At 38.2% G+C, this 288,358-nt stretch overlaps 6 protein-coding genes and 3 long non-coding RNA genes across 22 annotated transcripts in view; 4 read left to right on the top strand and 5 right to left on the bottom strand.

Moving 5' to 3' along the window:
• The window catches only part of LOC127975036 (anoctamin-10), a 39,824-nt gene extending 4,872 nt beyond the window's left edge, over positions 1 to 34,952 (top strand). The window contains exons 4-15 of one of the 2 annotated variants that reach the window (XM_052578770.1): positions 1,790 to 1,924; positions 3,279 to 3,398; positions 3,759 to 4,092; positions 4,188 to 4,423; positions 5,045 to 5,100; positions 5,487 to 5,561; positions 5,675 to 5,857; positions 7,667 to 7,858; positions 9,092 to 9,220; positions 26,050 to 26,166; positions 27,798 to 27,814; positions 34,307 to 34,952. In XM_052578770.1, coding sequence (XP_052434730.1) covers positions 1,790 to 1,924; positions 3,279 to 3,398; positions 3,759 to 4,092; positions 4,188 to 4,423; positions 5,045 to 5,100; positions 5,487 to 5,561; positions 5,675 to 5,857; positions 7,667 to 7,858; positions 9,092 to 9,220; positions 26,050 to 26,166; positions 27,798 to 27,814; positions 34,307 to 34,358 — 1,646 coding nt within the window. In that variant the 3' untranslated portion in view covers positions 34,359 to 34,952. The remainder of the gene's footprint in view (positions 1 to 1,789; positions 1,925 to 3,278; positions 3,399 to 3,758; positions 4,093 to 4,187; positions 4,424 to 5,044; positions 5,101 to 5,486; positions 5,562 to 5,674; positions 5,858 to 7,666; positions 7,859 to 9,091; positions 9,221 to 26,049; positions 26,167 to 27,797; positions 27,815 to 34,306) is intronic. The other variant, XM_052578771.1, reaches the window with a different exon arrangement.
• A 781-nt stretch (positions 34,953 to 35,733) lies between these two features.
• Positions 35,734 to 83,742, bottom strand: LOC127975035 (SNF-related serine/threonine-protein kinase). The gene is made up of 6 exons (XM_052578769.1): positions 83,544 to 83,742; positions 75,711 to 76,417; positions 56,538 to 56,679; positions 44,935 to 45,147; positions 41,449 to 41,583; positions 35,734 to 39,416 (listed from the first exon to the last, which is right to left on the bottom strand). The coding sequence occupies exons 2-6, from the start codon at positions 76,297 to 76,299 to the stop codon at positions 38,087 to 38,089; spliced, it is 2,409 nt and encodes an 802-aa protein (XP_052434729.1). The 5' UTR covers positions 76,300 to 76,417; positions 83,544 to 83,742; the 3' UTR covers positions 35,734 to 38,086.
• A 2,830-nt stretch (positions 83,743 to 86,572) lies between these two features.
• Positions 86,573 to 96,473, top strand: LOC127975034 (protein O-linked-mannose beta-1,4-N-acetylglucosaminyltransferase 2). Of its 2 annotated transcripts, XM_052578768.1 has the most exons (3): positions 86,573 to 86,861; positions 92,788 to 92,984; positions 93,134 to 96,473. In XM_052578768.1, the coding sequence occupies exon 3, from the start codon at positions 93,147 to 93,149 to the stop codon at positions 94,569 to 94,571; it is 1,425 nt and encodes a 474-aa protein (XP_052434728.1). In that variant the 5' UTR covers positions 86,573 to 86,861; positions 92,788 to 92,984; positions 93,134 to 93,146; the 3' UTR covers positions 94,572 to 96,473. The 2 variants fall into 2 exon arrangements, with proteins under 2 accessions (XP_052434728.1, XP_052434727.1); XM_052578767.1 differs by having other exon boundaries at positions 92,788 to 96,473.
• A 38,370-nt stretch (positions 96,474 to 134,843) lies between these two features.
• LOC127975032 (uncharacterized) lies at positions 134,844 to 168,073 on the top strand. Of its 8 annotated transcripts, none has more exons than XR_008157431.1 (6): positions 134,844 to 134,927; positions 137,711 to 139,107; positions 140,500 to 144,667; positions 157,021 to 161,204; positions 163,295 to 165,393; positions 167,273 to 168,073. It is a non-coding gene; the product is annotated as an uncharacterized LOC127975032 (long non-coding RNA). The 8 variants fall into 8 exon arrangements; XR_008157429.1 differs by having other exon boundaries at positions 136,319 to 139,107; XR_008157430.1 differs by lacking the exon at positions 134,844 to 134,927 and adding an exon at positions 135,465 to 135,581 and having other exon boundaries at positions 136,973 to 139,107.
• LOC127975033 (uncharacterized) lies at positions 144,259 to 159,868 on the bottom strand. Its single transcript, XR_008157434.1, has 3 exons — positions 159,729 to 159,868; positions 156,688 to 156,942; positions 144,259 to 144,334 (listed from the first exon to the last, which is right to left on the bottom strand). It is a non-coding gene; the product is annotated as an uncharacterized LOC127975033 (long non-coding RNA).
• Positions 168,074 to 168,670: 597 nt separating the features above from the next.
• Positions 168,671 to 174,252, top strand: LOC127975030 (uncharacterized). Of its 5 annotated transcripts, none has more exons than XR_008157424.1 (5): positions 168,671 to 169,397; positions 169,512 to 170,160; positions 170,317 to 171,091; positions 171,921 to 172,100; positions 173,110 to 174,252. It is a non-coding gene; the product is annotated as an uncharacterized LOC127975030 (long non-coding RNA). The 5 variants fall into 5 exon arrangements; XR_008157425.1 differs by having other exon boundaries at positions 168,676 to 169,397; positions 170,317 to 170,933; positions 171,036 to 171,091; positions 171,921 to 174,252; XR_008157421.1 differs by having other exon boundaries at positions 168,674 to 169,397; positions 171,921 to 174,252.
• Positions 174,253 to 179,529: 5,277 nt separating this feature from the next.
• LOC127975028 (Golgi-associated kinase 1A-like) lies at positions 179,530 to 212,621 on the bottom strand. Its single transcript, XM_052578764.1, has 5 exons — positions 212,264 to 212,621; positions 195,626 to 196,972; positions 184,209 to 184,331; positions 182,474 to 182,577; positions 179,530 to 182,152 (listed from the first exon to the last, which is right to left on the bottom strand). Exons 1-5 carry the CDS (start codon positions 212,264 to 212,266, stop codon positions 181,948 to 181,950), a joined length of 1,782 nt encoding a protein of 593 aa, XP_052434724.1. The 5' UTR covers positions 212,267 to 212,621; the 3' UTR covers positions 179,530 to 181,947.
• Positions 212,622 to 214,109: 1,488 nt separating this feature from the next.
• On the bottom strand, positions 214,110 to 228,104 carry LOC127975029 (ectonucleoside triphosphate diphosphohydrolase 3-like). The gene is made up of 10 exons (XM_052578765.1): positions 227,992 to 228,104; positions 226,813 to 226,935; positions 225,612 to 225,729; positions 225,007 to 225,166; positions 224,505 to 224,664; positions 224,117 to 224,344; positions 218,636 to 218,908; positions 217,949 to 218,059; positions 217,679 to 217,816; positions 214,110 to 214,800 (listed from the first exon to the last, which is right to left on the bottom strand). Exons 1-10 carry the CDS (start codon positions 228,046 to 228,048, stop codon positions 214,609 to 214,611), a joined length of 1,560 nt encoding a protein of 519 aa, XP_052434725.1. The 5' UTR covers positions 228,049 to 228,104; the 3' UTR covers positions 214,110 to 214,608.
• A 16,190-nt stretch (positions 228,105 to 244,294) lies between these two features.
• On the bottom strand, positions 244,295 to 278,629 carry LOC127974302 (aromatic-L-amino-acid decarboxylase). The gene is made up of 14 exons (XM_052577482.1): positions 278,483 to 278,629; positions 276,621 to 276,829; positions 275,015 to 275,128; positions 274,260 to 274,379; positions 260,845 to 260,979; positions 258,161 to 258,304; positions 256,239 to 256,305; positions 256,034 to 256,128; positions 252,926 to 252,993; positions 251,583 to 251,659; positions 247,214 to 247,233; positions 246,641 to 246,739; positions 245,501 to 245,602; positions 244,295 to 244,861 (listed from the first exon to the last, which is right to left on the bottom strand). The coding sequence occupies exons 2-14, from the start codon at positions 276,819 to 276,821 to the stop codon at positions 244,676 to 244,678; spliced, it is 1,428 nt and encodes a 475-aa protein (XP_052433442.1). The 5' UTR covers positions 276,822 to 276,829; positions 278,483 to 278,629; the 3' UTR covers positions 244,295 to 244,675.
• Positions 278,630 to 288,358: the final 9,729 nt, after the last annotated feature.

Genomic DNA, 288,358 nt, shown 5'->3' with positions numbered 1-288,358 from the left:
CTTTCCCTGATAGTAGTTTTGGTATGGTCATGCCATGGTTTCCCATGTACACTTAGCTAGAGTAATATTACAATAAACCGAGGTTAGGCTCACCCTATTTAGGTTGGTCGAAAAACATCCAGTTGGCCTAAACGGAAATTCCCTATAACCCCTTACAAACTAAGTTCACTTGAACTAATACCAAGTGTTAGTCGGATCTCTAAAGATACAGTTGGTGTGCCCTATGCTCCATCTCAATTGAATTTTAGTCCGTTACTAACCTGATGCAGAAATGCGGTAACAAGGATACAGCATAATCTACTAGTGCCAATAACTACAGAGTAAGACAGAATAGAATCAAATGTAACAGTTTATTAACAGTCAGGTAAATATGTATTACATAGCCAATTCATAGATATCAAATCAATACAAGACATCAAATGGTTGCTATAGGCTCATTCCAGCTACAGAAGGCCCTGATCCTTTTGCTGCAAACCTTTAAATACATCAGACCAAGACAAACACCCCCCGAGATGGAGACAGATACTAACAATTGGAATTTGCATTAAGTCAGGTCCCAGACCAGGGTAGTTTACACCTCAAAGGGAACAGAATGTAATTTATATGGAAGACCCTGTAAAAGGGCACTCCCATTACAGTGATCAAAATATCTCTTGACTCTTAAGATCTATATTTTAATCTACTTTTGCAAGATTGAAACCATTGTACCAGTTGCACTGAGACATTTCCAATGATACTAGACATGAGTGTTAGTTCACTTGCATTGACATTTTCATGTAATCATTTTGAGCAGATTGAGTAGAAGGAAGAATGGGTGAAGGGATTTAAAATGAAACAAATGGCCAGAAGGGAAGGAGGTCTCCTGCGCCTCCACTCTGTGGGGTGTCTCGAAGATGCCCGTGTATGTTTGTATTGTCTGTTTCTCAGGAGATCAAAGTATCTCCGGTTCTTTCATCCTTACGCTAGAATACTGTTTATTACTATTTCTGATGAACATATTAATGTCTAATTCTGAATGACCATATTTTAGATTCCCCCTACGTACACAACAATTACCTTACTAACTATTAATAAGTAGCAAATTAGGTTATTATTAGTTTATTGAGGTTAAAGTCATAAGGGCTGTTTACACAACAATGTTTTCAGCGTAAAACGGGAAACATAATATGCTTTATAAACTTTTTAACTCATATTCATTATACGTTTTTGGAAATGCCCCTGTTATCATTTTTGTGTAAACACCCAATATGGGAGTCTTTGAAAATGGTGATGTCATGCACATGCGTAGTATGCGTTAGGTATGTAGACATGTACAGTACGTGTCGATTTTAAAGGCAAGCGTTAACAAACATATACAACAATGCTGGAGTATATGGTACTGTTATTGCTACTCAAGAGTTTGCTAACGCTTCTTCACCAATATTACTGTACAACCAAGGTACTGTTGTTTACTAACAAGGTGACAGCACCAACTACTGAACTGCCATACGTAATATAGCATTTTTTGGCCGTTTTTGAGGATATATGTACGTGCGAATCATTTTGAAAATGTTTTTGTGTATATGTAAAACTTTTTTAAAAGTAGTATGTAGACAAGCGCAGTACGTGTCGATTTTAAAGGCAAGCGCGAACAAACATACAGTTTATTACTACATCATTGTCATGTAAACGTAGGCTAAAAGTGTGACAAGTTTTTCCAACATGAATACAGTATTAAGATACAATACACTCAGTAACTGTATTGGCGAAGATTGTTCTGTGACATTGCGTTGTTACATTTTAATCATAGGAGATGGAGAAGGATTTCTCAGTGACGCAGAGTGTCAATACATTATCAAACATGAGTTGGACACACTTAGGGCTAAGAATGAAGAGCATGTCCCTGGATACCCAAAGCTCAAGCTCTACCCTGGAAAATCAGTTGGTAAGTGTATTTCTATAACCAGCTGCATTAGATAAATACAGTAACAAAAACATTAAAGTTGCTGTGTGTATTTATTTTATTTTATTTAAAATGCTTCTATCCCAGATTGAAATGCAGACTCAGTAAGTTATTTGTAAATTTTCCACACAGTTTTATACATGCTGGGTCTTTTATGCTTTCAAAATTGTTCAGTTTGTTTGAACGGCCCGGCACAAGAACAGTACCTCAAATAACGGTGTGTATCAACTTGAAATCTAAATTGACCCCATTTACATGTCATCTGTGCATCATATTCCTAGCAGTTGTTCATCCTCATAACCTTTAAACAAAAAGTTATAAATTGCTTCTCTGAGGGGAAGGTGGTGAAAATGCTGGTAAAGTGTTAGTTCACCCAAAAATGAAAATTCTGTCATTAATTACTCACCCTCATACTGACCATCAAACCCGCAAGACCTTTGTTCATCTTCGGAATACAAATTAAGATATTTTTGATAAAATCCCATGAGATTACTTTTTGTGCGCAAAATCGCAAATAAAATAAAATAATAATAATAATTTGTTCAACAATTATTTTCTGCACATATATGTGCTGTTGTACTTTCTAATGTTGAATTCTGACACGAATCAGAAGAAATTATTGAATAAAGTTATTTTGGTTTTCGTTGTGCACAAGAAGTATTTTCGTAGCTTCATAAAATTAAGGACGAACCACTGATGTCACATGGACTATATTAATTATGTCCTTACTACCATTCTGGGCCTTGAACGTGTCAGTTGCATTGCTGTACTGTATATGTAGGGTCAGAAAGCTCTCGGATTTCATCAAATATATCTTAATTTGTGTTCTGAAGATGAACAAAAGTCTTACAGGTTTGGAACTACATGAGGGTGAGTAATTAATGAGAGAATATTCATTTTTACTAACCATTTTGCCAATGGCCACACTTTCTGTGTGCTGAAACAAGATTAGTGTAAATGTTGATTACTCTGTTATAGGTTATTCAAAAGGGAAATTTTGAAATGGAATATTAATATTGGTGTTTTACTTTAAAAAAATAATGTTGAAGTAAGTGTTAGTATTTGTAAGGTCATGTTAACTCAACATGGCGTTTCACTGCACATGTAGAATAAAACTATTTCTTTGTGTTGCTTTACATCAGAGTGAAACTGTCTTGAAATAGAAAAAGTGCAGCGTGGTCAACAGTTGAAACTATATTTAAAACATTGCCATTCAGATTGTCATATTTGCTGTTTAACACTAAAGCTTTAGTATTTATTTTATTCACATGTTTTTTCACAGTGCTTTTTTGGTTTTATGTTTAAAATGACATTTTATCTGTAAACTCTTTTCCAGTGCGGAGGTTGCAGTCTAAAGGTGTCCTAATCCAGTATTTTCCTCTCCATAACAAAGAAGACCTTAAAAGACTCTCGTTCTCATGGTACAAAAAGTTCAAACTGTCCTTCCAGCCACTGGGTGAGTCACTCCATCTGTGTGCGCTGGCAGCATGAACTTTAAACCCAACTCCAACTTTATTATCAGTTTTCTGATACAACTTACTGTGGAAAGAATTTCACAAGAGTTTTTGTTGTACATTTGATGGGTGTGTTGATTTATAGCTGTTCTCTTTAATTATTTAGGGAATTAAAAAGTACTGTTGATTTGCCTTGCTTAATACAAATGTAAAGTGAAGCAGATTTGTAGTTGCACCATCTCAAAGCTCATCTCCACTTAAAGTCTGGTGTTTTTGAACATTAAACACATGCATTGAAACTGCTGTATGCACAGGATGCTATATTGATGGCAGATGTTCTGTTTGTGTCTTCCATGATGTAGATGACATCAGACATTACTTTGGTGAGGGTCTGGCGCTCTACTTTGGATTTCTGGAGTATTTCACATTTGCCTTGGTGCCCATGGCCCTCATCGGTATCCCTTACTACCTCTTTGACTGGGAGGACTATGACAAGTATGTGCTGTTTGCCGTCTTCAACCTGGTTTGGTCTACAGTATTCTTGGAAGTGTGGAAGAGATGTAGTGCTACGTTGGCATATGGGTGGGGAACTCTTTGCCGCAAAAAAGCATTTGAAGAACCAAGAGCTGGATTCCATGGAGCTCTGGGATTAAATCCAGTCACGGGCCGAGAGGAACCGGTCTACCCTAGCTCAAAGTACTAGTTTTTAAATGTTATCATGTTTAAAAAAAAAAATATATAGTATCATGATAAATATGGGATGTTTGACAGTCTTTATTTTCCCACGACAGGCGGCAGTTGAGGATATATTTGGTGTCGGTTCCCTTCGTTCTGCTGTGCCTGTATCTGTCCTTTTACGTGATGATGGTTTACTTTGACATGGAGTTCTGGGCCATAAATACATACCATGAAAATCCTAACATTGCGACGAGCATTCTGCTGTTTGTACCCAGTATCATCTACGCGGTGGTCATCGAGATCATGAACTTACTGTATCGCTATGCTGCAGAGTTTCTCACTGAATGGGGTGAGCCAGAAATTCTTGGTTTTTTTTTTTCATTCTTATTTTATATTCTTTGTTTTTTGTCTTGGCTTAATAACAGTTAACTTTAAAGGGATAGTTCACCCCAAAATGAAAATTCTGTCATTAATTACTCAGCCTCATGTCGTTCCAAACTCATAAAACATTTGTTTATCTTCAGAGCACAAATTAAGATATTTTTAATGGAATCTGAGAGCTCTCTGAGCCTCCCATCAATAGCAACGCAACTATAATGTTCTCAAGTCCAGAAAATATATTATTTTATTACTACATATAACTATATCCATTTGCGTATCTTCGCAAAATTTAAGTTGAGCCACTGATATCAGTTTATATTTTTATTGATTTTAATTTGAACATTTTAAATTAGAATGGAGTTAGAGTATTTAAATATATTAATAATAATTTATTTAAATGCTTAAGGCATCTCACTTCCTCCTTGAGTTTGCTGAGGCCCCATAGTTAAGAAACATTGGTTTAAATCATATTTATTTGTGATGTTGCCATCATTTCATGGAAAGGCTATTAATGACTCACGCCAATAATTAGTTTCTGTTACCTTCCAACACGAAGGCAAATCACATTCCTTGTATTTCATTTTTACAGAAAACCACAGACTGGAGTCATCATTTCAGAATCACCTTGTGCTCAAAGTTTTGGTGGTATGCTTTCAGTTTTTCTTTTTTTTCATTCTTGTAATATTGAGCATTGAATTGACTTGAATTTAATGTTTTACTAATAAAAAAAAAAAAAAAAAAAAAAAAAAAAATATATATATATATATATATATATATATATATATATATATATATATATATATATATATATATATATATATTTGCTTCTTTAAATATATTGGGTAATTTTAAAACCGTGATTTCAATGCCTATATGGTTCTATTTAAAAATCATTAGTAACTATAAATGACTGGAATAGTAGTGAAAATGCATTGGTCTAAAGGTGTGGTAACCCTGGCTTTATTAAAATAATGCACATTTCTAAAGCGAAGATTCTGTTTTTATTATTGGATGTTTTTGTTTGTTTCCAGTTTAACTTCGTGAACTGCTTTGCCTCTCTCTTCTATATTGCATTTGTCATGCAAAATATGGTGCTTTTGAGACAGGTAAGTATTTCAGACGAAGCTCAGCAGCTTCGCCAAGCAATATATCAAGTGTAGTTACAAGATGCCTCATGGTTTAAAATGGAGGGAAATTGTCTCTGTGTGTGGAACCTCAGAGTTTGGCCACTCTGCTCATCACCTCTCAAATCCTGAATCAAGTGATGGAGGCCTTCCTGCCATACTGGCTACAGAGGAGGAGGAACAAGAAAGTCCATAAGAGGATGAGGAGACTGATGGGTGATAAAGAGCTCCCCCTGCTGGGACAAGTTCAGCTGGAGACCGAAATGAACACCTATCTGGTAGGTTATGGAATTACATTTGGTTCAATAATAATGAACGAAACTTTTTAAAACTGAACCTAACTTTTTCATAAGCTATCAAAAATATGCCATTACAAAAGAAGAAAAAGCACAATGAAAAGGAAAAAAATGAACCCAGTCACACAAATTTAACAGGCTCCTCAGTTTCATTCTTCGCTTCATTCTTTGTTAATGTCTTTCAAAGATTCGTTTTGGCTAATCGTGGATTCTGAATTAATTTCATTATGCTTTGAGGTTTTTCGTTTGATGTTTTGACACAAACTTCTCGTGGGGGCGGGCTTAACAGTGGTCTACTCTGATTGGATAGCATATTGGAAAGCTCTCGCTGTGATTAGTATTACTAAATATGTAAATAATATTTGACCTTTGATCATCTCAGTCTGTAAAGATGTCCTTCAAGGCAGCTTGAAGTAAGCTTTTTTTACTGAATGACAATAATAACAATAACAATGAAAATAACAAACTGTTGCACACTGTAACATGAAAAACTTGTATCGATGTAATTGGTTACTTAAGTAACACAAGCTTACTTCAAGCTGCCTTGAAGGACAAGAGCTCATCTTTACAGACTGAGACGATCAAAGATCAAATATTATTTACGTATTTAGTAATACAACGCACAACGTATTGCATACAAATCACTGTGAGAGCTTTTTCATTTTCTTTTTTTTTATTAATGTAGAGAACAAAAACATACAAAAGTATAAACATACATCACATAATATCAACCACAAAAAAATAATAAAGTATAAAATAGAACTAAAGAAAAGATCAAAGGCAGAGCAAATTCTAACAGTCCTAAGCTTTCTTATTAGTAGATACTGAAATTACATTCAAAAAGTTTTCCATTACTTTTAGTAAAACAGAGAAGACAGGTCTACAGTTGGAGAATTTGCATTTGTGGATGTGAAATTTGTTTAGGAATTTTTTTTTTATTAATAACAAAACTGTTATTTTTGTTTGTGGGGTCAGTCATAATACCCAAATATAATGTTTTTCATATGTACTGAGAAGCCTGGCAAAATCTTACAGTTGATTAACACACCAATATAATCCCAAAGTTTCTGAGTGTAGTTACATGACGAAAATAAGTATACAGTTTCTTCAGAACTCAAACAAAAAGAACCTGTGTATGATCTTAAAATAAATGTCTTTCACTTTGTCTGGTAAAAAAGAATTTTTTGCGGTAGAGACCAGATTTAATCACCGCGAGAGCTTTCCAATATGCGTGGCGCGCGCCACAGAATGACGTCTGTACTTCCCGATCAGAGAGCACCTCTCCATCAAAAGCTCCATCCAATCAGAGTAGATCACTGTTAAGCCCGCCCCCATGAGAGGTTTGTGTCAAAACACCAAACGAAAAACTGCGAAGCATAAGCAAAATCTGTTGCAATGTATTCAGAATCCACGATTAGCGAAAACAAAGAATGAAGTATATATGAAGAGCCTGTTAAATTTCTGCGACTGAGTTCATTTTTTGCATTTTCATTTTGTTTTTTCTTCTTTTGTAATGGCATATTTTTTATAGTTTATGAGAAAAGTTACATTGAGTTTTATTAAGTTTCGTTCATTATTATTGAACCAAATGTTATTCCATAGTAGGTCCCAGTAATGCAACTGTTATCAGTTGGGTACACCTTGAGTCTCAAAGAATATATAACAAGCACTTTCCCCTAAAGTCCACCTTAGGAGTTTCTTGCACCAAAAAACATCATCATTTAGGTTTTAAATCACAATATATGTCCCTTTTTGACCTTTACATTTCTCTGTTATAACTTCTCTGATCAGGGCACATTTGACGATTACCTGGAGCAGTTCCTGTTGTTCGGCTATGTGAGTCTGTTCTCCTGTGTGTATCCTCTGGCTGCTGTGCTGGTGGTGCTGAACAACATCACCGAGGTTTATTCTGACGCCTTCAAGATGTGCCATGTTTTCAAGCGTCCCTTTTCAGAACCAGCCGCGAACATCGGTGTGTGGCAGGTGAGAAATTCTCATGAGGTCTCAAGTCTCACATCCAGAAGAGCTGGTAATTGACTGTACTTTAGAGAAAGCTTAACAAACAGAAGAAATATAAAGTGCCATAAAAACAGAGTTGAATCTGATGAACTTCAAATGTTTATTTGAATCGTCATAATTACGCTGCATGTCATGGATATCTATGTTAAAAACAAATACAGAAAAAAAGGTGCTATTTTAATATTAGCAATCGAAAATGTGGCCTTCTTTCTTTAATATTGATTGTTTAAAGTTTCTTACAAAAATAGAAATCGTTATTATTTATGTTTATGTATGACCTCATGCCCTTCTATTCCATATGCCCGTTGTTTTTCATAAAACATTGACCATCAAAAATCATCCTAATATGCGTTTCCTATTAATTTAAAATGAATTGTAACAATGAATGGTAATAATAATGTAAAAGAAGAATTAAAAATAAGAAACATGTACACGGTTATCTTAAACCATATGATAGCATTGTCTGAGGACATAATTTTTACTGTTGGGTGAACTTGCGTGCAAAGGCCCATGAAAGATGGATTTGGCACAGTTTTACTCCTATTCAGAGAAAAGGGCATGCGAAATTGATATCACACAGTGGTGTACAAAGTACACAAATCATATACTTGAGTTAAAGTACAAATGCTCCAATAAAAATATAAGTACTACTTTAAAGTTTGTCTTGAGTAAACGGTACAAAAGTACTTTTTTTTTAATGTACCAATGTATCAAATGTAAAACTCCATCATTTATGTATTTATTTAATGTGATATGCTTCATCCTTTTACCCAGAATACCTCAGAGTCAGAACTAGGCATAAGGAAGATTAGTGGAAACAGACATTTAAATGATCAAAAACATCAAAACACACTATTCTCTCTTATATACTGTATCTGATATCCACTTACCATTTTAATTTATTTAAACTAAATGTCTTTATAAGAAACATCTGTCTGTCCCATTTAAATGGTTCTATATGTTTACAAACCAGTGTTATTCTAGTACTATTATAGCATTTGATAATATTTTAAATTAGCTTTTATTATTATTTGTTTTATGTGCTGTTGCCATCTTTATTTATTACATTTCTCTCTCTCTCTCTCTCTCTCTCTCTCTCTCACACACACACACACACACACACACACACACATACACACACAAAGGCACACACACTTACAAAAACAAAACTAACATTTCATCTTTTTATTCTTTCAGTTGGCATTCGAGACGATGAGCCTTATTGCCGTGGTGACCAACTGTGCCTTGATTGGTTTATCCCCACAAGTGAAAGCATATTTCCCTGAATCAGACACTCAGCTGATCCTCATTGTGGTGGCAATAGAGGTAACACATTCTCCTGTCCTTAAACTATGATAACCTGTAACCTCCTTTTGCAATGGCCCAGATGGTCCATAAGGTGGCATCAGTGAGTTGTTTTCATTCTGCATGTGAGTGTGTGAGTGTTAAAGGGTGCTAAACTTGGCTGTAGTCCTTGTTTCCTTAACCGCCATCCTGGTGGTTTGGATAATGCAGGAAACATAGTGTACTAGACTTTGTCAGTTTGTGTAAGAGAAGAATCCAGATCCCCACTACAGTGGAGCTCCAGTCCATGTGGGTTAACGTCAGAATTAAACAGGAGGTTCAGTAAAGGATAAGCTTTGCTTCTAGCCTCAGGAGACCCGCTCAAAATAACTGACCCAAAGCATGGAGAGAATCACGCACTCACACACAAACACACTAGAGGCTTGTGTTTTTTGGGGAAGAGAAAATAGAACTCCTGCAATTCTGTGTGAACCTGGCGGGGATCTGGGGAGGAATTCATTGTGCCATGTCTTGTTTTCCGCTAATTAAACTTCGCAGTAATCACTGGAGTTGTAATTAGGCCATACTGATTTGCGCACGGCATCGGCGTACCGTGACAGAATTTTAAATAAAACTCAAAAACCGGGAGTGCTGTGGGAATAGAAAAGTCTTGACAAACCTCAAAAGCAAATGTCTGTAGTAATTCGGGTTTGTGTGTGGCTTTGTTGTTTCGTTCTGCAACATTAAATCAAGTAAACTTAATCTAAATTGACTCAAGTGAGAGAAGATATGCATGTCAAATCAAAAGCAAACCGTAGCATATTCGCCTCGAATAGGCTGTATTCAGATTGATTGGATTGAGTTTGGCTGCTCCTGCTGGTGGGTGTAAATTGATTTGTTTAGGGCTGGTTCCGCTGGAGAACTGGTGTGCTGGCAACACTGGGACAGCTGCTGTCAGCTCAGGCCATGGCAGGTCAGCTTGTTGCTCCAAATCAACTTTGTTGTTTGTTTGTGGGTGAGTGTGTGGTTGCACTCTATGCCTGTATTTCTGATGTGTTTATTCATTTCCTGTGACGGCCATTGCACTCATCAACCTTTGATTGCTTGGATGGTAGAGTAGAGGATGTTACATTAGAACAGTTGTGTAACTAGTCTAATGTAACATCCTCTACTATCTATCTATCTTTCTATCTATCTATACCAGGGTAGGCAACAGAAGGCCTGACAATTATATATATATATATATATATATATATATATATATATATATATATATATATATATATTTATATATATATATATATATATACATTTTGTGAATGATGCTGGCGATTAACTGTGCCGATTACCTAATTTGGAGGCCTGTTAATTTAGACAACGAATTAACAAATAAATAAATCACAAACATGATATTTCTGAATAAAATAATTTTATACACTTTTGTTATATGTAATTTGTCATTTTCAATTAATATATGTCTGCTATCTTCTTCTCATTGGCCTATTAGGCCTCTTATTATTATTAAGTTACTCCTGTTATTAAATTAATATTAGGCCACAATTTATTTGCCCCGCAATAATTTCATAGTGCATCATGGGAATGTGTCGTCACAGCGGCAATGCATTCTGGAAATTTAGTTCAAGGGAGCTACAGGGGAGACCTTCACTCTTCACTCTGGGTGACTAAATGATGTATAATATAAGCCACTGGCTAGATTTTACTTACCAGTGTGTGAGTTGGAGGCTAAGTATAAGTTTAGCACCGATATATTTTCACTTGTCGTAGTCATGGCCTAATGGTTAGAGAGTCGGACTCCCAATCGAAAGGTTGTGAGTTCGAGTCGCAGGTCCGCAGGAATTGTGGGTGGGGGTATCTACAGTTCTCTCTCCACCTTCAATACCACGACTTAGGTGCCCTTGAGCAAGGCATCGAACCCCCAACTGCTCCCCGGGCGCCGCAGCATAAATGGCTGCCCACTGCTCCGGGTGTGTGCTCACAGTGTGTGTGTGTGTGTTCACTGCTCTGTGTGTGTGCACTTCGGATGGGTTAAATGCAGAGCACAATTTCTGAGTATGGGTCACCACCATACTTGGCTGAATGTCACGTCACTTTCACTTTTTTCACTTTCATAATGATTAGAGAGATGGACTTGTAACCATGAATAGCGCTCTTCCACCCTCGATACTCATGGCTGAAGTGTCCTTGAGCAAGGCACTGAACCCCAATTGCTCACCAGGTGCTGGAACAAATAGCTGCCCACTGCTTGTGTGTGTGTGTGTGTGTTCCCTACTCAGTGCTGTGTGTGTGCACTTGGATGGGTTAAATGCAAAGCACCAATTGCGAGTATTGGTTACCATACTTGGCAAATGTCACAACTTTATTTTTCTTTATATGGTGATTCAATTGCCAAAGTGTCCGTAGAGGGCTCTTATTTATTTATTTATTTATTTATTTATTATTTATTTTATATTTTTGCAGAGCAGAATAACATTGAAATCGTGAGATTCAGTCCTCAGAAATGGAAGTATGGAAATGATGTAGTCAATAAACACATTATACCTAACGAAACTGAATTGTTTACTTGACCTTATAATTATCTTTAAAAAAAAGGAAAATAAAATCTATTCATTTCAAGCTGTTAGACATAAATAAACATACAGTCATGTCTGTCCCAACTTAATATATATATATATATTTTATTAATTAGTTTTATTGAAGGGGGGGAAATGCTTTTAAATTGCCATTAATGGAGAAAACTGCTTTTTGGAACTATAATAATGAAGTTATGTCATCTAGCAGGTGTGTCTAAATGGACCATGTTAACCAGCCAAAAACCTAGAGCCCTTGGGTGTTACGTGTCAACTTTTAGCTGAATTAATGGCTTGTGTTTGTGGCTACCTAATCCTTTTGACTCAAGTGAGAGAAGATATGCATGTCAAATCAAAAGCAAACCGTAGCATATTCCATAGCATAATTTAGTTCAAGGGAGCTACAGGGGAGACCTTCACTCTTCACTCTGGGTGACTAAATGATGTATAATATAAGCCACTGGCTAGATTTTACTTACCAGTGTGTGAGTTGGAGGCTAAGTATAAGTTTAGCACCGATATATTTTCACTTGTCGTAGTCATGGCCTAATGGTTAGAGAGTCGGACTCCCAATCGAAAGGTTGTGAGTTCGAGTCGCAGGTCCGCAGGAATTGTGGGTGGGGGTATCTACAGTTCTCTCTCCACCTTCAATACCACGACTTAGGTGCCCTTGAGCAAGGCATCGAACCCCCAACTGCTCCCCGGGCGCCGCAGCATAAATGGCTGCCCACTGCTCCGGGTGTGTGCTCACAGTGTGTGTGTGTGTGTTCACTGCTCTGTGTGTGTGCACTTCGGATGGGTTAAATGCAGAGCACAATTTCTGAGTATGGGTCACCACCATACTTGGCTGAATGTCACGTCACTTTCACTTTTTTCACTTTCATAATGATTAGAGAGATGGACTTGTAACCATGAATAGCGCTCTTCCACCCTCGATACTCATGGCTGAAGTGTCCTTGAGCAAGGCACTGAACCCCAATTGCTCACCAGGTGCTGGAACAAATAGCTGCCCACTGCTTGTGTGTGTGTGTGTGTTCCCTACTCAGTGCTGTGTGTGTGCACTTGGATGGGTTAAATGCAAAGCACCAATTGCGAGTATTGGTTACCATACTTGGCAAATGTCACAACTTTATTTTTCTTTATATGGTGATTCAATTGCCAAAGTGTCCGTAGAGGGCTCTTATTTATTTATTTATTTATTTATTTATTATTTATTTTATATTTTTGCAGAGCAGAATAACATTGAAATCGTGAGATTCAGTCCTCAGAAATGGAAGTATGGAAATGATGTAGTCAATAAACACATTATACCTAACGAAACTGAATTGTTTACTTGACCTTATAATTATCTTTAAAAAAAAGGAAAATAAAATCTATTCATTTCAAGCTGTTAGACATAAATAAACATACAGTCATGTCTGTCCCAACTTAATATATATATATATATTTTATTAATTAGTTTTATTGAAGGGGGGGAAATGCTTTTAAATTGCCATTAATGGAGAAAACTGCTTTTTGGAACTATAATAATGAAGTTATGTCATCTAGCAGGTGTGTCTAAATGGACCATGTTAACCAGCCAAAAACCTAGAGCCCTTGGGTGTTACGTGTCAACTTTTAGCTGAATTAATGGCTTGTGTTTGTGGCTACCTAATCCTTTTGACTCAAGTGAGAGAAGATATGCATGTCAAATCAAAAGCAAACCGTAGCATATTCCATAGCATAATTTAGTTCAAGGGAGCTACAGGGGAGACCTTCACTCTTCACTCTGGGTGACTAAATGATGTATAATATAAGCCACTGGCTAGATTTTACTTACCAGTGTGTGAGTTGGAGGCTAAGTATAAGTTTAGCACCGATATATTTTCACTTGTCGTAGTCATGGCCTAATGGTTAGAGAGTCAGACTCCCAATCGAAAGGTTGTGAGTTCGAGTCGCAGGTCCGCAGGAATTGTGGGTGGGGGTATCTACAGTTCTCTCTCCACCTTCAATACCACGACTTAGGTGCCCTTGAGCAAGGCATCGAACCCCCAACTGCTCCCCGGGCGCCGCAGCATAAATGGCTGCCCACTGCTCCGGGTGTGTGCTCACAGTGTGTGTGTGTGTGTTCACTGCTCTGTGTGTGTGCACTTCAGATGGGTTAAATGCAGAGCACAATTTCTGAGTATGGGTCACCACCATACTTGGCTGAATGTCACGTCACTTTCACTTTTTTCACTTTCATAATGGTTAGAGAGATGGACTTGTAACCATGAATAGCGCTCTTCCACCCTCGATACTCATGGCTGAAGTGTCCTTGAGCAAGGCACTGAACCCCAATTGCTCACCAGGTGCTGGAACAAATAGCTGCCCACTGCTTGTGTGTGTGTGTGTGTTCCCTACTCAGTGCTGTGTGTGTGTGCACTTGGATGGGTTAAATGCAAAGCACCAATTGCGAGTATTGGTTATGGTACTTGGCAAATGTCACAACTTTATTTTTCTTTATATGGTGATTCAATTGCCAAAGTGTCCGTAGAGGGCTCTTATTTATTTATTTATTTATTTATTTATTTATTATTATTTATTTTATATTTTTGCAGAGCAGAATAACATTGAAATCGTGAGATTCAGTCCTCAGAAATGGAAGTATGGAAATGATGTAGTCAATAAACACATTATACCTAACAAAACTGAATTGTTTACTTGACCTTATAATTATCTTTAAAAAAAAGGAAAATAAAATCTATTCATTTCAAGCTGTTAGACATAAATAAACATACAGTCATGTCTGTCCCAACTTAATATATATATATTTTTTATTAATTAGTTTTATTGAAGGGGGGGAAATGCTTTTAAATTGCCATTAATGGAGAAAACTGCTTTTTGGAACTATAATAATGAAGTTATGTCATCTAGCAGGTGTGTCTAAATGGACCATGTTAACCAGCCAAAAACCTAGAGCCCTTGGGTGTAACGTGTCAACTTTTAGCTGAATTAATGGCTTGTGTTTGTGGCTACCTAAGGGACGGTTCTAAACCTGTTTGGAAATAACTTAAAAATTTGTCTGTCTGGTGCTGCAAATGATTGCTGGACTTGACACTAAATTGACGTGCATTAATTTACATTTACTTTATTTAATTTTAAAGGTATAAATGGAGAAAATATTGGTTGTATTAAAGAAATTGAATTTTAATGGCATAATGTTTTTTATACCATACAAACTGTATTTCCGATCCTCTTAGCATCCCTCTAAAGATCGTTTCCTCATGGCCATGGGGACCAAAAGTGTCTCCACAACAAAATTTACTGGTATTATTATTCTTGTGGGGACATTTATTCCCCATAATTTAGAGAAAACCAGGTCCACATGCACACATTCTTGCATGTGTGGTTTAGGGGGCCATTACATTTCTATTCCCTTACACTAACCCTAACCTAAACCTACCACTTACAGGAAACTACTGCCAATTTTTGAATGACAAAAACACAGTTTAGTATGTTTTTTTTTTTTAAGCCATTTGGTGTTCATTGACACAGGATGTTATAGTACCCATGTCATTATACACATCATTTATCATTTCAAATTAACGCGTCTAGAGAGAGCGGTAGATATTAACGGTAAAATAGAGCATGAAACGTTTTACCAGCCAATAACTGGTTATTATAGTAAAAAAAAAAAAAAAAAAAAAAAAACTAACAATGATTAGTTGTCATATGACACTGGTTATTGTATATGTGAGTTTTGTTGTAATCAATTTTGTCATTTTATTAAATAGAAATGTAATATATTACCAAAAATATAGTCCTTTTATTTAGTAAGGACAAATATTGCAGGCAAGGTGCTTTCTCAAAAGCGATAAAAAAGATTTGTTAATGGAATTTTTAAAGCACTAGAGTCTATAAATTCAGGATTTTACTCATTAATAGCTATAGCGATTCTCTGTCATTAACAAACGTATGTTTGTGTATATGCACATTTCCTTAGAACTCACACACTGGGTAGAAAGCAAGTCACATTCTCTGTCTATTATGCAGGGCGCTTCTCAAGGCTGTCTTTCTATATTTTATTGACTCTTTTAGTTCATTAAGTGGAGTGAGCAGGGATTGGCATCGGATCAGTATGCAGAGGGGGAGGGTTTGCTTCTCATCGACTGCAGAGTGCTCTGTGATGTATGGATCACTTTCAGAAGTAGTAATACAATATCATATAGTCTGACATGACAATATGATATATACCAACAGAGCAGGACAGGACAAACGACTAAATTATTTAGATTATTGCAGCATATTATGACATTATAGAAGATTTTTTATATTGACTGATGAAAAAACAAATGTTTGTTAGCTTACTGGCCACTCAAGATTACACTTTCAGGTCTCTCATGTTCAAAACCCCCAGATACGGTTCAATTTCTGTCAATGTCAGTGGGATTATTACCGTAATTCCTCAAATAAAAACCGGTAGTCAAATAAACGCCGGGCCTCTTATAGTGGCTGGGGGAAAGGTCAACACGGACAAATAAAGGCCGGTCTTAAATAAAGGCGGGGGGAAAATTTGTGCAGCAGAGCCATATAACGAACATACACGGTACACTGCCGGAGCGTTTCTCATTCTCGAGTCAAGAACCGGTTCCATCGGTTTTCGGTAGGGGTGTGAACGGATAGTCGAACATTCGAATATTCGTTCTGCTGTAATTATTCGATAAATAAAAATTATATTTGAATTCTGATATATTTTTGCTTGCCGTAAAAAAATAAAAAAAAATAATTAATGAATGAATAAGAACTGCAGTCTTTTACAGTGCTTCAAATGTGCTGTGGAGAATCACAGAAAAAGAACGAATTCAAGAACATTGTTGCGGCATATCTCAAGCAACGAATAAACACAGCCAACTTGGAGAATGCAGGGAAAAGTTTTCTTCTCGTGTCCGCCCTCGGCACAAACATCTCAGGTTCCTCGACGAAAACATGAGAGAAGTAAGAAAACATTTTTTTCTTTTTTACATTATCAGAGCATTTTCATTATCAGAGTGACGCGAATGCAGCCGCCACCACCAACGATGAAGAGGATCCAGTGTTCTGACCCCGGCAATGCCCACGCGTCAGAAAAGGCTGAGCCAATTCTTCAGCAATGATTATACATTATACATACATATATTATATAATAGCTACGTTAAGTTAAATGACTACGTTAAAGGCTACGTTCTGTACAATAGCCTAATTGCTGCAGGCTGCTTTATTAACTTTTTTTCTTTGTTCACTTTTTTTTTGCTTTTAATCTTTACTTTTTTGTTTGTTTGCACACATTGTTAAAGGTTTTCAGCTACAAATCATGATGTAGCGCAATGTTCAAGCTTATTGTGTATAAGCTTGTTCAAAAATGACGGAAACAATAAATGTTGCTGAAAAATAACTGAGCTCAAATATTCGAATGTGATATTTGCGGAAAACGCCCATCCCTAGTTTTCGGATCACCAGTACACTGAACCAAGAAGTGTTTTTGTCGGACGCGTCCGATTCAAGAACCGAGGAGCTGATGAAAACTGCGCATGCGTGATTCACAAAGAGCGTCTGAACCGAACTGATTCTTTTGGTGATTGATTTCTGAACTGATTCTGCGCTAATGTTATGATCTCTGTCCACTGGAATGCTGTCGCTTTTAATTTAAAATGGGTTATTTAAAACAATTACTTATCAAACAGATGGAATTAGAAATAAAGGCCTGCCTCTAATAAAAGCCTGCTTCAAATAAAAGCCTGTTACCTTCTGCAGTTCAGATAAATAAAGGCCACGGATTTTATTTGAGGAATTATGGTATATATATATATATATATATATATAATATAATTATATATATTATAATTATAATTTTTTTCACCTGTTTTATCATTTTCCATTAAAAAAAAAAAAAACACACTTTATTATCCCCAAGACTTGGGCAAATATTATGTATAATGATGAGACAAAAATGTAACTTTTTAAAAGATGTATCATGTATGTCCTGAAACATCTGGTGTAAAATCAACACAGCATTTCATAAAAAGGACATCATACCAACAGTCAAACATGATGGTGGTAGTGTGATGGTCTTGGGCTGCTTTGGAGCTTCAGGAGATGGATGACTTGCCATAATTGATGGATCCATGAATTCTGCACACTGTTTGATGATCTGATTCATTCAATTCACAAATATGCAAATAAATAAACAAATAAACACTGAAAGGGGGCAAATACTTTTTCAAAGTACTGTAGGTCAAAACAATTAAATCAAAACGTGATATGGATTATGGTTTGTGAATATTAATCTGAAAAATGCTATTTAAATATACATCCTGTGTGTTCTGCATGTTTCTGTGTGAATGAATGGCACAGACGTGTGGTTTCGTTTACTACACATACAGTACTGAAGCGTGCGTGCATACATGAACACAAACATAATCTCTAGAACTGCTCTGAAAGTTACTTCAGGAGCATTTTACCATTTCTTTTGAGAAATTATATACAAAGGTCTTCACAGCAACCCGTCAAAATAAAGGTTTGGTTTAACTTGAAGAAACTGTAACAGAAAAATATTACTTAATGTAATAGTAGTACTACTACTGCTAATTAAGTTATTTTTAAAGCTTTATTTAAAAGGAATATTCACCAAATTTATTTAGCAGAATAAAACACAATAATAATATTATAATAGTATAAACTCAATTAATTAGAGATGCTTTTGATTATTAAAATAAGACCATGAAAATGTAATCCAGAAAGTTATAACTTTTTATAAATTGCTGTTAAATATTGCAGGTTTCATGATTTCAATTAATTAGACAAGCCTTTGATTAATACAATTTAATTTAACAATTAAAACAGTATATTCTAGAGAAATTTAAACAGAAAAAAAACAAAAAATACAGTATTTGGGGAAAAAATAAATAAAATGGAATTTGGGAAAAAAATACAACCGATTTCATAGTGCCCAATTATTATAAACATGATGTCTGTTGCACAAATGGCGCAAGATTTATTATGTTTAGAAGTTTATATTGGGGTTGTGTTTGTGTTTGCGAGCAGTGAGATTTACTGTAGATATGATGGTGCTTAAATAGAGCAAAACAGGATTTGATGTTTTTGTTGCATATGTGAGCAAATAATCTCTGTGCACTCAAAGGTCATCTTTAAAATGATTGGTACTGCAAATGCCCCCTCGCTCTGTTATCTTTTCTTTACTTTGCTTTTATGTGCATTGCTACTGGCTCATGGTGGAATGAATCAGAAAGGTTTGTAAGAGTGTGTGTGTGTGTGTGTCATTGCTTGTATTTCTCAGAGCCATGACTGCTGCCTATTTTTGGGCCATTCGATACTCAGGTAATTACAAGATGACATGCCTCAGAGAGCAGTAACTAGGCAACAGTGTAGCCACGGTGACAGGAGACGGCTGAGGATCAGGAAGAACTGAAAAGCTTGATGGTGGGGAGGCTGATTGTGACCTCTGAGAGGAAGAGAGAGAGAGATTTGTCTGCAGACCGATGTTTTTTTCTAACATTTTGCACTGTTTTAGTCTATTTCATTGCTGTTCCTTTGAACTTGCTATTTCTCACAGAATCCTGCAAAATGTACCACAGAGTCCATAAAAATATTAAGCGGCATACATGTTTTCAGTATTGATAATAAAAAGAAATGTATCTTGAGCAGCAAATCAGCATGTTAAAATGAATTCTCAATCATGTGAAACTGAAGACTAGAAAAATTCATCTTTGCCATCCCAGGAATAAGTAACATTTTAAGATAGAAATTTTAACATTTCACCGTATTGCTGTTTTTACTGCATTGTACATACAATAAAAGAAGTATTGGTGGACATAAGGCACTTTTTTTTTAGTCAACTTTTTTTAGTCGACTTTTATGTGAACTAGTCGCTGATGGCGTCATTAATGAATTTAGTTAGGGATTTAGTTATTAAGAAATATTAATTGAACTTTTCAGTTTGTGAAATGTGCAAAATGTGCATTCTCCTGTTCAGTTTCGAGCATCCAGTAATATAATCACACATGTCTTGGGACGCTTTCGGAGTATACATTTATTTGTCATTTTAACTGTTAGTTAACAGAGCGTAAATGTGGAAGTCCTTCAAATATTTCTTATCCTGTTGCGCCCTCTATAGGACCAGCGACTAGTTGACGTCAAGCTTAAAGCATCATGGCAGAGCATTGAAGTCGACTAGTCTATTAGTCTGTGCAACCCCTAGTTAGTAGCTTGTAGTTCTTCTTTGTCCTTGTTACATGCATGCATATTTATGTATTTGCCTGCCCTCTAGGGGCAGGAAAAGCGTGATGTACCATTGTTCTGATTTAGCAGATCCTCTACACCTGTGGACTATTTACGTGAACCTAAAGGAAGTCAAGTTCCCACACTTTGGGGGCGGAACTTGAGCGGCCGTCCCGAGTCGTAGCTGAGCTCTCTTCTGTGTTTATCCCTCTTATTTTTCCTGTCTAATTTCTCCCACTTGTTGTTATATTCCGTTTTATTAATAAATTCCCCTTTTGATCGAGCCGTTGTGTCATCCCTCTTTTGTGTTATAGCAGTGGCTGTAACATAATTGGGGGCTCGTCCGGGATTTTTCTTTTTTTTTCCTTTTCTCAGCTGTTTAGTGTGGGAGGAGAGAAAATGTGTATGGCCGTGTTTTCGTCGTGTTTGTTCTATTTACTTTTCGGTTGTGAGTAACTACGAGTGTCCCAGGTGAGTATTTGCCCTATTTATTCAGTAGTCGTCGGGTAGGTTTGAACCTGCCACTTTGTTATTTTGCCTTTTTTATTTTTAGTGGTTATTCGGAGTGGAGGCACGCTTCAGTTCGCCGGCAGCTGATCTTGTTAATGGGATCGGTGTGCAGGTGTTCATGATTTTAGCGTTTAAAGTGGCCTCGAGCCCCTAACGCCACTGAAGACTAGGGAATTAATTTAATGAAATGGGGTAAATACGCGCGTGTTGTGAGATCGCTTTTGGTTATTCACTTTGTAAATTTAAATCGGTAAGTGAAGTTTATTCTTAACTCGTATCATGCGTGGTAATTTCGTGTAGCGGCCAAAATCACAGGTAACAGTTTTGACAGGTAAAGGTTAGGATTTGTGGAAACGATTTAGTGGTTTCATTTGAGTATTTTTCTGAATTGTGTTGAAACCGTTATTTTCGTTATTTTTGGTGAATAGCCTACGTGTGTCGAAATGACTTCGGTAGTTGATATATTTCGGGAGTCTCCTTCTGAAGAACTGCTTTTATCGTACACAAAAGAGCAGTTATTGCAAAATGGCAGAGTCTTATAAAGTCGAAATCGCTCCTAGGTATAAGACTTTGAAGGAAACAAACAAAAATTCTTAAAGGTCTTAATTTCCATTTTTGGATGAACTATCCCTTTAAGTTTGGTATTGTATTATTGTCCTGCATTGATTTTTGTAGGCTAACCCTGAAGTTAGCAAAACCCTGTTTTGCTCAACAAAAACCCAATAGGATTTTGGATTATTGTAGAAAATAAGCTCTATGACCAGCAAAATCTTGATGATACAGTACTTAACACATTTTGTTCATCATGAATCAACAAATCAACACAACTTTTATACATTTTCCAAGCTTATTTCTTAGCTAACACGATAACTAATTTCTGTGTGTGTCAATCGATTTTTGATCTGACATTGTGTGATTTTTGTTGTTGTACTATACAATGAGACTCTCTCACTGTGAGTTCTTTTTTTCATATCTGCACTGCAGCACGGCTTTCTACATGATTATAACAAAGGGCAAATTCAGTTTTCGTATAGGCTAATCTGATTTGACTGTGACTGTCTAGATGTCAATGGCTAAATTAGCAATCGGTCACAATGAAATGTGTGTATTTGTGTACAACCCACCCAGCGAGTGCCCATGTTAACCAGCAGACAGGCTCTTCCAGAGTGGTTTAACTGAAGACTGTGCTGTTGCATGACTCCCTAACCATGTCTGACATGCTGCAGGATCAGATGTGTCTGGCCGCTCTCTCACACTCTCTCTCACTTCGTTCCACTCACATCTTAAAGAGGATGACGGCTGGCCTGGAAAGACTCTGACACGCATTTTCTTCCAGTCCTCTGGTCACAAGAGATTGGTCATCAACAGGCTGAACAAATCACGGGTGGTACCCTCTCCTATCCATGATGCTTTTTTTAGTTACATTAGTCATATTACATTGTAATAAATTCCTTGTCTTCACCTTAGCAAAATTTTTGCTTTTGATGTCATAGCTTCTTTAAAGGTGACAAATCATGAAAATGTGAATTTTCAGTGTTTAAAGGGATAGTTGACCCAAATATGTATTATTCAACCTTATGTCATTCTCTTAAGACCCTTAATTCCTTTGTTCATTTTTGGAACACAAATTAAGTTATTTTTGATGGAATCTGAGAGCTCTCTGACTCTCCATAGACAGCAGTGATACTACCACGATTGACACACAGACAAGTAGCAAGGAGATTGGTAAAATAGTCCATGTGCCAATTTTTATGCGCCATAAAACCAATAATCTGCGAGTTTCCAACCACAGCGCCACCACTGTGTTTTCGCATAGATCTAATAAAAACATGCAATTTCTTTTCCAGCTGTTTATCTCCACAGACATAACGACTTTTTTTTAACATAAACTTGTGTGTATTTGACAGTTTAAGCACAGTAAGACATTAAAGAGAACTTAGCTTGGTACTCACAAGACGTGTGACTGCCGTTTTCTGTGCATGTGCTTCAGATGTGTACACTCAGAAAACCATAAATCAAAAGTTTCAACTTATATGGTTTAAAACGTATGATTTCAGCATGATTGACACGATAATCAAAACCAAACAGATGTTTTTTTTAGTATCTGAGATAAGAGCTGTAAAGGCACAGCCGTATTCTGGAAAAGGGGGTGGGGCAGCAGCTCATTTGCATTTAAAGAGACATACAGGAAAACACTGTGTTTCTGCTTTCACTTAAAATAGCCATTTTCGAAATAATATAATAAATGATCTGTGGGGTATTTTGAGCTGAAACTTCAGAGACACATTCTGGTGACACCTGAGACTTCCATTTCATATTGTAAAAAGGAAAATATTAATATTAAGATTTTATTAATTAGGGTTCTGTTTACCTATTCAGATAAATTCCATATTTGTCTGTATTTGTGGTGTGTTTGCCTTTTGTTTGTAATTAACATTTGCAATAATGATACAATTGTCTGGGAAAAATATGACGCACAAATAATCTAGGCTTTGTTCTCTTGTTATATCAGTTCTGAGATTCTCATTCTCTCCATCACACCGCTCTCTCACTCAGACAGCAATCAGCCTGAAGAGAGGGTGGCATTTTCCACAGTTCATGCTCAAACGCAGCATCCTTTTGAGTCACACTTCTGCACATGCTCTCAGCTTGTTTTAGGCAGTGCCCTGCAGGAGACTGTGCTTGTCTGTTACTGATGTTCTGTTGTGATAAATCACAGATGAATCATTCAGTTAGTGCTCTCAAACCCCTATACGACTGCAGTACTTAGTGTAGAGAGTTTTTAAGGCTTGCTGGGGAAAATTTCAAATACATTTTCAGATAAACACAGAAGTTCTGTTCCAAAGTCTAGTGAGTTCCTATCTAAGCATCGCAGGCATGCTCACTAGGATAAGGCTCCTCCAAAATTATGCCATAAGGAACCTTTTTTTAACCGAAATCCTAATGAGGTCACATTAAACATTTTCACTGGCAAAATCAAGTTATTACAAATGGAATCTTCGCAATCTGGATTTGCACACAAGAGCAGGTTTTATATATTTATATATATATATATATATATATATATATATATATATATATATATATATATATATATATATATATACGAAGTTGTGACAAGCAGTTTAACATAAGGCAGCAATATAAAATGTGATAAAAAAAAATAAAAGGGGGGGTGAATACTTTCACAAGGCTGTGTGTGTGTATGTATGTGTGTGTGTGTGTGTGATCTTGTTTTTGTGAAATATCAGGACACAACTCTGTATAATGACATGGGTATGACACAGGTATTACAAGGAGAGGGTGACTTATGAGGACATACAGTAACCTATGTCCCCATTTTTCAAAACGCTTATAAATCATACAGAATTAGTTTTTTTTTTTTTTTTTTGAGAAAGTAAAAATGCACAAAGTTTCCAGTGAGGGTTAGGATTAGGTGTAGGGTTGGTGTAGGGCCATAGAATATATATATATATATATATATATATATATATATATATATATATATATATATATATATATATATATATATATATATATATATATATATAATAGCTAGTTTACATCTGCTGTCCCTGGGCAGGTAAACAAATAAAATAACATAAAATACATACACCCCACATAAAACATCACAATAAATACAGGTCCAGGAAAATAAAATTTTAACCAGAATATAAAAAAGATAATGTACAACACAGTCATTAGTGGTTGCAGATCTGTTGTGATAATAGCCAGTACTTAAGCTTATTTAAAAAAAATGAAGAAGCTATTGAGGCTTCGAATGTTTGTAGGTAAGGAATTCCACAACCCCACTACTCTAACTGAAAAGGCTTTTTGCCCAAAGGCTGTTTTTCTGTACTGCGGTATCAAATCTCCCCTGGCAGATGCTCTAGTCCTACCTGCACTTCTGTTATGGGTCATAAGTGTGATGATTCATATATTTATTTGAATTTGGGTCATTTAAGTTCAGATAATGAACTATGTGAATGTTTGTGCATGTAAATGGCCCAGAGTCTCAAATTGGATTTTGATGTATTTCCCAAGCAACATCAAAATATTCAGTCTTTCACTACATTAATGTATAATGATATAATACAAATGTATCTCATCCACACAAGAAGAGCAGATTTGGTTTTAGTTTTGTTTTTTGAGTCCCAGGTGGTTCCTTTGTCTCAATCAGTCACAGCTTTAGCTAATGTCTCTTCTGATTTTCAGGAGCTTTTTATAGTAATGCCACTGATCATTGAGATCTCAGCTAAACTACTGCATCCAAACAGAGCTGGAACATTTTCCACATTAGTCAACGATAGCTGTCTAACAGGGATATTAAGACAGATGCAGTTTTTTAGGGAATTTTATAAATCATCACTCGCATTTGTAAGCTGGATATCAATCCATATGAATACAGTGGTTTGATCCGAGTCTTCTGAGGAGACACAATCAAACTACAATATAATGAAGAGATTTAATTGAGGCATTTATTAACAAATAAATGTACATTTATCTAATCAAATATAGTAAACAAGCTCATACGAGTTACTTGACTCACAAGAACTATTGAGTTTTGTTCTCACATACAACACAAGCATGTTTAAAATCCATCAAGTATGAATGAGATTTGTTCTCATGCATCAAGCTAGTAATTTTGAGCTTCTGTGTTTACCATCTTTGATGAACTCCATGTAGGTGTGTTAATCAATGTTAAGAAGTTATATTGTCTCTTTGGAAGACTTGAATTAAACTTCTTTATTCATATGAATTACTTTTACACTGTTATGAAGTTTTGGGTGAATTTGAATGTAGGGACCAAAATCCCTGTGTTAGATTATAATATCTTCATCTGTGTTTAAAAGATGAACGAAAGCCTTATGGAAAAGAGGGTGAGTAAATGATGACACATTTTTGAGTGAACTATCACAGAAACATACAGTACAACTACTAGTTTTGGAAGCCAGCAGGAAAACCCATTTCATCCTTAAAATGATGTATTCACATTATGGAGTTGCATTGCAGTGTTATTTCATTAACTTTAAGTTCAGAATTTAAATAAAGTCAGGACATCGTTCTGCTGAAGAGTTAAAGTATGCATCTATTATTAATAAATGTACTTAAACCATCAGGAGTTCTTTAGCTCTTTTTGGATCACACAAAGGTGAATAGAAAGCTGGTTTCAGAAGGCAGTGGGCATGTGGTGATCTATTTCACACACTGGAGTAGCAATGACAGCTCACTAATGTGGCCTTTGAACACACAGAGAGCCATAAAATCATCCAGCCATTCAGTATTACTGAAATACATTCCCTTTTGATTTTATATGTCTCTGTTTGTCAAGAGAGGTTCACATTGCAAAAAAAAAAAAAAAAAGCCTCTCTGTTAAATGTCATTGATCAGTCTGGAACTACACATTTTTAGGTTGCTAAAAAAAAAAAAAAAGATATTTGATGTGTATTTAGAACTTAATTATATTACATATAGATGTTACATAATGACAGTCCATGAATACTGTATAGTAAAATAGTCTTTTTCTGTTTATTGCAGCATGTTCTCCTCGCCTTCAAATTCATCCTGGCATTCGTCATTCCAGATGTTCCTAAACATATCCAAGTCAAACTAGCCAAGCTGGAGTTTGACTCCCTAGAAGCTCTTAAGAAAAGGGTGAGTACACGTTTGTGCATGTGCACATATCTATTGCATGCAAACAGGAAATGTGACAGACTATATGACAGGCCCTGTCAGGAAGTACTTCAGTGCAAACAGTATGTGCCTCGGTGGGCTTCACAGAGTCAACAACACATATCTGCGTCAACATAAGTGTTGATGCGGCAACCATTATCTTTCGGCTCAGAAGAGGCGAGAGCAGCATTAACATGCGTTCTGATCATTAAATGATCCGGAGAGACCTTTGTACATGCTGAGATGCTCTGCTGACATACAGAGTGTGTTCAGGTAGTGTTTGCTAATGAGGTTTAGCTATTTAGGCAGATGTTTATCAGCTCGTATGCGGCATAAGAAGTAGGTCACTCACAAAGAAACACATGCAGCAGTCCGCCCAAGCAGATTTAATAATGAGAGGGAAAAATAGTATTCCTCAAAAGACAAAGGATATGTTTGGAATAAAATACTGACATACTGCTTGCTGCGAACTGCCTTTCAAACAAAAGTATGTAACATTGCTGTTTTATGACCTCATTGTGTTGCATGTTTAATTCAGCCAGCAGGGCTCAGTTATCATCTCTGATATAAATTTGGTTATTTGTAAAACAATAAAAAAAATAAAAAAAATTACATTTAAAATAATGAGTTAATAAGGAAATATTAAATTTACACTGTTAAAATATTTATTTGCATAATCACAGTTGATACTAATTAGATTCATGAGCTTATTTTTGAAGCAAGATGATGTTTAATAATGCATAAATGGTGAGATTTAGCTGTAATTAAAATAAAATCTATTTATAATAAAAATATACAATAATATTATAGTAGCTGCTTGTTGATATTGTAAGTAATAAAAGCATCTACCAAATGTCTTTAATTTGAAAACAGTGGAAACTTAATATAGAAATATTGCAGTTAAAAATAACTGTTTTGTATTTTATGAAAGGATTTATTTTTAGAAGAATATAAAGTTCTAAGAACAGCATTTTATTTGAAATAGATTTTTGTAACAATGTAAATGTAAATTGTACATCAATTTAACACACTAATACAAAGAGTATGGAAATCTTTCTGAAATTTCTGAACAAAAACAAACATATCCAAACAAAAGGAGCCTTAAAAATGTAAATTATGATCATTTATGTATATTGTTCTTTTCTCTTGTCCAATGAAAGTCATTGGGGTCCAATGGTTTTAGTATGTACACAAACAGTTGAAATATTCTTTAACATATCTCTCACAGTAAATAGTCCACACAGTGAAGAAAATCATAGAGATTTGGAATGACATGACAATGACGGAACTTAATTGTAATTCTTAAGGGTATCTATCCCTTTAAGACATCTGTGTATATCTGTAAATTTTACTGTTATTCAGAAGTCAAGGTAGGTGGTGCCAGTGGCATTAATTTATTGTTTATGGATATGAACCTTACCCTGCCTCAATTAGACTGAAACAGTGATTCACATTTATAACATTCGCCATAATGAATTCAGACAACCGTCTCTCTTCTAAAAAGGAAAGGGTGTGCTTTAATATCTAAAGTATTAATAATGATTCCATACAATGTCTGACAAAGCGACAGCATTGACACGCTTTAACATGATTCATTGGCTTTATTTCTACAGAGACGAACCCTCGGTCGGTAAGTCTGTTGCCATGGCTCTAGTGATGTGGCACAGTTGGATTGTGAATGACAATGAGCTGGCGTGTGCTGTTGGCATCCAGCGTTTCCTTAATGTGGCCTTGTGTTTTCTCCTCTCACTAACAGCAGATAAGATGTGTGTGATATGGCCCCCCTTTGCCTCTTAATGCCGTGGATTATAATATTTTCCAGTTAATTTGGATACATGATGAGCACTACTCTAATAGTTTGGGATTTTTATGTGTTGGTTTTAGCAAATCACAGCACTAGTGTGCAATGGTGTAGGAACGACAAGTAGTAGGGGGGAGATTATAAAATCATCTGGTTTATGAATATCAATTGGTTCTACCTTATTTGCTGAAAAGCAGACCCTGATAAATATGTGCAAGGGAAAGGGGTTTATAATACCTGGGGAGAGCTATTCATTTGCACTGTCATTTATCTTAAAGGAACACTCCACTTTTTTGAAAATAGGGTCATTTTCCAACTTCCTTAGAGCTAAACAGTTGAGTTGTACCATTTTCGAATCCATTCAGCCAGTCTCCGGGTCTGGCGGTAGCACTTTTAGCTTAGCTTAGCATGTAACTACAGAAGAGTCAGGTTTTAAATAGGAAAAATATAGAAACTCTTTGGTCATTTTTAAATGAGATGCTAACTGTCTTGTCAGATTCAATGATATATGCTGAGCTAAGCTAAAAGTGCTACCGCCAGACCTGGAGATTGGTTGAATGGATTCAAAAATGGTAAAACTCAACTGTTTATCTCTAGGGAAGTAGGAAAATTAGCCTATTTTCAAAATAAGTGGAGTGTTCCTTTAATGGCAGTTGATCAGCTGGCGCTGGACCCCCCGAAAGTTTGTGAATTGAATTCTGCCATCTCGTTCATGTGCATTTAGTTTTTTTTAAGGCATTCACCTGAGCTGTAAACGCCATGTGACTAGTTAATCTTTAGCCAATAAAGAGAGGCCATCTTGACATCTAGCCTTTTAAAGAGACAATTCATTGTTTACTCATCGTCAAGTAGTTCCAAGACTATACAAGTTTCTTTTTTTCTTTTGATCACAAAAGAAAATATTTTGAAGAATGTTAATAACCAAACAAAAATAGTTTCTGGTAGTCATTGACTTCCATACAAAATACACAATAGAAAGTCAATGGCTGCCAGCAATTTTGGTTACCAACATTCTTAAAACACACCTACACACACACACCTACACACACACACAGACACACAACCACACACATATTTGTTTGTGTTCAACAGAAGAAAGATACTTTTTTTGGAACTACTTGAGGGTCATTAAATGTTGACAATTATCATTTTGGGGTAAGCTATCGCTTTAATAGCTATTATAGCTACTATCAATCTGTGAAGTAGAAGGTAAAAAAAAAAAAAAGAAGACAAACAAAACAAAAAGCTTTTATGACATTTATTTAATATTTATTGTCTATTATAGCTTGTTTATTTCTCAAAAGACCAAAAGTTATTGATGACTCGGCCTGTCCAGTAAATTGATCTCTAGAATGAAAATATCCCTTCTCTTATATCACTGAATAGCAACATGTACCAAATCATGGTCCATTGCTGTGACATAAATCCTATTTGCTTTTTAAATTTAGGGCAGGAACACTTTATTATGTTCTATAAGAAATATGTCAGCGCTCTCAGATCTGGAAAGTGGTTATGTGGGTTTTTCGATTATTAAAACATTCAACATAATTGCAATTGATATGTTGCTGGGTCAGACTACAAGGCTACATTTGCAGATTGTCACATTTCAATTAATATTGAACGGCGATTACTTTATAATATAATAATATAAACTTAACACCGAGATTACGTATATGATCCATATCAAGATTAAGTACAAGAAAAATTGAAAATATGATTCAGTGTTTAAAGGTAGGGTAGAAGTTGTCAGAGAGGCTAACAATAGCAAGCTTGCTTTGAAATCCTAAGGTCCCACCCTTCCTCGCAAATCATTCATTCTCCAAAGCCACGCAAAACATATGAATGCAGACAAGAGGATAATTAAAATCACAAAGAGAGAAGATGTTAGTGGAGGGTTGAAATCAACACTTTCAAAAGAGTACAAAGTGAATAATATTACAATACGGCTTCCAATCTTGCTCGGTCTGCAATAGCGTAATGGAACGTGCTGATTGGATGAACATTTTATAGTCTTACGCCTTCCATTATAACAAACCAAATCACTTATCCTGCATCTAACCCTTGACTATGTAGAGAATGAGTAGTTAAATCTGATTTGCATGATTGTTCGCTCATTAATAGATCCAGAGGTTTATTCAAAGAGGAAGCCATGAAAGCATCTTGATGGCCCCAGTTTCATAAAGACTGTGTAGTCAGGGATCATCTTTGTAGCTGTGGGAGCGTAGCTACTGAAAAGGGAAGACCATTCTCACAGCGAAATGAAGACAGCACATTTAATGGAATGATGAAGCACTTGGCTGACGATCTGCGATGAAGGCGGGACTCCATAGAAGTTTCGTCCGTCTAACATTTTTTCTTTTTAATTTAGCAGAGAGACACGGGTTGTAAAACACATTGATTATGTTTCAGGATGACTGAAGACGTGATGTTTCTGGGCTTCTACCCCTCTCATTCTCTCTCACAAACTTCACCTGACACCGGCTCATTCCTCTGCGAGTGCTGGCGGTGCGTCTTCACCAGACTCTATCTGTCATAATGATGGACGCTAGCTAACAGCTTCACTGGCCTCGTCCAGATCGGAAGAGTTCAAAAGTGCCAACTGCAGTTAGACGGCACATTTGGTTTGTGATATAAGACTGCAGGACCTCTGGGAGGTGCTTGGTCCTGTGGTTTGAGAGTGCTAGTGATGAGCTAGCAGCACATGACGCCGTTTAGCTGTGTTTCCATGTGTTCAGCAGCTTGAGAGGTAAAGACAGCTGTCAGAAGAAAAGCCTGCCCTGCTCTAGGGCAAAGGGACTCTCAAAATAGACGGCACTTTCAGTGGCAGTGGAAACCCCCTTTTAGTGGCCAGCGTTTGGAAAGGATCCGGGGTGAACTTCAGGAAAAGGCCAAGCTGCCAACACTTTCATGGAACCATTATGGCAACTGGCGATTTAAGTCTTTCCGTTTAGCTGAATGAGACCTTTTTAACCCGTAACAGCCATATGAGTGGCTGATAGGAAAATAAAGCAAAAAAAGAGGCTGTCAGTGAGGATCAGACGTCATCTTTTTTGTACATGAAGGGAAATGTTTTGGAACCATCCATGTGTTAATTCACATTTGTATATTTTCTCACTTTAACGTCAATAATTGAGCTCGATCCTTGAAAAGATGTTGGTGTCTACAATTTTCAACCATGGGTGATCCATAAGTAAAAAGTTTGCTGTTTTTCCCTTTAAACGGCAGCTTGTATTTTGCATGCATGCTTAGTCCTGGGTTTTAATTTGCTTCATTTTAGAACTGATAATAAATGGTTTGCTTTTTCCAACAGATGTCAATTTGTTGAAAGATGGAGTCCACTTATCTAAGAACTCGGGCTGTCAGTTTATCACACTAATTTAATGAGAGTAATTATAAAAATAAATAATGTGATACAAATTAATGTAATTAATCATACCTCCTGTCCCTTGCGTAAATACCAGATTATAGATTTTTTTTTTTTACCTTCTGAGCAATTCAAGCTTGAATTACCACCTATAGTGAGTCTGCGTTCAGCACAGACCAGCTGATACTGCACCACACTTACCATGTTAACTGGAGGTCAGATGTGTCTAATCCTATCCTGAAGGGCCAACATCCAACAGAGTTTAGTTTGTCCAAACATATCTGCCTGGGAGATTCTATTAATGTTGAAGACCTTGATTACTTTTGGTCAGGTGTGATTAATGGAGGTTGAAGCTAAAGGACAGGGGCCAAGCAGGAGCAGAATTGAACACTTGTAAAAGTTGTGATCCGATGAAAATTTTGTGGTGGACACCCTGGGACATCATAGATGATAAAAAAAATAAAAAAAAGTTAAGACAAAGTTATGAGTGTGCCACACAGGACCGGACCTTTGAAAATGTTTGTTTTGGTTGCACAGGGGCAGCTGTGGCCTAATGGTTAGAGAGTTGGACTTCTAACCCAAAGGTCGCAAGTTTGAGTCTCTGTGCTGGCAGGAGTTGTAGGTGGTGGGGGAGTGAATGAACACTGCTCTCTTCCATCCTCAATAACCACGGCTGAAGTGTCCTTGAGCAAGGCACTGAACCCCCAGTTGCTCCCCGGGTGCTGGATCTATAGCTGCCCACTGCTCCGGGTGTGTGTTCACAGTGTGTTCACTGCTCACTGCTGTGTTTGTGCACTTGGATTGGTTAAATGCAGAGCACTAATTCCGAGTATGGGTTACCATACTTGGCAAATGTCAAGACTTTCACTTACATTAGACTTAAAACACTTTTTAGGGTTTTATCTTGTACTATACACTTAAAGGGGCCAAAAAGCTATAGTTGTCAGATCCTGTTTTGCACACCAATGGACCAGTTTCTGATTAGTCAGAGGCTCCGGGGTACTAGCCTCTTTGGCCTGGTCCAAAATCCAGTTCTAGTGCCAAAGAATGTTGATAGCGTGATGGACTTCGTAAGATTGAGTCTGCTTTCGCATCATTGCCTGTCCACCATCTCAGGAAGTGGAACAAGCCAGCCGTCTGAGGCAATCTGTCAACTTGCTGAAGTCCACGAGAATGTGACATGTCCCATGTTAACCTTTAATGGTGTTAAGCAAAATGAAGTCAAAACTTTTAATACAGCCAACATTGCAGTGCTGCAAACTTTGAGTCCGATTTTGGACCCAAATCACCCTTGGTTTTTTTCATAAATGATTAGGCTGTATAGACGATATCTTATCAATGTGACTGTACACAGCCGTTCAACCTCTAATGATTTATTGACCCTGAGTTTGCACTTGAATTATAGTACAGTTGTTAACATGAGTGATGATGGAATTGCAGAAGCTTCAAATCTTTTAACCCACCTACTTCTAACATAATCAATACTGACAGGTCCTGTTAATTATCTCAGTTTGCCCATCAGGGCCTTCCTTGTAATCCAGAATATTTGTTCCATTTCGGTGCACGTCAACCACCTTTGTTTGAACACATCAGTTCTCACTTTAGTTACTGATAATTCAGCCCACCCGAAGCAAAGGGAGTGTCTCCTGAGATGAGTTTCCACAAATCCAGTCTCTGTGAGCAGCCAAGAAAGATTGACTCACTATGTGAACAAATAGTGTTTTAGAGGAAGGAAATTTTAAAGAGGCAATCCTCTTAAATATACAAAAAAAAAAAAATAGACTGGAATGAAATCCTATGCATTCATACTAAATTGTGAATTACCTAACTTAGTTAATCCGAAGAATGGAATTTGCATGCTTTTAACATAATAAACCATTACTAAAATGCTGAGGTACCATTTGCTACATTCGTGTTTGTAGGTAAGTTCTTTTAAGCATTTCAAGAACATAATAATAATAATAATAATAATAATAATAATAATAATAATAATAACAGTAAGTAATACTTTATATATACCCATTATATTTGATTGAGATTATATATGTAATCATTTAATTCCATTGTTTTTCTTGGGGGAATAAAAGGATTAGGAGATTTCAGTGGAGGCCATAGTATGAGAACTGTTGTGTAGACCTCTTTAATTATTGAATGAAGTTTTTCTTTCACCACATTTGAAGGGCCTCTATATCTTGTACCTAGTAATAACCATTGTGCAGTTTTCTCATAGAGGAGAGCAGAGCTCAGTCTCACTGAACTTATACATAGAGAACCACAGAGTCAGCAGCTCCGGCCCTATTGATCTCTCGTTTGGATTAAAAAATTAATTGCACCTAACACTTTTTGAGTGAGAATGTAATTTGCTCTGGTTCGCTGCAGGCAGTGAAACTAATTGATTAAATGAAACTCTGCATAGGCCATAGTCAGGGAGTTGTGGATGCTGCAGAGAAAAACATCTGTTACGGGTAGATGGGTTCATAGTGTTTGTCTTTTAGAAAGATTTAGTAGCTTTCTGTAATGTTCTTTAATTGTTAAAAAGCTTTTCAGAATATAGCAGCATCCCTGCTCCCCTCCATCTCTGAAAACCCAGCGTGACTCATTTAAAACACAGTCCTGCCTGGAGCTGTGTGTACGCAGAACTAAGATCAGTTTCCGCCTTTTATAAGCCAACGTGTAAGACTTATTTAGACCAGGGAGAACTGATGCTAAATCAGTTCTCTTACATGATGAATCCTGAAAGATTATGAATATAAGCCTTGGTTATTTATGTTACATCTCTTATATAAGAGATTATATGGATGAAGGGGGAACATACCCCAGAGTAGTACATCATATTTTGTGACCATTTGTACACATAGATCCTAGATATTCTTTTCACCCTCTGTTCATCTGTTATTTTGGTCTAGGTTCCCAAGTAAGTTCTAACATTAACATTTTGATACTATTTGTCTTTTCAGAAAACATTGGAAGATACGGAGACCTGAAATACGTGGAATAAGTGACGGGTGACGACAACACGACGAAAGTACTCGAGGTGTACACATGCTGTAAACGATCTAGTATTATATTTAACTGACTTCGACTTTAAATATGCACTCCTCGCCAAGTTATCCACACAATGGCTTATTGATGCTGTACACTTACGAATAAGACATGGTTTTAAGACCGTTTTCCCGTTATTGCAGTTGCACGCGTTGTTTTATTATTTCTCTGTCAATAAAACGGTTAATGGTATAATGAGAGGATCCAATTGGTGCATGATGGGGTCAAATAAAAAGGTTGATTTGGTTGTCAAAGTACTTTATTTTTATTCATGATTGTCTGAAAAATGTTTTAAAGAGATAATTAGAAGAAATATATCAGACATCGGGCTTAAAAAAACAAAACGAAAAAATGGATATAATGTCAATTTTGTTTCATTGTTGGTTCTCATTCACTCTATGTTCTACCAAAGACAAAGCAGTGCCTTGAAACATCTCTGTATTATTTTTAACTCTTATGGCTTTTGTTTACAGATGTCAGGCCACTTCACCCTGTACTGTACTTGAATTAAGCATATTCAACATTGTCTGCCTGAAAATAAACATTTTAAATACCCCTTCATTGCTTGGCATGAGATGTTTGTGTTTGGGACATTTGTTATTTATCAGATTTAAACTCCGATGCTGCATTACCAAAAACACCAAAATAAACAGTTCCCCATCTCTTCAGACTTTAAAATATCAGCAATTCAGTAACCACGTTTTCATTTTGTGATCAATGTCCATATTCTGTTTAAGCAGAAGGCTTGATATAGAGAAAGATAAAACTTTTTTTAAGACTAGGTTTTAGGAGCCAAACAAACAACTCCCTGTGTCTTCACACTTGATGTTTCCTGAAGCTGAGGACTGAGGGCAGTGTGACTAGCCAACTTACGACTCATTCTAATTATGGAACAGCTTGTCACACTTTCTGACAGTGAAGCAGTCTCAGCGGTTTCCATTGACAATATGCAGAACGTGTCTGTGTGCTCGCAAGGTGCTCTACTGACAACAGCAACAGTGTATTCGACCATGAAGCTGAAGCTGGACATGCACTTGGATAAGAAGTATCCCTGAAAAGCTCTTGGTTATTGAAGACGCCTTGGCAGCAAAAGCGGGCAGTAAATTAGGAGCAAATACCTTTCAGCAGCAGGGGCTTGTGGGCAGCGGTACTCTGTCAAGTTTAACTTCTTTCGACATTGTGTCCAGCGAAACTCTGAACCATCATTTCTTTTATTGTATAGAAAGCACTTTGATGTGAAATATTATCATTGCACTTCCATTATGTATTTTGAAGTAAAACAAACTATTAAATAAGAAAAAAAGTAGGGCTCCAACACAAAAAAGGACAAAGGGAGTCCAGGTTTAAAGACAACATATTTCACATTTAATTCTGGACATCACCATAGCTATATGTAACTTTTAAAGACAAGTTTCTGCAACAGAACATTTATTCGTTTTGCTTTTTCAAAGTAGTTTTTCTCTTTTTTTCTTCTTTTTTTTTTATTTTTTTTTGTAAGCCAGTACATGGTTTGGTCCTGTAACATTTTGTGGTGGTTCTTTTGTCTGAATGAATGTGGATCAATAATGTCAAACGCACAACACATGCACATGTCGTTTAGCTGTTTACATCAGGGTAGGACAAAGTCAGAGACTGACATATGCATATAGCACTGTTTTCTTTTCAACCTACCTTTCTCTGTTTTTGACACTCATATCTAATAAGGCTATATTACAGCTATGAACAAGAAGTCCAATACTGCATTTCTAAGTGTAGAGCACCATATTTACACCAATATTTACAGAGTTTATTTTTAAAAACAAAAAGACAAAAACAGAAATACTTAAGATAATTTGGGTCAAGTGAAGCCATTTGAAGGATGTACAGGTTTGAAATATAAAAATTAAACAAAATTATATTTACACACAGCTGCAAATTATAGCTTAGCTTATTGCAAATGCCCTTTAAATCTCGCGACCGATTCTTTCACACCTACAGTCCCGTAGAGCTTTGACTTATTTCTATACCAGTCGATGGTCACCCAATGGCCAACTCTTGAAGCCATATTTCCTGAAAGAGTGGCCATCCACTGAATAGAATACATACCATGCATTTTATTTATCAGTTATCAGGTGGCCAGGTGACAAAAAAAGCCCAATTTTATCCCAACTATAAGCCAGTTCAAGGCTCACATCCAAAACAGCATTTTAAAACAGCAGTTCTTTCAAAAAATAAACTTTTAAAAAAATATATGTACATAGTTAAAAACATCCCCTAAAGCCAGTCGATTCGGAGACTGGTATATACAGTAACTCAAAGCTGGAAAGTACAAGAACAACAGGGGTTAGATGACAGATTATTGTCAGGAACCGAAAAATATTTATTAAGCCAAAGAAGAGTTCTTAATGGTAAAATAATTTCCCTATTCAAATATCATTTTAATAAAGACATTGAGAAAGAGGGGAACGGACTCAATGCTATTCTGTTCTACACAAGCTGAACACTGTCGCTGTCTGTGGGTTTGATTTTGCTCTGGCAGAAACAGCATTGTAAAGGCTAATTACCCCTGCTGTGATTTGTATGGTGTTTAAAGTATCCTAATTCTAGACTAATACTTATACCATAGTGCAATTCTAATTTGATAAAAACTAGGATGAACACATATATGTGTGGGTGTATCCACAGTGCTGTCTGGGTTGCAAATTTGGCAAAACATTATTACTTAAGAGAGTATTTATTTCACAGATGGAATTACAACATTTTACCACTTCAGTGTATAAATTACACGCAAATCCCAAATGTTTCCTGAAATATATAAAAAACTAAAACTAAGTGATTTGGTGTGATGTGAATCAAGAACATGGTGAATGTGTTTTAATGTTATTCATATAAAACAATAAAAAAAAAAAGAATATTAAATAAAATTATGGGTTATTTGTAGCCTCCTTTTGGAAATGATCCATTAAAAATATCTATTGTTATTGCAACTGATTGTCATTAACCTCAAAAAGTTTTTCTATATTGAACATTTCTAAATGGTGACTTGGAAACAGTCAGTAACAATTAAAAAAAAGGTGAAAAAGAGTGTGCAAATGGTTATTCAGTTTAAGACTCATCAGACAGCACTATGAAGTAAAAAAAGGCTTTGTTCTTTACTCTCACTATTGCTTTTACTGTATTACCATCTCATTACAATCATATTGGGGCTAAAATTTACAAACACCAGTTGTGGTCGAGTTTCTTTAAGTGCTTATTTTATGAATTGCCATGTTGTGTTCTATCATACTCTTGGTCTTAATTTAAATCTCATTTTATTAAAGGTCATTTATTTATACATACAGTTTCCACAACTCTTGACTGATTGGGTGGTGTTTCAACCATGGAATTCATTTTAAGAAACTTTCATCTCAAGGGCTAAAAAGCAAACTGAACAGGACTTGGAAAACAAATATCGAAGTCTAATTGGGCAAATAAAATAAAGATACAAAAAAGAAAAGGATAGCAGCGTGCACTTCATTAAAAACCAATGGGTCCAAGAGGAGAACTTAATAAATAAGTTGTAAGAATGTTTAAGACGACACAGAAGGCAGATTTAAAGGTCAAGTTGGGATCAAGAGAGGTCATAGACAGCTACTGGTGGAGAACTCAAGTCATCATTTGCTACAAATGTGGCAATAGAAACAATCCACTCTGAGAACCAGCCGTGTGATGTGCCATCATATGACCTGACAGCAGCTGGCCTGGGCTGAGGCACAGAGTAGCCCATCCCTGGGGCTTCGCTGGATGTTCACGGAGATGGTCTTTTCACACAGAGGTAGCTGGAGAACATTATTTTTCAAGTTCAGGTTGTTCTCCTTGACCAGGCCAAGTTCATTTAACATGACTGCCGTTTGGTCTTGATAATGCTCCATCGCCCCAACGCCACCATTCAAAGCAGGGTTGATCACTTTGTCTAGACTGTTGTTAGAACCAATGCACATCTTCCAGGAGGACTTCTCCTGGACTTTAACGCTGGACAGGCTCTGAGGATCTAGGATAAACCGTCCACCACCACAACCTCCAGAGCTGCGATGCTGAAACTGGGAACTCAAGCATAGACTCATGAGTTTCAGACTCTCTACCAGTTCCCCAGCACTCCGAGCTGCACTACGTGTCGAGCCAGATGAAGCATTGTTGTTGTTGCTACGGGAACAGCTGGAAGGGCCTCCTTGTCCTTTTGTACTCCCACCTCCTCCACTGCCCCCTCCTGTACTACCACTATTCCCCCCTCCTGGAGGACTGCCCCTGTCTGGTCCTGAGTTGCCTTCCCCAGGTGGTTTGCTCTGTCCTCCGCTACTTCCACCCCCATTGCCCCCAGAGTTTCCAGGTGGACCCTCACTACTGTCCCTGCGGTTCCTGTTGTAGGTGAACCCTGTGTCTTTGTCTAGTCGTCTGCGATGGCTCTCTGAATCATCATCGCTGGTCTCAGAGCTAGAGCAGCTTGAACCGCGGCCCTGACTTTTGCGCCGGTGGTATCGCTTCTGAGCCGTGCCAGGAGATGCGATGTTCATCTTCAACCGGCTGAGCTTGGGTGGAAGACTCTCATCCATGTCAAAGTCATCATCTGATTCACCTTCCTCCTCAAAGATCTGATTGAGCACTGGGGCACTTTTGCGAGATGTAAGCCGGTTGGTGATGGACAGTGGTTTACGGCGTAGGACCACCTGAGTGGACAATGGTGAAGGCTCCTGTTCTTCTTCCTCCTCCTCATCTTCTTCCACCCGAAAGAGGCAGGTTCGTTGCTTGGCTGAAGCGGATGCAAGGGGAGCCACGACCCCAGGTTTAAGAAGGTTTGGGAGCAGAGCAGCAGGTGCAGCAGAGCTGCTGGAGGCTTCGCTAATCTCCTCTCTACGGCTCACTTCCAGAAGCCCTTTACTGCGGTGACCATTTAGCAGACTCTCTGTACTGCGAGCAGGAGACTGTGGACCCCCAGCATGAGAGATGGATGAAGAGGCTAAGCTGTCCTCGATGTCCTGATGCATGTCGATTTTGGTTGGCCATGACTGCCTGCAATAAAAAAAGAAAAAGGGACACAGTCCTTGATATAAATAACCTTGCCTTAAAAAGAGTACAATTCCCCAAAGTCAAAAACAGCATAATGTGGTAACTTAAGCAGATGATAGTCAGTAAAGCTGGACATTGCCATTTGCCTGACTTTTAAAGACAGAAGCTCTCGAGACCGCCTTAGGAAAACAACCCAAATGTTAATGACAGTCCCTGACAAAAGCCAGATTTCCTTCTCGTGCCAAGCACTCAAGCAAGGAACATGGCGATTTACAAGATAACTCGGAATACTTACTGTAACTTGCTTTTATTGTCTTTTCTTATGTTCTAACCTTCCTGCTAGAGTTTCATTTACACCGAATAGTATGTGCACTTTCAGGCAAGTTGCTATGGAAAGATATACTCAGTTGAGGCTTTGGAACAAAGTAAATTGGTGAAACATGGTTCCAGCACGTCCTCTCCGGTTGCCCTTTCCGCATTAACACTGTAAACCTTATGCTGGTATGAAGACAAGCCAAACAATTCAAACATTGAGTAACCATTTCTAGGACATAATGAAGTGGACTTCAAAATCGGACTAGTTGTGTTTACAGGCCTGATGAGAAAGGATCGTAAACATTATCATATCTGTTCATCATTAAAAAAAATATTTACAGAAATACTGCAATGGTCTAATAAGGTTGTTGCAAATGCTGCTGTCAGTGTAAACGTTGAAAATTCTGCATAATATCAAGAATCAACCTCATATGTCAAAATAACATTCAAGTCAGAATTTATACTCTACTGCTATATTCTGCACTAGGATCAGGAATTACAATTCTGAGCACATTACATCCTATAAACTCTCTCTGTCTATGAAGGGCAAACTGTTTAACATGAACACTGCAGTCGTGATCTGGCTTACCTATAGCCAAGGTCGAATTACATGATTCTGGGAAGAATCTGGGAGGCTCAGTTTGCTTTTCCATTCAGTTTATATATGTTGAATCCCCCCCCCCCCAAAAAAAAAAAAAAAAGCATTTGTCACCCTCTCATGATCTCTGCTGCATCCTGAGGACTCTTCCCCTCCCAACATCTTCCTCTCCTACATCTCTTTCCCACCACATCCTCTCATTTCTTCCACTGCCTGCTCCTTTCAGAAAGCATCCGCAGCCTCACTGCTTTTCTAGGTCAGTCCAAACCAATTTCAGCCTCATCTTTTAAACACATTTGTCACCCAGTGCGGTGCTCAGAGGATGTGCGTGCTGTCCACACACAGCATGGAGAACAGACAGGGATTCTGACATCTAGCAGAGCTGACCTCTCACAACCTCTTACAGTGAATCCTGCCCCTTACTCCACACAGACAACCTTCTGAGAGACAACAAACCTGCACTTAGCCTGCCTATGTCCACTAATGCATGGCAGACTAATTTGAAACAGTTTATTTAGACAATTACAAAAAATAATTATAATAATAATGATTAAGAGCATTGCTATCAAATATACTAAGGCAGGAGCCAAGTACAAATTTTTAGAGGAAAGTTAACCACATGGTTTCTCCACTGGTTTACTTTGGTACCAGTTCAAGTTTGTTACTAGATGGCATGAATGTACAAATCTCCATGTAATTGGGTTTTCAATTACATTTTTGTTATTATGTCTGTGTTGTGATAGCGCCTGCAGTAAAAAATTCCTAAAATGTAATTACCATTAAAACCATAGGGATCCACTGCCTGACCTTTCTACAAACATAAATAAAGACATTCCACAGGGTGCCCATGGGATTCTGCAATAAAGGAAGACACACTCCTTTCCTCTCCCAATCTATTTTAATTCTTGCTCTCTTGGTATAATGTGGCACATGGCAAAACCAATTGGTTGTAATTGGGAAGGTCACAAAAACGTTTCAAACATCTTCAACACTGAGATTTTCATGTTGCACCAAAACCCAGTGTGCTTGATAAAACATACATAACTAAAAGTAGCACTCTTTTGACAAAACACAAATGACTAAATGACAGACAGCTAAGATAGAATAACTCCCATGAGGTACCTGAAGTGGGCCTTGATGTTGCTGGGGCTGGAAGAACGAGGTTGCACCTCTTTCTCCTGCTTTTCCCTCAGGATCCGTTCAGCCAACAAGAAGTAAGTAGCAGTGATGTGGTTGTACTTGTTTGTCTCTAGGGCTCTGGAGGAAGAGCAAAGAGAATGGACAAGTGAGGAGGAGACACAGACAGTGTTTGAGAGAGAAATACCCATTTAGACAAAGCAATCATGTCAAAGAACAAGTAAAAGTCCAGGGCTCTAACAACTAGAGACCCAAGTGGCTTCTATTAGTTCAAAAGGTCTTGTATAGTGCCCCAAATTTTGAACACCTGAGACTAATATAACTATGAAGAGTCCCAGATAACACAATCTCCCAATTCAAATGGGACATTCTGCACCCAACATTTCAAGCTTGTGAGTCTGGGCATGTTAGCAATGATTACACTGCTTCTTCTGGGATTACATACCAACAATTGAACAAATTAGTTCAAATCAGGTTGCGACGATCTTTTGGTAAGGCTTGAATCCGCGTCATGGCCTGTGTTCATGGCTCAGTTCAGCTCTTAAGGCGCTGAGCAAATATCATAAATAGCAACATAAGTAGTGATCTTCAGGTGAACTTATATTTTGTGTGTGTGTGTGTGTGTGTGAAAAGAAAATTGTAGAAATGACTTGTACATGGGATTTTAATGCGATTATTCAGTACACTTCTTTAAAACATATTGAGGGTTCCTTTAAGGCAGACAGTTTCTCACAGTGGGGTTCCCTAGCTGCTGTGGAGTGGGATCAAAGACAAAGAAAAGACTGATGGGTGCTTTGAACCATCACCCAGCATGCATCTTTCTACAAGACTGTACAGCGGGAGTCTTTTGCCCTATGTTCGTTTCATGCTCCACTGACAGTGAAATGAACTTATTTTTTAACGCTTGTGAAAAATGGTACCCTACTACTAATAAAACCATGCTGTCTTACAACAGCCTAGATGGACACACCAGTATACACTCTTAAAAATAAAGGTGCTTCATGATGCCATAGAATAACCTTTTTGCCTACATGGTTCCATAAAGAACCTTTAGCATCTGAAGAACCTTTCTGTTACACAAAAGTTTCTTAGTGGCGAAAGAAGGTTCTTCAGATTATAAAAAGGTAAGAAAGAGATGGTTCTTTAAAGAACCTTTGACTGAAATGTTATTTTATGCCATAGCCTCTGAAGAACCTCTTAGGCACCTCTATTTTTAAGAGTGTAAAACATGGCTATTCATTTTCAGATTTCATAAAGATTGCAATTAAACATTGCCAAATTTACTGGTGTATAGAAATAATTTTTTTTGTGAAACAGAAACTGAAAAGTTTTCAATTGGCCAAAAACTAAAACTGAAAACAACATGAACATTGTTTTCAGGTGATATATTAAACCAGCCATAATTCATATTCTTCAGCAATGAACCACCTATCAATATTTCAGCCCAAAAATGTTTAGGCCTACATGTTGCTACTCAAGTATAATTTTTGGTTACAGTAAATTATATCCACATACAGTAGGTGTTATGTTTACCTGTTGTAGCTTATCCAGGCTGTTTGTATGAAACTTATGCTGACACAGTCACAACGCAGCATCAGAGATATACTATTAAAAAGTCACTGTTTTGGTTATTGATTGCTGCCCTCTAAAACTACTGCAGTTGCCGGAATTTTGGTACATCACTAACTGACTGTGTAGGGCTGTGACAAACGTGATGTCTACTGCCACCGGCGGTAGTGCATGCGACATTATGCACTTACCAAGCATAATATGAAGTTTTGTATACAAGTGTAATAACAGTAATAGTTGCAATTTTTTTTTATTTAGACTATAAGTATATGGTAATTCACAAATTTCCTCAGACACCATGCACAGCGTTTCCTTTAGATTGGCAGGTTTGAGCGCAGGAAAATACAGTTTATGCATTCAGCAAATGCATTTTCTGTGGTGCAATGGACCTTGTTGGGAAACCAAATACAACATCACCGATCTGGAGCCATCTCCATTCATGTCACCCATCCGCATTTGTACAAGTTCCCGTAATCACAAACGATTAGCTGGTCAGGTTTGGTGAGGCTTTCTCCAAACTGGCCAAATACAAACGAGACGGTGATAAATGAAAAATGTTAACACAAAATGTGGCAATGATTCCTATTTCAAATAGAGCGCATTTTAATTTTTAATTTTGGGTGAAATATCCCTTTAATAGTAGTAAAAAGAGAGAAATTTATAAAAAATAATAGTTTTTCAGATACATTAGGTTTACTTTAAATATTTAATATTTGTTGGTTAACATTAATGACACGAATAGGTACTTAATAAGGAATGCTGTCCCTTTAAGACGGCATGCATGTAATACTGACATACGTTCAGTTTTTACCCACCTGTTCACCTTCACTTAATCTATAGCTGTATTTTCGTGAGATATTCTACATGATAGACATGTGGACTGCTGTGTGTGTATTTGAGTGCTGAGCACTGATCGCGCGCTGTAAATGAGAACTGACGAAGCGTAACATGCGCGAGAGAGAGCACCGCCATCAGCGCGATTCTGCCTATTCCGCCTTCAATAACTTTAAGTTTAATGGACAACAAATTGTGACTCCTGGGGAAAACAGGACATCTGGTCACCTCATCCTTACCCTTTTGGGTGCTAACTGCTAAGGCTATTGTTTCAGATCGATAGTTCGCGTTTTGGTAGTATATCCATCCACTGCGGCTTCTATAATGAGACTAGATATGCGAATGCCCCTTATCTGATTGCAATCCAATGACAGGGATGCACATTTAAGGACAAGACAGTAGCCTATTGGATGTATTTTGAATGTCCGGTAGTCCTCAAATAACATTATAGTCCCATCTTGTCTTGTTAACGAAGACACGGCATATATTTTGTCATAGTTTTTATCATCAAATATTAGTTTTAGCTCTTCAAAGTCTCGTCTTCATCAAAGAAAATTGGAGCCAGGTGACGCAAATTATGCTGACGTGAGATATTCACGTCAATCTCGTCTTCCGCAAAGGTTCAACAATTTTAATTTGAATGGAAAATTTGCCCGACGCCTTCTTATGCATGCCAATCAGCGAAGAGCTTACTTGCACATCTGGTTGAATCCGAAAATGGAGGAGTGCATTATTGTAGCTGTTCGCGGGCAACCTGAAATCTATGATAGAACTTTACCGAGTTGTGTGCACCTCTGTATGGTGCTGTGAACCCACACGTCCACGTTTGGCTTTCCAGATGTTTTTCGCCTCACTCGCATGAATAAAAACATAGCGCGAGTTGATTACACAAGCTGATTACACAAACCTGGAGGCCCTTTCTAAATAGTCTTTCATTTCAAGACAGTCCTGCTTAAGAGAAATCAAAGAATGACAGAGAGGTATTTCTTCTGTGGAAAATGCTGTACATTAGCCTGAGGATATCCCAGCTTCTTAACATTTGTATCACAAGCCTACAACAAGCCTTACTCGGTGATGGCTTCTCTGTCGGCGATGTCTCCCAGCACCATGCGTTGGATGATGCTGTTGTGTTCCTCTTCTGACAGATTCTTGTGAGACACCAATGGGGTGCTGTATTTAGTGGCTGGAGATGGGTCCACTCCTTGCAACCATGCGTGGCTCTCGATCTCCTCCAGCGACGCTCGCCTCTTCGGATCCCTTTGTAGCATTCGGTTTATCAGGCTGTGAAGAACAGTAAGAGAAGATGAGGATACAGTTTTTTGGAAGGATAAGAGGTTAGTACAGGGCCTGTCCAATATGTATCTGGGGGTAAATGTGCAATGCTATTCAGATCATAATTAAGTTATCATGTTTCATTGGTAAAAATTCTAAATCAATTAACGCTTAGCCAGACGCCGGTTATTCACATTAAAAGCAAACGGGGAGCGCAATGTGCTTGAGATGTTGCCGCCACAGAAGGGCCTTTCTATCATTAGCCGAAGAGAAGCCAATAAAACTTGTATTAGCTGACTGAAAATGACTTGAATTGCTGTTGCTGTGAGTAGCCGCTGAGGCAAAGTTCGAACGGGGCGCATCACCATTCAGCACACATACGTGGCAAAATTACAGGCCAACCACCATGAAAGAGCCGAGGAGATTCAGCAGGCTCACAGCAGCAGAAGCAGCCCAGCCTGCTCTAGTTATTATCTGCACGCAAGAAATTGGTTAAGGCCGAGAGAGAATAAATAGATATGAGAACTGGGGAAAGAATCTGCCTGTTTGTCTCTCCTTGGATATGCGGCCAAGCTCTTATCAACAGACATTACATCTGAAATTTCCATTACAGTGCCAAAAATGGGATGTGGAACAATGAGACACTTTTAGAACAGAACCGAAGTGATTAAAGCCACAATTTCTCCCTGTCACAATATGATAGGGGACAAGACTGCAAGTTGTCAGGACGACATTTCCTCTCCAGGGTCTCAAAAATAACTACAGTCATTGGGCTTTCTGGCAACAACAGTTGTCATTAGGGTAACGTAAAAAGAGGGTAATTATCAAAGGCTGTGGGACAAAGTAATGGGGTCCAGATGTAACCTTTCAATGTCAACATTAAAAAGCCCAAAAGAACAAACTATGCACTGCATTTGACATCTCAAATGTTCAGATTACTTTACCTATATATATGCAGCTGAAACATTTAACAGTAAAAATGAATGATTCTTTGTCATACAGATATTCTTTGCAGTTTAATGTAAGACGTTAATACACTATCTGCTTTGAATTTACTAATATACTATTGAACCATTTAAAGGTACAGTGCATATTTTCTTTTTCACTTTGATATCCATGAAAACAACAAACTTGCAGTTTCTTGTAAGATGTTAATTCACTAGCTGCTCTTAATAGTTGGGGTTAGAGATGGTTTTGTCTGATTCAAATCTCTTTTTTTTACAAATAAATTAAGATAAGCTCTTGAGAATCATTTGTTTGCAAATCAGATGAAACTGGTCACATTGCATATTCTAGATTTATTAAAAAGAACTGGGTCACTGGGAACTGGGAGTTGTTTGTTTGTGAATCAGGATACACTGGTCATGAGGTCTGTTTTTGATTCACTAAAAAAAACCTGTAATTTTTTCATGAATTTGGCTACACTGGTCAATTTGTATAAATGTTTTTGCACACAGCATCACTGCTGAAAAGTGATGCACTAAACACTGTTGTCCAATGCCAATCTGCAATTCCTGTTAAGTTTTCCCACTCACATTCCTGGTTCCTTAAGGCAAAGGAGGAAGCAATGTACCTCCTTCCAAACAGAACATAAAAAAAAAAAAAAAAAACACCACTTAGATTCATAACCAACTATTTACTTTCAGCCCGTCACTGTTTTTAACACGCCGTTCATCTATGAAATATTCATGCTACAGTAGAGCTTTCCATTTCTGCACTCCACAGTGGAAAACAGCTTTAGCTGCAGGAAGAAAAGGCTTCAGGGCTTTATCTAAAACAGTTATATTTCCTTCTCTGTGAGGATTTACGCTCTTGCCACAATCTGGAAATGACAATTACATCTAGTTGCTTACCTCTCCGAGTAGGTCATTTAACTACTTAAATGTTCTTATCAGCTGAAAACAAGTCGAAATTCCCCAAAAGCTAGAGTTTTGAGTAGTTTGCGGTTGATAAGGTGAAGAACTGTCTCTCAGCTCAATAGCTTATATTTTAAATGCAAATCAAATGTGTGAAAACAGGGGTAGTTGTTTAATGAGAGTGAGAATATTATGCAAGCAGGCAGTGACTAAATTAATCTGCCTGACATGGTTGCCTTAAAATACCCGGTCTGAAAAGCCCTGAAGATAAAAACCAAATCCAGACAAAAGAGCTTAAAATGGAAATCAGAGATACTCTGACAAGCTGCAAATTAAAATGATGAGTAAATCAAATCTAATGCGAAAAACACTGAAATATGAAACGATAAAATGCTGTAAACAACATAGATAGCATGAAAGAAAAATGCCACTATTTTGCCAATTAAACAAAAACTGAATGCCAAAAAAGGAAGTTTAGACATAAAAAAATCCAACAATTTTCTTTCAATCTTCAAGAAAAGATTGACCCCATATTTTGACCCTTAAATCTAGCACTATTGTAATCCTTTTTTTTTTTTTTGCACTCTATGTTTTCTAACTGCTTGTTTACTTTAAAAAAGCCGTTAACACTAGCATTCCTATCTATCTATCTATCTATCTATCTATCTATCTACAGTATATACGTATATAAATACCTTGCTATATGTACTGTTAGACTAACCAAGACTTGTCCTAGGCGCACTTGCATATTATTGCTCTTTTGTTGGTTTTGATTGATTCTATTGTCCTCATTTGTAAGTCGCTAATAAGTGACTAAATGTAAATAAATTTTTAAAACCATTTTATGATATGTAACCCTGGACCACAAAACCAGTTTTAAGTCGCTATATATTTGTAGCAAGAGCCAACAATACATTGTATGGGTCAAAATCGATTTTTCTTCATGATTTATCATGTTCCGTGAAGATATTTTGCAAATTTCCTACTGTAAATATATGAAAACTTTTTGATTAAAAAAGTTGTCCAAAAAAGTAATAAAAAAAAAAAAGGTAATCTAAAAAAAAACTGTTTCCATTTGTTGGCACATCACCTTTAAGCCTTGTAATATCAAACCTTTCATTTTAAGTAAAATTCAGCTAATATGCTGGACTGTGACTGGCTGCAGTGAGCTCAGGTGTGGAAGCTGAAAGCGCTGGACTCGTGGACTGACTCTATCTCTCTCTCTATGAAGCCAGACTGCTGTCAGCAACTACTTCCCCTGAGACTCCACACACCGCTCGGATCTCCAGCATGGCAGGGAGCCCTGATAAGACTCCTACTCAATCCTAATAATCACTCGATTGCTGCTGAACGCTCCAAAACACTGCAGCAGACCACTAGCTACCACACACACAAGCCATTTCAAGGTTGGGACACAAGTGAATGTTTTTAGTCTAACATAGAAGTAAATGTCTACTCGGTCCAGGTGAAGGATATAGAAAAGAGAATAAATTATCACACTTGGACTTCAGCAGGGATTTGTCAAGGATGTTCTTCCCCTGAGCTGAGAAATGGGCACTTTGATTGTTTAGTCTAAATTTATCTCCAGTATCTCTGCTAGCGGAAAGGCCTTCGCAGAAACAACCATATCTGCTTGGAATGTTTACGCTCTTCCTGAGGTTTCTGAGGATAAAAACAGCAGACATCACAAAGAATAATCGACAGAAGACACAATATTTAGCACACAAACGTCGGATGCAAGTTTATGCTCTCTTTTTGTCTTGCACCAAGAATGTGGATGACATCCAGAGGGAATTCAACACCCACCTCCTCCTCAAGGAATGTTGTGTAAAAAAAGTGACTAAATAATGACGAATTATTAATGTTAACGAAGATTGACATGAAAATGGTGGCAGATGGAAGCACAGCCATGTTGATGAGCCAACCGCTGCTTGTACATGCATTAACCACATGGTGTGCTGCAACGCCTATCAAATTCATCTGTGATTCTGCAGCGATGAGAGAAAGCAGCCTGACAGCAGTCACAGGGGTACAGAGAGGGCTAAATCAGACAGCTGGCTCTTTTGGGGGCCAAAATACACCCTGACAGTGCATGCCAGCACTGGATGTTTATGTTGGACAAGCCAAACTAAACACAGAAAAGGGCTAATAAAGTCATGGGAAGAATTTGCAGAAGTGGACGTAGAGCAGGGCACGCCCTGATGGGAAGAGATATTAAAACAAAATGACAATCTTTCCTTGTGTTGACACACTGGCTAGGTTTTTTTTTTTCTTTCGGTTTATTTTGTTGGGCATTTTTAGCATTATCTTTTAAATGTCTATACAGTTTTACTAGATTTAGTTTATTCAGTTTATTATTTTACTTCAAATTAAAAATAAATAATTTTGCTAAATATTTTTTTTATTTTGTGTGTGTGTGTGTGTGTGAGTGTGTGTGTTTGTGTGTTAATATAATAATAACTATGAAAATATCAAATTAATAGTTAAATTAATTAACAATAACCCTGTGCATTAATGACAGCAAACAGAACTACAGTACAAATCCAATGACTTATGCCTCCCAAAACAGTCTACAATCAATTTAAAGTTTTGTTGTTTATTTTTGAAGGAGAAGTGTTTTGTCATAAAGTCAATTAAATTAAATAAAAACATACATACATATCTGGTTTAGTCTAGCCATCTTCTCCTAAGAACATAAAGGGCTTAAAAGCTTGGTTAAAAGCATGCTTTAAGTAGAGTGATGGAATGCATAAATATTACACTACTGAAAGGTGAAAGGAATCCTTCTAGAGAAAACCATAATCATCTATAATATTGTTTTTAGGGGAGACAGTTTGCTGATAAAGCCATAAATCACATTTACCACACTACGCTGTATCAGACAGTATGTCTGTGCAACAGAGCAGCAGAAGGAGTTTCACCGTGATGCCAAAATGACCCAGCATAAAAAAATAAATTAACAAGAAGGGTGAAAGCACAGGACAAAAACAGAAAAAATTATTGAGGGGAAAAATAAAACTGAACCAAACGAATAATAAAATGCTCAGAATGTTTTCATGCATCACTTGCTCGCATTTGAACGTGCTGAGAGAGCTGCACATTAAAAGATAATCCTCCAAAATTACCATATTTATTCAACTTCCAGAAAATAACAAAAGGCATGAGGACTGAGAAATGCAGGAGATGTCAAATTATTAACAAACAAAATGAATACATAAAAAAAAAAAAAAAAAAAAAAAAAAATGTCGGGACAGCAAGAGAGCTCATAAAATGAGATCCAGAGGCAGTTTTTTTGGTGTTCTCTGCTGACAAAAAGAGATTCAGCTCAGTGCATTTGGAGCTGACTGGACCCCCATAGAAAGTTTAATCACATGCCAACAGCCAATTAAGCCCAGTGCTCTCCACATGAGCGTTTCCGCAGCTTACTGCGTTAACCTTATTAACATGTAAAAATGTTGACTAGGGGTCTAAATTGTGTAGTTACCCTTAACTACTTGTACATAAACAAATACATTCTATGATTTTACACAATGTCCTAACCAGATGCACAACAAGTAGGTTGCCAGTGAATTTGTGAACAAAATGTTGTGCGAGACCACATGAGCAGTCAATATAATAACTTTTAAGATTTAATATACAATAACGCAAAAACTGGGATTGTGAACCAATGCCATTTCACTGTGATACTCTATCACGCACATGCGCGCATTCATAGTCACACACACGCGCATGCACACATGCACACACATGCACACACACACGCTCAACGTGCAAAACTCTGCATTTAAACATTTAATAACAAATATTTTAATTTATTTACAGTAGCTGATTTAAAAGTGCCAGATTGTCGTGGCAAAGTCAGAATTGCCTCCTCTCCTAGGTTCACGGAACGGTCATCCATAAAATGCATTCATGTTCTTTTGTAAGTAATCTTAAAAAATTCCCCAAAATTTGTCTACTCGCGGAAGGCCAAATAAAGTGCTTTTGCTTTCGCCTAGATACACACAGCTTCTCTGTGACATGGCCTCTTCAACACTAACTGCGGTTACTGAAACCCCGCCTTCTTTCTTTTGCGTGAACCTTTGGGCAGCATTACGCAAATATTTCCACATAGTGATGTAGACATGTGAGGGCGTGTTTGAATAAGCAGTTTTAGAGTCTTAACTTTGATAAAGAATATCTCTTTGGATTTGAGACTTTAGTCTTTGCAAATTTACAGATCTTCTTTATGCAATCTTCTTTATCCAAAGAGAAAGGAAAAACTGAAATCGCATCTTATGACCGCATTAGGAAAAACACAAGTACCTGAGCGTTATTGATAATGAACTCTCAACCACGATACTGCAGAAATAGAAACCATTCCAAAAATAGAATCTCGTTTATACTGCTACAACATTGTTAGTAAGACTTCGCAGACATATAAACATTTATATATATACTGCCAACACTGTAACATTACAAAGCTGGTTGAAAATCAATGATGTTACCCTTTAAGGCTGGAAAATACTGTCTTGAATGAATTCACTGTCCATTTTCACTTTCCTTACGAGCTGTGCTGTGAAATATGTCTTACTCGTTAAATAAACTGGCTAAACTAGATTATTCTGAAGTCATGATGATGCAGCATTGAATAACCAACTCCTTTGTAGTAGGTCCCAATTTGTCACCTTTACAAAGACAAAACCAAAAATTCATTTCAATTGAAAAAGTCACTTGCATTTCAATGAGTAATTGATCTTTATGCAGGTATGTACTGAAATATTTACCACTAGTTGCACAGGTTTTGTTTCATTGCTAAACTAGCCTAACTTTTCTTCTCATTTCCAGCGGAGCATTGTGTGATACTTCTAACAGCCTAACAATGTCAGGGTTCTGTCACTTCGATATAGTTTATTCATGGTTTTGTGAAAGAGCCCTGACACTCCCGTCATGTCGTTGTTTTCATGTGAGCGCGCAACTTTGAGTGTGCTCGAGCTGTGTGCTCTCATCTGCGTGTCTTGTTTCCTTGTTTCATGTTGGAGCATGGTGTATGGATCCCGGTATTCATGTTTTGTTGAGGTTTGGACACTCGCGCTCCATGTTCTGTCTTGTTGTGGGAATGCGCGGTCTCGAGTTTTCTGAGTGTGTTATGTCTTGCGTAGCACACGATTCATTCTTGTGTTGTTGCACGCAGTTCATGTTCCTATTGGCTGTGTGCTGTTAAGTCTTGTGCTGTGTAGCACGCAGCTAGTGTTTTTCATTGGTTGTGTGCTTTTATGTTGTCATGTCTTGTGTGAACACAAGGCTAATGAGTATTCTCATTAGCTGTCTGTTCGTGTCTTGTTTTTTTTCAAGCACATGGCTTTTGTCCTTGTTTTCTGTGTGCCATGTGCTCTCTTTTCTATTGTCTTGACCCCACCCATTTTGTTTCCCGATTATTGCTTCATTTGACCCACCTGTCTTCCCTCATTACCCTCCTCATTTGGTCCCTATTTATTCTCCATGTGTTTGCAGTCCAGTGCGTCGTCGAATGTTCCGTCGTGTACCCTGTCCTGCCAGCCAGTCAAGTTTCCAGCTGTGTTTTTCCCTACAGGGTAGTTTTTGTTGTTTGTTTTGTTTTATTTTATTATTAATAAAGCCCATTCTCCTGCACGATTGAGTCCTCGCCTCTGACAAACAATGGCATCCCGCAGAGAAACGACGTTAAGACCCAACACATTTCCTTACCCTGCTGCACAGTTTCCACCTTGTTCTCTATGGAAGTGATAATGACAGGATGAAGTCTGCAGCACCATTATAACACATCCTAACTTTTCTGATGTGTTTGAAATGTGTTTTGTTACTTGAAAGTATGATAAACAGACTGTGATTATCAGAAAACCCTATACCTCTAAATAAAGGCACATAAGACATTAAGTATGTGGAAATAACAATCTGCTGAGACTGTGGGTTGTCAATGTGCTTATTGAATTTATATATATATATATATATATATAAGCTATAGCCAAACTTGACAGAATTGTGGCTTAAGTTTAATGATATGAATATATAAGACAAAAAATATATTGCAAAAAAAAAAAACTTTAAGAAATCAAATTTTCAGATTTTCTAAATATTTGGGAGCAAACATCATTGCATGTAAATAATTACAATTAACCATCATGTCAATATGTAACTTACATGTACTTGTAATGCAACTAGTTTGCATACATATTGAAAACACACACACACACACACACACACACACACACATCTGCAAAGACGATGTTCCAAGTTAAATTTCTGCTCAAATGGTGGCAGGGCACGCAAAGCACACAAATAATTTTGGCCCAGATTTTGTCCACCAGCTGGACATGAACATGCTTTTGTGTTCTGCACTGTTTCTCTGTGAACAGACTTTCTATTTAAGCTTAGCTATAAGCAAAGTCTAATTTTAGCTGTTGGCAGTAGTTCTGAAAGATGTTAACACTAAACATGTGTGCTCACAAAGCCCGGACAAAGAACTGGAAAACAAACACACACTGGCCTGACATGCAAGTTCCTGAGGACAAACAGCAAGAGACAGCTAGTAGTGTGAGTTAAACGACACAGTTTGGAGATGGGGGTTGTGAATGAAAGGTTAGTTCTGGCTTATGCCTGGAGCTTATCAGTTACATAACCGTGTTGTTTGACACGAAACGATCAGTATGGATGTGGCAGCCTATCAAACGCTGACTTAAGATAAACCAATCACAAGTACCCTGACACCTTAGGGACACATCAGATATCTTTATGTCTATTATTATACAATTTCATTTCTATTTTGAACTGCCTTTAATTCCTGGGATGGCAAGGATTAATCAGGCATGTGATCAGCTAGAGGCAAAAGAGAAGGAAAATCTGATAATGCCCCAAGCCACGCCCACAAGCCACAACCCCAGCACTCATTATTAAAAATATATATTTTAGCACATAAAAATATATATCTTGTATCGTAAAAATACATACTATCCTGTAAAGAATAAAAAGCAGCATTTAAAAATAATGACAACAATATAATAATGATATATTATAATAAAGTACTATAATATATTAAAGTATATAGAATTGTTATTATTATTAATACATGCCAAAAGTTTGGAAACATTACAATTATTAATGATCTTCTGCTCATCAAGGTTGAATTTTTTTGATCAAAATAAAGTACACACATATACACACACACACAAACACACACACACACACACACACACACACACACACACACACACACACACATATATATATATATATATATATATATATATATATATATTAGGGGTGTAACAATACGCGTATTCGTATTGAACGCTTTCGGTTCGGTACGCGATACGCATTATGTAACGAACGATTCGTTGGACTAAATAATTATATTTAAAAAAAAAAAAAAAAAGTGTAATATAATGATATGCGTTCAACAAGGTAGCCCAACCCAAACGACGTAACAGGCAACGCCCCCTGACATCCCCGAAGAAGAAAAAAACACCAACTTATATGTTTATGTTAGGCTACTCAGTCAGGCGTTTGCTCACTCAGTACGCGCTGAAGGCTCGTTGCAAAATAGCCAATGCGTTTAACAGACCAGAAATAGAAGATCCTCCAATAACCAACAGGACTGGTGTTTGGGTGCACTTTGGATTCCCTGTAAGCTATAATGGTGATTGCAAGAGAGTGGTGGATAAAAAAAACAACGGTATGTCGCATCTGCTACACCAGTACACCAGCGGGAATACAAAAAAAAAAAAACACCAGCGGGAATACTTGAAACATGTCAACTCATTTACGCCGACATCACCTTAGTGTGTCAGTATCTGGAAAAAGACGAAAAAGAGGAGAAACATACAAACTATCTTCGCAGCATTTAGACAGACATTTTGAACGGATTCAAACAGGGCAAAAGACATCATCGTGGCGATTGATAGTTTACGTTATAGCCGCGGATATGAGACCTTACTATTTACCATTCATTCTATCATCACCATTATAGCTTACAGGGAATCCAAAGTGCACCCAAACACCAGACCTGTTGGTTATTGGAGGATCTTCTATTTCTGGTCTGTTAAATGCATTAGACATTTTGCAACGAGCCTTCAGCGCGTGCTGAGTGAGCGAGCGCCTTAGGGGCCGTCCACATATCGCGCCTAAAAACGCGTGGAAAACGCTAGGCGCGTCTTTCTCCTCCTTTCCAAAGCGCTCGGGCAGAAGCGCCCCTGAGTCTTCTGCCTTTGCTAAGCAACAATGACCTGCTCTCTCCATGAAGATGCGGAAATTTCAGCAAAGGATAAATGGATTTGCAACTCTAAAAATCACTTGCAGTAGGCTAGCTCTGCTACTAAATTTATTTCAAAATTGCAATCCATATACAACTATGATCAGCTGTTTCTTCATCTTGGCTGAGCTTTCAACGTTGTTACGGGAAAGGATGAAGCTGATTGGTTAGTTCTTGTCACATGACCCGCAGTGCGCTTGCGGCATTCTGAGAAGTTGAGATGTTTTTACATTTTGTTGTATCTAAAACGTACCGAACCGAACCGTGACATCAGTGTATCGTATCGAACCGAACCGTGAATTTTGTGAACCGTTACACCCCTAATATATATATATATATACATACACACACACACACACACACACACACACACACACACACACACACACACACACACACACACACACACACACACACACACACACACATATATATATATTCAATCTTGTGAAATATAATTACAAATATATTACAATTGAAAACTTTTTGTATTATAAAATGAAATGTTACTCCTGTGATGCAAAGCTGAATTTTCTTCATCAGTACTCCAGTTTTCACTCCAGTTTTCAGTGTCACGTGATCTTTTTAGAAATCATTACAATGTATTTGACTCAAGAAACATTTCTGATTATTATCAGAATAATCAGAATTCTGCTGCTTCATATTTTGTGTGGAAATGATGGTGCACTTTATTTTTCAGGACTTTTTTGATAAATATAAAGTTTAATGAACAGCATTTATTTGCATTTATCAAATATATTAATTAAATTTGTTAATGCATTTATTAAACAGACACAACATTAGTGAAAACAGGCAGAGACAATGGTAGCTTTAGCAACATTAGCCTTACAGAGAGCCAAGAAGATTTTTGGAAAACAAAATATGACTGTTTATGATTTTTTTGAATTATTAAACAATGAGTGCATGTATTTTAACATTATAGCCACACAACTGTGTTCAAACACCTTATAAAAGTGATTTTTGCATTCTGTGGCACCTTTAAGGATTCTTTGATGAACAGAAAATTCTAATGAACAGCATTTATTTTAAATGTGTTTGTGTTTCTGAGATGGTCACTCGGAGTCTGTCTGATGTAGCTTATTAACATCCATGTCAACATTACTGTCTGGCTTTCTAGATAATGAATGTACAGTGAAAGGCTCCATTAAGCCATTGTCTCTCAATAGCCCAAAGGAAAAAATGTGGACATTCAAGCTGTAGGAAATGCCAGAGATGATCGGACTGGTGCCAAGGCTGAGGTTAAGGTAGCAACTTACTCTTTGCAGGCGTTGGAGACGTGAGCAGGTACAGTGTATTTGCAGTCCATGATCATAGTCAGAGTTTCGCTGTCGTTGGCCTCTTGGAAAGGGGGCTGACCACACACCAGCATGAAGAGGATGACCCCTAGACTCCAGATATCTACAGGGAAGAGGGTTAAAATGTCATCAGCATTTTCAATAGACTGTTTAATTCATTAGAATAGAGAAGAGAGAGAGAGAGAAAGAGAGAGAGAAAAAAACATCATAGAGCCTTCATTGTCTCAGGAAGCCAAACTGAAACAAGACAGACAAAGGTCTACATACCTATAATGTCAACCAAGAATTTGGCAAAGAGTAACATCTGGCACATTATCTGCATTCATTTTCAGTTTTTATGATTCTCAATAAACGGTGTCTGCTCATTTTCCTATGGTAGGGGTACACTTTCAAAGGTGGTTTTAGTGCAGACCTAATTTCAACTGATTTATTTAATTTGCTTAGTGTGAATAAAAGCTGCCATCTAAACTTGGTTGCAAAGAAAAGGACCGCATGATTTGGTTAAAAACAAAAACACATTCTGGATTACATCAACCAAGTGTGAACATTAAGGATTAGTTCACTCCAAAAAAAAAAATATATATCTTCAGTTCACACATGAACTGAAAAAATAAAATAAAATAAAAAACATAAGACTGAAGAGAGACCAGAAAGAGCATTGTGAAACGAACATTCTGAAAAAAAAGATGGATGGACTAAGTTTACTTCCCTCAAGTTTAACTCCTTCAAATGTACCAAGTCTGAACACAATTGTAAAGGATTAATTCAACCAAAAACAAAATAACTGTGATTATGGTATACAAAAGAACCATGTGATTCAGATTGACAAGAGTGTTCTGTAGGAAAGGGGGGCAAACACAATTTAATGTCAAGTGCAATTAAATGTACAAACAAGTGTGAACACAATTTTTAAGGATTAGTTATCCCCTCAAATGAAAAGCTTATAATTTCACAAAAAACCTCAAATGATTCAGACTGACAAGAGTGTTCTGAGAGCAAGAGAGACGAACTGAATTTACCTTCGAACTCAACAAATGCACCAACAAGTGTGAACACAATTTTGAAGGATTAGTTCAGCCCAAAATGAAAAGTTAATTTAATAATAATAATAATGATAAAAAAAGAACCAAAAGATTCAGATTAACAAGAGTGTTCTGAGGGACAGGGGAACTAACTGAATTTGGTTTCAAACTTAATCAAATGTAACAAATATGGACACAATTTTGAAGGATTAGTTTACTACAAAATTTTAATTGTCATCATCCCACATCAAGATTTCTTGTGTATTATACTACCAAAGAAAAGAATTAAATAAATGCATTGTTAAATTTTAGAATGAATGCAGTGCATAGTGAGACTGACATGCGGGTTTCAGACTATGACTAAAATAGTCCCAAATGTGACAAAAAAAAAATTATAAACATTTGTGACAATGGCTTATTATCTAGACACTACTGGCAGCAGTTGGGAAAACTAGTAGAGAGTTGGCACACAGATATCCCAGGATTTGTTCCTGAAGTTTTTACTAATCACAAAATGCTACAGTTTTAAAGACATGTGGTTTCTAAAACTGATGACAGATTTTCTGTGATTGTGTGGCAAAGTGTGATATGCTCAGTGACTCTGTGCTCTGGCGGTGAACAGTGGAAAGTTTGTGAGAAGTGGCCGAGCCTATTAACAGACATCAAATCAATTTAGCAGCGTGGGTGGCCCAAAGACTGAGAAAAAATGGTTTGCAGTCCAAATCTGCCCCAAGAGCCCTAACAGTCAAAACACAAGTGATGTAATTAACAAGTGCTACAGAATGTTCAATAACTAAACAGTGGAAAAAAACTATATATGAATAAATAAATCAAAAACTATATATAAATAAAATAAAACCATTACATGAGCAGTGGCATGCACTTCCTAATCTTAAACCAGAAATTGTAAGTACAGCTATAACTGAAATGAGAGAGAAAGTTTGAACAAAACTTCCATTATCCCTTCTCTCTCCAGAGATGTCACCACAACTACGGCAACAGTTAGCAGTGGCAAAAAGCAAACCACTTTAATAGGCCCATTTTATGAAATTGACAACACATTTGAGAAAATGGAAGAGGCATGATTTCTTCCTCTAGCTTGCACAGATGGCAGAGGTGCATTTCTGGAAGGTAATGGGAGATATTTGATCTGATAATGGCCCCTCGGAGAGCTCCAGTCTGCCGCGGAGTGTGCAGCAGTACACCTGAGGCACTGAGCAGCCGTGGTTATGCACTGTGACAGTGGCTCTGGACTGTTTCCGTCCCTGCTGGGACTGTTCGGCTGTAATGACCTGTACACCCACAGGCTGTGGGTTTGCTCTGATCACTGACAGACAGATGGATCAGAAACAAATCTGACCCAGCAAGAGGTCACTGTAGAGCCAGATATCCAGCAGTGTTTAAAACTCTACCATTGACACAAGGGTAAACACACAGCATGCTCTACCGATGGACAATACGATTGTGAGAGCTTTGTCAGTTCTGATTATTAAATTTCAACTAAAAACAGTTCATTCGTGGTGGCAGCAGATAATAATATTATATAGCATGTAGTCTTTTACAGCCAGATTTCTGACTATGAGCAATGGTCCCGGTCTTCAAGTATTCACTTAAGACCTATTCAGACCAAGAACAATAGCTATAACTATGCATATGCTGTATGGTGATAATGTTCTGTATAAGCACACACTGCAGTTATGTAGTCTAAATTCTGATTGGCTGTAAATGTTAATCAACTGACTTTTTTATTATATTGTTATAGCCGTGGCGTGGACTCCCTATATTCTCAAGGAATTAGTGAAAGTGAAAGAATTAAGATGATAATTAAAACTTTATAGATATAATTATCTTCCTTGCTGTGAACAAGCATTTAGAATTGTAGCTCTCAATGGTAAAGTGAAATACTATATGTATTAATTAATTAAAAAATACTATAAAACGCAGCTCATACCCACAAAGGTTTAAATGTGTCTCCAAGATGAGCATGTTTTTAATTTCCCAGTTTAAATCTATTTAAATATCTGTTCCATTTGGGATGGGCCTACAGTCAAAAAATACATTTGGCATCACACTTTGTTATTAAAACATTTACAAAATTGTTTCACTGCTTATTAATATTTGAAGACTTTCATCTGCCAAATCAAGCAACACGATTCTGACTGAAAGTCAGTTTCAAATATGCCCCACGTTATTTTTTCAGTCATTAAATTTACACTTCTTGAAAATTGGTGTAAAGGTTGGTGTAACTCTATAATAAAATAAATAATAGAAAAAAAGTTATGACATGCCTTAAACAGTAGAGCAATGCACTAGCAATACCAAGGTCATATTTGATTCCCAGGGAAAGCAAGAACTGATGAAACGTATAGCTTGAATGCAAAGTCACTTTGGCTTAAAGCATCTGCCAAACGCATTAAATAAACGTAAAACTGTAGGATTGCACTGGATCTTTCTATACTGCTGAACAAAGTAATTACCTGGGACCGAAGAAAAAAACACCGTATTTTTCAGACTATAAGTCGCACCTGAGTATAAGTCGCATTTGTCCAAAAATATGACATGACGAGGAAAAAAACTTATATAAATTCGCACCGGACTATAAGTCGCATTTATTTAGAACCAAGCACAAAGAGAAAACATTACCGTCTCCAGCAATGAGAGGGCGCTCTAGAGAGCAGCATAGAGCGCCCCCTGGCGGCTGTTTTCTCTTGGTTCATGTCTCTTAGTTCATTTCTCTCGGTTCATGTCAAATTAATTTTGATAAATAAGTCGCACCTGACTATAAGTCGCAGGACCAGCCAAACTATGAAAAAAGTGCAACTTATAGTCCGGAAAATACGGTAAATAAAAATTAAATATGTCAAAAACAAAAATGCTGTTTTCACTCAAGTCATTCCGAACCAATAACCTTCATTTACATTAATAGCTTTAATGTCTATTTATTTGTCAATAACTTTACGGTTGAACCACCGATGGCAGATGGACTATTCTGACGTTGTCTTTCATCCTTTACTGGACCTTGACAGTGTAATTTACTTGGCAGTCAATGGGACAGTCACAAGCCTCCTGATTTTCATCCAAAATATCTTAATTTGTGTTCCAAAGACGAATGAAGCTTTTACAGTTTATAATGACATGGGGGTAAGTGATTTATGACAACATTTTCATTTTGGAGTGGACTAACCTTTGAATTAATTTTTATGTGGCACTCCATATGTATTGCAATAATCCTGCTGTCCACAGAAAGATCTGGTTGAAATAATTTGAGCACTGATGTTTCAACGCTTGACCTGTGCACAACTGTAGCTCGCCGTTTAACTCCATCCAACGTGCTTGAAAACATTGACACATATCATGTGAAAGGGCCTTTATTCACTTGATGGCTTCCTTCAGTCATTCAACAGAGGACTCAGCACACTATTATAACAATCACAGTCAAGTTACTGATAGATCATGCCTTCACCAATTCATTCCAGAAAAGAAACCGCGACAAAAGCCGTACACAAACAAAGACACTGAAACTCTCATTGAGATACTGACATCATAACAATACGAAGACATTCAGAGACAACATCTCTGACATTCACAGCTTTTTGGCACATCAAAAAGATCAATCCATGCAAAATAAATCAAACAACTCATTTCAGCGTCTGAGTACTATATAAATGCATTTGGCGACAGGACAATGCCTCAAACACACTCTTTCCAGTGCTAGAGAAAGACTAATAGGTTGTGGGCAAACAAAGGGCTGCTTTAGTGTACGAGTCCATCTGTGGTTCTCTGTCTGTCAGCTGTGGATGAACTTCAAATGTAGCTCCCGCATAAAGAAACAATGGCTCAGTCTGTAATAGAACTGCAGCAAGTCATCAACAGATGCCATCACCACTAGACTCCTTGGTGACTGAAGTGCTTTTCTTTGTGTCAAGCCGTCAGATGTAGCTCTATCCATTTGTTGTTCGTTGTCACAGTGCACTTGATGCCAAGGCCCATTCTGAAAAACTTGGGTTAATTAAACCTCAAGATTGGACAATGCTCAAGCCTGGATGCATCTTAGACTGTTTCACAACCTTGGCGCTAGAAACGTCTGCACTAAACATAAAATATTTACAACATAATGTAATCCAATATCGATTTGCTAGCATGGTGTGCACATACACAGTCCAAACCCGTACTAATCTCAAATGCTTTAAGCTTTTAAATGCCCTGCTGAACAGCTAAAATAACAAGAATAACTCAATGTATTATTAATAACAACAATAAAAAAATAATTTAAAAAAATCAATCAATAAAAGTTGTATTTAAAAATTAGTTATTTTATTTTACTGTTACATAAAAAAAATTAAACATGACTTTAACAGCTTAAAATATGCATATTTATTTGTTCCCGGTTCCACGGTCTTCCCATGCTGCTCCATACATGCATAATGTGAGTGAAAGTCAGCATGTTAGACCTCTGGGGTTTGCTGTAAACTAGAGCTCTCTTGAATTCCGACAACCAAAAAGCTCACATGGAAAACTGCAGTGAACTAATATTCTCAACAGTGAATCTGATTACTACAAGAAGAAAAAAAAGGGTTAGGCTTTATAGTCTGAAGAATATAAACTCATTTTAAGGATCCATTTGCAGTAAATTTTCATATGCAGTAAAAACACTTTATCTGCATTGTATTATCTGTGATTTATTGTAAACTAGTGTCAGATTTATGGTATTTGCAAGTAAAAAAAAAAAAAAAAAATTAGCATTCCCATAATTCTTCTAAAAATAGTTTTGTATTTTCTAATTTTTTCGTTATCTTATATCTGTTAAAGGCAAAATTAAATGCTAAGTTAATTGCCAAATTAACTATATCGCTATTAAATGTACAGTAAGAAGTTGTATATGTTACTCCATAAAACTGAAGCATTAACACTGTTCTCACTCCATAAGTTTAATTGCAAGTTAAATTCATAATTTAACAATTAGAGGCGTCATGCATTTTCTTAAATAAAATTGATGTGGTTTGAGTTCAGTGTTTTTTGTTCAATTTTCTAACCCTAAGTATGAGTAATAGTGCCACATAATCCGCAGGACTGCATGACATGACACTTTCAAATACACAAGACCTCAACTAGTGGGGTACTATTACATAAGACTCACTGGCCAACTGGATTTCAAAAAGTCATAAACTTAAAAAAAAAAAAAAAAACTGGTCCATCTCTAAATCAGATGTCTATAATTACAGTTTAACAAATGTTAAGTCATAAAAAAAGGACTTTTCAATAACTTCAATAACTGGTTAAATGTTAGTTACCCTGTACTTGTTACACATACAATGACTCATAGCATTTGGACACTTACATGTTGGATGAAACAAGATAGGAAAACATTTGACATTTATTTAAAAACATAAAACTGGTCCAGACATAATTTACAAGTCAAGCTATAAAACCATTTAGAGCTAAATAAAAGCTTGATGAACATCTGAAGTACCAAAGGAATTAATTTATTAATTAAAAAAGTAAATACTAAAATGAATAAATAAAAGATGCATTTAAACAAAAAGTTAATATATTTTTGCTACATTTAACATTTTAAACATGACTTACTGCTTCAGTTTTGTAAGTTTATTTGTCAGTTTAAATAGTGAATCATTTAAGTTAACTACATTTTTTAAAATCCGATAAACTAAACAGTTTAAATTTATTTATTTCTAATAAATTATTGATTTATTATTGATTTAAATTAATTATTGATTAGTCACTTTATTAAATACATTTTCAGAAACAATAATATATATATATATATATATATATATATATATATATATATATATATATATATATATATATATATTATTATTATTAATTACCTCCTGAATATAAAATGCACACAAAAGCCATTCAATGTGGTTTAATAACATCCTCTGACTGCTGACCTGAACCCATAGGGACCAAAACAATGAGGACTATTTAAGTTTCACGGGAGGCCCGAAAGGGTTTTTGTATGTTTGTGGCATCTGTGTGCTCTAACTGATGTTCCAGCAAGAACTGAAAGTTACAGATTTGTAGCACATCCCTATTTGAGAGCAGTAGGTTCATGAGAAAAAGAACTGCTTTGCGCTCATTTGTCCCATCACTCCTAACCACTGTGTTGCCTCCTCCTGTTCTATCACAAAATAAAGAGTCCTATTGAAACAAATGTCAGACAGCTACTGAAAAGACTCACTGTCTGAGAAGAAAGGTGTGTGTTACTGAATAAGGAAGTTGCGTGCAAAATCATGCACACACAAAACAATATGAAGTGCCTAATCACTGCCCAGACACCGGCGACAACAGAGAAAACCAACTGGGGAAGGACAGTCCGTTTTACTTTTAGACATTAATAATGTTCTCGGCTCACGCAACTAGACCAGCTGATGTTGCTTGATATTAACGGAGTCCTCAGAGTTCAGAAAAACAGATTAATAAAAACATTTCATCTGAAAATACCATCAGGGAAAGCAATCTTGACTTGAGCAATGAAGGGAACAACTGGCATCAAAAGAACACTGCTAATACATTGAAGAACACTGGTGGCTTATACATTGTATAACATTGATCTAAAATCACAGAAAACTATTTGATATATTTTAATCAATCAAAACGAGTTTAAAATGACATCACTGTTTTTCAAAATAAAGTTTGTTCATACATTTAGATGTCGATTTATGATTAAATTTAGTCAACTAGTGTTCCAGATTAAAACCTAAAGGGATAGTTCACCATCAAGTTGTTTTTAAACTTGTAAGAGTTTAATTTGTCTATTGAACACAAATAAGATATTTTAATTAATGTTGGAAACCAGACAGTTGACGGTGGCCACCACCCCCCCCCCCCAACCCACACACACACCCCACCCAATATTATGGAAGTCGATGGCTACCGTCATCTGTTTGGATACCAACATTCTTCAAACTATCTTCTTTTGTTCTCAACAAAAGGAAGACACTCAGTTTACATACAGTTCATACAGTTTTTATAACAACATGGGTAAGTAAATGACAAAATTTAAATCTTTGGATAAAATTTGCCTTTAAAAATAAAACATCAGTTTTTCTCCCTGACAAAGAATGTTGCAGAAATGATTATTAATTGAAAAAAATAAATCAATAAATAAATTTTTAAGAATTTATAGAATTATTATATTACATTAGTTACAGTTTACCAGAAGAAAATAGCTAGCATGCCAAATTAAAAAGTAATTGCCAAATGAAAAATATATATATTTTAAATTAATATCATATAAAAGTATTAATTTATTAAATAATAATAATAAAAAAATGATTAAACTAAACTATTTTGAATTATGTACTGATATAAGGATTTTTATTTAATTGTTTAACTATTATTTTTAACCCTTTATTTATTTATATTTATGGTGACTGGGCCAGTGAAAATATCGGCTGGACAAGTGCAAATCTGGGCCTGTCTGGGAATTTTTTTTTAATGATAATCTTGTTCAGCACTGAAAGAGTGGGACATATCAGCGAAGCTGCACCTGGAGCCTTTTTTCTTGTGTCCTGGTGTCAGGGCTGATGGGTGATCTGAACGGGGGGCACATGTCTCTGGAAAACCTCAAGAGTGCCGGACACACCTGGTTCAACAGCGGCAGCAGGTGTTACCATAGCAGCTAGCGGCCTGGTTTAATGACTCTCCGGGTGGACTTCACATTGTACACCTGTCTCTGGCAAAATCAGGAAAAGACACCACTCTAAACATAGTTCCTCCATTTCCTTTAATAGCCTGCACCATCCATCTCTCACGTTAATGCTCTGCTCCCTCTCTCTGTAATCCAGAGCTTCAGCACTGCACAGCACAGAAGAAAGAGACATGGGAGGAGCAGATACACCTCACTGCCATCCCCTCGTTGTGGTGCCAGTGCAGCAGAAGTGACGGCACTCGCGTAAGCGTGCAGGCAGCATATGTGCCTTGCTGGTGCTTTAATTAGAGATTGGGGATTAGTCACTTGGCAACTTTCTCTGCTGAGCTCACCGCACCAGTTCTCTCCAGTAACCAGCTTCAGAGAGGAGCAGTGTGCTGCTCCAACAGAAAATATGCATCATTTCCTCTTCTAACACACATGCAAAAAGAGTCACTACACCTCACCAAAAGACACAACAGGCTGACATCCTGCTTACATTAGTTTCTGGTAACAGATGGTTAGAACAGGAATCTATATATATATCAGGATATATATATCAGCATCAGCATTGATTCAGAGATTTTCCAAATGCATCGTCGACTCTGCATGGCTCAGTTTGGCACGGCACAGCTCAGTTTGTGCTTCCACTGCAGTTTAGTTTCGCTTTAGAGTGGGTGGGATTATTCACATGCCCCATCAAGATCTCGCTGGATCCGCTCCTCTGCTATCAACGAGAGGAATGTCTGTACTTCCTCAGCAGATAACAAAACATTTTTTTTTTTTTTGGTTGTTAAAAAAGGTGTGCTCATTTAAAACTAAAGTTGCATTCAATCCTTTGCTGGCTGTGCTGATGTAAATCTAGCGGTTCTGTTGTGTCTGTCGCAAGTTCAGTGACGCAGGTAGTGAATATTCTCTCCAGCCAATACATGATCAGCAGAGTTTACATCACGTTTTGTTAACTGAAAAAAGTACCAGGTACCAGGCTACTGTACCCAGTGGAAAACCCCCCAAAAGTGAACCGTATTGTGCCGTACCATGCAGTGGAAAAACACCATTAGAAACAGCCGTACTCTGCATGTTTCCACATCCTTACACACACTTGAACTTAAAATAATACTCATAAAATTCATAAATTCATAAAATTTTACACACAAATGTGCCATCTGTGGTTAAAATCTAAACTCAGAATGATTCCAGAGGAAATTGCGATGCATTCTGAAGATTTGAGCATAGATTCTGCATCGATTAATCATCACAGTCCTACATTGTGTTATGATTTTTGATGAATAGAAAGTAAAAAAAAAAAGGCATTTATTTGAAATGGGAAATCTTTTGTTACTACGTAAATATCTTTACTGTCACTCTTGAGCAATTTAATGCATCTTTACTGAATAAGTGCTAATTTCTTTAAAAAAAGAAAGAAAGTAAGTATAAGTACCGTATTTTTCGGACAATAAGTCACATTTGATTATAAGTCGCATCAGTCTAAAAATATGTCATGATAAGGAAAAAAACATATATAAGTCGCAATGGACTAGAAGTCGCATTTATTTAGAACCAAGAACCGAGAGAAAACATTACCGTCTACAGCCGCGAGAGGGCGCTCTGTTTTCAGTCCTCTCGCGGCTGTAGACGGTAATGTTTTCTCTTTGTTCATTTCTCTCAGTTCATGTCAAGTTAATTTTGATAAATAAGTCGCACCTGACTATAAGTCGCAGGACCAGCCAAACTATGAAAAAAAAGCACGACTTATAGTCTGGAAAATACGGTAAGTATATATCTTACTGACTCCAAACAGTATTAACATACATCCAGTTAACCTCAAGCCCAGTACACAAGGAGCTATATACGTAAAAACTGTGTATCATTTCAGCATATTGCCAGATGTAACCTGTGTTTTGGGAGCCTGAAACTGCTATTTTTTGAAAACAGGTCCCAGATTGGATAAATCTAGTTCCTTTGCTTTTTTCGTGTGTACAGCCAATCTGTATATTTTGTGAAACGATGATGTCATCACCCCACGTCTCGACCCTAATCAGACACCCGTCACATCACATAACAGCAACAATTGAGGACTACATGCTTGTGTTTGTGCTGCAGAAGCTACTGAGCCTATCGGCTTCACTAACTTTACTGGCTTTTCTTGTTGTGTTGGGTTTGTATACAACATGCAAGGTTTATGCGCATGCAGGTATTTCTTGAGACGACGCAATGTTTACGGAAGAATGAGAGGGGGAACAAATATTGTTTAGGGAAAGCTCTGGCTTTGCCCTTTAGGTTCTCTGACAAGTTTGTGACAAATCATTCAATATTTATTTATTTATGAATATTTTCATTCAATTAGTCATATCTTTAGCAGACAAGGCCAAGGAAATGATTGACTGCACTATCCTCTTTTCTCTTATATCAGTTTCATTCCATTGGTTTGGGATTTCTTGATGCCAACATTTCATTAATTTATAATAACAGCAGCAACATTCATGCTCTAGATAATAAGTTTCAAAATATATACACTACTAAACACACTTGCTTATTTAAATAGTTGACTATTAACATAAACAAATTAAAAAAAAATAGCAAAAATTTCCTTAAAGCATTACTCAAGTAAACAACGTTCCAAGGTTTTTCTAATCATTATTTGAGCAAACGTTCAGTAATAAAGACAAAAATTTAATGCAGTGAGTGGTTATCTTTTCTTCTGGCCAATATCGTTCCTTTATTAATATTAATGACATTATAGAGAGTGACAGGCAGGTCTATTAGCCTAATGCACTGTCAAGGCATAATGCAGTGATTTGTTTAGACTGTTTACATCAATCCTGCACCAGGATAGGAACTTGCGTTTGACTTTTCACACACTCAAACTTGTCACGCACAGCAGCATACCATAAGCTACGCACAGTCTCCATGTATTGCGTGCCGATTGTTCGAATGCAGGCACCTGTCATTATGAAAGCAGTACAAGTGTCAGTACTTTGAACTCCCTACACTGTAGCAAGACTGGTATTGCTACTTTAAAAAAAAATGTATTGACAAAGTACTGGTATTTTTTTACATACCCAAGTAGTATAAATAGAATATTATTGTATTAATATACCTAGTCATGGTAGTTGTATTGCAAAGATATTACAAGCTATCCGAAATACTACTATTACATTATATTTACATTTATCTTACTTAAGATATTGTGGCACGATGTGGGAGTGAAAATCTGTTTATATTACATTTCACTAAATATTGCATTTTTAAAACATAAGTCTTTAATAAATAATGCAATAACTATAGCATACGTGCCATTTCATGATGTTCTGATGAAAGATAACTTCAGATAAAGTCATTTATCGCAGGCGTGAGACGCTCGGAGGTGAACCTGAGCTGTTGACTTGAGCTGAGGGACACTGCTGGAAGTGTGCAAGAAAGCTGAGAACATTCAGACAAAATCTGGACCTCAGCCATCAGTCTTTAGGTACGTGTGTGTGTACACATTTGCCTTTGGTGATGGTTTCCAATGGACAGGGTTCTAGATTGATGCAGATACAAAAAACTACTACAGGTGTTCACATGTGACTTTTGAATGTGTAAAATGGGGACAGTTTTTCTCATTTAAATAGACTAGTAAAATAAACGCTGGTGCACCATTTTTTAAATGCTTTGCAGGAATTTTCAATAGTCTGCTGATAAAGTTGGATTTTCAAAGAAGAACAACACACAAATTTAATGTGTAAAACAAAAAAAAACTCTTGCGAACTCTACTGTCATGGAGCCAATCAACCAACCGTGGTCAAGACTGAATGAACATAAGTGTTCATGGCCCAGGAATTCCGCCTGTGTTTTCCGGTGTTTAGATTATCATACAACAAATCAAACCAAAGTCAACACTACAGAGCTTAAAGAAAAACATGGAAAATATGAGCTTTGCTATAAATAATAAATATTTAAGATTACAAGGACTTGATGCGAAGAAGCCACTATTTTGCCATCATTTAATAAGGAGACTATTTAATTAACAACATCCAAGGACACGATTTTCCATGTGCTGCTTGTTACACATACTTCAAAGATCTCATTAGATTTGAAATAGGGCCAATATTTAAGACAGATGCTCTGATTTGTTTGTCAGAGGCAGGTATGGCACCTTGCATAAAAGCCCTGTGATTACCAGGCCTGTTGTTATAATCAATATATCAACTTATCGCGCAATATATGTACATGACATAAATAATTGTTGGTGACGCAATTTATCGCCCATTATATTTACTTAAGAATTAATGTCACCATGTTTTGTACATTCCACTTTCGCCTGTGTCTTTTGGATCTTCTTGTACATAACATGGCATAGTCATGAGCTGCTAGTTCAAATTTTTAAAAATGTTTCTACAAAAAAAAAAAAAGTTGAATCTGCAGATATGGTCTTGTTTAGGGACCTGTGCCATTGTGCATATGGACATCTGACTGCTGAGTAGTTTACAGAGAAAAGAAGGTCAGGGCAAAATCTGTAGATGGAAGAATCTCCATTCAAGTTCTTTGTGCATTTTTCTTTTTTCTACTTGTTACTTTGCACTTTTTGTTAGAAAATATTTATTTTCTATTTATTCAGGTTTTTTAAGGTATCTAGCATTTTGATACTTAATTTCCATGATCTAAATATTCATAAAAATCAAAAGTTTGTTGTCATTTGTAAGGGTGTAGGCCTTCTCGCATTATTATGCTGTTACATTATGAGTATATATTAAGTGGCATAAAATGGTCTTTAAAATGACAATATTACTGCTCATCACAATTATTTTTGGGACAGTATATCACACAACAAAAAGTTGTTATCGTGACAGGCCTAGTGATCACATGAACTCATATAAAAATAAATGCATGCTCATCTAATAATCACAGTCTGTCTCTGAGGCTGCTGATTTAAAAACTAGCTAAACACAGACAGTGCTAGACAAATATTAAAGTCTATTTTTAGTGCTGATCAAAGCCTGTTCCCACAAAGCTGTACAGATTAAACAACATGAAATTTGCAAGCAATTTTACACACAAGTCATTTAGTGTTGATTTTTTTTAACACTTTTACAGAAGATTAATTAAACAGCCTCTGAAGCAAAATCAATCATATTAGCATTTAATTTAGAGAGTATTTGCAAAATACTAAATAAAAATAAACATGAATTTAATTAGAGTCTACATTTCAATAAATTCCCATGATTGAAATTCATAATTAAAAAATGTATACAGGTGTTCAACGATCATGGGGAATGTATTCAAATACCATTGTGCATGGTTTCCCTGACAAAAGACTTGTTCAGGTGTAATTATGTTAACTTAGGCTTGACTCTAAGTGAAGAGTTCAGAAGTGACATCTGAAGGAAACCAACAAGAACAAACACGTCAAGGGAGGATTCAACATTTTCATCAATCTTTTTAATCAGATATCATCACGCACCATGCTATCAATCAACTAACTGAAGTGGAAAAGTCAAATTCCTTTCATCGTCTCAAATGGGAGCAACTTTCACAAGCCTGTTTTTCTCAATAGTGTAAAAGCTCCTTCATTTGTATTATAGTAGACGGCTTAAAAATGTCAAAGCTGAAGTAATAAAAATAAATTAAGGATGGGCCAGGATAGTCAAGCATCTGCAATCTGATTCAAGAACAAATGAGAGAGATAGAGGAGTGTAAAAGGGGTTCCAAAATAAATATACCTATACAAAAACCATTAAAGGTATACCACAAAATGACAAATAAGCTGCTGCCGTATACGTTTATACTTATTGTACAATGTTAAGCTCTGATGAAATTAATTTCATCCCCTTTCTGATTTTCCAAATAAACCCTGAAAATTATTTAATTATGTTGAAAATGAATCCCACTGCTCATCACTTTTATGAAGATGAAGAGGCCAAGATTAGGACATCTTGGCATGCGTTTCCATTACTGCAGAAAACCCGGCATCCATTAAACCAAGTGATTGCAAAATGAGCAATTCAATACTGAAGGTCACTGCCAGTCATAAGTATTTTGGCAAAGCTAGTACATTAGCTAAGTTCAGCTTAAATGAATGAAAAGCATAACACCTAATGCTCGTATCATATAGCAGATCTATTTTCTTCTTGTAACCTTGTTACAAATACAGCTCAACAAATGAAGTTTATGCAGAGCTGTAGGTGCTACACACTACCACAATACAACCAACACAACGTTAGGTTATTTACCCCAAATTTTACCATTTGTGTTATTATAGCATTTATCCTGGTTTCACATAATATTTCATCGCAGTTGAGCTTAAATGTATACATTTAGAAAAAGAAACGATTGCAATTCAAGTAAATTGAACAATACTGGCTTGACAGGGGTTAACCCATCAGGTATTACACTATCCCTCTCCTGATGCATTTATCCATCCGCATTACAAGAAATTACCCCAAATACAGGACCTGACAGTTAGAGTCAAAAATACACCTGTCTGCTTACAGAGATGCATCTTTCCAAGAGCACCAGTATTAAAAAGGCTACCCAGGCAAACACTGAACAAATTATTATCGATTAGGAAGCGAAACCAGAAATCACCTCAGCAGGAAACCCACAGGCATCAGAGCACAATGTCTATTTGATCACACTGACAGTGTCAATAAAGAGTGTTTAATCAGGGCTCCAGCAGGGAAGCTCAGCTCAAACAAAGAGCGGATTAACTGTCCCACCACCTGCCTGTTTAAGGGCTGGAAATACAATTAACCAAAGACGATGCTTCAACAACTGCAGTGTTGTGACAGATCGTTACCACGCAAATGTGTACAGAGATACAGTACCAATCCGGTTTAACTATGCTATCTGTGCTGGGATAAATCTGCACCATGCATGCTTTAATGAAAGCCTTGCAGCACAAACACTCCTCTTTTCTACGGATATTAGTTTTTTTTATTAGCGATACACTGATATTAGATTTGTGGTTAACACAGATAAGCGGATACGCATTTCTTATGTTATGGCAGATGTCCTACAATCCTACATTTTGCCAAATAAATTAAAAATAAAACATTCAAAAGTACAAAATAAATACCGTTTTGAATGCTACACGATTAGGCACCCCAACAACAAATGGATATTCATTTTGAGATGTGCTACATTTAAATGTAGCAATTTTTATTATGACAAATTTATTTGTATTATTAAACAAAGTGAATGTTGAAAAGATTCTACATTTAAAATGAGGATAAATGAGCATCTGAAATGAAATTATTGAAATTATCTGAAATTATTTTTACAAAACAAACAAACATAAACCTTTGTATTTTATATAGAAAATCTTAGATACAGCTAAATGTTAGCCAATCATTTTCTTTCTTTCTTTTTTTTTTTTTTTTTTTTTTTTTTTACATTATAGTATTTTTTAAGTTGTTGTGTACAGTTGTTATCAAGATCTTCTCTGCAGTAATTCATTAAGTAAGGAGACATTATTCTGATTAGCATATTTCATATAAAGTACTAAATCAATGACATCAACAGGTAATTTTTACATTTACATTTAGTCATTTAACAGACACATTTATCCAAAGTGACTTACAAACAAGGAAAATGTAAGCAATCAAAAGCAACAAAAGAGCAATGATATGCAAGTGCTATAACAAATCTCAGTATTTTAATCTTGATAACAATATCCACTTTTCTCGATTTATTAAAAACAATCATCACGATATTGGCCGGCTCATTATTTATCCTGAAAATATCCTGTTTTTAATTTGGCATTCGTGTTATCTTGCATCGCTAACAAGTCTTTACTAGCGTTCATGCTTGTGGTTGGCAGATGTGAAGAGCTTTAAGCCCCAAAACAGAGCTTTTTTTTTCCTTTAAGGATACACTCTGTGCCCGGTGTTTTACTTAATATATGCAATCTGGCAACCTTGTGCACGCACTGGCCAATGGCGGAACTAACGCTGATGATATGAAAACATACATGTGGTGGTGTTTAGCAAACTCTCTATTCCAGTGTTGCCAACTTAGCAATTTTGTTGCAAAATTTATTAACTTTTCAGACTAGCCTCGCAACTTTTTCTTCCAAAAGCACCTACCAACAATTTTAGGAATTTTTTACATTTGGCAACTTTGATAAGTGTCTCAGACAAACAAAAAGCACACTTTTCCATCCAAATTACACAAAAAGAGGAATTGTTAATTTATGATTCACTTTGTCAGTAGCTTCTAGTTTGTACTTTTTCAATTGTTGTAAAAGTAATTTTTATTATTTTGGAGTTTAGGACTTAACATTTAAAAAATAAATAAATAAAATCCATTTGCTTCTTAGTCAAGCACCCATTTGAGATCGATGTCCGTGCTTTTGCCTGCTCTTTAAAACACTAACCAAAACCATGAGTTTTACATTATCATAGTTGGAAGTCAGTGTATAGTCAGTAGAAGTTGGTTAAAGGACACATAAAATGTTATTGCATTTACCCTTTTGATAGAATAATCATTATTAATAACCGTGATTATAATTTTAATCAAAATAATCATTATGATCAGTTTAACCATTATTGTGCAGCCCTACCCTAGTTGATGGTTCACAATGCTTTTGAAAGATGCTCAGGGCTCTCTCCTTTGTCGCTCTGTATAGGCCAATCGATGGACTGAAGCTTTGCATGCCCTGACATGCCTACCGCCTCTACCACCTCTAGCCTCGGAAAGGTTAGACCTCAGCCTGCTTCAACTTGCTTGCTTGCATTCATTATCTTGGGGAGCTAACATTGCAATGATGAAAGGAATCCGCCAACGCACTTCAAGAATCCATGGCCTAATAATCTAGAACTTGAAGAGCAAATGACAGTTCCTCTTAATAACTGACAAGAAGAACTGCATTTGGAGTATCTAGGGTTAATGGCTTTGTTCTGACATGTTTTCTGATAAAGAGGTTAAGCTGTTTTTGGCAGAAGTATGCCGATGCCTTAAAGTGACAGATAATAAATAAATAGACTGTGCTGCTGTTAAACCACTGATCAGCACACTCACACTGGAGACAGTTTACCAAGTGCAAGTATAAGGGCTTGCAATTGTATCTTTCTGTTAGACTACCAAAATATATCACTGCCCTGCCCGAAAGACTATCTTGAATAGTGATATAAAATTCCTTCCTTGATTCACGTTGTTCATTCGCTTGTAGGGTTGAAATTGATCATAGTTTATCATTTTCACATTTTGCCAATTTAAACATTCAAGCATTTTAAACCATTGAAGCACAAGAAGACGTTAAAATAATTCAATTAGCTACTTGCTAAAGTTTTCTTTGCGCCTTATTTTATCCGTAACGTTGTTGTATTTTATTTATCTATGCATGAAATTTGTTAATTTGCTCTTATTTAATAACTGATGGTTAACTTGTCTTCAAAAATGTTTGACTTTCATTAGTTCTGCTCCTATTTTTTGCTGTGGTATCAAAGTACTTAAAGTATTCTTTAAATAATAAAGTGTCACTTTTTTGCTTATCAAAAAAAAAAAAAGACCTGATCTGTGATTCAAAATATGTAATGCGAACCAAGCCATGTTTTGTGTGAACCAATTGCACCCCTACTCTCCTGACATGCAATTTGAAGGAAAATAGAATCAAGAAAGTTTTTGATTATGCTGATTTGTCAACAGTGAAGTTCGGGCTACCAAAATATGAATAATGCCTGCCCAAATGGCTACAAGGGATTTAGAAATTTTGCACGCCCTGTGTATGTAAGAAACACTATCACTTTATTTTCATGCCATTTTCCACACCAATGCAAATGTTAAGCACAAAAAATTGGCCTGTTTTTTGCATGTGGCAGATGGCATGATAGTAAGTGTCACATAATGAAAAACATATGACCAAAAAAACACAGTGAGACCTTGTAAAAATTACAGAGCTCTTATTGGTTCTTCATTGAATGTCAGTCTGTGACACAAAAAATAAATAAATGCCAGAACTTTTTTTTTAGGCTCAACATTGATTATTTATATTTTTTTCCCCATTTGACTGGTGAAGTCAGATTTCCTCTTGCCTTAGTTTGCCAACAATTTTCATGGCTCCAACACAAAACAAGATATGATTTGATCAAAATAAGTTTTATTTATAGTTATATGTTAGGTTATTATATTAGGTTTAGGGTAAATACATTTATTTTATCTATATTTTGATTTCAGGTTTTTTTTTTTATGGTTTTAGTCTTAGTAATGATAAAAAACTTTCTGGATAATAAAATATTTTTATTATGGGGGCAAAGGCAGTTTCCTCAACTGATCATGATCGTTGCGGCAAACAACCTCCTTAACACATGATAAAATCACTGTAATCCTAAAACAGTTTTTCCAAGACACTAAAATAATGAGGAAATAAAATACTGTATGATAAATGCCATAGGCCATAGGCATTTAGGCCATAGGCATTCATTTGTTTTGAACTTTGGAGTCAGATTTACACAGCAGAGTTACAAACACACTTACCCACAGCAGGTGCATCATACTCATCTCCCAGCAGGATCTCAGGGGCAGAATAAGCCAGCGAGCCACAGCTGGTGGTCAGCTTCTTTCCCGGCTGAAACTTATTACTGAAGCCAAAGTCGGTGAGCTTGACCAGGCCCTGTTTCTCAAAGAACACCACATTCTCCGGCTTCAGGTCACGGTGAACCACATGCAGCCGGTGACAGTACGAGATGGCATGCACGATCTGGGCAAAATATTTCTTGGCCAGCTCCTCGTTCAGTCCCTCCTCGTGCTTCATGATGTAATCAAACATGTCACCACCATCGCCGAGCTCCAAGATAAGGTAGAGCTTGGTCTGCGTGTCGATGACCTCGTAGAGCCGAACGATGTTGGGGTGCTGAACCAGTTTCATACAGCGGACCTCCTGGAACAGGTGACCGGTCGCAACCATGTCAAGCTTGGTCTTATCAATTACCTTAACTGCCACTTTTTCGCCGGTGAAGACATGACGCGCTAGTTTGACCACGGCGAAATGGCCACGGCCGAGCGTCTTGTCCAGGTCATATAGTCCAGCGATCTTTCCATCATACCCGCGCTTGATTCCTGCCATGATTGCTGGTCCTCCGGTGGGATGGAGGGGGGAGCGGCCCCTGGAGCTTAAACTGGAGGAAAAATCCAGCTCACTTCAGCACATTGGCTGGTAACAGCAATCCCATGTTGGCAGGTTCCTGATAATCAGAGATACACAAATACAAAAATTAGTAATTAGAACACAAACAGCCATAAATTGATAATAGCTACAATTATAATTTTAGGTTAGAGAACATAGAACCGTTCGGTTCTCAACACACGGTTCGGCACGCATCTTAAATTGGACAAAGCATCTGTAATATGGTTTGCTAAAAAAAACACGTAAAACAAACAGGGTTCAGCTTATATATGTTTCTGTTTTTGTTCTGCGCATTCTGGCTTATCAGACATTACAATAATAGGGGAAGTCGTGGCCTAATGGTTAGAGAGTCGGACTCGCAATCGAAGGGTTGTGAGTTCGAGTCTCAGGTCCGCAGGAAGTGTGGGTGGGGGGAGTGCATGTACAGTGCTCTCTCCACACTCAATACCACGACTTAGGTGCCCTTGAGCAAGGCACTGAACCCCCAACTGCTCCCCAGGCGCCGCAGCATAAATGGCTGCCCACTGCTCCGGGTGTGTGTGTGTTCACTGCTCTGTGTGTGTGCACTTAGGATGGGTTAAATGCAGAGCACGAATTCAGAGTATGGGTCACCATACTTGGCTAAATGTCACGTCACCTTTTTATTCACCTTAATAGTGATGGGGAGGAAAAAAAACCTTGGTCAACCAACTCACTCTTATTCAATGCGAATACCCTATGCTGGAATATGAACAGTCATTTATTCGGTCATCACCCGGTTTTTATTACATGGCTCTTTGGAATACTTGATTCTGATTGGTCAGTCGCGACATTCTGAGGTATGTTATCCCTCGATAACAACCTGTAAAAGCTAATAACACAGGCTTATCCGGGTAGCAGCAGTCTTAAATGTCCCTTAAATGTCCGTTTAGTTTGAATTTGCCGCTTGCTCGCAACTGCTGTCTTCACGGAAGCTTTCTGTTCAAATATTTAAACTCAAATCAATATTTTGTATCTAATTATTTACTTATGTGGCAAGAAGCCGTGTAATAAGCGGGATAATGTACATCCAGCAGGTTGTTCTCGTTGAATAAACCTGTGACTCCAAACCGTGAAAAAGTTGAACCGCTCCACCCCTATTTTATAACATTTTTAATCTTGCATACTGACGTCACATTGAAGACCTTGAAGCTCTTTGTGGCCCAATGGTTTGACCAGTGCCATTACATAACCAATTTTTGCATTCAGGAAAATCTCAGAATCGATGCTGAATAATTTCTCAATTCGCAATGCGATTTATTTTCCAAGCCCAAATTTGAAGTGGATCAAAAAAGTCATTGCTTGTTAAACTGTACAAAGGTCAAACAGTTTTAACAATCAGAAGCATTGCAGGGAGTAGTTAGCAGTGTAGTAACCAATGTTTTTTACTCTACTTTAACAGCCAACTTTAACTCTTTATTCTAGTTGCAATAATACATTATTCGCATGTTTATTTAGCCCAATAGCAGATTTCACTCAAAATCAGAGTACTCCCACCATGCCAAGCCACAGAGTGGTTCCACTGCCACAAGCATTTAACATGGAGCATCACAGATTTGTATTGATTTCCTCTCGTTAGTGTAAAAATAAAAGCCACAAGTCTGGCAAGTAAGCTAGCGCTCCAGAAGAGAGGCTGCCTCCTAAAAGGACTGATTCAATTTTAGTGGCATTAACCTCAGGCCAGTGCTGGAGTTGACTGCCATGAGAGCAGCCATGACTTTCACATGTGCGTACCATTCTATTTATTCTCCCTATCGCCCAAAATCATGTCACAAATCAGAAAGAGATAATGTATAAAATGAACAGGATTGTTAAAACACATGCACAAAATTATTATACAGCACTGCATTTTAACTTTTCTTTAGGAAATTCGAGTGGTGCTTGCATTCAAAATTGATGCCAGCGTTTTTAGCATGTTGGTGATACTAGTTTGCTGTTGACCAAAATCAAAAGAGTCCATTATGAATTTTATAGGATATTCTGGATCCTACATATGGCTTTTCCCCTCAGTGTCAGATGTATAAACTGACGTTTTCTTAACCAATATTCACAGTTTTCTATTTAATCAGGTATGCATTCTTTAATGCATTGGTTGTATGAATAAATTTAATCTGGTTACCACCAGAATAGCACCAAACACCACAACAGGAAACAGTGTTCCTAGGCAATTTAAGTTAACAATTTAATGTGTTGTTTGCATACATTATTCAGTTACTTTCATTACAGCTATTCATCATAAGAGGTGTTACTAAAAAGCTTGACATGTAGCATATAATAGGGTTGCACGATAAATATCGGCCGATAATTAATGTGCATCTTGTTATTAAAGCCGGTTCATTAATCAACGGAAAATTCCATCAGGTGCGTGATTTCACATAGAACAGCTGTTACTACACAGAGCCGTTGTTAACTGACAAGCTGCACAAACCAATGGTGATAATGAACGTGAATTTGCGCAGCTTGTCAGTTAACAACGACTCTGTGTGGTAACAGTTGTTCTATGTGAAATCATGCACCTGATGGAATTTTCCACTGATTAGAGAACTGGCTTTAATAACAAGATGCACATTAATTATTGGCCGATATTTATTGTGCACCCCTAGCATTTAATAAAACAGTAATGTTAATAGTGTGTTGTGAACACTAACAAGAACAATTCTTTGGCTTTATGCAACTTTTGCAACTAAATATATTAAGCAATTATCTTTAGAAATTAAATGTTTATTTCTCCCAAAATATAAGTTTTAACATTTACTCACCAAGGTGATTATATTATGAAAGAATTTTCATTTTAGGCTAAACTATACAATAAATTCTTAAAGTTAAGGGTTCATTCAGATCCTTAACCCAGTATGAGTAGCGGCAGCATGCTCGCCTTAGCGAAAACCATTAATTAGCCTGCAAGGTCCATTAATTTTCCATAGTGCTTTCATAGTACACAAATAATCGCTCGGTTCATTAACAATGAACACCACAGGCCACTACACCAGCTTTTGTTCGGCTAAAAGAAATAGCCTTCTCTTTTCATAAAATGGAGCTTGTTGAGGTTAGAGGAGCAATCGTTCAAGGATTTGTATCATTGTTTGGCCCCATGCACTAGTGATTATGTTGTCATCATAAACAGCTTTTAATATTATATTATAACATTAGTATGCATTTATAAAATCTGGATGTCTTCCAAACAAGGGGGCCCAAACCCTGCTGTACATAAGCAAAGTGGGAGATTAACACAAATAGCATTTCAGATTTCAGCTTGCCTATTGAAAAGCCTACAGCAAAGCCTAAATAAATCATATCCCTCGGTAATGCCTAATACTGGCCGGCCACCAATTACCGCGCAATCGTAATGGATTTAAATGACCCCAACTGCACAGTCAAACCCTAACTTAAATGTTTCATGCCAAAAAAACTGAAATCAGAATACATTTACAGTCCTTTCACAATTACAGCTCCACCTTTTTTTGGAAAATTCTTGACAAAGGATATCAGCCAACAATCTGCCAGTGAATGAATGTTCATTGCCAGGAATGTACTGTAACTGTTGTGTAATATTGCAGTCTCTCTCATTACACAGGTGAGATCAGCAGAAGTTAACTCTGTAAAGCCTGATGCGTGAAATAATGGTCAGAAATGTAGTAGTCACTGCTGAAATATAAAAAAAATTTAAAAAAAAGTTTTGTAAATCAGGCTTTTATGAACAATAGGGACGTAACAATTCACTCAACATTTTAATTTCACGATTCAATTCGATTCACGATTATTTGAACAAAATTAGATTTAAGACAAATTATAAACTAAATGTGTCCTTTTATTATTGCTTGGATAAAATGCTGCACGTTTCTTTGTAAAATTTAAATATAACACTATAATAATATACTAATATACCACTTGCATATTATTGCTCTTTCGTTGGATTTGCCTGCTTCTACTATTTGACTGCTTGGATAAAAGCATCTGCTAAATGACAAAACTTAAATATAATGTAAATGTAAATAACAAGACTAAATTAAAATTTTACAACAATCCCCAAATCAAATAAGTAACACAAATAAAATAAATCTCTTCATATAAACTAATGAAGGGCTGTATGCTGATTCAGATCCAGATCAATTCGATTTAGATTCACAAGATCTCAAATTGATTCGATTTCGATTCTCGATTCGATTTCGATTCTCTATACTCAATTCTCGACTCAAGTCAATGAATATAGATTTAATACAAATACTATATGTATAAAAAAGAACAGTGAACATAAGTTTACACTTGGGTAATGAATAAAAATTAATTAACCACAAACCTGTACATTAAACTCTTTTATTTTTGGTACACTTGGGTACATTAAAACAGAACCCATCTCCAATTTTCAAATGCATACAATTATGTTAAATAAATACAAGTTTGATGCGAGATGAAAAATGCTTTGTTCTTGTCCACAACACTATCTTCTTGCTTACGAAATCTAAAATCCTTCCATACCTCTAACTTTTTATGTGAAGGTGGCATCAACGTCGACAAAGCACCTAAAACCGTTTAAGCCAGTGGTTCTCAACCTTTTTTTCCCATCGGGCCGCATTGAGGCCCGATGGAAAATCGCACAAGGCACAATAGATGAGGGTGACATCTAATGGAGAAGATTTGCAATTAAATTAACGCTAATCTTACGTTCACAATGTCTGCGGAAATAAATATGGAAAAAAAAACGATTCATGGCCTTTGAGAATCGATTTTGAATCGACCACATTTTAAAAAACGATTAATCGAAAAATCTATTTTTTTTTTATCCAGCCCTACAAAGTAAGTCTATGTCTATGCTCTTTCCATTTAAAATTAGAGGCAGGCAACCACTGAATTTTAATCATGATACAAACAAAGATGCTGCATACATGAGCAGTTTTTAATCTTATTTAGATTGTATAATTTTGAAATTTGAAGCAAAAACAGAATGATTTTGACTTCAGTTTTGTGAAACTATACATAAAAATATCTGCATGAAACAGAAACAGCGAACAAGCTGAATGAGACGCAGATTCACTCTCTGCCAGCAGGTGGCGCTTAAAGCGTTTCCTTGGTTTCTGCTGTAAACAAAACAGTGCTGCATTTACGAACTTTAATATGCATTATACAGAGGCAAGATGAAAAGAAAAATTAAATCTAAACTTTTCTAAAAACAGTAAGCTCCCCTCATAAATACATTCAAATAAACTTCTAACCCTAATTGAATTGTGAACTGTTTAGCATCTCAAGCGATTTTAATCGTTACATATATTGTTACATATTTTAATCGTTTTACAACTGGATCACGGTTAATCGTTACATCCCTAATGACCCATATAGTATAATATTGTCAAAATATGTAGTTCTTACTCAAAACTCAATTTTATTCATAGGCAAAAATATGCAGATGCTGTTATTTATATTGACAAAAAGTAAGATTATCTTATCTAGTTGTAATTTACATAAGTGAGATCTTGGTAACATTTTATTATGAGGTGTACTTGTTACATGTTACAACCATTACAATAACAATATATTACGACTTATTACATGAAAATAACCCCAAGAAAAACCCTAATCCTAACACTAACCATATGGTAATTACATTTACTTCATCCATATTACTCAGTACTTAGATGTATAATTACACTCTAACAAGGTCACCTTAAAATAAAGTATAACCAAGATCTTTATAACAGCACAACACAACATCTTTAAGTCAGTATTTTAATGTATTTTAATGTTTATGACCAAAGCTCTGTAGTTTTAAATTGTGAGGAGCGAGAAGCAGTACTTTACAATGATTATTGAGAGATATAGAAATAAGTAAACCTTTTTTATCACATTTAATACGTTTTCGTAAAAATTAAATATGGTTAATTGATCAAACCTAACAATATAAAATTCCTTACATTTACTTTATAAATAAAAACAACAACAACAAAGACTTCCCAGAAGAAAAAAAAATAATGAATCTGAAGATGGAAATTTTTAGAATTACACTAAAAGCCTTTTACTTTGTAAAAATGTATGACCTATCAATGAGAAGGAAGAAAGCCTGCAAAAGATAGTGTAAAACAAGTTTTTCAGCCAACACTTATCGTGTTGATAATTTAGAGGCCTTGCATGTGTCAAATATGGTACAATCGGCTTTGTAAGGTTAAAAGTACTCAAACTCTTTTTTTCTTTACATCACTAGACCAAAGGGGCAGTCATGTCTTGCATATTAACGTCACATTCCAACCACAAATTACAAGACAGTCACCTGCAAGCCAGCAGTTGCATGCCTAGTTTTACCTTTCAGGTTGTGTAACATGATTACAGTACACTAAGCTGTAGGAACGTGTTCCACACCTTACACATACCAGTGTGACATGAGCTATATCGATCAGGCTACAACACTAGGGAACTGAAACTGATCTTCTGAACTCTGCAATTGAGTATAAGAGACCTGATGAAGAATTAAACCTCTAAGTGAAGACTTTAAGGCTCCCAAGAAACCACCAACCCTTTTCAAATCCAGCAAATTAAAGTCTGTTAATGTTCATAATGCTGTTGGACAAAAGGAATCCTGCAAACACAGACAAGCAGCAATGGATCAGTAATGTGATCACAAGCGTTAATACTGAGAGCAGCAAACCACAGCTACCAAGATGCTCAAGCTCAACAGGAGCAAGCATGCAAAACCACATCCAGCTTCTTGTTGTAATGCAATTAACCAAGCTTATTCTGTAAACCAGAGTTCCAAGTCCACCATCATGAATTATTCTCCTAGCACCAATGCTAACAAAACCACATGTGGAAAGAGAGAAACGCATCCATGTCTGGTGATGATCATGGACACATCATGTGAATGCACACCTGATATGCCCATGCATGTCAGGCCTGATCTGGCCCATAAGCTCCTTATGAGCTCCATACATCCATAGAGAGGAAGAGGATATAAATAATAGCTAGCTGACAATAGGTTATTCACAGACCATGATGATCGGATCCACTGGAACAAGGCCAATCCAGCATCGTGTGCCCCAACAGAGCATGCATACAGCTGTCAAATCGCATCCAGTTTAACGGATGTTGTTTAACGCACGTTTATTGTGGGTTTTAACCAGATGCTAACCGGCTAACAAAGTTAGCATTCTAACGCACTATCACACAAAGCTTTGACTTACCGCTCGTTCCGGCGAACATTAAAACCACTTCAAACTCCGAAACGTTCCGGTGGCTGTAGATCCGCGAACGGCAGAGGTACGGCCCAGCTGAGTATGAGTCCAGCCCTGCGTGCGTGTGTGTGTGTGTGTGGTACACTGATCAGTGTGTGTAAAGGCTGCTGGTGGAAGAGCGACTCTCAGCGCTTCTCGCTCTCCGCCCTGAAACCGTGAACTGCACGCAAACATTAGATGAGAAACATTGTGACGGGCTACACTGAAAAAATACCATCAGCAGGGGGCGCTGTGTGGCTGTGGCTAATGCGCTTACATGTAGACGAGAGCCGTGGTGTAGACTGACTACTCGTTTATGTGTTTTTTTTTTTTTTTTAATTTCTTCATCGTAATGCTAATTATGGAGCCTCTAGTCCCCCCAGATGATAGTAAAAAAAATGCTCGGGTCTTAAAAAGTGTGAAGAGATAACCATAATGATGTCGAATTTCAACAGGTAACCTGTAAGAATTATCTAGTTGTGACCCGTTGTTTAGAAATTACTTAGAATAATAATAATAATAATAAAAAAACATTGCTGGTTGTTTTGTGAATATATAATTATTTAATAAATTTTATTATTTTATTATTATTATTATTATTGAGGTTTATACATCATTTGAAAGCTGATAAGCTTTTCATTGATTTATGGTTTGTTAGGATAGGACAATATTTGGCTGAGATACAACTGAATATCTGGAATCTGAGGGTGCAAAAAAAAATAATTAATTAATTCTAAATATTGGGAAAATCGCCTTTGTCCAAATGAAGTCCTTGGTAATGCTTATAACGAATCAAAATTTAAGTTTTGATATATTTACGGTAGGAAATGTAAAAAATATATTCAGGGAACATGATCTTTACTTCATAGCCTACCGTAATGACTTTTGACATGAAGGAAAATCGATCATTTTGACCCATACAATGTAGGCTGTGGTCTAGGGTCACATATGGTGTTTTTGCAAACAGTCCTCAAATCAGACCAATCATAATTCAAAAAAGGCAAAAAGAAACAAACAATCAAAGGCGCAAAAAAACAAAACAAAAAATCACTGTACTGAATATATATTTAAATAATTTTGTCAAACATGTAACATAGCATACTGCTGCTCCAATCAGTTGGCCCGTCACTTTCTTCATTAGCATCAGTTTGCTTTCCCTTGAAAATAGCTTAAATATCTGTCATCAACACGTGTTCGCAGGATTATTAAAACACGTTATTCGTTGTAAAATAAATACAACTTCATTTGAAAAAAGCGCTTTAATATCACGTGACAAGTACTTGCCCAATCAGAGGTACAAAATAGATGCGGAAATAGAAATAATTCGTTTTAAACTTCTTGTCTTTTCTAGGTTTTCAGTTCAGTTCTAATATTGAAACGTCCGCATTCTTGAACGTCTCTGGACGGGTTTTAAATTGTGGAGGACTTTTCATCTTCTAGTTGTTTTTAAGCGAACCTATTTTGTGTGGGCCAGAAAGTTATATTTATATTGCTCGTAACGGCACACGGAGGAGTATGAAACCTTGTGCAAATTGCGTCCGAAATGGATTCAGGGTTAAATGATTCAACTGACCTTTTCGGATTTAGATAAAAGCCTACACTCATATTATATTTATATCTCCATATATAGGTTACACTGAGCCTTCATCACACATGAAAATGCTTTCACATTAGGAAACTGTGTAATAGACAGACATGACTGAAACAACAGCGAAATACATCCATTCAAGTTAACGGGCCCCACATATGGAATCATTAGTTATAAATAATTCATGAAACTATTGTAGAGCAAACATGCACTCGGAACAGCAATCAGCAATGTGACACATTTGATCGAGTTACAGATAGCCTACTTCTGATTTCAGCCTGCTTCCTTACCCAGGAGACACAGAATCGCAATGGATCTTATCAAAGATGTAATAAAACTGCAGTTCACTGGAAAGAGATGTGGGTCAGTGCCATATGCATACAAGACATTACCATTAGTTTTTTTTTTTTTTTTTTTTTTTATAAATATGAAGGTTTATTGTATAATACTGCCTGAACACTACGAATATATTTTGAATTCAGAATTTATTTTAACATGTCACTTATTGGATAACGCTACACAGCATAAATGTATTTTAAAGCTATCTACTGCCATCTACTGGGTCACTAGAGGTGTTATTTCTATTTAAAGAGCTCTTCGTTGTAACGGGTTACCACAGAATAAATGCTAATTAAAATGTATGAGATAGACGCATAGCATATTATGACACACATAGGCATTGAGAAATCACGTTGATGATTAAAAGATATAGACTATTTTACTGGTAAGCCGACCAGATATTCTCTGAACGCATTTTAAAATATTGTTGCCCCTCAAATTGGCTCTAGAGGGGGTTGTGTTACAGCTTAAAATCGACAAACTGTACGAACTCATTCATCGAGCCTTTGAGAGACAAATGAATCATCAGTAATTTCTTAGGTAGGTCATTAAAGAACATCAGTAGCCTGGTCAGGTCATACAATTATTATTTTCGTTCATTTTGCAAAGGAGTATATCAGTTATAGCAAAATCCCAGTGGTATTCTTGAATGTATATTTATATTATTATTTTGATTAGCTGGTTAATAAAAAATAATTTCTGTAAATTACAGTCACACCCGAGAGTTTGACAGCCTAGTATTCATTCAAAATCACTTTATAGCCGATATATTCAAATATGCAATCTTTATCTTTAAAGTTTAATTTATAGTTATACCGAAGCAAATTTAAAGTTTAATGTTCGGTTTAAGTCGATGAGCACATATGTATGCCGTAACCCACTCTTTTCTTAAGTTACCTGACTAAGTAAGTACATCACCAAGAACATGAATTTGCTATTAGGCTATTAGTGTTGTTTCATTGCGTTCTCGTAATGGTTTCTTTCAATTGTTGCAAAGCTCTCGCGATAACATGAATGTAGACGTCAGACTGATTAGAGGCGATAAGATCTCGCGAGGTTTTCTTTTCTGAGCTCGGTCATATCTGTGGGTGGACACTTCTCCAGCAGCTGGTTTAATGTTCGCAGAATACGCGCGACAGAGTCAAATTAGCGCTACGCAGCGATAAAATTAAGCCAACACGCGAACTGTTAATAACAACCGTGAATGAACATATCGTGTATTTAGCTTAATAGCCTCGGAAATGATGCGTTTGTACGACGTAAAGTTGTAAATGATTGGCACTGGTTTGCTGCAGCTGCTGTTGAATCCGTGTATCCGCAGTGAATTAACAACACTTCGTGCTGGCTCACCGTTCCCACAGGTATGTAACGCATTTGCTTTTCCATATAGAGAGGTATGTATTAATATTTGTCTCTTATCTTAAACTCAATGTAAAAGTTTTTCCCCCACTCCCCACCAGGTCATGAAGAGCTAGATGAGTCTTAGATGATGACTGATCATCCGCACTATTTAAAGTCTAGATACTGTATCTCAAATCACTGCTCACCTCATGATTCAACAACTTTAATATATTAATATACATCTAAAATATTGTTATTGAATTGCTACGTTACCTGTTGTGTTGAACGGGATAGAGAGAGAGATAGAGAGAGAGAGAGAGAGAGAGAGAGAGAGAGAGATAGATGGATAGATAGATGGTGTGTGTGTGTGTGTTTATACAAAGAGGCTACATAAATGAATAGATCATATTACATTTATTCGATCATTTGAGTGCTTGTGTTGTAACTATGAATAATTTGCACTCAAGTGAGTCAGATCTGCTTTAATCATCAGACCAAAATATATTATATGATGCCAACATTGGCGGAACACTAAAAAGAGTGGCTATTTTAATAATAATAGAAATAAAATGAGATGCAAAGGGCAAATCTGGAGGGACAGCACTGGAAGCCATGCCACCACTATGGATAAACATTTGACATATATAAATAAGGCTAGAGAGAAAGCTAATCATTTTGGTAACACTTTATAATAGGTAACAATTGTTAACTATTAACTGCAACATTTCTCTCAATAAATTCTTAATTCACTGCTTATTAATAGTTAGTAAGGTAGTTGTAAGGTTTAGGTATTGGGTAGGATTAGGGATGTAGAATAAGGTAAAGTAGAATAAGGCATTAATATGTTCTTAATTTGCACTAATGGCTAATATTCTAGTAATATGCATGCTAATAAGCAACTATTAAGTGTTACCTATTCTAAAGTTTTACAATCTTCTTTTTTTTCTTTACAATGTATATGCTTTCTGACTGACCGTTACATTGGTCAATCTTTTTGTTGTTGTTGTTGTTATCAACAACAGGGTGCTTGCCAGACATTCTTAAAACTAGATAGATAAGGTTTGAATCCTCTGAGACATCATAATAACCCAATCTAAAACACTGTTTAACCAGGACATTGTTGTAGAGACATGTAAAGAATTAGGCGTTTCTGCATGTCATTTGAATATTTTGAGAATTCATTAAAAATGGCAAAATATCAAGTTTGATCAGTTTAAAAGTCAAGATGAAATCAGATCTTTAAATATATTATTAATATAATAACGTATTATTAGTAAATATAACATTGTTATAGTAACTAAAGTAAGATATAGTAACTTTCTGTCTTCTAATTTAAAAGTATTTCGGATCATTCTTCCTCATCATCTGTTTATGTTGGAACAGAAATCTCATAGCTATTGCAGTAGCCTCAATATCCATAAGTAAACTCCTTCATATAAGTATATGTCTGCTTTTTGATTTGCATCCTGTCCTTTGCCTGCTCCAGTATTTTGTCATTTTGCTGTCCTCTACCAAGCTCTGCAGTGTTACATAGAGTCCTTCTCCCAGGAGGCAAAGTGACATTGTTTCCTGTAACCCCCACTGAAAAGCTCTTTCAGACCCATTCTTCATCTGACCCTGAGGAACAGAGCGATGCTGAAGATATTTGCCTGCTTCAGTGCTTACTATACCAATCAGCATGCAGCTTATTAAGGGTAATAATGATTGGTGAACCTATATAATTCTTGAGCCTGCTTCGCTAGCCTATGATGCTTTATAGAACATAAGAGGCAAATATAAGAAGACCAAGACTGATATTGTGTGGAATCAGAAGTATCTGTTTTATTGTGCATTATGTAAGAGTTAAGAATTTTTATTTTTTAATTCATTCCTCTCTATATTGGGTGTCTTTAGATTGTAAAAATGTATGTACACAATTAATACAGTGTCTTAAATGGTTAATTAGTTATTACACTTAGGCTGAAGACACTTAATACACATACTATATATGTTGATCAAGAAAGATGGTGTACTTTGTGAAATCACATTCACCATATATATATATATATATATAAATATATATATATATATATATATATATATATATATATATATATATATATATATATATATATATATACATTAAAACCTGTCATACCAATAACATTACATTCTGTGATTCCAGAATGAATATTTTCCATTGGACTGACATTTTCTTATTATCGCTAGCATTCTTATTCACTTGATAGAAGTTTTGTCACCAGCAAAGAATTGTGAAATACAATTGGTTCATCTTACTTGACATGTCACAAGTAAGGATGAGTATTAGTACTCAGAAGTGACTGCAATAATCATGAAATAATTTTTTCCGAGAGCAAATTTTATTTTATTGGTTACAGTGTCATTTTTAATGGTACCTGCTGTTTTTTTTTATCAGGATGCAATGTGTGCCAGTACTTTTAAATCAGTACTCAACACTTTGTTTGGAAACAATGAAGGGTGTTAACTAAGCATGCGGAGCAAATCAACTGTATATGCAATAGAGCAGCAAGATGCTTGTGGCGAAAGATGTTAAAAAAAGTCTGAAGTGTGTGTACATCAACAAAATTTTAAATTGGCACAGAAAATAGCACAAAATAACCCAAGATCTCGGTCACAAGGTAATTAAAAAAATTATCAGGAGACGTTATTGAGAACAGGAAGGACAGGCAGACAGCAGAAGAGGCATAATGATTGTGTCTCTTTACCCCGAGAGTTTTCTGTCGTGGGCAGGGAGCAGAGTAGGGAATCTCCTTGGCTATCCTGAAGGGACCCATCAGAGAAGAAAGCCACTGAAAGACTGAGAGCCGTGTCTTCCAGGAGCCTTATTAAAATGCATTAGAAGCACTAGGCTGCCTTCCCCCATCATTGTAGTGCTTATCATCCACATAGCAAACAGCTCAGCTGTACACAAGGGAGCTGGGCAAGCCCTGTCAGCCAGGCCCATATTCCCATTCTCTTATACAGTCATAAACACATGCACCCGGCTCCTCCAAAAACCCTCTCTTGCATGATGCGACCCCCTGCTCTCTTGCTTCATATGCACAGAAAGGACAAGGTTTCAAGGACATGAGATCTGCTTGCTCTTGCAGAGCAATTTAGATCTGGACAGCTCAGATAGACTGAGGCTCTTCAGTGTCATGTGTTCCCAGAGTCTTTATGCCGTTTAGCATATTACTCGCCTCTGTGTCTCTTTAATGCATTTGCGAATCGCTTCGCCAAACAAATCAGTTTTAAACCCTTTCCCCCCACGTTAAGAGGTCTGAAAAGCTAATATGCGTCAATGGTGTGGATTTAGCTTGGATTTTTCTGTTGTAGCAGTGAATGAACCTCCCGTAATCTGATCCATATCACAGTGCATTACGTACAAGCAGTTTAACATTGTCCTCCCTTTAGGTTTTACCATCAGTTTCGCTCATATCATGATAGCAAAGCAGTCAGTCATGGGAAGCACATAAGCTTGCATGTAATTTTTAAATCTGATCCACACTCTTATGCTAAAAATATCAGATGGTGCAGATACAAAAATCAACAACTTGCCTGTTTAGGTATGATATTTATAATTGGAAACCAGAATATCTAATAATGGAGCGCTGAATATCAAATTCCCAAATTGCTTTATAGTTTTAATGTTAATGGAACAGTTAAGGAATAATTTATTTATTGAATACTGCATAGTCCATGCTGTATATTGCATGCGATGTATGGAAAAAAAAAACTCTGTTGAAAAAGTAGTGATTTTCTACGTGTACATTTCTTTAAACTATAAAACACAACACAGAGCAATGCACAATTTAAAAAATCAAGAGAAAATTCCTTCATATTAGTACAGTACACTGGGGTAAATTTTTTACAGAATGTACTATTTATTTATTTTTAAGTGAAACGATAAGGAATCTATGCATATAACTGTCTATGCTGCATTGTTGCTACGTGACTTCACATTGCATCCAGTTATCATTTTAATAGATGAATATGGTAATTTATAAATAAATATTGTGTAAAATGTTGTAAGGTTTTTCAGTCTGTTCAAATAATGAGTCAAAATATTTATTACAAATTACTGCTGATTTTATTTGTAATTCATTCATCACATTTGAGGCACTGCAGTATTTCATGCAGTGTGTGTTGTATGACGTAGGTCACCTGGGTATTCCATAAACTCAGGAAATGCACGTGCTGCACACAGCATACTGTACTACATACTGCAGAAACCGTTTGAGTGAGTAGCATGCTAGTATGTTAATCCGAAATAAGCCTTTATTATGGGAGCACTGCATATTTTTGCCTCTGAACATCATTTTGTTGGTTTATGTTTAATCAAGCCTATACTGTCTTTGAGTGGTTATTGTGCAGAGTCATTGAGCTGAGTGAAGCTATTTGAAATAATCACTGGCAGAATGGTGTAGGCGAAACAACTCTGAAGCGATGTGGGTGTTAAGTCCCATGAGAGAAACCGACTAAACATTAAAACCGATGTACCTGTAAATGTTACCTGAAACCAAAATAGACTCAATTTAGAAATGGACTTAATTGGAACCCATGACTGTTCTTTATTAAAAACAAATCTTTTTTTATCCCCGCCTTGCTGAATTTATTTTTTTGTTACTTTTTTTTTTTTTGATAAATGATGTATAAGATGAAGTGCAATATTGATTTAATTGTCATGTACAGTATACGCCAAATGTTGGCTGGTCTTGAATTATTTTGGACATTTACTGTTTTCTTGATAATATATTATTTAATAATATAGAAGGAATAGCTGATTATTAATAATTAGTATTATGAAAATAATTAATTAGTAGAAGCTAACTGTTTCTGTTTTAGAAGGTCATGTGAAATTTTGCCAGCATATGAGGTAATGCACCCAGGGGAGACCAACCAAGGTTGGGTTTATAACCATTAATTTTTCAGTTTATGCCTAATTTCCAAGCAGACATCAAAGACATTTCAGTCTTAAATAGTTATGTTTGCTGAGATGGTGCCACTGAGGGTTTGCTCAGTAATTTGCAATCTGTAACTGACATTTTGCAGACATTTGTTACTTGGCAAAGCCTTTTAATGTTTCCCTCAGGGTTGTCTATGCAGTGAAGGGAATTAAATGCACAACTGGCGACACTGCCACTGTACACTGTTTGTATCCTTGTGGATTGGACGTTAATTCCGTTTAAGTCTCAAAAACATGAAATGCTATGGATGAAAACAAACAAGGAGATTGTCCTTCACATCCTAAAAATTGGCATTTTTTTATCCATGAGATGTGACTGCAAGCTCTGCCAAGCTTATCTTTAATTTTTAGTAGTGATAAAGACTTTAACATAGCTAGAATGATGTCTCGTTCAATTTGATTCAGTCATTGTGAACTATAAAAAGAATTGTTTCTATTTTAGTTTTTTTATGTCTTTTTGTAAAAATTGTCTCCTTATCTCCGTATCTGTTTGTTGTCCCAAACCAGTAGGCACAGGCACAAGAATTAGCTTATAGGCTGTTGCATGCATGGTGCGCTGAGAACACACATAGATTTTTTTTTTTGTGCTAAATGCTGTAAACGTTTGCATGCAGGTGGGCATCTTAAGACACTCTCTGGTCTCCATGGCTCTGTTGGCTACCGCAGCATGCCAACAGCTCAAAGATTATTATTTTATATATATACAAAAAAAAAAACAGTACTGCAGGGAGGTAATAAATTCAATTTAGCTTTAACTAAAAACTGATGATTATAGTCCTAAAAATTCCTGAATTTGAAATGTGGTGAAATGTTTTTTGGAGCTAAACTCTGCAAGACAGAGTTTCTCCAGGAATGAGTTATGAAACCCCTACCCTACTCTTTACCCTCTGTGCTCATTCTGTACTCTACATTTATGATGTATTAATGCAACTCATGAACCTCCTTGTTCAAACTTAGTATTCTGATTCTGATCGTTGCAGGTGGAGCATGAGTGTGTGGTTGGAGTCCTGCTGCAATGCGCGCTATTGGGTGTAGGATGAACCTGCCGGCAGTGCTGAATGGCCTGCTGGTGTCAGTGGTGGCAGCCTTACTTTGGAAATATGTTCGGCTGATTGAACACACATCACAGTTGGAAGAGGAGCTACAGCTTACACGCCAATCACAGGAGTTCTCACAGGTGCGTATCGACTACCATGGTGCCCTGTTAGCACTTCAAGAACATGGCACCAGAATGGTCTGCACTGGCAAGATGCACACCGATCGCATCTGCCGCTTTGACTACCTTTGCTACTGCACGGAGGCTGAGGAGTTTGTATTCTTCCACAGTAATGCCTCTGTGATGCTGCCCAACCTTGGCCCTCGGCGCTTCCAGCCCGCCCTGCTGGACCTCTCGTCTGTAGAAGACCACAACACTCAGTACTTTAACTTTCTCGAGCTCCCGGCAGCGGCTCTGAAGTTTATGCCGAAACCTGTGTTTGTGCCAGATGTAACTCTAATTCTGAACCGTTTTAACCCAGACAACCTCATGCACATTTTTCATGATGATCTTTTGCCCATATACTACACCATGCAGCAGTATTCAGACTTGGATGATGAGGCCAGGCTCGTATTCATGGAGGGGTGGGGTGAAGGGGCTCACTTCGATCTCTACCGCTTGCTAAGCAGTAAGCAACCCCTTCTCAAGGAGCAGTTGAAGACCTTTGGCAAACTCATGTGTTTCACCAAGTCTTATGTTGGATTGTCAAAGATGACAACATGGTACCAATATGGCTTTGTGCAACCGCAAGGACCCAAAGCCAACATTCTGATTTCAGGTAACGAGATCCGCCAGTTTGCATCATTTTTGACTGAGAGGCTTAACATCACGCGAGAGGAGGGCGATGACTACATTGTTGTTTTTAAGCGTACCACTAACAGGCTCATTCTTAATGAGCCGGAACTACTACTGGCTTTAGCCCAAGAGTTTCAGATGAGGACTGTCACTGTGTCTTTGGAGGAGCAGTCATTTGAAAGCATTATCCAAATTATTAGTGGGGCGACTATGTTGGTCAGCATGCACGGAGCCCAGATGATTACCTCCATGTTCTTGCCCCGTGGTGCCGCTGTGGTTGAACTCTTCCCGTATGCTATAAACCCAGAGCAGTACACTCCCTACAAAACCTTGGCCTCATTGCCTGGCATGGACCTTCAGTATGTTGCATGGAGAAACACCATGGAAGAGAACACTGTTACATATCCCGATCGCCCCTGGGATCAGGGTGGCATCGTCCACCTTGAGAAGGAGGAACAAGAACGTATCCTTGCCAGCAAGGATGTGCCAAGGCATCTTTGTTGTCGTAATCCAGAGTGGCTTTTCCGCATTTACCAGGACACTACTGTGGACATTGCTTCTTTTCTGGACCTACTTAGAGAAAATCTAAAAAAGCCTAATCCGAAAAAGGCCAAGGTGGCTAGCACTGTACATCCTGGTCGAGTCAGAGAGCCCAAGTGCCAGACGTCAGTACAGGCCAGCAATGAAGCAAAGCTCTCAGTGTCATGGCAGATCCCTTGGAACCTGAAGTACCTGAAGGTTAAAGAGGTGAAATATGAGGTGTGGATCCAGGAGCAGGGAGAGAACACGTATATGCCTTACATTCTGCCCCATCAGAACTACACCTTCTCGGAAAACATCAAACCCTTTACCACATATTTAGTATGGGTGCGCTGCATCTTCAACAAGAACCTCTTGGGCCCATTTGCAGATGTTCTTATATGTAAAACTTGATTCTTTAATCAGGTTAGAAGTAAACACTATCAGCTAGCAAAGAATTAATTTGAAGATTAATTCTCAGGAAATATCCTGAAAATTATAAGGTGTGACATGGCTGAATTATTTTTGGACTTGGTTGTCACTCATGTGACTTGATTGTCCTTCATGGTCCTTATGCAGTGTCATGAACTCACAGAGAACAAACGGCCTGACTGCAAGGAAGGTTAGAAGAGAATGCAGATTGCAGAACTGCCAGTTCTTTTAGTTCCTACCATCGTCCAAGCAAAGTTCTCAATGGCTTTATATATAAATGCAACGCATAATTTTAATTTGTATTTATGAGTCCAAGACACTGGTTTTGTCTGACACCTGCTTTGGTTAACTAAAATAATGCACACATTTATGTGGCTTAAGAAACCTGAAATGAATTTTATGTGACCTTGTGAGTGTGCCCTTTTTATTTTTTATTTATTTACTTTAGTTATGAAGAAGCTGCTGCTTCTTGTTTTTCATAAAAATGCAGGGGCGTTACAAATTAGTATGAAGTACTGTATCTGCGAGAGGGTAGAAGAAAAGTCGAAAGTTAACTTTAAGATGAACATTATACTATTTAAAAAATAGGCTGCTTTTGTGTGGGTTGACTCTAGTTTGCTGCTGCAGTCTTGATGTTCTTCTTTTTTAACCAGCCTCAAAACCACTGATTATTATCTACCTGTTCAATGGAAAATGTTTGAATTTGTTTACCATTAAGATGTATAAAATCGCATCACAGACAGAAGACTTACATATTCAAGTCAGTAGTATTTTTGAGGACTGGGGTGAAATAGTTTTAAGATAGTGGCCTGAAATTTGAAAGCCATTTTTTTTTTTTTTTTTGATGGCATGTCAGTAATCACTTCTATGTTAAGTAGGTCTAAGTTGGAACCACTGTGTTAAGCAATGAAGTGTGTTTGGTGATAACAGCTTAGCGGGCTAGTAGCACAAAGAAATTTTGGTCCAAAATGTCCAGTTCATGAACTGTAGGGTTTTTGATACATGTCCAGTAGAGGAGTAACAGTACAAAGCTAAGGCTTACAGAATGCAATATTAAAGATTTGAAGATAAATATTTGTGTAAAAAAAAATCTGTTTAGATGTGCTTCCTATACTGCCATTCAACATATTAACTTAAAACAGTATCTATATCTGCTTTAGAGAGGGACAGTGCCAGTGTTTGAAGATGCTTTTGTTCATATCTTTTATATCTCATCTGCATTTCTGAAAAGACAAGCTGTGTTGTAGTGGCTTATGGTTTATTAAGAAGATAGAAACATGTATTTTATCTTAGACAGTTATTTTTTGAAGAAGACTCTGGAATGCTATACATACTGTAGCCCAGATTTGCACTGTTGAAATTTTCTTTCACTACTATTATCATTAGAAATTAAACAACGAACCACAAGGTTTGTTTGTGTTTTGCTCTGAATGGCCTGTCAGGTCATCTGTATTGTTTTTTTTTGTTTTTTTTTAAACAGGTTAAACCAAGAACATTTCTAATTGAAATTCACAAATGGCAAACCTCAGCCATGGAGTTTATTAGCATAACTGTGTTTCAATGGTAATTTTATTCAAGTATGAGGATAATAATTGAATTCTGTTTGTAATACAAAATAGCAGAAATGTCCTGTGCATATAATAAAAGAGAAAGGCTTGCATGTTGATGAGTTGAGAAGCAGATGTTTATGGTTGAAAACTTTGCTTGTTTCTCATTATCTCATTTTAATAATTAAGTTTTCAATGTAGAAACAGATATATGATTGCAGGCTTGTTTCCTGTAAACCACATTGTTTCCTGTGCCAGTTTGTAAAATTACCATTATGTGCCACTGGAATGTCATAAATCATTTTTGTCACTTTTATTAAATGTACAATTTCCCAGATGTCTGTGTGACGTTTTTATTTCAAAGTGTCTATCGTTCATATTTAATGTTGAAAAATTGTTTTATCGTTGTAGTTTGTCATTATCTTAAGACATTAGACAGAAACCCAAAACAAATGGACTGGTAAATAACATCACTCCAGCAGTCATGAATTTGATTTTTTTATTAGTTTTTAGCAGAACGTGCAGTCTTGGTGTCATGAATTTAAACCTAAAGATTATAGTTATAACAAGTAATTTTAGCTCCAAACAATTATATGTGCCCAATTTAAATTACTGCACTCAGATACAGATTATAATATACAGATATGTTTGATACTAGTGTTGTCAAAATTACAGACTGCGATACCATTAGCAAAAACTGCCATTTCCTGCTAACATTTGAGCACTGTTGAGCAGATTCTATGCCGTTAACAAGGACTATAAATATAAAGATAATAATAAATATATAGTTCTAAATATTCTCAATATTAAAGAATAGCAGTCCACACCACTACTATAACAATAAAGGCACAGAGAAACAATATCGTTGGATTATTTTCAGAACAATTATTTTTTCCAGCTGATTAAGGATACAGACATAGACAGTCATTTAGAATCCATCCGGCTATATCGAGCTTGAGAATTTAAAGCGACAGACACACGTGCGCTTCGAATAAACCAACAATATCATTTGCTGGTGTGGATGCTAATATCATTATTTTTATAGTTATCTTTATTGCTATCATCCTTGGTGTGAATGACAAGGCTGATTTATACTTCTGTGTCGAACATATGCCGTTGCCTATGCATAGACGCACATCCTAAACCGTAGCCTAACGTGCACCTTTCCAAAAATTTAACAATGCATCAATTCTACGCCGACCGAAAGCACTGTGATTGGTCTGCAAGAATCTCATTATTATATAGATAGCTAGTTGCAGTGTTGAGTACTCGAGACTCGGACTCGGTCTTGGACTCGGTCTCGAGACCGTATTTTAATGGTCTCGGTCTTGTCATGGACTCGTGTGCATTTTGACTCGGTATTGACTCGGACTCGAACATATTAGGAATCGGACTTATGCCCGAGTCCACTCGAGTCCCAATCAAAATATTTCATGATTATTACTATATGTTAAAACCCTCTGGAGTCGTTTAACCCAGGATACGCGTTATGAGTCATTTTCTCCTGATAACCCCGAAAAGAACTTAAATTACACTTTCAGTTTTAATCGTACAGATAAGAGCAATACATCAATCGTATCTGTAAAGGGTTTTTTTTTTTGGATACAGACATAATAACAACAAAACTTTGTGCACTTCTTCATTTACAAACACGTCATTAAAATGAACTGTAACTCAGTGAATACTCAACGAAAAGACATGAGAGAGATATCTATAGAAAGCTTGACATGTCTGCTTTTAAACTAAAAAGTGCCACCGAAAACAAGTATTCTGTGATAAAGTAATCCATATGAAAACAACGCGATGTCTGTTTTTCACGTCTCCCTTCACAACCCATTATATCTAATGTGACCACGCCCCCGCGCTGAACGCGCTAGTCAGATTCAAACTGAAGCGCGCCCGGCTTGAATACGCCCACACAGAAGAAAAAGCAGAGACTGTTCTTAATGTTCTTTTATTTTACTGTTTGCTTCGCGATGAGAGGAATAAGACATAATTCACCCCGAAAAGATGTGATGTGGTTGAGGATTTGAGATTTGGATTTCCTCCGAAAAAAAAGAATGAAGCACTTTATTCAGCAGAGATCATAAACATGAGTAAGTCTCTTTTTATTTATTTATTTATTATACTTGTACTAGTTTTCAAATAACGTGTAAACATTTTACTAGTTAGACTTTTTCCAAATACTTTTTCCAAACAAAATTCCTGACTAAATGTATAATCAAGTGAAATATTATGAAGTTTCAATAACAATACACAATACTATACCATTCAAAAGCTTGATGTAAATAATATAAATGTAACAAATAAATGTAACTGTAACAAATGTAAAACAATGCTGTTCTTTCAAATTATCCCCCCTAAAAAACCCGAAAAATTATTCTCAGCTCTTTTCAACATTAATAATAATAATAATGATAATAATGATAATAATAATAATGAATGTTTTTTGTAGAAAATATATGATTTTTAAAATCATTTCTTAAGGATTGTGTGACTGGAGTAATGATGCAAAAAATAGTTTGAAAGTCAGCTTTGATTTTCCCTAATAAACTGTTTAACTGCTCCCCCAAGTGGATATTAAATTATGTTGTGAGATAATTAAATATATTCTAAATAAACTACAAACATAAAATTATATAGATTTATTTTGTCCTCACATTCTTTCTTGTAACTCCTCCCTTTCAGTGACACAAGCTGACTGAACGGCTCATTATGCAGCTCATTATGCAGCTCATTATGCAGCTCATTATGCGGGCCTTTGTCTTTTCAGGTGTAAATCACAATGATGTTCATGGTAGTTGATGCCTACTCGCATATGACTTTTACCAACAAAAAGTGTCTTAGAAAATTTAAATAAATATATTGTTTTCTGTGAGTGAGTAAACAAGATGATTTTCACATAATTTAGAAAGAATAATTCTAGGCTACAAGCTCCAGTTCTCAACAGTCCCGGGAACCAATGTTATGTATGTGTTTTTTTTTTTTTTTTTGCCTTATTCAAGTGATTTAACATTTTTAGTTTTTCACTAAGCACGCATAATATTTTTTTTCTCAAAAATACAATCATGTACATGCATGCATTTCACATATTGTTATAGCCCAGTTTGTGCTGATTACAGTGAGATTAGAATTTAGCCAATTAGATATTTATAAGAAACTGAAAAAAGCACAAATGTCAGGGCATGACAAAACTTCTCCAGGCCCCAAAAATAGCCTTAGACTCCAGAGGGTTAATGTTTCTTTAAATTGATGTATGATTGACACATCCAATGACTGGTGATTTTCTTGTGATGTGAGACCATAGACTGTATAAAAACATGGACGTAGTGTCCGTGACGTCACCCATAGACTCCTGAAGTGTGTTTTTGAAGCCTAAAGTGTGTAGAGCGGGCCGTGTTATGTGAAAACGAGCACTTAATACTGACAAGTAACAATTCATAATTCTAATAAAATTACCTTTACACCACATACTATGTGGCCCTTTTACCCTTTATTGTTTCCCCCAAACATTTTACATATTCTTGAAGATTTCTTTAGGTCTTGTCTCAGAACCAATCTCTCTGGTCTCGGTCTTGACTCAGACTCGATCCTTTCTGAACTCGGTCTTGACTCGGACTCGACCCTTTCTGAACTCGGTATTGACTCGGACTCGACCCTTTCTGAACTCGGTCTTGACTCGGACTCAACCCTGTCTGGACTCGATCTGGACTCGCACTCGAATGAGCTGGTCTCGACTACAACACTGGCTAGTTGTGTGCATGTTTCTGTTTGCACACATTTTTCCCTGTTAAGCCAAAAAAAAAAAAAAAAAAAAGCAAAATATCAAGTCAGAAAATTTTGAGACTCTTTGAGTTCCCGATGACTTTCTCCCCTCAGCATCTCCACACAGCACAGCAGTGTAGCACAGGTTGATCCAGTGTTGCCAAGTCTGCAATTTTACACTATTGCCGCGGGTTAAAGCAACCACAGTCACATGATATTTAGACCCTGCAATGGCACTTTTTCCAGGGAAACTCACCAAAAAAATGCCCTGGAATGTGATTTTTACCGCTCTTGAAATGCAATTGGGCTAGTTTTGTTGTGAAAACCTGCCAACCCTGCATTGTTTGGCACATATACATCACAGACAGGCAGAGAGCGCAGAAGTGAAGCCCTCACTCCCTTTCCAATTGTGTTTGTCTTGGTGTGGAGGTGAGTGGTGATGAACAAAAAACTACGCTACCTGTGCCTCGAATTTACAGCTAATTACCCAAAAGACAAAGGCAAATAAAGGTAATTTGTCTTGCTAACATCCATGACTCATGAGTTACCATGTAATAAGTTAACTAAAGTTTAGGCTAGCTAACACAGTTGCATACAGGCCAACTTAGGGGGGTTCACCCAAAATTACATTATTAATTATGTTTTTAAATAATTTTTCTTTATTAGCTTTTTTTATTCAGCTTTTGTTTCTCCATTAAGAGTTAGTTCACCCAAAAATGAAAATTAGCCTGTGTTTTACTCAACCTCAAAGTATATGACCTAGGTGTATACGACTTTCATTTTTCAGACGAATCCAATCAGAGTTTTATTAAAAAATAAAAATTGTCCTGTCTCCTCCAATCCTTACAATGGGGATAAGTGGGTGTTTTTTGTCAATAGTCCAGACGACGTGAACTACAGTGTGTGCATCCATAATAAAACATGCCTCACACAGCTCGAGGGGGTAAATAAAGTCCTCATGTAGTGAATCCATGTGATTTTTGTAAGATATTGCCGCAGGTTGATTTTTATGTACATAGGTTGAATCAAACCGAGTAACTTGAAATTTAGCCCCTGCAATGACACTTTTTCCAGGGGAACCTCACCAACAAACGTGTAGTTTATGCTCAGTAATATTTATCGGGGCCCCCTTTAGAAATGCAATTGGGCTAGTTTTGTTGTGAAACCTGCAGTGATCCTCAAATCTGGTTAGAAAGATCCACTTTCCTGCATAGTTTAGCTCCTACCCTAATCAAACAAGCCTACCTTTGATTTTCTACTGATCCTGAAGACATTGATTAGCAAACTCAGGTGTGTTTGATTAGGTTCAGAACTAAACTCGGCAGGAAAGTGGATCTTGCGAGTCAAATTTGAGGATCACTGAAACATGGAAACCTTGCACTAATCGGCACATCACAGGCAGGCAAAGAGCCACAGAAGTGAAGCCCTCACTCACAACACACTGGATAGCTGGCCAATCAGTGTATGCCTCGCTTTTCAGAACGATGAGCTTTGTCAAAATCTACGCGTTTCAGAAAGGTGGGACATAGAGGAGCCACAATAATGCAGTTTGTGTGGAAAAGGTTTTTTCCACCTGCCTCTTAACTGTCACTCACAATTTTGAACATTGACTTTATAGTGCACGTTCCAAACTAAAAATGTTATAATTCATGAATGAAAATATTTTGTAACATGATATTGATGTACTATTTACATGACAATGCAATGTCTGATTTTAAAATGGGTTTTAAAGGATGAATTTTGAGAGTTTAAGTTTTCAGTTGATAAATAATTTCTGATGATTTCTAAAATGTGATAGAGAAAAAGGCAACAAAGTTTTTATTAACAAAGGTCAAAACTCCTGTTATAATTAACATTTTTGAGGGTGCATGTCACGATCCTCACAAAAACGGAGGAAAAGAAGATCCACTGGCAGTAAGTTTTATTAAGGGAAAACCCGTTCCATAAATCCAATCCAGGCAGGGGTCAAAACCAAAATGGCAATCCAACATAAAACAGACGCAAAACAAACTGGCAAGAACAGAACTCAGGAGTGGCGTGATAAATACAAGGACTCCGTAACACATACTAAACAGACAGGGTATATATATATATACACAGGGAAATGATAATGCTAATGGGGAATTGGCTGAGTGAAATGATTAGTGACCAGGGACAGCTGAGTGCAATGAAGACACAAGGATCGTGGGAAATGTAGTTCAAAAGGTGACATACACCATAGGGAAGGAGGACATCTAGTGGTTACCCAGGGAACACAAACCAGACACTGTGACATAACCCCCCCTCTACGGAGCAGCTACCAGACACTCCAAGACGTGACCAACAAAACAAGAGATCAGGAGGGAGGTGGACTGGTGGAGGCTCAGGGGGAGGGACGGAGGGCCAGGTTCATAGAGGGGAACAGAGATAAGAAGTGAAAAAACAACAAGGCAAGGCAAGGCAAGTTTATTTATATAGCACATTTCATACACAATGGTAATTCAAAGTGCTTTACATAAAAGAAAGTAAAATAATCGTGAAGAAAAATAATAACAAAAAAAACAAGCAATTGTAAAACTTTTTAAAAACAGAAAATGATTTTACATAAAAAAATAAAATAAAAATAAAACAGTGAAAATATAGTGCAATCAGTTCGGACATTGCACAGTGCTCATTCAATAAATGCACAGCTAAAAAGATGCGTTTTGAGTCTAGATTTGAATGTGACTAGTGTTTTAGCACATCTGATGTCTTCTGGAAGCTGATTCCAACTGCGGGCAGCATAGTAACTAAAGGCGGACTCCCCTTGTTTTGTGTGAACCCTTGGTATTTCTAACTGACTTGATCCTAGTGATCTGAGTGCTCTGTTAGGTTTATATTCAGTGAACATATCTGCAATATATTTTGGTCCTTCGGTCATTTAGTGACTTATATATGAGTAAAAATACTTTAAAATCAATCCTAAATGTAACTGGAAGCCAGTGTAAGGACCTGAGGACTGGTGTGATATGCTCAGATTGTCTGGTTGTAATCAAAATCCTAGCAGCAGTGTTCTGGATGAGCTGCAGCTGTCTAATGGTCTTTTTGGGAAGGCCGGTGAGGAGCCCATTACAATAGTCCACCCTGCTGGTGATAAAGGCATGAACAAGTTTCTCCAAGTCTTGACTGGAAACAAAACATCTAATTATTCCAATGTTTTTTAAATGATAGTATGCTAATTTAGTTACTGCTTTGACATGACTACTGAAACTAAGGTCTGTCTCCAGAATCACACCAAGATTCCTGACTTGATTTTTAGTTGTTTGACACCTAGAGTCAAGGTATGCATTCACCTTGGAACACTTCATCTTTGTTTCCAAATGCAAAGACTTCAGTTTTTTCCTTATTTAACTGAAGATAGTTCTGGCACATCCAACTATTAATTTTATCAATGCATTGACAGAGGGAGTCAATGGGGCTGTAGTCATTTGAAGATAAGGCTAGGTAAATCTTGGTATCATCAGCATAGCTGTGGTAGGCAATTTGGTTCTTTCTCATTATTTGACTTAGTGGAAGCATGTACGCTAAACAAGAGCGGTGCAAGAATTGAGCCTTGTGGGACTCCGCATGTCATGGACATCCACTTATGCTCTACTAGACTCACATAATCAACTCAACTCAACTTTATTTATAAAGCCCTTTCAACACCACAAATGGAACCGAAGTGCTGTACAGAAAGTAAAAAAGAGAAACATAAAAAAAAACAAAAAAAAAAAACAGACATATGACATACACACTTACAAAGCATTGTCAAAAGCTAAAGAAAACAAATAAGTTTAAGCGCACTCTGAAAAACACCCAATGAAGGACAAGTTTTAACTGACAGAGGAAGGTCATTCCAAAGCCTAGGAGCTGCAACAGAAAACGCCCGATCACCTTTACATTTTAAACGCGTTCGTGGAACTGTAAGGAGCAACTGATCATTCGAGCGCAGAGATCTGCTGGATTGACAACGGCTGATTAAATCAGTAACATACTCGGGGGCTAGACCATACAGAGTTTTAAAAACGTACAACAGAGCTTTGTATTGAATTCTGTAACGTATGGGTAACCAATGTAGTTTAATTAAAGCCGGAGTAATGTGTTCTCTTTTCTTAGTACCCGTTAAAAATCTGGCAGCTGAGTTCTGAACGAGCTGCAAACGAGAGAGAGAAGCCTGACTCACACCGAGATACAATACATTACAATAATCCAAACGTGAAGACACAAAGGCATGAACAACTTTCTCCATATCATTAAAAGTAAGAATAGATTTCAATTTAGAAATTGATCTAAGATGGAATAAACTATTCTCAACAACAGCATTAATTTGCTGCTCAAATTTAAGCTCAGTGTCAAAAATGACTCCAAGGTTCCTCACGCTAGACAGTTTTTTCCCAGGAAACAAACCCAAGCAATCATTATCCACACACCCCTTACTTCCAAATAAAATGAGCTCAGTCTTATCCTTGTTTAAGTGGAGAAAGTTATTTGCAAGCCAGCACTTAACTTCTGCCAAACATGCATGAAGAGACTGAATGGCACTTTTATGCCCATGTTTCAGTGGTACATACATTTGAGAATCATCTGCATAAAGATGATACTGAATCCCAATTTTTTCAAAAATAGAACCTAGAGGGAGCATATAAAGGGAAAATAAAATTGGTCCCAGTATAGAGCCCTGTGGAACCCCGCACACAAGGGGGGCAATGGAAGAAAAATAATCCCCTAAGCTGACTGAAAGAGTCCTATCCTTCAAATAGGAATAGAACCATTTCAGGGCTAAGCCCTGAATACCAACCTGATCCCTAAGACGATCAATGAGAATGTTGTGATCAACTGTATCAAATGCAGCTGTAAGATCTAACAACAACAAGACAATGCGGTTTCCAGAATCAACATCTCGTAGGATATCATTAGACACCCTCAAAAGAGCCGATTCTGTACAAAGACCAACTCTAAAACCTGACTGGAATCTATCACAGATGTTATTCCTAATTAAAAAGTCATTAAGCTGTGCGTGCACATTTTTTTCTAGTATCTTTGAAATAAAAGGCCATTTTGAAATTGGACGAAAACTACTCATGTCAAATGGGTCTAAAGCTGTTTTTTTTTAAAAGGGGCTGAATAACTGCGTGCTTAAAACTAACCGGAACAACACCAGATGACAAGCTAATATTTATAATAGACAGAACACTTGGGCCAATTGAATCAAGTACCTGCTTAAACAGAGAAGAAGGGAGCACATCACCAGGAGACTTGGTGGACTTCATATTAGCAGTTATATCCTTAAGCTCCTGCAAAGAAACAGGCATGAAACTGGTCAGTTGGTTCTGAGGGGCAACAGAAACAATAAAATCATTGCCAACAGATGAAATTACAGATCTAATTCCATCAACCTTATCAATAAAAAAGTTTAAAAACTCTTCACACATGTCAGCAGAAGGAGTGAATGCCGGAGTAGCAGTAGGATGAAGAACAGCATTTACAGTAGAGAAAAGTACTCTAGAATTATTACAGTTTCTGGAGATGATGACAGAGAAATAATTTGATCTAGCCAATTTAACAGCTCTTTGATACTCATTCAAACGGTTCTTCAGAATCTCATAAGAGACTTGTAATTTATCTTTAACCCATTTGCGTTCAGCCCTCCTACACTCCTGCCTAAGAGCATGGGTAGTACTGTTCAACCAGGGCTGTGATTTGATTTTTCTTCCCCTGACTTTGACAGGAGCCACAACATCTAAAATCTCTAAGCAAGAAGAGTTAAACTGATCGACCAACTCTTCTAAACCCATACAGGGAGAGTGTGACTCGATCAATGAAAATAAAGGAGAGACATTGAAAACAGCTGAAAAACTACTCGCTGTACATGGATTAAGTATGCGAGGCGAAATCGAGGCAGAAACAGTATTACCCGGCGCAACACAAGGAAAGTTAGAATTTAAAATCACAGTCTTATGGTCATAAAAAACTGTATCAACAATCTTCACGCTATCAATAAAAAATCCCAAAGATAATACAAGGTCAAGCGTATGACCACATTCATGAGTTGGACCCCAAACACATTGCAAAAAATCAAACGACTCTAATAAATGTAAAAATTCTTTGACCAGGGGCTTTGAAGAACAGCACACATGTATATTAAAATCCCCCAAAATTAAAATACTGTCAAAAGAAGGGACAATACCAGATAAAAATTCAGAAAACTCCTGTATAAAATCCCCATGAGAGTATGGGGGTCTATAAATCAAAACGCATTACACAGATTTAAAAGAATTCAGCATAATTAACTGAGATTCAAAAGAGCTAAAAGACGCAGAAGGTGAAAGTCTACATTTAAACTTGTCTTTAAAAACAACTGCAAGACCACCGCCACGACCAACAGACCAAGGGGTACTGAAAAAACTGCAGCCAGGAGGAGAAAGTTCAGAAAGAGAAGACATTTCACCAGCATTAAGCCAAGTCTCAGTTATAAATAAAAAATCAATTTCATGAGAAAGAAAAAGATAGTTCAGGGTGAAGGTCTTATTTGCCATAGATCTCGCGTTTATCAACGCCATTGTCACTGGAGTGGGAGTGGCATAAGAAGATCGCAGAGAGGAATCATAGAATGGTAGCAGCCCACTGTCACGTAAATAGCGAAGATTCCGATGATTAACTCCTCGATCTGCAGACTGTCGCGTCACGTACACCATCCGCGATCGAATCGAATATTAAGAAGCATCATGCGATCATATACCAGAGGGGAGAAAACAGAGCGTGTGATAAAACAAACAAAAAACAATACAAACAAAAGAGACAAGGACAGACTGTGGCAAGCTGGCAAACATCCTGGCGCCATCTTGGGTCATCTCATCAAACCTACTTGGAAACAAGCTTCTTTAATAATTTAATAACAGCCTCTCCCTTCTAAGTATGATCTGAACCATTTGAGTACCATCCCAGAAAGCCCGACCCAGTTTCCCAGTCTCTCTAGTAGTATGTTATGATAAACAGTGTCAAACGCAGCACTGAGATCTAGCAATACCAGCACCGATATTTTGCCAGAGTCACAATTTAAGCGAATATCATTTATTATATTAATGAGTGCTGTCTCTGTGCTGTGATGCGGTCGCAAACCAGATTGAAAATTGTCCAGGTATCCATTTGAGTTTAAGTATTTGTTCAGCTGATTAAAAACTACCTTTTCTATAATTTTGCCTATAAAAGGAAGATTAGATATTGGTCTAAAATTGCTCAAAATTGTGTTATCAAGATTGGTCTTTTTCAGGAGGGGCTAAAGGCGGGGGGGGGGGGGGGGGTGAAATGCTCGTTTTCACTCAATATCCTGTTAATCTTGAGTACCTATAGAGTAGTACTGCATCCTTCATAACTCCAAAAAGTCTTTAGTTTTATTATATTCATAAGAGAAAGATAGTCTGTACCGATTTTTCACGGAAAAACACGACAGGCTGGAGGCGTGACGTGTGGGCGGAGCTAAAGAATCATGAGCGCGAGTAGGCTTTTGTGTTGAGAGCGTCTGGAAGCTGTGACACAGATCCAGAGGCTGAAATTTAACAAGAGAAGCATCAGCAAACGACGTCTCTATGTGGTATGTACTAAAACTGTATATATTTGCTTAGCGGTTTTGGAAAATGACTAAGTTCCACTTTATGTCATCTTTTTTTTTTTTTTTTTAAGCTGTACACGTGGAAAGTGCAGTTTGATGACAACATCGCATGTTGTTTACTTGATGTGCTTATGCGTCGATAGCTAAGTTAACAACACAGAGATTTTTGAAGCAGTTTTACTCACCGCATGCGGTTCCAACACACGATCATGACCCTTTTTCGTTGGGACTGCATTATCCTTAAGAAATAAACGATGTGCAAATCCGGCGTCAAACTGGGCCTTGTTTGTAAAACAAGCATCTTCGAAATGCAGGGAACAAACAAAAACACTTGCACAACTCCGTTGATGCTCTGTAAAAATAAACTCCATCCACTGGTCCCCAAAATGCTGTTTTTTTTTTTGGTAATCTGTGCAGGGTTGTCTTGCCCTGGCAACCAAAAACACACTTCTGTGACATTTCGCGACGCTCTCGCTCTGATCAGTGAGTCTGTGCTCAGCCTCTCAGTGTGCTGCTATACGGGAGCGCGCGCTCTTCCGGCAGAAGTGTCCTTAGGCCCCATATAAGGAAATTCCGCTCCATCTAACGTCACACAGAGCCATACTTGAAAAAAAACTTTCCGAAACTTGTGACAAACCGGAAGGAGTATTTTTGGAACAAAAATACTTCTTCAAACATACAAATTAATTTTTGAAACTTTGTCCATGTTTAGCATTTCACCCCCCCTTTAACAACTGCAGTTTTTAGGGAGTTTGGAAATGTCCCAGAAAGAAGTGAGGCATTCACCACTTCTACGAGAATTGCTTTTAAGCAGTAATGCACACTTTTGAAAAAAGATGTGGGAAGTGTGTCAAGACAACAGGTTGACGATTCTAGGTGCTGCACTATGTCTTCCAGAATTTTGCTATCAATGGTTTCAAAAATAGACAAAGTATCTTTTTGATATTTTGGCCAAATCTGTCTGACCTCTGCATTACTTGAGGATGTGCTAATCGCCTTCCTGATATTTATGATCTTCCCATAAAAGAAAGAAGCAAACTCATTGCATTTGCTGTCTGAGAGCATTTCACTGGGAATCGGGGGGGGGGGGGGGGGGATTGTCAGTCTCTCAACAGTGGCAAACAGAGTACGAGTATTATTTAAGTTACTGTTTATAAGGTTTGAGAAGAAATTCTGTCTATCTGTGGCTAGTTTCACATTAAAAGCATGAAGGCTCTCTTTATAGATGCTATAGTGAATTTCAAGTTTCTTCTTCCTCCACATCTGCTCGGCTTTTCTGCATTGTCTTTTCATAGTCTGAACTGCCGTTGATCTTCTCCAAACTGATTTCTGTCTGTTTGTTTTCTTACTGACTATTATTGGAGCAATATCTTCAATAACATATTTAACTTTTGAGTTGAAGGAATCAAGGAGAATATCAACAGAGTCTGCAGAAATGCTTGGAGTTAAAGATATAGCCTCCATAAATAGTACACTTGTGTTCTCGTTTATGCATCTCCTTTTGACAGAGACAGATCTAGATTCAGTGGTAGCAGAGATCAATATATCAAAGAAAATACAGAAGTGATCAGATAGTGCTATGTCCTTAGTAACAATGGATGAAATGTTTAGACCCCTACTGATGATTAGATCCAGAGTGTGTCCACCTTTGTGTGTGGGTCCATGCACATGCTGAATCAGGTTAAGAGTGTTTAGAACCATTATGATTTATTTTGTAGTTTTGTTTTCTGCATTATCTATGTGAATATTAAAATCCCCTGCAATTGCAAAACAGTCAAACTCTGATGAAATTATTGATAACATTTCTGTGACCTCTTCAACAAAGGCTGGAGAGCATTTTGGAGGCCTGTAAATAATAATAAACAGAATGCGTGGAGCACCTTTCAGCACAATCCCTAGATATTCGAAAGACAAGTACTGACCAAATGACACTTGCTTGCATTGATAGACATCTCTAAATAGAGCAGCTACACCCCCACCTCTCCTAACAGTCCTGCAAACACTCATGTAAGTGAAGTTAGGAGGGGCTGCTTCATTTAGGATTGTTGCACTGCAGCTGTCTTCTAGCCATGTTTCATTTAGAAACATAAAATCCAGATTGTTTGTGGTTATAAAGTCATTGATTAGAAATGATTTATTTTTTAGTGAGCGAATGTTTAAAAGTGCTAACTTGATGGCAGTGCTTTGTGTCTTTACATCAATCATAGTTTAATGCATAATAGGCCGCAGATTAGATGAGTTTGCTTTTGATAGAAAGATTGACTTTCTATCACGTGATAAAACTGAAATAGAGAAAGCTACAGGCACACTGGGTTCCCGCTTGTTCTGTAAGCATTTGTGAATGTTGCTGCTATTATAGCGGGGACCCGACACATATCACTGAGAGCTGCTATCAGTTGTTTTTGGTTCACCTTCAGCAGATAGAGGGTTTGGGCCCTGGCGTTGTGGCAGCGGTCGGAGAGCTCTCATAGGAACAGGGCCCACAGGCTTTGGTGGTTGGGGGGCCCGTCGTTTTTTTGTTGATATCTGCGGGCTAGCAGCGAATGAGTGGGAGAGTTTAGTCCCAACATACACCAATTCCTCCATTTTCTGTGAGAAGCACAGAAGTGGAGATGATGGAGAGAGGGATAATGTGTCTGGTGAGATGGGCTGTGTCTCTGTGTTTCCGGTGGCTGTGATGTGTTGTCCTGGCTTCCCTGGCTGTTTTCCAGAAAGCCGTCATTGGGTGGTGAATCTTGTAGCTGTTTTGATACATCACAGTCAGTCAGTGAGGAGCTCTGTGGGCAGGGCTCAGCCGGGATAGTGTCTATCAGCAGTGATTGTTTTGGCTGCATGGTGTTATCAGTGTCCTTGTGGGATATGTCAACCACATGATGACTCGGACCCGATGTATGTATGCTGAATGGATTGACACACTCTGCTGAAGGATGACGAAGGGAGAAGTAGATATTGTCCTTAAACACTCTTGCACCAAGTTTGTTTGGGTGGAGGCCATCCGGTTTAAACAATTGTCTATGGCCCCAGAAAAGATTGAAGTTGTCGATGAAATTTACTCCTTTTGTATTACAAGATCTTTGTAGCCATGTAACCGTTAAGCCCAAGCAACCGTGAAAACATATTTGTTCCCCTTGCTGGGAGTGGTCCACTGATGAACGACTGAACTTTGAGTCTTTGAAGTGTTTCAAAGAGTTCAATGAAGTCCTTCTTAAGGAGTTCTGACTGCTCTTTCCGAATATCATTCTTCCCCACATGGATGATGATTTGATTTGCAGTCTTGTGCTTCATCAGAATGTTCTGAAGTTCCTTGTTCACATCAGAGACCGATGCTTGAGGAAGGCAGCATGTTGTTGTAATCCTGCTACGGATGTTTCTGATAACAGAGTCACCCACAATCAGAGTCCTTGACTCGGCTGCGCTCTGAGCTGAATGCCGCTGTCTGCTCGACCTTGAGCGCCTGTTAGTAGCGGTGTTAGCTGCTGGCTGATCCGATACGTGTTTAATCACATTTGGGGATTCCTGGGGATTTAATGCTTCAAATCTGTTCTCCAGATGTATAGGGGGTGGTAGAATACCAGTATTTACAAGCCTTGTCATTGTCGAATCTGAGGTAGAGGAAGCTATGGCAGCAATACGAGAAACTCATGACAATCTGATATCTCGTGTTCCTTTGGGTCTCGCTCCCTGTTTGTGCCATCGATTAGTGTGGCGATCAGTTTCGGCTTGTTCCTCTACACTTGGTATAAACTGTTGAGATTCAGAAGATTCATGGGACTCATCGGCTGTATGCTGAGGGGGTCCATGACGATGGTCTGCTAAGTGTTCCGTCTGTTTTGGAAGTCCAGAAAGGAACCTTGTTTCAAGAATCACAATCATTTGTAGAAGTTTGCAGCAGTTCATGCAACAAGTAGATCCAACAGGAGGCATTTTCTCTCTCTTCTGTTTGAATGTAGGCAGTTGTTATCCCATCACAGGAATGTAAGCTGTTAGCAGTGGGAGACAAAGTCTTCTTTTTGTAGTATTATTCCAGTAGTTTTAGCGATTGTGCCAAAAATCTGTTGTTTGAGCACTGTGCTGATCTGCTGAAGTAAAAATCTTAGAAAAATCGGAAAAAAGTACAGAAATAAGAAGCAAAGCGCAGAGCAATAAGCTAGAACGTCCGAATGGTAGCAAAGCCAGAAGCACAATTCGAACAACAACGAGACCAGGAGGGAGGTGGATTGGTGGAGGCTCAGGGGGAGGGACGGAGGGTCAGGTCAGGTCCATAGAGGGGAACCAAGACAGTCCATCGGGCGGCCAGGGCAAAGACGCCCCCTCGGCGGCCATGGCGGAGACGACAGTCCATGGGGCGGCCAGGGTAGAGACGCCCCCTCGGCGGCCACGGCGGAGACGACAGTCCATCGGCAGCCAGGGCAGAGACGACCCCTCGGGCGGCCACGCCGGAGACGACAGTCCATCGGCAGCCAGGGCAGAGACGAAACCTCGGGCGGCCACGGCGGAGATGACAGTCCATCGGGCGGCCATGCCATAGGAGCAGACACTGACTCAGGGACTGCAACAGACACCACCGGCTCATAAACAGGAACAGACGGCTCCGGCTCAGGAACCGCAACAGACACCACCGGCTCAGGAACCACAACAGACACCACCGGCTCAGGAACCACAACAGACACCACCAGCTCAGAAGCTCGGCTGAGACTTGATGAGGCTCTGGTAGATCCGTGGTGATTTGACTGGGTTCAGGAATATCAACTGTGGCTTGACTTGATTCATGAAGTTTAACTGTTGTCTTACTTGAATTCTGGGTGTTAGTAGTGACTTGACCTGACTCTGGAGGATCAGCAGTGACTTGACCTGACTCTGGAGGATCAGAAGTGACTTGACCTGACTCTGGAGGATCAACAGTGAAAGGGACCTGACTCGACTCTGGAAAGTCAACGGGGACCTGACTCGACTCTGGAAAGTTAACGGGGACCTGACTCGACTCTGGAGGGTCAACGGGATCCTGACTCGACTCTGGAGGGTCAACGGGAACCTGACTCGACCCTGGAGGGTCAACTGTGGCTGTCATCCCGTGTAGAGGCGCTGGACAAGCGACTCTGGACCGGCGGCCATACTGGGCAGTGGCGCTGGGCCGGCGACCACCCTGTGCTGTGGCGCTGGGCTTGTGGCCATCCTGGGCAGTGGCGCTGGGCTGGTGGCCATCCTGTACAGCGGCGCTGGGCTGGCGGCCATCTTGTGCAGCGGCGCTAGGCTGGTGGCCATCTTGTGCAGGAGCGCTGGGCTGGTGGCCATCTTGTGCAGGAGCGCTGGCTCGGCAGACGTGCGCCTCCTCTCCCCTCTCCGTCTGTAATGGCGAGACAGCGGCTCCGATCCGTCCCTCACAAGCCCTGGGACGAAGGGGGGCCATGGTCCCACGATAAACGACCAGGCGGGTTCCCTCAAAACAACAACTCTTTCTCTCCCGCTCGGTGGCTGGGGAAGAAACAACGAAAAACATACCGCTGGATCTTAGCATGACGAAGTCCTTCTGTCACGATCCACACAAAAACGGAGGAAAAGAAGATCCACTGGCAGTAAGTTTTATTAAGGGAAAAACCGTTCCATAAACCCAATCCAGGCAGGGGTCAAAACCAAAATGGCAATCCAACATAAAACAGACGCAAAACAAACTGGCAAAAACAAAACTCAGGAGTGGCGTGATAAATACAAGGACTCCGTAAAACATACTAAACAGACAGGGTATATACAGGGAAATGATAATGCTAATGGGGAACTGGCTGAGTGCAATGATTAGTGACCAGGGACAGGTGAGTGTAATGAAGACACAAGGATCGTGGGAAATGTAGTTCAAAAGGTGACAGACACCGTGGGGAAGGAGGACATCTAATGGTTACCCAGGGAACACAAACCAGGCACTGTTACAGTGCACTCTTGTCATAAATTAATCTATAACTTTTCCTACATAATTTTTAACAAATGCTAAAGAAGACCATTGTGAACTGATTATTAAGTCAGAGTTGTATAGGCCTATTATTAATATAGGCCTATTCTATGTTTTGATTAGATTTTTTTTTTATATAAAAAAGTGCCCTTTTTTCCACTTGAGCCCCTGCCCTTCAAAATATCTGGGCATGACCCTGCACAAGAGCATCTGAAAGTCACACCTAACAGTGGATCCATCACCGTCAGCAGATACCTAATGGATCTGCTGATAAGCACTCGGTGAAGAGTGTGAAGGGATGATCATTGTAGCCAATCACAGTCATATCTGTTGAGCGTGTGAACACAATGACCAGTATGCTCAACAGTGCACAAATGTTAGCGGCAAATCTAGTTTTTAAATTTTCACTACTGAATGGTAATGTGGTCTGTACTTTTGACAGCACTATCTGATACTAAGCATTTTTAATGCTATACTGTTCTATTGGAGGACAGTTGAATAATAATCTTCTTTCTGTAATAACCCATTTTTTCTTCTGCTTGCTATTTTATTGCCATTTAATTTTTGATATCAGAATCACTGAGACCCTCATGTGACAAATTTGTGGATGGATGATGGATGATGTATCTGCCTACAGAATGGAACATGAAAGAATTGTAAATCTGATAATATACTGAGTGTCGGCAGTTTCAGTTCATGGTGTTATGTATAGCCGAAGGGGATATTGGTGAACTGCGATGAGCCGATGGAATATGTGTGTGGTGTGTTCTGCAAGTTGAGACCAATTAGCCTTTCGCCGGCCCCTCCCCCAGAACGGCCATTGTCCAATCACACATCATAGCAACCGTTACTATGTGAGCAGCTCCGACAAACATCGACTCCAAGCATGATGGTGAAGCGGTGCGCCCATGGCGTTTGTAAATCAGACACTAGATACCCCGAGAGATTGTCTGGAGGAGTTGTGTTCTTTCCATTCCTAAAGCCGAAAACACAACATGAGCGGTGCCTACAATGGATAAAACAGTGTGGACAGCCCCAATCCCAGTTAAATGCGTAGAACATTACAGATAATAAAATAAAATGGATATCTGAATGCCTTATATTTTATTTTATGTATTTCATTTTATTATTTTATCTGTTATGCACATTTTAAGCCAAAGCAATTTTCTATTTGTGAATTCTGTTCATCAACAATGGAAATAAAACATTCTGATGCTGATTCTCAAAACAACATTGAAATCTTATTTAGCTTTGAATGGCTTTGACACACATGTAGGTTTAGCTAGCTAACATACCCTTGTATTTGAACAAAATCGCTACTCGCAATAGACAATAATAGACCATAACATATGAAAGAGAATGACCAGCATGACTGGTCCACAAGGCGATGCTGGTTCCATTTGAGGTACAGGTCATGGGTTTTCTCAGATTTTGCTTGAGACGGGTAAGCATTAGCCTCGATAGTAGTCGTGTCTCCTTCGTTGCGTATTTTTATATTTTGAATGTATCCCTCCACTGCATACTGTAACTCCTTTTGCCTCGATCCGGAGGATATTGCGGAGGTATTGCTCCAAAAAAGGGTCACTGACACGCACTGGTATACCTCTTCCCGACATGGCAATATGTCGCGCTGGTCGTGTTTGACCATTTGTTTGTCGGAGGTAGCAACAGTAACTAAGGGGGGCGGGGCTCAGCGAAAGGCTAATTCGAATCAGGTTTCAGGCAGGTAGTACAAATTACATCAGCTTGCTTTAAACACAATAGCCTCTTTCACACATTCAGACTTTTCCGGAAAATTACCTGTAAATTGCCGTAAAGAGATCATGTGTGAACAGGATCTTTTCAAAAATACCGGTAAATTTGTTCCGGCAATTTACCGGTATGAGAAGTTGCAACATGTCCAGTAAATTGCCGGAATTCTGTTGTGTGTGAACACAGAAGGAAAATGACTGGTATGAGCACGTATGAGTTCAAACCGTGGTGACGTAAGACGTCTACTCCGGGCCAAACATAACAATGTGATGCATTCACGCACTGTTTAATAAAATAAAATAAATGTCATCCAGCTGAAGCGACAGTGTAATTAAAGCGCTTCTCCTTATCTGGGCGGATAAAGAAATGTGTTGTCATCTTTGAGGAACTGTTAGTGATGCAATAACTTCTACTTACAATGCATTCACAGGACAATGTCAGGTCATCAATAAACTGAAAACATTGTGTCTTAATATCTAAAAAATAAATGACCATCACAAACGAAGTAGAAGTGGAAGTATTTCTTGTTCCTATTATGACTTTTGTCAATCTATGGGGATCTCAACACGCAGCAAGTCATGAAATCACACACTGCCCACCACGCCGAACACAATTAATAAAAAAAAAGCCTACAAATGAGAAATCGGAGCAGTGAAGAAGAGTGTTGGACATTCGGAATCAACTTTCGGTTTGCCCCGCATCTTATACTCCTTATACTGTTTTAGCTATTAAAGTAGTTCAGTTTTGTATGTTTGGAGCAGTTTTTGATCGTTAAACAGGCCTATAAGTTTTGTTTTTAAAGCAACAACCGGCCAGCACAGAGAGAGAGAGTTGGTCTATGTTTGATCAGTTTAGCCTTCTCAAATAATCACGAACTGTCTAAAATAAAATCTAAAGATATAAAACAGTTCAAGCATGTAACGATGTTTTAACGTTAAACCCAGATACATGTGCGCTATATCAAATATTTTGTGCGGAGAGTGCAAGATAAAGCAAGCTTTTTTGGGACATATACTGTAGGTGCCAGCGCGATAATAATATAAAATAAAGAAATATAAAATAAACAAAATAAACATATGCTTTCTGCCATCTCGTCTTGAACAGGAGCGCTTACAAAAATAAACCGAAACTCAGCAAATTTTAAGCCTCACAGACATGATAAATATATCTATACAAAGCTTTAAATTACTACTTAACGAAATAATAAAAACAAACAAACAACAAAAAATTTGAAACAACAAACTCAATTTGAACGCAAAACTGTTTATCTGCGCTGATAGACTATTTGATATGAATTTGGATCAGCATAGTCTATGTGAACGCACCTTTTCTGCGATGTTGCACGTCTTACAGACTGCAATTTACAATCGCAACTTGATTGTGCTGTTACTCCTTTCAAGACTAAGTTCACTAAATTGGTCAGCTCCCGACAGCATCAGGTGTTTTATTAATGGTGAGTATAATTATTTAAACCAGTCATCTATTACGATGTGTCCTAACAAAAGCAGTTGCATGAATAGGCTACTAAAGTTTGAAACAAAAATGAAACCATCAACAGAAATATCAATCAATCAATCAATCACCTTTATTTATATAGTGCTTTAAACAAAATACATTGCGCCAAAGCACTGAACAACATTCATTTGGAAAACAGTGTCTCAATAATGCAAAATGATAGTTAAAGGCAGTTCATCATTGAATTCATTGATGTCATCTCTGTTCAGTTGAAATAGTGTCTGTTTTAATTTGCAATCAAGTCAACGATATCGCTGTAGATGAAGTGACCCCAACTAAGCAAGCCAGAGGCGACAGCGGCAAGGAACCGAAACTCCATCGGTGACAGAATGGAGAAAAAAACCTTGGGAGAAACCAGGCTCAGTTGGGGGGCCAGTTCTCCTCTGACCAAACGAAACCAGTAGTTCAATTCCAGGCTGCAGCAAAGTCAGATTGTGCAGAAGAATCATCTGTTTCCTGTGGTCTTGTCCTGGTGCTCCTCTGAGACAAGGTCTTTACAGGGGATCTGTATCTGGGGCTCTAGTTGTCCTGGTCTCCGCTGTCTTTCAGGTCAGTAGAGGTCCTTTCTAGGTGCTGATCCACCATCTGGTCTGGATACGTACTGGATCCGGGTGACTGCAGTGACCCTCTGATCTGGACACAGACTGGATCTGGTGGCCACGGTGACCTCGGAACAAGAGAGAAACAGACAAATATTAGCGTAGATGCCATTCTTCTAATGATGTAGAAAGTACGGTGTTATGTGAAGTGTTCCGGTTCCAGTTTACCTAATTAATGCAGCCTAAAAATCCTTTAACGGATTTGGATATTAAAAGCATATTAGTATGTTATGTGTATGCCAGGTTAAAGAGATGGGTCTTTAATCTAGATTTAAACTGCAAGAGTGTGTCTGCCTCCCGAACAATGTTAGGTAGGTTATTCCAGAGTTTAGGCGCCAAATAGGAAAAGGATCTGCCGCCCGCAGTTGATTTTGATATTCTAGGTATTATGAAATTGCCTGAGTTTTGAGAACGTAGCGGACGTAGAGGAGTATAATGTAAAAGGAGCTCATTCAAATACTGAGGTGCTAAACCATTCAGGGCTTTATAAGTAATAAGCAATATTTTAAAATCTATACGATGTTTGATAGGGAGCCAGTGCAGTGTGGACAGGACCGGGCTAATATGGTCATACTTCCTGGTTCTAGTAAGAACTCTTGCTGCTGCATTTTGGACTAGCTGTAGTTTGTTTACCAAGCGTGCAGAACAACCACCCAATAAAGCATTACAGTAGTCTAACCTTGAAGTCATAAATGCATGGATTAACATTTCTGCATTTGACATTGAGAGCATAGGCCGTAATTTAGATATATTTTTGAGATGGAAAAATGCAGTTTTACAAATGCTAGAAACGTGGCTTTCTAAGGAAAGATTGCGATCAAGTAGCACACCTAGGTTCCTAACTGATGACGAAGAATTGACAGAGCAACCATCAAGTCTTAGACAGTGTTCTAGGTTATTACAAGTAGAGTTTTTAGGCCCTATGATTAACACCTCTGTTTTTTCTGAATTTAGCAGTAAGAAATTACTCGTCATACAATTTTTTATATCGACTATGCATTCCATTAGTTTTTCAAATTGGTGTGTTTCACCGGGCTGCGAGGAAATATAGAGCTGCGTATCATCAGCATAACAGTGAAAGCTAACACCATGTTTCCTGATGATATCTCCCAAGGGTAACATATAAAGCGTGAAGAGTAGCGGCCCTAGAACTGAGCCTTGAGGTACTCCATACTGCACTTGTGATCGATATGATACATCTTCATTCACTGCTACGAACTGATGGCGGTCATATAAGTACGATTTAAACCATGCTAATGCACTTCCACTGATGCCAACAAAGTGTTCAAGTCTATGCAAAAGAATGTTGTGGTCAATTGTGTCAAACGCAGCACTAAGATCCAATAAAACTAATAGAGAGATACACCCACGATCAGATGATAAGAGCAGATCATTTGTAACTCTAAGGAGAGCAGTTTCAGTACTATGATACGGTCTAAATCCTGACTGGAAATCCTCACATATACCATTTTTCTCTAAGAAGGAATATAATTGTGAGGATACCACCTTTTCTAGTATCTTGGACAGAAAAGGGAGATTCGAGATTGGTCTATAATTAACTAGTTCTCTGGGGTCAAGTTGTGGCTTTTTTATGAGAGGCTTAATAACAGCCAGTTTGAAGGTTTTGGGGACATGTCCTAATAACAATGAGGAATTAATAATAGTCAGAAGAGGACCTATGACTTCTGGAAGCACCTCTTTTAAGAGCTTAGATGGTATAGGGTCTAACATACATGTTGTAAGTTTAGATGATTTAACAAGTTTATACAATTCTTCCTCTCCTATAGTAGAGAATGAGTGGAACTGTTCCTCAGGGGGTCTATAGTGCACTGTCTGATGCGAAACTGTAGCTGACGGCTGAATGGTTGCAATTTTATCTCTAATAGTATCGATTTTAGAAGTAAAGTAGTTCATAAAGTCATTACTGCTGTGGTGTTGGGAAATGTCAACACTTGTTGAGGCTTTATTTTTCGTTAATTTAGCCACTGTATTGAATAAATACCTGGGGTTATGTTTGTTTTCTTCTAAAAGAGAAGAAAAGTAATCAGATCTAGCAGTTTTTAATGCTTTTCGGTAGGATATGCTACTTTCCCGCCAAGCAATACGAAATACCTCTAGTTTTGTTTTCCTCCAGCTGCGCTCCATTTTTCGGGCTGCTCTCTTTAGGGTGCGAGTATGCTCATTATACCATGGTGTCAAACTGTTTTCCTTAACCTTTCTTAAGCGTAAAGGAGCAACTGTATTTAAAGTGCTAGAAAAGAGAGAGTCCATAGTTTCTGTTACATCATCAAGTTGTTCTGAGGTTTTGGATATGCTAAGGAATTCGGATACATCAGGAAGATAACTTAAAAAGCTGTCTTTTGTGGTAGAAGTGATGGTTCTTCGATACTTGTAACAAGAAGTAGAATTTACAATTTTGGCTATATGAAGTTTACACAGAACTAAATAATGATCTGAGATATCATCACTTGGCTGAATAATTTCAACACTATCAACATCAATTCCATGTGACAGTATTAAATCTAGAGTATGATTTCGACAATGAGTAGGTCCTGAAACGTGTTGTCTAACACCAATAGAGTTCAGAATGTCTATAAATGCTGATCCCAATACATCTTTTTCATTATCGACATGGATATTAAAATCACCAACTATTAAGACTTTATCTGCAGCCAGAACTAACTCGGATGTAAAATCACCAAACTCTTTAATAAAGTCTGTATGGTGCCCTGGTGGCCTGTATACAGTAGCCAGTACAAACATAACAGGGGATTTATCATTAACATTGGTTTCTCTGGATAATGTTATATGAAGCCCCATTACTTCAAACGAGTTATACTTGAAGCCTGCCCTCTGAGAAATCCTGAAAACGGTATTATAAATTGAAGCAACACCTCCCCCTTTGCCTTTTAGACGCGGCTCGTGTTTATAACAATAATCTTGGGGGGTGGACTCATTTAAAATAATGTAATCATCAGGTTTTAGCCAGGTTTCTGTCAAGCAGAGCACATCTATATTATGATCAGTTATCATATTATTTACAAAAAGTGTTTTCGTAGAAATGGATCTGATATTCAATAAGCCAATCTTTATCATTTGTTTATCCATATTGCATTTGTTTTTTATTTGTTGAACCTCAATTAAATTGTTAACCTTAACTTGGTTTGGACGTTTTTTGTATTTTCTAGTTCGTGGAACAGACACAGTCTCTATAGTGTGATATCTAGGTGAAAGAGTCTCTATGTGCTGAGAATTAACTGACCTCTGTGACGGGAGGCAGCTAGCAGACGGTCGGTTTAGCCAGTCTGTCTGCTTCCTGACCTGGGCCCCAGTTAGTCAAGTATAAACACTAAGACTATTTGCCATATTTCTAGACAGAAGAGTGGCGCCACCCCAGGAGGGATGAAGACCATCTCTTTTAAACAGGTCAGGTCTGCCCCAAAAGCTCGTCCAATTGTCTATATAACCTATGTTATTCTGTGGGCACCACTTAGACATCCAGCCATTGAGTGATGACAATCTGCTATGCATCTCATCACCACGGTAAGCAGGGAGGGGACCAGAGCATATTACAGTGTCTGACATCGTGCTTGCAAGTTCACACACCTCTTTAAAGATATTTTTAGTGATCTCCGACTGGCGAAGTCGAACATCATTAGCGCCGGCATGAATAACAATCTTACTGTATTTACGTTTAGCATTAGCCAGCACTTTTAAATTTGCCAAGATGTCAGGCGCTCTGGCTCCCGGTAAACATTTGACTATGGTGGCTGGTGTCTCTATATTCACGTTCCGTACAATAGAATCGCCAATAACTAGAGCACTTTCATCAGGTTTCTCAGTGGGTGCATCACTGAGTGGGGAGAACCTGTTTAATGTTTTGATCGGAACAGAAGAGCGGTGTTTTGACCCACGACTACGCTGCCTCACCGTCACCCAGTTGCCCTGCTGCAGGGGCTCTGCTGGAACCGGACAATGTACAGGAATCCCTGAGCTAGACGCATCCAAAGCCATATCTAGAGCCCTAACATTCTTACTGTCCTCAATTAAAGTTTGGATGCGTGTCTCTAATTCTGAAATCTTCTCTGTCAGCCTAACTGTTTCCCTGCATTTATCACATGTGAATCCCTCATCAGCGACAGAGATAGATAAACTGTACATGTGGCAAGAGGTGCAAATAACAATTGTAGGAGAAGCCATTACTCACCGTGCTTGATGAAATATTCTTACTGCGGTTGTTTGATGAACTTGTGGAAAACTGCAGCGTGAGAGAGGAGAGGAGAGGAGAAAAGAAAACGCTAATGACAAGCTAACGAGTGCTAACGCTTTGCAGGTGTGCTGCAGTCACGGAAGAGTGAACGATCAAAGTTAATCTGATAAGATTGATCGGTAATATCAGAAATATGGTGTGAATTAAGTTATATTTTACAATTAAAAAAACAAACAAACAGACAGTGATAGTAAGAAAGATTATAGAGAAAAAATATAAAATAAAAACAGCTACATGGAGCTATGATTAGCTACAGAAGGCCAACAGGAAGTAGAGAAAAACCAATACTGACCACGTATTACCCTCCATGTTTAGAAATACAAGCACAGCTGTTGAGAGGTTAATGACGTCACATAATTTACCGGTATTTTGGAATGGATGTGTGAATGGTGCTTTTCTGGTAAATAGACGGAATGTCGTTGACTGTGTGAACAGCGCATTTTTTATTTACCGGTAAAGTCGTTCCGGTAATTTTACGGCAGTTTACTGGTATTACTGTGTGAAAGAGGCTATTAATGTTTTTATCCTTCTTTTCATAAAGGAATCATTTGAAATGTAGCTTCTTTAGTGGTGTAAGGAGTTTAAAATAACTATACACATAAGATTTGTCACGATGGGTGCTTCATTAAACTAATAAAATATGCTGAGCAAGGGTGAGTGAGAGCATCACACCACCGGACACCTTGGTTCCTTCCCATAGATATGGTGTGAAGGGACACCACTCAACATCACCATCCAACACAGCGATCCCACAAGAAATTGAACACAGAGGAGTGAAGCTGCAATAAGTCACTGAAGACTATAGAGTATGGAGAATTTTTACTAGGGCAGTCAATCGTTAACATTTTTTCACTGAGTGACAGTTGACACCTCCCATTACATTTTGGGCAGTGTGGCACAAAACGCAGTTGCGCTTTGTCCTGAGTTTGAGTCCAGGTTTGTGGACCTTTCCAGACAACAACCTTTGTGTTTTCTATGTAATGTTAAAATTGAAGAATATCATAATTGAACTTTTTTATTCATTTAATTATTAGATTAATTGAATATATAGATAAATGTAATGGTCCCCACAAGTTTTTATTTTTATTTTTTTTATTAGATCTCATTGAGTTTGTCATTTGAATAGTAGAACCCCACACAAAAAAGTGTGGGCACCCCTTGATTAAAGCATTCACACTTTATCTTTAAAGAACTTTGTTTTTCTACCTCCTCAAGTGCATCTATTATGTTTGATCGACTGCATACATACTGCAAACAGAGTATTTGTGATACAGGTTTCAGGCTGGTAGAGCAGGACTGGAGGGAAAATACAGCACAAACACACAAGAACACAAAACACAACTCCGCACAACACAAGGAGAAACAACATGATGTAATAAAAGGGAAAAAATAAAACAAGAAAAAGAAGAAATGAAAAACTAAACAAATAAGGAAATATATGAGATTAGACTACCACTATCAAATCAAAGCAATAAGGAGAATACAAGACTAGCAAGGATACTGATGAGAGCACAAGACAAACCAGCCAACACAAGAGAAAGAAATGGAACAATATAAAGTGAGGAAAGTAAACCGGCTCCAGGTGACCACAATTAATGGAAGGAGAACAAGACCAGGGTTAAACGAGGGCATGACCAAGGGAAGAAAGTAGGTGGAACACATGGAAGACACAAAGACAAAGCAACGTGAAAGGACACGACAAAGAAACAAACATTAAATTATGTTTTATTAACAAGATTCGGGAGGAGCGCGTCAGATACTTAGCCTAGTCAACACAGGTGGACCATAATCAAGTAATCAATCCCATAGTATAAATATCGCTGACTTACCTCTATCCATTGATGGTTTTCAGCATGCTGGTTCGCTTCGTCCGTCACCTTATCACAGACCCAATTCTCCTACCAACGAAGAGAGCTATACCGGGGATTTTTTCAGATCTGCTGCTTTTGCCGGACCCGCGATCATTCCTACCCAGCCAAACATGGCCGTTGAGCACCATTAAGCATCATCGTGACAGCTGCTCTTCTCACCAAGCCACACGTCGTGGCAATAGACCATGCAAGACCAAGCTCTCCTCGAGCACTGGATTGCAGCAGCAGGCATTTAACCAGCCTGGGCCACACCCCAGTTCTAACCGCAGCAAGCCTCTCTCACTTCAGCCTTTCACCGCAGCTTTTCCGGCCGAGGCGCAGTATGAGGTTGCTTCCTCTAGCGGCGCAGACTGCGTGACGTAAACCAATAAATTTTCAGGCGAAGACGCTAAAAGCAGGTTCGCAGCTAAAGTTTGTTAAATGACGTCATTCTTCTTCTATTAGTGTTTTATGACAGTTTTGACAAACCAGCGAAAATATGCATTACCGCCACCTGCTGATCTGGAGTGTGGAGTGTGCATAGATTTGGAAGACAGACACAAACGTAGTTCAGTCGGATGACAATGCCACTTTTAATCACGAAGACCAGGCATTATTTACACAGTCTTCATTCACACTAAAATGTCCAAAACATTACATTCGCCTTACCGCGCATGTTTAAACCTCACTGAAATGATACAGACATAAGTTTCATGATTAAAATAAATAAATCAATCAATTAATTAATTTGATAGCCTGAATGCACTGTAAATTGCTTTGGATAAAAGCGTCTGCTAAATGCATAAATTAAATTTTACATTTTAATTTAAGTTCCATGCAAGTATTCTGGCATGACCAATTTATTTAGGGACCTATTTGACCATTCACTGGCGTGATCACTCAAAATTCATCTAAAATGCACTAGCCACGTGTTTTGACGCAGGACAGCAAGTGAGTAAAATTTCAGTTACCTTTTTAGGACCGTAATACGAAAAACAGGCACGTAAATTAGGGCTGTAGCTATCGAATATTTTAGTAATCGAGTATTCTACCAAAAATTCCATCGATTAATCGGATAAAATGTGTTTTTGCTTAATTAAAGTGCAATATTAATTATGCAAGAGAAAATAAGACTCCTGGGTCTCTTAGATAGAATGCAATGCATACATCAAAAATAAACATTTAATTATTAAACATTTAATTATTTCTCTGTCTGTACTTGTACTGTGAACAATGACAATAAAGTTGACAGATGAATTAAGTGCATTTAAGTACCAATCAGTTGGGGTTTTAAATAAAGCATTTTCTGAGATGCATATTAAACATTAAACACATAAAACATTTTTTTTTTTTTTTTTTATTATTATTGACAATCAAGCAAACCTAACTTTTTGGTAAACAAAGGGGATTTACGAAATGTTGTCTGATTAAACCTTAACAAAAATTATGTTTGATTTTTTTTTTTTTGTATATTCTGCTGAACAATAGTAATACATCTCTGGCAAAAACTTGACTTTTATCTAAACCGGACTTTTATTTTGACGGGTTGACGTACCTTTACAGTTCTGTGTATGTGATGTGACGCTAGTTTTACTCAAATCAAACCGTCAAATGCTTGTGAAGTGACTGTCAGAGCAGTTCTGGAGATGTTGTTCATGTGTTCACATCCTCATTTCATTAACAGAGACACGCAGAACATGCAGGGTTCATTTTTAAATAGACTGCTTCGGCTTAATATTTACAGATATTAGTCCATATCGTGAATTGATGTAAGTGCAATGACATATTTTTGATGAATTAATTCAAAATTGGGCAAATATCCATGCTATTCCGTGTTTTAAACTGTAAATATAAATTGATAATGAATCCAGTCATAAAATTATGACTGGATTCCGCGATTCCTTCTGCGTTTTCTGCATCGCGGAAATCATAGGGCCCTAATTGTGGTATGCCAGCTCTATCTTGCAATGGACACACACCACAACATTCTCTTTATGTTTGCCCGCACCCTCAAATCAAAACACTGCTGACTCCTTTCAGTATGCGATCTCGGACGCAGCTCTTGTGTCTCCTTCCGCTTTCTGGAGGACATAAACACGTTGTGTCACATAAAAAAAAAAAAATTGCGAATGAACCAGTCTTGAGGAATTTGCCTCGATCATTTTTTGTAATCGAGTTACTCCAGGAATCGTTTCAGCCCTAAAGTAAATATCTTTAGAAACCACTTGGAAGCGAATAGCACATAACTGCTATTAACTCATTTGCTTGCAAGTAGGGATCGACCGATATGCATTTTTTCAGGGCCGATGCCGATACCGATTATTACAGATCAAGGAGACCGATAACCGATATTTTGAACTGATATGTGTCTAGTGTAAAAATTAATGTCAAAATTAAGAATAAAAAGGCCTCTGACAAAGACTCTCTTTAAATTATTTTAACACATCTTTAATTCTGAGAACTGTTCATAAAAACAACACTAATATTAATAAAAGTGAGACCACAGTATGTTTCATGATTAAGCCTATGGATATTTTACTACAGCTAAACAGCTTAGGGAAAGGGAAGTATTGGCATCAATAATTTACATGTTAGAAATGTGCAATAGCTTAACCTTTCATAATTATTTTCTGATGACTAAAACATAGCCTAAAATAATAGAGGTGACTACTCAATTAATAGTCTAATGCACATCAATGGATTAACTAAAAAAGCACATTGTGCTTTATATATATATATATATATATATATATATATATATATATATATATATATATATATATATATACACGTGTGTGTGTGTGTGTGTGTGTGTGTGTGTGTGTGTGTGTGTGTGTGTGCTTTTTTTAGTTAATCTGAATGTCATTTGCGGATTAATTGCACAGCTTAACCATCATAGAGTGAAAGTTTATCATTGACAGGACTGAAAAACACATGCAAGAATAACAGGACAGAGAGAGAGAGAGAGCGCGAGAGAGACAGAAAGAGAGCGTGCGCGAGAGAGACAGAGAGAGAGCGCGCGCGACAAACAGAGAGCGCGCTCGAGAGAGACAGATAGAGAGAAATAAAATATTGCAATGTCATTTTTTCCTAATATTGTGCAGCCCTACACACAACCCATATTGTAATAATGTTTTTTTTTTTTTTTTGATGTGTAAAATGTTCGTTTGACAGTTTATTACGGCGATACAAACTAGTATACAGGACAGCGTCATCCAGAAACGTGCAACGTGAGATTATTGACAATTTACGTCAATTTAGCCTTAACGGAACAGACGCTGTTCAGTGAAGCTATGTGAACAACACACAAAAAAAAATGCAGCAGACTTGAGTGAATTCATTAGTGTTGAAAATCTATTCACAATATAACGTTAAGTTGGCCGAATGGTGAGAGAAGTAGGTTTTAGTTTCACTATCTCAGCACTGATGTGATGATCCGTTAAAGCATATCACTGCAATGATGGACATTGACCGGGAATTCACAGTATAATAACTGAACGGGGCTTGTCATCATAAATCGATTATATTTAGATGTTTTGCAACTTCAGTGTAGTGATTTATTGCAACTTAAGGAACGTTTACTGCATTCTTACCTTCGAGAGATAACTTATTGATGTGTGATGATGATCACTGAAGTAGCTCCTGTGCTTTCGGGTGTGAGAGCGGAACATTTTCCAGCCGCGCCAGCCGTATTGATTGGCCAGACTCGTGACAAATCAGACGGACAATGGGCGGGGCTTAGTCTAGGCCACAGAGCGGAGCTCTCTGACTGAGGTGGCTGGATCAGTGCCAGATCGCGCATTTCAAAATAAAATGGTTTTATCGGCAAATCGGTTTTGAAAATGGCTGATGCCGATAACAATAAAAATGATTAATATCGGCGCCGATAATCGGCCACACCGATAATCGGTCGACCACTACTTGCAAGCATTGCAAATGGCCCCAGTTTATTATCGTTTCACTTTCACAGCACGTTAAACATCACTCTCTTACTTGATCTGGACAACTGTGCAACAATTGAAAGTCTAAAGACTCGCTTGGATATTTGACCAATGTTTCGATAAAACATTGTTGCAGTGACAGTTATTTAGTAATTTATGTCAGGAAAATGATTCCGATTCCTGAACAGTAAATGTTGACGTGTCAGCTCGTGGACAAATGCTGATCATGTGTCTAGTCAGAAAGAATCATGAGCAGAAACATTTTTATTTTGGGTATGTAATTTCTGTCTCCATGACAAAAATGGGGGGTGACTGGTAAGGGGTTAACGTTACTGCTATAATCATGTCTTTTGGTACGTTTTACAAGACTAAACATGCTTCATAGTTTCCAAAAGCCTCTGTTTCCACAGTCCATACTACAACGCGAAAATGGCGTTCCAAATGTATCTGCTCTGGAGACCGTCTAAAAAGGCCGGAGGCCAAATGAGAGGAAAGATGCTTTTCCAACAGGAACATACATTGTGGACAAGGCTTGAGGAATTGTCAAATCAGTCAACCAATTGCTAAACTGGCAACACAGTAGGCTACCCGTTCATTTTTAGCTTGCCCCATCAAATGGTACTAACCCTTTTACTCTTCCCGCAGCCAACATCTACAGCAACCGAAGCAAGCTCCGCAGGTGGCCCAAGCAGCCACTCTCCTCCTCTTCTCATGCTCCCCTTTACTTCTCTATTATCCGCATCTCCCCACTGCTGCTGCAGTGTCTGCTCCCGCAGGAACCTTTTCTGTATCTCCTCACTGCCGCAGCAGTGTCCACTCCCGCAGGAGCCTTTTCTGTATCTCCTCACTGCCACAGTAGTGTCCGCTCCCGCAGGAGCCTTTTCTGTATCTCCTCACTGCCGCAGCAGTGTCTGCTCCCGCAGGAGCCTTTCCTGTATCTCCACAATTTTTTTTTTCTTTTTACATCGACATCACCTCCGCTTGAAAGGTATGCCATGCATCCTAGATTGCAGTGATAATATCACGTATTGACGATAGCCAAGAAGATATTAGGCTCATTCTCCAATCAACTTTTTTTATTATCATTATTAGGATGATTTGAGCCTGTAGGTGGCGAAAAAGTCTCCATCCACAAATAGACATACATCGTTTGCAGATATAAGGTATTCCATTGTACTTTAACAGGTAATCCGATACGTGTCATACTTTAAATGAGCTCTCACAGTTGCCACAGTTACGTTAGAATTGGGGTGTAACGGTACATGTATTCGGGTTACAAGTACATGGGTTCATGTTGAGCATAAATATAAAGCCTACTGATAAAGGACACCATCAACAGTATTGACGGCAAAATAGACTATGTTTAACAGGTGCAATATGCCAGTGTGTCACTGGCCTAATGTTTTCAAAAGGCATCACGCGAGTGTGAACATCACTCCACTAGGAAAAAAATTATTGTAATTAAAACGCAGCTCCCGTCGGCATTTAAACAGACCTTAGCTCTTAAAGGGGGGGTGGAATGCACGTTTTCACTCAATATCCTGTTAATCTTGAGTACCTATAGAGTAGTACTGCATCCTTCATAACTCCAAAAATTCTTTAGTTTTATTATATTCATAAGAGAAAGATAGTCTCTACTGATTTTTCCCGGAAAAAAAGGACTGGCTGGAGGCGTGACGTGTGGGCGGAGCTAAACAATCACAAGCGCCAGTAGGCTTTTGCAATGAGAGCGTTTAGAAGCTGTGACATTACCGTGAGGAAAAAAACATCCAAAACAAACCATGGCTAACAGTCAGATTCAGCGTATATTTATGATCCAGAATCAGATCCAGAGGCTGAAATTTAACAAGAGCAGCATCAGCAACGACGTCTCTATGTGGTATGTACTGAAACTATATATTTGCTTAGCGGTTTTGGAAAATGACTAAGTTCCACTTTATGTCGTTTTTTTTTTTTTTTTTTAAGCTATACATGTGGAAAGTGCAGTTTGATGACAACATCGCATGTTGTTTACTTGATGTGCTTGCGCGCCGATAGCTAAGTTAACAACACAGAGATATTTGAAGCAGTTTTACTCACCGCCTGCGGTTCCAACACACGATCGTAACCCTTTTTCGTTGGGACTGCATTATCCTTAAGAAATAAACGATGTGCAAATCCGGAGTCAAACTGGGCCTTGTTTGTAAAACAAGCATCTTCGAAATGCAGGGAACAAACAAAAACACTTGCACAACTCCGTTGATGCTCTGTAAAAATAAACTCCATCCACTGGTCCCTTAATGCTGTTTTCTTTTGGTAATCTGTGCAGGTTTGTCTTGCCATGGCAACCAAAAACACACTTATTTTGTAAAAAATTTCGCGACGCTCTCGCTCTGATCAGTGAATGTCTGTGCTCTCAGTGCTCTGCTATACGGGAGCGCACGCTCTTCTGGCAGAAGTGCCCTTAGGATCCATATAAAGAAATTCCGCTCCATCTAACGTCAAACAGAGCCATACTCGAAAAAAACTTTCCGAAACTTGTGACAAACCGGAAGGAGTATTTTGGGAACAAAAATACTCCTTCAAACGGACAACTTAATTTTTTAAACTTTGTCCATGTTTAGCATGGGAATCCAACTCTTTAACAGTGTAAAAAACTCAAATAACGAAATCTGAGCAGGTCTAAAAACTGAAACTGTTCATGCTGCACTTTACACTTTGGAAAAGTTATATATATTTTTTAAATATTAGCAGGCCTACAAGCGGGGATTGGTAAAGCTGCACTGTAATCATAGTTATTTATTTTTATTTTTCATTCTATTTTATTATATGATATTGGTTTGAGACAGAGTATTTTATTTAGTGGAGAACTTTGCAGCAGTATTTTATTTCTTATTCTTTTTTTATTTTATATATATTTTATAAAAAAAATATTTTTAAAAAGTATAAACAAATTGTCAAAAAAAGTTTAAACAACCTGCAGTTTAATGTTTGCATCATTTCCCCTTACTGTAGCGAAAATGAACCGAACGGTGACTTTTAAACCAAGGTAGGTCCCGGACAATGATTTTTGCGTACCGTTTACACCCCTAGTTAGATTCCATCTCATTCTTGTTTCCGGGGCGGCGCATTGGTCACTTTAGGAGGCACGTGGTCCAGAGCGCGTATGACCAAGGCATCAGTTCAACCAAACTCATTCCAAATATATGAACTTACCTGTTTTTGAATACCTTATATTTAAGGCGTTCGTTTACGTCCATATTAGGGTTAAATCGTTGGACTTGAAATGAAATCTACTATTGTTTTGCACTACTGACTGATTTTGCTGACATTTAGACTGTGCGCAGATGCGGCAATTTGTCACAGGACAAGCGAGATGACAGTAGTGCCAACTACATGAACTAGCAGTTTTAAATATAGTATTTTATATTTAATGCCAGTTTATCAGTACGTACGAGAGTATATTTTTCGATTATTGGTGATTTCATAGGCTCTTTTAAGGGCACCTGCATTGTTAAAATGGCAAATAGTAAGCTCTGACAAGAATAAAGAATCTTTCTTTTACTCCACCCATGCACGATTACATCGTCGAAATGTACCATCGATCTCACGTGCTGACAATATGATGATTTGACAATGACCATATCGCTGATTCATGGCACCTATTCGGGGTACACTGGCACAGGAAATTAAATTTATTTTTTCCATGCTTAATTTCGAATACAATGACTGCACCAAGATTTTTCTGACTCGTTATCGGAAGCAGCTCATTAGATTTGCTAAACAATTATTCAAGTAAGCCTCACAGCGTCTACCCTCGTAGACAACCAAATCGTCCTTAATATTGAACTCACTGTCATGCGGTGCAAGAGTGCTCCAGGTCGAGCCAACCTTTGCCTACTCTGTTCAACTATCAGCAAAATTTTCTCATATGACATCGCGAGAATTCAACTCCTGTCAGATGCAGCAAGAGCTTTCCCGCTTAAGCAATCTTGGCCTTTCCATCCGACCACCAGTGAAGCTTAACAGATTAATCAGATTAAAAAATTAAATTAAATAAAAAACTCCTTTCAGTCAGCAACACGTACCTATCGGACACCAACGAGTACATCGCAGCTAAAACAATTCTCCCTTAGATGTCAAGACGTACCCATCCAATACCGCAAATTATGCGTTCGCCAAACACCAACGGGTGCTTCGCAGATAAAACAATCTTAATTTTCCATCTGATGGTGGGAGAGACTACCCATCCGGTGTTGCAAATAAAAAAAAAAATAAAAAAAATAAATAAATAAATACAATACTGCTGGATGCCGGCCATAGCCTCCCAGCTAGATAACCTTACCTTTTCTATCCTATGGTCAGCGAGGCTTCTCTCTTCGATGCCAGGAACTCGAGCTTCCATCGGATGCTGACTAGAGCCTCCCGGCAAGACAACCTCACCTTTTCCATTCTGCGGCCAGCAAGGCTTGCCCGTTCGTTGCCAGGAGCTCACACTCCCTTCGGACATAGGTGAAAGCCCCTGGCTACCTTTCTTGCCGTTCTGTCTTACGTACGTAGAGGTTTACTCATCCAATGCATGGTAGAGTGGGCTCCCATTGGATGTAGGTGAGAGCTTCCTGGCTAGACAACCTTACCTTTTCTGTCCTTCAGCCAGAGAGGTTTAACCGTTTGATGCCGGGAGCTAAGCTCCTATCGGACGTTGGTCAGAGCCTCCTGGCTAGACAACCTGACCTTTTCCATCCTTCGGCCAGCGAGGCTTACCCGTTCGAAGCGAGTGCTCCCATTGGACGTGGCGAGAGCCTCCTGACCAGACAACCACTACCATTCCAGGTGGTTTAGGTCGCAAAACCGATCTACCCAATATGCAAACCATCCGATGCGGCAAGTACCAAACACCCAAACAAACCCTCCTTCCATCCTACGTTTGTCGAGGCTTACCCGTCTCATGCCGTGAGTAGAGAACTCCCATAAGACGTCGACGTCGATGAGAGCCTCATGGCCACACAAACTTACCTTTTCCATCATATGGCCTGCAAGGCTTACCCAGTCGTTTCCGGGAACAGGAAGTCCCTGTTGGATGCTGGCGAGAGCCTATGGACCACTTAATGTTACCTCTTCTGTCTCACATCCGGAGAGGCTTACTCGACCTCTCGCCAAATCCTGCAAAAAAAAAAAAACCCTGTTCCCCTCGGTCGGTGAGTCGGGATCTCCCTTTTTGATGTCGCCAGAGTCCTCCTTGTCGGCCAGCCCAAAGCTTTTTATCTGCCAAACTGAGAGGACCCAGACGTCCGTCATCCTGAGTCTCAAATATCCAGTCGGAGGCTTCATGGGCCCTCTCGGTCAGCCTAAGGCCCTTCGCCCACTGAATAGCAGCGGCTATCAGCCAGTAGGGCCCATACACCGACACTGTGACCTATTCAGGTCGAGGCAACTCGGGTCCTCCCGGTCGGGCACCACAACCATGCTGCTCCTCCTCATTGGCCGGTAGGGCTCACCATTCCAACGCCACAAGCTCCCGTTGAGCATCGGCTCTAACACTACCGACCAGGCGCCCACAACCACGTAGTTCACTACCTGCAGCCGGTAGGGCCTACCCTACCAACGCTTGAGTCGCTCCCACCGGAGTATGTAGGCCCTTCCGGCCTGCCAACAAGACGACTTCTCGTTTTCGTCCTCTTGTTCATTTGCTTTTTGGGGGGTACTCTAGGTTCGGGCCATTCCCGAGCTCGGAACCCTTCCCCGGACAGCACGACAAATATACATACCATATTTCAGCTAATTATATGTAAGCGTGAACTCGTGAAATGATGTTTTATTAACAAGATTCGGGAGGAGCGCGTCAGATACTTAGCCTAATCACTGATCTATATATATAACTGGATCGCTCATCGCGTTCTAAACTGCCAACAGGCAGTGAAGCCACCAGAAGTGTTCGATCCGCCATCTTACTAATCCCTACCAGCAGAGAGCACCATTGAGTTACATTCAAACCGCTGTCCTAAAATAACTCCATTTGAAGCTGATCAGTCAAACGGGACTCATTTTTATGTTATGTGTAATAAAGTAATGTTTACTTCGGATGTTATCTGCAGTGTTTACGGTCTTTTGGGACAGGATAAGCGATATATTTAAATCGTGAAGGTGGGTGTGCCTGCTGCATACTGACGACATAGGTAACTGATCAAAAACAAAAATGGTTTATTTCTTTATGAACAAATTTATTCAGGAATTATTAAACTAACGTATGAGTATCAGAAATGGATTTTAATATATTACAATGAATTATACAATTATGTTGTTAATATTTCTCTATAATGAAATAAAAAATAATAATAATTTGCTATCTGGGAAATAAAGCTTTGATTTATTTCTTAAATCCGTACTGTATATAGTCAGTTGTTTCTCTGAATAAATTCAGATTTAAGAACAAACACTTTGTAGTTTGTTATATGTGTTGAGGTTGTGTCCGTCTGATGTTTATTAACAATTATTATGTTTATTAAGCCGGCAGCCATATCACCCTGGAGCCAAAGACCGGTTGCCCACTGAAGCTAAGCAGGGCTGAGCCTGGTCAGTACCTGGATGGTAGACCTCCTGGGAAAACTAGGTTGCTGCTGGAAGAGGTGCTAGTGAGGCCAGCAGGGGGTGCTCACCCTGTGGTCTGTGTGGGTCCTAGCGCCCCAGTGTAGTGATGGGGACACTATACTGTCAACGAGCACCGTCCTTCGGATGAGACGTTAAAAACCGAGGTCCTGACTCTCTGTGGTCATTAAAAATCCCAGGATGTCTTTCGAAAAGAGTAGAGGTGTGACCTCGGCACCCTGGCTCAATTTGCCCATTGGCCTCTGACCCTCATGGCCTCCTAACAATCCCCATATCTGCAGATTGGCTTCATCACTCTGTCTCCTCTCCACCAGTAAGCTGGTGTGTGGTGGGCATTCTGGCGCACTATGGCTGCCGTTGCATCATCCAGGTGGATACTGCACACTGGTGGTGGATGAGGGGATACCCCCTGTCTATGTAAAGCACTTTGAGTGCCTAGAAAAGCGCTATATAAATGTAAGGAATTATTATTATTATCATGCTCATGATGCTCACTAGTGTAATGAACGTAGCTTTTTAATAAGTAGGGGAAATTACCGACATTTAAAAAATAACCGTTTAAAAAATAACATGCCTAGGGTGTTTGCATTGTAATAATGTACAGTGATACTTCATGTTTATAAACACTGACTTGTTAGGTGATGTTTTCTCATTAAAATCATACAAATTCCTATTAATTCAATGGAACTTTTTCGCACACTAGGGATTACCAATATGGCGGCGCGGCGGCTTCACTTTAATGATGTCATGAGCAATTCAGTTCTATATTATAGATCAGTGGGTGGAACACATGGAAGACACAAAGACAAAGCAACGTGTAAAGACACGACAAAGAAAGAAACATTAAACAAAGACAACACAGACAAAGTCTGCCTCCCATGAGAACCTGAACTGGACCCCAACCGTCACCCACCGAGCGAAGCTTCACTATTGATCTTCACTGTCAGTGAGAGATATAAAGCAGGTATTCGCTATGGTAAGAGTGACTCAGCCGAGCAAGGGTGAGTGAGAGCATCACACCACCGGACACCTTGGTTCCTTCCCATAGATATGGTGTGGAGGGACACAACTCAACATCACCATCCAACACAGCGATCCCACAGGAAACTGAACACAGAGGAGTGAAGCTGCAATAAGTCACTAAAGACTATGGAGTATGGAGAATTTTTACCAGGTCAGTCAATCGTTAACATTTTTTCACTGAGTGACAGTTGTCACCTCCCATTACATTTTGGGCAGTGTGGCACAAAACGCAGTTGCGCTTTGTCCTGAGTTTGAGTCCAGGCTCGTGGACCTTTCCGGACAACAACCTTGTGTTTTCAATGTAATGATAAAAATTGAAGAATATCATAATTTAACTTTTTTTATTGATTTAATTATTAGATTAATTGAATATCTGGATAAATGTAATGATCCCCACACATGTTTTTTGGGGGGGTTAGATCTCATTGAGTTTGTCATTAGAATACTAGAACCCCACACAGAAAAGTGTGGGCACCCCCCGGATTATAGCATTCACACTTTATCTTTAAAGAACTTTGTTTTTCTACCTCCACAAGTGCATCTATTATGTTTTATCGACTGCATACATATTGCAAACCGAGTATTTGTGATACAGGTGTCAGGCTGGTAGCGAAGGACTGGAGAGAAAACACAGCACAAACACACAAGAATACAAAACACAAATCTGCACAACACAAGAAGAAACAACATGACGTAATAAAAGGGAAAAAAGAAAACAAAAAAAGAAGAAGTGAAAAACTAAACAAAGAAGGAAATATATGAGATTAGACTACCACTATCAAATCAAAGCAATAAGGAGAATACAAGACTAGAAAGGATACTAATGAACAACTAAAGAAAACTTTACCAGTAAATATGAGCTACATCATTGAAGATAAAAAAACAAGAGAGACAGAGAGAGAGAGAGGGAGAGAAATATCAAAAGCAAAATCTACAACAACGAGACACAATTGCAGCAAACAACAGGGCAAGACTGGAAAACAGAGCAGCAAGTCAGTAACTGTCTAGAGCACAAGACAAACCAGCCAACACAAGAGGATGAAACGGAACAATATAAAGTGAGGAAGTAAACCGGCTCCAGGTGACCACAATTAATGGAATGAGAACAAGACCAGGGTTAAACGAGAGCGTGACCAAGCGAAGAAACGAGGTGGAACACATGGAAGACACAAAGACAAAGCAACGTGAAAAGACACAACAAGGAAAGAAACATTAAACAAAGACAACACAGGCAAGTCTGCCTCCCGTGAGAACCTGAACTGGACCCCAACCGTCACCCACCGAGCGAAGCGTCACTATTGATCTTCACTGTCAGTGAGAGATATAAAGCAGGTATTCGCTATGGTAAGAGTGACTCAGCTGAGCAAGGGTGAGTGAGAGCATCACACCACCGGACACCTTGGTTCCTTCCCATAGATATGGTGTGGAGGGACACCACTCAACATCACCATCCAATACAGCGATCCCACAGGAAACTGAACACAGAGGAGTGAAGTTGCAATAAATCACTAAAGACTATGGAGTATGGAGAATTTTTACTAGGTCAGTCAATCGTTAACATTTTTTCACTGAGTGACAGTTGTCACCTCCCATTACATTTTGGGCAGTGTGGCACGAAACGCAGTTGCGCTTTGTCCTGAGTTGGAGTCCAGGCTTGTGGACCTTTCCGGACAACAACCTTGTGTTTTCAATGTAATGATAAAAATTGAAGAATATCATAATTTAACTTTTTTTATTGATTTAATTATTAGATTAATTGAATATCTGGATAAATGTAATGGTCCCCACACATGTTTTTTGGGGGGGTTAGATCTCATTGAGTTTGTCATTAGAATACTAGAACCCCACACAGAAAAGTGTGGGCACCCCCCGGATTATAGCATTCACACTTTATCTTTAAAGAACTTTGTTTTTCTACCTCTACAAGAGCATCTATTATGTGTTATCGACTGCATACATATTGCAAACCGAGTATTTGTGATACAGGTGTCAGGCTGGTAGCGAAGGACTGGAGAGAAAACACAGCACAAACACACAAGAATACAAAACACAAATCTGCACAACACAAGGAGAAACAACATGACGTAATAAAAGGGAAAAAAGAAAACAAAAAAAGAAGAAGTGAAAAACTAAACAAAGAAGGAAATATATGAGATTAGACTACCACTATCAAATCAAAGCAATAAGGAGAATACAAGACTAGAAAGGATACTAATGAACAACTAAAGAAAACTTTACCAGTAAATATGAGCTACATCATTGAAGATAAAAAAACAAGAGAGACAGAGAGAGCGAGAGGGAGAGAAATATCAAAAGCAAAATCTACAACAACGAGACACAATTGCAGCAAACAACAGGGCAAGACTGGAAAACAGAGCAGCAAGTCAGTAACTGTCTAGAGCACAAGACAAACCAGCCAACACAAGAGGATGAAACGGAACAATATAAAGTGAGGAAGTAAACCGGCTCCAGGTGACCACAATTAATGGAATGAGAACAAGACCAGGGTTAAACGAGAGCGTGACCAAGCGAAGAAACGAGGTGGAACACATGGAAGACACAAAGACAAAGCAACGTGAAAAGACACAACAAGGAAAGAAACATTAAACAAAGACAACACAGACAAAGTCTGCCTCCCGTGAGAACCTGAACTGGACCCCAACCGTCACCCACCGAGCGAAGCGTCACTATTGATCTTCACTGTCAGTGAGAGATATAAAGCAGGTATTCGCTATGGTAAGAGTGACTCAGCTGAGCAAGGGTGAGTGAGAGCATCACACCACCGGACACCTTGGTTCCTTCCCATAGATATGGTGTGGAGGGACACCACTCAACATCACCATCCAATACAGCGATCCCACAGGAAACTGAACACAGAGGAGTGAAGTTGCAATAAATCACTAAAGACTATGGAGTATGGAGAATTTTTACCAGGTCAGTCAATCGTTAACATTTTTTCACTGAGTGACAGTTGTCACCTCCCATTACATTTTGGGCAGTGTGGCACGAAACGCAGTTGCGCTTTGTCCTGAGTTGGAGTCCAGGCTCGAGGACCTTTCCGGACAACAACCTTGTGTTTTCAATGTAATGATAAAAATTGAAGAATATCATAATTTAACTTTTTTTATTGATTTAATTATTAGATTAATTGAATATCTGGATAAATGTAATGGTCCCCACACATGTTTTTTGGGGGGGTTAGATCTCATTGAGTTTGTCATTAGAATACTAGAACCCCACACAGAAAAGTGTGGGCACCCCCCGGATTATAGCATTCACACTTTATCTTTAAAGAACTTTGTTTTTCTACCTCCACAAGTGCATCTATTATGTTTTATCGACTGCATACATATTGCAAACCGAGTATTTGTGATACAGGTGTCAGGCTGGTAGCGAAGGACTGGAGAGAAAACACAGCACAAACACACAAGAATACAAAACACAAATCTGCACAACACAAGGAGAAACAACATGACGTAATAAAAGGGAAAAAAGAAAACAATGAAGAAGAAGTGAAAAACTAAACAAAGAAGGAAATATATGAGATTAGACTACCACTATCAAATCAAAGCATTAAGGAGAATACAAGACTAGAAAGGATACAAATGAACAACTAAAGAAAACTTTACCAGTAAATATGAGCTACATCATTGAAGATAAAAAAACAAGAGCGAAAGAGAGAGAGAGAGAGAGGGGGGGAGAAATATCTAAAGCAAAATCTACAACAACGAGACACAATTGCAGCAAACAACAGGCTAAGACTGGAAAACAGAGCAGCAAGTCAGTAACTGTCTAGAGCACAAGACAAACCAGCCAACACAAGAGGATGAAATGGAACATTTTAAAGTGAGGAAGTAAACCGGCTCCAGGTGACCACAATTAATGGAATGAGAACAAGACCAGGGTTAAACGAGAGCGTGACAAAGCGAAGAAACGAGGTGGAACTCATGGAAGACATAAAGACAAAGCAACGTGAAAAGACACAACAAGGAAAGAAACATTAAACAAAGACAACACAGACAAAGTCTGCCTCCCGTGAGAACCTGAACTGGACCCCAACCGTCACCCACCGAGCGAAGCGTCACTATTGATCTTCACTGTCAGTGAGAGATATAAAGCAGGTATTCGCTATGATAAGAGTGACTCAGCTGAGCAAGGGTGAGTGAGAGCATCACACCACCGGACACCTTGGTTCCTTCCCATAGATATGGTGTGGAGGGACACCACTCAACATCACCATCCAACACAGCGATCCCACAGGAAACTGAACACAGAGGAGTGAAGCTGCAATAAGTCACTAAAGACTATGGAGTATGGAGAATTTTTACCAGGGCAGTCGATCGTTAACATTTTTTCACTGAGTGCCAGTTGTCACCTACCATTACATTTTGGGCAGTGTGGCACAAAACGCAGTTGCGCTTTGTCCTGAGTTTGAGTCCAGGCTCGTGGACCTTTCCGGACAACAACCTTGTGTTTTCAATGTAATGATAAAAATCGAAGAATATCATAATTTAACTTTTTTTATTGATTTAATTATTAGATTAATTGAATATCTGGATAAATGTAATGGTCCCCACACATGTTTTTTGGGGGAGTTAGATCTCATTGAGTTTGTCATTAGAATACTAGAACCCCACACAGAAAAGTGTGGGCATCCCCTGGATTATAGCATTCACACTTTATCTTTAAAGAACTTTGTTTTTCTACCTCCACAAGTGCATCTATTATGTTTTATCGACTGCATACATATTGCAAACCGAGTATTTGTGATACAGGTGTCAGGCTGGTAGCGAAGGACTGGAGAGAAAACACAGCACAAACACACAAGAATACAAAACACAAATCTGCACAACACAAGGAGAAACAACATGACGTAATAAAAGGGAAAAAAGAAAACAAAAAAAGAAGAAGTGAAAAACTAAACAAAGAAGGAAATATATGAGATTAGACTACCACTATCAAATCAAAGCAATAAGGAGAATACAAGACTAGAAAGGATACTAATGAACAACTAAAGAAAACTTTACCAGTAAATATGAGCTACATCATTGAAGATAAAAAAACAAGAGAGACAGAGAGAGAGAGAGGGAGAGAAATATCAAAAGCAAAATCTACAACAACGAGACACAATTGCAGCAAACAACAGGGCAAGACTGGAAAACAGAGCAGCAAGTCAGTAACTGTCTAGAGCACAAGACAAACCAGCCAACACAAGAGGATGAAACGGAACAATATAAAGTGAGGAAGTAAACCGGCTCCAGGTGACCACAATTAATGGAATGAGAACAAGACCAGGGTTAAACGAGAGCGTGACCAAGCGAAGAAACGAGGTGGAACACATGGAAGACACAAAGACAAAGCAACGTGAAAAGACACAACAAGGAAAGAAACATTAAACAAAGACAACACAGACAAAGTCTGCCTCCCGTGAGAACCTGAACTGGACCCCAACCGTCACCCACCGAGCGAAGCTTCACTATTGATCTTCACTGTCAGTGAGAGATATAAAGCAGGTATTCGCTATGGTAAGAGTGACTCAGCTGAGCAAGGGTGAGTGAGAGCATCACACCACCGGACACCTTGGTTCCTTCCCATAGATATGGTGTGGAGGGACACCACTCAACATCACCATCCAACACATCGATCCCACAGGAAACTGAACACAGAGGAGTGAAGTTGCAATAAGTCACTAAAGACTATGGAGTATGGAGAATTTTTACCAGGTCAGTCAATCTTTAACATTTTTTCACTGAGTGACAGTTGTCACCTCCCATTACATTTTGGGCAGTGTGGCACAAAACGCAGTTGCGCTTTGTCCTGAGTTTGAGTCCAGGCTCGTAGACCTTTCCGGACAACAACCTTGTGTTTTCAATGTAATGATAAAAATCGAAGAATATCATAATTTAACTTTTTTTATTGATTTAATTATTAGAATAATTGAATAACTGGATAAATGTAATGGTCCCCACACATGTTTTTTGGGGGGGTTAGATCTCATTGAGTTTGTCATTAGAATACTAGAACCCCACACAGAAAAGTGTGGGCACCCCCCGGATTATAGCATTCACACTTTATCTTTAAAGAACTTTGTTTTTCTACCTCCACAAGTGCATCTATTATGTTTTATCGACTGCAGACATATTGCAAACCGATTATTTGTGATACAGGTGTCAGGCTGGTAGAGAAGGACTGGAGAGAAAACACAGCACAAACACACAAGAATACAAAACACAAATCTGCACAACACAAGGAGAAACAACATGACGTAATAAAAGGGAAAAAAGAAAACAAAAAAAGAAGAAGTGAAAAACTAAACAAAGAAGGAAATATATGAGATTAGACTACCACTATCAAATCAAAGCAATAAGGAGAATACAAGACTAGAAAGGATACTAATGAACAACTAAAGAAAACTTTACCAGTAAATATGAGCTACATCATTGAAGATAAAAAAACAAGAGAGACAGAGAGAGAGAGAGGGAGAGAAATATCAAAAGCAAAATCTACAACAACGAGACACAATTGCAGCAAACAACAGGGCAAGACTGGAAAACAGAGCAGCAAGTCAGTAACTGTCTAGAGCACAAGACAAACCAGCCAACACAAGAGGATGAAACGGAACAATATAAAGTGAGGAAGTAAACCGGCTCCAGGTGACCACAATTAATGGAATGAGAACAAGACCAGGGTTAAACGAGAGCGTGACCAAGCGAAGAAACGAGGTGGAACACATGGAAGACACAAAGACAAAGCAACGTGAAAAGACACAACAAGGAAAGAAACATTAAACAAAGACAACACAGACAAAGTCTGCCTCCCGTGAGAACCTGAACTGGACCCCAACCGTCACCCACCGAGCGAAGCTTCACTATTGATCTTCACTGTCAGTGAGAGATATAAAGCAGGTATTCGCTATGGTAAGAGTGACTCAGCTGAGCAAGGGTGAGTGAGAGCATCACACCACCGGACACCTTGGTTCCTTCCCATAGATATGGTGTGGAGGGACACCACTCAACATCACCATCCAACACATCGATCCCACAGGAAACTGAACACAGAGGAGTGAAGTTGCAATAAGTCACTAAAGACTATGGAGTAGGGAGAATTTTTACCAGGTCAGTCAATCTTTAATATTTTTTCACTGAGTGACAGTTGTCACCTCCCATTACATTTTGGGCAGTGTGGCACAAAACGCAGTTGCGCTTTGTCCTGAGTTTGAGTCCAGGCTCGTAGACCTTTCCGGACAACAACCTTGTGTTTTCAATGTAATGATAAAAATGGAAGAATATCATAATTTAACTTTTTTTATTGATTTAATTATTAGAATAATTGAATAACTGGATAAATGTAATGGTCCCCACACATGTTTTTTGGGGGGGTTAGATCTCATTGAGTTTGTCATTAGAATACTAGAACCCCACACAGAAAAGTGTGGGCACCCCCCGGATTATAGCATTCACACTTTATCTTTAAAGAACTTTGTTTTTCTACCTCCACAAGTGCATCTATTATGTTTTATCGACTGCAGACATATTGCAAACCGATTATTTGTGATACAGGTGTCAGGCTGGTAGAGAAGGACTGGAGAGAAAACACAGCACAAACACACAAGAATACAAAACACAAATCTGCACAACACAAGGAGAAACAACATGACGTAATAAAAGGGAAAAAAGAAAACAAAAAAAGAAGAAGTGAAAAACTAAACAAAGAAGGAAATATATGAGATTAGACTACCACTATCAAATCAAAGCAATAAGGAGAATACAAGACTAGAAAGGATACTAATGAACAACTAAAGAAAACTTTACCAGTAAATATGAGCTACATCATTGAAGATAAAAAAACAAGAGAGACAGAGAGAGAGAGAGGGAGAGAAATATCAAAAGCAAAATCTACAACAACGAGACACAATTGCAGAAAACAACAGGGCAAGACTGGAAAACAGAGCAGCAAGCCAGTCACTGTCTAGAGCACAAGACAAACCAGCCAACACAAGAGGATGAAACGGAACAATATAAAGTGAGGAAGTAAACCGGCTCCAGGTGACCACAATTAATGGAATGAGAACAAGACCAGGGTTAAACGAGAGCGTGACCAAGCGAAGAAACGAGGTGGAACACATGGAAGACACAAAGACAAAGCAACGTGAAAAGACACAACAAGGAAAGAAACATTAAACAAAGACAACACAGACAAAGTCTGCCTCCCGTGAGAACCTGAACTGGACCCCAACCGTCACCCACCGAGCGAAGCTTCACTATTGATCTTCACTGTCAGTGAGAGATATAAAGCAGGTATTCGCTATGGTAAGAGTGACTCAGCTGAGCAAGGGTGAGTGAGAGCATCACACCACCGGACACCTTGGTTCCTTCCCATAGATATGGTGTGGAGGGACACCACTCAACATCACCATCCAACACAGCGATCCCACAGGAAACTGAACACAGAGGAGTGAAGCTGCAATAAGTCACTAAAGACTATGGAGTATGGAGAATTTTTACCAGGGCAGTCGATCGTTAACATTTTTTCACTGACTGACAGTTGTCACCTACCATTACATTTTGGGCAGTGTGGCACAAAACGCAGTTGCGCTTTGTCCTGAGTTTGAGTCCAGGCTCGTGGACCTTTCCGGACAACAACCTTGTGTTTTCAATGTAATGATAAAAATCGAAGAATATCATAATTTAACTTTTTTTATTTATTTAATTATTAGATTAATTGAATATCTGGATAAATGTAATGGTCCCCACACATGTTTTTTGGGGGGGTTAGATCTCATTGAGTTTGTCATTAGAATACTAGAACCCCACACAGAAAAGTGTGGGCACCCCCCGGATTATAGCATTCACACTTTATCTTTAAAGAACTTTGTTTTTCTACCTCCACAAGTGCATCTATTATGTTTTATCGACTGCAGACATATTGCAAACCGAGTATTTGTGATACAGGTGTCAGGCTGGTAGGGAAGGACTGGAGAGAAAACACAGCACAAACACACAAGAATACAAAACACAACTCTGCACAACACAAGGAGAAACAACATGACGTAATAAAAGGGAAAAAAGAAAACAAAAAATAGAAGAAGTGAAAAACTAAATAAAGAAGGAAATAAGTGAGATTGGACTAACTCTATCAAATCAAAGCAATAAGGAGAATACAAGACTAGAAAGGATACTAATGAACAACTAAAGAAAACTTTACAAGTAAATATGAGCTACATCATTGAGGATAAAAAACAAGAGAGACAGAGAGGGAGAGAAATATCAAAAGCAAAATCTACAACAACGAGACACCATTGCAGCAAACAACAGGGCAAGACTGGAATACAGAGCAGCAAGTCAGTAACTGTCTAGAGCACAAGACAAACCAGCCAACACAAGAGGATGAAATGGAACATTTTAAAGTGAGGAAGTAAACCGGCTCCAGGTGACCACAATTAATGGAATGAGAACAAGATCAGGGTTAAACAAGAGCGTGACAAAGCGAAGAAACGAGGTGGAACTCATGGAAGACATAAAGACAAAGCAACGTGAAAAGACACAACAAGGAAAGAAACATTAAACAAAGACAACACAGACAAAGTCTGCCTCCCGTGAGAACCTGAACTGGACCCCAACCGTCACCCACCGAGCGAAGCTTCACTATTGATCTTCACTGTCAGTGAGAGATATAAAGCAGGTATTCGCTATGGTAAGAATGACTCAGCTGAGCAAGGGTGAGTGAGAGCATCACACCACCGGACACCTTGGTTCCTTCCCATAGATATGGTGTGGAGGGACACCACTCAACATCACCATCCAACACAGCGATCCCACAGGAAACTGAACACAGAGGAGTGAAGCTGCAATAAGTCACTAAAGACTATGCAGTATGGAGAATTTTTACCAGGTCAGTCAATCGTTAACATTTTTTCACTGAGTGACAGTTGTCACCTCCCATTACATTTTGGGCAGTGTGGCACAAAACGCAGTTGCGCTTTGTCCTGAGTTTGAGTCCAGGCTCGTGGACCTTTCCGGACAACAACCTTGTGTTTTCAATGTAATGATAAAAATCGAAGAATATCATAATTTAACTTTTTTTATTTATTTAATTATTAGATTAATCGAATATCTGGATAAATGTAATGGTCCCCACACATGTTTTTTTGGGGGGTTAGATCTCATTGAGTTTGTCATTAGAATACTAGAACCCCACACAGAAAAGTGTGGGCACCCCCCGGATTATAGCATTCACACTTTATCTTTAAAGAACTTTGTTTTTCTACCTCCACAAGTGCATCTATTATGTTTTATCGACTGCATACATATTGCAAACCGAGTATTTGTGATACAGGTGTCAGGCTGGTAGCGAAGGACTGGAGAGAAAACACAGCACAAACACACAAGAATACAAAACACAAATCTGCACAACACAAGGAGAAACAACATGACGTAATAAAAGAGAAAAAAGAAAACAAAAAAAGAAGAAGTGAAAAACTAAACAAAGAAGGAAATATATGAGATTAGACTACCACTATCAAATCAAAGCAATAAGGAGAATACAAGACTAGAAAGGATACTAATGAACAACTAAAGAAAACTTTACCAGTAAATATGAGCTACATCATTGAAGATAAAAAAAAACAAGAGAGACAGAGAGAGAGAGAGGGAGAGAAATATCAAAAGCAAAATCTACAACAACGAGACACAATTGCAGCAAACAACAGGGCAAGACTGGAAAACAGAGCAGCAAGTCAGTAACTGTCTAGAGCACAAGACAAACCAGCCAACACAAGAGGATGAAACGGAACAATATAAAGTGAGGAAGTAAACCGGCTCCAGGTGACCACAATTAATGGAATGAGAACAAGACCAGGGTTAAACGAGAGCGTGACCAAGCGAAGAAACGAGGTGGAACACATGGAAGACACAAAGACAAAGCAACGTGAAAAGACACAACAAGGAAAGAAACATTAAACAAAGACAACACAGACAAAGTCTGCCTCCCGTGAGAACCTGAACTGGACCCCAACCGTCACCCACCGAGCGAAGCTTCACTATTGATCTTCACTGTCAGTGAGAGATATAAAGCAGGTATTCGCTATGGTAAGAGTGACTCAGCTGAGCAAGGGTGAGTGAGAGCATCACACCACCGGACACCTTGGTTCCTTCCCATAGATATGGTGTGGAGGGACACCACTCAACATCACCATCCAACACATCGATCCCACAGGAAACTGAACACAGAGGAGTGAAGTTGAAATAAGTCACTAAAGACTATGGAGTATGGAGAATTTTTACCAGGTCAGTCAATCTTTAACATTTTTTCACTGAGTGACAGTTGTCACCTCCCATTACATTTTGGGCAGTGTGGCACAAAACGCAGTTGCGCTTTGTCCTGAGTTTGAGTCCAGGCTCGTAGACATTTCCGGACAACAACCTTGTGTTTTCAATGTAATGATAAAAATGGAAGAATATCATAATTTAACTTTTTTTATTGATTTAATTATTAGAATAATTGAATAACTGGATAAATGTAATGGTCCCCACACATGTTTTTTGGGGGGGTTAGATCTCATTGAGTTTGTAATTAGAATACTAGAACCCCACACAGAAAAGTGTGGGCACCCCCCGGATTATAGCATTCACTCTTTATCTTTAAAGAACTTTGTTTTTCTACCTCCACAAGTGCATCTATTATGTTTTATCGACTGCATACATATTGCAAACCGAGTATTTGTGATACAGGTGTCAGTCTGGTAGAGAAGGACTGGAGAGAAAACACAGCACAAACACACAAGAATACAAAACACAAATCTGCACAACACAAGGAGAAACAACATGACGTAATAAAAGGGAAAAAAGAAAACAAAAAAAGAAGTGAAAAACTAAACAAAGAAGGAAATATATGAGATTAGACTACCACTATCAAATCAAAGCAATAAGGAGAATACAAGACTAGAAAGGATACTAATGAACAAATAAAGAAAACTTTACCAGTAAATATGAGCTACATCATTGAAGATAAAAAACAAGAGAGACAAAGAGGGAGAGAAATATCAAAAGCAAAATCTACAACAACGAGACACCATTGCAGCAAACAACAGGGCAAAACTGGAATACAGAGCAGCAAGTCAGTAACTGTCTAGAGCACAAGACAAATAGGCTAGTGACAATGCCCCTGAATTTTCGAGATACCCCTACCGGAGGTAGAACTAAACCCAACAATGTTTTTCCTCATCTCTAAGGTCTCCCATATATGAAATGGTTTCTTGGCTAAAAATATTTTACTGCTAAGATTGTTAAATTAACAGATATTGTTATACACCCCAAAATCAATAAAGGACTAAAATATAGCCTGTCCGTATGGGAGTTAAGGCATATAAACTAATGCAGATCAATCACACAAGCTCTGAGAGCTTTGAAACTTGACATGTTTGTAGTCAGGAAGTTGATTTAACTACTAGAAAAGACTGGATGTAAATATCTTGATGTATGGAATACATAGACACATGTAAACACATATCTAAAATAAGCGGACATGCACAAATTCAATATCTATGCAGAATGTTTTCATTTACTTTGTGCTTGCTTTGCCTGGCATTATCATAGAAACACATATGATGGCTTGTTGGAAAGGTGGGGTTATGCTGAATCCAGCAATATCAAATATGTAAATATATGATAAAAGAGAAGTGTTCTGTCACTCAATGTATGAGGTGTCCAAAATGAATGAAAATGGAACACTGACATAATTGAGTCCAAACCCATTCATTATCAGTGGTGAGGAGAATGTTGAGAAATTCAAATATAAGAGACATCAAAAAATATTAAATATGGCACCTTGTACTATATGGAAACAAAGATTGAAATCGAAAGATAACACCTTACCATAGCACAAACAGGAGACCAGGAGTTTTAACTTAATGAACTTTTTTAATAAAACTATAACTTAACTTCACACAATACAACCTAAATTACTGTCTTAAATAAAACAAATGGCAATCTAACTAAAGAAACAAACACTCTTTGGGGAAATGAGCCCTGTCTTCTCAGGCTGTTTAGTTTATTTTCTAGCAGCAACCATTTGGAACATCAACTGCTTTTGGTAACCATTGGAGAAGGGTCTGGCTGCAGACTTGCACTTGCACTCTCAGACACTGCTTCTGCTAGCGACGTCACTTGCAGTCTTTATTTTTTATTTTGTTCTATTTATTGATAACTTTTTGTTTGAATTTCCCAACATTTTATAACAGTTGCCATGTGGTGAAGACAAGAAAAAATAAACTAAATTACAATGTCAATTGCAATCGCTACTTGCACTCTCCGCTACCTGTGACTTCACTTGCAATCAACACAAATCGTGCATGTTGCCACTGGAGACAAGACGCTGTGGTTGTGATTAAACGATTAAAACTAATTTAGTACTATAACGTACAGGGTCCTGCAAGAAAAAGACAAGCACAGACCTTGGCCACAGAACAGCAGAATATGAACGCAATGCACAAAGTCTTTTGTTAAGCGTTTTCCTCCTGTAGAAAAAACCTAACACTTAATATGGCATAATGTATTCAGACACATTAAGTTCAATTAAAAGATCAAATTCGATATATAGTTATTATTCAATGTACTGCAAGTCAAGCAGATGGCTATGAACACAATGTGCAAACTTTGTCCTCCCATACAACATAACGCTTAATGTGGCCTAATAACAGACTAAGATGATAAAGACAATTTAGTAGGCCTAGCCTAGCCTATATGTCTTGTTGTTGACTCTAAGTACATACAGACCAGCAAATATGAACAGGCATTATGCATTAAGTGATTTTAAAAGGATCAACTCCGTACAGGCAAGAAGACGAGTACAGAACGCAGTGCGTTAAATTGTACATTAAACATTTTCCTCCTATAGAAAATCATTATAAATAAAACACATAATGTAGGTTAATGGACAAAGACAGTGATATAAACAAGTTGTAGACAGTTTATTCTATATGGAAAAATGCTTAATGTGAAACTTTGCGTGTTGCGTTTATTCTGGGCTCACCTGCTTGCCTGTACATATTAGTTATGTATTTTAATAAAGTAGAGAAGCATGAGTTTGGCCTTTCTCATCTATGTCCATTATGCCACATTTTGCGGTATGTGAGGAAAATACTATATACATATTCCTTATATTAATGAACTGTACATGTAATTTGATATTTTAATAGCATCTTAATATATTAAGCCATGTTAAGTGTTTTTTTTCTACGCTTAGCTAGAGACTTTGTGCAAATGTTCATATTCTGGTGTTCTGGCCATGGATTTGCCGATCTTGTCTTTTTCTTGCAGGACCCTGTACGTTATAGTACTAAATTAGTTTTAATAATTTAATCACCACCACAGCGTCTTGTCTCCATTGGCAACATGCACGATTTGTGTTGATTGCAAGTGACGTCACAGGTAGCAGAGAGTTCAAGTAGCAATTGCAAGTGACATTGTAATTTAGTTTCTTTTTTCTTGTCTTCACCACCTGGCTTTATAAAATGTTGGGAAATTCAAACGAAAAGTAATAAAAAAAATAAACAAAATAAAAAATAAAGACTGCAAGTGATGTCACTAGCGGAAGTGCAAATTTCTGAGTGTGCAAGTCTGAGAGTGCAAGTACAAGCCTGCAGCCAGACCCTCTTGAAACATTTTGGGGTCAACCCCCCATGATGTTACAACTGCAACACACCACTCATCCACATTGTCATCAGTGACAAAGTGGGTCATATTTGGACAGTCAGGGCAAGAGCAAAACCCTGTGCAGGTCAAGCCCACTGAAAGACACTGGCATTTGGTGGCATCGGTGCAGTTTCCGTCTGTACAGTAGAGGTGGGTGAGGTCTCTAACTCCTTTAGGTGCTGGTGCCTTCTGGAACATCACAGATTAAATGCAGCCACCTTCTCTGAGCCTCCATCCTCTACCAACTGGGTTCCAGAGAAGAGTTTTGGCCAGGTGGCTGTGATGCCACACTGCTGTTTGGTACACGGCTCTCAGCACATGTTGCTGGAAGCCATCTTCTGTTGGGGGTGGATTTGCTGCTGACATATCTGTGGTAGATGCTAGTGTGTACCTCAGCTCATCCAGGTTGGTGCTAGGATGCCCATCTTGGTGCCTCTTCTTTGTCTTTCAAGATCTTTGATTGAGTGTTGATGGTCATATCTATCAAAAACTATAACGACACAGCTGTTACCTTCCTTTCCCATTAAAGTTGCAATCTTTTTCCAGACACACTCACCCAGGTCATTGTATGTTTGAAAGGCTGAATCATTGAGCATTTGAAGAAGATCCATGCCATCAATGATATATGCTGATGGTTCTTTTACACTTGGCAGCTGCTGTTTGTCTTCTTTATGCTTCCATCATCAAAAAACAAAGAGGGTGGGACAAAATCATGTTTAATCTGAGATACAAGATTTTTATGACTTGGGAGCGGGGAGATACGAGGTTATGCACTCATTGATAAGAATGATACAGACACAGACGTCGCTGCTGCCAGCAGAGTTCATCAAAGTCTGCGGTCGTGTCGAGCCTTTTGACAAGAGATAAGGCTTTAAGGGGTAACTAAACCCCTGGTCAGAGCCTGACTCCACCCACTGGCAATATTTGAAAAATGCTGAAAAGTGGGCAGAGCACAGCGGAGATAGAGGGGACAAACCAAGGGCAGGGCTGAGCCGGTGGGGCGTGAACCTGAGACCCTCAGTGACAGATTAATTGACAGCTGCTGTTAGAGTCGCTAAAATGGAGAGTGACTCTAATGACGCAAGTAGTTTTGCAACAGAGCGTTCATTTGAAGTAGAGGACTTTTCTCCCCCACCTTCACCTGAAGTGGAGGATGTCGAGGTGTCTGAGGACACAGGGCCAGGGCCTGAGCCATATCAATTCAAGCCACTGGCTCAAACTGTGGTCTTAACTCCCGGATTCTGATAGGCATCGGATGATGCTAGCGAAGCAGCCGTGCAAGAGAGAATGGGCCAGTCTCCGAGTAAGGCACTGCGTCGCTTTTCAGCGTGAGCTGTGTGGAGCATTACAGCTGTGTGGAGCATTACCGAAGCATTACAGCTATGGATTTTTAACAAAACAAGCCTACTCAAATGTATCTAACCTAACGATTTTCATTTGTTATTGTAAGAAATGAAAAAAAAAAAAGTTATGCAAAGATAGGCTTACTTGGCGCCAGTAGACAGACCTTTTTTCTCCCATAAATAAAACCTGTTAGCCTACTTGGGGCATTTTACATGCACAGTGCCAACTTTGAGTCAGTAAAATAATAATAAAAACAATAATTTAATGCTGGTATCCAAAACATTTAATTCAATACAAGTAGAATTAGAAATTAGATACATTTTAAAACTTCAATGCACATGTATAATAAGCCTAGTAATACTAACCCTAGTACTATCGATCATAACATACTTCTACAGAGACTGGAAAACTGGGTTGGGCTTTCTGGGATGGTACTCAAATGGTTCAGGTCATACTTAGAAGGGAGAGGCTATTATGTGAGTCTAGGAGAGCATAAGTCTAAGTGGACGTCCATGACATGTGGAGTGCCACAAGGGTCAATTCTGGCACCGCTCTTGTTTAGCCTGTATATGCTTCCACTAAGTCAAATAATCAGAAAGAACCAAATTGCCTATCACAGCTATGCTGATGATACCCAGATTTACCTAGCCTTATCTCCAAATTACTACAGCCCAATAGGAGGATATTTGATGACATCTTTGTACGCATACGCGAGTGGTTGTGTGGCAACAAAACAAACAGTATAGCGGGCTGTAAAGACGCAACGAGCACTTTCAAGTGAGTTAAGGCCCATTCACACCAAGCACGATAACTATAAAGATAACTATAAAGATAACGATATTAGCGTCCACACCAGAGAACGATATTGTCTGTGTATTTTAAGCGGACGTGGCACGTTTGCTGCTTTAAATTCTCGAGCTCATTACAGCAGGATTGATTCTAATTGCTTGGCAATGTTTTATCGTTAATCAGGGGGAAAAAAATCGTTCTGAAAGTGATTCCAACGATATAGTTATGGTGTGGACTCTGCTATTCTTTAATATTGAGAACGATTTTTAGAACTATATCTTTATCTTTATCGTTATCTTTATCGTTATCGTGCTTGGTGTGAACGGGCCTTTAGCGGGCAAAATCCTCAATATATAAGCACTTTAACATCTGAAGACCGGAGGAGGTTTGGAGAGAAGCTCAAAATTTGTATTGGTGACAAAATCGAAGCTATTCAAAGCCCATATGAGATCTGGGATGACAAAAAACGTTGGTCCGACTCGCCCGTGTCTTGGCCACCAATCTGCTGGGGAGACATTTATTCTTATTTAATAGAAACCCCTGGACCCTTCACTCATGAAAGATTAAAGGCTTTCAAAAGTCTGAAGGCCTATGATTATTTTGTTTCTCGAAAAGTTGGGCCAATCTTTTCTGCCAAACAGAAAGCAGTGATCGTGCTAAAAGCAGAGGTTAGACCTGGCCAAGCAGAGTCACAGCATGATTCGCATCTCCCGTGGGTGATCGCCAAAGAGAACGCCGAAATAATCACTGCTCACTGCGACTGCAAAGCCGGGTAAGTCTTCATTGATCAGTGTTCTTATTTACTTATTTATTTACTGAAAATGTAGTGACTGTTGTACCAATTCAATTGTTTTCAGTGTGAGACTTTCAATGGCGTCTGTACTAATGGGGAAAAATTGTATATCACAGCTTACACATTTCTCCTTCTTTCAAATCCAGTCTTGGAGAAACATGCAGTCGTGTAGCAGCTTTAATGTTTAAAGTAGAAGCAGCTGTCAGGATAGGACTTACAAATGCTGCATGTACTAGTGAGGCTTGCAGCAAAGCACAGCTACAGAATGATGTGAGGAACATAGTCTTGGTGCTGTGGATTGCGGTTTGGGACACCTGAATCAGAAAGCGAAAACTTTTTATCAGGCCCCCAACTAACCGTACAATCGACCACACAGCAAGAGTGAACCATTCTCTTCTCTAAATCCTCCTCCAAACGTGCAAAACAATCAAATTACAGGTATCTAGCGGTGTTTCCTGCCACACGATTCCCATGATGCAACGCGACAAACATAAACAATGACGTCACAAAAGATCCGCCTATTGACTCCCTCTGCCAATGCATTGATAAAATTAATAGTTGGATGTGCCAGAGCTTTCTTCAGCTAAACAAGGAAAAAACTGAAGTCATTGCATTTGGAAACAAACATGAAGTGTTCAAGGTGAATGCATACCTTGACTCTAGGGGTCAAACAACTAAAAATCATGTCAGGAATCTTGGTGTGATTCTGGAGACCGGTCTGAGTTTCAGTAGTCATGTCAAAGCAGTAGCTAAATCAGCATACTATCATCTCAAAAACATTGCAAGAATTAGAGGTTTTGTTTCCAGCCAAGACATGGAAAAACTTGTTCATGCCTTTATCACCAGCAGGGTGGACTATTGTAATGGGCTCCTCACCGGCCTTCCCAAAAAGAGCATTAGACAGCTGCAGCTCATCCAGAACACTGCTGCCAGGATTCTGACTAGAACCAGAAAATCTGAGCATATCACACCAGTCCTCAGGTCCTTACACTGGCTTCCAGTTACATTTAGGATTGATTTGAAAGTACTTTTACTCGTATATAAGTCACTAAATGACCTAGGACCGAAATATATTGCAGATATGCTCACTGAATATAAACCTAACAGAGCACTCAGATCATTAGGATCAAGTCAGTTAGAAATACCAAGGGTTCACACAAAACAAGGGGAGTCCTCCTTTAGTTACTATGCTGCCCGCAGTTGGAATCAGCTTCCAGAAGAGATCAGATGTGCTAAAACACTAGTCACATTTAAATCTAGACTCAAAACCCATCGGTTTAGCTGTGCATTTATTGAATGAGCACTGTGCAATGTCCGAACTGATTGGACTATATTTTCAGTTTTTTATGTAAAATCATGTTCTAACTGTTTTTAAATTCATTTTAGTTAAGTAGTTTTTTTCATAATTTTAAAAGTTTAAAAATTGCTTGTCTTTATTTTTATTATTTTTCTTCATGATTATTTTACTTTATTTTATGTAAAGCACTTTGAATTACCATTGTGTATGAAATGTGCTATATAAATAAACTTGCCTTGCCTTGCCTAGTAATAAGTAGACATTTAAAATACATCAATAACTGATATCATAGTTTAAAATAGATAAAATCAGAGTTAAGGCTTGCTTTATGTGTTGCTCGACGAGGATTTCTCAATCGTTGCGACTTTAAATCCTGAGAACACAAAATGGCGTGGAAGTTCCTGCCGCGGAGTGAAGAAGAGGTGGCGTTACGAGGATTCTCAGACAGTTGAAGTGTCCAATGGAGTTAAGAGATTTGCTCTCAATCTATTTTCAACACTTTAGATTGTTTACCACGTGGGGTTTGACCAATAGCATTGAATTGTGAACAAATATGAAACAGACAACATTTGGACATGCGAGGATTCTACCCGTCAGTGACAATATTTTAATAAAGGTGTTCCATTCCAATGTTAACCTGATTCAATTGGATCTGTGGTTCATATGAATTGTATAGTATACTGTGCCTTATGAAATGTATCATTATTAAATGTATCATAAATATAGATCAGCACTTACCTAACGTAAGTTACTTTGCAGTAACCATGAATTTGTCAACATTCTTCTCACCACTGATAATGTGATTTGGACTTGAGGCTATTTTGTCCAGCGTTCTTTCATTTTGGACACCTCATACATTGAGTGACAGAACACTTCTCTTTTATTATATATTTACATATTTTGTATTGCTGGATTCAGCACAACCCCACCTTTCCAACAAGCCATCATATGTGTTTCTATGATAATGCCAGGCAAAGCAAGCACAAAGTAAATGAAAACATTCTGCATAGATATTAAATTTGTGCATGTCCGCTTATTTTAGATATGTGTTTACATGTGTCTATGTATTCCATACATCAAGATATTCACATCCAGTCTTTTCTAGTAGTTGAATCAACTTCCTGACTACAAACATGTCAAGTTTCAAAGCTCTCAGAGCTTGTGTGATTGATCTGCATTAGTTTATATGCCTTAACTCCCATACGGACAGGCTATATTTTAGTCCTTTATTGGTTTTGTGGTGTATAACAATATCTGTTAATTTAACAATCTTAGCAGTAAAATATTTTTAGCCAAGAATCCATTTCATGTATGGGAGACCTTAGAGATGAGGAAAAACATTGTTGGGTTTAGTTCTACCTCCGGTAGGGGTATCTCGAAAACTAAAGCACTTTTTGACCATTTGTCACTAGCCTAAAACCAGACAACACAAGAGGATGAAATGGAACATTTTAAAGTGAGGAAGTAAACCGGCTCCAGGTGACCACAATTAATGGAATGAGAACAAGATCAGGGTTAAACGAGAGCGTGACAAAGCGAAGAAACGAGGTGGAACACATGGAAGACACAAAGACAAAGCAACGTGAAAAGACACAACAAGGAAAGAAACATTAAACAAAGACAACACAGGCAAAGTCTGCCTCCCGTGAGAACCTGAACTGGACCCCAACCGTCACCCACCGAGCGAAGCTTCACTATTGATCTTCACTGTCAGTGAGAGATATTAAGCAGGTATTCGCTATGGTAAGAGTGACTCAGCTGAGCAAGGGTGAGTGAGAGCATCACACCACCGGACACCTTGGTTCCTTCCCATAGATATGGTGTGGAGGGACACCACTCAACATCACCATCCAACACAGCGATCCCACAGGAAACTGAACACAGAGGAGTGAAGCTGCAATAAGTCACTAAAGACTATGGAGTATGGAGAATTTTTACCAGGGCAGTCGATCGTTAACATTTTTTCACTGAGTGACAGTTGTCACCTACCATTACATTTTGGGCAGTGTGGCACAAAACGCAGTTGCGCTTTGTCCTGAGTTTGAGTCCAGGCTCATGGACCTTTCCGGACAACAACCTTGTGATTTCAATGTAATGATAAAAATCGAAGAATATCATAATTTAACTTGTTTTATTTATTTAATTATTAGATTAATTGAATATCTGGATAAATGTAATGGTCCCCACACATTTCCTTTGGGGGGGGGGGGGGGGGGGGGGGTATATCTCATTGAGTTTGTCATTAGAATAGTAGAACTCCACACAGAAAAGTGTGGGCACCCCCCGGATTATAGCATTCACACTTTATCTTTAAAGAACTTTGTTTTTCTACCTCCACAAGTGCATCTATTATGTTTTATCGACTGCAAACATATTGCAAATCGTGTCAGGCTGGTAGAGAAGGACTGGAGAGAAAACACAGCACAAACACACAAGAATACAAAACACAAATCTGCACAACACAAGGAGAAACAACATGACGTAATAAAAGGGAAAAAAGAAAACAAAAAAAGAAGAAGTGAAAAACTAAACAAAGAAGGAAATACATGAGATTAGACTACCACTATCAAATCAAAGCAATAAGGAGAATACAAGACTAGAAAGGATACTAATGAACAACCAAAGAAAACTTTACCAGTAAATATGAGTTACATCATTGAAGATAAAAAAACAAGAGAGACAGAGAGAGAAAGAGGGAGAGAAATATCAAAAGCAAAATCTACAACAACGAGACACAATTGCAGCAAACAACAGGGCAAGACTGGAAAACAGAGCAGCAAGTCAGTACCTGTCTAGAGCACAAGACAAACCAGCCAACACAAGAGGATGAAACGGAACAATATAAAGTGAGGAAGTAAACCGGCTCCAGGTGACCACAATTAATAGAATGAGAACAAGACCAGGGTTAAACGAGAGCGTGACCAAGCGAAGAAATGAGGTGGAACACATGGAAGACACAAAGACAAAGCAACGTGAAAAGACACAACAAGGAAAGAAACATTAAACAAAGACAACACAGACAAAGTCTGCCTCCCGTGAGAACCTGAACTGGACCCCAAACGTCACCCACCGAGCGAAGCGTCACTATTGATCTTCACTGTCAGTGAGAGATATAAAGCAGGTATTCGCTATGGTAAGAGTGACTCAGCTGAGCAAGGGTGAGTGAGAGCATCACACCACCGGACACCTTGGTTCCTTCCCATAGATATGGTGTGGAGGGACACCACTCAACATCACCATCCAACACAGCGATCCCACAGGAAACTGAACACAGAGGAGTGAAGTTGCAATAAGTCACTAAAGACTATGGAGTATGGAGAATTTTTACCAGGTCAGTCGATCGTTAACATTTTTTCACTGAGTGACAGTTGTCACCTCCCATTACATTTTGGGCAGTGTGGCACAAAACGCAGTTGCGCTTTGTCCTGAGTTTGAGTCCAGGCTCATAGACCTTTCCGGACAACAACCTTGTGTTTTCAATGTAATGATAAAAATTGAAGAATATCATAATTTAACTTTTTTTATTGATTTAATTATTAGATTAATTGAATATCTGGATAAATGTAATGGTCCCCACACATGTTTTTTGGGGGGGTTAGATCTCATTGAGTTTGTCATTAGAATACTAGAACCCCACACAGAAAAGTGTGGGCACCCCCCGGATTATAGCATTCACACTTTATCTTTAAAGAACTTTGTTTTTCTACCTCCACAAGTGCATCTATTATGTTTTATCGACTGCATACATATTGCAAACCGAGTATTTGTGATACAGCTGTCAGGCTGGTAGCGTAGGACTGGAGAGAAAACACAGCACAAACACACAAGAATACAAAACACAACTCTGCACAACACAAGGAGAAACAACATGACGTAATAAATGGGAAAAAAGAAAACAAAAAAAGAAGAAGTGAAAAACTAAACAAAGGAGGAAATATGTGAGATTGGACTAACACTATCAAATCAAAGCAATAAGGAGAATACAAGACTAGAAAGGATACTAATGAACAACTAAAGAAAACTTTACCAGTAAATATGAGCTACATCATTGAAGATAAAAAAACAAGAGAGACAGAGAGAAAGAGAGGGAGAGAAATATCAAAAGCAAAATCTACAACAACGAGACACAATTGCAGCAAACAACAGGGCAAGACTGGAAAACAGAGCAGCAAGTCAGTAACTGTCTAGAGCACAAGACAAACCAGCCAACACAAGAGGATGAAACGGAACAATATAAAGTGAGGAAGTAAACCGGCTTCAGGTGACCACAATTAATGGAATGAGAACAAGACCAGGGTTAAACGAGAGCGTGACCAAGTGAAGAAACGAGGTGGAACACATGGAAGACACAAAGACAAAGCAACGTGAAAAGACACAACAAGGAAAGAAACATTAAACAAAGACAACACAGACAAAGTCTGCCTCCCGTGAGAACCTGAACTGGACCCCAACCGTCACCCACCGAGCGAAGCTTCACTATTGATCTTCACTGTCAGTGAGAGATATAAAGCAGGTATTCGCTATGGTAAGAGTGACTCAGCTGAGCAAGGGTGAGTGAGAGCATCACACCACCGGACACCTTGGTTCCTTCCCATAGATATGGTGTGGAGGGACACCACTCAACATCACCATCCAACACAGCGATCCCACAGGAAACTGAACACAGAGGAGTGAAGCTGCAATAAGTCACTAAAGACTATGGAGTATGGAGAATTTTTACCAGGGCAGTCAATCGTTAACATTTTTTCACTGAGTGACAGTTGTCACCTCCCATTACATTTTGGGCAGTGTGGCACAAAACACAGTTGCGCTTTGTCCTGAGTTTGAGTCCAGGCTCGTGGACCTTTCCGGACAACAACCTTGTGTTTTCAATGTAATGATAAAAATCGAAGAATATCATAATTTAACTTTTTTTATTTATTTAATTATTAGATTAATTGAATATCTAAATAAATGTAATGGTCCCCACACATGTTTTTTTGGGGGGTTAGATCTCATTGAGTTTGTCATTAGAATAGTAGAAGCCCACACAGAAAAGTGTGGGCACCCCCCGGATTATAGCATTCACACTTTATCTTTAAAGAACTTTGTTTTTCTACCTCCACAAGTGCATCTATTATGTTTTATCGACTGCATACATATTGCAAACCGAGTATTTGTGATACAGGTGTCAGGCTGGTAGAGAAGGACTGGAGAGAAAACACAGCACAAACACACAAGAATACAAAACACAAATCTGCACAACACAAGGAGAAACAACATGACGTAATAAAAGGGAAAAAAGGAAACAAAAAAAGAAGAAGTGAAAAACTAAACAAAGAAGGAAATATATGAGATTAGACTACCACTATCAAATCAAAGCAATAAGGAGAATACAAGACTAGAAAGGATACTAATGAACAAATAAAGAAAACTTTACCAGTAAATATGAGCTACATCATTGAAGATAAAAAAACAAGAGAGACAGAGAGAGAGAGAGAGGGAGAGAAATATCAAAAGCAAAATCTACAACAACGAGACACAATTGCAGAAAACAACAGGGCAAGACTGGAAAACAGAGCAGCAAGCCAGTCACTGTCTAGAGCACAAGACAAACCAGCAAACACAAGAGGATGAAACGGAACAATATAAAGTGAGGAAGTAAACCGGCTCCAGGTGACCACAATTAATGGAATGAGAACAAGACCAGGGTTAAACGAGAGCGTGACCAAGCGAAGAAACGAGGTGGAACACATGGAAGACACAAAGACAAAGCAACATGAAAAGACACAACAAGGAAAGAAACATTAAACAAAGACAACACAGACAAAGTCTGCCTCCCGTGAGAACCTGAACTGGACCCCAACCGTCACCCACCGAGCGAAGCTTCACTATTGATCTTCACTGTCAGTGAGAGATATAAAGCAGGTATTCGCTATGGTAAGAGTGACTCAGCTGAGCAAGGGTGAGTGAGAGCATCACACCACCGGACACCTTGGTTCCTTCCCATAGATATGGTGTGGAGGGACACCACTCAACATCACCATCCAACACAGCGATCCCACAGGAAACTGAACACAGAGGAGTGAAGCTGCAATAAGTCACTAAAGACTATGGAGTATGGAGAATTTTTACCAGGGCAGTCGATCGTTAACATTTTTTCACTGAGTGACAGTTGTCACCTACCATTACATTTTGGGCAGTGTGGCACAAAACGCAGTTGCGCTTTGTCCTGAGTTTGAGTCCAGGCTCATGGACCTTTCCGGACAACAACCTTGTGTTTTCAATGTAATGATAAAAATCGAAGAATATCATAATTTAACTTGTTTTATTTATTTAATTATTAGATTAATTGAATATCTGGATAAATTTAATGGTCCCCACACATTTCCTTTGGGGGGGGGGGGGGTATATCTCATTGAGTTTGTCATTAGAATAGTAGAACACCACACAGAAAAGTGTGGGCAACCCCCGGATTATAGCATTCACACTTTATCTTTAAAGAACTTTGTTTTTCTACCTCCACAAGTGCATCTATGATGTTTTATCGACTGCATACATATTGCAAACCGAGTATTTGTGATACAGGTGTCAGGCTGGTAGCGAAGGACTGGAGAGAAAACACAGCACAAACACACAAGAATACAAAACACAAATCTGCACAACACAAGGAGAAACAACATGACGTAATAAATGGGAAAAAAGAAAACAAAAAAAGAAGAAGTGAAAAACTAAACAAAGAAGGAAATATATGAGATTAGACTACCACTATCAAATCAAAGCAATAAGGAGAATACAAGACTAGAAAGGATACTAATGAACAACTAAAGAAAACTTTACCAGTAAATATGAGCTACATCATTGAAGATAAAAAAACAAGAGAGACAAAGAGAGAGAGAGGGAGAGAAATATCAAAAGCAAAATCTACAACAACGAGACACAATTGCAGCAAACAACAGGGCAAGACTGGAAAACAGAGCAGCAAGTCAGTAACTGTCTAGAGCACAAGACAAACCAGCCAACACAAGAGGATGAAACGGAACAATATAAAGTGAGGAAGTAAACCGGCTCCAGGTGACCACAATTAATGGAATGAGAACAAGACCAGGGTTAAACGAGAGCGTGACCAAGCGAAGAAACGAGGTGGAACACATGGAAGACACAAAGACAAAGCAACGTGAAAAGACACAACAAGGAAAGAAACATTAAACAAAGACAACACAGACAAAGTCTGCCTCCCGTGAGAACCTGAACTGGACCCCAACCGTCACCCACCGAGCGAAGCTTCACTATTGATCTTCACTGTCAGTGAGAGATATAAAGCAGGTATTCGCTATGGTAAGAGTGACTCAGCTGAGCAACGGTGAGTGAGAGCATCACACCACCGGACACCTTGGTTCCTTCCCATAGATATGGTGTGGAGGGACACCACTCAACATCACCATCCAACACAGCGATCCCACAGGAAACTGAACACAGAGGAGTGAAGCTGCAATAAGTCACTAAAGACTATGGAGTATGGAGAATTTTTACCAGGGCAGTCAATCATTAACATTTTTCACTGAGTGACAGTTGTCACCTCCCATTACATTTTGGGCAGTGTGGCACAAAACGCAGTTGCGCTTTGTCCTGAGTTTGAGTCCAGGCTCGTGGACCTTTCCGGACAACAACCTTGTGTTTTCAATGTAATGATAAAAATCTAAGAATATCATAATTTAACTTTTTTTATTTATTTAATTATTAGATTAATTGAATATCTGGATAAATGTAATGGTCCCCACACATTTCCTTTGGGGGGGGGGGGGGGGTATATCTCATTGAGTTTGTCATTAGAATAGTAGAACACCACACAGAAAAGTGTGGGCAACCCCCGGATTATAGCATTCACACTTTATCTTTAAAGAACTTTGTTTTTCTACCTCCACAAGTGCATCTATGATGTTTTATCGACTGCAGACATATTGCAAACCGTGTCAGGCTGGTAGAGAAGGACTGGAGAGAAAACACAGCACAAACACACAAGAATACAAAACACAAATCTGCACAACACAAGGAGAAACAACATGACGTAATAAAAGGGAAAAAAGAAAACAAAAAAAGAAGAAGTGAACAACTAAACAAAGAAGGAAAAATATGAGATTAGACTACCACTATCAAATCAAAGCAATAAGGAGAATACAAGACTAGAAAGGATACTAATGAACAACCAAAGAAAACTTTACCAGTAAATATGAATTACATCATTGAAGATAAAAAAACAAGAGAGACAGAAAGAGAAAGAGGGAGAGAAATATCAAAAGCAAAATCTACAACAACGAGACACAATTGCAGCAAACAACAGGGCAAGACTGGAAAACAGAGCAGCAAGTCAGTAACTGTCTAGAGCACAAGACAAACCAGCCAACACAAGAGGATGAAACGGAACAATATAAAGTGAGGAAGTAAACCGGCTCCAGGTGACCACAATTAATGGAATGAGAACAAGACCAGGGTTAAACGAGAGCGTGACCAAGTGAAGAAACGAGGTTGAACACATGGAAGACACAAAGACAAAGCAACGTGAAAAGACACAACAAGGAAAGAAACATTAAACAAAGACAACACAGACAAAGTCTGCCTCCCGTGAGAACCTGAACTGGACCCCAACCGTCACCCACCGAGCGAAGCTTCACTATTGATCTTCACTGTCAGTGAGAGATATAAAGCAGGTATTCGCTATGGTAAGAGTGACTCAGCTGAGCAAGGGTGAGTGAGAGCATCACACCACCTTGGATCCTTCCCATAGATATGGCGTGGAGGGACACCACTCAACATCACCATCCAACACAGCGATCCCACAGGAAACTGAACACAGAGGAGTGAAGCTGCAATAAGTCACTAAAGACTATGGAGTATGGAGAATTTTTACTAGGGCAGTCAATCGTTAACATTTTTTCACTGAGTGACAGTTGTCACCTCCCATTACAATTTAGGCAGTGTGGCACAAAACGCAGTTGCGCTTTGTCCTGAGTTTGAGTCCAGGCTCGTAGACCTTTCTGGACAACAACCTTGTGTTTTCAATGTAATGATAAAAATTGAAGAATATCATAATTTAACTTTTTTTATTTATTTAATTATTAGATTAATTGAATATCTGGATAAATGCAATGGTCCCCACACATTTTTTTTGGGGGGGGGGGGGGGGGGGGGGGTTAGATCTCATTGAGTTTGTCATTAGAATACTAGAACCCCACACAGAAAAGTGTGGGCACCCCCCGGATTATAGCATTCACACTTTATCTTTAAAGAACTTTGTTTTTCTACCTCCACAAGTGCATCTATTATGTTTTATCGACTGCATACATATTGCAAACCGAGTCACCCACCGAGCGAAGCTTCACTATTGATCTTCACTGTCAGTGAGAGATATAAAGCAGGTATTCGCTATGGTAAGAGTGACTCAGCTGAGCAAGGGTGAGTGAGAGCATCACACCACCGGACACCTTGGTTCCTTCCCATAGATATGGTGTGGAGGGACACCACTCAACATCACCATCCAACACAGCGATCCCACAGGAAACTGAACACAGAGGAGTGAAGCTGCAATAAGTCACTAAAGACTATGGAGTATGGAGAATTTTTACCAGGGCAGTCAATCGTTAACATTTTTTCACTGAGTGACAGTTGTCACCTCCCATTACATTTTGGGCAGTGTGGCACAAAACGCAGTTGCGCTTTGTCCTGAGTTTGAGTCCAGGCTCGTGGACCTTTCCGGACAACAACCTTGTGTTTTCAATGTAATGATAAAAATTGAAGAATATCATAATTGAACTTTTTTATTTAATAAATTATTAGATTAATTGAATATATAGATAAATGTATTGTTTGGGGGAGGGGGGTAGATCTCATTGAGTTTGTCATTTGAATAGTAGAACCCCACACAAAAAGTGTGGGCACCCCTGGATTAAAGCATTCACACTTTATCTTTAAAGAACTTAGTTTTTCTACCTAAACAAGTGCATCTATTATGTTTGATCGACTGCATACATAATGCAAACAGAGTATTTGTGATGCAGGTGTCAGGCTGGTAGAGCAGGACTGTAGGGAAAACACAGCACAAACACACAAGAACACAAAACACAACTCGGCAAAACACAAGGAGAAACAACCTGTCATAATAAAAGGGAAAAAAATAAAACAAGAAAAAGAAGAAATGAAAAACTACAACAAGGGGACACAATCGCAGCAAACAACAGGGCAAGACTGGAAAACAGAGCAGCAAGTCAGTAACTGTCTCTAGAGCACAAGACAAACCAGCCAACACAAGAGGAAGAAATGGAACACAATCAAAGCAAATAACAGGGCAAGACTGGAAAACACAGCAGCAAGTCAGTAACTGTCTCTAGAGCACAAGACAAACCAGCCAACACAAGAGGAAGAAACGGAACAATATAAAGGGAAAATGGAAAATGGGGGCCAGGTGACCACAATTAATGAAATGAGAACAAGACAAGGGTTAAACAAAAGAGCCTGACCAATGGAAGAAAGGAGGTGGAATACATGGAAGACACAAAGATAAAGCACTGTGTAAAGATAAGACAAGAATGAAAGAAACATTAAACAGGCATAATCTGCTGGGAATGGAGAAAGTTCCAGGCTTTCACAAAAAGCTAGACCACGATTATCAAAAGTATGGGAATACTTTAAACTAGGGATATGCCGGTATCAAATTTTCTTGTTGCGGTTAATTGATAATGCTTTTATCATGGTGTACGGCATTATCACTGTATTGAAATTTTGTTTTTAAAAAGTGGTCATAATACAGTATAACAGGTTAAATAACTTTTCTTATAACAAAAATAACTAAACATTTAAAACAAAGAAATACATAAAAATATATAAAAGTTAAATGTTTTACACATTAAAATGCAAAAGAACAATAAAAACCAATAGGTATCACTTTAGCCTATTAAGTCTAAATATTTCAGTAGCTGGCTCTGTAATAAACGCCACAGGAAAAACACAAATCTGTATGGTTATTTAAGATTATTTAAATATGGTTTAGAAAGTAACAGATGCTTTATTTACTGTGTTTACAGGGTACGGGCTGCATTTAGCGCTATCTGCTTTCAGAGAGTGAATGTGTTTTCATTGCTTTCCATGCGCTTATCATGCGTGTTTGTTTACATCAAAGCGCATGAGCTCTTTCAAGCATACAGCAATGTTGTGCATTTTAAGCAGCTGATGGGAATACTATTCTTAAAATGCATTCCAAATTTGTAATAATTTGTAATGTATATTTATTCACAGTATTTAGAATTGCCCACGATAACAATATTGTGAATATTAATCACCGCAATATGCCGACTTACCGAATACCGGCACAAGTCTACTTTAAACAGATGCAAAATAAAATGGTCCTTTGTTCCCTTTGCAAAACAGAAATGGCTTACCATTGAAGCACAACTACGATGCACAAGCACCTCAGAAGAAAACATCCTGCTGCTCTCCGACCTCAAAAGGACGAGCCATCTGTGTAAGTATTTATTATTACAATTAGTTTTGGGAGTATTTGTGGCGTACTTCCCTGCTGGTAAAGGATTAATTCATATATGCTAGGTAATAATAGTAATGCTAATCGCTAATTGTACAAACTGTAAACATACATTACAGTGTAGGTTACTTTGGCGAAATTAAAACAAACTTTTAATTAACATACTGGTTGTTAGATGTTGTTTATGCACACATAGACAAAAAATTTAACTACTAGATTTACATTAACAGTATGCTGTAATCTAGTAGTTTACGTGAACATATAGATAAATAGGCTACTAGTGCACTTTTGTCTACTTTTGTCACAAGCCAATTAAATAAAACATAATCATAAATGTGATTAATAACAAATGATCTCATTAAATTAAATGGGATTAAAATGCTTTCTGTATTTCATGTTAAAATTACATTCAATACACTTTCTGAAATACAATTAATGTTAGGGCTTTGCAAAAAATTCGAATGCGATTTTAATGCACATCTCGTCAGTAAGGCGCTCCTGTGATTAGCAGTATATCTCCAGCATGTGCGTTCAGATCAGGATTGCCAGGTTTTCAAAACAAAACATGCCCAATTACTTCTCAAAACTAGATCAATCGTGTTTCGTTCCAGGCGATAAAATAAATTTTTTTGGCGGGGTTCCCTTTGTAAAAATTGGATTTTAGGGGCTTAACATCAGGTTAATTGTATTGGAGTCGCTTCGAACCACGGAGACGAAAAACAATTGCAGACTTGGCAACACCTTTACTACACAGAGCCGTAGTTCACAGAAAATCCACACAAAATCTATTTCAAAATTGGAGACGATTCTTTGTTGATTTTTAAATCGAATTTGTGTAGCTTGTCGGTGGACTATGACTCTGCATAGTAAATGCCGCTCCACCTGCACCAGTGTTGCCATGTCCGCATGTCCGCAGGTTGAAGTGACCCCAATACCAAAAACGTGATGTTTATCCCCTAAAATGCTAATTTTAACAATGCAACCCTGACAAAAAATGTGTATTTTAACCCCGGGACGCAATTTTTATCTGCAAACCTCCTGGAAATGCGATTGGGCTAGTTTTGAGAAGCAAGTGGACAGGAATTGTTTTGAAAACCTGGAAACCCTGATCTGAACGCACGTGCTGGATATGTACTTCTAATCACAGGAGCACCTTACTGACGAGATGCGCATTAAAATTGCATTCGAATTTTTTGCACAGCCCTAATTAATGTTGTAATCAAAGTACTCATATTAAACATTGTAATTAATCACATTCAGTTCACAAAAATGCAGATTTACTACACTCTTTGAAATACAGTAAAGTTTATATATTGCCAGCATTCTTAGATTTCATGTTTAAATTTGTTCATATTGTTAATTATTGTGTTTGTTTTTTTCTCGGAAAGAGGCAAAGCTGTGTACAAGAATTCTTTCATAAAAAGGATGTCACTGTTTGCATAACCTAGATGGCCGTTACACTTACCGAAAGCATACTCAACATGATTGTAAAAGATATGAGACCTCTTTCTATTGTATTCTATTTGTAAGATGATCAACATGTTTTACCCAGGATACACATTTACCTCCAGGTCCCATTTTCACTGCATTGACCATTATTTTTGCTCAGTGTTAAGCAGTGCTTTTGTTGAATTTATATGGCATTTTGAATGCTTTTGATTTTATATGACATTATTCGTGCCTGATGCTAAAGTGTTGTTTACATTTTATTTTTGCCACTTTATTTTTGTATACTGTAAAAACTTCAACCACACTGAAGTATTTTTTGGAATCTTTTTTAAAAGTTGAAATATTATATTAGAAGTTGTACTTATCATTTTTTGTAAAGTGATCCAAATGATCAAAGTCTGCCTCCCACTAGAAACTGAACTGGACCCTAACAGTCACCCACTGAGCCAAGCTTCACTATTGATCTTCACTGTCAGTGAGAGATATAAAGCAGGTATTCGCTATGGTAAGAGTGACTCAGCTGAGCAAGGGTGAGTGAGAGCATCACACCACCGGACACCTTGGTTCCTTCCCATAGATATGGTGTGGAGGGACACCACTCAACATCATCATCCAAGACAGCGAACCAGCAGGAAACTGAACACAGAGGAGTGAAGCTGTAATGCAAAGACTATCGACACTACCGAAGATTACCGATACTGGCTTCTGATAGGATGTCATGCTTTTCTATCTAATTAATAAGTCACCACAGTTTATAGAATATGAAGTATTTCTACTAGGACAGTTAATCATTAAAATATTTTAATCTAATCAACTCCACAGAGTGACAATTAATTAATTGCATATTAATCACACATCAAATCTGTCTAAACAAGTGTGTGTGGGTGCATTACCCCATAATTATTTTTTTTATTTTATTTTTTTACTAATATATTTTTTTACATAATGTACAAGCTTTCTAATCTTTTTGTATTTTATCTGTTTTCTTTTAATTTATTATATTATTTAAAAACCCTTGCTACGTGTACTGCATTAAGCTAACTGAGAAATGTTATAGCACTTACATATCATTGCTCTTTTTTTGTTTTTGATTGCTTTCATTATCCTCATTTGTAAGTCGCTTTGGATAAAAGTGTCTGCTAAATGTAATTGTAATGTAATGTAAATAAAAGTTGTTACAGTTTTTACTGTGATCCGGCTGACTCGAAAAATGCAAAAGCTTCTAATTAAATTTTCAAAAAAAGCGCCTGCCTCTCTCTCGCCACGTTGATTGGTTGATTAGAATCGCATCTTTTAAATTGTCATGACCCGATGTTTTTTTTTTTTTTTTTTTTTTAAATTGTAATTACATCCCTTGAGGTTATTCTTGATTTTGACAAAACAAACCCTCATTATTTCAACCCTATTCTGACCCTCTGTCCGAAATTATCAGTTTTTAAGGGATACTGTAAAAGGCCACTGATATAAATGTCTAACATCACCCAATAGGAAGAAATATCAAACGTACCAACGTCCCATTTAAAAAAAATTAAAATAAAATAAAATGAAAAAAATAATAAATCCATACCAAAAATGTACAGACAAAGCATTATGAAATCGACTACTTACAGTTGGCTGCTTCATCTTTGAACGAATGTTTCTTGGTGGGGACTCTCGTGTTCAAAGCAATCTGCAGTCAAATGCCTCGAATAAATGGCCTGGGCAATTAAAAAAAAAAAAAAAACATCCACTCCTTTCCAATACTGCAATCCGAAGTCTACACAGAAAGTTAGAAATCCAAATGAACTACACAGCAGGCGTAAAGCGAGTAAACACAAGTGGGCGTGGTCAATGTTCGGACAACGTGATGAAATGATTGGTCGATCCCTTTTCATATCCAAACATCCCTGCTAACACACGACGTAACAGTTACGTAACGTACTGGTAATTTTTGGTAATTCCATGACTTACCAATTGACAACGTAACTACGACGTCGCATGCCCGTAATTTTATTACCATCACATTACCAACTCACAACGTCGTCAGTACGTCCTTCCAACGTGACCAGATAACCAAGAACGTCCCAGATAGGTCCTCTATTGGTAATATATTGGTAACTTCATGACTTACTGGCAACGTAACTACAACGTCGTATGCACGTAATATCATTACCATATATTTTTTTTTACGTTCTTTATATGCTCTCTGAGTATAGAGCCATTTAAAAAGTGTAATTAAACTTCAGACTCAAGCTTAAACGTTCCTTAAAGATAAAATAGGTTTCTTTTCACCAAGTCAGAATATGGACATGCTTTTAATATATAGTGACGTGACATACAGGCGCGCGCTTCCGCAACTGACGCACCGCGCGCACAGTATTGACAAGAAAAGAGTTGTGAAACTTTCTATCTCGTAAGGAGTTATGAACGTGAAATAATGACACAGACTGGCTACACCATCTCATCTGCAGCAGAGATTGTTGTATCAGAAGGACAGCGCGTTTGTTTGACGCACTTTTCACTTCAACTGTGTCTGACAGGAGAATTAGCTTTCTGAGGTGAGTTTTACAATTTATAATAAATAAGTTGGTTGATAAAATGTATAAAACAAAGTAAAAACAAAAGTCTAACGTCGCTAAAACCTTTTTTTATTATTTTATTGTTTTTATTAGCCTTCTAGCCGTTGAGTTACCATGGCAACCGCGTACACATCAGCTGCTGGAGAGGAGAGGAGAGGACTCGTCTGACATTTTCTCTGTTTCTCGTCAGTTATACCAAAGAAAAGACCAACAACTGGGACAGATTGGTTAAGTAACACGTTAATATTATCCACAGTCTACTTTAAGTACTTTTTCTTAATATTTATACCTCTGCGATTATGGTATTTTTCCTGAAATGTCTGCTATCAAGTATTACGCTAGCATAGAAACATAATTAACGTTATAGCATATTAGATTTGAGCCCTTATTAATGAAAGTTTGGCCTTTTAATTACATCTTATGCCTAAAGGATCGGTTTTGATCATTTTGTTAATGTTTTTGATGGTAATTTGTCAATAGATAAATGAAATAAAGTTAAGCTAATTAATTTAACCTAAAAATCTGCATTGTAGAGTCTATCAGTGACGTCACTCGTGGTCTAAAATGGGCTGAAACTATTTCAAACCACTGTTTCAAGCTTGTTCTGATTTATCATTGTTAACAAATATTGATAAAAAAAATTGTACAGTGATTTCAGGAGTGTCTTAAAAACCCTCTAAAACAGAGGGGAATTTCCAAGAAAATGACTAATGGGAGCTGCTGACAGAGATAGAAAACACAGGTGATGCTTAAAGCTTATTAAATAACTTCATATTTATTTTTTACAATATATCATCATGCATCTGTAAAATCTAAACATGTGAATTCTGGTATCTAAAGATTTTTGTATGTTTTCCATATTGCTATTTTTCTTTTCTGCATTTCCCCTATTCTCTAGTTTGTTTATTTCTAATAAGGAGCTGGAGGCCATGAAGAAACAGATCCATGATATTGTGGAGAAGCAGGCCCAGCTGAGCGAGTGGAGAGCTGTGCTGGAAATATTCAGGGGTTGATGCTCATAAGTCCAGGGTAAGTATACAGCTAACCCTACTACCACCTCTACTCTGTGTGGTTCTCTGCAAAGGCCCGGTGTACCCAGGATGCGATCTTCCCAGATGTCCTTCACCCTATTTCATAGTGTAAGACATGATCCAGGCCCTGGGCGACGACCTCTCTCCATCCGCCGCCTCCGGTCTTCAGGATCTCCACCAGAACCCGATTCGCTCCACTTCGCGAGACAGAACAAAACGCTGTGATCATCAGAGACTCCATCGTCCGGCACGTTTGCGCTATGTTAGCTGAAGGTAAAGTCCACACTGACTACTTCCCTGGTGCTCATGTTCTTGATATTTCTGCACAGATTCCCGTGACCCTGAAGAGTGAGGTGGGCATCAGAGCGGACGGAGACACTGAAGAGGGACTTCAGGAGCCTGATCAAGACGGTGCACAGCATATCGCCTGCATGATGATCATCGTGTCAGGACCACTTCCCACGTATAGATGAGGACATGAAAGGTTCAGCAGACTTTTTGCTTTAAACGAATGGTTATAGTCATGGTGTAAAGAACAGAAACTGCCTTTTGTTAATAATTGGAATCTTTTCTGGGAGCGTCCTAGGCTTTTTAGATCTCCTGTTGGACAACATCTCCAGGACACTTCGCTCCATATGACTAGTAAGCCAATTCTCAAATAACCGTTATGATGAATTTTGTTCTACACGCTCAAATAGAAGTACTACTACAATAAAGATTGTGTTTGTTCCAGTGTTAATTTTGACAGGTATTTTTGATTTAGCATTAGTCTAAACTCCACCAAACTACTGTTATAAGCATGAGCCCTGTCAGACTGGTCGTGGCGGAGGTGTTGCAACAATATATAGTGATATTCTCAATGTTACCCAGAAAACAGGATACAGGTTTAACTCTTTCGAAATACTTCTGCTTAATTTTAGACTGTCAGACATGCAAAAGAAATCTAATGTATCTCTTGCTCTGGCTACTAGGGGTGTGATGAGACACTTATCCCACAAGATGAGACGAGACACGAGAATGGGTTCATGAGAGCGAGACGATATATATATATATTTTTTTTTAAGAAATCCTCAATGATAAAATAAATATTTCATTTTTCTCTACTCCTTTTTCGTATGACATACATTTTCACATCAATTTATTAAACATAAAAAAAAAAAAAACATATTTAGGGCCCTAATTTTTTCCCCAGCATATTATTTTTTATTATTATTGTTAACAAATTCTGTATTTTAGCATGTCTAACTATTTGAATGCATAACACAACTTAATTTATTCATTTTATTTTTTCTTAAAGGTAGCCTTACTGACATAGATATAATACCTCAAAGTGTAATTACTGACCACTTCCTTGTATCGTGCATGCTGCATATTAGTGATATTAACTATATTTCCAAAATGAGCATTATGAGTTTAAGAGCCTTACATTACATTTATAACAATCATTGTTAATGTTTGAATTGTATTTCAGGGCAGTTTGTGAAAAGAGACAATCAATAGAAGTCAGTTCCAGATCCACCCTCCACACCAGACCTCTCTCTCACGAGGATTGCTGTCTACTAGCATATTGTGTTCTTCAGCTCTTCAGACTTCGGTGGATGCAGATATTACTCAGGGACATGAACACTAGAATATTGCAAGAATAGAGAAAGTAAGAATTACTTAAGATTTTAGAATTTAATGTTAATTGCTTAAACATATACAGTATTGTTCAAAATAATAGCAGTACAATGTGACTAACCAGAATAATCAAGGTTTTTAGTATATTTTTTTATTGCTACGTGGCAAACAAGTTACCAGTAGGTTCAGTAGATTGTCAGAAAACAAACAAGACCCAGCATTCATGATATGCACGCTCTTAAGGCTGTGCAATTGGGCAATTAGTTGAAAGGGGTGTGTTCAAAAAAATAGCAGTGTCTACCTTTGACTGTACAAACTCAAAACTATTTTGTACAAACATTTTTTTTTTCTGGGATTTAGCAATCCTGTGAATCACTAAACTAATATTTAGTTGTATGACCACAGTTTTTTAAAACTGCTTGACATCTGTGTGGCATGGAGTCAACCAACTTGTGGCACCTCTCAGCTGTTATTCCACTCCATGATTCTTTAACAACATTCCACAATTCATTCACATTTCTTGGTTTTGCTTCAGAAACAGCATTTTTTATATCACCCCACGAGTTCTCAATTGGATTAAGGTCTGGAGATTGGGCTGGCCACTCCATAACATTAATGTTGTTGGTTTGGAACCAAGACTTTGCCCGTTTACTAGTGTGTTTTGGGTCATTGTCTTGTTGAAACAACCATTTCAAGGGCATGTCCTCTTCAGCATAGGGCAACATGACCTCTTCAAGTATTTTAACATATGCAAACTGATCCATGATCCCTGGTATGCGATAAATAGGCCCAACACCATAGTAGGAGAAACATGCCCATATCATGATGCTTGCACCTCCATGCTTCACTGTCTTCACTGTGTACTGTGGCTTGAATTCAGAGTTTGGGGGTCGTCTCACAAACTGCCTGTGGCCCTTGGACCCAAAAAGAACAATTTTACTCTCATCAGTCCACAAAATGTTCCTCCATTTCTCTTTAGGCCAGTTGATGTGTTCTTTGGCAAATTGTAACCTCTTCTGCACATGCCTTTTTTTTAACAGAGGGACTTTGCGGGGGATTCTTGAAAATAGATTAGCTTCACACAGACGTCTTCTAACTGTCACAGTACTTACAGGTAACTCCAGACTGTCTTTGATCATCCTGGAGGTGATCATTGGCTGAGCCTTTGCCATTCTGGTTATTCTTCTATCCATTTTGATGGTTGTCTTCCGTTTTCTTCCACGTCTCTCTGGTTTTGCTCTCCATTTTAAGGCATTGGAGATCATTTTAGCTGAACAGCCTATCATTTTTTGCACCTCTTTATAGGTTTTCCCCTCTCTAATCAACTTTTTAATCAAAGTACGCTGTTCTTCTGAACAATGTCTTGAACGACCCATTTTCCTCAGCTTTCAAATGCATGTTCAACAAGTGTTGGCTTCATCCTTAAATAGGGGCCACCTGATTCACACCTGTTTCTTCACAAAATTGATGACCTCAGTGATTGAATGCCACACTGCTATTTTTTTGAACACACCCCTTTCAACTAATTCAACTAATTGCCCAATTGCACAGCCTTAAGAGCGTGCATATCATGAATGCTGGGTCTCGTTTGTTTTCTGAGAATCTACTGAACCTACTGCTAACTTGTTTGCCACGTAGCAATAAAAAAATATACGAAAAACCTTGATTATTCTGGTTAGTCACATTGTACTGCTATTATTTTGAACAATACTGTATATATTTAGATATATTTTTGTGGCAGTGTGAACTGGCCATAATGCTGTATGATAGGTGTGAGATTCATTAAACTTGATTTGCTATAATACATCTGTTCATAAGCTATAGCATATTATTTTCAATGAATTATTTGTAGTGGTTTGGTTAAGGGTGTGATTAGCTGAAGATTATTGTGGGATCTTGTGATTAGTTGATGAATGTGTGCATTGTTAATGATAATATTTAAATGCAATGTACTGAGTGCCTACTAAGACTTGCATGTTGTGCATAATGTTTTGACCCTGGATGCTTACAGAAGGGTATAGATATTTCAATATATGGAAATGTATTTATTATTAATATATCTCAATCTATGTGCTTCTGTATGGGCTGAATGCTTTCATTCATATTTCGCTGTATATCCTGTTTTTATTAATAATCTGGGTGTATTACTGTTCATATTTGCTTGTTAATAAATTAACTGAATTAATTTCGAGTATGTATTCATCATTCACAGCTGCTGAAACATCCTTTAAATTAGTTTGGGCATATGAGGACATAAATTAGGTTCAAGTGCTGCATGTCCGCCCATAGAATAATTATAAAAAAAAATGACCAACTGATTACCAGCACACGACCACCGATCCGCGACGTTGCCACGACGTCGCAGTTACTTACTGGCAACGTCACAAAGTTACGTTGTGGCGACGTATACGCACCTTTCACTTTTCCGGTTGCCACGACGTAACTAGTTACGTCGCCACGACGAAACTTTGGTCACCAGATTACGTCGCAGTTACGTAACAGTTACGTAATGTTGTTAGCAGGGATGGCCAAGTAGTAATTGTTGTAACTTTGTTTAATCTTATATATATATATATATATATATATATATATATATATATATATATGTGTGTGTGTGTGTGTGTGTGTGTGTGTGTGTGTGTGTGTGTACAGGGCTGGGGTCTGGGGAGTAACGAAATACATAAAGGCGTTACGTATTTAAAATACAAAATATGAGTAACTGAATTTCGTTATAATTACATTTTAGATAAGGGGTAATCAGATTACAGTTACATCTGAAAAGTATTTTAGATTACCGAAGTGGTTACTTTTAATTTTGATGTCATTTAGCAACTGGTTTATTTATTTATTTATTTATTTATTATTATTATTATTATTATTATTTAGCAACTCGTAGTGAGCGTGCATACCACACATCATAAGACACTCATCATCACGACACAAAAATTATTCTAGGATTCACATTTTGCATTCAGTTAATAGATCCATACGAATCACGAGTCATTTCAGACTGCGCTTGATTCCTCTTTCGCGTATCCTTTCTTCTAAATGAACACATACACAAATATATCTCAAAATACTTGTCTCTGCATGTATTCTCGTAAACATGGTTATGTCTCAAGTGAACGTGTACAGTGGAGAAATAAATCTCCTTTGCATTTTTATATTGGATCCGTGCACTTGGTCTTAAAGGGGCAGCAGCCTTTAAATTTCCATTAGTGGCACCTGCTGTCAGAGAGTGACATCTGCATCTGATTCACATAAAATCCGACCATTCTGTTTTTACTTCATTTTTATTATTATTATTATTATACAATCCAAATAACACGTATTTAGCATCTTTTTTTTGGAGGGGATAGTAATTTAAATGGTTTCCTCTGATTTAAAATAGAACACAGACAAAGCCTTTGTTTAAATTTAGATAATTCTTTTAGTTGTATGATTTTTTATTTGATTTAGGATTTGTTTTAAAATTTCAAGTTAGTTTTATTAACATTTCAATTTTACAAAGAAATATGCAGCATTTTGTCTGTTGTCTAATAGTAATAGGACACGTTTTCATTTATAATGATGAAAAATAAATAAATGTATAACAGTATACAACAATAAATGTGTATTGGGAATATTATCACAATATTTTATTGAATTGTTACATCCCGATATGCTACTAGTTTTTGCTGATCATGCTGATTTATACAGTACAGTTCAGGTGTTTCACGGTCTCCGCTGTTCTCTCTGCCCCTCTTGTTACCCCTGATTAACGTGTTCTCCTGCGCCTGCACCCTGTTCTGCATGTATTTTCTTCCCTTTATCATGCCCTTGTGTTTGCTGTCTTGTGTCAGTCCGTAAGCATTGTTAGAAGCGCTAATCTTCTCCTTGCCTTCCAAGTTCTTTGACCTTGCTTTATTCTTTTATTTTTTCCCTGTCTTGTCGGTCTGGTGTCCCTGTTTTTGCTCTCTCCGTCTGCCTGGCACCTCTAGGACTCTGGGGAATTTTTTGTCTGCGTGGTATCTCTCGCTTGCTGAGGCAAGCATCCACTATACAGCCGAGACTACTCACCTCTCTCCCGGCCTTGACGTTGGCTGTCTGCGGGCTCATCACTTCCCCTCTCTGCTGTCTGATGGATACCGGTGAAGTTTCTCTGCTGGTCTTCCTTACGGAGTGCTGGTGGTCTCGTTACTCTTCGGATTAGTCCTCAGCATAAATAAACACTTCATTCATTCATCCGCTGTTGGAACCTGGCCTTGTTTTCACAATATAACCCTGACTGATTTCGTCTTAAAGGGTTAGTTCACCGAAAAATGAAAATGATGTCATTAATGACTCATGTCGTTCCAAACCCGTAAGACCTCTGTTCATCTTTGGAACACAGTTTAAGATATATTAGATTTAGTCCAATAGTTTTCTGTCCCTCCATTGAAAACGTATGTACGGTACACTGTCCATGTCCAGAAAGGTAATAAAAAAATCTTCAAAGTAGTCCATGTGACATCAGAGGGTCAGTTAGAATTTTTTGAAGCATCAAAAATACATTTTGGCCAAAAATTGCAAAAACTATGACTTTATTCAGCATTGTCTTCTCTTCCGTGTCTGTTGTGAGTGGGTTCAAAACACTGCGGTTTAGTGATATCCAATTCGCGAATAAATCACTCGATGTAACCGGATCTTCTTGAACCAGTTCACCAAATCGAACTGAATCGTTTGAAAGAGTTCAAGTGTCCAATAAGCATTAATCCACAAATGACTTAACCCGGAGTAATTCATTTACTCAAACAGTACACTGACTGAACTGATGTGAAGAGAGAACTGAAGATGAACACCATGCCAAGATGATAACAAATGAAAGATTGACTCGTTCTCGAGTTAAGAACCGGTTGCATCGGTTTTCAGATCTCCAGTAGTTATTTCGGACAGCTCGATTCAATAAACTGGTTGAAGAAAATGGTTCACTTGTTTTTTTGCACTCGACGTAATTACGTCAATAGCGATGACTGGCCTTCATTCAAGCCTTCGGTTTACCCGCTTTGATAACATTAGCACAGAATCAGTTCAGAATCAATCATCAAAAGAACCAGTTCAGTTCAGAAGCACTGTGTGTCAGTCTGCTTCACACTGAATCACATATGTGCAGTATCATCAGATCCTCGGCTCTCGAATCGGATGAGTTCGACAGAAACGGTTCTTGACTCAAGAACAAGTCAGTCTTTTGTTCGTTATCTGGCTTGGCTCGGTGTTCATCTTCAGTTCTCTCTTCACAAGCAGTTCAGTCAGTGTACTGTTTGAGTAAATGAGTAAATTACTCCGGATATTGGTTTGTTTGAACTCAGAGGGAGTGTCAGACACATTAAAAAAGTTAACAGCTTAAGTCATTTTTGGATTAATGCTTATTGGACACGCGAACCATTTCAAACGATTCAGTTCGATTTGGTGAACTGGTTCAAGAATATCCGTTAAATTGAGTGATTGTTTCGCGAACCGGATATCACTAAACTGCAGTGAACGTGCTAACAACAGACCGGAAGAGAAGACAATGTTGAATAAAGTCGTAGTTTTTGCAATTTTTGGACCAAAATGTATTTTCGATGCTTCAGAAAAATTCTACCTGACCCTCTGATGTCACATGGACTACTTTGATGATGTTTTTATTACCTTTCTGGAAATGGACAGTAAACAGTTCATAGAATTTCAATAGAGGGACAGAAAGCTCTCTAAAAGACTAAATCTAAAATATTTTAAACTGTGTTCCAAAGATGAACGGAGGTCTTACGGGTTTGGAATGATATGAGGGTGAGTCATTAATGACATAATATTCATTTTCTGTGAACTAACCCTTTAAAAAAGTCATTTAGACCTAGGATGCTTTGAGTGTAGGTACAAAATTGTCTAAGTTTAGTTTTTGTTTTAGTTTAATAAACTGTGAGAATAAAAGAGTAGAAAAGCACCATGGCGCCCTGGGTAATACTGTCACATGGTTTTTCAGGTAAGTTGACAAATTGGTCTAATAAAAAAATCACTTTTATCACTCAGATAAATGTATCACATATATCACACAGAGACATGTGAAGACACACAGCTATAGTTTTATTTAAGGCATGGATGATGCTTTTATCTATCCTCAAGGGGAAGAATGCATTATGTGCTCACTTGTCAAAAGAAACATTTATAAAAGGAGGTTAGAAATCATCTGCAGAACTGCATACATTCTCTTTCTCTTTTTTGTTTCTGTCCAATTATCTCTCTTTATTTCTAATTACACTTATTTTAATCATTCCCGTGGTTAGGATTCATTAAAATTATGTTTCTAATTAATGGATGCAGGCCAGAGGTAGAGACTTTTGCTTCTCTCAGTTTTCTGAGAAACCCTCTTACATGGTCCAGCAATAATGGCTCTATCCACTCATCTCTTGCCTAATGATGAGAAAGCTTGTAGTTTTATATTTCAGCCTTTTTTATATATATATATATGACCTTGTCAGACAACTCTGATCAAGTTGCACTTATTTATAACTTGAAAGGAGCTGAATATTGAATATGAAACATTTATAGTTGTTGAAAAAAAAAAAGAATTATACCAATTATATCATGTAATATTTAACAGACAGGCTTTAATTTTTATGGTGGGGATTAATTATTTGAAGTAACACAGTACTGTGCAGTCATTCTGATGAAGAAAATGTTCTTTAAGGAAATGAAACGTTTGTTTATTTGTTAATTGCAGAGAAGAAATGCTATATATACAGTGTGTGTGTGTATATATATATATATATATATATATATATATATATATATATATATATATATATATATATATATATATATATATATATATATATATATATATAAATACAGTACAGACCAAATGTTTGGACACACCTTCTCATTCAATGATTTTTTTTTTATTTTCATGACTATGATAATTGTAGAGTCACACTGAAGGTATCAAGGGCTATTTGACCAAGAAGGAGAGTGATGGGGTGCTGCGCCAGATGACCTGGCCTCCACAGTCACCAGACCTGAACCCAATCAAGATGGTTTAGGGGTAAGCTGGACCGCAGACAGAAGGCAAAAGGGCCAACAAGTGCTAAGCATCTCTCAGGGAACTCCTTCAAGACTGTTGGAAGACCATTTCAGGTGACTACCTCTTGAAGCTCATCAAGAGAATGCCAAGAGTGTGCAAAGCAGTAATCAAAGCAAAAGGTGGCTGCTTTGAAGAACCTAGAATATGACATCTTTTCAGTTGTTTCACACTTTTTTGTTATGCATATCATTCCATATAAAATTCCACATGTGTTAATTCATAAATTTATATTCATATAATTTATATTATCAATATATCCATTCATGTGTGTATATTTATATATACACAATAAATATACACAGTACATACACATATTATGTACACAATTATTATTATTATTTTTTTGGATGCGATTAATCATAATTAATTGTTGTCCAGCACTACAATATTCTAAAATTAACTGCAGTTTTTAAATATTGTACAGTGTACCAAGGATATAAAGTATCATTGCATTCATAATTTTTGCTAAACTAGTCTTATGTTCAAATCTGTTTGGTGAACTCCCTTCTTTAGTTTAAAAAGAAGCAGTCAAAGTACTTTGAAGTGAAATTGGAAGCAGAACACAGGCAGGAGTCTCTGGCCCACATTAGGTAAATGTAAATAAGACCTGTGGGAATTTAAACTGGATGAAAGGGAGATTTAATATTTCGCTGATATCATTTATTTTTCTCCCTCGAAATTAAATCTGTCCAAGTGTAATCAGTATGAGGCAAATGACAAGATCAACTCATGAACAGATTCGGTCGATCTTCTCCTCTTTATTGATTTGATTTCTGGAAGTTATATCTGCATTTTGCAGTTTGCATTTGTTTTCGACCAAATACAAACTAAAAAGTGCAAATGTGCAAAATGGGATTTTGAGCATTAATTTATGAAAAATAAATAAGCTGTCAGATACTTGCAATTCTTCACTTGATAGAGGTTTTTGGCTAGTCTTGAAATAATTTCTCATGAATCTTAGATGAGCACATTTATTCAAGTGAAAATTCCAAAATCAGCAAGTAAAAAGTAGAACAATCAGCGTTCCAAAGTTGGAGTCATACATTTCCAAAAATAATGACTTTTTAATTATGCATAAACTAGTGTGACTGGGTGATGAAAAATCAGTCAAAACACTGATAATAGTTTTTTTTTTTTTTTTTACAAAAAGGCCACCTACACACTGCAGAATTTAGGAAGTATAATGTCCACATATCGATATACTTGAATTGTCTAAATACGCAGTTTTCAACCAGAGGACTGGGGCCCACTAAGGGGGTCTACTTCCAAAGGGGACCTCAAGATGACTTAAAATGTTAAAAAAAAAAGCATTAAAATATTAAGCAATATCAGAAAAGCAATATCATCTTAATTATTTTTCTTATTTTAAATCATCCCCGCCATTTTATTTATTCTTTTAATCATTTATTTACTGTTTTTCAACTTGTTTTTTTTGAAAAAGAAAAAAGCAGGGTTCCCACTATCTAGATACCTGGATATATAAGGTAGCCTGATTTACTGGAAAAGTCATGTAAATCACTAAAATGAATAATTGCACGCGTGGGCCTTTTAAATTATTAGTTATGCAGATCTTTGAAATTAAGAGAAAAAAATATGAGGTAAAAATTTGATCTCTAAATCGGCTAGATGATATGAATTGGGTAGAAATCAGGTATCAAAACAAGAAAGAAAGAAAGAAAGAAAGAAAGAAAGAAAGAAAGAGAAAATTTGTCATGGGGTCATGGGGTCTTTGAACATTGTTACTGACAATAGGGGCCTTTGAGCCAAAAAGGTTTAGAACCACAATTCTAAATGATTGTTTCTCAGTAGAAGGAAGTGACAACTATATTTAAATGCAGTGTGTGTACAGTATGTGGCCTATAGGATGCATATGAAAGTCAAGAATCATGTATGACAACTCACCATACGACACCACAAATACAGACTCAGCAATTGTAATGCATAACTGTGCCTTTGGGCACCAAATCCCTTGTAGGAGCCCAGCAGGAGTTACATGGAGAAGGCTCAGTTTCACTCCACACCACAGTTTCATAGTCCTCAGCATCTATTCTAGTATAGCAGCCTTCATTAAAGATTTAGCTTGTACACCACAATTCTCTTGTTCTGTCATTTCAAGGATACTGTAAAAGAAAAATTGTTTAGAAGCTGCATTAGCTTAGCTTCATATCTGATTCACAGCTGCAGTTATTCTTCCTGAATGCACTGACAAAGCTTAATTTCTTCCATGTAAATTCAGGTTTTGTCCAATGCGGTTATGACAACACAACAAATAAGTGACAGATTTAGTTGATTATTTGGTGTCTAATTTTGTGACAATTCACCCACTGTGAAATATCATTAGACCAAGATCCCACTCCTCATAACTGTACATTAAATATTAAATATCTTCCAATTGGCTGCTGACCACTGTAGGCCATCAACAGCACATTTACATTCAGCATAGAAAGACAAATTGCTTGTTGCTGAAAACCAATTTTATCAAGGACATGCAAGTCTCTTCCCAGTGATGGACCACCGCATGAGTCCTGCCTGCAAATGACCATCTGAAATGTCTTCTCTCAGACACTGTGCACAACATCATAATCACAGTTCAAGGATTGTCAATCCTGATTAGGGAAATCGACTCAATAATCTCCTCTCATTTTAGCTGTCTTGCATATTGTGCATGACTTTCTAAGTAGCACAACAAAACAGACTTTCAGACACTGATATAAACGAGTCTGGACAATTAAATTCAAAGCAAGAGAATTTTGAGAATTGCTTTCCCCCCTAAATATAAGGGAATCTCTTCATTGGAGAGTCATAGATCTCTGTTAAGGTGCAGTTTCTTTTCTTTTATGTGCTCGAGGAGGGCCTTGGCTCTTTGTTCAATGTGTTGGATGATAGATTTGAGTCCGGGTGCCCCTCTTCTGCTCACCCAGAATTCCCGATCTACAGACAGGGAGCGAAGGAGCATCTTCTCCAGACATCCTGATTGCAGTACTGAAACAGCCCGCTCTGGAAACCTGTAAATCAACAAATACACTTACATATTTATGTGTTCAAAACAGTTACGCTAACTGTTTTGAACATATCAATCAGTATTATTTCCTTAAAAACAGCATCCTTGTTCTGAAATTTGTATTTGTAAACAAATTTGTCTACTTCTAATTTAGTTGCCACTTTTACCCTACAATAGACTTAGGTCAACAAGTGTTTTTTCAAATGCACAATGTTAATGGTTCAAACTTACAACATTGAGAGTCCACATTTGTAACGATTAGGCTGGTATAAAAAAGTATCGATAGTATAAATCTGGATAAATATTCACAAATACCAATACTTACTCATCAATACCTTCAACCAGTCTGAAGTTGAGGTTGTCTTGTGGTTGATGAGGTCTTCCTGCATTGTCAATAAAAACCAATCTGGATGGTTCTGACTTCCGCACCTATAAATAAAAGTTATAATAAACAGCTTATTTTGAGTAGATTCATGTGTACAGTATATACATTAAGTAAAGTGGTTCTAAAGTATTTGGAAGCTTTTGGACATTTAAATGGTTAGTTCACCCAAAAATTTAAATTGTGTCATAAGTTAGCTTACTCCACCTTTTCAAACACGTAGGACATTTGTTTATTTTCTAAACTCTAATGAAGATATTTTGTCAAAAAAAAAAAAAAAAAAAGAGAGAAAAACTGGTTATACAGAACATTTTAAAAGTAACCCAAACAAATCATTGTAATCCATGTAAAAGTATTGCTATGAATCAATGAGATTCACATCAATTGTGAAATTAAATCTGTCCATGTCTGTATATCTTTAGAAAATTTTTAGAAAGCGTTTTAAAAGTCCTTAATTTGTCCCTAATTTATGTTTTGAAGATGAACGAAAGCCTTACAGATTTGGAACAAAACTATTTTTCATTTCTGGGTAAACTAACCCTTTAAGTTACACTTCAAAAAATGTAGAATTCAATTTCATTAGATAGAAATTAGCACCTGATAGAAAGCTAAACCTCTTTTCAGATTTTGTTGAATTATATTTCAAATCACATAACTGTCCCAAAAGTATATTCAGTGTGTACAAAAATCAAAAGTCGTGACTAGTAATTGCCTACCATTGAAAATCCCGACTAGCATATAATATAACTTTTGTTTTACAGTTCACATCCGTGTTTAATAATAGGGTTAGTGTTTAGGGTAAAAGAGAGAGCTTGTATGAATTATACTGGTTGCAGTGTGCTCTGTAGGTTTTTTTCTAAGCAACAGTGAGAGACTTCTAAAATTGTTGAATGATTTTGTGGCCAAGCAATATTAAAACCTGACTTTTGCAGACTTTCTCCAAAAAACTAAACCACAACCATGTTGGAGCTCCATTTCTCCAGCTCTCTGAACACTATCAGATAATGACAACAGAACCAATCTAAAGGCTCCCATGGAAACTGATTGCCTTGTCTCATTTTAGCTGCCTCGCTTAATTTAGTTGGGTTTCCAACTCACAGTTTGAGTGTGAGCTCACTTCATGTAGACCTTGAGAACTGTTGGAAAGTTATTACTTTTGATATTGGAAAGCAGAATGAAGGGGGAAAATGTTCTACACTCCTTGTAGAAAACGAATACTTACCAGCAGTGCGACCTTGTCATGAGGTCAGTCAATACAACTTGATGAAAAAGGCAACTGCTTCAGGTTTCACTGAAGGCATAGTGTCATAAATTTTTCAAAGTCAAATGGAGTACTGGTCTTACTCAAGCAATATATATAAGAATAATAATAAAAAGTATATATATATATATATATATATATATATATATATATATATATATATATATATATATATATATATATATATATATATATATATATACGTATATATATATATATATATATATATATATATTATCAATGTCATAGCAAACCATTTCAGTTCTATAAAATATGGGACTCCTGTCTCTACAACTGGGTGATAATGTGGTGGACTCTGAGGGTTGGACTAACTACTATAGAATGAGGATGTTGGATGTCTGATATTGAAAAGTTGTTACTGTATAATCTGACAAATATGACCAATATTTCCTTTACCAGGATGTGCACCAGATTTAAGTCTTTTGGGTTTCCACATTTGACATGCAGCAGGTTTTCTACACAGAGTTCTGATGGGTCTGGTCTGAAACCACAGCAAGATCGGTCTAGTCTGTCATTCACCTAGAGAAAACAACAAATTGAGCACGTTTTAATAAAAATAATAATAATAATATTTCAGTAGGCATTCAATAGACATAGACATCAGAAATAGACTTTCAGACCACATCTTTTAATGTTGAAATGTTAGTTTGAACATCTTGTATTTTGTACATGTTTCATGATTTCAGTTTCGGTTTAGTAATGTTTTTTTTTTTTATGACAGGTCTTCTAATTTGGGTTCAGTCATGTGGTTCCTGTTTCCCTTCATCTAACCTCCTATTCCTGGTTGCTGCTTATTGGTTCATCATCTCGCATTCTTGTAATTAATTCTGTTCTCTCATTGGTTCATGTTCATTTTGTTTCGCAGTTTGTTTTGTCATTAGATGTTTACATCATGTGATTAAAAAGTGAAAATTAGGAAGCTGGGCCAGTCGTGGGCCCTGTCCTTTGAAAAGTAATTAGGCAGTGAGAGTCACCTTCTGAGGCAAAGAGGTTGACCTCTGCCTTGCCAAAGATCTCCCATATTCTTTGATTTTGGGTGGAGCATCCACTGCTCTGAGGGGACGTTGGTCCGAGATAGCAAGTCTGTCTCTTTACATCAACCTGACCAGCATATGCGCTTTGAGAACGCAAGTTGAGCTGAACCCATTCCAGGACATGCTCTGACAGAACGAAGAGGCACTTCAAGGAGAGACCACCCTGGCGATTTATATACAACACCACTGTCATGCTGTCTGAACGGACTAGCTTGTGGAATACCGTAGGTCTGGCAGAAAGGTGCGAAGGCCTAAACATACTGCCAGCATTCCCAGGCAGTTGATGTGAAGCTGACTCTCTTCTTTCGATCAATGGTCGAAAGCCAGTATGCTATCGCACAGTGCTCCCCAACCCATGTTGGAAGCATCTGTCGAGATCACCTTCCTTTTGCAGACCATTCCTAGGGGCACACCCATCCACTAAGAGTCTTTCCAAAGGGCCAGAGCTTCTACGCAGACCCAATTTATCTTAACGCCAAGACGCTAGGCGTGGGACAGAACTCATGGATTTAGCCATCATTGAAGGAGGACAAGCTGAAGGCCATGAGGCCCAACATCTTCTGAAACACCTTTAGGGGTTGAGGGGCTCCAACTTTGAATGAGGCCGCAAGCTGCTGAATAGATGCTGAGTCGAGAACTCTTCCCGGGAACGATATCCGCTGGGTGGGGGAGAGCGTGCTCTTGGCAATATTGACCCTGAGTCCCAGGAATTCTAAGTGAATGAGGAGGAAGGATCTGTGAGATAATATATTGTTCTCTTACTGGGCCAAGATGAGTCAGTCTACAGAATGTGGATTCCCAACTGTTTTACTGGGGAATGTACTTCGTAAAAGTGCCAGGAGCCAGGGACAGTCCAAAGGGAAGGATCATGTATTGATATGCCACTCCCCTGAAGGCAAACCTCAAGAATCACCTGTGGTGGGGGGCTATCTGGATGTGGAAGTAGGCATCTTTCAGATCCAGGGAAAACAACCTGTCCACTGGGAACACTTGCGAGAGTATCTGCTTAACCAACGGCCGTGCAGTTACACTGTGTTTCTGAAAAGGCTTCAGAATTTAGAGGAAAATTAGTTTTTCTTCCTAATGTCTTAGCAGAAGCAGCACGAGTGAAGTATCAATAGGGAACTCAGGATTACTTACTAACCATAGTGTTTAATAAACAGTTTTCAAACTCAATTTTCCTTTATCAAAGCAAGCACTAAACTTGCAGTGCAGAAAGTCTCAAGAGATTACAGTGGTAATATTGTGGTTGATCTTTTCTCATAACATTTAACAACATTACTCCTCCATGTTTTTTTATGTATGATGGGACCACACTCTTTTATCATCTCATTCCCAGTTTTAACACCTTCCCTCCCACTCAAACTCCACAGGCCATACTGACACACCACTGCTATATTTCACACTGTAAAGTGAACAGAGTCTGATCTCAGAACAACTGAGATCCCCTGAAGATGGAGCTGGGTAATAATCTTGTAAAGGCATTTAAATACACTTTCCCTTGAACGTTAAAAGTTTTAAAGGATTTAAAGGTAAAAAGTTCAAACCCCCGTAAAACGATGAATATTTTGTCTTCATTTATTTTTTGACATTTTATGGTGCTTTTTCTGTTAAACCTGATAAGATGCAAGTGCAAAAGAGATCTGAGAATTAGGGTAGAGGGTAAGATTCAAATCAAAAACATTTAGTTTGGTCTGTTGTTGTACTACAGTATTAATTTATATATTTAGGAACTTTAAAGTGTAAATCAGCATCAGTTACCATATGGAAAAGAGCACCTTGAACATTATGCAAAACATCTGGTATGTTTCATGGGATATATACATACCACCTGGCACTATGTGAACATGTATTGCCCCCTCCTGTTAAATTCTGAAAGAACAGTGTATAATTAATCACATTATTTGATAATTAACCACATTATTTTAGAAAGCGCTACATTTAACTAGCCAAATCCAAGACCTGACTACTGCCAGATTAGTTGAATTAAGAAATCACTTAATTTCTAAGGCTTAGGGACTCCAGCCATCCATGGTCAGAGCCAGAATCCACAAATGGAGAAAACTTGGAATGTTGATGAACCTTCCCAGGAGCAGCTGGCCTACCAAGATTACTCCAATAGTGCAACGACGACTGATCCAGTAGGTCATGAAATACTCAGAGCAACATCTAAAGAACTGCATGCCTCTCTTGCCTCAATTAAGGTCAGTGTTCATGATTCAACAATAAGAAAAAGACTGGGAAAAAAATGGCATCCAAGGGAGAGTTCCAAGGTACTGTTAAAGCCATTACTGATCAAAAAGAACACAAAGGCTTGTCTCACATTTGCCCAGAAAATTAAAATAAATAAATAAATGTTGATTATACCCAAGACTTTGGGGCAAATATTCTGTGCACTTATGAGACAAGTTTCATTTTGGAAGATGTGTGTCCTGTTACATCTGGCGTAAAACCACCACACCATTAAATTAAAAGAACATCATACAAACAGTCAAATAGCTGATAGTGTGATGTTCTGTGGCTGCTTGTTATGACTTGCCATAATTGATGGAACCATGAATTCTGAACTCTATCAGAAAATCCTGAAGAAGAATGTCCGGGCATCAGTTTGTGTGGACTTGGGTTATGCAGAAGGATAATAATCCCTAACACACCAGCAAGTGCACCTCTGAATGGCTCGAGAAAAACAAAATTGAGGTTTTGGAGTGGCCAAGTCAAAGTCTGGACTTAAATCCAATTGAGATGCTGTGGCAGGATTTTAAACAGTCCATTCATGCTCAAACCCTCCAATGTGGCTGAATTAAAACAATTCTACAAAGAAGAGGTCGCAAACACTCTATTGCAATTGTTGATGCAAAGGGTGGCACAATCAGTTATTAGATTTAGGGGGCAATTACTTTTTAACGTAGTGCCAGGCATTATTTCAAAACTGCATTTTATCTTAATCATTCAAGTGTGACAAAAAGAAAAATACTGTGTATGTGTGTGTGTGTGTGTGTATGTATGTATATGTATATATATATATATATATATATATATATATATATATATATATATATATAAACACACACAGTGTATATATACGATTATAAAAAAAAAAAACTTGCAGCAGTATAAAAAATTTTCAATTATGAAAAAAAAATGCCTTAAAATAGCTAGAAAAGATGTTTGTCACTTGACTATACTGAAAATAAAATGTATTTATTGAATTTACAAAAATTAATGAATTAATTTATTTTAGCTACATTTAAACAAACAAATTTATTCACTAACCTTCAACTATCTTTTTTAAATGTAGCTAAAATAAATTGTTTCGAACCACCTTACCTTGCTTACCTTAACTGTACATGCTGATATAATACTAAAAATAAAATGTTTAACATGAGCTCAGTGTCTGTGACAGCTGATGTCAGTTGGCAGTATCAGAAGCAGAGGGTCGTCAACATACATTGTGTTCTTGCCGCACATCATGCTCAAATCTGTGCTCTCTTTTCTCACAGAGCCAGCACTGTGATAACCTTAGGGCTTGCTTACATAATGCTCTAGCCCAATGCTGCTAGTGAACCATGGTGAATGCCACAGAGCATTTCTGTTGAAGACATTTCCATGTCACAGCCCATGAATATTCTGAATCATGTGACCTTTTGTTCAGAATTGCAAATATCTTTGCCATTGGTAAGTGTTATTTTGGGTTTATATACAATGTCTTTATACATTCTGGTATACAAGCATTTTTATACCTGTGTTTTTTTTCTCCAACAAAAATACTGTAGTTACAAATAATATTTAAGAATAACAATTTGAGTGAAAAATATCATGAATTTCATAATTTGTTTTAATGACAGTAAATCAGTTTTAATGAGCTGCCACTGAAAAAATTTGTGTAAAACTTGCAGTAGAAGCAAGGGCATTTACAGTTAAACTCCAAAGAGAGTCCAGTGTACTGAATGAAGCTCAGTACTGCTCAATGCTCAATAAAGACCAGGAGTCAAATTTGAAGTTGCCAGAGACTTTACAAAGACAGAGTTCTCCACATGACTAAGGGCCATAGGAAATGATCAAGAGAAGCCTTGAATGTAGAACACAGAAACATTGTACACTCACAGTATAGAAATTGTACAGTAGTTATAGATAGTATAGATTTTCCCCCTTTGTTTCTGTGTCGCAGAATCTCTAAGTTCACATGAATGAAAATTGTATGCAATTTAAAAAGAAGACGAAATTAGCTCATAATTGTATTAGAGTGTGTTTAACCTGTTAGTGGATCTTTATTGCTGTCATAGACCAGTGAAAAAAAAAAAAAAAAACTCTAAAATGTTTAATTAAAATTGAATCCTCCGATTTATAATTAACCTTGTTTGTCCACACAATATCCTTTTCATGAGCTCATAAAAAATGTATAAAATAGAAGACATGAAACATATTTATCCATTTCAGTGCTTAATTTAAATCGAATTATAATTCATATGCCTGAAAAACTCATGGAAAGTTAAGAAATTCTTCAAAGGTTAAGAGAAAATATTAAAACACTAAACGAATAAAATGAAAAGGATTTTTAATTGAGTTACAAATGTAATTAACAACAGATTAAGTGATTTACCAGCCTAAAAGAGTGGTCACATTTACTGTTGTTTAGATCATTTTTGTGGGCAAAATCTAGCCATTTGGTTGACTTAGGCACACTGACCAACAGAAAGCTGAACTATCGCTAAACTTGACAATAGAAAATTGAAAACTTCAACAAAGTTTCAATGGCAAAGTAGGTTTACAACCATTGTCAACAGTGTAGCACTGCATGAATTGGTTGGTTTGGATATATATATATATATATATATATATATATATATATATATATATATATATATATAAAAAACAATATGTATAAAAAGTGTTGCCATGTCTTCCCTGCACAATAAATACTGATTAGCATATTTCATTTGCTGTTCTGTAAATTTGTAGGATTATAGGGTTAGTTCCATTGTATTATCTACATTATCATACTTTCTGCCTTCTGAAATCCTATCAGATCAGATCTGTGGCCCACCAGTTGAGAAACACTGATCTACATTTCAGAAGCCCCTTTCAGGCTGCACGTTGGACCCGGCATATTGCCGGAACATTGCCGGGTCGCCTTCTGTGTGTAAGCAAACATGTCCTGGGATTGATTCTGGCATTGAACCCGGGTCGGGAACCTAGTAACATCCCGGGACTAGCGCTGTGTGAACAAAAGCCAGATCTAATGCCGTGTCGAAGTGATGCGCATTATTGCGCAACTCTTTTACCTGCTGTTTTGAAGGAAGTTCAACGTTCGTGACGCAAAGATATGTGCAAACTGTAATGAAGCAGAGATCAGTTGGTTCTTCACTTTCCACACTGACGCTGAGATTGTTTGCTTGTTTCATTGAAAGTATAACGTACCTAACGTTTTCGACTCGTACATTACACGTCACGCCCTGATGTCACGTGTCGTTACGGGATCTTTACGGGTTGTGTGTGAAAGCACGCACATATCCCGGTTAATCACTGGCAGTGTGAAAGTGCAAAATCTAGCGATCCGGGAACCATTGCCAGAACACTTTACCCATTTATTTGCCAGAATGGCAGTGTGAAAGGGGCTAGAGTGGCACACAGAAGGACTTGTTTTTCCAATGGTGATAGTGAGCGTGTCCTTCACACTCTTCTGTGCTTAAGGGTATGAGGTTTCACATCAGTGCCATCAGAGGTGCTAAATGAATAGAGAGGAACAAGTGTTTAAGGGTCCCAGTCAGCAATTTCACCAAATCAATACAAAGCTATTAGCTGTTGGCCATGTTACAGCTATTGACTTTTCTTCTTAGATCTAATGTATTATTCATGGGCAATCCATACTCACATTTTTTCACAGTACAGAGCTTTCGCACACAGATTATTCTAACAAATTCACAAAGTACATCCATAAGCACTTGCAATTACGCATTCTTGGGCTCACAACATTAGTCTACAGTATGTCTGCCATCAAGTAATTTTTTGCATATATGATTTGGCCAGATTTCAAGCTGGAAGATGAGTTTTGCAGTGTTGCATGCATAATACATAGAATGAAGTATTTATTTGCCAAAGATTAGTCAAGGTTATGTTCCAAGGAGTCAGTGTTAGGGTTAGACTTAGAGAAGCAGATTACTCAAAAAGCAAAATTTGCTAAAACTTGGTGAGCAATAAGAGAGTTTAAAGTTAAAATGCCATAATGATGGATTTGTTTCATATAAACATGTAGCTTTTCAGTTCACAGGACATTACTTGATAGGAGTTGTGTTGAATACTTTTGGATTATTGTGATGTACTGTATTTATCATCTATTTGAACTCTCATTCTGACGGCATCCATTTACTGCACTGCTCAATATTTTATTATTGTGTTATTGGTGTTTTTAGTCATTTAGTTGTAAAACACATTGGTTAAAATTCTAGTTGTAGTATATATAAATACGACACATCATGGTACATTTCAAGAACACCAGCTAATGCAACTGCCAAGATTCGGTGTCAGTGTGTTATTAGATGCATTTTTAACGATTATCCTAAAATCATAAAATTACAAAGGAAGTATAACCCTATCAGTTTCAATCTGTTTATAAGAATGGATGCATGCGTTTACCTCCATTATATGTTCACAATTTTAATTAAGTGTCACCATGACAACTATGGTTCTTGAGAAGAATAAAAGAATAAAAACAGTGCAGCTATGAGGAGCAAAAAGTGAAGAATAGGAAGAAAGTGTAAAATACATCTTCTAAACCTGCTAATGAGGTGATACTGAATCACAATCCTTGTGCTCTTCAAAAAAAAAAAAAAAAAAAAAATAGAGGGACAATCATTTACAGTGAATTAAGTTTCGTTTGGCACTTTTGTTATTATTGTGCTAACTCTGTTCACACCATATTTCAACCTGACTAAGAATGTTTTTCTAATGAATTATATTATTACATTAAATATTTTAGTTTCAATAAAACCTAAATATCAACAATTTTGTTTCCTTTTCATATCCTGCCAAATCTGTGATTGGTTGATGGCAGCTTAAAAAATCCAAGAATTCCAGAGTGTGTGTTTGTGTGTGTTTGTGTGTGTTGTTTAAAAATCATTGTTTTAAACAACTAGGTTGACTAGGTCATGAACTCACATCAGTGATTGCATTTTTTAATTAAAAAATAATTTCAAGAGCTATCAGGAGAAAGGAGACTCCTTTGCTAATTTCACACTTACATATAATAAACAGAGTAAAGGTTATGGATGGTTGGCGTGCTGTCTGAGGAGAGGGCTCCGAGCTTGGTAATTCCTCCCAAACTCGGGGTACTCCCCCTGCCCAGGGAGAGGGGTCTGAGCTTGGCATTTAGCCCAGACCCAGAGCGCTCCCTCTGAGTGCTCCCACCGATGATAGGGTGGGAACAGGCCGATGGTGAGGAGTCAGGGTAGTGGAGGGATGCTTGAATACTGTAGAGGGAATGCAGTTAAGATAATTTGGACTATTTATATAAGTTCTCTCTTGAGTTGATAGGATAGATGGTGTAATTGCTGTTTATAAATTGGCTGGGTTAATTGTCTGAATGTGCTCCTCTCGAACTTTGTTAATTAAACATAATTTCACAGTGAACACTTCCATATAATAATCCGAGTAAAGGTTGTAAGTAAATGGTATTTGGCATGCTGTCTGGGCAGAGGGCACCGAGCTCGGCACTTAGCCCAGACCCAGAGTGCTGGACGTGATGGTGAGTTCCGAGCATCTGAGGAAACCGAGGAAGGCTAATATGAACATGGAGTTGAGTGTGCAGAAATGCATTTGGTTAAGATCTCTAGCATTATTGACTGTCTAGCATCTTGGTGAGTGGGTTGGGCACTTTGGATGCCTTTAATGAGCATGGATGTCTGTGAGCTGAATATTTTTGGGGAGAGTGAGCAGAACATGAGCTTGTGAAAAAATTTAATTCCACTTAGGTAGTCTTTGATGGAGCTGGCTTGCAGGTTTTTGTTGGCATTTTGAAGGGTTCTTTGTGTGTGGTTTATGGGAATATCAGCTCTGAATATATAGGTACTGGCATTGGCAGTGGGTCGGCATCTAGTGCAAGCAGCCTGAATTTCTAGAAAGCAAAATGAGAGAGAGAGTCAGCTATTTAATTTTTGGATCCGGGGACATGTTTTGATGAATTGGTCAAACTGTGAGACATCTTAAAAAGGGCATTAATAATGCGGGGGAATGAGACTCGCCTTTATTTATGCAATGCAAGGCCGACTTCTTTTTTGATTAAGAGATCGACTGTGTCAAGTTCGAAGACGGTGAACTGGAGGTTGGCACAAATTATGCTGTGGCACAGAAGGCTTTTCGACGCTATGATTAAAGCCATGAGTGAGACCAGACTGTAAAATAGGGTTTTTCATTTTTATTCGCGGATTTAAACACAGGGCATATGATGCAGGAATGCGTGCCACCACAAAAGCTGCAGACATGCTTGAAGCCGCAGCACTGCCTTGTGAGTTAAGGTGTTCGTGAATTCAGAAATGACAAGATGAGTGACGGATTATGCACTGTGTTTTTAAGTGTGACAGAGAAATTTGAAGTCTGAAGAAGGTTGTGAAAGTAGTGAAAGGAGAGAAAAAAGGTCTATGTCTGCACCTGCTAGAATCTGTGACCTGATGCTGCCGGTGACTGGGGTGGTTCCAAGGACGGGGGATTCAGTGGGATGGGCACCGGTGCGGCGGATTGAATGAAGAACGAAGATGGGGATGAGAGAGAGAAGAAGGAAGAGCGGCCATTGAAGCTGCTTGTGGAGGCAGCCTCATGCTAGTGACAGCTCCGGGAGGAAACAAAGGAGGAGAAGAGGGCTAAATGTCCAGGCATGCGCTGCTAACAGAGGCATTCTCGCGCTAGCCATGGCTCCGGTAGTGAAGCCAGAAAGTAAAGAAAGGAAGAAAAGAGGGCTAGGAAGGTGTCTGGGCCCATGCCGCTAACAGAAGCAGCCTCGGGCTAGAGTTTGAAGGCAGAGCCACAGGCCATGTACTGGGGAGAGGATAGCAAGAAGGAGGAGGAGAAGGGAAAGGCTGTGGGTGAGCCGAAGCTGTTGGCAAAGTCATGTTCGTGCCTCTGGGACTGTCTGTGAGGCCTGGTATGGAATCAGTAGCAGCTGTGGGCTGGAGCTCAGTTGAGTGGAGTAACTGACTAGGGCTAGCAGTGATGGAGTAAAGTAAATTTCGGTGATGCTCAGCACCTGTCTCAGGCTTAAGACTATCCACTTCTCAAAAGTGGGGTTAGAGGAGCCGGTGGAGGTATAGGAGGATACGGGAGAAGGTGTTGGACACCTGGAAGGAGGAGGCAAGAGCGTGACTTGGTGTAGCGAGGTGACCATGGCTGATTGCAGTGCCCTAGTGGGCACTGGTGTGCTAAGCCACACCAGAAGATGGCGTAGGGCCATGGGCATTGAGGGAGTTGTCGTTTGCGAACAATTCTATCTCTGACATTATCTCTGAAATACTGTAGAGAGAATGAAGGTAAGATGGCTTGGGCTAGTTATAGAACTTCTCTCTCAAGCTGATAGGATAGATAGTGTCATTTCTGTTAATAAATTGGCCAGGTTAATTATCTGAACGTGCTCCTCCTTAACTTTGTTAATTAAACATAATTTAATATCTGAATAACAAATTTTAAACTATATATTTTAAACTTAATAATTCCATGCTTTTATTTTAGCTTGTGAATATATAAACATTATCAAACAAATTCGGCTAATTCACTTGCATTAGTCTAATATAACTTTCATCAGTGGTGATTATTTTTCTTATCTTATCTTAATGTGTTTGAATTTTGATATTTTCATGAAGATCTCAGTCTTCAACAGAGATGTAAACTGTGGTGACTCTCCAATGAGAATTGAATCAGACAGACTTTCTCAACATGTCATGTGTGACTGTTTGCTGGAGATGTCATACTTTCACAGCTTAATCCCCAGACCAAAGCCATGTTGAATTTGTCTAGTTCGTCAACTTATCATAAAAGTTAAAGTTTGTTTAAATCTCTGACTGAGCATCCCGACCAACCCAACGCAACAATCTTGACTTATCTAATTATTTGAGTTTTAGGCACGGGTTTCTGCTAGTCTAAACAATGAAAAATGCACTGTTTAGAAAACAAGTTTAAAACTCAAAATGCTAAATCACTCACGTCACCCTTAAGAGAGTAAATTTTAAGCAGGAAAAATGACAATGCTGAAAGGGAAAACATGAATTACTTTAAATACCAGGCTTGGCAGATAGGCGATTATGTACTTGGCAATACCCTACATTTTGTGACTCGTAGAAGAGTTTCTAACCGCTATGGTCACATACATTGATTAAATATATATAAACTAAAGTCATATAATTTAAACTTAAATTGGTTTCCATTTTGATTTCATGGTCTATATATCCCAATCTTTTAAAAGATCTAGGACTTCAACCCTTCTTCTGGGGACCCACTGTCCTGCAAAGTATTTGTAGTCTGTTTCAGCTCACCTAGCCTGTGATTCTTTAAATGATCCTTTCAGGGGGGTTTGATTAGGGTTATAGCTAAACTCTACAGTACAAGGGATCCATAGGAAGAGAATTAGGGTTAGGGTTAGGGCCTAAGAACATAACACCTAGGTTATAAGATAAAAAAAAAAGTATGTGTGTGTTATTTGTGATATACATATGGAATTTACTCTCATTAAATATATAATAACACATTATACTCAAAAGTTTGTGGAAACTAAATATTTATTTTAATAGTGTTTCTTACCTGCAGCAGGAAGTCAAACAAGGCAAGCCTCCCCCATTCTGAATGATGAACTCCCACACATGTTGTAAAGTTTAGTGGCACCCAAGTACCACACCTGCTCTGAAGTAGAATCTGATATTGTGGCCAAGTGAGTGAGAAAGAATTTTGGTCATTGTCACCTTCAGACAGATGTTGGATGCTGGGATCCCACCATATTACTGGTCTGGGAGATCCATTAATGTACTTGTAGGGTAGAATCTCACTGTGGAATGTTCTCAACACTGCGGGCAAGCTCCGGTTCAGACCCAGAACTCTGTCCAGGTGAAAGGCGAACACCTCAAACCAATCATTGGGACGTTTTATGAGAGCACAGCTTCCTGTCTCACAGCATGTGATATGATTTTCCCCTTCAGGATCAAAGATGTCTTTTTTCTCACTGAATCCAACCTGAAGCACTTGTCCATGACCTGGAAGCCTGGATTTACTCAACACAGTGCCTCTGGATAGAAGTGTCATCTTTTTTATATCATCCTCACTGAGCCAGGGTAGAGACTCTGCATTGGTTTGGTTCCAGCTATCATTGAAAGTCTCATCAGAGACCATCATACACCAGTCATTGGCTGAATCCTTGATGCCAGCCTCTTCAGGACTTCTGTCTTTCGTTTCTGCTCCAAATTTGGGTCTCTTCCTCCCAGAGGGGTCTGTTTGTCTTTCATGTCTTCCCTCTTCTCCAGGGGCCTGTTTCAGTTTTACCACCTGCTGTGCATCAGATAACTGCCCCACAAGCCTCTTTGCTTTGGCTTCATCTGGAATGCATTTGTGCCTGCATGTCTTGTTGTTTGGGCGGAGGCTTTGGATGCTGGCAGACTGAGGGAATGCTAGGTCATGTCTGGAGCGACGAAGATGGATGGTTGGGTTGGAGTTGCTGCTATTTCCTAGTTTAACAGCTCGCCCTCTTTTGGCACCAGCTGCAAATACTGTGCCTGGATACTTGTTTATGTTCTGCAGATATTGTTCCTTTTTGCTTGCTTTACTTTTTGCAGGCTTTTCAGTTGATGCTGTTCTTCCAGAGGAAAATGATAGTTGGTGATGGTTAACCATCAGGAGATGTTTAGCAGAATCTTTCATTTCAGGATTATTCAAGGTTTTGGTGTGTTCATATGAAGACACTGGAAGATAATGTTTTAGAGACAACTTCTCAACCAGCCTGCTGGGTTTGTTTTTGTGGGGGCCCCTTTTGTTTAGCCTGCTCTGCTCAGATTGGAAGGGAGGAAGGGTGTATATCATCACCACCGAAAGACTGAAGAGAAACAGGAAGACCACCACAAACTGACATTTTAGTCTGAACTTCAACCACACTCTTAAAGCCTGCAAGACACAGCAGAGAAGGCAGTGGTAAAGACAAACAATACAATAAAGTCAGCAAGCAAGTCATAAATGTCAGAGAGAAAAAGTTTTGTAAACCAGGAAATCAGTTTGGATTTCATGGAAAGTAGGGAAATCTAAAAGAGGGAATATTTTTAGAGATCTGGATTTTGAATAAGCATTCTTGAGATTCATTTCAACCCATTTCCATATGTGGTTAAGATTGACTTTGTGGCTTAGGTCAGTGGTTTTCCATATGTGTCCATTCCATTGTGCACTTCAGGTCCTACAGACTGGAATGTAGACTGGATCTATCACAGCTGTTAGTTTTAGGGTGATATCTGAGAATTAATCAGCCTCAATATGGAATATTTGATTCAAGATTATTATCATATTCTTAACACGAATAATGAAACAGGGTTTGGAAAATGAGACTTTATTTGGCTTGTTTTAGCCGCATTATCTAATTTTCCTGCCCCAGCCTTGACCCGTTCTAAATTGGTCGAAGCCTGTCATTTAAGGTTTAGAAAAAGTACCAATCATCCCGAAACTATACATATAACTGTGAAAAGTAATATGTAGCTTGAAAAGGCTGCTGAAAATTTGAATGTTTGTTGACTGTGGCAAACAGCGTTAGGTGAACTTAGCTTAAAAAGCTACAAGCTGAAGTAGCCAAACAAGAGTGAAGCTCTTTTGAAAAAAATAAAAATAATCTAACTAAAGATATTTAAAAGGATTATTTCTTAAAAAAAATGTTACCATACCTGCACATTATGCCATAATTTATCATTTAATCAGTTTTGTCATGCTAGTGACATTATTGGTCAAAATTGTTTGATACTAAAAAAGATCTAAAAGTCTGTTATGCTACTGAAAAATGTAGTTTTACAAGAATTTATATTTAGGAAAACATATATATAGCCTTTAAAATATATTACTTAACAACATAGCCTATATGTTTGATATTTATCCTATTTGCAGACATTAAAGTCTCAATAAAAAAGGCATACATATGTGCATGTCCGTCAATACAACAAGCCACGATGCCTAAATTTAATGCATTTCCACATATTCCACATCTGGATGCTAAACAGAAAATACATTTCTCAATGCTGTGAGATCTCTGCCTCCTGGCTGACATTTTTATGACTTTTTAGGCACCTGTGAAAGACTTCTATTATGCTTTGATTTAAAGAATGCCTTGTGTGCAGTTTCACAAGACTAAGAAGTAGCGCACAAACTGCGGCAGGTTAGAGCCTGTTTCACTAACTTACACACAAAAAAGTGAATGTTTCTATGAAGGCAAGTGGATATCTAGGTCATAATTATGCATGAGGAGATCATGCAGATTTCTAGCTGACACCAGGTTCAGTATATAGGATTTTGTCATGTTTGCTGTGCAGTAGTTTGGTAAAGAGGTCACATGTTAAATATATGCACTGTGGACATTTAAGCCATTTTACACTTAAACATTTAAAACACTTAAAAATGTGTTTATGAATTCATTGTTTTGTGTCTAAATAAATAGTCAAGTCACCTTTATTTCTATAGCACTTTATTCAATATAGATTGCGTCAAAGCTTCACAGTGATAAATAAAACAGAATCAGTTATGAAAACTCATAGGGTGCACGTTAAATCAGATTCTCTCCATTTGTTAAACACAATCATCTGCACCTTGCATTCTTATTATTTATCCTGCAAAAAATAAGCATTTGTGTTATCTTGCATTGGTAACAATTCTCAATGAGCTTTCACGGTGTTGATTGCTAGATGTCAAGAGTTCAAATCCCTGAATCAGAGTTTAAAAGAGCTTGAATAAAAAACAAAATACTAAAATAGATTAGTAATTTTGAATGCTAAATTCAAGGTAAATTTACTCAAATTTACTCATCACAACATGGCAATGTTCAGTAAGAAAAATTAATATTCATTTTAAGATTCGCAAAAGATTAGATTTAGATGTTTAGATGAAGAAATGAATTTAATAAACATGCACAATTAAATTTCCAGTATGATTTTATATGTATCAAATTGTAAAAATACAAATCTTTGATACCGGACAAAAGATATGTTTTCTAATTGATTTTATTTTTCTTAGCCCTTTGCCAGATATTATTTTTTTAAGCATTAAACTCCATTAATATAGATTTTTTATTTTTTCTCCTTCAAAACATTACTAGAAATCTAATGGAATTTTTATTTTCGAATAAATATGTCCTGATTTAAAAATGTTTAGCTATTTCTGCTGTACATTAAAAATATTGAAAAAAAAAACAAATCACTTGTCTATGCCTTTTATTTAAGGTTACAGGCTTAAGATCTGTAAAAGAGATTTGGCTCTTTCCCACACACTTATAAAACCTATTTACAACAACAACAATTCAATTCCACATAGGAAATCTTTAAATCCAGGTCAGCGTTTTAACAGTGAGTCAGAGATAAAACCCCTCAGCAATTCACATTATCTAAACAAACTGTTAGCAAACAACCCACTGAAGCAACAGTCTCTCGCTGGTCCAGTGCACACAGAACATCTGCCAAAACCAATAAAACAAGACCTTCACAATCTTTAACAAATCTTACACCTCCTAAGGAATCAAAGGTGTTTGATTACCCACTGGTGAGTGTATGGAAAGTTGACTAGATATTCAGATGGTGAAAGAAAAGGGTTGAAGTTATGGCTGTGTATGTAGACTGAACTTCACACTAAACGTTGTTGTGTGTGTGGTTTAGAGGACCCTTGCAAATGAAATGCTTTCATTAAGCTTTCAGTACTTATGTTAACAATTAAGCATATTGACACCATGGTACGTTAAACTGGCAAATGCAAACAACACTAATAAAGTATGGCCAAGACATCACACTGTTAAACAAGACAGTGATCCAAGCATAACAAACACAGGAAGACAGACTGAGACCATGAAGAAGAATTACTCAGACAAGTACAATGTTTTGGGGAAAACATGTTCACATCTTAAAGCAATTGTTTTTCAATAGTTTTTTTTTTCTTACTTTCACAGACTACGCCTTCAGGACTCAAAACAAAAGTGTATTAATCAGTTTCTGGTGAAATAATGGAAAAAAAAAATACAAAAATAAAAGCCTGACATTACATAAAAAAACACCAAACGAATCCAACAAACATGTTCTCTACAGTCAAAATATGGCATGTGAAGACAAGGGATGTGTTTTTCTCATTGCAATTTTTTAAAAGCAGCATGTTTGAGGTGTTAAAGTAAAGTGTTATCTGTCATTGTGTTTGTCTTTTCTTTCTCTTATCTGCTCAAATCATTTAGATCCATCTGGGCCTTTTTTTACCAACAGTAATGAAGTCCTGCACATAGAATGTTAATGCAAATGTTGCCTTCAGTAAACTATATAGAAGCATATGGGTAACAGGGTAAATTATTTAAAAGCGTTTCCCAACCTGATCTCATGTGAAATATTTTGAGGTGGTGTTTTGTATGAATTTTGACAATATAATGATACACAGAACTTATGATTTTTTTGACAAAGTTAAGTTGCCAAGTCAAAGTCAAAGTTGCCTAAACATAAAGGTCCACCCCTACCCTATACCTAATCCTAACTGTTAGTGGCAAATCAACTGAAAATGTACAACTGCAATGTACAAACTCGAAAAAAATTTGCTTCCAATTCACAAAAAAACTAGTTAGAAATGTCACGAGAGTGAGTTGGATTTAGAAATAAACTCAATTATACTGAAAGTACCCTCATCATACATAGGTCACTTTTTTTTTTTTAAAGCACAATGCTGAAATGCCAGTTTATCGAGCTTTTCTTGAACAACAGGCACAGCAAAAGAAAACTGGTTTAACTCTCACACTCTCACTTTTATTGGCTAATCCAGGAGTAAGAAAATATACCAAAATGTGTAGCAAAAAATGAAATAGTATTCTATGGAAGTTCTTCCTTCCACACAGTCAGAAAATAAAATAAAAAAATTTACCTTTAGGGGTACAAAAGCTTGTCACTGGGGCAATACCCTAAAAGGGAAACCTTTGTACCTTTTTTCTTTATCAAAGGGAGCATTAAAAGGTACCTTAGAGTAGTAATATCTACCCTCAAGGTAGCAATATGTACTCTTATGGTACTAATATGAACTGTTTGGGTAAAGAAGGTACAAAGCTGTCCCTTTGAGGGTACTGCCCCTAGCGACAAACTGCTATACCCTTAAAGATAAAATGTTTGTATCTTTAAAATCTCTATATGGCCCTTCTCACAGAAAATAACTTGATCATTGGGGTTAACTCCTTCCCAGCAGCTCCCTGCTGTTGTCTCTCATTTCAGCTGCTGTGTGTCTAGTACATCATAGAAATAGGATAAGCGGTTTGTCCATGAAAATGTCTTTATGGGCTTGAAGCCAAAAATGTTAATGGATGATGCAAGTGCTGTCAGTAGCGTTTAAAGGGGAATTGCGTCCTTTTTTAACGTTAAAAACCCTTTTCCCATCCCAGATTAATATGCAGAGCTATAAGCCATTTACGCTGTTTGCAACATTGTCATGTTTGTTCAAACAACATTAGGGTGGCCATATGCGCCGTTCATACAGGACACGTCCCAGCGAGGATTTTAATATTGCCTAAAATATCCAGGTTGTGTGACATTCATGAGCTATAGAGAGCAGAGCAGACAGCTCCTAATGCCTTTCGATTTGCTCTCGTGAACCTACTTTGGCGTCTTTTTTTGATCGGTGTGCCGCAACGATTCAAGTCAAACTACCGAACAAACACGTGCTTTGCATCGCTTTGATCGCTCCCTGTAGTTCTCACCTTCTCACGCGCAGCCCCACAACTGGGCAATTATGAACAATACATGCATGTTATTGGTCAAATTACTTTGGATATTTTAAGTCAAGTCAAGTCAAGTCACCTTTATTTATATAGCGCTTTAAACACAATACATTGTGTCAAAGCAACTGAACAACATTCATTTGGAAAACAGTGTGTCAATAATGCAAAATGACAGTAAAAGACAGTTCATCATTGAAATCAGTGATGTCATCTTTGTTCAGTTTAAATAATGTCTGTGCATTTATTTGCAATCAAGTCAACGATATTGCTGTAGGGGAAGTCGTGGCCTAATGGTTAGAGGGTTGGACTCCCAATCGAAGGGTTGTGAGTTCTAGTCTCGGGCCGGCAGGAATTGTGGGTGGGGGGAGTGCATGAACAGCTCTCTCTCCACCTTCAATACCACGACTTAGGTGCCCTTGAGCAAGGCATCGAACCCCCAACTGCTCCCCGGGCGCCGCAGCATAAATGGCTGCCCACTGCTCCGGGTGTGTGCTCACAGTGTGTGTGTGTGTGTGTGTGTGTTCACTGCTCTGTGTGTGCGCATTTCGGATGGGTTAAATGCAGAGCAAAAATTCTGAGTATGGGTCACCATACTTGGCTGAATGTCACTTCACTTCACTGTAGATGAAGTGACCCCAACTAAGCAAGCCAGAGGCGACAGCGGCAGTGTTTTCATAGAAAGGGATCTGATATTCAAAAAGCCAAGCTTTATCATTTGTTTATCTGTATTGCATCTGTTTTTTTGTTTGTTGAACCTCAATTAAATTGTTACTCTTAACTTGGTTTGGATGTTTTTTTTTTTGTATTTTCTAGTTCAGGGAACACACACAATCTCTATAGTGTGATATCTAGGTGAAAGAGTCTCTATGTGATGAGAATTAACTGACCTCTGTGACGTGAGGCAGCTAGCAGACAAATTTGTAAAAATTTTAGCCAATATTAAAATCCTGGCTGGGACGTGTCCAGTATGAACAGCGCATATGGTCACCATAAACAACATAGCAGCATTTGCGAAACCAGTGGCATGACTTTAAAAAAGTTTTTAGCTGGATGTATGAATCCAAAGAAATCTGAGCCGCTGAAGATGAGGTGGATTAATTAAGTTTTTTAAGAAGATGCTCCCTCAAATAAAGCATTCAACAAAATTTGTTTATGTCTCCGTGAATAATTTACACTGGACTGCTTTGTGAATGAGGGTCAGTATAAAGCAGGTTTTGCACAACAGTTACTCCTGAAGGATGGAGCATTGTCAGCTGTTTGTGATCCAGCTACACCTCCGTGAGAAGTAAGTATTACACGTTAGTTTTCCAAATTGCATTTCTGAAAGAGCCTCTTAGCACTCTGTAAGGCTAATGTTGCTAAAGCTACTATTGTCTGTCTTTTTTAACCGATGCTGCCTTCATGTGCTACCAGAATGATTGTGAATAGGAGTAATTTTTTATAGCAATAAAATCTTTGCAATGTGAAGTTGACCGCTGGAACTCTATTCACAAGTGGGGCTCATAAAGTTATTTTTTATTGCGCCGTGCTCCCGTCTGTGTAATTCATAAAGTGCATCTTTTATGCACAGTACAACCAGATGACTGACTTTTAAACTGAGTGCTTTTTCTGTTAAGTTAACAGGCTTGTACCAATATTGGAAAGTTTATTCGCAAAACCTAGCACTGGTATTGCAGGAGCTTGAGCTTTTGATGCTCTGCCCTCTTCACCGGATCACCAGCTCATTTATACTTAAAGGGGAAGACATGAAAATTATGCGTTTGGCTCATACCCTAAGTTGCAATTTTTTACTAGCTATAAAAAAATTATCTGTAAAATATTTTGAGTTAAAACTTCACAAAGACTCACTCAATGCTGAGATGTAATTGGGAAAGATGGTGCTTTGAGCCCCTTTAGCTGCAGTATATATCAATCTTCCTCATCCAGGCATTTAAGTTCATATTTGTTAATGAAGAATGACTATTCACTGCTGGTGTAGCATAAGATAACGATGAACAAATTTAGGTAGGCCTAAAATAAAATTTTAGAATAGGTCAAACGGAGAGGATGGAGAGCCAATGAACGAGGGTGACAGAGAGGATCTGGAGGTCCTAGGTGGAGCTGATGTCGCCGGCGGCCGACGCAGAGATGTGGATCCGGGAGGTTGCAGTGGTGCCAGAGTGGCAGAGGACTGAGTTGGAGCCGAGGGGATGTAGGAGTCTGACGGAGCCAGAGGGATGGAACGACGAGGTGAAGCCAGAGGAGTGGAGTCCCAAGGCGTAGCCAAAGGGATGAGGGAGCCAGCCGGAGCTTGTGGACTGCTGAGTCACAATGGAGAGGAGGGAGCTAGAAGCCATTGTGGAGCCGCCTGGTCAATGGGCCGAAGTAAAGTCCAGGTCTCGGAGGCTGGAGGCGGAGGTGAGGGAATCTCCAACAACCCCGACACTGGAGGATGGTAGTCCCGCTGGGCTCGCACTGCAAGGATTGTGGGCTGAGGGTGAGCAGAGGGGCTGCCAGATGACAGCGGTGGTGGAGGGCATTTTTGAGGAGCGGGCACTGGAGGGCATATTCTAAGAGCAGGTACTGTAGAATCGGAAGCCCATTTAGGGCTGGACGAGGGAACCATGGACGAAGGAAGTCTGGACAGGAACAGTGGAGACAACGGAGAGAGGAGGGGGACAGTTTGATCTCCAGGTCAGTTTCCCAACCAGTGAGATCCTCCTCCTCGTTTTGGCCCTTTTGCCATGCCATATTCAGCTTAATGTTACCTCAATTTTAGGATGCCATTGCATTCCATCTTACTGTGAAAGGCAAATAATAATAATAATAATAATAATAATAATAATATATTATTTTGCATGGATTTTTTTATATTCCCTGCTGAATTGCTCGAATTATATGAAAATTCCTTACAGTGATAGCAGAACAAAACAAAACAATAATAATAATAATTATAATAAAATCATGCATGCATTGAGAAACTCCGTAGCCCCCTAAGACTAAAAAAAAAGTGAAATGTCAGCATAGCAGGATCTTCCATAGCATAACCGGCTGTGGGAAAACTCTGTTTGATGTATGATCTTTCATGCATTGTGCAAAGGTCAGCATTACCCTCTACCCATAAAGGAGGATCTGTGATAACATTGCATGCAGAAGTCAAATGGTTAGGTGTGAGGAAGGTACGGTGAGAGAAAGATTGAAAGAGAAAGAGAGAGGAAGAAAAAGAGATCAGCCATCTGCTGCCATGGCTGTCCTTCCTTCAGAGTGTCATCAGCGAGTGTCTTTCTTATTATGGAGCAGATGCTTTTGACACTAGTGTCATCCTGAAATATATAATGCGCAGCTCTGTGTGTAGGATGAAAATGTGTCACTGACAGTCTGCTGCAGTCATTTATATTCACATACAAAAGCAACAGAGAAAAACAGCATACACCAACAACAACAAAGCAACTGGCTCTTGTGGACCAAGCTTTAGAAAGCTATATAAATACATAAACATATCACAAACTATGCATTAGATAAATAAAATAAACCATTATTAGCACACAAAATTAGAAATTTTTGATAGGCTAATTATTCTCTGGAAAAAAAACTGCCATCATTTTGATATTTAGATTTTTGCTTATGCATTATTTAGTTTTGATCGTGAAGCTAATTATTTAACTACAATCTTTCAATAATATATTATTAGGAGACAGAGTGACAGCTGATATTTCTATGCATTTTATGCTGCTGCTATACAGTTTTAGATATTATATATATATGTATATCCTTGATTTACATTTAAGCTACCAGAATTTAATCTTTTTGGCCATAAATATATATCAGCAAATTGCATATTGTTTGCTTAGTTTTGTTCTCTGAATAAAACTTTATTTCTTCCTGAAGTACGAGCTCCATATTCACCTCTATCATTCTACATCAGACTAAAAAGCCTAACGTATCAAAAATGATACTTACAACACATATGCACTTTTTATAGGTTTAATAAACCATATTTTACAGAAAAAGTAGGTTCAATACACCATAAAAATCAAAGTTTTTTTTTTCTCTGACAACTATTTTTTATGTCAGGTTTTAAAGGGCTAAGAAAGTAAATCATGTATTTTTATTTTATGTTGCCTTGATAGTCAGCTTTATTTTCATTTATTTGTATTTTAGCTGATATACTCCTAAATGGTGCATGTATGTAAGTAACTGTGACAGTTTTTCTTGCATTTTAGCATTTTTAATTTCACAGTTTTTTGAATGAAAAATGAAGAAGTGTAGTGCACATGTGTGTGGGAGCTTTGTGTGGGGTTTTTGCTGCCCTATGTGTGACCTGTATGACCGGGTCTGCCACTAACTAGAGGGAAGGATAATACTGTAATACTGTAACTTTAACCTTAATGCCCCCCCCCCCCCAATAACTGTGAGGAATATGATTGAAATACTGTAATTGCAAACAGCTGCAGCTGCTTTGAACAGAGATTTAATAATCACAGAAGGGTGCTGACAACTGAGTTAATCACAGATTTTAGCAGGGCTTGCTACAGTCACATTATTGAGAATAAATTTGTAAACAGTGTTTTCTTTTCTTAACAATCTCCATCTCAGCATTATTATTATAATTATAATAATAATAATAATAATAATTATTATTATTATTATGAATTCCTCATCCATGATGAAATTTCTGAAAATGCCCCAGTCATGTTACTGTGCATGCATAAAAAGTGATAAAAACTCAGTAAGATGATACAGAGAGACCACACATAATAACGTTCTCATGTTCTCATATTCAACAAAATATTTCACTGTTCACTGTTGTGTCCAGGTCACACAAACACCATTCCATGTATGGTATGTATGTAAAATAAGCAATTATATATATGTATTGTGACGAGTCAGCTGCCTCCTCCCTGATTATCACCGGCACCCCGTCCTAAATCGCCGCCCTTCACCAGGCTCCCGACTGGAGTGGGTGTGTGAGAGGAGGGGCGCTGGACGAGTCAGGGCTGGCGGCGTGTGATGGGGCACACCTGAAGGAAGTGGAGCCTCATTACCGCCGCTGTTTAAAAGCCCAACGCGCCTCTCCTCAGGAGACCGGTCTCTTCCCCGTGCATGCACACTGGTGTCCTCGTGGGTCCAGGAAGGGTGCGTTGAGGGACTCCCGCGCCACCAAGACGTGAGCTGCCGGACCCGCGATCCGGATGGGAACCGCACCCGTATACACGGCCGACGGGCCAGGATGCCGGGCCGTCGATCCCCTACCAGCGCCGCGGCCAACGAGAGAGACGCGGCCGCTAGGAGAAGCCGCCGCTCCTCGCGCCCCGGACCAAGGAGGGGAGCGCGTGCGGCCGCCGGACTCCGCCCCTTGCCTGGACCCTTCCTTGATGAACACTGCCCGACCTACACAAATCCCGCAGCACGACGAGGACACCAGATTCCCTGTTATTTTGGACACTTTCCCCCTTTGGCCACTTTTATTCCCTTTGTTTTTATGATTTCTGTTAATAAAAGCCTCTCCGAGGCCTGACGCCACGCCCACTGTGTCTGTCTTGTGCTCCTCCCGTGACAGTATGTAAAATAAGCAATGTTTTGCCTCATGCCAGCAGTTGCAAGTAAATATTCTGTCAGATTTTTAGGGATGTAATACAAAGACAAGACTGTGACATGAATGTGAATACCTGACACAACAATGCTGGTACATATCTATATATGACTAAACACCTATCATAGTTTTTGAATACATCCATTTTCACAGTCCACACTACAATGACAAAATAGCATTTTTAAATGTATCCTCTTGGGAGAATGTCTTCAGAAACACTGTGTCAGTGTCAATGCAAAGGCCAAAACGTAGAGAAAAAGATGCATTTTCAAATTTATCCAGATTGATGTTGACTCAGACTTAAATGGAAGACCAGTGAGCTGAAGCCCCCTTAAATAGGGTCTATAACAATTGAGTACCACAAAGAGAGTATCAGTACCCATACTATCTTTAAAAATGACATTGTGTACATCTACCTCTGACCATTTTAGATCTGTTTGCTGGATGAACCCATGGAATTAAATACACAAGCTATACAGTAGACAACCTGCTTGCAATGCCTTCAGATTTAACTAAACACAAATATCATCATATTTCTTGATTATCTATGTTTAGTCTCTCCCTGACACCGACTTGCTCCTAAAGCTCAACAAAATTGTGTGCAGGTGCTGTTGCTCCATGGCAATTTGAGAAGCCATTATTACAATGTCACAACTTCCTCAGACAATCAATTCTAATTCCCTTGGTGGCTATCTCATTCTGCCATGCTCATTCGCTGCTCACTGCTCACTGGCTGCCGCTGATTAACAGGCAGACCAATAACATTGCAGAAATGACTTCTAGATAATGTTGTGTGAGTCAGAGTCAAATCTCAATCTATGATGAATGTACACACTCACACACACACACACACACACACACACACACACACACACACACACACACAGAGCAGTACATGTAATATATGATAGTACTGAAAGAACACTGAGTATTACTTATATACGCTTTGAATATTTTTATAAGTACTGCATCTTTTCCAGCAGGAAATATGAACAGCTAATGATTTTACATAAAGGAAAGAAATAAGTTCTTGGGAATCTGGGACAGCAATGTCTAAAGTTATCAGTAGGAAATACTGCTCTCTCAGGAGTGACTGACTCAGCCAGGCAGTAACTGGCAAACTGGTTCCCTCTACCAGATGGCACAGATATTTTCAAACATAGATCCCTTCTTACAAGTGAATTCAAGATGTTCAGCAATGAGTCACATTTAACAGATGTTAATGCATAAGTTCTGAATAAAACGCTAAACGTTTAAAACCTCACCTGCAAATGCTTCATCATTACAGTTTATTATGATTTCTCACACACTAAAATTAAAAATAACACACAGTTAGTAAAACCTGACACTCAAAGAGCAAAACCTTCAGCCCAATTCTGCATAACTATAAGCACATTCTCAACCTCGCACTTTTTGCAAAACATTACACACATTGTTTTGCAAGACACTAAACATACGTAGACACAGAAATATAATATGATGTCACTTCTTTGCACTGCTTTCCAAAATACTACACTTATGAACCAATTGATTAAACACGGCCATCAGGTGTGCATTTACTTAACTGTGAACTCAACAATTAAGGTGTAAGCATAATGAAAAGCCAACAGGTGAATTTATGTCTTCAACAAAAATGAAAGGCAGTAGTGCAGGAAAAGGAAGCAGAATAGGGTAAAACATCTATGGCCACAGAGCTATTTTGAATGTCCCAGGTCAACATAGTAGTAGCATCACAATATGCTGCAATCACACAGAATGGGGTCCTCCAATGGTATTGAATGCCAAAATAGGTACTTACAGTAACGACTACATACTCATGTTTTTAGACAGAATAAGGCTACGTTCACACTGCAGGCTGAAACGACCCGATTCCAATTTTTTTGCCCCTATGCGACCTGTATCTGATATTTTCATGACAGTCTGAACGACACAGATTCGATCTTTTCAAATGTGACCCAGGCCACTTGGGTATGTGGTCCTGAATCCGATACGTATCCGATCTTTTGAAATGCGACCTCCCTCTGAACGGCCAGGCCACATGTATCCGACCCATATGTCATTGCATACGCTACAAATGTCATAATTCTGTGTTGAAGTAGGCGGGAACGAGAAGAGCCACTCACATCAGTATCCCACCACTCCTGCCTGCGACTCCACACCCACACGTTTCTCTGTACCGACGTTGCTAACACTGCTCCACAAAACGCCATGGCCAAAAACCTTCTTTTTAATTTTCTTCTTAAAACGAGAAGATTGTAATTGTGCTGGCTCAGTTGGTGAAATAACTTTAATATTGCAAAAAGAGCTCCGCTGTTGACTACACTGTTGTTGACATCCATGTTTAACGTTAGCTACTTCCGCTAACAACGAGTGACGTCGTTCACCGTTGAGAACTCTTCTGCACTTCTGGGTCATTTCACGTTCACACAGGAGATCACAAAAGTTCGCATTTAATTGGAAATGTGAACGGCCTTGCAAAAAATCGAGCATTGAGCATTAAGCCCTGCAGTGTGAACGTAGCCTAAGTATTGGGCAGCCAGGTGTCTGGTTCCATTATTCCAGTACCTCCCACAACACTATGTTTTACTCCTCCTTTTACTAAGGATTCACTATTCGAGAGGATTCCTTCCTTGCTATCTTGCGAGGGATGACATTGACTGTGGTATTGATGAGGTGGCCATACGAAGAGTTGACGCTAAGGTGTATTTCCCCCATCTCCACAAAAGTTTATGTACTGTACTATTTTGTATTTGGAATATGTTCGGATTTTCTGTACAAAGCCTAATTGCAATGATGTACTGAAGGATTTTACAATGTGGTGAGAAATACTGTAAATATTTTCATAAATGGGCAGAACTTGTCTCATGTGTTGTGTTAGGTCAATATTTTCATATACTTTAACTTCATGTACTTTAAAAACTGAATTGTTTCAAGGGTTTAAGATTGAGAACAGCGGTGTCTAAGTGGTTCAAACAGAATCCAACTGTATGTACCATGTGTGTGCCAAAACTGGGTTTTGTTAAATTATGTAATCATAAAAAACTGTAAAATGACAGTAATGTATTGGTTTTATTGTACTGTTTGTATTATATTTTCATGTACAAGCTTTAAGAGACAGGTTTAGGGATGGCAATATCCTGTGGGTTTTCAGAATCTATAAATCTGTGGCAAATCTGGCATAAACCGTTTCATTTTTCTTATCTTGTAGAAAAGTCATGCCAGCTATCATAAGCCAACACAAACAGAACAAACACTTAAACAGGAGCTGCAGAATTATTGGAACAAGTTCTTTGATCTGAAACAAAAGAGAAATCTGCCCTTTCAAAAACTGGTAAGAAATCTGACATATACACATTGGCATGATTAGACAACACAAATGAATGAGACAAAAGGTTGCAGGCATTAATAAACCAGACAATGCACTACAAATAGTGTATTGTCCACACAGGAAAGACCACAGTTGGACAACTGCAGCAGCTTTTAGCATCCTGGTGTCAACAATACTGCAACCTGCAATTAAGCACCATCTCCATGCCAACAAACCATTTGGAAGGATTGCCAGAATAAAACCCCTTTGCTCTTGCCAGCTTTTAAGTGCCCAGGGTTTCCTTTTGTTCAAAAAAGGAAATCGACTAGTATCGTAAAAAAAAAAAAAAAAAAAACACACACACACACACACACACACACACACACACACACACACACACACACACACACACACACACACACACACACACACACACACACACACACACAGCATTCTGGCATAGGTTTAGTGCAAACGGGTTTGGTGGAAAAAGTGTTATCTTTTACAGACAATAAGCAAATCTCCCTGCGAGGTATTATTATTTGGTTTTAGTTTCAAAACACCTTGTAATCTTATTAAAATACCTCCAGATGGATTCTAGACTAAATTCCAGCTTTAACATCAACATCTGGATGCCAGTGCCAGTAGGCATGGAACAGTTTGTCTCGCAATGCCGTATACACGCATTATTTCGGAAATTTTTTCATTATACTCCTAAAGGTACATTTGTTGAGTTTTTTTTTCTTTCTAAGAGTGTAGTAATATAATAATAGTAGCAGTAGTTTTTTAATATTGTTGTAGTGTTTGTTTTGTTGCCAGGATTAATGGCACATATAACATAATAAGCAGGTTAGATTTGAAGCTTTGCATTAGGGTCCTGATGATTTTTATTTTGCAGTAACATCTTGCTGGATGTTCTACCATCAAAGAGCCTTCACTGAATGCACGAGTGATCCGTATCAAAGATTACTTTAAATAAGTTTACCTCATAAAACTAGATTCATCGCAGTAGTTCAGTGATCAGCAGATAATGTCCACATGCATTTTTCATTGGCTTCTCTGCAAATAATTGCAATGCAATGCTTGGTAACTGCAACCTAACCCTCACAGGCAGAACGCCTGTCTTTGGGTCTGCTGGGGTCTGCTGAGGAGGGCTGGAGCTGGGATGAATGATTCAAAGAATTTTCAATGCTGAAAAACATTAGGCACTGTTGTACAACTCTTGCATTATTGACAACAAAGACTTTCCTGCCGAGTATAAAGACACACATCAGAAGTCTGATCTTAATACACACAATGTGCTTTAGTGCCACGTTCTGCAAAGAGCACTGGAAAACATTCTTTTGAGCTATTAGATTTTATTTTTACTGAATTCAGATACATTTTAAAAGCAATACTTTTATCCAGCTTTGTGAAGGTTTGTATTGTGAGTTAAACAATAAAATCTCAAACAATATTCATTCAGTATTTAATAATACACCACTAAGCATGACCTGTGCAATATAAACTCTAGGAAAGCAGTCAATGTGCAAAAGTAAATACAAACAAATCATTCTGAGCTACAGTAGTATAACAATGAAAAGTTCTCAATTGGACACTTACCATTATAAAAACCACTGATAGACGTCTAATGTGTTCCCGGCTGTTCAATCACAGCATCAGCGCCACATCATCTTCATTCCTGCACTCCTCATCCATGCAAATACAGTATTATTCATGATGTAAACCTTCTTGAAGTTACTCTCATCTTAACTGGAACGGTTTATGCATGAGATGCATCCAAAGTCACATTGTTTAGTGACTTTCCCTGGGTTTATTCTTGAGTTTCCATTGCAACGTTTCCAAAGTCTCAGAACAAAGCTCTGATCTCTAGCAACACATTGCAGGAGGACGGTGGACTTGAGAAGGGAAAGCAGAGTGGAGGTTTGGAGAGGAATGTGCTGTGTAACATGAGAAGAGACTTAAAAAAAAAAGAACATACTGAGGAGATTTATTGTCGTGGGCTGGGTGCTTTTAGCGATTTCACAAATGTTGTATGTTATCTTCATTTATTTTTTGTGTAAACAAAATCCTCAAGCAGAAGAAAATTAAATGTACACTGGTAACTAATTTCAAAGTTACAGCTACTGTTCATTTTGGGAAAATATTTCTGTGGGAACTTGGTGTTAACCTCCACTGTCGTCTAAAAAAAAGTAACAAAATGATGAAATGTTCTGAAACATTAAATGATCATTTCAGAGTACAAGAACAGTTCCTTGTGGTGAATTAGAGGATGAAATGTAGGGCTTTGTAAAACTATTTCATTTTCATTTTTACAAAGAAAATGATTTATATCAGTTGTATTGTTCAAAAAATATTTCACATTTTGGTTCACTATCCATAAAGAGTACTTCTAAAAAATAATTTAAGGCACATTGAGAATATATTTTAGGACTGTACTGTCCTCTTCTGGTAGAATGGTGAGTAACAGAAGGAGATGATTGGGAACCAGGCGAGTACATTGAGCAATGTTTCTCTCTCTCTCTAATATCGCACAGGAATCTTGTTTGGAAGAAGAAAAAGAAGAAAACCCACTGGAGCCTCAATAAAATAAATAAATAACAAAAAGCTAACAACACCTCTGATTTTAAAGAGGAGGAAGATGCAGAATATGTGAATAACTGTATTTATTTATTTATTTGCAAAACAGCCTCATATTTACTGAATTTTAAATAATTCTGTAATATTTCAACAAACAATAAAACTTAGAATTTAAAAACCTTTATGGATACTTTTATACTTGTTTTACATTTTCAATAATATTATTGCTGAATTGCATCTAATAAAATCACATGCATATACAGTACATATATACAGTATGCTCTGTATACATTTTGACTTGATATTCTTTATCTTACTCCAAAGAAAACATATTATAATCATTCCCATTCTCCTATAAAAAAAATGGATGAACTTTTTATGGTCGAACTGAATTTTCAGATTTATTTAGAATATATTTCTGATATATTTGTTTTGCTGAGCCTGGTTTCTCCTAAGGTTATTATTATTATTATTATTATTATTATTATTATTATTATTATTATTATTATTACCCTTCTACTCCATTTCTGTCACCAATGGATTTTGGGTCCCTTTCCATTGTTGACTTTCAAGGAGTCAACACTGAGCTGACTTTACCTGGAAAATTGAATGTTTACTATTATTCTCTTTAAAGAGCTGCTTTACAGCATAATTGAAATTTGATTGCATTGTTGAAACATTATTTTCCTGTTGAACACTGTAAAGCTGCTATGACGCAATCTGTGTCATGTAAAGCACTTTATGTGTAAAAAAAGATGACTTGACTTGTCTATATAAAAAGTGTCCTTTAATTATTTTTACTTACTTTAATAGCATTACGTCAAATGCCATCAGCTGAAATACATAATCACCAGTCCTCACTGCACATTAATATTCTCATTAACAATCATAACATTTATTTAGAGTACTATGACATATTTCGTCCAAAGACGACGTGTGCTGAAGAGCACATGCAGAAATATACATGTATGATACATAAAGCATGATGCAGTTGAACGAGACAAACATTAGATGCAATACACAATCAAAACATCGTCAGGACCGAATAGATACTTTTCACTGTAAATATGCTAAAATCTTTTCTTAGTCTTCAGTGTTTTCATTCAAATCCCCAGTACAAGACTTTGCTTCTGCATTCCTGGGCTAGAAAGACCTGTACACTGCCTTTTTGGATAGAATGACATTGAATACAGGTTTGGTGTTCACATCAGGTGTCTTTTTTTAACCTTAGCACCGCTGAACCTTATTATAATTATAATCTTTCTTTAGCAGGTACATCTGCATTGACACATCAACATCTCTCCTGGTTTACAATACCTCCCTGGGTGGAACACGAGTCTTGCAGACGAGAACTCAGTACAAAAACCTCAATAACAAAAGCGCACCAGTGCAATGGCGAGGTATGTAAGAGTGATAATAGTCAAAGCAGAGAACAGCAGGAGGAGACCAGTAAAGAGGACGTTGTTAATGGGCAGCTTGATGACTTTCCCTTCGGCTGGGATCATGTTGGAAAGTGCAAGCATGTAGCCCAGGGACCAGGCTATACTGGTCTTATTTACCTGTGAAACACAAACAGACATATGGAGAGGTCCAGTTCATTTCAGAGTTTTGATAGACAGAACTGATTTGCTGGAGGGGGAGAGAATATCATTGGTAGATATTTGACATCACAGTCATGCGCTGATACAGCACATAGGTTACTAGATTCGATGTGTGTTCCTTAAAATTCAGGTGCTAAGAAATGCATTAACTGTGAAAAGACATTTAAATTAATATTCCTGGTTTACAGTATTCTGTAAAAATTCATGTTTAACTTGCCATTTGTTTTTAATTCTTTGTAAAGTTTATCATCCATTTCTGAGTTTTAGCGTCTTATGTGCAGTATTTGCAATGTTGTAATGTGTTCAGATTGCAAAAATCACAAAATTAGCAGAAAACCTGCCATATTTAAGAGATTTCAGTTGTTTTTGTTGAATTTGCCATTACAATACTCATATAACAAACTATTTCCGGAACGACCTGCGATGGAAGGAATCTGCTGGAACATTCAAAATGATGGACTGGCCACCTCAAAGTTTAGACCTCAACCCCATCAAATTTGGGGCAAGTTGGAAAATAAACTGGACAGATCTATTGTACAGTCAAAGGAAACCTTTGGCTTGAGTTGCAGAAGGCATGAGGATAGCATTAGTGTTCTCAGGAAATATATTGACACTATGCCAGAGAGATGTGCTGCTGTAATTGCTGCAAAAGGTGGACATGCCAAATATTAAAGTTAAAAGTGGATAAAAACAGACTCAATTCATCAAGTTTTGTTGTGCTCAGAACTACCATCTGCATGTTTGATGAACATTATGAAATTAAATAATATTTTAGAGGCAAAAATATTTCAGAGGCTTCTAATTTCAGGTCTTCTAATAATTTTGGCCAGCACTGTACAGCTGTTGCCAAAAGTTTTAAGAATGACACAAATATACATGTTCACAAAGTCTGCTGCTACAGTGTTTTTAGATTATTTTTTATGTTGCTATGGTATACTGAAGTCTAAATAAAATTTCTATTAAAATTAAATGTATGCATTTAGCAGACGCCTTTATCCAAAGTGACTTACAGTGCATTTTTTTTTTTTTTTTTTAATTTAATTTTTTTTACATTTTTTACTTAACATGTGTTCCCTGGGAATCGAACCCACAACCTTTTGCGCTTATTAAAAAATTAAATGAATCAATGTAATTTCATTAATTCATTAAATTTAGTGAATTCAATTATTTTAATTTTATTAACTTATGAAATTAGAAGAATTTAATAAGTGTCAAAGGCTTTTATTAACAATTACAATTAGTTTATGCAAAGAATTTTTCAAGACCTCTGCAGTTCGCTCTGGCATGCTGTCAATCAACTTCTGGGCCACACCCATACTGATGGCAGCCCATTCTTGTATAATCAATGCTTGGAGTTTGTCAGAATTTGTGGGTTTTTGTTTGTCCACCTGCCTCTTGAGGATTGACGACAAGTTCTCAATGGTATTAAGGTCTGTGGAATTTCCTGGACCTGGATCCAAAATGTAGATTTTTTGTTCCCCAAACCATTTTGTTATCACTTTTGCCTTATGGCAAGGTGCTCCAGCATGCAGTGGGTTCTTTGCTGCCCAAAAGTCTTGGCCTAACTGTGCATGTAGATCAAGCGGCAACCTCCCGCTCTCTCTCTCGTATAGCCTGCAAAAGGGAGTCAATCCCATAGACTCCCCATGTTAAAATGCCCAACTTAACATGTTTATAACATGTTTACAGCTTGGTTCAAAAAATTATTTTGGTCTATATAGCTAATTTTGCCCTACATGACACCTGTGAGGAGGGTGAATTTTCTTTTAATAACTCATCAGTTTAAATTACATTAAGCCCTAAAATTCTGCATAATTAAGGGTGTGGTCACTTGAGTGACAGGTGGATTGCCACTGATGTAGAGCTAGGTGGGCATGTCTTCAGCAACCAGCTCCCGCCTTTTACCCATTTTCGATTGTCCAGGAGAGTTACGTGGTGACGCATTGCCAAGATGGTGACGGCTCGCTCTGCACACTTTTGGCTTCAAAAACGCTCTTCAGGAGTCTACGGGTCATCACCCTACACTACGTCCATGTTTTTCTACAGTCCATGGTGCAGATGCACTCACACCTGACGGCTGCCATTCCTGAGCAAACTCTGCACTGCTGGTGCCCGGATCCCACAGCTGAATCAACTTTAGGAGACGGTCCTGACACTTGCTGGACTTTCTTTGGTGCCCTGAAGCTATCTTAACAGCAATTTAACCTCTCCCTTTGAAGTTCTTGATTATCTGATAAATGATTGATTTAGGCGCTATCTTTATAGTAGCATTATCCTTGCCTGTGAATCCTTTTTTGTGCAAAGCAATGATAACTGCACATGTTTCCTCGCAGGTAACCATAGTTAACAGAGGAAGAAAAATTATTTCAAGCACCACCCTCCTTTTAAAGCTTCCAGTCTGTTATTCTAAATCATTCAGCATGACAGAGTGATCTCTAGCCTTGTCCTCGTCAACACTCATAAGTGATAATGAGAGAATCACTGACATGATGTTAGATGGTCCTTTTGTGGCAGGGCTGTGATACAGCGATAATGCTTCTGGGATTAAGTTAATTTTCATAGCGAAGAGGGACTTTGCAACCAATCGCAATCTGATCACTCTTCATAACATTCTGGAGTATATGCAAATTGCCTTTATAAAACAGAGGGAGTAGAATTTGTCATTCTTAAAACTACAATGATATCAATATTTTCCTATTTTGATGTGTATCTGGTTAAAAACAGTACTGAGTTTATTTGTAATGAGTTTAGTTATTTTATAAACCAATAGTAAAACAGTAAACGGTAAAATACATTTGGCCTTTGTCAGAATCCTGCTAGAAAAAAAAGAATGTACCTCTTTCTGAAAATTGAGATTTTTCCAGTTGTCTGTGTTGAACTTGTAACCATCTGCAAGAATGCTGTGCACATAATTTGCAGAGTAGCAATAGGACTTCAGATGTATTTCTTTGATGTGTTTGATGGATGTCCTGAGCTAAAGGGGGTCGGGAGGACATTAAAAGGTTGATTTATTGATTTTACACATCAATCAAATCTACACAAAGAATAATTTATTCCAGCGTATGTAATCCTACCAGTCATGATTATGCAGTTGGTCAATACTCACAGTCTCCCAGTCCTTTGAGCAAAACTGTTTCATGTTCATGTTGAAAGTCTCCATACTTTTGGATCCATTCACTTTAAGAGCCCAAGCAGTCCAGTAGAAGCCTGCATAAGCCTAAACAAAAATGCCGGAACGTTTGGTCACAATAACATGCAAGAAATTAATGACATTTGGCATTATTGAGGTTTGACCATAAAGACACCCATTTGATTTGAGAGCAACATTACATCATTGAGATCACACAAAGCTACCATATGGCTTCCAAAGCCTTGGTGTATAGTATACTTCTCTTCTTTTATGGTGAATTTGATGTCCTTTTCAGAGTTTGTTTTTTTATTTTTATTTATATATTTTTTATTCTCCTTTTGCATTCTACAGACAAAATAACAGCATACAAGTTTTAAATGACAAGAGGTTGAGTAAATTATGGCAGAATTTTCATTTTTGGGTAAACTATTAACTAGTTGTTTAGCATGCATATTACTAGCACATAGGCTGTTTATTAGCACACATTAATTCCTTATTCTGACCATATTTTAGATCCCTTAATCCTACCCCAAACCTAAACGTAACAACTACTTTAGGATTTTATTGAGTGAAAACTCTTACTTATTGAAAATGTACTCCCTAATCTAAAGCATTACCACTATTTCTGCTACAGCGTGTAACTTAACTAAGAGAAATGCCTACCATGAAGTCTCCACTGAGTGGTGGTTGATAAACTCCATCGAAGGAACAGTTTTCAGTTCCCTGGCAGGATGTCAGGTTAAAGATACTCCTAACTAATAATTTGCACTGTTCAGGGTCACTCTGTCCAAAGAAACTAATATATTGCTGTGGACTATACTTTGTAGGAAGAGCATTCTTTGTACATTCACTGCCAAAAACCTCCTCTGCAAGCATGGAGCTATTGTAGCCAGAAGGATAACAGGGGTGATTCACATTAGACCAGTCGGTGGATTCCTGGGAAAGAGAGAGAGAGAGAGAGAGAGAGAGAGAGAGAGAGAGAGAGAGAGAGAGAGAGAGAGAGAGAGAGAGAGAGAGAGAGAGACAACTATGTAAAATGATAAGACTTTACTTAAAGCCTTTATAATGCATTTTAAAAGGTTAATAGGGGGTATAATGTATTATAATTATTCATAATGTGTAATTTAATACAATATATCTTGTCGTAAATATTAACATTGAATTTAAAATACATAGCGTAACAATGAATTGATACTGTAAGTGTTATAATGCATTAACTGTGGTCACAATTATTCATGAGATTGTACAATGCATTATAACATGCATTACAAGGCATAAGTAATACATTAAAACAAATTTTATGATGCATTATACATAAAGGCTTTAAGTAAAGTGTTACCTTTTTATATTGATAATAGGTAATTGGTCATTAAAATAGTTAATCATAAAAAAAAAAAAAAAAAATTGAAGTGAAAATTGCCCAATTTGTTTGCAAAGTTTATTTACACTAGTTCTGCTCACCGCTATCTGGTTGAGATAGATAAAATTACAAAAGAATCCTGATAATCAAATGGGCTGGCACATCCACCATGACACATAAAGCTCACGTTGTGCACGCTCAGAACTATGGCTCATTGCTCAGTCCTCTTCCTGGAACACATTTACTGATCAGCAGGTTCAATATGGTTAGGGAAAGATAAGATCCCATTAAGCCAGCATACATTGATGTACGTATCATATACACGGGATATGTTGTTATTCTTGAACACTATTTAACAATGTACTACAACTACAGTGAAGTTCAAATAATATCTGCCACTATTTGCACTACATTTAAATAGCATTTAACACTATTTGATAAATTGGAAAACACTTCAACTGCTGGGGTGGGACAGACCACCTTTGATGGGTTTAAAACAAGTCTCTTTTAATGTTAGTATTGTCAGGTATTGGTAAGGGAGGAACTCAGGTGCAGACAGGGATTCTCAAAACAAAGGGTTTATTACAAAAAGGGGAAACAAAAACCCACGAGGGGGAAAACACGGAGCAAGGTAAAGACTAAATAACTAAAACAGGACTGGACTGACAAGATAAACAAGGACTCTAAATACTAACTATAAACAAACACTCACGGTAATACAAACACTTCTTAAGGAACAATCACAGAGTGGAACAATCACAGGTACAATCACAATGACAATGAACCGACGCAAGACAGAGCACACTAGGAGATCTAAATAGGGGTACTAATCAAGACACGACAGGTGTTACAGATAGGACAATCAAGACACGACTAGGTTAACAAGGGGGGCGGGGCAAGGGAACGAGACAACACAAGCACATGGCCCAAAGACAAGGCCATGCGCTTGTACACAAAACATGGGTCTGTCATGATCCTGCCTCAAGACTAGGAAAAATCAATGACACGAGGGCAGAATCATGACAGAACCCCTCCCTTAAGGAGCGGCTTCCAGACGCTCCTCAGGGAACATCAAACACGGGACATGACTGACATAACAGACTGGGACACAGACACAAACCAACAAGACATGACAAATAACAACAAAGGCAAACAGGAGTACACAACGGCAGGGTTAGGGTGACAAATCAAAAAAAACAAACAGGGAAGGGGAGGAGGCGGGAGTACAAAGTTCATGGGGGACAGACCAGGGTGGGTGGGAGGGGTAGGGATCTTAGAAGGACAGGACGAAGGCTGACGACGGGGGGTACGGGCAGGTCTGGGTGGTGAGGGGCGGGGAGGGTTCTCGGGATAACTGACAGGAGCAGACACAGGACGCGGGGCAACACTTACGGGGCGCGGGGCAACATCAACAGGACGAGGGGCGACTACATCTACAGGGCACGGGGAGACAACATCTACAGGGCACGGGGAGACAACATCTACAGGGCACGGGGAGACAACATCTACTGGGCACGGGGAGACGACAGGACACGGGGCCACATCAACGGGACACGGGGCCACATCAACGGGACACGGGGCCACATCAACAGGACACGGGGCCACATCAACAGGACACGGGGCCACATCAACAGGACACGGGGCCACATCAACAGGACACGGGGCCACATCAACAGGACACGGGGAGACAACGGCTGGACACTTAGGACTTCTGGGGACAGGGTCAGGGGACAAAACAGGACTGACGGGGACTTCTAAAATTTGGACAAGACGGGACAAATAATCAGAAAAAGCTTTAGCAGCTAGGATAATAGGCAGCTCCTTATGGGATGAGACCGACTGTACAAGAGTCTTTGCTGCAGAGTCGGCCGCGGCTCTCTCCTCCGCTCTCACGACTGCAGCTCTCTTCTTTGCCGGCTCGGGCACGCTCACTGTTGCTGGCTCGGGCACGCTCACCGCTGCTGGCTCGGGCACGCCCACCGCTGCTGGCTCGGGCACGCCCACCGCTGCTGGCTCGGGCACGCCCACCGCTGCTGGCTCGGGCACGCTCACCGCTGCTGGCTCGGGCACGCCAGCTCTCTCCGCTGCTGGCACGGGCACGCCAGCGCTCACCGCTGCTGGCACGGGCACGCCAGCGCTCACCGCTGCTGGCACGGGCACGCCAGCGCTCACCGCTGCTGGCTCAGGCACGCTCACCGCTGCTGACTCGGGAGGAGACAGGGTCACAGGACCGGCAGGCCCCTTCTTCTTCCTCTTCCTCCTCGGGCGCGGTGCAGAGGCTACAGCTGGGTCAGAGGCGGGTTGGGGGAGTTTGGTCTCGGACAGGGCAGACTCGGACGCCGAAGACTCTGAAGCCGACTCCCATGAAAACCGTCTCCCTCGTTTCATGGGGAGACTGCTGGCTGAGGAGGGCACCTCAGGACTCTGGGAGGGGCTTGCCTGACCCCCCAGGGTTGCCACGGCCAGGACACGACCCTCCGGGATCGCCGGCAGCTGGGTAGGTGGGGACCTCTGGGGCTCCTCCTCTCGCCCGCTCACTCCGGAACGACCTCCCCTGGTCCCCCGGAACACCACAAGGCGAGAGCCCTCAAAACAATCTCGCTGGCTGGCTGATGCCATCCAGCATTGCCTCCTGTCTGCTGAGTTCCTTGGTGGTCGGTTCATTCTGTCAGGTATTGGTAAGGGAGGAACTCAGGTGCAGACAGGGATTCTCAAAACAAAGGGTTTATTACAAAAAGGGGAAACAAAAACCCACGAGGGGGAAAACACGGAGCAAGGTAAAGACTAAATAACTAAAACAGGACTGGACTGACAAGATAAACAAGGACTCTAAATACTAACTATAAACAAACACTCACGGTAATACAAACACTTCTTAAGGAACAATCACAGAGTGGAACAATCACAGGTACAATCACAATGACAATGAACCGACGCAAGACAGAGCACACTAGGAGATCTAAATAGGGGTACTAATCAAGACACGACAGGTGTTACAGATAGGACAATCAAGACACGACTAGGTTAACAAGGGGGGCGGGGCAAGGGAACGAGACAACACAAGCACATGGCCCAAAGACAAGGCCATGCGCTTGTACACAAAACATGGGTCTGTCATGATCCTGCCTCAAGACTAGGAAAAATCAATGACACGAGGGCAGAATCATGACAAGTATAGTTTTATGTTGGGAAATACCTAATACAGTACAATGCAGTTAAAGAAAATATTAACATAAACATTTCTGGTAGAAATCAGGACAATAAAATTGAAATTCATTTCTCTTTTTTTACCCTACATTAAATGGCTGATATTTTTGCAATCTGTACAAATATTGACATTGCATTGTTCGGGGAAACGTTAAAGAGCCAGTAAGATGAAAATTCTAAGCTTCCTATCACTGTTTATAAGTCCTGTAAAATAGTTTTAAATCCATCCAAGGTTAAAAAACATTGTCATTTTGTCAAAATATAATTTTAAAATTACCTCAATTCTCAGAGATCCTCAAACGGTTCGCGCTAAGCTGTTCAAAAGATTCAGTTTCCTTAAACTCCACCTTTCGGTAGCATACTGTGTTCTGATTGGTCAACTGACATAGTTTTGATTGGTTGTTCCACACACAACTTCATGGTAAACAATGCATTAGCATCTGTTTGGGGTGAATTATGTCTTATTCCTCTCATCGCGAAGGAAACAGTAAAATCAAAAACTTGAACAGTCTGGCTGCTTTTTCTTCTGTGTGTGCGTATTCAAGCCACGCGCTTCAGTTTGAATCTGAATAGCGCGTTCAGCGCGGGGGCGTGGTCACATTAGATATAATGAAGGGAGACTTGAAAAACGGACATCGCGTTTTCATATGGATTACTTTATCACAGAATATCTGTTAGCAGCACTTGTTACACTTCATTTTAATGACGTGTTTGTAAATGAAGATCAGCGCAGAGAAAGGCTGCAGACAGAACACATACTGATAAGACGCTCGGGAGAAAACAAACACATAACTTCATAATCATACTTCGCGTTGTGATTCGGAGATGCTTGTTGGTCTAAATAAAGTTGGTAATGAACCCTCTTTTATGGCCAAACTCTTTGAAAATCCCGCTGTACTCACCGAGATAAGAAAAGCAGTCATCAGTGAAATGTTGTGAACACAACAAAAGGGAATTGTTGTACTGCTCTGGTATTGTGGTAAAAATGAATTTTAGCCATTGGTTCTTCTGATCTTCATTCTTTGGCAGTGAAAATAAAACAAACTTGCCTTTACAATTAAAAACACACTGTCTCCTCGACATGATGCTCTCACACCAACCAGAGCGTCTGTGTGTGGGGGTGGGGCAGGTCAGAGTTCCGTTTCTCCCAACACGGTAGAGTCTGAACACGATTCAGAGTCGACTCATTACTTTAGAAGCCAATAACTTTATAAATCGTGTACTTTTGGTTTAATTACTTTGCACATTGTTTACACTGACGGACAGCTACATCATACACTGTAATACAGGTAATTTTTGATTTCCCCATAAGCTATGGGTTTAATTGCATGTCTCAGCAAAAATGGATTTTAGAAAAAAGATTTTAGGCATATTTTGCAGATCAATATCTTTGTGTACTGATGGAAGTGAAGCAAATAGAAGCTGTCTAACAGGCACAATTCATATGCAATCTAAAAGAAAAATCCAATGTGGATCTAAAATGTTTTACCTATTGTATCATAAATAAAACATATTTATATTTTATGGAACAAGTAATTCACACTAATTTATTTGACAATGGCATGAGTGTACTCTACCTTTGCAAGTTTGGCCAAAACTCTCTTTTCAGCTTCATTTTTCCCATAGCAGAGGAAACTGTGAGTATAGATGTTGTATTCATAGCCATAGAGTGAAACCTTAATGACGTCTTCACCTTTGGCATCATCAGAAGTGGCAAAGGCAATCTGGGTGGAGGCGCCACCCAAGTCCAATGAGCCAACTGTCTCAGCCCCATGAGGATGTACCCAGGAATTCCAGAGATTTTTCTATAAAACAGACTAAAGTTAAACATGTAAAAAAGTTCAATAAATCTCAGTTTTCTCTACTTTTTGTTCAGATTCAATATTGTGTAATAAAATGACTATACCTTAAAAAAAAAAAAATCAAAAGATCCCCACTGCACAGTAAAGCTGCCCATGGACTGACCTCTAGGAAGTTCCCCTTCAGGTAGTTGACGGTGATCCAGCCATAAAGGCCTTCTTCCTGTCCAGAGATAATGGATGCATTTTGAAAATTGAAAGGAAGAGAGCTAAGGTAGTTCTTGATGTTTTTCAGAATAGCGTTGGAAGTCTCCTCATCTTTCATACTGTGTAAAAAAAAATCAAATAAAAAATATATAAATTATTGCAACGATATGGCATGCATCATGTCAGTTTTACTTTGTGGCAACTATATATTTAGATATTTCTTCGATGATTGATTTAAAATGCATTGTTATTTGAGAAATAACACTATGAACATAATTGTAACTCTCTGAACATGTAGAAGCATAAGGCCATTTTTCTTTTATCTAATATTTTACTATTCATATTTAATTCTGTTCTCTAACACTGAACTCTCAGTATCACAGTAAATGGCTCAACTGATACATATAGCAATAGAGATAAGAACATAAAAAGAAAATATATATATAAAAAAGGATTCTTACTGTAGAAGCCTCATCCCTGCTGTTGCCCCAAGGAAGACTGGGGTCGAGTTATGCCGATGGGAGGGAATGGCCTGAGTTATATTTGCTATGCAATCTTTTAAACTCTGCCATGTCTTTTTATCCTGATCCTTATCTTTACCAAAATCTGAAATGCCAGGGCCTTGAAAAGACAGATTTTATTATTACATTACCTTCTGTAATATATAAAATGTTTAAGTTTCATTATTATAGTATAACTGCCTATGTTAAAAGAGTAGTAAAGAACAGTAGTAAAAAAAGAGTAGTAAAGAACTATACTTATTATTATTTTATATTCAATTTTTTTTCTCACTTTTTCTATTTCAATAAATGTTGTGAAGAACAGTCTACCTGCAAACTGTGAGACCTTTTATTATTATTATTATTATTATTATTATTATTATTATTATTATTATTATTATTATTATTATTATTATTATTATTATTATTATTTATTTATTTATTTATTTATTTATTTATTTATTTTCATCATGGCACACCTAACTTGGGCAGAATTCATGGAAAGTTCCATTAATATCTCTGAGCTGTTCACTGTAAAGAATGAGCACTGTAAAGTTGATCAGTACCTTGAACCTGACACTTTTTGGTCTCACTCACAACCCCAGTGTTGTTTTCTTTCTCGGCAGGCCACTCGTAGAGATACACAGTGGTCCTGGAGGAGCCTGCATCCAAAACAATACCATACTGGACACAGACAGAAAGAGAGAGAGAGAGAGAGAGAGAGATTCTATTTTACCATTTTCTATTTTATTTCTAACTTATACATTCACATACACTAATTCACTTTGCACTACATGGTTAATACTTTTTATATATTTTATTATTACTATTATTCTTTTTCTTTCTGTTAATACATATGTGCACTATTTGTAAGCAGCCCAGCTGCAACTGCTTTGCCAATACAAATGTACAGCTTTTGTCATGCCAATAAAGCACACTCTAAATTGATATTGAGAGAGAGAGAGAGAGAGAGAGAGAGAGCAACAGAAGTGATGAAAGACACTGTTACAGTAACTGTCACCACCAAATTCTCTTTCTTTCAAAGCCATAAAGAGCTTATTCATTTGCACTCTCCACAAAATGCATTGGTGAATAGCAATTTGACATGGTCTCAATCATGATTGAGTGAAGCAGTCAAGAGCAGGCATGTCTAATTGCCTGAAGCCCTTTTGGAAGAAACTAACAAAAGCATATTTTTTCCGTTGGGAAAATATTCAAGGATTGACTTCATGAGTCATCAAAAGGATCATCTATTTAAAGATTAATGATGCATTGTTGTATGGAATTAAATAACTCCATCAATGGTGATTATCCACTGAAAGTAGTTTTTGTGTGTAGAAAAATAGGTTTACAGTGAGTGTTGTAAAAAAAAAAAAAAAAAACAATTCACTGAGTAATAGGAAGCTGAAAGTAGTATTATGTAAAGGCATAATCCGTAAATCATAACTATAATAATCTTTCACCACATTTTGCCCACTATTCATCTGTAAATGAATAGTGTTCCATATGTGTGATGTGTGATGTTTGTTTTTCAACACTTAATAGGAATGTTACATAAGCCGAACATACAAACATTCATGTGTAATATATAGTTTAACCACATATTACATATTATTAAACAAATAATATTATATATTATTAATTAATACATTAATGAGTTAATTATACTTACCAATTGTACTTTCATGCCTCATAATTTTATACACTCTAAAGGGAGTTTAATAGGTTCCGACTTGTATCACGCATGTACAAATTACATAATTTTACCTTTAATCCACGCGATATATAAGTCTTCTTATGAGTTTGTACAACTGCTATAGATATGATGACTGCTATGCTGGCCAGCATAAAGGCAGCGGCAAAAGCTATTGCCACTTTTGCCATCTTCACCTACAGACAAAAAAATGAATATATCAAAATTCCAGCTTAATTCTCATGCAACTAATAGCTGAAAACTATTTATAATAAAAAAATAATAAAAAAACATACAGTTTTTATTTGCTATTACTTTACAAAACTATATATTGTCATGCTTTGAATCTAGACATCAAGCAATCATTTATCCAACATGCACATGAAAAGTTTAAAATTGTGCATTTGAATTTATGAGGCGAGCTTTACATTTTAAGGCAACTTAATGCAACCTTGTAATCACGATGCTTCAATTTAGATATTATGTAATCAATTTAGATATTATGTAATAAAGCATTTATTTATTATTTATTTTTTAACTGACAAAATCATTTTACAGTGAGTGATTGACAAAGAGGGTTACTTTTTAAATGAATTGCCCAACTAATGACTTTCAGCATTTGCTTGGATGTTTTTTTTTTTTTTTTGACAACTGTCATGTTGTGAGATTTGGGAAACTCTTCCAGACACTGTCAAGTCCACAGGCACTCTGTCAATCAAAGGTTTGTCATCTTCTGTAAAAATGGCCTGGAGCACACTCAGTTTTGTACCGTACTCAACCAGATGTAAGTATGTTCTCATATCATCCTAGAGCCTCTTACGCTAACCCATATTATGGTTTCAGTTTCTAATTTGATCAAAGAAAGTGGTTAGCGTTTTGAACTCAAAGACATATAGTATTAACACCATTTTAATACTGCTTCTGTGTTGTCATCCTAAAAATCTTACCATTGAATTGTTATTTAAATTATATCTTATATACACATATATTAATTTTGAGATGTGAGCCCACAAATTGTTCTTTTGTAGAGGTACTGTATATGTAACATTATATTTCAGCTTTCAAAGATATCATAACTATCAATAAAAGAGAACAAAATCAAAATCAATGAAATTCTTTATTACACATAACACATCTGTTCTATGATCTGATACATGCTCTGATAAGAAAACAAATATCAAATACAAAATACATACATTTCTGTAACAATCATACCATTATTAATACAGTGATAAAAAGGTTTATTTGCTTACCCCTCTGCGTGAGGCTGTTGTAAGGTGGTCTGAAGATTGTGACTCTTTATTGATCATTCTGTCCAGACGTGCAAGACTGTAAATGTGTAACTGTGCTTGGATGTGTGTGAGAGTGTGTGCATATGTTTGTGTTTGAAAAAGCAAGCATGAGGAGACAGAAAGGAAGGGGTTTGGCTGTCACTCCCAGTAAGCAGGATCTCACCATTAAAGTTCATTAGAAACTCCACCCATTCAGATGGATGTTAATAAGGAAAAGACCATACACACTTGTCAACTTTTCTAAAAATAATCAGATAATATTACTAGCTATTTTTTTGCTATTTATACAGTACCTCTGGGGATGATTTTTTTCAATCATTTTTCAATTCATTAAATTTCTGTTTTTAAAAATAAAGAATCAATTATTTTATGGAAATTCTTAAGATGCTTTGAAGACACGGAACAAATATTTGATTCCTTTCCGTGCAGGCAGCTACATCTACTCCTAGTTATGAATATGGCAGTTCCCACTGCAAAGAAAAAAAGAGACTTCAGTTTATGTTTAAGACATATTTCATTCAATAATGTTAAACAACAAAATAATGACTGTATATTGGTGGGGAATACAACATATAAAGACCGTTTGCAAGAGTAATGACATTTGAGAGGTAAAATCTATTCATAATTCTCTTTCTGCTGGCTGCGCATTAAGTGTTTTTAAAAGCTTGTAATATTATTTGAAAATGCCCCTTTTAATGGGTTATTTTGTGTGCTTGGTCAGCTAGATATGTTTATGCCTGATCCTAATGGGGCACTTTACAGCAACCTGAGAATGAACGAAAGAGCTGTGCGGTGATCAGAGCTTACAAAATATCACTTTATTGGAAAGTCACAGACCGCACGAGAGACATACTGACACTGACATTTACATTAACTCTCTGCTAGCACAGGATCCATTTACACAACAGAGTCACACTTTGCAACATTCTGGGAACTGCTGGGGAAAAAAGTTAGTTTGCTTGTTCATTCGTACATTTGTTTGTTCGTTCATCAGTTCTATCTATCTATCTATCTATCTATCTATCTATCTATCTATCTATCTATCTATCTATCTATCTATCTATCTATCTATCTATCTATCTATCTATCTATCTATCTATCTATCCATCCATCCATCCATCCATCATCCATCCATCCATGGATTTTAAATTAAATTCTGAATCAATACATTAATACTCAAACACTTTATGTAAAATCAAAGCAGCTCCAAATGGTTACAGCTAAATTCACTGTAAGGTTACAGTATTTAATTCATTTTTCTTTTTTTGTTCCATTGATATATTTCCACTGATAAAGAAATCAGCTTTGAATCATCACTTTGAATAAAATTCCAGCTTTTGAGCTAGATAATGTCTCTAAGCGCACGATAATTGTATTACACCATTTACACTCTACACTGGATGCTTACTGTTGAGTCTGCTGTAAAATTACCTCTCTGAATCTGTTTTATTATGACTATTATCACTTGATCACGCTCAGCAAAAGTAACATGATCTCACCCAGATCATCTGGGATCATCAATATTATTTTTATTTATTCTAAAGAAAAATGTCACATTTTTCAGCTGTCCTTTATTCACTTGTGTTCTATACAAAGCGCTGGACATCCTCGCCACCCTGACGCCTCACACATCTAGCCAAAGCTGGGAAGATGAATAATACCTTAACACTGACTGGAGATGAAGACAAACTGAATTAGATTGTTCTGTTCGTCATAGGGTGTGCTGAATACAAGTATATTTAGCTGCTGGAAGTGTGATTTGACACTCCATTAGCCACAAGAAGCCGGAAAGTCAGTTCTTCACAACTGGATTAGGATGGAGAAGGCAGGGAAAACAGGCATATTGAAGCATTTCTCACTATGCAATAACATAGTTTGCAGTCCTTGGTTTCATTGCCACGTACAAAGGCATTGCGCCTATAAATACTCTCGCTTGTCAATGGTGTTTAATATCAAAAACATGATCCACTGTGTTAATGATACAGATGATGCGTTTATTGTGTGGCTGTTTGTGAACTAATGACAAGAGCCAATTCACACATTTTCCAAAAAAGTGTTTAGTTTCAATAAAAAAAGGATAAACAATACAGTTCAAGTTGTTAACATTATATAATGTATTATGTGTCATGATCTAGAAATTATCAACTATATTTTCCCAAAATTGTGTAGGTTAATATTAATTTATAACTGATCATTGTTTTTTTCATGACCTTTTAGAAAACAATAACAACATTTTGATAGTTAATGTATAGTTAAAATGTATAATACATAACCAAGAGTAATAAGTGTTGTAATACGTGCTGTTATTTTGTGTAAAGGTTTTGTATTTATTACATATATAATTTACTTGGCATAAAAATATTGACACGCTATACGCTGCCGAAAGGAACATGGAGCCGAGGAGGTCGAAATAGTCTTTATTAATGCAACACAGGAGTAAATCCAACATGGAGAACAGGAGGAAGACACACGTATGGAACTGGTAGACCAGACAAAACTGAACAGAGAAATGTAAATTTAAAATTATACATGATTGGATATTATGATGTCATTTTTCATGCTTTTAACATGTTCACCATCTGAAAAATGAATGTTCATCATGCTCAGTGTATAACTCTCCATTCCTGTATGCAGTTTAATATACAATATGTATAATAAGCATGATAGTAGACAGAAGAAAGGAATTCCCCTAATTCTATTAATACTGTATATCATACAACCACTGAATAATCTAATAGCATTCGATTAAATTGAATTCTCAGTGAAACTCAAAACCGTCTTATCACATGAGCATTCATATTTAGATAGGGAATCAATGCAAAGTTTAAGTGTGAATAGATATGAACAAATATATCATCATAACATCCCTGAAGACTATAAATGAACTGTTATTCATATCCATAATATAATAAATGACCACAACTAGAATCTACACAATGATTATTCTTCAGTTAATTATTATCAAAGGCATTAATGCCTGCTATATCACTCAGCAATGATGGATTCCTATATGTATACTGTAAATAAAATATAAAGTTTTGTTGCTATATCTGTATCAGTTATTCAGTTTGCACAGCAGATACTTTCAGAATACATTAATGCTTCCATTAGACATCTTAAGAGAGGAGGCTGAGATGTGTGATTCCTCTAGAAGCAATTAGACGAGCAAGTTCTCCTTGGATTTACAACTGACAGACACTGACCCCAGAGAGAAATCGTGTCCTTTTTACATCCACAGTAGTAAATCAAATAGCACAAATTCAGGAAGGGGGAATAATGCCGACTAACTGTACACAAATCATTCCTCCCTTAGGTCTTAAGAATTATTATGTCATGTCTGTGGTGTACATCTTTAATACCCAGAATGCATTTCCTCAAACTCTTTAACAATTAAGGGCTGAAGGAGTCCAAGTCTGCTGGGACAGCGGTAGATTTGCTTAAGGCATTTAGTTGAGTGCCTAACAATATCCTGTAACATTCTTCAGATATAATGTGAGAGGAGCAGACACTTAAACAAACATGCCAATGAAACTTATTTTCCTCATTTATGCCAAATTGTCAGACACTATATCTATGAAGGAGTGACCAAAAGAATGATTTTCTGGCTTTGGGTGCCTTTTAAACAGACTTCCAATCTGCTATTGTGATTTCTGTATCCATACTTCAAATGTGACATCACAATTGGACACTTGTCCTTTTTTGTCTGGAATATGAATAGTTTCCTTCTTGAGGCCCTCAAAGTCATAAAGTAGGTTTCAATGTCATTTGCACAATTGAACATTTGTGTGTAATGTGTGTGATTCCCTATAATCATCTGCCAGGCAGTCTGTCTGGCCACCCAGCTTTGGAAAGTGTGGCACACAACTATCATTATACGTATTTGGTGTGTTTCATGGAAGATACTAATAATTCTATTCACTTACCAGTTCACCATATCTGTAACATATAAATTATATAATGTATTGTCCTCCAACCTAAAAAATTGAACTCTGACATCAATTACTCACACCCACATTGTTCTAAACCTGCAAAACAATGAGATTTTTTTTTTTTTTTTAAGATTTTCATATGTGCTTCACAGAAGAAAGTGATACAGGTTTTAAATAGACAGAATTTTATTTTTTCTGTGAAATATCCCAGTCATGCAGATCATCAGACGTGTTCTTAATGAGAGAAAATCAGCAAATATCAGTATGAATAAAAAAATAAATATCATATACACACTAACTGCATATATAACCAGATAAGTGTGAAAAAAATTCAAGGCCAGTGTAACATTTAGTGCCACTAGAATAAACTCATTAGTACTGTATCACGTCTATACATCCTCTAATATAACTGTAACTTGTATGGCCCATTAATCAAAGTGCAGCAGTTAAGTGTGCAATGAGATAGGCTTGTGGCAAAGTACATTAGCACATAATATTACAAGTGTTGTGATTTCTTCCCATTAGAACATTTATCTGTATCCTTACATTGTTACAACATCAGTTATTATACAGCTCAAACTTGAATGAATACAGAAATGTTGATATATATTATAGCACAATACATGCGGGATACTATGTTATGATCTCAAAACACTTTTACCACAGGTCATGATTCATAGCTAAGACATTTTGATGATTGCATCACATATCCAGCTTCATATTAATGGCTATTCTAATGTAGTAAACTTGCTTGATAGCTCACCTGGTACAGCATTCCACTTGCAATGTAGAGCACTTGAGTATGAGTCTTGTAATAAAGACTAGTAGATGCAATTTAAATGAGCATGGTTAGGTTATGGTTTTTATTTGATTTTGTTACCACTATTGGTTTAGTTTAAGATAGGGTTTAGTGTAGGTGGTATGTTATTTTAAAAACACAACAGAGCATTAACATTTTAGAACCACTCACTAGATATTTCAGTTTTGAGCATATGCATTTCACGAGTTCACGCTTAAATATGATTATGATTAGTGAAAATACCCAGCCCTTTCTTCCAGCCTACATGGGACATCCGGCACTTTTCAGCAAATGAAGGATATGCACTTATGGGGGAAAGGGAATGCAAGTGAGAAACCACCTCCAAGACTAATGTTTTTCCATTTCTCCTCTCTCAGAGCCGTGGACTGAGAAAACGCTATGCTTGCTACCCAAACTCACCACAGCCTCCGGAAACAATGGGGCTTTCTTTACACCACCTATGCACATTGGATTTTACACTGTTCAGTTTATAATAAAAGCCCCTCTAAGCAGGGCTGTGCACAATGGGGGTGGCCCGGTGGCTAAAGCCACCGCTCCTTTGGCCTCATCGGCTGAGGAACCCCTCTTACAACACCCCCCTCACCCTCAGCTGAGCTAAAAGCATTCTGTTAGCACTCCGCTAAAGATTCGCTGATTCCGCAAATTTGCTCTGTATTTTCCCACCGTCCTGCAGCATCACTCAAAACCTGTGTGCCTGAGTAAAGACCACAGTTCTCGGCTCTCATTCATTATCAGGTAGATGCATTACAATACACGCTTGATAGAAAAAGGGCGAAGGGAGGCTGCTAAAGGCAGTTCAACATTGTAAACATGAATTCAAAGCTCCAGCAAGCCAGCAGGTAAATCATCATATAGAATATTTAGTAGTTTGTCACACTTTAATTCTTGTAATTAAGTAGGCTATGGTCCACATTATAATCACTTGTCTTGATACAAGTAATCTATAACATATTTTATTAAAACCATATTAATAATAGGCCTTTAAATTGTTTAAAAATAATATAAATGTTCTAAATGAGTTGTTTATTGATATAAAATATAGATTTATGCTGTAAAATATTAAATAAATGTCTAATACTTATAGAAAAGAGTGGGGTAAGATTAGCAATTTTTTACATATGAGGTCCTCAAGATAAGGGAAAATAATGCAGAGATACAATTAAAGTATCTATCCTATCTAATACTACCCTCAATGAAAGTATTCACATCATTTTAAATGATCAGGATGTACCTATGAAAAAGGGTTCTAAAAAATAAAGCTTCTTATAAAAAAGTGTTCCCATGGTTCAGGGTTATTGGTAAGTTGACCCGAGTCGAGTCAGTTGGTAAAATGCTCCATATGAAATGACCATCTGACCAAATCTGATTCAAACCCATGTGAAATAAATAACGATATAAAAACTAATTTAATAATTTGCTCTTACAGACATTAACATTTCTTTTCATAAAATTAACAACATAAAACCAACCAACCGAAATTTCAATTTCAATATTTAATTGTTTAGATGTCTGGAACAATATGTTGAACACCAAAGTTGTAGCCTTCCAGACTAAACAGAGAGTTTGTTGGCCATTAGTGACAGGTGGAAAGATATATCTGATAATAATGTGAAACGCATTTTCTGATTCTTATCAGAGAAGGATTTGGTGCACTTGTACACTGTCCCTATCAAATAAACCACAAATAACACACATATGATAAACTAAACTAGTGATAGTAAAACATCAGTTCATAATTCAGAGATTTAACTTAAAGGGTTCATTCACCCAAAAATGAAAATTAGGCGTAAGAGCAAAGCTGACCTCTACACATATTTCACTTGGAACTGCTTCCTTTTACAACAGTGAGTGCAAGCTAGATTTAAGGGATTGCATTGAATATGGATATATTTCTAACAAAAAACACATCAAGTCGCTACAAGAGGGCTTTGTTCACCCCCAGAGCCGTGTGAGACACTTTTTTTTATGGAAAGGGGCTTTTTATTTCACTTCTTTTGGACTGAAGGAATGCAACACCCTCTGACTGCAACAGCTTGAAAGATCAAAGACTATCTTTTATATAACTCTGACTGGATTTGTCTGAAAGAAGAATGTCATACGCATAGGATGAGTAAAACGTAGCCTAATTTTCATTTTTGACAAGATGAGGCAGTAGCAGGCTCAGAGAGTGAAGAAGAGCCCATTCTTATCTGAAAACATATACAGTAAAGTCTGATATTATTACAGAGTGTGCTGTCTTCTCTTTTAATTGTATATTTGTAACAACTGGATCACTTGTATTAACAAGCACCCAACCCCTAGTGCCCCTTTTTAGGTTTGGGCCACTGCCCCTTAAAATGTCTGCTCGGCCCTGCCTCCAGGGAATCTCATTTTTGACCCTACCACACCCTGCAAAACAGCCCCCTTCTCCACCAAACTTTACAGTAATGTTCTCCTGATATCTGCCAAACCTAGATTCAGCCACCATCAGAGTCCAGTGGCAATGTGTTTCCCACCGCTCGATTGGCATTGTACTTGATATGAAGCTTGAATGCAGCTTGCAGGAAGCTTTATTTGTAATCAAATCAACAATATCGCTGTAGATGAAGTGACCCCAACTAAGCAAGCCAGAGGCGACAGCGGCAAGGAACCGAAACTCCATCGACGACAGAATGGAGAAAAAAATCTTGGGATAAACCAGGGTCAGTTGGGGTCCAGTTCTCCTCTGACCAGACAAAACCAGTAGTTCAATTCCAGGCTGCAGCAAAGTCAGATTGTGCAGAAGAATCATCTGTTTCCTGTGGTCTTGTCCTGGTGCTCCTCTGAGACAAGGTCTTTACAGGGGATCTGTATCTGGGCTCTAGTTGTCCTGGTCTCCGCTGTCTTTCAGGGCTGTATAGAGGTCCTTTATAGGTGCTGATCCACCATCTGGTCTGGATAGGTACTGGATCCGGGTTCCTGCAGTGACCCTCTGATCTGGATACAGACTGGATCTGGTGGCTACGGTGACCTCGGAATAAGAGAGAAACAGACAAATATTAACGTAGATGCCATTCTTCTAATGATGTAGCAAGTGCATCGGGTGTTATGGGAAGTGTTCCCGGTTCCGGTTTACCTAATTAATGCAGCCTAATAATCCTTTAACGGATTTGGATATTAAAAGCATATTAGTATGTTACGTGTAAGCCAGGTTCAAGCAGGAGTGTGTCTGCCTCCCGAACAATGTTAGGTAGGTTATTCCAGAGTTTAGGCGCCAAATAGGAAAAGTATCTGCCGCCCGCAGTTGATTTTGATATTCTAGGTATTATCAAATTGAGTTTTGAGAACGTAGCGGACGTAGAGGATTATAATGTAAAAGGAGCTCATTCAAATACTGAGGTGCTAAACCATTCAGGGCTTTATAAGTAATAAGCATTATTTTAAAATCTATACGATGTTTGATAGGGAGCCAGTGCAGTGTTGATAGGACCGGGCTAATTTGCATAAATGCATGGATTAACATTTCTGCATTTGACATTGAGAGCATAGGCCGTAATTTAGATATATTTTTGAGATGGAAAAATGCAGTTTTACAAATGCTAGTGCATGTGGTATCCTAAATAATTATCATAATTATAATTATTATCAGTTTATTCTTGTGTATATTTCATGTGAAGAAATATAGAAATAATAATAATAATAATATAGAAATAATTCCCTAAGAAACCCAAAATTACAGGATTAAATGACTACAGGCCTGTGGCTCTAACGTCTGTAGTCATGAAGTCATTTGAAAAACTGGTGCTGGGCCACCTGAAGGACATCACTGGGCCCTTGCTGGATCCTCTTCAGTTTGCCTACAGAGCAAACAGGTCTGTGGACGATGCAGTAAACATTGGACTGCATTATGTTCTGCAACACCTAGACAGACCGGGGACTTATGTGAGGATCCTGTTTGTGGACTTCAGCTCGGCCTTCAACACGATCATCCCAAACCTCCTCCTGCCCAAACTAAATCAGCTCTCCGTGCCCACCTCAGTCTGTCAGTGGATCAGTGGATCAGACAGGCAGCAGCTAGTGAGGCTGGGAAAATACACATCCAGCACCCGTACAATCAGCACCGGAGCTCCCCAGGGCTGCGTTCTCTCCCCACTGCTCTTCTCCCTGTACACTAATGATTGCACATCTAAGGACCTCTCTGTCAAGCTCCTGAAGTTTGCAGACGACACCACACTCATCGGCCTCATTCAGGACGGTGACGAGTCTGCTTACAGACAGGAGGTAAAAGAGCTGGCTGTCTGGTGCAGTCTCAACAACCTGGAGCTTAACACGCTCAAAACAGTGGAGATGATCGTGGACTTCAGGAGAAACCCCCCTGCACTCCCCCCACTCAACATCATGAACAGCCCTGTGACTGCAATGGAGTCATTCAGGTTCCTGGGCACCACTATCTCTCAGGACCTGAAGTGGGACATTCACATTGACTCCATTGTGAAAAAGGCCCAGCAGAGGTTGTACTTTCTCCGCCAGCTGAGGAAGTTTAACCTGCCACAGGAGCTGCTGAAACAGTTCTACTCCACCATCATTGAATCCATCCTCTGCACTTCAGTAACTGTCTGGTTCAGCTCAGCTTCTAAATCTGACCTCAGAAGACTACAGAGGGTAGTCCGGACTGCTGAGCGAATCATCGGTTCAACCCTCCCATCTATTCAAGAACTGTACTTATCCAGAGTGAGAAAAAGGGCTGTCAAAATCACTCTGGACCCCTCACATCCAGCACACTCCCTCTTTGAACTGTTGCCATCTGGTCGACGCTACAGAGCACTGAGCACTAGAACGACCAGACACAGGACCAGTTTCTTCCCTCAGGCAATCCATCTTATGAACAGCTTATAATAACGGCGGACACACTACACTTTATGGTAACACTTTAGAATAAGGTTCCATTAGTTAATGTTAGTTAATGTTTTAATTAACATGAACAAACAATGAATAATACATTTATTACTGTATTTATTCATCTTCGTTAATGTTAGTTAATGAAAATACAGTTATTCATTGTTAGTTCATGGTAATTCACAGTGCATTAACTAATGTTAACAAGCACAACTTTTGATTTAAATAATGCATTAGTAAATGTTGAAATTAACATGAACTAAGACTTATAAATGCTGTAGAAGGATTGTTCTTGCTTAGTTCATGTTAACGGAAGTAGTTAACTAACATTAACTAATGGAACCTTATTCTAAAGTGTTACCCACTTTATATTTATATACACACACACTTTATTTATCTAACACACATACTTAGTATACACTTAAATTTTGCACACAATATATATGTACATACATAACTTCATTTTGTAATATACTTGCCTACAATTGTCATTTGTATATTGTTATTCACTATCTACTTATTTGTATTTTTTATTCTTTTATTATGTGTTTTATGTTCTGTCGCTGTCATTCTGTTGTACTGCGGAGCTTCTGTCACGAAAACAAATTCCTCGTATGTGTACATACCTGGCAATAAAGCTCATTCTGATTCTGATTCTGATGTGAAATGATGCACAATTATCAATATCCATTTTCCTTGATTTAATTTATCTTTGATTTCTATAATTTCTTTCATATTATAAATGCTGTTTTTATCAAAATACATGTTACAACTATTTCGGGATTTTTCATAAGAGTTATCGTTCCGATTTAATATGTATATTATCAGCTGGAGATGGATGTGTGTGATTGGTTGAATGAAAAGGTGCGCGACACTGCGTGCGGGAGTTCTTGCGATATGCTTCATTCATGATAAAGCATCGGTGAAGAAACATCGCTTGAACGCTCATTCATTTAATATCATCCTTTACAGGTATAAAATGTACACAAGGCACACCATCATTGATGTAATCGTTTTGTAAGAAAGGCTGCTGTGATTACAGGGGCACTGGACTGCGGGTAAAACCAGTACTGATTACCAGAGCCCCAAAGGAAGAGAGGGCCCTTAAAAAATCTGGAATATATATTTCCAAGGGGAGGGGGTCCATTAGGACTGCCTATGCATAGGGCCCGGGATCTTGTGCAGCGCCCCTGCGTGATTAGCTCGCACGCTGGTTATTAGGACATGGAAGTAAAACATATGTACTGTTGTATGCATTTCATGTTATACTTTATTCATTATATATGTTTGTTATTCCTTATTCCTTCTGTTATGAGTTTATTTCATGCTTATTCACTGATAGTGTATGTATGATGCCCTGAGAAGACTATGTAGTCGAGTGGACCTATTTACATACCTGGCCTTGTGTCATAAATTGTGATTTGTGTAATTACAGTTACAGTAACAGTATCTAAGTCAATACTGTGTTGATACTATGCATTTGTGATTGTACTGTTGAAAAGTGTGAGACTATGCACTTGTGCAATTCACATCATTTGTATTCATTCATGATAAAGCATCGGTGAAGAAACATTGCTTGAATGCTCATTCATTTAATATCATCCTTTACAGGAATATTACACTAGAAACGTGGCTTTCTAAGGAAAGACTGCGATCAAATAGCACACCTAGGTTCTTAACAGATGACGAAGAATTGACAGAGCAACCATCAAGTCTTAGACAGTGTTCTAGGTTATTACATGCAGAGTTTTTAGGTCCTATAATTAACACCTCTGTTTTTTCAGAATTTAGCAGTAAGAAATTACTCGTCATCCAGTTTTTTATATCGACTCTGCATTCCATTAGTTTTTCAAATTGGTGTGTTTCACCGGGCCCAGAGAAATATAGAGCTGAGTATCATCAGCATAACAGTGAAAGCTAACACCATGTTTCCTGATGATATCTCCCAAGAGTAACATATAAAGCGTGAAGAGTAGCGGCCCTAGTACTGAGCCTTGAGGTACTCCATACTGCACTTGTGCTTGATATGATACATCTTCATTCACTGCTACAAACTGATGGCGGTCATATAAGTGCGATTTAAACCATGCTAATGCACTTCCATTAATGCCAACAAAGTGTTCAGGTCTATGCAAAAGAATGTTGTGGTCAGTTGTGTCAAACGCAGCACTAAGATCCAATAAAACTAATAGAGAGATACAACCACGATCAGATGATAAGAGCAGATCATTTGTAACTTTAAGGAGAGCATTCTCAGTACTATGATACGGTCTAAATCCTGACTGGAAATCCTCACATATACCATTTTTCTTTAAGAAAGAAAATAATTATGAGGATACAACCTTTTCTAGTATTTTGGACAGAAAAGGGAGATTCGAGATTGGTCTATAATAAACTAGTTCTTTGGGGTCAAGTTGTGTTTTTTTGATGAGAGGCTTAATAACAGCCAGTTTGAAGGTTTTGGGGACATATCCTAATGACAATGAGGAGTTAATAATAGTCAGAAGAGGATCTATGACTTCTGGAAGCACCTCTTTTAGGAGCTTAGATGGTATAGGGTTTAACATACATGTTGTTGGTTAAAAGACGTAAAAGATGTCATACATATATTTGACTTTTATCTTTTTTGGTTATTTATTTAATTATTTATTTGAGTTTGCCAACCCATGTTGAATGCTTTGGACTATGAACAATTATTAACATTCTTGATTTTTTTATTCTTAAAATGATACTTAAATGCAAAAGATGCAATTTTACATGAGAACATTTCCCAACAAACTTCTCTGTCAACTGAAAAGTATGCAATCTACAACACCACTGTTTTACATTATGATGCCCCTTTATGAAATTGAATGCATTTAGAGTAAATCACCTGAATGATATCAAATTAAACATGAATTATTATGATGACAAGAGTATTTCATGTCAACATGTTTTTACAGCATCTGTGATTTAATAACAGAATACCATAAACAGCAGAGATCACCAGTACTGTGTGACAGCTCTCCATACAGCACTTACAAGTCAATCAACACTTGAGATAAACACACAATATATGCGCACATAATAGAACAACTGTGTGAGTGGCGGACACGCTAACACACCGAACAACATGCATACACAGAAATAAAGCAACCATGCAACCAGTAGATGGATGGATGGATATTTTTACTTCAGTTTGTTTTTGTTGTGTGCCCTAATTCAGTTTTATTATTAGTCTATTTCTTAGTAAGCTATTTATTAGTAAGCTCTGTCATTGAACTTTAGCTCTTAATTCCATTCTGTCAGATTTCATTGTGTCTCCACCTCCTTTTACTTCTTAATTTCCTTACTGTTAGTTTCCATTCTATTTTTTCTTCTTGTAAATAAGGCAACATATGTCTCATGAATAATCAAGTGACCGTGCGGCCATAGAGGAGCACTGTAGCACCTGAAAATGTCACATTTAAATGAACAGCTGAGTTTTTCTGTTTATACAAACAAACTAATAAAGCAAGTTATCTTATGTTTGAATGAGTATCTGTTAAATAAGTGCCACCTCCTACAGTATTTCATCCTCTACTTGTTTTGTAATAGAGGTCACAATAAGCTGTTGTACAGTACTTAGACCCCAAAACCAATTATCTGAATTCATGTAAATAAATATCTGTATATGGAGATATGATTAGAATGGATCATTATAATCCAGATGCAACAGTTGTGCACTGTTCTGTGTGCATCTGTTATGTTTCCAACCAGAGGACATAGTGTGTAATCACATTACATAATTTACTGTACATGCATCTGTCGTGGGCTATCCTAAGGATTCATGAAGATAACATTAACATTTTTGAAACCTTATCTTGCCAATGCTATATTATTTCATAAGCATTAAGAATCAACCCTTTATACCTCAACAAGATAACATGCAGTTGTGAGTTTGTGGATTTTGGGCTTTTTTATGTTTATTTTATTTAGTCATTTGAGCCTGACAGCTTCCAGTATGATGTTGCTCTGTTTGAAATAACATACGGTACATAATTCTTAAATTTGTGCTTCGCATTATTGTGGGAAACCCATTCACTGTGTATTATATTTGATTTTCTAACACGTTTCTATAATATTTCCCCACTGCTCCTCCAGGACAATCAACTGCAGCAAGAAAGTCACAATGATTTTGAAGCCATACTGCCATCTGCTGGGTTTAAATAGACACTGCAACAAAACAAACGCATCAATTCCAGACTACTTTTGAGTTTTTTCTTTATTTATAAGTATAGTTGGGAGAGAAATTAAGTGAACTATTTTCAATTTCCTGGTTTTCTGCTTAAATTGGTCATGAAATCTGGGTCATGTGATCTGATCTTTACCAAGTCACAAATATCAACAAACACTTTATTTCACAATATAAAGATTATAAAACACAAACAAACATGATCTTTCATGCCTTTACTGAACACAGCCATTAAACTTACAACGTGATAGTGGGAAAAGTAAGTGCATTAATAGCTTATTATCATACTGCATCACCCAGTTTCTTCTGAGCTTCAGTTTGCAGACCACCTTGAGATTTTCCTGTAGTATATCCTGATAAATTTGAAATTAATTTTCCCCTCCACAATAGCAAGTGGCATGTCCAGAGGGAGCAAATCATGACGCTCCCTCCACCATGTTGGTATGCTGTTTTCTTTTTATGCCATAAAGAGCGCTGCATGTTCTTCCCAAACAATTCTATTTGTCCACAAGACATTTTCCCAGTAGTGATGTGGAGTGTCGAGGTGGTCGTTGGCAAACTTTAGGCATGCTGCAATGTTTTGTTTGGAGAGCAGTGGCTTTCTTTGTGGTGTTCTTTCATGGATACCATGCCTGTTCAATGTTTTGTGTGTGGTTTTCTCATGAACAAAGATGTTAATTAACTTGAATGAATCCTACAAGTCTTTAGCTTTTACTCTAAATTTCTTTTTCACCTCATTCTGTCATAATTCTGTGTTGTGCCATGGGTGTCCACTTCTATGGAAAGTAGCAACAGTGCCATATTGTCTTTATAGTTAGACAGTTTGTCTATGTGAGGACTGATAAATATATAAAGTCTTTAAAATTACTCTCTAACCTTTCAACAACACGCATATCACCAACTCTTGGTTGTATTGGGTATTTATATAAGTCAGCTTTACTCTAAAATACACCGTTATTCTTGTTTCATTGATTGGACTCCTGTTTGCTAACATCTGACTGCAGTAGTCCTTTAGTTACACCAGAAGCCTAGTGTTTCACCTTTTCCAGCAACACTTTGTATGTTTAATGAGTGTGCTCAATAAAGACTAGCAAGATGATGATTGTTTGTTTCATCAACTTATATTAAAGACTAAATATTGTGTTTTTGTTACTTTTATGAAAATTATATCCAATTTCATGACTAATTTATGCAGAAAACCAGAAAATTTAAAATATTGCACTTACTTTATCTTTCAACTGTGTATATATATATAAAGTTCTGGCATGAAGTAGATAGATCCAACTCAATATGACATAATGAGATCATCATCATATGGCACATCTGATTGGTTCTCTCTTGTATCAGTAGCCAATGAGCTCAGTGATCAACATTCAAATACTTGGCAGTGTTTGCTTTAGCAGTAGCAGCACACTTCAGAAGCCCTCCACCTTCCCCAGCTCCACATATAGATCTGCTACGGGGTGATCATGTATGCTATGGGCATTATTCATACTGTAGATGTTATATGTCTAGCAGCAATATTCCTTAAATGCTCACAGCAACATGTTGAGGAAGTATTGACAGTAGCAAGTCTCAGTGCTGCATCTATATATACTTTGTACTTACCTTTTACTAGATATCATTTTACATACTATTTAGATATCATGTACATACTATTTACTTATTATAGTAATTACAATAACTATGTAATAAAAAAAAAAAACTAACCCTGAGCCTACCCCTTAACCTAACCCTACCCCATGTAGCTACCTTGCGTTACCAGAACTTTCTTAGATAAATACACTATAAGTACACTATAAGTACATGTAAAATAAAGTGCAAAATTAACAGTAGTGTCCCTAAATACATTTATTAGGCATAAATGTTTACATCAAAAATGTTATACATACACCACTTAATACTACTAATTAATATTTTTTATGTTTTTAAGAACAATAAATATCTTTATCACTAGTTAAATTTTTTTATTTGTCTCATTATTTATGCATATACATTCAGAAAAAACATGAACAGGATCACAAAACTAGAAAAGTACAATATGGATAAACTAAAATGTGCATTATTAAACATTTACAGCTATATAATGTAAACTATTTATAAATTATTTATTGTATAAATATATAATTACAATATAGGGACTACAATGCACAAACTATTAATTAACAATCAATTTAAACTATAAACTAATATTTTACAAATTAATTATAAGTACTCTTTCACTGTATACTTATAAAGTATATTTTAGCAATTATAAATAGTATAGCATAATGCATTTTAGGTTACTGTGGAAGAAATACAGCAGACTGGTAGGCACACAGATACTGCAGGTGCTGTTTTTCAGCTGAAAAATTATATACCTGGATTGTAAAATATTGTGGATATGCATAGTGAATTAACAAACGGTAATCTTGCAACACACTATAATATACAATTCACATGCAACAGTTTGGGAGAAATGCACTTTATTTTCAGTGTTAATACATACACACACTACTGTTTTATCTTTTTTAACTATTTGGTCACAACAGCTGTCAAAGAATGTCGGTGAGGTATCTCATCACAGCAGCTGAGCTCAGTCGAGCACAAAGCTTTTAGAAAAGAGGAATTAGGCTCAATATTTGATTTTGCATTATGAAGCTGCAGCACGAGTGAACAAAGCTATAGTGAAATAAGTAAAAGACAATACATACATACATTTTGACAATAAACAGTAGAAAGAATCACAGCAGTAGAGTGAAAGTAAGGCCGAGTTGATAGCAGACGTAATACAGATCACCCATTTGTTTTAACACGTGATGCCCTCCACAGTAGTCAGTGGGGCAGATCCTATAGAAGCTCTGATGCCAGGTGGCTGATGTGGCTCCAGGCCTCCTGAACATGCCGTGACTCAGTAGTACGAGCGCACACGGCAAACCGCAGAACAAACTTGCCTGCCAGTTGGCACGGTACCAGATGGATCTTACGTACGCTGTTGATCCTCTTCAACAGAGTTTCATTTAATTCATTGGAGCCCTGCAGGGTTTAACACACAGCTCAGTAAGGATATCTTTATTTTATTTTTTATTTATTTTGTAACTGCTCACTGATCTAAAAAAATGTGCTAACAAAGATACTTGACACAAGCAAGACCAATGTACTGAGCACTGCTTTGTAATTAACTGACTCTTTGGACCGTGAGTTTAAGTAAATTCATCAGCATAATATTAGGGTTATGTATACAAATAGGTTGCATATATAATATACATTAGGATTAGTATTGCTAATTAAAATAAAGTAAAACAAACATTTTTTTAAAAGAATAATTATTATACTTTTTTTCAGTTGTGGTACGGAAATAACTAAAATTAAATATATTTATTTAAATATATTTTTTAATACTTTTCCCCCCTAAATTTAATAAAATAATTGGTCAGTTTTCTTCTAAAAAATTATAATAAATAAATAAAAATGTGGTATCAGAGTTTTGTTATGATTTTTTGTTTTTTCCACTTCATGTTGCTGTTGTAAATACTATAACAACAGTGCTGCTCTCTTTGCATGTTAGTGGAAATTAAAATAAATCATACTGCAATTTTCCATAGTTAACAACCTCTCAGAGTCCATTATAACCACAGGAAGACATGTTTTGTTTCTGTAGAGTTTTTCTCTGACCTTGAGTCTAAAGCAGACGAGGCCCAGCACAACATCAGCTGAGATCTCAAAGCGTTTATCGGCTCTCACCAAAGACTCAAACTCTTTGGCCAGTCCTACTTGCTGAAACAAGATGAACAACACATTTTAGACACAAAATCATGTGGCTAATTTGTGTGAAAGTGACAATGATTTATGTAAAAAACTTATAAATAAATAAAAGTTTGTTGTATGTCTTTGTTGAATATGCTCATATTGTGTTGAACAGCATGCAAACAAAAATAAAATAAAATAAAATCTTAAATGTTTGGAACAACCTGAGCTGTAAATAATAAATAATAGGTGGTTACAACAGCTTTCATCTCTGGGTGAAATACTTCAAGAATACCAGCAGAGGGTAGCCTGTAGATTAAAATAAGCAACCAAAATACCAGAGCAGAGAATGTTCAGGTGCTAATAATGTAGAATTAATTGTCCTAAATAGATTAAGTTTTTCAGTAATCATTTTTTCAATGCTGATTGCTGGAATCAAATCTGAACACACAATTTCCTCATTCTCAATTATTCCTTATGGCTACTGTCCAGCAGTTGAGAGCTGACCATTAAACCTGAGTCATTCACAATTACTGAAATACTGAATGAAGAAAAAAAAAGTACAAATAGGGGATATTATGTTTTTTTGATAGATGTTCTAAATAAACTATTTTATCAGTAATCATTTTTTTTTTCAATGCTGATTACTGGAATCAACATTGAGCACACAATTTTCTAATTTTCAGACCACTATCCCTTATGGCCACTATCCGGTCAGCATTTGAGAGCAGACCATTAAATCTGAGTCATTCAGAATTACTGAAAAATGAATGAAGAAAAGAGAAGTACTGTACAAATGGGGGAAGAAAATTGTTATTCAATGGACAGACATCTTTTACTAAACTGAAACTAATAAGAACATACAAAGAGTTTAAAAATAGGTCCTGTATGCTCTGTATTTTCCCACAAACATAGAATCTGCCGAAGAATATGTCCAGAACATATAATGAAGATGAAGGTTGGGGGGAGGGGGATGCTCATTTGCGTCATTCCAAATCGACTGTGAAGCCAAATAAGATGCGATTGGCAAGGCTAACTTGATTGACAGCATGGATTAAAGGCAGTTACCTTGCGGATGTGGGCTTGGAGACCTTTGAGTCCGTACATGCGGAACACAAACCACAGCTTGAGAGAGCGGAACCTACGACCCAATGGGATCTGCCAGTGCTGAAGGGAGATGAGATGAGATAAGACATGAACTGTGCTCACATAAATACACAAACCACTGCACATACACTTTTGATTATACGAAATACAAAAGGTCACTGGCTCCTTTTCTCAACACCTATACAGACTTAAATATAGATTAAAATACTTGTTTCTTCCTATACAAAGAACAATTGAGCACACAGAGACATATATGGTAACTGATAAATATATATGAAGTTATATGGTTACTGTAATAGATTGGTGTTTCTCAGACATGCTAATAAACAAATAAAATGCATGTTTCACAGACATGCAAATAAAATGAACCTCTGATAATCACCAAGTCACCTATGTAATATTATTATCAGAACAAGAAAAATTATTCATTCAGATAATAACCTAATATAGAGTAACAGAAGTCTTCAGCTGGCTAAACAAACATTATCTCAGAAATGCACACCTGCACACACATATTGCATGCAATATACTTACTCTATAATCGGTGACAAGTCCTATGAATATAGAAAAGAAAATCAACATTTAGTGATAACACCCTTAACAGCAAGCTCAGATGTAAATAATACCATGAGACAAGTACACAGCACACAAATTATTCTTTACATAACAAGCAATAAAAAGAACATCATTCTTTTTTTCCATCTGGCCAAGCCTGTTGGTAATTTAATCAGGAAGTTGCTTATGATGGAAATGGCTTTAAGGTGTGTATGCATATATGCACGTGTGTGTGTGTGTGTGTGTGTGTGTGTTTTGTGTTCTGGGTTTAGAGACTCTTTTGTTTTGCTGTCTGCAAAATTACAATCGTATGCACAGCTGCACACTGCCCACAGACACATTACCACAGGAACTGTCTTTGTTTAGCCATATTTAAATGCCCAACAAGCAACAGCCAGCTCATTGGTGGACGTGTGAGAAAACAACAGACATGAGAGATCAAATTACTGATACTGCATTAGATACTAAAAAGTGGCATATGCAAACAAATCATGATAGACTCTTTCTAGACATTTTACAATTACTTGTACCCATGGTATAACAGCTGCATTGAATGCTTTGAAAATGCCCCCGGCAAGACCCCATACTGAAACGTGTGAAATCAGTCCAATAGAGAAGTGAGACATGAGAATGAGAATGCGCAACCAGAAAGCATAAAGACCCAACCGGCGAACACACATATTAGCTTCTGCTCTTCAGCAAGCACGTCCGTGTATGTGTGTCTGTGTATGCAAAAAACACTCAGTCAGGAATTACTTGGTATAAAAAGTGGGAATTCAAATGTATAGTATAAATTCAAGTATAAAGCAAAATCTAATGTAGTGAGCATAAGGCATTTCAAGTTGTGTTTTCCTCCCTAGCCACGCTATCCCTCGAGTGGGGATACACATGATTTGTGCATTGTCTGTTTTGGGGGCTACCTGCCATGACTGTGTCCTTCTCACTCTCCATGTGCTCCGCTCCTGCCTGATCATCTTTGAAAGTGGCCAGGTTCGCAATCCTGATGTGTTTGGCCCTGCCATTGTTTTCATGGGGATCACAAGTGGATTTAGCGGAGGGATCTGAGATGGGCTCATACTTATCTCTGTCCTCACCCGCTAGATCCACGGCTTCCTCTCAGGGATCAGAAGCCCGCCCTGTGGTTTCTTCCCCTCAGAGAGAGAGCCAGACATTTCATCTATCTTCCTCAGAAGAGGTTTATGTGATGAGCATCGACACAGAGGAGACTGCGTACTCACCACCGCAGTCCCTCACATATGAGGAGCTAGTGGAGGTTGTGACTCGCGCTGTAGCCAAGCTCAACATTGATTCGCCGGCTGAGAAACAGGACACTTGTCCCAAAAGCAAACTTGAAGAGCATTTCCTTAGAGCTAGAACACAACCTTCACGGCCTTCCATTTTCCCCGATCTCCATGCCTAGGTGTTGAGATCATGGGAGAAGCTGTACTCAGCTTGACTCTTCAGCCCAAAAGTCACCAACAGTCACTAACTAATCAAACATTGTGGGGCTGAATGAAAGGGCGGTGGAGCAGACACTCACAAGCTATCTCTTACCATCCGCAGCTTCATCCCTGAAGGCCCCGAAGCTTCCCACCAGGCCAGTAAAACTGACATCCAGCTTGATTGTGAAAGCTTATACAGCAACACGTCAGGCTGGTACATGTCTGCACAATATGGCGGTGCTGCAGGCATACCAGGCCAACCTGTTAAAAGACCTGGATGATAAGTATGAAGAAGAGTCTGACGTTGGGACACAGACCTGTCGCTTCGGGCCACCAGAGAAATGAACAGAGCCATGGCAGCTCTTATGGCTACAGAGCGATGCCTGTGGTTGAACCTATCCGATTAAAAAGACGTGTACAGATCCTTCCTGCCTCACTATCGCCTTCTGGCCACTTCAGCGGCGCAGTAGACACTGTAGTAGAGTGGGTTCAGGAGGCGAATAAGCAGGTGGAGTGGGAGCAGTCCCAGCCATCCAGCTCCTCATATTGCCAGACACGAAACAAGAACGTCGCAATTTGAAACCTCATGCAGTAAGACCAGGGGACGGGGCAGCACTCGAAGCAGAAAACAGATCTGCGGACCGTCATTATGTCTAAGAGGACCTCGGCCAAGCAGGCCTGACTATACCATGGTCAAGGCACTGAGGGCAGCCCACCCTGGGGAGGAGAGGTACACACCTCAGTATACAGTGCCCAATACAGGACAGGGCACAATGAGCTTAGATGAGCATATTTCCCAGCTGCCACCCATCGACGGTACACCACGGGAAAACTCGTCTCCTCAGATGAGGGCACTAGAACAGTCAGGTAGATCGTTCCCTGCAAACCATCCACATCAGGGCACCAATGTGGCTCCTCTAGTGACACCAGAGGCCAGTCACGAGAGAATGTTTCCCTTAGCAGACCTTATGACAGCATGGAAACCTCTGCCAAATGTCTCACAATGGGTCCTGCACACTGTAGAGGGAGGTTAAAGAATCCAGTTAGGTTCTCATCCGCCTCGCTTCAACAGTGTTATTCTTACATTAGTGAGCCAGGAACAGGTTCTGGTATTGGAACAAGAGGTAGAAACTCTCTTGAGGAAGAAGTCCATAGATCTGCACCTATTGAGCAGCGTTATCAAATGATTTCAGTACAAGAAGCTTACAATCAAACAGATTGTGTTTCAAAGCAGGTCTGAGGACTGGTTGGTCATCATAGATCCCAAGGACACATACTTCCATGAATCCATCCTTCCTCAACACGGAAAGTTCCTGAGGTTTGCTTTCGGGGGCGAAGCATACCAGTATAGGGCTCTTCCATTCGGACTGTCACTCTCACCCCACACTTTTTCATGAAGTGTGTGGATGCCCTGGAGTCACAACAGAGCCAGGGCAGCATCCACACACTTCATGAAAAAATACTGATGGATAATCGACAATTGATTGTTTTTAGCTCAGACAAAGCAGATGGCAGCTCGTCATCGAGATGTGGTCTTCGTCCATATGAAAGAGCTGGGGTTACAGCTAAACGTCAAGAAACGTATGCTTTCTCCTCTACAGAGAATTACTTATCTGTGCATAGTGTGGTATTCTACAACGATTCAGCCACAGTTGTCTCCTGCTCGTATTGAAGTGATTCTTCCATGTATCCATCCTTCCTCAACACGGAAAGTTCCTGAGGTTTGCTTTCATGGGTGAAGCATACCAGTATAGGGTTCTTCCATTCGGACTGTCACTCTCACCCCACACTTTTTCCGTTGTGACTCCAGGGCATCCACATACTTATGGATATAATCAACAATTGATTGTTTTTAGCTCAGTCAAAGCAGATGGCAGCTTGTCATCGAGATGTGGTCCTCATCCATATGAAAGAACTTGGGTTACAGCTAAACGTCAAGAAAAGTATGCTTTCTCCTCTACAGAGAACCACTTATCTGGGCATAGTGTGGTATTCGACAACGATTCAGGCACAGTTGTCTCCTGCTTGTATTGAAGTGATTCTCACAGCTGTGAGTAGAGTGAGAGAAGGCAAGTCACTCACTGTCAAACAGTGTCAGAGATAGTTGGGTCTGATGGCAGCTGCATCCATTGTGATACCTTTTGACCTGCTGTACATGAGACCCTTATAGTGGTGGCTCAGAACAAAGGATTTTCCCTGAGGGGGAACCTGCTTTGCATGATCAAAGTCACGCAGCGATGCTTACGTGTCTTAGACATGTGGAAGAAATCTTGGTTCCTGTCTCAAGACCTGTTACTGGGGCTCCTTGCCATCGTGTAACGCTAACGATGGATGGTCATGAGTGGCCGCTTCACGCAAGGTCTGTGGGAAGGCAGTCATCTATCTATCTATCTTAAAATAAAAGTCACTTGGTTTAATAATGGAATTGCTAATGTTTATACATTTTTAAGTGTGTCTTTGGTGTCCAAATATTTTTTTTAGGGACAGTGTATTTTATTTAAATAACTTCCAGTATGTTTGTAAAATATTGTATTGTTGCCAAAATGCCACACAAATGCACAATACAGTCAAAATACTCTTAAATCAACTGTCAGTGTAGCAGGTTAGAAAGCTGTTGTTTACTAGCAGCAAGCAGAGGCTTACAGAAGACAGCAGACCACTAAGGTGAATAATCTGAATAATCTGAGCCTTCAATGTGACATTAAGTGGATGTCAGCACAAAACGTCATGTCTCATTAATGAGGATCATGGTCATCCTCTGTACACATCTAACTGAAGTCCTTTATTGAGTTTATTATTGTTTATTCTTTGCAATAATGACTGACTGTTTCCAGTGCTAAACTAACAGAAATATGTGAGAGCAAAATAAAATAAGAAATAAGCAGTGCAAAGTGCTGATTGGTTACCTGACTCTTGGTGATCATGCTTCAGATAAAGCGGCTCCATTTTAAATGCCCCAATGATGTCTGATCTTTTCTTCACCCTGCACAGAAACATTTATATTCATCACAGTGTAAGAGACAACAGTCATGTGACATTATTGTGCATAAAGCATATATCATTATTATTTGAATTTTCAGTAATAGCTAAGTAATATGGTATTAAACAAAAAGTAACATACAACTCAAATGTATGCATATGCTTCATCTGGATTTTAAACAAAGTTAGCACAACATACCGTTCAATAAGAGACAATAATAAAAAAAAAAGATTTATTATTTTACGATTTTCATGCATCGGTTTTTCAGTTATGATTGTGATTTATTTATTTATCTATCTATCTATCTTCTACCATCATTAAAAAGTATCAGTTTGGTTCACAAACTAAAAATGTAAAATGATACACACAAACAGGAAGTGTTATAAAAGTTTAATCAAAGCTGTTGTTTGCAGATAATGCTGTTGATACAATCACATTTTGCTACACGAATGAACCTTTTATATATGCAGCACATTTATATGAAGTATTATATGTATGTATCCATTTTATGTATTTACAATTCCTAATGCACTTATGGTCAATGGCAAGTTAGTTCTTAGAAAAGGATTTGAAACATTTGAAACAACAGGATTTTAAAACATTTGTTTTAAGGTTCACTTTATTGCCATTTAGTCAAGGCAGGTTTAAGGTGGGGTTTCAAGATTTGCAGACACCGCTGAGTTTAATTATTTTCTTTCTAATGTGATGAAGTGACATTCACATCACACAGTACATTTTTAAAATGTGTCTTAAGTGTTGAAATAACTTTGGGGCCACTGTATACACTAACATTGAAAAGCTGGTTTTGTAATTTTGTGATATATCATTACAATTCATTCTAAATCATTCTTATCTGCTGATCTGCTCAAGAAAAAAAAAAGATGAAAACAGCTGTGGTCCTTAATATATTTGATAACCATGATTATTCTAAGATGAATTAAAAATTCAAAAGAAGAATTTATTTAAAATAGAAATATTTTGCAATATTAAAAATGGCTATATTTTTGATTTAGCTAACTGCATAACTGCTGTATAAATGCTTTGTATTTGCTGTATATTATCATGGTAAATTTGTATACACTCTTGTCTTGTATTTTCTCTCTATATAACCATGAATATTTTTGTTTGCCTGGTGCTGACATAAAGAGCAGCTGGGACGGTTTCCTCTGTTGACTGACAAAGCCAACCAATAGCATGTTGAGAAACAGTAGAATGGCCCAGATAATAAATGAAACATGCTTTTTACTGATAGAGCCACTAAACACTTACCACATTGCTGAACAGTCAAAGTTGACCAGGAGCCATTTATGAGGATTGAAATTGAAAGAGTCTGCAAACTAAAAGAAAAGAAGATTTTAATGTGATTTGTTGTGAATAGATTGTGTCTAACGTACTCTTGAGAAAAGGGACAAAACATCACTTACTTAAATTTGCAACCTATCTATAATCAGAGAAGCTCTGGTGAGTCTTATAAATATATAGTTTTAGATATTTATCTAAATGTAATTCAAATTGTGAATTATAAAATAATTTAGATCATTTTAAATAGTATCTAGCAACACAAACAACAGAGGTGCTAATGCAGTTAATAAAGCTGTAGTCCCAATTCTTTATTTTTATTTATTTATTTTTCTTAAGTGATTGCTAGATCTGTCAATATTTATAATGAAACTGATATTTACTATGAACGTATTAATAATGATTAACTAACTTATTATTAACTAATAATAAACTAGTATTTATGAGGAACATTTCCACTAATTCTCTACTATAGGAGAGGAAGAATCGTAAACTCAATCATCTAAATTAACAACATGTATGTTAGACCCTATTCCATCTAAGCTCCTAAAACAGGTGTTTCCAGAAGTCGTAGATCCTCTTCTGACTATTATTAATTCCTCATTGTCATTAGGATATGTCCCTAAAATCTTCAAACTGGCTGTTATTAAGCCTCTCATCAAAAAACCACAACTAGACCCCAAAGAACTAGTTAATTATAGACCGATCTCGAATCTCCCTTTTCTGTCCAAGATAGTAAAAAAAGTAGTATCCTCACAATTATATTACTTAGAGAAAATTGGTATCTGTGAGGATTTCCAGTCAGGATTTAGACCGTATCATAGTACTGAGACTGCTCTCTAGTATCTCTCTATTAGTGCTATTGGATCTTAGCCCTGCGCTCAACACTATTGACCAAAACATTATTTTGCATAGACTAGAAAACTCTGTTGGCATTAATGGAAGTACATTTGCATGGTTTAAATCATACTTATATGATGCTATCAATTTGAAGCAGTGAATAAAGAGATATCATATTGATCACAAGAGCAGTATGAAGTACCTCAAGGCTATGTACTAGGGCCGTTACTCTTCACACTTTATATGTTACCCTTGGGAAATATCATCAGGAAACATGGTGTTAGCTTTCACTCTTATGCCGATGATACTCAGCTCTATATTTCTTTGTGGCCCGGCGAAACATACCAATTTGAAAAACTAATGAAATGCATAGTCGATATAAAAAACTGGATGATGAGTAATTTCTTACTGCTAAATTTAGAAAAAAAACTGGTGTTAATTATAGGATCTAAATACTGCATGTAATAACCTAGAAAGCTGTCTTGATGGCTGCTCTGTCAATTCTTCTTGCTATTTGATAGCAATCTTTCCTTAGAAAGCCGTGTTTCTAGCATTTGTTAAACTGCATTTTTACATCTCATAAAAATATCTAAAATACGACCTATGCTCCCAATGCCAAATGCAAATGAATGGTTTAGCACCTCAGTATTTGAACAACTCTTGTTACATTATAGTTTTCCATGTCTGCTGCGCTCTCAAAACTAGCAAATTGATAATACGTAGAATATCAAAGTCAACTGCGGGCGGCAGATCCTTTTCCTATTTAGTGCCGTAGGTCACCGTAGCCACCAGAACCAGTCTATATCCAGATCAGAGGGTCACTGCAGTCACCCGGATCCAGTACGTATCCAGACCAGATGGTGGATCAGCACCTAGAAAGGACCTCTACAGCCCTGAAAGACAGCGGAGGCCACAACAGCTAGATGAGCCCCAGATACAGATCCCCTGTAAAGACCTTGTCTCAGATGACCACCAGGACATGACCACAGGAAACAGATGATTCTTCTGCACAATCTGAATTGAACTGCTGGTTTCGTCTGGTCAGAGGAGAACTGGCCCCCCAACTGAGCCTGGTTTCTCACAAGTTTTTTTCTCCATTCTGTCACAGATGGAGTTTTGGATCCCTGCCGCTGTTGCCTCTGGCTTGCATAGTTTGGGACACTTCATTTACAGCGATATCGTTGACTTGACTGCAAATTATTGCACAGATCCTATTTAAACTGAACTGAGCCGCATGATGACATCACTGAATTCAGTGATGAACTGCCTTTAACTGTCATTTTGCATTATTGACACATTGTTTTCCTAATTAATGTTGTTCACTTGCTTTGACAAAATCTGTTTTGTTTAAAGCGCTACATAAATAAAGGTGACTTGACTTGACTAGTATTTACATACTCATGCAGTTTTACATTGACTCTTTATACCAGAAATCAGTACTAAAATAAAGATGGTGGTTTTGGAATATGAAAATAAATTTGGCTTGCTAAAAATCAAGACAAGTCATCTTTCAGCTACCTGTTAGCATGGTCTGGTATCTGACTCATAGCATATTATGCATCAAACTCACAATCAACTGCAGCATCTGTCCAATGAGCATTCAAAAAGAGCCACTATCTCAAAGTCTAATCTTTTTTCTCACTCTCCCCTTTCCAATATCCTTTCCATCTGCCACAATAAAGGCAGACACTGACATGACGGTTTGATTGTTGCCGTGCTGAGTCCTGTCTGTCTTTCAGTTACTGGTAACCAACACCACACAGGAAACAGCAGCCAGCTGTAATTCCGGTCAATAATAAAAAACCATTGTCTGCGCAGAGGAGCACAGTCTTCACTCTTGTTTGAACTCATGCTCCTAATAAACAGTGATATTTCTTTAGCGAGGGAAAAAAGGAACTTATCTAAAGGTCTTCCTATGCCTCAGGAAATTACTTTACCCTTATCATTTTGACACCCAGCTGGGCTCCACGACAACTCAAAGGACAATCAGGGATTTCTAATATCCCGCCTATTCCACAAGTCATCGCTCATGCCAGCTCGTATCATTTGTGACATTTAAATATTCTCAATCACACACATACGACTCTGTGCTCGAACCATCGCTCCTAAAGTAACAGGATCAATAGTTTGAGCCCAGCACAGATTGCTCTTCTGTTATCGCTCGTGCCTCTCTGGGTGTTAAGAGCACCCTGTGAAGTGTGCTTAAGAACACCCTGTGTGATTTGAATGTTATCTTACCTCTATGCCATTCAGCAAGGGTCTGAACTCTGGACAGATAAATGCACTCCCAGCATATGCAGCATCAATGTGCATCCATATCTTCTCTGCATTACCTGACATAGCAACAATGACAATGTGTCTATTAAAATATTAATCAAAACACTGATTTGCAAGAACAAATAAGATACAAAGGAAAATAACAGTAAGTGTAAATTAGTCTTACATATAGGGCCGAGCTCAGTGATGCAGTCGAATGCACAGGATGGAGTTGTCCCCAGTGTTGCACAAAACTAAGAGAAATAAGCAGAATATCAAATAGATTGATTATTATGTGTTCATTTGAATATTTAATATACTACAAATAAGTCAACCTAGACATTTCTTTATCCTAATGTAGAATGTGCAATGAAAAATTCATTTGAGCTATAGGTTTTGATCACAAAAAGATTTGTTCCTGCTTGGTTTGCCATTATGCTGTGATTCTTCTGACATGGGTTTGCTTGCTGAGCCTGGGGCTAATTTGACTAATGTGATTCAGAAAACAGGCTTCCCAAACAGCATTAACCATCATGCAGACTGTGGGGGGACAGGTTCAGAGAAAGAGCAGAGACAAATGTCCAATTTGTTCTCATTTTGTGCTCTCTAACAGTCTGAGTGGCTGCTATCTTTTTACCATGTTTTGCACTTGTTATATATATAGTGACTGGAAGTTCTAATGGTAAGGGTTAATCATTAAGATTCAAGAGAAAATTCTGCAGCATTTCCTGACATGATGTCAGAGTTAAAAATAATAACAATAACTATACATAAAACTAGATATTTTCCAGATGTCTGGAGCTTTCTGTCAAAAAAATTAATAAATAAATAAATAAATAAATAATGTACTGGAAACTATATAAAAACCCATGCCTGACCATCAGCAATTTCAAATATAAGAGATGTTTATACATTCTCCACAATACAAAATAACAACTGAATTCATAAAAAATGACCCACTTCAAAAGATTACATATCTTAATACTGTGTGTTGTTTCTGAGCAATCTTACACCTCCTGCACATTCTTTGGTTTTCCAGCATCTTCTGCATATCTAAAACATTTCCAACAGTGACTGTATGATATTAAGATCCACATTTTTACATGGAGGACAATGGAGGGCTCATACACAGCTATTACAAAAGTGGAAAATATTTACTGATGCTTAAGAAGGCAACAAAATGCATTAAGAGCCACAGGTTGTAAACTTTTGAACAGGATGATGATGTGTAAGTTTTTCTTATTTTGTTCAAAGATCATACCATTTTTCATTTGGTAACGCACCTGTGAAGCTAGATAAATACTTTCTCAGAAGACAGAATAAGTAGAATTTACCCTGATCATTCAATGTTCAAATGGTTCAATTCAAAAATGTGTTGTGTTGCCTTCTTGGACATCAGTAAATGTTTTCAACTACATAGTTATGTATGCGTCCCCCAATTGTCCTCCATGTGAAAAAAATGGATCTCAAAATCATACAGTTACTGTTGGAAAGAGTTCAAATATGCAGAAGATGCTGGGAAACCATCGAATGTATAGGAGCTGGAGGATTTTTCTGAAAAACAGGTCCGGACCAACAAAGGACTCATGAGCTACTATCACAAAACAGAAAGACAGTCCTGAATCATCCAGAAAACAACATACAATATTAAGATTCAAGGGCATGTAATCTTTTAAACTGGGCCATTTTTTTTAAAAAATTCAATTATTATTTTGCCTTGGGTAGAATATATGAACATCTATGAAATAGCTTGTTCAGGAGCACAACTGTATACCAATTAACTCTCATTAGACTATTAGTAGACTGTCTGCATAATATCTGCCTACACTTTATTGTGATGGTCTCCCAGCAGACGTTACTGACTATAAGTAACTTTGCAAATAATTGTCAACTTATTCTAACTCTAACCCTAACAGTCTACTAATACTCTACTAACACTCTAGTGAGACTTTGTAGATAGTATAGACACAAAATTACTTATAGTCAACAGAATGTGTTAAAGGGACGATCAAAATAAAATGAATACTTGGTCTTTGAACCAAAGCGTTACTCTAAAGACCATAGTTGTGCTGTTTAAAAGAAGCTTGTAGTTATTAGAGATATACATACAAAAAATGGTATGAGTCCTGCGGCTCTGTCCTCTTCTAGAACTTTCTTCAGTGCAGCTCCTCGCACAGAAAACTCACTGTTGGTGGGAATTTTCTTCATCCTTACTCCACCTATCAAACCTGCCCTCTCCACCGATGAGTGTGCCTGAAATATCAATAAGACACTGCCATATAATTTATCAATTAATGATTTACAAACCTGCTTTGAACTGACTTTTTTTGTTTTTGAGACTGCAGCTACTGATCTGGATGAGCTTACTGACACTGTGACGTCCTACATGAGTTTCTGTGAGGACATGTGTGTTCCCACCAGGACATATTTAACATTTAACAGAGACTAACCTTGGTTCAGTGCAAAACTCACACAGCTTCACTAGGCCAAAGAGGACGCCTACAGGAGTGGGGACAAAGCCTTGTACAAACAGGCCAAATACACAATGAAACTGGCAAAGTTAAAATAAAGAAAAAAAAAAAAACAGCTCTCAAGGAATGATTCTATATCAGTGTGGAATGGCCTGGAAGACACTGGAATACATTCTACAGGACATGGAAGACACCAGCTACAAGAACCCCATACCCCAGAATTGAGGCCAATCAACAAATTGCTGAAGACCTGAACAAGTTTTACTGCAGGTCTGAAAAGCAAAAGACTGGACTGACACCCCAAACCCGCTCAGACCATCTCACATCAAAACCATTAACACCCTCTCCCTCCCTACCCCTGCTGTTTCTCAGCCTGCACTTAAGATCTGTGAAGATGATGTACACAAAGTCTTCAGAAAGCAGATGATAAGGAAAGTCCAGATGGCGTCTCTCCACCCTGCCTGTGCTGTCCAGCTTTCATCTATCTTCAAACTGATCTTCCCTGGAGCTGTGTGTAGTCCCCTCCTGCTTAAAATGTTCCACCATCATCCCTGTACCCAATAAATCAAAAATCACAAGACTTAATGACTACAGACCTGTTGCTTTATTATCTGCGGTCATGAAGTCATTTGAGAGAATGTTGTTGGCCTGCTGGAAGGAAATTACTGGACCCTTCCTGGATCCCCTGCAGTTTGCTTACCGAGTTAACAGGTCTGTGGATGATAAAGTCAATAAAAGATTGCACTACATCTTCCAACATCTGGACAAACCAAGGACTTATGCAAGGATCTTGTTTGTGGAGTTCAGCTCCCCTTTAAACACCATCATCCCAGACACTCTTCAGAATAAACTGACACAGATCTCTGTACCCACCTCCATCTGTCAGTGGATCAACAGCTTCCTGACAAAGGGACAGCCAGTGAGGCTGGGAAAACTTGCATCCAACACCTGCACCATCACCACTGGAGCTTCCCTAGGGCTTTGTTCTTTCCCCACTGCTCTTCTCCCTCTACACAAAAGACTGCTCCTCCAAAGACCCCTCTGTCAAACTCCTGAAGTTTGTAGATAACACTACAGTCATCTGCCTCATCCAGGACTCCGATCAGACTCCATACAGACAAGAGGTTGAGCAACTGGCTGTCTGGTGCAGTCACAACAACCTGGAGCTGAACATGCTCAAAACTGTGGAGATGATAGTAGACTTTAGGAGAAACCCCTCTGCTCTTCCCCTTCTCACCATCATGAAGAGCACAGTGGAGTATTTCAGGTTCCTGGGCACAACCATCACTATGGACCTTAAGTGGGATGTACTTCCTTCATCAGCTGAAAATATTCAAACTAACACAGGCACAAATTACACATATAACTGTCTGATTTTGGTCAGCCAGCAAATCAGATATGAGAAGACTGCAACGGACTGTTAGGACAGCAGAAAGGATCATTGGTGTGCACCTGCCCAGTCTTCAGGACTTGTGCACCTCCGGAGTAAAGAAAGGCTTGTGACATCATTAAAGACCAAAGTAATGGTTCCTTGCCACTGTCACCTCTGGCTTGCTCTGTTGGGGACACTGAATTTCCAGCGATTTTGTTGACTTGATTGCACAGATACTATTTAAACTGAACTGAGCTGGATGATGACATCATTGAATTCAATTATGAACTGCCTTTTTGGTTTATTGACACAAAGCAACTGAACAGCATTAAATAGAAAAGAATTGTTACAATCTGTATCGATAAAAGTGCTTTATAAATAAAGGTGACTTGACTTAAACAGTTGTATATAGAGTAAATAGTTCACAAATCTATACACAAACCTACTGTTTCAGATTCATTTCATACACATTATTATTATTTATTGTTAAGTATTACTATTTAAATGTTTTTTTTCTGTCCTCATGTCAGATGTATATGTATATATGCATGCCTGTATGTACTGTATGTACTAGGAGCACCCTAAAAACACACACAACAAATTTCATGTGTGTTTGCACACACCTGGCGAATAAAACAAATTCTGATTCTGATTGTTTTAAAAAAACATAACCAAATATTCATGTTTTCCTGTTAGACACACATATGTTGTAAGCACATTCATAAACAAGTGGCTCTTCACCATTATCCTACTGCATGACCCTTTCACTTTGTTTGACATTTTCATTCAAAAAGAATTCTTGCTAATCATCCCCACTAACAGAAATTCATTCTTACTTACAGATGGACATGACGCCATTGTCACAGTGCCTGTGCGTATTATCTTGCAGGTCATTAGTCTAGACTAAATATACCCCTGCAGCAGTCTTTCATCCAGTATTGTTGATTTACCTGATCAGATGAATAGGCAACAAGTTTGGATATAATGTCTGTCTCAGATCGGTCAGGATGGTCAGCCTGGATCAGTTTGATGATTTTGGAACGAGCAGCAAGAAGAGCTATGAGAGTGGCTTCACTGGCAGTGCCCTGCACAAACAAACAACATAATATATTTATTCATACCTGACACTTGAAATTCAAAAGCAGTGAAACAATCTTAATTGTAATTGTAAATGCAGCAGTGATGAATTTTCATCAGCTCTCCAGCGCTTTTGTGTGTCCACAATGAGTGAATGAGAAGACTTCCACTCGAAAACCCCTCAATACAGATCACCTCTGCTCATTGTAAGGCACGAGCTGTATTTGATTTCCCTTCATAAGCCCGACACGTCCTGATTACTAATGATTCAGTTTACTTTATGGGATAATCTGGAAAACTGTAGCCACACTTGTGTTTTCAATTCCAACGTATTTGATTGAATGCCATATTCACCTTCTTTAACCCTATGAAGCCTTCTGTATCATATTTGATATGCAAATTTCTAAAGCCTCTAAATTATCAACGTGATTAAAACTTTGCTAAAAAAAAAACAACAGTGTTCTGTCACCTTTATTGAAATCTTTTTTCATTCTTAAAACATGCTCCCTCAGGTCACTGTGCATTGCAAAACGTTTTGCTAGGAAATCGTTACAGACTTGTTTAAAGTAAAAATAAGTTTTATATTTATATTGTTTATATTGTTAGTAGTATTTCAAGATGAGTGCTAAGTTTAGTCCTCTGAATAAGATTGAAATATGTTTTCCCTCCTTTTTCTTCCTTGAGCATAAAATCTACATTTCCTGATATGAGGCATAAAAAGCCTGATGTACAAAATATTATACTCAAAAACATGAAAACTTAGTTGTACTTTGATAAATATCTTCTACTTCCACCTGTTCCACTTCCACTTTTGCTGAGAGACATTGCTTACAAAACCCACGAGCTTCCTCATTAGTGCACGCTATTGGTGAAAATAATGCTGTTGTCATAGTGAGAGAGAAAAAAAAAGGAAAAATAAATAACCTTCAGTAGGATGACACACACACTCCAAAGCAGACTTAATGACAGAGCATCAAACCAACTGTCATCAGTGGGCTTTCCATACGCTGTGCTTCGTGTGTCTCTCTCTAAATGGTCACAGCTGCTCAACTGCTACATCCATAGTGACAAAATGATCACAGACCGCTCTCAACGCACGCCCGCCTGACTGTCTCCTCTCATGTGTAGTCAATGTCTTAAAAGGCAATTTCTACAGGACATAACAATTTGCAGGGCCTAGAGAAGAAATCAATGACAAACAAATTGTTGTGTGGGACATGTGTTTGATATTTGTTATTGTTCAAAAGAAATAGCCCGTAAACATGGATTAAGTTTGCCCAGGTGACATTAAAGGGCTTTAAAATGTCCGCAATTTTGTACAATTTTTGTGTGTTAATAAAATGAATCAAATTTTTCAAAACAACAGATGATTAAGGTTAATGTGCATTCACTTACAGTAGTTAGACATTTTGAATATTAAAATAAATAAATAAATAAATATTATATATATATATATATATATATATATATATATATATATATATATATATATATATATAATCTTATGATAATGATATCTTATCATCTCCATAGACCCCCTGCAGTACATGGACCCACTTAATGGTCCCTCAGTTTATTTATTTAACCTTTATTTAACCAGGCAAATTAATTTAGAACAAGTTCTTGTTTTCAATAATAGCCTGACAGGAGAATTAATATCTCATGAGAAACATACAAACATACATTACAATACATTACACACATAAAATAAAAATAAAATCTCAGTCGGCTAACCATAGAAAGTAAGTGCCTATGGTTAGCCAAGGAACTATATAAGATTATCTAGTTGTATAGTATTAGAATGAGATTTCAGCAACTTTTAAAGATATTCAGGTAATAAGCCCAGTAGAACTTTGTAAATAAAAATATACCAGGGGATTTCTTGTCTTGTATGCAATGATATCCAATTCAAAAGGAAGTATAATTTGCAATTAGGAGCAATACTGTAAGGTGCATTAGTAATCATAAGCTGCATGATATAACACATCTTGGCTGACGTGGTAAACACAGATCAATTTTGAAACAAGAAACCAAGTCTAGATTAAACTTTCTTATGTGGGTAGTAAAAGTCAAGGAGCTATCAAGCCAGATTCCAAGATATTTATAAGAGGATACTACCTTAATAATCGCCCCAACCAAAGTTATGATGACTTTATTTTTATTTTTTTCAAACCACATTACTTTTGGTTGTTGTGTTCTTTTTTTTTAAACTAGAGTCAGGTCACATCTTGAATATTGTTAAAACTATCCTGTATCTGGTTTAAAATGTCATCATACATTATGATGATCCCAAACACATCATCCACATATAGGTAAATATAGGTTTTTTGACTACTGATAACCTGAGAAATAATATAAATGTTGATTGGAAACAGGGTTGATGCTAACACAGAGACCAGAGGGACCTCTTTATTAATAGTTTATGGTTCCAATAATTGTTGGTGAATCTTTACATATTGGATCTTTTAAATAAATAGTTAGAAAACTGAACTGATTCTGTGCTAGTGTTATGAGTGCGGGTAAACCGAAGGCTTGAATCAAGGGCAATCATCGCAAATGGTGCCGTTATGTTGAGCGCAAAAGAACGGGTGAACCGTTTTCTTCAACCGGTTTATTGAGTCGAACTGTCCAAAAGAACTACTGGTGATCTGAAAACCGATGCAACTGGTTCTTGACTCGTGAATGAGTAAGTCTATTGTTCGTCATCTGGCTCGGCTCAGTGTTCATCTGCGTGCATGCATTACTCCAGGATATTGGTTTGTTTGAACTCAGAGGGAGTGTCAGTCACATTAAAAAAAGTTAACAGCTTAAGTCATTTGTGGATTAATGCATATTACAGATGCGAACCGTTTAAAACGATTCAGTTTGATTTGGTGAACTGAAGGATTCATTCGCGAACCGGAAATCCACACTGCTTTGTTTTGAACTCTCTCTCACAACAGACATGGAAGAGAAGACAATGCTGAATGAAGTCGTTGTTTTTGCTATTTTTGGACCAAAATGTATTTTCGATGCTTCAAAACATTCTAACGGACCCTCTGATGTCACATGGACTACTTTGATGATGTTTTTCTTACCTTTCTGGACACGGACAGTGTACCATACACACAGCTTCAACGGAGGGACTGAGAGCTCTCGGACTAAACCTAAAATATCTTAAACTGTGTTCCAAAGATAAACGGAGGTCTTACGGGTTTGGAACAACATGAGGGTAAGTTATTAATTACATAATTTTACTACCTGGGTGAACTAACCCTTTAAGAAACCCAAACACTTGCAAGGCATGATGGATCCATGTTCTCATTCTGTTTACATCAAATTCTGACTCTACCATCTGAATGTCTCAACAGAAATCGAGACTCATCAGACCAGGCAACATTTTTCCAGTCTTCAACTGTTCAATTTTGTTGAGCTTGTGCAAATTGTAGCCTCTTTTTACTATTTGTAGTGGAGATGAGTGTTACCCAGTGGGGTCTTTGCTGTTGTAGCCCATCCGCCTCAAGGTTGTGCATGTTGTGGCTTCACAAATGCTTTGCTGCATACCTCGGTTGTAACGAGTGGTTATTTCAGTCAAAGTTGCTCTTTTATCAGCTTATATCAGTCGGCCCATTGTCCTCTGGCCTTTAGCCTCTAGCATCAACAAGGCATTTTCACCCACAAGACTGCCGCATACTGGATGTTTTTCCCTTTTCACACCATTCTTTGTAAACCCTAGAAATGGTTGTGCATGAAAATCCCAGTACATTTATTCATTTAGCTGAAACTTTTATCCAAAGCGACTTACAATTGCTATATATGTCAGAGGTCGCACGCCTCTGGAGCAGCTAGGGGTTAAGTGTCTTGCTCAGGGACACATTGGCGTCTCACACCAGAGGCATGTGTCTTATCCACTGCGCCAACCCCACCGCACTCAGTAACTGAGCAGATTGTTAAATACTCAGGCCGGCTCGTCTGGCACCAACAACCATGCCATGCTCAAAATTGCTTAAATCACCTTTCTTTCTCATTCTGTCATTCAGTTTGGAGTTTAGGAGATTGTCTTGATCAGGACAACACCCCTAAATACATTGAAGCAACTGCCATGTGATTTGCTGATTAGATAATTGCATTAATGAAAAATTGAACAGGTGTTCCTAATAATCCTTTAGGTGAGTGTACATGTGAAGGGGTTAGCTATAATTGATGAATCTACTTTAAAAAAAATGATAGAATCTAAAGCATCTTAAACCAGCAGGCTTTTTTGAGTTAAGTTTATGTAATTCATGCCAGACCTGTAACTTATTAACTGGTTTTAGACAAAAACTAAAAGGTCAAATAGTTTGAATGTTTCTTATATGTCTTGTTTTATTAATATACTGTCTAGGAACATGATTCTCAAAAAAATTACTTTCTCTAAAAGATCTGTTACTTTTGCCTTGTCTGTAACTTCATCTTCTTTATTAAGTTAAACAGGTCCCTGTGGTAACAGATGTTTGTTTTCTAGTTCTTTTACTTTACTCAAATAAGTTCTTGAATTTGAATAACAACTGGAGAACTGCCTTTTATAATACACAGATTTAGATATTCTAATAGCTCGAGAACAAGTATTTCGATGTTATCTAAAAACAATCCAATCCATCTCAGATTTTGAATATTTTGCTTTAAGCCTATATATATATATATATATATATATATATATATATATATATATATTAGTGGTGGGTAGAGCTGTCACTTTTGTGGAAAAATCATTTTCGATTTTTAAGACATAAGTGTTCATTGAATTGATTGTAAAATCGATTTTCCATGTCTAAAAAAAGACGTTTCCTTTTTCAATGTCAAATAACAGACGAACGTAAAGAGAGCGCTGGAGACGCACAAGTCAGCAATATTTATTATTTATTGGCATTAAGTTTGTGCAGAATAACAAACAGCAACAGGAGTGCAACATTTTCGAAAAAAATATATATGCAGAGGGGACTGCTGAGAACAGGCCGTGTGTGTTTTTTTAATTTTTATTGAATGTAACCGACACTTAGTCTAGGCGACACTAGGGAGGCATGCGCAAAAAGGCTAGGGCCATTACAAATTTATTGGACAGGAAAACAAGTCGATAAATAACTCTCCTGTAACTAGATGCGCAAATGAGGCGAATTCGCATCTATCATGCCGCGAGACCTCCAGACGCATGTAAACGTGTCTTTACATTAACTTAACATTGAAATCATTAGTGCCAGACGCTCTATTCGCTTTTGGTGTGATCACAGCATAAGGTGTCGCTTTCGACGTCAATGGGTCTTATAGGCGTGTATTTTCTGTCTAGCTTTCGCAAGGCATACTGCACTTTCGGAATTCTTTATTTTCTTTTTCTGCTTGTTTGTGAATTTTGTTACATGTATATTTTTTAATTGTTTATTTATTTTAAAATGAATTGTGTGCATATTTGGTTAAAATCGATTCCCTATTTTCATTTTCGAAACTATTTTTGGTTGGTCCGATCGATTGTGCAATCGATTTTCGAACTAAAAGTGACAGCCATATATATATATATATATATATATATATATATATATATATATATAGAGAGAGAGAGAGAGAGAGAGAGAGAGAGAGAGAGTAGTATAGTGACAAACACCGTGACAAATCTCTTATGTGTTTGCAGTACACAAGCCACAGATGGTTAAGACCACTGACTCCATTGTAATATAACCGTCTCTCTCTCTCTCTCTCTCTCTCTCTTTCTCGCTCTCTCTCTCACACACGTAGACACACACACATGATTTGCAAAACTCTGCATTTGAACAGTCAATAGCAAATACTTAAACCAATAATAAAACATACTTACAGTAACTGATTCAGAAGCTCCAGCTCCCTTTTAGTCAGTCACTCTTGAAGTCAAGTCAGTGACCAACAAATTGGGATTTCACTTCGATAGACCAATGCACTGAAGAACCTGCATGAGGGCGGTCATGATCCAGAAAATTCTGAAAGAGCTCTGAACTGCTGCTGACCTCGCTCTCCTAGCGATGAAAGTCACTGCAAGTTCTCTGGGTTGTGAGATGTCCACACTTGTGGTCCAAGAGTGCAATCTCTGTCTGTTTTTGGTTCATATGAGGGATGCAGACAAAGGTTGATTCCGTAATGCCCCTTTGTCCCAGACTGACCTCTTCTGCGACACAGTTGAGAACCTGGCCCAGCAGTTCTGTCCAACTTTCTGCAAGGTGGGCAGCTGCTGCCTCCATCCGTCCACTGGTCGCAGTGTCCATCCCTGCTCCTGCGCCACATCTGCAATTGCCTCTAGCAAGTGGTGCCATGGAGCTGGGAGTAAGCAGGCCAACCCACCTGTCAAACCTGGTGGTGAATGGAAGAGCAAGAGCCCCCAGGACGGGTGACCCAGAGAGAGAGGAAGCTGCTTTTGGGGGATGGTGAAGGCACCTCTCCCTCCCAGGAGGAGGGTCCGGTGGAGAATCTGGAAATCTTGATGAGATTTTTTCTATCTCCGTTGTGGGTAAAGCTGTCGTTCCATTGGTCCCGCCTAGCAGTGATCAACCTGAAGGACACATAACTTTCATGTGTTTATCCTTCCGTGCCACAGACCATTTCTGCGGTTCGCGTTCTAGGGCCGTGCATATCAGTATAGAGTTCTGCCCTTCAGTGTCACGGTTCATGAATTCACTTTCTCTCTCTCGTCTAGCGTGCTGTTGTGTGTGTGTCTGTGGGCGTGGTCACTGATCAGCGATGATCAGCTGCGCCAGCTGGTTTCAATTGTTTGTTCCCTTTATAAGTTCAGTAACCTGTGTTTCATGTTGTCAGATTGTTGTTTCTCCCCGGTGTGCTCCCGTACCTGTTCCCGTGTCTTTAGTTCCTTCCTGGAGTCTTCTTGTTGTCGTCGTTTGTTCCTGGATCTTCACTCAGCACTGGATTACCGAGCACCGTCAGGAGGATATTTCACGCACCGGGATTCGAGGGATCATCACTGGACTGAGCACCACCATCTGTTGTCCACAGAAGTCCCTGCGTCACCATTCCACCAGCTTTGTGTCCGCCCGCCTGTGTTTCCTGTGATACTTCATCTTTATCTGACTCTTGTGCTGTTTATCAATAAATACGCTTGGATATACATCCTGTTTCTGTCATACGTAACAGAACGATCTGACCAATTATGGATGTAGCAGGCGTTACCACGTGGGACGAGTTTGCGTCTCGAAGCATCGCTAGAATGGACACCCAAGAGGAGTACATCTCTCTCACAGGGAGGGCGGTCCAAGTGCTTGTGACGCAGGTGTCCGAGCTCACCCAGCAGATACAACAGCTACGAGTTTCCACTGTGCCAACCACACCGCCAACTCCGCCCCCTCTTCCAGAGCCGCAGCCGCGGCGAGAACCGAGACTGCCGACACCAGAAGGTTATTCAGGTGAACTAGAATTTTGCAGAGCTTTTCTGACCCGATGTTCTATGCGCTTTGCATTACAGCCTCAGACGTTTAACCAAGAGCGATCCAAGGTGGCGTTTGTGCTGACGCTAGTGACAAGGTCACGGTTCAGTGTCGGAATATTCCATCCAGTTCTGCACCCTGGCTGCAGAGTGCTGATGGAACGAGGAGGCGCAGTGGGACAGATTCCTTCATGGGTTGGCTGACCGTATTCAGAGGGAAATTTATATGCTGGACCTTCCCACTAGTCTCAATGGACTTATCAAATTAGCACTTCGAGTGGATGCTGAGCAGAATGGGCCATTTCCAACAAGACCATCCAGTTCGCGGCATGGAGACCAGACGTTCGGAGTACCTGGATACGGTCAGTCCCCCATACGAACCGGAGTCCATGCAGGTGGGTAGAGCTCGGCTTTCACGGGAGGCAAAGGAATGGCGGAGATCCAAAAGACTGTGCCTTTACTGCGGGAGGGTGGGCCACTTCATCAACTCATGCCCGTTAAAAGATCAAGCCTGGTAGTAACTATGAGGCTACTATCGGGTGGGATCTCCACCGAGAAGACCTCATCCTCACCATCATCATCTACTCTCCTTCCGGTAAGACTAAGGTGGGCAACCAACACTCATGACACCCAGGGCTTATCGGATTCGGGGGCAGAAGGTAATTTTATGGATTTAGAACTGGCTCACCACCTCAACATTCCTACCAGCCCCCTCACGTACAAGATAACTGTCAATGCTCTAAATGGACAACAGCTTCCCAGTATTTCACATGCCACTGAACCCATTACCCTCTTCATGTCTGGCAACCACACCGAGACTATAACATTCCTCCTCATGAACTCTCCCCTGGCACCTATCGTTCTTGGTCATCCTTGGTTCACTCAGCACAATCCTAGAGTCTATTGGGGGCACCATTCTGTATCTGTGTGGAGTAATACTTGTCATGAGTCATATTTAGTGTCTGCGTGTTCATCTGTACCTGTGTCTGTTTTTCAGGAGGAGACAGTGAATTTATCTAACGTGCCCGAAGAGTACCAAGACCTGAGAGAAGTGTTCAGTAAGTCTCGTGCTGCTTCTCTCCCTCCACATCGTCCCTATGACTGTGCCATAGACTTAGTACCAGGTGAGTCTCCGCCTAAGGGCAAATTATATTCACTTTCTGTTCCAGAGAGGGAGGCTATGGAGAAATATATTTCTGATTCTCTAGCATCCAAATTCATTAGACGTTCCTCATCTCCAGCGGGGGAAGAAGGATGGGTCTCTGCGACTGTGCATTGACTATCGAGTGTTGAACAACATCACAGTAAAGAATACTTATCCTTTGCCGTTGATGTCTTCAGCTTTCGAACGATTGCAGGGAGCATCCATCTTCACAAAATTGGATTTACGTAACGCTTATCATTTGGTTCACATAAGGAAGGGAGATGAATGGAAGACCGCATTTAATACCCCCAGAGGGCAGTTTGAATACTTTGTTATGCCCTTCGGGCAATCCAACTCGCCTGCAGTCTTCCAAGCACTTGTCAATGATGTGCTGAGAGATATGGTTGATCAATTCATATATGTTTACCTGGATGACATATTGATCTTTTCCTCTTCTCCCCAGGAACACGTTCAGCACATCAGACGAGTGCTTCAGAGGTTGCTAGAGAATGGGCTTTTTGTCAAGGCGGAGAAATGCGTTTTTCATGCACAGTCCGTCCCCTTTTTAGGGTACATCGTCTCGTCTGAGGGAGTGTGTATGGATCCTGACAAGGTTAAGGCTGTGATAGATTGGCCAAGTCCAGATTCCCGTAAGGCCCTACAGAGGTTTCTGGGATTCACCAATTTTTATCTACGTTTTATTCGTAACTTCAACCAACTAGTCGCTCCTCTGACCGCCTTGACCTCCCCCAGAACGACGTTCAGGTGGTCCGATACAGTGGAAGCTGTATTTGCCAAACTTAAGAGCCGCTTCGTTTCGGCTCCCATCCTCGTTGCCCCTGATCCATCAAGTCAAGTTAGCACTGGAGGAATGGCGGCACTGGTTAGAAGGGTCAGGGGTACCTTTTATCATTTGGACCGATCACAAGAACCTAGAATACATTAGAACTGCTAAAAGACTCAACTTTAGGCAGGCTCGGTGGGCACTTTTTTCAGTCGTTTTGACTTTTCTCTTTCGTACCGCCCGGGTTCCAAAAACATCAAACCCGATTCTTTATCTCGTATTTTTGACCATTCCGAACTCCCGTCCACTCCTGAGTGTATTTTACCCGAGACATTAGTGGTATCCACTCTCAGATGGGAGGTCGAATTGAAGGTCATGAAGGCCTTAGAAGGGGTTACGCCTCTGCCCGATTGCCCATGGCTCGTGACATCCATAGTTTTGTTTTGGCTTGCTCTGTTTGTGCCACTGGTAAGACGTCCAACCGACCCCCTGATGGGTTACTCCAACCGCTGTCAGTCCCTTCGAGACCCTGGTCCCACATCGCGCTAGATTTTGTTACCGTTCCATCTCTAATAAGCTTGCTCCCAAATTCATTGGCCCGTTTCCTGTCACCAAGATCATTAGTCCGGTGGCAGTCTGCCTCAAACTTCCTCCTACGTACAGGAGAATTCATCCCGCCTTCCATGTATCAAAGATTAAACCCGTGTTTTGGGCACCTATTAATCCGCCTGTCCCAGTTCCTCCCCCGCCGCGTCTCGTAGATGGGGAACCCTGCTTATTTGGTTAGTCGCATTCTGGACTCGAGAAGGAGGAGACGCGGATTTCAGTACCTGGTGGACTGGGAGGGTTACGGTCCGGAGGAGAGAAGTTGGGTTCCTGCTAGAGACATTCTGGATCACTCTCTGATCGGTGATTACAATCGTCAGGTAAGTCCGCCAGGGAACGCCAGGAGGCGTTCTTAGGGGAGGGGGTACTGTCACTGTTCATGAATTCACTCTCTCTCTCTCGTCTAGCGTGCTGTTGTGTGTGTGTCTGTGGCCGTGGTCACTGATCAGCGATGAGCAGCAGCGCCAGCTGGTTTCAATTGTTTGTTCCCTTTTTAAGTTCAGTAACCTGTGTTTCATGTTGTCAGATCATTGTTTCTCCCAGGTGTGCTCCCGTACCTGTTCCCGTGTCTTTAATTCCTGCTGGAGTTTCCTTGTTGTCGTCGTTTGTTCCTGGATCTTCACTCAGCACTGGATTACCGAGCACCGTCACAAAGATATTTCACGCACCGGGATTTGAGGGATCATCACTGGACTGAGCACCACCATCTGTTGTCCACCGAAGTCCCTGCGTCACCATTCCACCAGCCTTGTGTCCGCCCGCCCGCCCGCCCGCCCGCCCGCCCGCCCGCCTGTGTTTCCTGTGATACTTCATCTTTAACTGACTCTTGTGCTGTTTATCAATAAATACGCCTTGCATTTACATCCTGTTTCTGTCACACGCAACATTCGGTCTGTCCCTGTTTCCCTAGTCTTCACGAAGTTCCGGGAGGTGGCTCTGGGTCCCCTCAGAGAGTTAGGTGTTTACTTCCTTAACTATTTTGATGATTGGCATATTCTAGCTGTTATTCTTTTACTTATTTCAGCGGTGCGAACACAGGGACTTGGTGCTCTGGCACCTCAGCCTGTTGGTTCTTAGGGTCAACTGGGAAAAGAGCAAACTCTTGATGCAGAAGATCTCTTTTCATTGTATGGAAATGGATATGGTCAAACAGACAGCACAGTGGAAGGTGCACAGTCGGTGCTAGCCTGCTTGAATACACTACTCAAGGGCAGGACAGCGTTCCCACTGAAACACTTTCAGGAATCCTGGGGCATATGTCGGCTGCAGCGGCACTTACACCGCTTGGCCTGTTACATATGAGACCGCTCCAGTACTGGTTTTATGGCCGAGTTCCAAGGTGGGCATGGAAATGTGGCACTCACCGGGTCCGAGTTACACTGGCCTGTTGCCAAGACTTAACCCATGTGGTCAGATCTTACAATCCTCCAGGTAGGGGTGCCCCTAGAATAGATCTCCAGGCATGCTGTGGTTTACACAGATACCTCCACCACTTGCTGGGGGACCACGTACAACGGGGCATGCAGTCTCAGGGGTTTGGACAGGTCCGCAGCTGTGTTGGCACATCAGTTGCCTAGAGTGGTTAGCAGAGAGCCCTGCCTTGAACCGGTCTCAAAGGGCACTTATGAGGCAACCATGTGCTGGTCCACATGGACAACACAGCGACCATTGCATACATCAACCGACAAGGTGATTCTCACTCCCATTACAAAACTCCTTAGGGAAGGATATGGCTTCCAAAGCCTTCCTTTTCCAAGTGAAACAGGCACATTTTCCCAGTGTTATCCAATCTCACTCAGTGAGCTAGTGCTTTGACAATTGTGAGTGGAACTACTTGTTCTGAGCCCCGGCCTACACCAAATGGGGATGCAGCTCGCACAGGGCACTGGAAAATGCACCACCCATGGTGCTTTGATAGGGACCCCTATTCATCAGTCACCAATGTGATGTCGAGAGTGACCAACTGAAAGGGAACATCTCAGTTACGTATGGTAACCCTCGTTCCCTGAAGGAGGGAACGGAGATGTCATGTCCTGTCACCATGGTTGCTGTAACACCACTGAGTGGGCAGGGACACCGGCTCGGCTCCTCAGCAAAAACCTGTTATCCATTGCACCTGCTGCCTTATTATACTCACGCTGTGATAAGCAGCTGGATGCAATAGTTGCATGCCAGTGTACAGTGGCTCTTTTAGTTTGCACTTTAAGTAGATTTGTTTATTGAAGTCTTTCAGGGAACGAGGGTTACCATACATAACCAAGATGATTGTCGAAGCAAAGTCAGAATTACCTCCTATCTCCTAGTTTCATGAAACGGTCATCCATAAAATGAGTTGCTGTTCTGTTATAAGTAATCTTAAAGAGCCAGTAACATGAAAATTCTAAGCTTCCATTTATAAGTCCTGTACAACAGGTTTAAATCCATGCAAGGTTAAAAAACATTGTCATTTTGTCAAAATATCATTTTAAAATTATCTCAATTCTCAGAGATCCCCAAAGCTGTTCAAAAGATTCAGTTTCCTTAAACCCCACCTTTCGGTAGCATACTGCGTTCTGATTGGTCAACTAACATAAGCACGTACATAACCAAACTGAGCACACAACTTCACGGTAAACAATGGGTTAGCATTAACATATAGTGCTATTGCGACATACTGATAAGACGCTCGGGAGAAAACAAACACATAACTTCATAATCATACTTACAGGTTGTGATTCGGAGATGCGGAGATGCTTGCTCCTTAATTAAGAAGCCTGATGGACAGCTACATCATACACTGTAATACAGGTCATTTTTGATTTCCCATCTGTGTGGCTCTATAAATATTCCTAAATGCATCTACTTTCGGAAGGCCAAAAAAAGGGATTTTGCCTTCACCTAGAAACACACAGCATCTCCCTGACATGGCTGCTTCAACACTTAACTGAGGTTACTGAAGCCACACCTTCTTTCTTTGCGTGTACATTCGGGAGGCATTTTGCAAATAATTCCACATTGTGAGGTAAACATGTGGAGGTGTGTTTGAATGAGCTGTTTTAGGGGGGCGTGGCAGAGTCTTAAATTTGATAAAGAATATCTTCTTTAATTTGAGACTTCGGTCTTTGCAACTTTACAGATCTTTTTTATGCACCAAGAGCTTGTAAAACTCCAAAGAGAAAGGAAAAATTGAAATCGCATCATATGAACCCTTTAAATTTGCAGCAGCTAGAACATGTAAGAAAGCATCTAAAATTCAAATTTAGATCTACACTTGGTTGAAAACGCTGTATAAGTAATACCATGTAAATCTCTATTTAAACTTGAAATACTAGCAGATAAAATATTTTCCTTATTATATTACCTGGATGACCCCTCCCCCTCTGCCCTCTGTACCAGCTAAGAAATCCTCTGGTAACTTCAGCATCTTCCCCAGCCAGTCCAGCATCACTGTCTCCAGCTCTGTACAGGCAGGACTCGCTGCCTACAGAAATAAATAAATGTATTTATTGATAAATAAAATCTCGAATTCGTATGCAAGATGAGCTCTTCAGTTGTCATGGATGGTGGATGGATGCAAAAGCAGACGGATGCAGAAATAACATACCAACAGGTGGCTAAATGGATGGATGGGAAAGTAGATAGATGCAGAATTAACAGTCAGATAGGTTGCTAAATGGATGGATGGAAAAGCAGATAGATGTATAATTAACAGACTGACAGGTGGCTAACTTGATGGATGGATAGACAGATGGCAGATGAATGATGTATGGATGGAAATGCAGATGAATCTTGGATTGATAAACGAATGGATAAATGGAAAATCATATGGTTGGATGAATGGATAGAAGGAAAACAGAAGCATGCTGAATGGATGATGGAAAAGCAGACTGGTGGATGATTGATGGACAGACAGAGAACTAAATGGATAAATGCAAAAAATGGACAGACAGACAGGTTTCTAAATTAATGGATGGGTGGTTGGATGGACAAACAGACTATCAGGTACCTAAATAGAAGGATGGATAAATGAATAGATGGTTCAAAATCTGGACAGACAGATGGCTTATTAGATGGATAGATAGGTATGTTCAGAGACAGACAGAGAGAGAGACATACCCAAGAGAATCCAATGCAGCCAATGGCCCCACACAGCATATCAGCCAGCATTGCAGGAAAAGAGTGGGCAGTAGGAAAGTATGCATAAAAGTATGGGCTGTGCCAGTGTGTTACCTGAAACATATAGAAACATTCAATTAAAATTTGTCTTCATTGTTCATGAAAAACACCAAAAGCACTTAAAACCATTTTCTACAGTAATACACAATTTTCAAGCAAAAGAGCCACCTAAGACTATGAACTGTGATCTGTCAGATTTAGCTTCGTTGTTCTATTTTTGTTCAGCTTTGCTCTTTTGAACAGGGATTATGACTTCAGTAATAGTGACATCAGGTTTTTTTTGGCTTTTAAAGGTTAGATTAAATTATGAAGGCTAAATAAAAATAATCTTTGTGTTTAGCAGAGGAGAGAGCTTGAGGCACTGTGTGTCTGTGTCTCTCTTGAAGGATTTTCCTATCGTGAGTCATTCATTAGCCCAAGCTCACACTTTTAAACAACCATTAAAACAAGACTTCTGAAAGGGAAAATTTATCTAATTGGACACAGTGGGAAGGTTAACACCTTCAACTGAATTAAAGTGTTTGTTTTTTCCTCTGAGCTAAGCAATGAAGGGGTGGGGGAGGATTTTCTCTGACTCCAGGTCAGAGTTTAATGATTCATTTCCTAACTATCAGCTTCTCAAACCCTCAAAAGGTGGACTTTGAATATTTCTGATGAGAGAAAACCTTGAGGGTCTCTTGATGTGGTCACCTGTTAGTAAAACAAAGTATCTTTATCTGCACAAGATAAATCATACAAATTTATGAATATTTGCCTTGATGTTACATCATCCTTGAAATAATGTATAACCACATAATCATATCAGTTAACTGCTTGCAGTTTAAATTATTGGCATAATATCATTACGTGCAATATACACAACATAAGATACATTCTAACAAAAGCTTGCTTTATAGAATTTTTTTTTTCTAAATTACTATAATAAATGTAAACCATCAAAGACAAAGATTAAAAAGACAGATTCAACTAGATTTCACAAGAGCTCTACTGTCTATAACCAGAAAGTCTTGTGATAAAGTCACCAAATGTGTTTTCTGTTTAGTTTGTGGACCAATTCTCACTATTAACTATCAACTAAAACTTTTACCTCAATAAACTCTTTATTTACTGCTTATAAATATTTAGGTAGCTGTTAAGTTTAGGTATGGGGTAGGATTAATGGATCTAAAATATAGTCATGCAGAATAAAGCATTAATACATTCTAATAAAAAAGTAATAAACCGCCAATATGCTAGTAATATGCATACTAATAAGCAAAAAGTTAACTACTAAAGTGTTAGTGAACATAAAGCCATACTACAATACTGTATATTCAGCTACTGTACACTGTAAAATAAATGCAGATTTAATAAATTTATATAATGTATTGAGTAGTTTATTTATACATTTTGTATTATATATTTTATATATTATCATTCAAAAATAGATTTCATAGAGCTCAAGTCATTAAAAATCTTTTCACACAAGATCTGAGATCTGAAATCCACTGTATGTAATGACAGTAAAGTAAAGGAATTGTATCATAGCTGGTCAGCACTGACTCACCCCTGGCATGATCACCCTCTCTATGTCTTTGACCACATCCTCATAGCTCTCTGCCTCCTGCGGGGCTTCCTCTGGAATCAGTGACCTGAGATATCCAGGTTCCACATCAGGGTAAACCTGTCTCTTCTCAATGTTCTCTATATAATCGGCCACATAGTCCACCATCTCCTTCCCACGTCTCCGGAACTCTGCAGCATCCATGTTTTTGACTGAAACAGATGTAGAATCTCTCAGTGTGGAGAATAAAAGACAAACCGATGTACGTTTTTAAAAAAGAGAGGTGTAATTATATTAGTGTTATGAGTGTTTTCAGGGTCAACATGACTCTCAGTATCTTAACAGGAAAATAACAGCCAGAGGCCACATGTTCAGGACACGAAATGTAATTGTAGAAAATACTCAACCATACATTACTGTCAGTGATTATTTGTTTTTTTAATTTTTTTATTTTAAGAATTCTCAAAGAATAATAAACAGATAATACCACAGCATATAATTATTATTTTAGTACTACATAATACTATTAAAGTTTAATTAATATGTTGAATTAGCTTTTTTTATTATTAATTTAAATATTTTCTGTTTCATTTAAATTCATTATTATTATTATTGTTATTATGGTATTTATGCTTTTGTATTTTTTATTGTTTTTAAAAAAAAAATTTGAAAATGAATACAAAAACTGTATGTCACCTCACCACAGTAACAATATTCTGCTGATAAAAACATCACAGGTTGCCAAATACATACTTTAAAAATTAACAAATGATAGTTTATCATTGACATGAACTTTACCATCAAAAGTGTTATTAATATACTGGTACAGCTAATTCACATTTATTCTACTGATTTAATTAATTGCACTGATTCTCCTCACAGGACACATGTACTAGGTAAATCTGACCTTAAGTTAGAATTTGTTAGAGCAAATGTATTAAAAAGAGACTGTACCAATCAAATCATTGTTCTAAACGAGCTTTGTCAGCAGGGTTGGTGACAGTGGCTACTACTAATTATTTGTATGCCTGTTATCTCTTCACACTAATCCACATAATACAAATGGATTGAGATGTGTGTGTGTGTCAGTTTGGAGGTGTGTGTGTGTGTGTGTGTGTGTGTGTGTGCGTGTGTGTGTGTGTGTGTGTGATGACTCATCTAGAAGGTAACTGGGCTTTTTGATCACGTACCAGTAAGTACTATAAGACTTGTTAATCTTTACACATGCTCACAAACAAGCAAACATAGATTTAGTATCTAAGGACAAAGCATGAACATATTAATAACCTGCAAAATGTAATGTATTTTTGTACTTTGTAAACACTTTTAATATAGAATTAGGATAGGCATATTAGGAAAGCTTCTCAATACATACAAACCAGCAAATGATAAATAAAGCATTTAATGAATCAATTATTGTCCTAATGTTCCTAATGAGAATTTTATGGAATAAAATCCATATAAAGTATTATATGACTATTATCAGTCAGATTTTAATTCGAAAAGCCTCCGAAAGCATATGGTTTATCAAGATATGATATCTTTATGACATGTCACATTGTACTGAAGCAGGTGCTGTAAAAATAGATTAAAAGCTAAAGTCTGCTGACATTTGACTTGTTACAGTGACTTTGTGTTTTTATTTTATTTTATCTTTTTTACTCAATATAACAATAATAAATCTATATATTTTAATATGAAATCAAATGTAGAAAAAGAAAGTAAAGACAATCCACTTTAGCAGTTACAAAATCCCATAATAGTCCTCTATTTGGACCTTGTACCTGGACTGTGTTCTAAAACCTCAACGATTGTTACGCTCATAATATCTCTCTTTTTCCTCTAATTGCTTTCATTGTACTTACAGTGTCAGGCAAACAGAAGAGTCCTCTCTCGCGTAGGTCCTTACACGCTTTCTGTTTGTTTCAAACACATATATAAAAACACGTATACACACACAGAGTAAAGCAGAGTGATGTGGAACAGCAGGGAAGCCTGGGGGTTTATCAGCCCTGCCACTGTTCAGACGGCCAATCAGAACGAGCCTTTCATTCAGAGCAACACACACAGGCAGGGCATAAGGAGTTAATGAGAACCTGTTCACTTTCCACAAACATTAAAACAACTACAAAACAACACACACACACACACACACACACACACACACAAATTGTCTCACCCTGAATAATAATTTTATAACTAATGGCATATAGCACCTGAAAAATAGTTGAAATGTATGAACTCAGATTATCCTTAGTCACCGCCTATGTTATTTCTTAGACATCTTATTTTTTATGAAACTGTAATTTTGCAGTTATTAAGGACATCTGAAGTGCCTTTGTACAGTTTACAGCCATTTCACATTCAAATGACTCAACAATATACCAATAATATATTGTATTATGGAATAAATGTGTTTTCTTGTAAACTTAGTCATTAGATCTGTATTAGATCACAGGTTTCCCTCTCACATCTTGGTTGAATTAGCTCTGGAACCAAAGTCTATAGAACAGAAACAGGCTATTTGGGTGAAAACCTATCCACAAAAGCCATTTTCTGAATACATCCAACAATATTAGCCGAAAAAAATAAAAAAATAAAAATAAAATAAATAAATTATATATATATATATATATATATATATATATATATATATATATATATATATATAAAGAAAACCTTTAGTGACGAAACATGGATACTGTAATTGGATATCTGCAAAATTATTTAAAGTTTTCAGATTTTTTTATACCCATCAGATCTCAAACTGAGAACATTATTTGAAATAATAAAAGTAATTATCTAATAGTGATGCAAAAACATAGGCCTATTGATATGAATCGGTTAAAGCCACTCCCTTAAAATTTCTGTATTCCATTTCAGAGAAAAACACTATTCTTAAAGTCAGTTTTCTGCTTATACTGTATATTGACACAGCTTGAATTTATAGCTTTCTGGGGACTGACAGACTGTAATTACTGAGCATCTATATAACTCAGTCAGTGAGAGTCTCAGTCAATCACAGTCCCTGTCACTTAAAAAAACAAAAAACAAAAAAAAAGCTTTGCTACTGTAATTTAAATGACCAATCTTTAAATTGCTGAACCAATTTCAATTCACCACTTAAAGCATATTTTTGGTTACCCGACACAACAGTTTACAGTTTACTTGTCACAGTGACAACCTGATAATTAATAAAAAATGGATGAATTCTGCACCGTCTGCACGGGACTAGTTTAGTTACTCGATACCAAACGGAGGACCCTTACCTCCATACCTTTTTACTAACAGGTGGGGATGCCTGAATCCATTTACTATTTATGAGTTTGTCTGCCCCCTAGTGGACATGAACATGGCTTACATTGAAATCTAACAGGTGATTCTACAAAATAATACATTATGTAGTTTTATTGTATAATGTTGTCTAATATCTGCTAATAATGTCTCTGTATCATTTAGAAACTTTATTAAAAGTTATCCATCCTTGTTGTGTTTCTGTGTAGCTGTTTTTTCAGTGACTGCAGTCCACATTTAAAATAAAGCAAAACTGTGGCTGAAGTCTAAATATACGTTTGCACCAATTCATTTTGTCCATGTAATACACAACATTTTATATGGCTAAATTAATTATTTTTACTGTCGATAAGTATAAATAGGAATATTTTATAGAACAAACGGTCTAGTAATTAATAAATGTAGAATACCAATAGATTCCGGGCATTGTTCAGGAGATGCACATTTTTTATTACTATTATTATTATTTTTAAATACAAATTCAAATAAATATGTATCTTGAGCTATTTACAGTTTTTTCAATGATGTACTTTTATTAATATTTAAATATTTCTGGCTTTTTTGTTTGTTTTGTTTTTACAATTATTTCATTTATTTTTTACAAATGAAAAAAATAGAGGTGCATCTCAATAAATTAGCATGTCATGGAAAAGTTCATTTATTTCAGTAATTCAACTCAAATTGTGAAACTTGTGTATTAAATAAGCTATTGAAGTAGTTTAAGACTTTGGATCTTTTAATTGTGGTGATTTTGGCTCACATTTAACAAAAACCCACCAATTCAATCTCAACAAATTAGAATATGGTGACATGTCAATCAGCTAATCAACTCAAATCACCTGCAAAGGTTTCCTAAGCCTTCAAAATGGTTTCTCAGTTTGGTTCACTAGGCTACACAATCATGAGGAAGAATACTGATCTGACAGTTGTCCTGAAGACAATCATTGGCACCTTTCACAAGGAGGGTAAGCCACAAACATTAATTGCCAAAGAAGCTGGTTGTTCAAGCATGTTAACAGAAAGTTGAGTGGAAGGAAAAATTGTGGAAGAAAAAGATGCACAACCAGCCAAAAGAACTGCAGCCTTATGAAAATTTTCAAAGCAAAATCTTCACAAGGAATGGACTGAGGCTGGGGTAAAGGCATCAAGAACCACACACAGAAGTGTCAAGGAATTTGGTGAACCACAGACAACATCAGAGGCATGGGCTTACCTGGGCTAAGGAGAAGAAGAACTGAACTGTTGCGCCCAGTGGTCCAAAGTCCTCTTTTCAGATGAGAGCAAGTTTTATATTTCATTTAGAAACCAAGGTCCTAGAGGAAGGATGGAGAAGCTCATCGACCAAGTCGCTTGAAGTCCAGTGTTAAGTTTCTACATTCTGTGATGATTTGGGGTGCAATGTCATCTGCTGGTGTTGGTCCATTGTGTTTTTTGACACAATGGTCACTACACCCGTTTATCAAGAAATTTTGGAGCACTTCAAGCTTCCTTCTGCTGACCAGCTTTTTGAAGATGCTGATTTCTTTTTCCAGCAGGATTTGGACCTGCCCACACTGCCAAAATCACCAAAAGTTGGTTAAACGACCATGGTGTTTGTAACGCCATGCCAGCAGAGGGGAGCCCTCACCGGAGTATTGACTGTTCACCACTCCCTCTACTTCTACAGTCATTTCTTGTTTGGGACTATTTAACATATTCTAGCATGTCACTTCACTGCGAAGTGTTGTGAGTTAACCTGCCCAACCGAGCATTTTCCTTGTGAGTATTCTGACTGCCTGTTTAATCACGATTCTGTCTGTTATCTCGTTCACGTCTCTTGGAGTGCCCCTTTGGATATATTGCTTGATTGGACTGATGTTTATGTTTGACCTGTTCACCTGCCTACTCGTCTCTGCCTACTGGATAACCCCTGTGTATGTTGAAAAATCGGACTGCCCTTACGGTATTGACACATTGCCTGGTAACACGACTCTGACTGTATGATCTTTCTTTAATAAACTCCTGCAAATGGATTCACATTCTGCCTCAGCCTCTTCGTTACAGAATACTTCACCTCAACTGAATCCAGCGGAAGTTTCTAAAATGCAAGCGGCGTTCGCTTATCAAAGTGAAATCTTAAAGGGGTACCAAGATCAGTTGAGTAAACTTCAAGCAGTCAACGAGCACTTGACGAGCTACATCCAGTCAGACAATCAGACAATCAGGAGGACAAGTTTAATTCTGACGAAAAGAAATGTGCTGTCATGATGTCCCTGTTGTCTGGGAGGGCGACTGACTGGGCTGCAGCTGTTTGGGATACTGACATGAGATTCAGACGATCCTTTGACTATTTCCTGCAACAACTTCAAGAAGTGTTTGAATATTCTGTAGGGGGCAAGGATATATCAAGTCAACTTCTACAAATGTCACAAGGATACAGAACAGCCGCCGAGTACACCATCTTGTTTCGCACCCTTGCTGCTCAGAGTGGGTGGAATGACATTTCCCTGAAAGCCGTATTCCAGAGAAGCCTCAACATGGATCTCCAGGCAGAGCTTGTATGTAAAGGAGAGAATTAATAGTTTACTGACTTCGTCACACTTGCAATTTGGATGGATAATTTGATGAGACAGACTCAAGTATATGAAGGAAATACCGCCTGTTACCACGACTGTAAATAAAACCATAACACCCGAAGAACCCATGAAAGTCAACTATACCAAACTTTCTGAAAGTGAACGAGCACGGTGATGCCATTTACGTCTCTGTTTCTACTGCCGTGAACCAGACCATCGTTGCCAGAGATGTCCACAAAAGGCCCTGAAACCCATTCTGGTAAATATGGAACACTTGTCTATACCTAATAATCAATCCTTCAGACATCCTCCTTACCTTGACAACTGAAGAGCTATCCATCTCATTAACAGCAATGATCGATTCCCCACCTTGCAAGTGGGGTTATTTCACCAGGAGTCCATATCTTTCTATGTCGTTAACTCTCCTAAACATGAAGTCATCCTCGGATTCCCATGGCTGTCCATTCACGACCCTGTCCTGTCCTGGCATCAGGGAGAGTTGACCAAGTGGTCAGCCTTTTGTGAAAATCACTGTTTCTTGTCAGTTCCCCGACCTTGCTGTATCACCAGTGTTGAAAGTCCCTCGAGTACCAAGACTGCCAATCAATCAATCAATCAATCAATCAATCACCTTTATTTATAAAGCACTTTAAACAAAATACATTGCGTCATAGCACTGAACAACATTCATTTGGAAAACAGTGTCTCAATAATGCAAAATGATAGTTAAAGGCAGTTCATCATTTAATTCAGTTATGTCATCTCTGTTCAGTTTTAATAGTGTCTGTGCATTTATTTGCAATCAAGTCAATGATATCGCTGTAGTGACCCCAACTAAGCAAGCCAGAGGCGACAGCGGCAAGTAACCAAAACTCCATCGGTGACAGAATAGAGAAAAAACCTTGGGAGAAACCAGGCTCAGTTCGGGGGCCAGTTCTCCTCTGACCAGACGAAACCAGTAGTTCAATTCCAGGCTGCAGCAGAGTCAGATTGTGCAGAAGATTCATCTGTTTCCTGTGGTCTTGTCCTGGTGGTCCTCTGAGACGAGGTCTTTACAGGGGATCTGTATCTGGGGCTCTAGTTGTCCTGGTCTCCACTGTCTTTCAGGGCAGTAGAGGTCCTTTCTAGGTGCTGATCGACCATCATGTGACTGCAGTGACCCTCTTTTCTGGATACAGAATGGATCTGGTGGCCACGGTGACCTTGGAACAAGAGAGAAACAGTCAAATATTAGTGTAGATGCCATTCTTCTAATGATGTAGCAAGTACTTAGGGTGTTATGTGAAGTGTTTCCGGTTCCGGTTTACCTAATTAATGCAGCCTGAAAATCCTTTAACGGATTTGGATATTAAAAGCATATTAGTATGTTATGTGTAAGCCAGGTTAAAGAGATGGGTCTTTAATCTAGATTTAAACTGCAAGAGTGTGTCTGCCTCCCGAACAATGTTAGGTAGGTTATTCCAGAGTTTAGGCACCAAATAGGAAAAGGATGTGCCGCCCGCAGTTGATTTTGATATTCTAGGTATTATCAAATTGCCTGAGTTTTGAGAACGTAGCGGACGTAGAGGAGTATAATGTAAAAGGAGCTCATTCAAATACTGAGGTGCTAAACCATTCAGGGCTTTATAAGTAATAAGCAATATTTTAAAATCTATACGATGTTTGATAGGGAGCCAGTGCAGCGATGACAGGACCGGGCTAATATGGTCATACTTCCTGGTTCTAGTAGGAACTCTTGCTGCTGCATTTTGGACTAGCTGTAGTTTGTTTACTAAGCGTGCAGAACAACCACCCAATAAAGCATTACAATAATCTAACCTTGAAGTCATAGGACTCAGGCATTGGAGCCGTACTCTCCCAGCGCCATGGACAACCGGGTAAACTGTACCCTTATGCATTCTTTTCCAGAAAGTTAACGGCAGCTGAACAAAACTTTGATGTGGGGAATAAGGAACTCCTGTCTATGAAAGCAGCAATAGAGCAATGGAGGCACTGGCTCGAGGGAACAGTCCACCCCTTCCAGGTGATTACAGATCATAAAAACCTAGAGTACATTAAAAGTGCAAAATGACTCAACCCTCGCCTCGCCAAGCTCGATGGTCCCTCTTCTTCACACGCTTCCAATTCTCAGTAACTTATCGCCCAGGAATAAAAAACAGTAAGGCAGATGCTCTATCGAGGCAGTATGATCTCCTAATGGACAACAAAAACCCCGAATACATTTCCTCCATCAGTAATCATTGCCCCTAATAACTTGGGATATTATGGAGGAAATCAAATGGGAACAGATCCAAGAACCGGCTCCTACCAATTGCCCTCCTAACCTCCTTTACGTTCCACAAAGTCTGCGCCCCAGAGCCATTCAGTGGGTCCACTTCTCAGTCAGCTCTGGCAACCCAGGTATCTCCCGCACTCTACACTTAGTACGTAACTCATTCTGGTGGCCTTCAATGTCCAAAGGCGTCATTAATCATGTCAAAGCTTGTGAGGTTTGTGCTCAATTTAAGACCCCCAAGCAATTACCCTCTGGACTCCTGCAACCTCTGCCCATTCCAAAACGTCCCTGGTCTCATCTCTCAATAGACTTTGTTTCTGACTTACTGCTGTCCCAAGGTTTCACGGCAATCCTTGTTATTATTGACAGATTCTCCAAGTCCTGCCGGTTAGTCCCCTTGAAAGGACTCCCCACCACCATTGAGATGGTACAGGCTATGTTCCACCACGTGTTCAGGAACTATGGAATCCTGGAGGATATAGTCAGTGACAGAGGTACCCAGTTTGCATCCCAAGTATGGAGAGCATTCTGCAAACCGCTGGATATCAACGTCAGTCTCACTTCTGGTTATCATCCCCAAGCCAATGGTCAGGTGGAACACCTGAATCAGGAACTAGGCAGATACCTACGGTCCTATTGCAGCAGAGAACAGCATCGATGGTCAGAATTCCTCCCATGGGCAGAGTATGCACAAAATTAACTGACAGGCCTAACCCCTTTCCAGTGTTTCCTCGGATACCAACCCCCTCTGTTCCCATGGTCTGGCGAACCGTCATCAGTCCCCGCTGTGGATGACTGGATTCGTCAGAGCGAGAGGGTGTGGGACAGTGCTCACGTCTGCCTACAACAAGCTGTCAGAGTACAGGAACTCCTGGCTAACAAGCGACGTCGCCCACATCCATCCTATCAACCAGGACAAAGGGTTTGGCTCTCAACACAGGATCTCAAGTTGCGGCTACCAAGCAGGAATCTCAGCCCAAGGTACGTTGGCCCTTTCAAAATTCTACAAAGAATCAATGAAGTCACGTTCCAATTAGAACTTCCTGTTAACTACCGTAACTCTCCCTCCTTCCATGTCTCACTGCTGAAACCGGTCCCCACGGATGCTTACCCCAATCATGAGGCTCAAGAGCCACCACCGCCATTGGACATTGATGGAGCACCGGCCAACACGGTCAAGGAATTACTGGACTCCAGAAGGAGAGGGGGTCAGCTCCAATATAATATATTGTGGACTGGGAGGGCTATGGACCTGATTAGAGGTCATGGGTAGCCACCAGTGGCATTCTGGATCTGTCTCTCACAGAGGACTTCCATCGAGCCAGACCCGATCGACTAGCACCACGACCACGGGGATGGCCGCGCCGAGAGCCAGGAGGCACTCCTAGGGAGGGGGATTCTGTAACGCCATGCCAGCAGAGGGAGCCCTCACTGGAGAATTGACTATTCACCACTCCCTCTGCTTCTACAGTCATTTCCTGTTTGGGACTATTTAACAAATCCTAGCATGTCACTTCACTGCGAAGTATTGCCAGTTAACCTGCCTTACCAAGTGTTTTCCTTGTGAGTATTCTGTTTGATCACGATTCTGCCTGTTATCTTGTTCACGTCCCTTGGATTGCCCCTTTGGATATATTGCTTGATTGGAATGTTGTTTGTGTTTGACCTGTTCGCCTACCTACTCGTCTCTACCTACTGGATATCCCCTGTGTATATTGAAAGATCGGACTGCCCTTATGGTATTTACACATTGCCTGGTAACATGACTCTGACTGTATGATCTTCCTTAAATAAACCCCTGCAAATGGATTCACATTCTGCCTCAGCCTCTTCGTTACAGTGTTGATGTGCTTGAGCCAGCAAACTCACCAGACCTGAACGCCACAGAGAATCTATGGGGTATTGTCAAGAGAAAAATGAGAAAAATGAGAAACAAGAGACCAAACAATACAGTTGAGCTGAAGGCCACTATCAAAGAAACCTGGGCTTCCATACAACCTCATCAGTGTCACAAAATGATCACCTCCATGCCACGCTGAATTGAGGCAGCAATTAGAGCAAAAGGAGCCCCTTTCAAATATCGATTACAAGTACAGCATTCAAAACTGCTAGATTTGATTACTTTTCTTCTCTTTTAGAAGAAAACAAACATAACCTCAGGTATTTATTCAATACAGTGGCTAAATTAACGAAAAATAAAGCCTCAACAAGTGTTGACATTTCCCAACACCACAGCAGTAATGACTTTATGAACTACTTTACTTCTAGAATCGATACTATTAGAGATAAAATTGCAACCATTCAGCCGTCAGCTACAGTATCGCATCAGACAGTGCACTATAGACCCCCTGAGGAACAGTTCCACTCATTCTCTACTATAGGAGAGGAAGAATTGTATAAACTTGTTAAATCATCTAAACCCACAACATGTGTGTTAGACCCTATACCATCTAAGCTCCTAAAAGAGGTGCTTCCAGAAGTCATAGATCCTCTTCTGACTATTATTAATTTCTCATTGTCATTAGGATATGTACCCAAAACCTTCAAACTGGCTGTTATTAAACCTTTCATCAAAAAACCATAACTTGACCCCAAAGAACAAGTTAATTATAGACCAATCTTGAATCTCCATTTTCTGTCCAAGATAATAAAAAGGTGGTATCCTCACAAATATATTCCTTCTTAGAGAAAAATGGTATATGTGAGGATTTCCAGTCAGGATTTAGAGCGTATCATAGTCCTGAGACTGCTCTCCTTAGAGTTACAAATGATCTGCATTTATCATCTCATCGTGGGTGTATCTCTCTATTAGTTTTATTGGATCTTAGTGCTGCGTTTGACACAATTGACCACGACATTCTTTTGCATAGACTTGAACACTTTGTTGGCATTAATGAAAGTGCATTAGCATGGTTTAAATCATACTTATATGACCGCCATCAGTTCGTAGCAGTGAATGAAGATGTATCATATCGATCACAAGTGCAATATGGAGTACCTCAAGGCTCAGTACTAGGGCCGCTACTCTTCAAGCTTTATATGTTACCCTTTGGAGATATCATCAGGAAACATGGTGTTAGCTTTCACTGTTATGCTGATGATACTCAGCTCTATATTTCTTCGTGGCCTGGTAAAACAAACCAATTTGAAAAATTAATTGAATGCATAGTCGATATAAAAAACTGGAAGACGAGTAATTTCTTACTGCTAAATTCTGAAAAACACAGGTGTTAATTATAGGACCTAAAAACTCTGCTTGTAATAACCTAGAACACTGTCTAAGACTTAATGGTTGCTCTGTCAATTCTTCATCATCAGTTAGGAGCCTAGGTGTGCTATATGATCGCAATCTTTCCTTAGACAGCCACATTTCAAGCATTTGTAAAACTGCATTTTTCCATCTCAAAAATATATCTAAATTACGGTCTATGCTCTCGATGTCAAATGCAGAAATCCTAATCCATGCATTTATGAGCTCAAGGTTAGATTATTGTAATGCTTTATTGGGTGGTTGTTCTGCACGCTTAGTAAACAAACTACAGCTAGTCCAAAATGCAGCAGCAAGAGTTCTTACTAGAACCAGGAAATATGACCATATTAGCCCAGTCATGTCAACA

Source organism: Carassius gibelio, chromosome B16 (genome assembly GCF_023724105.1).
Source record: "Carassius gibelio isolate Cgi1373 ecotype wild population from Czech Republic chromosome B16, carGib1.2-hapl.c, whole genome shotgun sequence".
Taxonomy (NCBI): domain Eukaryota; kingdom Metazoa; phylum Chordata; class Actinopteri; order Cypriniformes; family Cyprinidae; genus Carassius; species Carassius gibelio.
The sequence above is the reverse complement of the archived record's forward strand: the minus strand, read 5'-3'. Positions and strand labels throughout refer to the sequence as shown.

Bases quoted from the DNA above. Each gene is read 5' to 3' on its own strand.
- LOC127975035 (XM_052578769.1), bottom strand. From the start codon at position 76,299: ATGGCAGGAATCAAGCGCGGGTATGATGGAAAGATCGCTGGACTATAT. The intron at 45,148-56,537 runs GTAAGTTGCTAC...TGTTCTTCACAG, and splicing joins GTCTCCAACGCCTGCAAAGA to CCTGATAAACCGAATGCTAC. The intron at 41,584-44,934 runs GTAAGGCTTGTT...CTCTTCCTCCAG, and splicing joins GACAGAGAAGCCATCACCGA to AGCCCTAGAGACAAACAAGT.
- LOC127975034 (XM_052578767.1), top strand. From the start codon at position 92,823: ATGCGCGCTATTGGGTGTAGGATGAACCTGCCGGCAGTGCTGAATGGC.
- LOC127975028 (XM_052578764.1), bottom strand. The intron at 182,578-184,208 runs GTAAAGGAAATA...TTTTATTTATAG, and splicing joins TAAATCTGGTGCACATCCTG to GTGCGGAAGTCAGAACCATC. The intron at 182,153-182,473 runs GTAAGTATTGGT...GTTGATTTACAG, and splicing joins CTGGTTGAAGGTATTGATGA to GTTTCCAGAGCGGGCTGTTT.
- LOC127975029 (XM_052578765.1), bottom strand. From the start codon at position 228,048: ATGATCAATAAAGAGTCACAATCTTCAGACCACCTTACAACAGCCTCA. The intron at 225,167-225,611 runs GTACTGATCAAC...TGTCTTTTCAAG, and splicing joins CAAAAAGTGTCAGGTTCAAG to GCCCTGGCATTTCAGATTTT. The intron at 218,060-218,635 runs GTAGGCATTTCT...ATTTTTGTTTAG, and splicing joins CACTCAGTGGAGACTTCATG to GCTTATGCAGGCTTCTACTG.
- LOC127974302 (XM_052577482.1), bottom strand. From the start codon at position 276,821: ATGGATGCTGCAGAGTTCCGGAGACGTGGGAAGGAGATGGTGGACTAT. The intron at 256,306-258,160 runs GTATGTATATCT...TATTTCTCTTAG, and splicing joins CAGGACTCATACCATTTTTT to TTTTGTGCAACACTGGGGAC. The intron at 245,603-246,640 runs GTAACTGCCTTT...ATCTTGTTTCAG, and splicing joins TCCAAGCCCACATCCGCAAG to CAAGTAGGACTGGCCAAAGA.